The sequence below is a fragment of the Mauremys mutica genome, chromosome 5 (genome assembly GCF_020497125.1).
Source record: "Mauremys mutica isolate MM-2020 ecotype Southern chromosome 5, ASM2049712v1, whole genome shotgun sequence".
In the NCBI taxonomy this organism is placed as follows: Eukaryota; Metazoa; Chordata; order Testudines; family Geoemydidae; genus Mauremys; species Mauremys mutica.
This window is the reverse complement of record NC_059076.1, coordinates 122,582,990-122,837,122: the sequence shown is the minus strand read 5'-3', so window position 1 is coordinate 122,837,122 and position 254,133 is coordinate 122,582,990. Positions and strand designations below refer to the sequence as shown.

The 254,133-nt window shown below is 43.2% G+C and overlaps 3 protein-coding genes across 5 annotated transcripts; 2 read left to right on the top strand and 1 right to left on the bottom strand.

Moving 5' to 3' along the window:
• The first annotated feature begins 20,105 nt into the window (after positions 1-20,105).
• HGFAC (HGF activator) lies at positions 20,106-86,882 on the top strand. The gene is made up of 14 exons (XM_045019020.1): positions 20,106-20,271; positions 21,983-22,037; positions 24,619-24,715; positions 35,889-35,962; positions 42,769-42,891; positions 45,952-46,083; positions 47,808-47,918; positions 64,269-64,443; positions 67,502-67,587; positions 68,667-68,907; positions 81,913-82,052; positions 83,750-83,890; positions 84,903-85,051; positions 86,587-86,882. The coding sequence occupies exons 1-14, from the start codon at positions 20,173-20,175 to the stop codon at positions 86,752-86,754; spliced, it is 1,791 nt and encodes a 596-aa protein (XP_044874955.1). The 5' UTR covers positions 20,106-20,172; the 3' UTR covers positions 86,755-86,882.
• A 7,802-nt stretch (positions 86,883-94,684) lies between these two features.
• Positions 94,685-195,097, top strand: DOK7 (docking protein 7). 3 transcript variants are annotated; one of them, XM_045017358.1, is made up of 13 exons: positions 94,685-94,839; positions 94,997-95,042; positions 103,238-103,468; positions 107,770-107,970; positions 124,259-124,378; positions 135,261-135,368; positions 137,412-138,286; positions 169,528-169,570; positions 182,553-182,618; positions 183,710-183,781; positions 185,507-185,659; positions 191,697-191,870; positions 194,964-195,097. In XM_045017358.1, the coding sequence occupies exons 1-12, from the start codon at positions 94,786-94,788 to the stop codon at positions 191,831-191,833; spliced, it is 2,106 nt and encodes a 701-aa protein (XP_044873293.1). In that variant the 5' UTR covers positions 94,685-94,785; the 3' UTR covers positions 191,834-191,870; positions 194,964-195,097. The 3 variants fall into 3 exon arrangements, with proteins under 3 accessions (XP_044873293.1, XP_044873292.1, XP_044873294.1); XM_045017357.1 differs by lacking the exon at positions 194,964-195,097 and having other exon boundaries at positions 191,697-191,934; XM_045017359.1 differs by lacking the exons at positions 94,685-94,839; positions 94,997-95,042; positions 194,964-195,097 and adding an exon at positions 101,079-101,207 and having other exon boundaries at positions 191,697-191,934.
• A 20,762-nt stretch (positions 195,098-215,859) lies between these two features.
• Positions 215,860-238,809, bottom strand: LRPAP1 (LDL receptor related protein associated protein 1). Its single transcript, XM_045019332.1, has 8 exons — positions 238,477-238,809; positions 226,827-226,971; positions 224,555-224,679; positions 223,016-223,136; positions 221,827-221,985; positions 220,414-220,496; positions 217,427-217,603; positions 215,860-216,123 (listed from the first exon to the last, which is right to left on the bottom strand). The coding sequence occupies exons 1-8, from the start codon at positions 238,654-238,656 to the stop codon at positions 216,058-216,060; spliced, it is 1,056 nt and encodes a 351-aa protein (XP_044875267.1). The 5' UTR covers positions 238,657-238,809; the 3' UTR covers positions 215,860-216,057.
• Positions 238,810-254,133: the final 15,324 nt, after the last annotated feature.

The window sequence follows — 254,133 nt, the reverse complement described above, 5'->3', positions numbered from 1 at the left end:
TACATACAAACCTCCATAGTCTTTAAACTGGAAGACAAGGAAAGAAAGGTGTTTTAATTTTTTGCCCTGAGCTTGAATCTGTTGGACTGTGTAAAAATGTTGCCTTCTGGAATTTAACTTGTATTCTTGTTTTACTGGTGATTTTGGTTTTAAAAACCTATATTGTGACTTTGTAATTTGAAAACAGTTATTGGGTTAATTTCTCCATCCACACAAAATTGTTGTGAAATTTTATACAACACAAGAAATCACTGTTTATAGACACATAAATATGTCAACTTAATTTTAAATACTAATTGTGTAATAAGTAAATAATTTGTACTGTTGGAGCTGATATTTAATTTATGTTGGCAATTTGTGATTTAATTTAGTTTGACAAAGGGAAATAAGGAAAACCTGAAAATAATCATGTAATGTGCCTCTAACTACACATTTTTAAAAAAAAAATAAGTATGTTGGTTGTTTTTAACAAACTTGTGATAATCAGAAAGTGAAAAAAGACTGAAAGTTGTTCAAATATTATATTTCATAAAGATGTGTTCCTATACCTGACCTTTGCAAATAAAATCAACTGATATTTTAGCATTTGATAACATATATATATTCCTTTAAAAGGAAATTAAGTGTTTTTGATCAAAATTGGCATTCCTTGAAAATGGGCTTTGCCTTCTGGAATCCAACAATAGCAGGCCAGATACTTGTCCTTTAATGCATCCCCTTTGTACCATTCTGTCAGTGTAAACGGAACATAAAGCTACTTTAAGGCTGCAGAAGAACATTCTCCTTGTGCAGTGGAATTTTCATCTGGATCCTCTTGCATATATTTCAGGTGGGCTAGCGAACAAAATGGCTCCTTGGGAGTCAATTCCTGTCAAGACTGCTCCAACTTGTGCCATGGGTTTGTTCAGCCTTGTCAGATGCCAGGATCAGGGCAATGGAAAGGCGACAGAAAGCCACCTGTGTCCTCCACTAGTGCATCAAACACTGTTATGGCCTCCTAACACGTTCCCCCCTCGCATCCCTCCCCATTTAAAACATGGCATGTAACTGCTATCCTCATTTTGGGCTTGAACCTGCACCACATAGGTGTAAAGTGTAGCAAGGTTAAAAGTGATAAGCGGGAGTATTACCTGCCTTATAGCATGAATAGTGCTCTTCATTGCTTGCTGGGGTTCACACTTAGTCTCTCACATAACAGCATCTGTGAGTAATGCTTTCTACATTCTCTGGTTGGCTAGGAATTCCATCCCATTCTGACAAATAATGGCCTGGCCTCAGTTATTCACACCTTCATCATCTCTCTGCTGGACTTCAGCAATGCATTATACCGGGGCATGAAGCCTTCAGCATGTAGGAAACTCCAACTAGTATTAGAATAGAACACTGCAGCATATCTCCTCAGCAACACAGGCTACTGGGAACATATCAAACCTGTCCTGCACTCCCTACATTGTCTTCCCAAAGAATATTAAATCAAGGTCAAGGTCTTGGCACTTATCTTCAAGGCACTCAATAGCCTGGGCCCAGGGTATCTAAAAGATTGTCTGAAGATCCAGGAAGAAGATCAGGGTGGACAGCTCCACTCCTCTGGCACAATGCAGCTCTCTACAATAAGAATGAAGTTTCTCTGTTCAGGAGAGACAGGTTTCTTGGGGCGGTCTGCGACTGTAATGAACTCCCACAGGAACTGAGGACCATCACAAACCTCATCAACTTCCATTCCAAGTGCAACATGCATTTTTTTTTACCTACCTTCTCTAATATAAACATATAGCTCAGTGTGTGTGTACATGTAATATAAATTTAAAAAATTCTAAAACAAAATACTCCAGTGCATGCATTTCTCCCCTGGGAAGAGGATGAGAGACCAAACATGCAACTGATGTTACTTGCATTGCTTAATGCACTACTGGAAGGTGCTCAGATACTGTGGTTATAATAACTTATATATGCTAGAATCCTATGTTTCCCAGAGCATGACGTTGGTCCAATCACATCCCAACTCTTACTATCTTCTGCTTTTATGAGTAGGGAGACAGGTTCACAAGGGGTTTGAGATTTGCTACCACTCAGTGCAGAGAACCACACCTAACACTTAACCCTGCTTGTATTTATGCGAAGCTTCTGGTCATACTTGTGCTGGAATGCAATAACCTGGTGCTCCCCACTGTGCACTACAGTGGCTGGAAGGATTGAGGCCTATGTACGGAAAGGTGCTGCTCCTTATATATTCCGGAAAATATTACACAGAGTGGAAAGTTGTCCACAAGGAGGACTTACTCCTCCAAATAGGAAAATATTCTAAATATGGGCAGCCCAGTGTAGCCTAGATTCAGTGCAGGCCCTAGTATGAAAGATCCTTGACTATCTGCTGCAGTTTGAACACTCTTACCTGATGGTATCCAAATTCCTTAAGGGGCTTCTGCACTTAACCACCAGTTAGAAAACATACTCCAGTATGGGACTTCAACATCATCTTTTAAAACATATGGAGCCCGCCTGCAAGTCCCTCTCGGAGTGTTCTACCTACCATCTTACTCTCAAACGGTCTTTTTGGTGGCTATCATCTTGGCCAGATGAGTGAGTGAGATTTAGACTCTCAGGACAGAATTCCCATTCATTCATAAAGGCAAAGTTGTTCTGAGACCTCATGCAAAATTCATCCCATGGTGGCTCATGAGTTCCACTTAAACCAATCAACTTACTTGTATTCTTTCCAAAGCCATATTCCACACAAGCAGAGAAGAAACTCCACATCCTGGTTGTATCTAGAGCTCTTTGAAAGATTTGGTCCTACCAATGTAATATCAGACTATCCCCACGTCTATTTGTAGCTATAGCTGGCCTCTCCGTTTCATCACGAAGACTTTAAAAATGAACAACACATTGTATTTCACTGTGTAACCAGCTGGCTGATACATTTCTCCTACTGACTGTTAAAGCTCACTCCTCCAGAGCCCAAGTGGCATCCTTGGCATGTTTCCACAATGTACTGATATCTGAAATCTGCAAGGCTGTTGCATGGAGCAACCTGTTCACCTTTGCCAAGCATTATACGCTAGATTTAGATGTTAGATCAGATGCCAAATTTGGGAGAATGGCTCCAATCTGTATTCAACTGATGGAGTTGATACTCCTCAGCCCCACTCCTGAAGAGGATACTGCTTGCCAGTCACCTACAGTGGGGTCCACAGTGACAAATACTCTCAGAAGAATGATTACTTACCCTACAGTAACTGTGGTTCTTAGAGATGATATAGTCAGTGTGGATCCCACTGTAGATGACTTTATCCCTGTGGTCAGAGTCCTTCAGCTACCATGGGCTTTGAACTGTGAGGGAACTCAGGCATGTTAAGGCTGCTCCATCCTTCATGCCCTTGCAAGGGAACAAGAGGCGGCACAGAGTGCATGCAACAGCCCCAGCGGCCACTGTTCAATCAGTTTTGAGCTTGCGTGGGCGAGGGACATGTACACCTACACTGGGATCCACGCTGACTATGACATCTTGAAGAACCACTCTTACTGTATGGTAAGTAACCATTCTTTTTGCATTTGAAGTTGGGTTTCAGTCTCTTTGTCGCACATGGAAAATATAGTGTATCTGCTCCAAAGTTACTGTTACTCATTGAACACAGAATGATTTCCTGAGAATTTTACAAGTAAATCTGTTTAGGAATTAAAATTAACTAAAATAGGTCCTTTAAGAAATTTAGCATCCTGTGTCAGACATATTATGGCCCTCATAATCTCAGTAACAGTGTAACACAGACTCTTCAAACTTCCTATATAGTTAAAACTCATTGAAACCTTATGGATCAGTTCTACGTAGTCTTGGCCACAAACACTAAATTATCTTACTACATGTGTAAGGCTACGATTTAATCACAGGTGTTTTTAGTAAAAGTCATGGACAGGTCATGGGCAATAAACAAAAATTCACAGCCCATGACCTGTCCATGACTTATACTACAAATGCCCCTGACTAAATCTTGAGTGGGTGGGGCGTTGCTGCTGGGGGGGTGCCCCAGGGGCCGCTGTGAGGGGTGGGAGGGGCTGAGGCCAGTGGCACCAGCTGCCCAGGGCCGCTGGGCAGCAGCTGCCTTGGCTCCCTGGGACTGCTGCTGGGGGGTGGCTGTCCCGGCTGCCCCAGAACCACTGCCGGTGTAGCTGGCCCCGAGGCACTCCAGCAGCAGCTGGTGCGACTGGCTGTGGGGCACTCCAGCAACAGCCAACATGGCTGTCCCTGGAGCCACCTGAGCAGCTGGCCCCGGAGCCAGCTGCTTGGGTGGCCCTGGGGTCAGCCACACTGGCTGCTGCAGAAGTCACGGAAGTCACAGAATATCACAGAATCCATGACATTCTGCGACCTCCAAGACAGACATGAAGCCCTATTCATGTGTCTCTAGAGGGCAAGGTTAAGGTTCCTGCTGAAGAAGAAACTTAGTTATGGAGAATAATGGGAGAGGGCAATTATATTTATTTTTTAAAGGATCTACTTTAATTAATTTTCATTTCTAAACAGATTTACTGGTAAAATTCTCCTCCTGTTTCCATGCAAAGGTATGAAAGGTGCAGTTAAAAGATGCTGTGCACTAGCAGTATGATTATGATTAAGATATTTTTAGTATTTGTGAGCCAAGACTAGATTGAACTGATTTTTAAAGACCAAAAGTTCTTTTCATTGTGTCTCCTCCTCCCGCTTTTGTGTCACTACAGGGCAGTTTTAAAGATGTTTGGGTGACTAACTATGCATTTCCATACCTTAACATGTTTGGATGTCTTTTAAATGTAACCTTAACTGATTTTGCTAGGTTTATAATATTTGGTTTGAGGATAATTACAATATCTCTGTAATGAAATTTACCATGAATTACAGATATTTCCTCTCAACTCCATTTTAATGTAGATTTTTTTCTGGGTATCTGTCTATCTAATCTATGTATTTATAATCACCCAATCATGGTGTTGTTAACTCTTCCAATTTTATCATGAGTCTTGCCATATTTTTTCTTAAAGCCCCTACTGCTGGAATCAACTTTAACTTGAAAAGATTATCCGAGTGCATTGTAAAGACTCAGAAACCAGAAAGAAAATAAAGAGAATCCAACATATGTTATTTAAAAAAAAACACATAATTTTTAAAGCCAATAATCTGATTTTGGGAGGACCTGGCTCATGATATTAGAACAGTTGAGATTAGCAATGCTGCCATCACCTTTCCTATCTGTAATGAAACTGTTGGTTCCTTACTGAACACTGTGTTAACCCCCAATGCAATATGTGGCTGGTAGGGGGCTCCATAATCACTCCAGAACACAAAAGGGAAGCACTGCCAGGGGGAACCTGGCTTTGAAGGCATGTGAGCAGCAGCAGGCTGGAGGCTGCAGGCTGAGAGCTGGCTGTGGAAAGAAGGCTGGGCAGCTTGGGAGCTGGGGCTGAGGGACTGAGAGTCAGGCTGGGAAATAGCCTACTGGAAGGGGGCCAGTGCTAGCCCTGGTGGATAGTTAGGAGTGGCCTGCAAACAGAGGGACTGTGTGGAGGGTCTGAACGAGACTACACCTGCTGGGCAAAAGGACTGGACCAATGCATAATGCTTTAGGAAAAGGGGTGGCTTGAAGTGTGAATCCCTGGCTGTAGGCCTGAGAAGCCTCGCCTTCATACCCCGGGACGGGATGCCCTGAGGGGCTGAGTTAGGAGCTGATGGTTCACCTTTTGTTTGCATCTCCAAGCCCTTGTGCTCAGCCCTGGTGAAGCATCCCTTTGTTATTCATCAGACAGTGAGTGTTTATGGGAACCCACTGAGGGTTAGAGCCTACAGTGCCTGGAGCTTTGCCTCCGAGCATGTGGTACACCCTGTACCTACCAAAAATCCAAGGGATTGGTGCACCCCAGCAGCATAGCCACTCCCTGCAGTGGGGTCAGCTGCACTATGTATCTACACTGGAAGTGAAAATGTGATTGTAGCATGAGTTGGCATACCTGTGCTAGCTTTAATCTAGCTAGCATAGAACACAATAGTAGCATAGACATGGTAGCACGGGCTTCAGCACGCTACAGGCGAGAACCAGAGTACCTACCGTGGGTCCCAGGTGGCCATGTATGCTGGTTGCTAGCCTGTGCTGAAGCCTGTTCAGCCAAGTCTTCTCTACTGTCATTGCCTGCACTGCAAGTGAAGGTGAGATTGTAGCACTTCACTTGTAGTGTAGCCAGACCTCACCTCACTATCTATTGTGTTGTCAGCTTTAGCGAATTTATCCTCAGTAGTGTGATTTTGGCCTCTGCTAGAGCCAGTTCCCCTTTCCTTCTCCTCCTCCCCATCACCCTGCTTCTCCCCTTCATCCCCTCTTTCTGCTCACTCTCTTCCTCCTCCACCTTTGCCCTTCTCCGGCCTGTCTCTTTCTACACTTCTCACCCTTCTCCCTCCTCTCTGTGCCTCCTCATCCTTCCCTTTCACCCTTTCTCTTCCCCCTCTGCCCCTTGCTCCACCTCCCCTCCCCCATCTTCCCCTTATCCATTTCTGCCTTTCCTCCTTAACCCTTCCCCTTAACCTTTTCTCCCTTCTCCTCCTTCTCCTCTTCCTTGTCCTTCCCTCTCATCTCCCTTTCTTTCCCCTTCTCCTTCCTCAATCTCTCTCCTCTCACCCTTTCCCTGATCCCTTTCCCCCTTCTTCACTTCCCCTCTCTAGCCTCTCTCTCCTCCTCCCGTCCTCTTCCCACAGAGTCTCACACCTTCCCCAGCTCCTCCTTTTCCTTCCCCTGTTTCTCTCCCATCTCCTCCGCCTCTCCTCCCACCCCATCCTTGTTAACCCGTCACCTTACTTCACCCCCTCCGAGGTAGGGAGATAGGAGAGGGGAAAGGAATGGAGGGAGAGTTGAGTGTATGGAAAGAGGGAGGGGAGGGGAAAAGATGGGGAGAAGTGAGAGGGAAAGGAAAAAGGGGGAAGCTGTGGGAAGGAAGAAGACGGGGTGGAGGGGAAAGAGGAGAAAGGGAGATGGGGCCAAGCAGGGGAGAGTGGAAAGGGGGTCACAGCTGCCCCTTGCCCACCCAGCTCAGCCCCACCCTATCTCACCTCTGATTGGAGGGGATGTAAAGTGTGTGGTGGAAATGTGGCTCCAGGCATGTCTATGTTGTGGGCTGTGTCTCAGGGAGAAGAGCTGCAGGGAGCTTGGCTGGTTTGCAGGGAGGGCTGTGTGGGGAGAAAGGGGGCTCTGCCCTGGGCTGTCACAGACCCAGAGACAGGAAGGGAGATGGGAGAAAGGGGAGAGCAGGAAGTGGGGCGGAGGAGGAAAAGATAGGGAGAAATGGAAAGGGAAAGAAATGGGAGGAGGAGTGGTAGTGTGGGGGAAGTGAAAAGCGAGAGGGAAGAGATGGGAGGTGAAGATGGGAAGGAAAAGGAGGGAGAATGGGAAAGGATCAGAGAAGGAGAGGTAGAAGTTAGAGGGGATGGGGAAAGGAGAGAAGGGAAGTTTTATCTGTAAGCTCTGGCTGCTCTGTAGTGCTCCAGAGTGGGGTGAAGCAACCAGAGCGTATTGGTAAATCTGTTTGTAAGAGTTAAAGTATAAAAGTTAACTATTCCAAAAAATTATGTAAGTCATACTTCATCTCTTCAGATCATGAGAAATATCCCACAGGAACATTCTCTGCGGTTTTTGTATGAATTTTTTAAATTAAAAAACCCGTGGAAATTGCCAGATAAAAATTAGGTTAATCTGGGTTCAGGTTGCGAGTACATGTCAGTAATTGAAGGTAAGCTTCATTACAGTGATGATGTACTTGTTCTAAACCACGCATCCAAAACAGCCCTCTTGCACTGGGAGCTAGATTTTCAGTGATGCACACCCATCGAACACATGCCAGAAGAGCACGCTGAAAGTTGCTCAGAAACACACACTGTTTGTACACACATTTCTGCAGGAGGCACGTAATGGTGAGATTTTCCTATGGTGTGACTAAATCCAACAGCCACAGCAGGGGTGGGTCAGGGGGTGTATTCTGGCACTTACACGTGTCATACGTCCATTATCTGTAAACTGTGAGTAGGTGTTTAATGAGACACCTGGGGAAATTGGGAGGTTTCCATGCTGCATGTTATCAGGGTTGCAATTAGAATAATTCCTTTTAAGCTCTGAACTAACAACTAACAACCCGAGGTCAGCTGCGCTTATGGGGCTGAAAAGGGGAAAATGTTTTTCTTACAAAGAACATTTTCCAAAGTTGCAAGAGAAAGATTTAGCCTCCTTAAGGTTATAGAGGCAAAGCTACCTCCTTCACATACACACCTGATTTATAGACCATCTAAAAGCATGCAATGGGGGCGTCTAATATGCTAATGAAGGGAGTGGGTGGAACAGCAAGGATTTGAGCACATCTAAAAATGAAAATGCCTAACAGTTGCAAATTGGCTTGTGCTGAAGTCATCTAACTGGGTTGGCGGCAGTTATGGGTGGGGACATTTACCACTAGACATCTCTATGCATCTCTTTCAGCCAGTTTTCATTACACACGTGCCTCTTGTGCTAGAGTAAAAAGTCATACATCTCTGGCGGTGGCTAGAGTTTCAGGCCAGGGTTGTAGTTAGATGTGCATAACAGAGTCTCCGAAGATGAGACTTCCTAAATTTCCCTCTCTCTTTAAATAGCAGGAGAAAACATCCAGTTTCTGAGCTGTGAAACATGAAGGGTATGTCTACACTGCAATTAAACACCTGCGGATGGCTGGCATCCGCTGATTTGGGCTTACAGGGGTTAGGTTGTGGAGCTATAATATTGCAATATAGATGTTAGAATCATAGAATATTAGGGTTGGAAGAGACCTCAGGAGGTCATCTAGTCCAACCCCCTGCTCAAAGTAGGACCAACCCCAACTAAATCATCCCAGCCAGGGCTTTGTCAAGCTGGGCCTTAAAAACCTCTAAAGATGGAGATTCCACTTCTTCCCTAGGTAACCCACTCCAGTGCTTCACCACTCTCCTAGTGAAATAGTTTTTCCAAATATCCAACCTAAATTTCCCGCACTGCAACTTAAGACCATTGCTTCTTGTTCTGTCATCTGCCACCACTGAGAACAGCCGAGCTCCATTCTTATTGGAACCCCCCTTCAGGTAACTGAAGGCTGCTATCAAATTCCCCCTCACTCTTCTCTTCTGCAGACTAAATAACCCCAGTTCCTTCAGACTCTCCTCATAAGTCATGTGTCCCAGCCCCTTAATCATTTTTGTTGCCCTCTGCTGGACTGTCTCCAATTTGTCCACATCCCTTCTTTAGTAGGGGGAACCAAAACTGGAAGCAATACTCCAGGTGTGGCCTCACCAGTGCCAAACAGAGGGGAATAATCACTTTCCTAGATCTGCTGGCAATGCTCCTACTAATACAGCCCAATATGCCATTGGCCTTCTTGGCAACAAGGGCACACTGCTGACTCATATCCAGCTTCTTGTCCACTGTAATCCACAGGTCCTTTTCTGCAGAACTGCTGCTTAGCCAGTCAGTCCCCAGCCTGTAGCAGTACATGGGATTCTTCCTTCTTAAGTGCAAACCTCTGCACTTTTCCTTGTTGAACCTCATCAGATTTCTTCTGGCCCAATCCTCCAATTTGTCTAGGTCATTCTGGACCCTATCCCTACCCTCCATTGTATTTACCTCTCCCCACATCTTAGTGTCATCTGCAAACTTGCTGATGGTGCAATTAATCCCATCATCCAGATAATTAATAAAGATGTTGAACAAAACCGGCCCCAGGACCAATCCCTGGGGCACTCCGCTTGATACCAGCTGCCAAATAGACATCAAGTCATTGATCACTACCCATTGAACCCGACGATCTAGCCAGCTTTCTATCCTCCTTATAGTCCATTCATCCAATCCATATTTTTTTAACTTGCTGGCAAGAATACTGTGGGAGACCGTATCAAAAGCTTTGCTAAAGTCAAGATATATCACATCCACCGCTTTCCCCAGAGCCAGGCGCTGGCATCCTCCTCCCTCGTGGGGTCCCAGAGCTCAGGCTCCAGCCCGAGCCTGAATATCTACACTGCAGTTTTACAGCCCTATAGTCCAATCCCTGTGAGCTCGAGTCAGCTGACATGGGCCAGCTGCTGGTGTTTAATTGCATATTAGACATACCTGAAGAAGCACCTTTGCCCTTAGTTGGCTATGGCCATGTTATTTACACATTTCACTGTATCTCCATACATGCGGTACTTGGTGTTGCCACTATTGTGTTGATATGGGATGCAACGAAGATCCTGGATCTAAATATCTCTAAACTTCTGGTTTGTGCAGTGGCCCCTCTCTTTATAGAGGCTTAAAGAAAAACCCTGGATCAAGAACAGCCCTGAATGTTGCGTGTTTAAAATCCAGATCTGATTTTTTCAGCTTGAGCCTTATCTCTTTTATTGTCCTTTTTGCGTGTCTTGATAGTTCAGTCTTGAGCTAATGCTCTTTTGGTACATGAAACGATACTGAAAGTGGCTGTATGGCCATACATTTTCATGCAGTGCCTAGGGTGTAGGCAGGGCTCTTGTAATAAATTGAAGAGAGGTGCAGTGGTTAAGGACCCCGTGGCAATTAGGCATTGGAAAAACTGGTATGCATGAGTTAATCTGTAGAGGGGACAAATGAGACAGGGTGTGCTGAAAGGAGGAGAATTGCAGATAGAGGATAAAACCTTACACAATATCCTGCAACCCAAGAAGTAGTATATCCGAAAGGGGGGTGAGAGGGAAGGAATGCAATTAATGCTGTGACAGGTGGAGTTATATTGTGACTGGCATGTTATGCACCTCTTTGTGATACTATAGTGCATGAAAGACTGATACAGGAAGGGGATAGGCATGAGTTCTCAATCTCAGGTCTGCGGACCCCTAGGGAGTCATGAACAAATGTATGGTTGAGGATGACCAACCTCTCAATTTTTTTTATGGCTAGATAGGAGCGGTTTCTGGAAACTATGTGGGGGCGGAGGTGAATCCCAAAACTTGTTTTCTGTTGTAATATGCGGTCGGTGTTTGGAAAAGTTGTGAACCACTCAGGGGGTTAGGGAAAGAGATGTGAGGATTAAAACAAATAAAAATAATGTGAGCCGTACTGTATTGTGACAGAATTGTGGCTTCTGATATTTTTAAGCAGAAACTAGGAAGGGCAACAAGGGAACAGGAAGATGGTAGGACCAGGAGTCCCTGTTGGACAGCAAGGTGAGAAGTGGGTTATGAAGAGGGCTTTGACGGATGACAGTCAGAACATAGCATGCAAGAAGAGGGATATTGTCTGAGGTCTAGGGAGCAATGTATGAAAGGCAAAAAGACCAGTGTGAGAGGAGGAGGCCAAGGGAGCAATGAGGAGAAAAAGGGGGCAGAACCCAGAGATCAAGGTGGTGAGTGATGGTAGATGAATAGGCAGGGCAGAGATCTGCAGAGCAGGACAAATGGTTCTTTGTGGAAAGAGGGAGAATCAGTGGAAGGACTTGAGGAGGGAGAGAAAAGTCATTTTGTCTGCTGAATGCTAGAGAGAGAGAGAGAGAGAGAGCCCAGGAGACTAGTAAGCAGGTTACAAGCCACGTTACAAGAACCTTGGTGTTAGTGTTTACTGGGATTTCAGTAGTGGACTTGGTGAAGGAGGAGCAGATTTTAAGTGTTACAGAGGGGAGGGAGAAGTGGTGAGATTTGGAAAGAGCTTCAGTGTAAGGAGAGTAAAAAGGAGTCATAGATAACCCCAGATTTATGTGCTTGAGTGACAGGGAAGCTAGCAGAGTTGTCAGGAGTGCTGGAGAAATGTGGGTGGTGAGAGGATTGAGGAGGAGAAGTTAGCATTTAAGTGCATGCATGTATTTCAGTTCCAGGATTAGCTGCTGATATGCAACAGCTCTGAGTTTGTGCATGCTGAATCCCTGCTGTCCAGTTACAAATATCCTGCAGCTATTCCCATTTGCTGCAGTTGTGCACTGACCAACCATGCTGCCTATTGTTGGGATTTTTCAAAAGCACCCAAGTGACTTAGGCTCCTATGTCCCATTAATTTAGGGATTAATTGTGTACATCAAGAGCAGATATGTGGAATAAAAAGTAACTTTTCTCACAATAGCCACACTTTAAATTATTCCCCATTTAGAAAGCAGTACTAATCCCCAGACAGATTTTTGCCCCAAATCCCTAAATGGCCCCTTCAGGGATTGAACTCACCACTGTGGGGTTAGCAGGCCAATGCTTAAGCCACTGAGCTATCCCTCTCCTGATTATCATTGTTACTAGGTCATTGTTATTAGGACACTCAGCATTTCAACTTGAGCTTACACAGAACTCTTCCTCAGGTCAGGTCCAGACCTGAAGAAGCTTGAAAGCTTGTCTCTCTGACAAACAGAAGTTGGTCCAATAAAATATGTTATCTCACCCACCAGTGCACACCACACAGTCAGCACATTCACAGTTTATAGCACTTTGTTTTGTTGCCTTTTTCATTGACTCTTGATGATGTTGGCATAAAAGGAAGGTCACAGTTGAAAGTCACAGCTTATTTTTCTTTCACACAAAAGGAGTGTGGGCTGCAAAGAATGTAACGACCTCCATGTATCATTTTGCAAACTCGCGTTGGCTTCAGTAGGAGCAGAACCAGCCCCGAATATAGAATTGTAGGACTGGAAAGGACCTCAAAAGTCACCTAGTCTAGTCCCCTGCACTCATGGCAGGATTAAGTATTATCTAGACCATCTCAGACAGGTGATTGTCTAATGTGCTCTTAAAAATCTCCAATGATGAAGATTCCACAAGCTCCCTAGGCAATTTATTACAGTGCTTAACTACCCTGACAGTTAGGAAGTTTTTCCTAATGTCCAACCTAAACCTCATTGAGCCCATTGCTTCTTGTACGATCCTCAGAGTTTGAAGAGAACAATTTTTCTCCCTCCTCCTATACTTGAAAACTGTTATCTTGTTAAGTATCAGAGGGGTAGCCATGTTAGTCTGGATCTGTAAAAGCAGCAAAGAGTCCCGTGAGACCTTATAGACTAACAGAAGTTTTGCTCCAAAACGTCTGTTAGTCTATAAGGTGCCACAGGACTCTTTGCTGCTGTTATCTTGTTGCCCCTCAGTCTTCTCTTCTCAAGAGCAAACAAACCCAATTTTTTCAATCTTCCTTCATAGGTCATATTTTCTAGACCTTTAATCATTTTTATTGCTCTTCTCTGGAATTTCTCCAATTTGTCCACATCTTTCCTAAAATGTGGCATATGGAACTGGACACAATACTCCAGCTGAGCCCTAATCAGCACAGAGTAGAGCAGAAGAATTACATGTCATGTCTTGTTTACAATACTCCTGCTAATACATCTCAGAATGATGTTTGCTTTTTTTTGCAACGGTGTTACACTGTTGACTCATATTTAGCTTGGATTAAACTATTCAGGAAATGTTGACTATTGCCATATAGCAAAATTTAAAGGGGGAACCTAACTGCTATTAAAAGAGGAAATGGAGGTGTTTCTTCAAGACTGTACCAGATTCAGCTCTCAGTTGCTCTGGTGCCAAAATTGTAGTAGTCAGATATAGAAAAGAACTCTTAGGTCAGACAGTCTATCCCTTCAAAAGCCAGGATTTCCCCCTACAATATATTTTCCAGTGTTTTGTGGAGTCTGGTTTTAAATGCTCATTAATTTAGAACCTTATGGATAGTGCTTTAAAGTTTCTTGTGTAAGGATATTGAGCACTGAGAATTGGTGGTTTAATATAGTTTCCCGCTACAACAACTGGTTGAGTCCCCGTCAATACCTTTCATCTGTGCCATTTAGATCCTGAAGGAGGAAATTGCCATTGGAAGAAAGTGGTACCTGTCATCCGCAGCTCCATGTGTTGGTGATTCCTGAAAGCGGGTTTCTCATTTCTTGGTGGCAGCTACTTCCTCTAATGGCTCTCCTCTGCTTCTTCGAGTGATGCTCATGTGTATTCCACAATAGGTGTGTGTGCTAGGCACGTGCACCAGTGTCAGAAGTTTTTCCCCTAGCAGTACCTGAAGGGAGCGCCCCTAGTGACCCCTGGAGTGGCACCTCCATGGCGCGGTATAAAGGGCGCTGCGCGCTCCCCCCACCCTCAGTTTCTTCTTGCCGCCAGTGAAAGTGCTTCGGAACTGCTCTGCTCCAGCTTTGCTGTAGCTCGTCCCCAAAACTCTTGTTCGTTCAGTGTATGGTACCCGAGGTTAGTAGTTTGATTAGTTTTAGTTTAGTTTAGTTAGTGCACCCCGGCAGGGGCATACCCTGCGCCCCGGGTTTTAAATCGTGCGACACTTGCAGGCAACCGATGCCAGTTAGTGATCCGCATGCGGACTGTTTACCCTGTTTGGGTGAAACCCATCTCAGCGATCGCTGCAAGATTTGCAAGTTGTTAAGCCTCGGACCGAGAGAGAGAGAGAGGCATTAGGCTCCGGGCCATCCTGATGGAGTCGGCGTTGACCCCGACTACGGCACGCTGCTCCGAGTTGGCACCGGGCACTGCGGTGTCGGTGTGCGGCGACCCCCCAGCACCATCTACCAGTCGGCACCGCTCCCTGTCCATGGGGCACACCAAGAAGGCTAAGAAGAGGCCTTCTCCACCGCAGGAACGGAGCAAAACTGGGGGAGAGGCTAGACCCATGCTGGGCAGTCCTCGGTCCCCATCAGCCTCTAGGCCTCCAACTCAGGTCGAGCAGAGTAGCTTGGTCCATTTGGAGCCGGCTTCCCCGGATGTCTGGATGCCCTCTACGCCACAGGCCCTGAAAGTGGCCTGGGACATTATGTCCATGCCGGTAGCAGGAGCACCGCCAATGTTGGCCCCGCGGTCCAGAGACAAGCCGCCATTGGGATCTTCGCAGTTGCCCCCGGCTTGGTACCAGTCACAGTCGAGAGAATGTTCCTGATGCCGTTCGCTGCTCAGCGACTGTCCCATGCATAGTCCAAGTAGGTCGCCGTCGACCCCCACCAGGTTGTCTGGCTGGGTTCTGTCTGACAGAGACTCCAGGCACTGCTCCACCTCGAGGAGCGAACACTGACGGGATTGAGGCAGGTGACGCCAAAGGTCCTTGTCTCAGAGGGGCTATCATAGCCATTTGCGACATGAACGTTGACGCTGTTCTCATTCATTGTCTCGCTCCAGGACCCTGCCACGGCACTGCTCCCACAGCCCTGGGCATCGATCACCATTGTTTGGCCATCGTGGATCCACCCCCCAGAGCTGATCATGGAGCAGCTGCTACTGGCGGTACCATTCCTCCATGTCTGAGTCATGGTCTCATGGTCGGCACCGCTCCTGGCACCACCGCTTCTCCCAGTCCAGAGACAGCGGCAGGTTGTATGTCAGCCTGGCCTCCTTTCGCAGTCGTCCATCGATGGGTCAGGCGAGCCAGGCCGAACAGCCTGCTATGCTGGTGCCACAGCAGGTGCAGTGGCACTGGGCCCCGTGGCCGGCACAGTGGTACCAGTTGGTACCGTGGCCCCCAACGGAGTCGCCAGTGGGGGCTCACTCAGTGGCCAGAGCCTCGGAACAGCCATTGGCCTCCCTCTCCCAGCCTCCAAGGAAGGAGTTGGTGGGACGTGGATATTTGGCACTGTGCCCAGAGAGCAACCAGGTGGTGGATCCCCTAGTGCCGGTGGACATGCAAAGTACCGTGCCTGTGTCTTCGCCCTCCCCGGATGAGGCAATTATGGCCCCTCTTCCCGCCGTCCCACAGGAGGACTCTAAAATCCACTAGGAGCTATTGAAAAGGGTGGCATCAAACCTCAACCTTCAGGCAGAGGAGGTGAAGGAGCCCTCGGACTCCCTCTTCAATGTCCTGTCCGGCTCGGTACCGGACAGTGTGACCTTGCCACTCCATGAAGGGGTGGCAAAAATTTCAAATGCCCTGTCGCAAACCCCGGCCTCATTGGACCCCATCTCTGAGAGCGGAACACAAATATTTTGTGCCTGCCAAAGGACATGAATACCTATACACCCACCCTGCCACTACTCCCTGATGGTTGAGTCAGTCAACCAAAGGGAACGGCAGGGCCAACCAGCCCCTACCCCAAAAAATAAAGATTCAAGGAGGCTGGATTCATTTGGCAGAAAAATTTATTCATCCTTGAGCTTCCAGTTACAGGTGGCGAATCATTAGGTTCTCCTGGGTCAGTATGAGTTCAATCTGTGGGGCTCTCTCCCCAATTTCAAGGATTCCCTCCAGGAACGCGACAGGAAGGAGTTCAAAGGAGCTGGTGGAGGAGGGTACAGCAGCTGCCAGGGCAACCCTGCAGGCAGCGTCGGATGCGATGGACATGGCCGCGTGGTCCATGGCCTCTGCGGTGTCCATGAGAAGGGTGTTGTGGCTCCTGCTCTCTGGGTTGTCCAGTGAGGTGCAGACCTCCTTGCAGGACCTCCCGTTTGATGGCAAGGCTCTGTTTATGGAACAGACAGATATAAAACTGTATGGCCTGAAAGACTCCTGCACTATGCTTTAGACTCTTGGCCTCTATATTCTGGTTCCACCTAGACCTAAGTTTAAGCCACAGCAGGCTCCCACCCAGGCCACCCACTCTAAATACGAGCCCACTTATAAAGCGCTATCTCCAATGCCTTCCTCCTGTCCTGGTCAGTCCAGTTTCTCTATGCCTTCCCCCCATTCCCGCTGATAGGCAAGGTCCTGGAAAAGATAAAGACGGACAGGACCTGCGTCCTCCTGATTGCCCCGGCGTGGCCCAGGCAGCATTGGTACGGGACTCTCACAAGCCTGGCGGTCGCCCCGCCATGGCCGTTGATGTCCTGCCTGGACCTGCTCTCCCAGGACCAGGGCTGCCGTCTCCACCCCAACCTAGCAGCACTCCACCTCATGGCATGGCTGCTTAATGGTTAGGCTGGGAGGAAAGGACATGCTCGGAAGGGGTTCAGCATGTCCTCTTGGAAAGCAGGCTACCCTCCACGCACCACGCCTACTTGGCAAAGTGATCTTGGTTTTCCTGATGGGTGGATGACCAGGGTGTTTCCCCCGTGGCTGCCCCGATCCAGCTCATTTTGGACTACCTCCTTCACCTTAAAGCCCAGGGCCTGGTGTCCTTTTCCGTCAAGGTGCATTTGCCGGCCATATCGGCCTTCCACCAGCCAGTCCAGGAGCACACGGTGTTCTCCCATGCTATGAGTGGCCAATTCCTTAAGGGATTGGATCATCTCTTCCCATACGTTAGTCCCACAGTGGGACCTGACCTTGGTGCTGGCCCGGCTGACGGGCCCCCCGTTTGAGCCGCTAGCTACATGCTCCTGGTCGCACCTCTCATGGAAGGTGGCCTTCCTGGTGGTGATCACGTCGGCTAGGCGGGTCTCGGAACTCAGGGCCCTGACCTCCAAGCCCCCGTTCATGGTATTCCATAAGGATAGGGTCCAACTCTGCCCACATCCTTCATTCCTCCCGAAGGTGGTCTCCGCTTACCACATGGATCAGGACATTTTCCTGCCGTCCTCTGCCCCAAGCCCCATGTGTCCAGTGATGAGCGCCGCCTCCACACGCTGGATGTGAAACATGCTCTGGCCTTTTACCTGGAGCATACGAAGCTGGTCAGGAAGTCCTCACAGCTGTTCATCGCCTTGGCCAAACGCATGAGGGGTCGGCCAGTCTCCACTCAGCGGCTCTCCAACTGGATCACCTCATGCATCCGTACCTGTTATGACCTGGTGGGGATCGCCCCACCCTCAATTGTGAGGGCACACTCGACAAGGGCGCAGGCCTGGTCGGCCACCTTTTTAGCCCATGTCCCCATTCAGGACATTTGTAGGGTTGCCACATGGTCTTTGGTTCACATGTTCACCTCGCATTATGCGATCGTCTCCCAAACCAGGGAGGATGCCGGGTTTGTCAGGGCTGTTTTCTGTCCCGAGACTTTGTGAACTCCTACCCACCTCCATCAGGTATAGCTTGGAATCACCTGTTGTGGAATACACATGAGCAATCACTTGAAGAAGAAAAGACAGTTACCTTTTCCATAACTGGTGTTCTTCAAGATGTGTTGCTCATGTCTATTCCACATCTCACCCTCCTGCCCCTCTGTCGGAGTTGTCTGGCATGAAGGAACTGAGGGTGGGAGGAGCACGCAGCACCCCTTATACTGCACCAGGCAGGTGCCACTCCAGGGGTTGCGGGGGGCGCTCCCCCCCTACAGGTACTGCTAGGGGAAAAACTTCTGGCACCAGTGCACGTGGCGAGCACACACACCTATTATGAAATAGACATGAGCAACACATCTCGAAGAATGCCAGTTATGGAAAAGGTAACTGTCTTTTCTCTATGCTGTCAGCAGCTCTGGCTCCCAGATGTGACAATTCCCGGTGGTGACAGCAGTCGCGGCTTCTTCTTTTTCCTCGTATTATAAAGCATTGCGTTTCAGCAGAAAGTTTAAAGTTGCCACTCAACCAGCAGGAAACTTACAGTGTCCCTCTGCTTGTCAGTTCCCACTCTTAGGGAAAGGAGCCAGTAGCAGAGACTGGGTCAGAGAACACAGACAGACTAGATTATGGCATCATCATCAGTACTTTGCGTCATTTCCTGTTTTAGGTAAATAAATAAGTTATCCTAGATCCTGCCTCGGGCTTCACTGAAATACTGCATTCCTGGCCCTAATGGTGGCTGGTCCTGGGTCTGGCAAGGGGTGGAGGAGGCTGCTTTCTTTACTGAACGATGACCCCTAGTAGTGACTTCCCTCCCAGCTTTCAGGTATACTTGCTGGAACAGCAAAACAAGTGACTGAATTAGCAATATCAGTTAGCTGCCTGGCTCTTTCTTGACCATATGGAAAGGCCAATTGGGATCACTGGTAGTCCACAAACCATAGTATGGGACCTGCCATTCTGGAGCCCAGTTAACTAGAGAATGGATGGTGTTAGAGGTAAGGCATGAGACTGATAGCTGGGAGATGTGTGTTCTATCCCTGCTCTGCCACAGAATTCCTTTGTGACCTTGGTGAATCATTTAACTTCTCTGTATCTCATACTTCCCACCTGTAAAATGGGGGATAATTATACATACCTACATCCCACAGGTTCTGTGGGGATTAATTAATTTCAGATCCCCTTAGATAACAGATGCTATGTAAGTGCCAAGTATAATTATTATTTATTGCTGAATCTGGAGTGAATTCAAAATTCACCCAGCCTTTGTTGTTCACTTTTAAGGCATTGCCTACACTAGGAAGGTTTTGCCTGTATAATTATACCAGTATAACTATACTGGGAAAATCCACTAGTGTGGACACCGTTATAGCAGGATGAAAGGACTTTCACTGGTATAGTTTATGCCAAGTCCCCCACTTATAAGCATAGTTATACTGATATAAGTGTGTTCACACTAGGGCTCTGTCTACACTGACACTTTCATTGTTAGAACTTTTGTCACTCAGGAGTGTGAAAAAACAGCCTCCTGAATGACAAAAGTTTTAACGACGAAAAGCACGGGTGTGGACAGCGCTTCATTGGCGGGAGGTATGTTGGTAAAAATGAAACCCTTAACTGACTTAGCTATGCCGATAAAACTTTAAGTGTAGACCATACCTTCCTGTAGAATGGGTTTATTGTTTCTGTTTCATCAGAGTACTGTGCATTTTCTTTCTCTTTTATTTTTTCCTAGCTCACTGCTCCAGCATTCTTATAAGTAACTGCTGGCCAGGTAACCATCTGTTAATGAGTAATTCTTGTGTTTGTCTGATATTGGCATTGATCTGTTCCATGTTTTGCCACATAGCATCGTTTCCTGAGTGGCTTGTTTGGAGCTCTTCATAATTACTGTATCATGTTTATAATTACATATCAAAGGAAAAGAGAGAAGAAGTGCTCCTGTTGCAAATAGCTTTCTGAGTACAAGTAACATCAAGCTGGATCCTGTGGATGTGCTGAGTACATTTCATACCCGCTGAGTTCAGGGCAAGTGGAGGGCACTTATCTCCACACAGGGCCCTTTGAAAGCTATTCAGTCCCTGTGGTTTTAATAAAATAGCTCCAAAAACTGCATTCACATCAGCCCACAAAGAAGTTAATGATTAACACTGATAAGAGCTCTGATTACTTAACAAGTTAAAATACTCTAAAGTCAAGTGAACCACTGGGAGATTTTGGTATATCCAAATCTCTTGCGAAAGCCTGTAGCTGATTTATCCGCCAGCTTCAGACCCCTGAGCAGCAGAACTGCCCAGCCCTACGGCTGTATGCAGGGCTTTTTGGAAAGGAAAATGAAGATGAAAGCCTGCAGTCCTTTCATTGTTGTCATCCTGGCTTTGACTTTTAGCAGTGACTGTACAGGGACGGTAAGTGTGATTTTCTTGTGATTTGGAATGGCTGGTCAGTGCACCAAAAGCTGGACATGAAACGACAGGCGCCAGATACTTATACTTGGGTTGATTGGGTAGAGCTGGACGGCAGGCTGAATTACACAAAGCAAGTTAGCTGACAAAATCTTTCTTCGTGGATAATTTATCTGATAATTTTGTGGAAAATCAGGTATCATGTCATGCTAATAATACTACAATGGCTATGCATATAAGAGTCCTTTCACCTACCAGTAGGGTGGACAACAGCAACCCCAGCATGTAATACACTGCCCAATTATCAAGGGAGGAGCACACAAATGCCAGGGATCTGTAATGCTCTTGCTGAGCAGACAGGAGCACAAGTTATAAGGTTTCATCTATAAGACCCACCCCGTGCATCAAACTTCATGGATCTTTACCTCTAGATTGCCCTGTTGGGATCTGAACATGTGCATCTACTGGAATGTAGGTATTTCACACTTGGTGCTCAGGCTACTAAGCTTTCTCCTGGCGCAGGTCCTGATACAGCAAAGCACTTATGCATGTGCTGAACTTTCAGTGCTTCTATGCTTAAAATTAAGCAGCACATACATAAGTGCTCTGGATCCGGGCTCAAACCAGTAGTGGTTAGGGGTGGGGCCATTAGGGATTAATGATAATGCTAATATTTGTGTCTATATATTTTTAAAGAATTGGCTCAGCCATCTAACTGCACATAGCTAGCCTAGGTAACCACCTGTTCTCACCTCTGTTGCTGGTGTCCTCCCCCCACACCTTTCAACAGTGTATTACATGTTCTAGTTGCATCTTCTCTTGGACTGTAAGCATTCCAGGCCAGGGAATGTCTCTTTCTATGTGTTTCTACAGTGCCTAGCACAAAGGGCCTCAATCCTGATTGAGCCACTGGGTGTTGAATCAGGCCTTAGGTTGGGAGGTGATGGAGCTGTTGTAGGCTCCAGAGTGTGGAACTTGTTTCTTCCTTGCATCCATCTAAGCTTTTCCCTGTAGTAATAAACATCTCAAGCTGCTTTTTTAGAAGAATCGTGCTTGGTTCCTTCTTTATTAACTTCCTTCTATTTCTCCCCCTTCCTTATGTGCCAGTTCCCTTGACTGATATTGAATTTATATTATATGGATACTGTATTTTAATCACGGCTTTATTGTTGTTTGTTGTCCTGAGTGCCTTTGGTGGTGGTGGCACTTTATATGTCCTACTATAATTTCTTATTTCTTGTGGCTGATTAGAATTAACATATTTAGTTTTATCGGTGTTCATTTCCTGATCAGTGAGCCCAAATAGAGATTGCTTATAACTCAGCACATGCTAACACTGCTAAATGATGTGAAAGGTCAAAAGGTTGGGGCATTATTCATAGTTGTGAACTAGCTTTGAAAGACGTGCTCCCCACCAAAAGAAATAGGAACATATGTCCCTAGATAACAGAGAGATATAATGAAGCTTGTCTTCTGCATTCTTGTACCATGTTTGGCTTTTCCTGGATAAGCCACGACCTTCCATCAGCTAATGTTTATTTATTCTCTTTCACAAGACTGTGCCCTAGCCAGAACCACATACAAATCATAGGATTCTTGTAGCAGTGCTACATAACAAATGTTTTGGGACTCCTCTGAATGTATGTTTCATCCTCACAGAATGTTTCATGTAATGGATTTATGTATTTTCAATCTGCATTATTTTTATTTGTAGAACCGTGGGTCTACGCAAAGAAGAGGCCCAGTACATGAAATCTTTCACCACAGAGGTACCAAAGCAATTCTAATAGGCATCAGTAATAATAACAAACTGTCTACCTGTATCTATGCTATGCAACCCTATAAGAAGCCTCTTTTTTGTTTGAGCGTGAACTCTTAAAGACAGTGGCGGAGGAACAGAAAGATGAGCCCCAGTCCATATTTAATTATGTATACACAGTGGAGCAGCTCTAACAGGAAATATTGAGACACCTGCCTCAGAATATCCTATAGTGCAGTGGCTAGGGCACCCTCCTGGGTGGGGAAAAGCCAAGTTCAAATCCCTTCTTCACATCAGGCAGAGCAGAGAATTGACCTGGGTCTCCCACATCATGACTGAGTGCTCTAGCCACTGGCTAAAAGATATAAAGGTGCTGGGGAGACAGCGCTACCTCTTCCTCTGGGGTGTTATGTGCCAGACCCAATCTGGTAGGCAGCTTCTGAGAACACCTATCAGATCCGGCCCCACAGGTAAGATAGGCAGAACACCTGGTCCGAGGATCACGCTGGGGCTTACGTGTGAGCTACATGCAGGCATTTAGACTGAAGTGGCTGTGCACCTGCCCAGTGGCAGATTTGTAAGCGCCTAAGGGACTTTACCTGTGGAAATCCAGGTCCCTAGGACTTTAGGCACCTACAGTGTTAGGTGGCAATTGAGGGGGGAGGGTTTGCATATGTAAATTTTGAATTTTAGCACCTCAAGTGACAGCGAGGTGTCCAAATCCCTTTGTGGATCTTGCCCAGGAGTTGGTGGAAGCTCTCTGAACCATGGCCCCACCCTCACACCATCCCCTCCTCCAAGGCTTTGCCCCCATGCTGCCCCTTCTTCCTGAGCCCTCGCACCACCACTTCCCCTCAAGGCCCTGGCCCCGTGCCGCCTCTTTCCCCCAAGACCCCTCCCCCGCTCACTCCTCTCCACCCCTCTCCCCCATCACTTGCCCTTATGGCCGGTAAAAAGTAGGAGGGCCTTATCTAGCCTTACCTGCCTTATAGGGATCCCATGATCCTTCTTAGGCAACTGTACTACTGAGGCGGTGGGTGTAGACTCATTGCTTCTAGATATCTATCTCAGTCCATTTTTCTTCACTTGTCCCCATATTAAGTATCTTCTTCCACCCTTTACAACCCTCCTATCCCTTTGGCCATTTTTGTCTATTTGATTGTTTTACAGGCTGACACTTTACTTTAAATGGATGTTATTATGCGGTATAGAGGCCCAGTGAATACTACAGTAACTCCTTGCTTAATGTTGTAGTTATGTTGCTGAAAAATGCGACTTTAAGCAAAATGATGTTAAGCGAATCCAATTTCCCCATAAGAATTAATGTAAATGGGGGGGTTAGGTTCCAAGGAAATTTTTTTCACCAGACAAAAAACTATATATTATATAGATATACACACAGTATATGTTTTAAACGAACAATTTAATACTATTCACAGCTATGATGATTGTGACGCTTGGTTGAGGTGGTGAAGTTAGAGGGTGGAAGAGGGAGGGATATTTCCCAGGGAATGCCTTGCTGCTATGTGATGAACTAGCACTTGGCTGAGCCCTTAAGGGTTAACACGTTGTTAATGTAGCCTCTCACACAGGGCAGCACGAACATGAGGGAGGGGAGACAGCATAGCAGACAGAGACAAACACACAGCTTGTGTGTGGGAGAGAGAGAGAGAGAGATGCACACTGCCCCTTTAAGTAAGCTGACCCACTCTTAAGTGCATTGTCTTTTTAAGTGGATCAGGAAGTTGAGACAGCAGCTGCTGCCCCAAGCTCTCTATGTCTCTCTCCGTCCGTGTCCCCTCCCTGCTCTATATGGAGAAGGGGTAAGCGGGGTGCAGTAGCAGGGGGGAGGGGGACACCCTGACATTAGCTCCCCCTTTCCCCCCCTGCACAGCAAGCAGGAATCTCTGGGAGCAGCTCCAAGGCAGGGGCAGCACATGGCAGTGGGGGGAAGGGACAGCTGAACTGCCTGGCAATTGATAGCCTGCTGGGCGGCTGCAGCACAGGGAACTTAGGGGAGTGGGGAGCTGATAGGGAGGCCGCCGGTCCACCCTGGTTACAGCCCCCACCAGCTAGCTGCACCGGGCTGCTCTTCCTGCAAGCAGTGGACAAAGCAGGCAGAGCTGCCAAATGACGTTAGAAGGGAGCATTGCACAACTTTAAATGAGCATGTTCCCTAATTGATCAGCAACGTAACAACAAGACAGTGTTAACCAGGACGACTTTGAGTGAGGAGTTACTGTATTTCAGATATCACATTAATAATATGAATGTATTATTATTAATAATTATTATTATGCCTGGCTGTACCGGAAATTGCCATATATTCATGAGCTGAAATTATCTGAAATTGTTATTCTACCACTGACTACTTAAATAATGTTGCTTTAGTTGTTGTGCCTGCAGATCCAGTGTACTCTAAGTAAGATTTCCTTTTCCTCTTACTATACTAGAGTTCACAAGAAACAGGATGCACCATCCTATTAAGATACCTGAAGATTCCTTTCCTTTAAATTAGCATTACTTTTGTGTAAGGAACGAGCTGCATGTCAGTGTGTGACTGCATGGAACATTTTACTCTTGTATTTCAGTGTTTACAGAGGATGAACAGCTATGTACATTTCCCTTTCGATATGGTGGAAGGATGTACCACACATGTATATCAAATCTATTTTCTCAAAAGAAATGGTAAGTCAGCTTTGCAAAGAAATATTCAATGCTTTATTTTAAATTAAAATGAGTAGGGTATCTGATCATTAGTCTTGTTTTTACCATAAATCTTTATGGGCCCAATCCAACACCCATTGAAGTCAAAAGAAAGACTCCCACAGATGTCAGTGAGCATTGGCTCAGGCCCTGTATACAGAAAGAGATGGGGCAATGCCAGTGTCTTAAGGCACAAAGAATGCACAAAAGTAGTGCAGAAGAATTATGCGTCATCACACAAAAAGAATGCAGAAGAATTATTCACCATGGGTCATACATACTCTTTCCTTGATTCATATATGGGAATTCCAGTTCAGATCATTGGCAATTCCTTGTGCGGTATAAGTGGAGAATATGACCTGTAGACGAACGGACTCATCCCTGCAGCGCCTCCTGCTGGTGACTTCCGGGAATTAGCTCATTCCAGCTCAGGAATGTCCTCTGCAGCCTCTTGGTGATCCGCCTGCACTCTGGCCCCGTGTCCCTCCCAGGACTCCAGTGACCTGTTAGCTGGGGCGCTGCCCCCAAGCAGTAACCCCTTTCTCTCAGGGTCTTCCCTCCCGGGGAAACCCCCACTCACTAGTCCCACTTCACCTCAGTATAAGGCTACTGCCAGTCATCATCTAGCCCCACACCCTGGGGCAGACTGCAGTATCAGCCTACTCATCACTGGCAAGGTTGGGTTTGGACCTGCTGCCTTGGCCTACCCCCGGGCTGCCCTCTGCAACCCCCAGTACCCGTTGACCTTATGCTAGGCCGCAGCCTGGGGCTTTCCAGGCTGGAGCTCCCCAGCTCCTCTGCCTTTCCCCAGCCCTGTTCCATTCAGGTACCCTGTCTCTAGCTCCCTGCATCCAGCCCTTCTGCCTCTACAGGCAGAGGGAAACTGTTTGGGCTCCTGGCTCACAGCCTTTTTATACAGGCCAGCTGTGGCCTGATTGGGGTGTGGCCCAACTGCGGCTGCTTCCCCAATCAGCCCAGCTTTTAGAGCTGCAGTCCTCTTCTTTAGAGCTGCTTTAAACCCCTCAGGCCAGGAGCGCCCCACAAAGTCACGGGACCTCCTGGTCAACCTCCTCCTCACCCTGGCTAAAATGGCCATCTATGTGACCAGGGAGAGGCGGTTGGCCAATGGAGACTCCTGTGACTGTGGGGCTTGTTTCCGGTCCTTAGTCCGTTCACGTATCCGGGCGGAGTTCCTCTGGGTGGCATCCACTGGCTCCCTTGACGCCTTCGAGGAGCAGTGGGCGCTGTCTGGGGTTCTCTGCTCGGTGTCCCCATCAGGCTCCCTTCTTATGACCCTTTGACCGCACTCCTGTCCCTGTTCTTTTATTAGTTGTCCCCTGAAATTAGTGGGTTTCTGAGGTCCTGTAGATCCTCCCTTTAGGCTGGGGGCGGGGATCCTTTAGCATTGGGCGGGCTTCCGCCTGCCCAGTTTCCCAGAAACCCAATAGATACAGACCCCTCTACTATTAACTCTCTGGACTGAATAAAAGATGGAATATAAACATATATAATCAATGCACTAGGACTGACCTCCCTGCTGAAGAAGCAATCAAGTTTTTTGTGGGTAACAACTCAAAAGTTTACTACAGGAAAACCAATCAAGTTTTTAGATGAAATCCCTTTTCCTGTCTGTACTTAAACTCTAGTGAGACTGGTACCAAGCTCATTATGGACGGTGCAGTTGTAGGCAGACTACAGCTATCCTTCAGAATATTTATTTTTATTATTATTTCAGATTCACTTATTTTTTTAAAAACTCAAAAACTTTTTCAAAGAGTCATGGTCAAATTCTATCCTTCCCTGAATGTGGGAATTGTTATAAATATTCACTATTATTTGTGTTACAGTAGTGTTTGGAGGGCCCCAGTCAGAGAGGGACCCCATTGTGTTAGGCACAGAGAAGCAGACAACCTCAGGCTTTGTCTACACTAGCACTTTTGTCAGCAACAGACAAAAGTTTCACCGGCAAAAGCACTGGTATGGACAGCGCTATGTTGGTGGGAAAGTGCCTCTGGGTGTCATAGCTACCGCCACTCGTTGGGGGTGGGTTAATTATGCCAGCAGGAGAGCTCTCCCCTGATGGTGTAGAGCGGCTACACTGGAGAACTTGCAGTTGCACAGCTGTGCTGTTGTAAGGGCTGTAGTGTAGACATGGCCTTAGTTTATTACCAGACACAAGAAGTGGGTATAAGAAGACAAAATAGGGAGTGGACTAGGAAGTACAGGGGTATGACCATCTTTTTGCCTATAGATGATTCGTAAGTGGCAGTTTTAAGGGTGTAGGTAAATGTGATAATGTTACAGAATGTGTTTGTGAATAGATACACAGTAGAAGGCAGGTTCTAGCCCTTAGATTTTATTTTGGACAAGTGCCTTTTTTCATGATTGACATAAGTGTTTCTTTGACTGCATATCTATTGTGGGTGTAAAGTGCTAGTGTAGTGTAGGCACCATAGGACAGTCTCATGTGGACTCATTTAAACTAGTGTTGTTGTAACTGTGTCGGTCCCAGGATATTAGACAAAGTGGGTGGGTAATATATTTAATTGGACTAACTTCTGTTGGTGAGAGAGACAAGCTATCCATTGTTGAAGCTGATTGTGATGTTCAGGAAGTTGAGGCTAGTGTGGGAGTGTTCCAGAGAGAAATGCACCATGAAACCAATGATATACCTGAGATACATTGATGATATTTTCAGCCTCTGGACAGACAACTTAAACTCCCTCACAGATTTCCACCACAATTTTAACACCCACTCCCTGTCCATTAAACTCTCTCTGGAATGTTCCTGCACCAGCATCAACTTCTTGGATACCACAATCAGCTTAAATAATGGAACCTTACTAATGACTGTACAAGAAACCCATGAATCACCACACCTACCTTCATAGATCCAGTAACCATCCCAAAGATACCAATAAATCTGTTATCTACAGGCAGGGGCTCTGATACCACATAATAAGCTCCCAAGATAAAGTTTGGGATATACACCTTAACACACTTAAAACCACCTTCACCAAACAAGAACACTCCACCAGAAAAGTAGATTGCATCATGGAATGGGCCACCAAAATACCTTGAGAGAACTTGCTTCAATACATAAATAAAACTCCCTCTGGCCGCACACCCCTTGTTGTCGTCTACCACCTCACTCTGGAACCCATACTGGGAATCATCACACAACTACAACCCATATTTGATGGGGACCCCATCTTGCAAGAAATCATTCCTGAAACAACCCCCCGCCCAACCTTTCTAAACTCATCATCGAAGCAAGCTCCCCACAGACCAGGACACACCAATTCAAAGCGGCACCAGATCCTGTCAGAACCACAGATGCAAAACCTGCCGAAATACCTCCTCTGCGCCAATGATCAACACCTGCCACAACACACCTTTCAAGATCCATGGGTGTTACAAATGCTTATCACAACATGTGGTGTACCTCACTCAGTGACTAAATGTCCCAATAACAACTATGTGGGTGAAACCAGACAATCACTACGCTCTCGAATGAACTTACACAGGAAAATGATAAAAGATAAGAACACCCTATCACCTGTGATCACTCTATATCTGACCTATCCGTCCTCATCCTCAAAGGAAACCTGCATAACACTTTCAAAAGATGACCCTGGGAGCTTAAATTCATAACTCTTAAGACCATGATTTTTAGTGTCTAGCAAAAAGACACTGGATTTATGGCTTATTACAACAGTTTGTAACCCACTAGCCCCCCTTTTTGTCATATAACTGCAGAGATGTTAATGGGCCACTTCAACTTGAATTGTCCCTTAGAATATGTGCTAGCTCCTTGTACCACACTATCTGTTCGGTCTTATATCTAGCTGTGACGCTCTGATTACTTTTTCCAGACCTGAGGAAGAGCTCTGTGTAGCTCAAAAAAGCTTGTCTCTCTCATCAACAAAAGTTGGTCCAATAAAAGATATTACCTCTCCCATCTTGTCTCTCATTTAAACTAGGTAATTCAAGCTAGGAGGTCACTTCTGATTATCCACAGGTAAATAGCTGATGAGAAAGGCACCAGTGAAACAATATTTCAAGAGTATCTTAATTCAATATAATGTGAGCAATTTTCTTTCTTGAAACCTGCAATCTAAATGAGCCAACACACTACAGATTGATCTTTAGGCCCATTTCAGTTTATTTCATGTTGAGGAGGATTCTTAACTATCCCTGAAATCCTCCATATATATCTTTAACTAACTATGCCGTAGAAATTGAAAAAGAGCCAGTGTGTGGGATCCAGGGTTGGAGCACACTTGAGAGCTGACCTTGGGTGGCTTTCATTTGTGCTTCCTGTTTTCAAATACAGTTTACAAGTTGGCAGATAAGAGAGGAGGTAGTTGTAGCTGCCTGATTTTGACAAGTCATATCTGTTTCATCTTTATCTCTGACCTTTCTAGCGAACATATGCTCTTCGCTCATAAGCTAAAAGCAACCTGACATGTCTTCAGAGATCTTGATGCCAGAAAACTAGCACTGCATAACAAAGAGAGAGCTGCCTTGTGCATTGTTTTTGTTAGCTTATGTGCGTATGGGTCTGTGCTGCACAGGAGTCATCTATGATAATGGACTTAAGATGATTCTGCTGACTGGTGAGCAGATAAGACTTCACTTTCTGCCTGCTCTTTTTGAGGTGGCTTATACTGGAAGGGACATTATCAGGGACTGTCATTATGGCTGGCCCCTGCTCAGCAGTTTGGCACAACCTGGCCTTTTATATAGCACTTGACAGACTAAAACAGGTTGGATAGCAGCACATTGTTCTGCTGATTTAAAGCTTTCTAGATACATTGCTTAACCTGAGGGCTTTCCTATTTAATACCTCTTTGAAGTGTTGTTGTGGCCGTTTTGGTCCCAGGACATTGCTAGACACTAAAAATCATTAACTCAGTAAAGACACTGAATTTACAGTCTGTAGCTCACTATCCCTCCGTTGTCCTGTGACTGTAGAGGTGTTAATGTCCACTTCACCTTGAATGGTCTCTTGTAACATGTGTTAACTTATTGGTTTAACAATCTGTTCCACCTTGTGACTCTCTGGGATGTCTACACTGCAATGTAAGCCCAGGGTCAGTTGAACTCGAGTTAGCAGACCCTGGGTTTGTTTACCTAGTGCTTGAGAGTTTACACTCATTTGTAATCCCAGGTTAGGAATTGTTGGACCATGGGTCCCAGCCTGGGGCACCAGCATCTATACTGCATTATGAGGGCATAAGTCAAACCACCCATATCCCAGACTTCCTAGCACACTCACAAAACGTGGCTGCTCTAGCCCTTTTGTTCCTGGAGCAATGTGGGAAAACTTGACTGTCCACCAAACACGACTGTCTAGATGACAAAGAAAGTCAGCTGGTGGGGTTGTGGAATACTTTTGGCAGACTCCCATAGCATGAATCCAATGGGGCTGTAACTACACTGCAAAGCAATAAGGCTTTAACCTTGGGTCCTGGCTTGACTCACACTCGGATCCTCCACCCCTATGGTCTCCTAGAACACTGGGTCTGAGTCCTAGGTTAGCGTGATTTGTGTGTAGACAGAAGGGGGATTATGTTTGAGCCTGAGTTCGAACCCAGGGTTTTACATTGCAGTGTAGAAATATCCTCTGAATACCTTTCCCAGATCTGAAGAAGAGCTCTGAGTAGCTTGAAAGCTTGTTTCTTTCACCAACAGAAGTTGGTCCAATAAAAGATATTGTCAGGGAGCAGACCAAGCCCCCACTGTAGTTCACTAGTTGCTCAACATGCACCACACCTGCAGCTATGCTTGCCCTTGTTCCAGCCCTGCTCCTGCTTGCTCCAGCCCTTGTTCTAGCCCTGCTCCAGACTGCTTCCAGCCCTTCTGCTCTGCTCCAGCTCCTGTTTCCCTCTACCTCAGACTTCTGGTTTTGACCCACCCTGTGGCTTATGACTCCAGTTGACCCTCCAGTTCTGGATTCAGCTTCTATGTCTCCAGCATTGATCTCTGGCTTACAACTCTGGTTTCCCCTCCCCCCACTCTGACATTTGGCTTTCTGCCCCTCTGGTACTGATCCTTGACTCATTTCCTGGACTCCATCCACACTTGACCCAGCTCTAACCTGTAGGTTGAACTCTTCTCTTCACCATTAGGCATGACCACCTATGACTTGGTTGGCAATAAATATTACCTCACCCACCTTATCTCGCTATTTAAAAGCTGATATATTAGTGCCTGATCCAAAACCCATTCAAGTCGGTAGAGGAGTCTGTGACGGGTTCCATTACAGAGACCTCCTTGGGACTGTCAACTGATGTGCTGGAATTACCTCTGAGCCCATTTTCCACTGCCAGCTTGGGACTCCAGAACCCTGTCTTGTTGAGCCAGACACGCTAGCCTACTGCAACACAGACCCAGGTCTGGTTCATGCCCCCAAAGCTGCAGGCTTTAACCAAAAACTGTTCAGCAAGTCACCTATCTCCAGCATCCAAACACCCAGTTCCCAATGGGATCCAAACCCCAAATAAATTTGCTTTACCCTGTATGTAAACTCATAAAATGTCCCCCCTCTATAACAATGATAGAGAGATATGCACAGCTGTTTGCTCCCCCAGGTATTAGTCACTTACTCTGGGTTTAAACAAAAGTGATTTTATTAAGTATAAAAAGTAGGATTTAAGTGATTTCAAGTAATAACAGACAGAACAAAGTAAGTTACCAAGAAAACTAAAGCAAAACATGCTAGTCTAAGCCTAATACCGTAAGAAACTGAATGCAGGTAAACCTCATCCTCAGAAGCAGCAAAGAATCCTGTGGCACCTTATAGACTAACAGACGTTTTGCAGCATGAGCTTTCGTGGGTGAATACCCACTTCTTCAGATGCAAGTGGTGGAAATTTCCTGGGGCAGGTATATATAAGCAAGCAAGAAGCAAGCTAAAGATAACGAGGTTAGATCAATCAGGGTGGATGAGGCCCTGTTCTAGCAATTGAGGTGTGAAAACCAAGGGAGGAGAAACTGGTTCTGTAATTGGCAAGCCATTCACAGTCTTTGTTTAGTCATGATGACAACAGGCATTGGGTGGCAGACCAGTTCTCGCCCACAGACAACCTGCCAACCTGAAGCATATTCTCACCAGCAACTGCACACCGCACCATAGTAACTCTAGCTCAGGAACCAATCCATGCAACAAACCTCGATGCCAACTCTGCCCACATATCTACACCAGCAACACCATCACAGGATCAAACCAGATCAGCCACAACATCACCGGTTCATTCACCTGCACTTCCACCAATGTAATATATGCCATCATATGCCAGCAATGCCCCTCTGCTATGTACATCGGCCAAACTGGACAGTCTCTAAGGAAAAGGATAAATGGACACAAATCAGACATTAGGAATGGCAATATACAAAAACCTGTAGGAGAACACTTCAACCTCCCTGGCCACAAAATAGCAGATCTTAAGGTGGCCATCCTACAGCAAAAAAACTTTAGGACCAGACTTCAAAGAGAAACTGCTGAGCTCCAGTTCATCTGCAAATTTGACACCATCAGCTCAGGACTAAACAAAGACTGTGAATGGCTTGCCAATTACAGAACCAGTTTCTCCTCCCTTGGTTTTCACACCTCAATTGCTAGAACAGGGCCTCATCCACCCTGATTGATCTAACCTCGTTATCTTTAGCTTGCTTCTTGCTTGCTTATATATACCTGCCCCAGGAAATTTCCACCACTTGCATCTGAAGAAGTGGGTATTCACCCACGAAAGCTCATGCTGCAAAACGTCTGTTAGTCTATAAGGTGCCACAGGATTCTTTGCTGCTTCTACAGAACCAGACTAACACGGCTACCCCTCTGATACTCATCCTCAGAGATGTTCCAAAAAGCTTCTTTCACAGACTACACTCCTTCCTAGTCTGGGCCCAATCTAGAAACCATGACCTATGAGTGAAGATTGGAAAAAATTGGGTTTGTTTAGTCTGGAAAAGAGAAGACTGAGAGGGGACACAATAACTGTTTTCAAGTACATAAAAGGTTTTTGCAAGGAGGAGGGAAAAGAATTGTTCTTCTTAACCTGAGAGGATAGGACAAGAAGCAATGGTCTTAAATTGCAGCAAGGGAGGTTTAGGTTGGACATTAGGAAAAACTTCCTAACTGTCACAATAGTTAAGCACTGGAATAAATTGCCTAGGAAGGTTGTGGAATCTCCATAATTGGAGCTATTTAAGATCAGGTTAGTCAAATACCTGCCAGGAATGGTCTAGATAAGCGGTTCTCAAACTTTAGCAAACCGAGGACCCCCATTTTAATTTTAAAATTTTGGGGGACCCCAAACCACCACCCCCACTCAGCCCTTGCTCTGCCCACTTCCTCGAGGCCACACGACGGCTCACTCCATCCCCCCTCCCTCTGTCACTCACTTTCTCCCACCCTCACTCACTTTGACCAGGCTGGTGCAGGGGGTTGGGGTGCAGGAGCAGGTGTGGGCTCTGGGAGGGAGTTTGGGTGCTGGAGGGGATGCAGGGTGTGGGCTCTGGGCTGGGAGTTTGGGTGCAGGAGAGAGTGGGGTGTGGGCTCGGGGCTGGGAGTTTGGGTGCGGGATGGAATGGGAGGAGTTTGGGTTCTGAAGCAGGCTTAGGGCTGGGGCAGGAGTGAGGGGTGTGGAGGGGATGACAGAGGGAGTTTGGGTGCGGGAAGGGGTGTGGGATCTGGGAGGGAGCTTGGGTGCAGGCTCTGGGCTGGGGCAGGAGGTTGTGGTGTGGGAAGGGGTAAGGGGGGTGACACTTACCTCAGGCAGCTCCCAAAAGTGACTGGCACATCCCTCTGGCAGCGGTTCCTAGGCATGAGGCCAGGGGGTCTCTGCATGCTGCCCCTGCCCGCAGATGCTGCTCCCTCAGCTCCCATTGGCCATATCTCCAGCCAATGGGAGCTGCAGACTCGGCGCTTGGGCTGGGGGCAGCGCACGGAGACTCCCTGCCCCCCCCCCAGGCCGCAGGGACGTGCTGGCCACTTCCAGAAGCAGTGCGGACCCAGGGTCCCCACTCCTCGCCCTCTCTCCCAGCGCCTGCTTCAGTTGTTCCCCGGCGTGAAGTAGGCGCTGGGAGGGAGGACAAGATGTTGAGGGAGGGAAAGGGTGGGGAGGAGTTGATCAGCAGGGCCCACAGACCCTCTGAAGTACCTCGGGACCCTCAGGGGTTTGCGGACTCCAGTTTGAGAAATGCTGGTCTAGATAACACTTAGTCCTGCCATGAGTGCAGGGCATTGAACTAGATGACCTCTTGAGGTCCTTTCCAGTCCTTTGATTGTATGAAAAGCACCTTTCTTTATAACACTCCACTGTCATGCTGTTATTCTGTAGTGATACTCCCTCTACAGATAATATTTATTATGATACATCAGAATAGGGTAGAAAGGATGGCCAAGGGCACAAGGGCCAGTGCTTTGTCTGGTTTGGGCTGTGGATGACCTGAGTTCAGTTCTCAGCTCAGCTGCAAACTTCCTGTGTGACCTTGGATAAATGACTTAATCTATGCTGTGCCTTCATGCCCTGCCTGTAAAATATGGATAATACTTCCCTGCCTCACAGAGGCTGAAATCCATTAGAAAGTGAAAAGCACTCAAGTAAAGGAGGCAGCATTTGACTCTTTCTGTTGCAAAGAGTTGAGATTCTGTTGGTGAATCTGGAAATCACCCTTAGTTCCTCATTTGTAATTATTCCTGTCTGGGTGGCTAAAAAGTGGAAATACTTTAAGGAACAGAAAATAAAGCACATTTGCCATAGAAAGCAGAGAAAAGTCCCTTTGTGGACAACTTCAAAAAGGTTACTTTCAAGATGCAAAAGTGAGTTAGGCCCTATTTTAATTATGATGAATAAAGCCAGCCTTAATGTGTTTTTTTAGATATTTATTTTTGTCTTTTTTTTAAACCTTAGTAATATCAGGAATGCCAAGTCAGGATTTCCCTGGTTTTGCTGGAGGACTTGTTGGGGAGGTCTCAGCTCTCAGTTCCACATCTGTTCATATCCTATCTTTAAGTGAAGGGAGGTGAGGGGATGGTATCTGTCACAAAGATATTTTTTATCCCCAGTGTTTTTTCCCCAGGAGCTTGAATTAAATTGATGCTAATTAATTTTTAAAAGGATAATCTCACAAGGTAGAGTAGGATGATAAATGTGTAATGGGAATTTATAGAGCAACAACAAGAAGGAAGTTAATATAGGTGCCTTTGGGTATGATAAAGTAAATTAACTATGGTAGCCTGCAGTGGCCCTAAGTCTGTACTGTGCTCATGAGCAGCTTCGTCAGCGAATTCATTCTTCAGACCTATGATGGGGTTTACAAACCCCTCACTAGAGGCAAGGCTGAAGCAGTACTGGGCTAGGAAAGCTCTGTCCCTCGGGCTCGGCTGAGCAATGCTCCTGGGGAAAGGAACATAGCCCAACAATGGGAAGCTACCAAAAAGAAGGCTGACCCTGCTGAACCTTGTTTAGGGGGTCTCTGACACATTGGACTGAAAAGAGACTATGGCAGCAGACCCTAGCCACTAGGCCTGCTGACCAGACAGAGCACCCTTCTATGAGACCCTATTAAAAAAAACTTGTCATTCATCATTTTCTGTGGGGTCAGATCCTGCCCTTTCTTTGAGCCATGCATAGAGGGTCTTTGTGAGGATCACCACTTCCATGTGATAGATGGGAGGTAAGTGGTTTTTGTGGCACGGTCCCACCCCCGAACATGGCAGGCCAGGCAGAAGAGATGCTAATTGTCCCCACTCTGGCATCATGTAACCTTCAACTAAGGTGAGAGAGGTCAGAATGCTCAACTTGAAGACCCTCAGTGATTCCTCCAGCAAAACCAGGGCTGACAAGACTTGGCATTCTCAATGTTTCCACAGTAAAAAGCAAGCAGAAAATAAAACAACTTTAAGGGGGGAAAAATTAAAACACCCACAACAATTTTTTTCAGGTCTTCTTTATTAATCACATCTGTTTAATTGCCTTTTGCAGATCACCCCTAAGTATTACTGTCCTTACTACTGCTGTAATTAACATAAATAAAATATCAGCTCTTAATAGTTTATACTAAGTGGTTTTGAAGGATGTTCTTGTCTCGGATGGTGCAGGGTTGTTTACAAAGCTGCATTAAACTACACTATTAATTCTTTCAGGTGTTCAACCACACATAACTATGATCGCGACAGGAAGTGGGGTTATTGTGCTTCTGCGTCCAAAGACCATGTAGGTAAGGCAAGTAATTAATGACACCAGCAACAAGCATCTGAAAAGCACAATTGCCCTGCAATATCCAGTATTTTGTTGTTATTATTATTAGATGGTGATTTATTATCTATCCATCCAGTGTGCATGATGCTTTATAGACAAGTAAAAGGTAAATCCCCTGTTCTGGGGATCTCACAATCAAAGTTGGACAGGGAAGTGGAAGTAGGGGAAGGATGAGATTTCCACAGAATAAGGAACTTATTAAGTTATTTCTTGTGCAGTGTGCACACTAGAGGCCAGATCTTCAGCTGGTGTAGCTACACTGATGTCTGTATAGCTACACTGATTTACAGCAACTGAGGATCTGGGTCTTTCTCTATTTTAAAAATACTAAAATATGAACTATTCATAGAATAGTGTTGGATTTAAACTTTTTTTCTGGAGTCTGGATCAGTGCTGGAAAGTGAAACCTGTTATTTGTCCATCACCCTAGCGCACTCTGTTCCCATGTATGTTTTCAGTACCCCATGCCGTGAAATTAAAGCCTGAGCCCCATTCTTTGGTTAAATGTCAGTGCTATTCCTGTGCATAGGGAAAATCCTACTCACTATAGGTGAGGCCCAACTTCATCTCATATTGCCAGGCATGCAAAACAGTATCTTTCTGGGGAAGGGATATGGCTGAATCCTGGACTCACTCCCATATAACATATTCTGCATCAGTCACCAGCTCTAGGTCTGGAGGGAGCAGCAGCATGTTTAGGAATATCCAGGTATGGAAGTGATGTAACTGCTAGACTGCCAAAAGGCTGTATAGCAGAATACAGCGTATTTCCCTTTGGGCTTTCACATGCTCCATGCTCAACATTTCCCCTGCCTCCCTTTCTTAGCTACCCAAGATTTAGCAGATAGGAGGAAAGCAAGTCCTGCATGCGGTATTTGGGCATACAAAGAAGGCACATGAGTAGTCCTGGCAAATTAAGGCCCTAAGTGTAGTCGTGCTATGGGAGCACTGAATTTGTGAGGTTGTTAGCACTGCACACTGAGCTTATGTAATGGAACTGTTTCATTTGGTGAGTTATGGAATTAAAACAATCTTTCTAATAATAGCAGTGGCCAAAGTAAACTGCATCAAGCAACCTTTTCATTGTAATCTATCTGTGTTATTCCATTGGCATCTGGCACAGTAGGAGCCATTTCTGAAGGAAGGAATAGTGCCTTGTGCTCTGTTTTTACAGGAATCTCCTTATTTTAATTTATGTGCCCAGGACTAGCCTTCTGTACAAACAAGTGACCATTTGGGAGGTATCTTTTTATTTATGGTATTTGTATGGCCCCTGTTATAGTAGTATCACATCCTTAGTGTATTTATGGGGAACCGAGGTTCAGTGACTTATACAAGGTCTCAGAGGAGTTTGTGGTGGAGCAGAGACTGGAAGTCACGTCTCCCTTGCCCTAGTGCTATAGCCACTAGACCATCCTTCCTCCTCGTTGAGTTGCACTTGTAGGTTGTTCCTGTTTCCCTACACCACATCTCTCAGATGATAAAACAGTTCTGGCTGTGTCTCTATTTTTTGTTTTGTTTGTAATTTCTTTTAAACAATTGCATTTTTTTAACAAATAAGGAAATATTTTCTTCCTCATGCTAAACACACAGATACTCTATCAGCTACTCCTTCCTCAATAATGTACAGAAAGAGAACAGAGCTTCAAAAATAGATTGTCTTATGAAGAATTCATTTGAAAAAAACAAGATGTTACTTTAGTGACTGCTTCAAAGCGGACGAGTAAATAGCAGCATTCATTGCAGAAGTAGCTTAAGAACAATGAAGAGGGTAGTCAGCTCAACATGGGCAGGATTTTCCCACTGATTTCATATAGCAAAGAGCAATAGTACTGCATGCACATAATTTTGATTGTCGGCATAAAATAGGAAGTAAAGGTCTGTGGTAAACTCTTTTAGGTGTAAGTTATTTTGGGCCCAGTTGGTTGCTTACTAATGTGGGGCTAGATCTTGTGAAACTCTCTGCACCATTAATTCCTGGTGACTTAAAGACTGAGTTCTGGTCCAACTGAAATTCCAACCATTATATAAACTAGAAAAACAGTAAAAAAAATTGTTTTGCAAAAACACTTGATTTCATTGGAATTAGGTACCTAGGTACTTTTGAGAATCCTATTAGCAGGGGTGGATCCAGGCCCCAGCATGCCAAGCGCGTGCTTGGGGCGGCAAGCTGCGGGAGGCGCTCTGCTGGCGCCACGGGGGCGGCAGGCAGGCTGCCTCTGGCGGTTTGCCTGTGGAGGGTCTGCTGGTCCCGCAGCTTCGGCGGACCTCCCGCAGGCAAGCCTGCGGCAGGTCCGCCAAAGCCGCGGGACCAGAGGACCCTTCACAGGCAAACCGCCAGAGGCAGCCTGCCTGCAGTGCTTGGGGCGGCAAAATCCCTAGAGCCGCCCCTGCCTATTAGACACAAGTTTGCATCTTCAGGCACCTCAACACCTTTACAAATGTGGCCCTAAGTAAATTGCTGAGTGGTGGCTCTAGTATTGTGCTGGAAAGGGGCCAGTGTGCCGAGGGTGACCAGATAGCAAGTGTGAAAAATTGGGACACATTTGGAGGGTAATAGATGCCTATATAAGAAAAAGACCCAAATAGCGGGACTGCTCCTATAAAATCGGGACATCTGGTCACCCTAAGTGTGCCCTGTACCTTGTAGGGTTAAACCCAAAGGCAATACTGGATTTACAATGGCGCCGGGCCCACGGTCGAAAGGGGCCCCAGCCCGCTCTTCTCCATCCCCCGCTCTCTCCTGTGGGGTTAGAGAAGCTTGATGCTGCCGGCTGCTGCGGCTCCGTGGCAGTATCTGCCGGCAGCAACCTGGCTCCTCCCCGACCTTTTTCCCCCAGCGTGCTACGTTCCCTCCTCCCCTCCTTCCTGCCACCGATCAGCTGGATCCGCTGCTTGCTGGCAGGAGGAGGAGGGAGCCTCAGCATGCTCGCAGCTCAGGGGAGGAGAAGAGGTGGGGGTGAGGCCTTGGGGAAGGGGCTGGAATTGGGGCATACCCCCTCCAGCTCCCTGCGTAAGCACCCCCATGACCCTAGCCCACACCCCCAGCCCCCTGCCCACCCTGACCGCTGCATCCCCTTACACACACCCAGCCTCCTGCACCCCCCTCACATACCCCAAGCCCCCTGCCCTGACTCCTGCACCCCCCCAAACCCAGCCCCCTGCACCCACTCACACACATCCAGCCCCCTGTCCTGACCCCTGCACTCCCCTCACACTTCCCCAGCCCCGACCCCTGCACCCCCCACACCTCCCCAACCCTAACTCCTGCATCCCCCCTCATGCCCCCCCAGCCCCTGCCCTGAATCCTGCACCCCCTTCACACACACACTGGGTCCCGGCTGGCAGCTGAGTGAACGGAACCCCAGGCTGGCAGCAGGCTCAGCGGTGGCTGGGATCCACAGCCTGCCATTAAAAAAAAAAAAATCAGCTCGCATGCCACCTTTGGCACGCGTGTCATAGGTTGAGGACCTCTGTTCTAGTGTATACAGTGTAGTTTATTATAATTTTCACTATACGCGATTTTCCTCTTACACGCTGACCTTAGACCCTGACCCCCGTGTAAGATGTGACTCCACTGTATTCATTTTTGAAAATGTATAATAAGCGATCCTCCGGGGGGTGGGGCACAAGGTGGAAGTTTTGCCTAGGGTGCAAAATATCCTTGCACCGGCCCTGGATACTGTGTCAGCTGATCCCCACAGTCTCCAACCTACCTGGGCAGTACAGCAGACATGGCCCTGCCCACTAGCTCCTCTCCACTCCCTAGCCCACCCATCACTTCCCCCTGCCCTTAAGGCTTAGCCCTCTTACTTTTAAAAATGATTGCTTGCCCCTCTCCCCTCCTCAGGCTTTTCTGGCAGCCCTGTTGCCAGGTATCCAGTTTTAGCCTGGAAACTCCAGTAGAAAATGGGACCTGAGTGTCCGGTTAGCAGTGCTGACTGAAAACTAAATGCCCGGTTATAGGAGTAACCACATTAGCCTCCGTTCCTCCCACTCCCAACACCCACTCCAGAGGGCTGGAAGAGAACCTGTCCTGCTGCTGTGGGAGGAGGGGCAGCTCAGTGCAGAGAGAGACAAAGAGAATGGGCTAGAACCAGGTAGGTACCTGCTTTATGTGGGCAGGGGCAGGGGGAGATCCTGTTTACCCCCTCCCCAGCCCTGCTGCGCTTGCAGTTTACCCCTGTCCCCTCCCTTGCTCCAGAGACCAACCCTAGCTCCTGCCCCACTGTGCTTTTACCCTGGCCCCTTTTACAATCATTCCCCAGGGGGCCCACAAATATGTTTGGTACCGGGCCCACAAAAAGTTAATCCGGCCCTGCCCAAAGGTCTAACCCAAAGCTCACCAAAGTCAATGGAGTTTTATCATTGATTTCAATAGATCTTGGATCAAGTTTCAAGAAAGGAGAGTACTAGATACCAACTTTGTTCAGGGGCACATAAAAACAGAACGATATGGAAAGATGTACCAAGATCTTGTAAGTTGACTATAAAGAGAGGGGAGTTCTCAGATCAGAAACATGTACTAGCTAGTTAAATTCCTGGAGAAGAGCCATCTCAGTATGGTGAAAAGTGTCCAAACCAAATTGAAAGTAGTCCAGGAAGTTGGGTGATGTGGTCAGACAGCTGAGAGCAGGTGACTCACTACTTCAGCAGGGCTCTGGAGAAGTTGAACTCAAGATGGTTGTTAGCAATTGTGAAAGGATTCAAGTGAGGGTTTTCTCACAAAGGAGGGATGATATCCTGGGATGGCTTTAGGCACAGATTGGATGGGCAGCTGCTTCGGGCACCATGTTTACCCATAACTCTGGGAAGAGTTCCAGGCAGGAAGAAACAATCTGGCCAGAATACTCCTGTGCTGTAGGAGCACATCCCTGATGTGGAAGTTGCAGGAGGACCTGGGCTGGCCAAAAGATAAATAGTGAAGCAGAGGGGAGAAGAGATGAGGATGCCGAGGGAAGACAGATGGGAAGTGACCCAGGGATGGTGGAAGGGAATATGATGAGGGGTTCCAATGAAAGAAAGAAGGACAGAGCTAGGGTTTCTGCTTTGCTGACTTAGGGATGGTACCAAAAATGATTTGCCATGTGCTCCACTATACTGAGGGATGGCCCAGGGAGAGAGAAGAAGTTTGAAAATTACAGGAATATGTAGTGATGAAACACTATATAATATAGATATTTCATAACTATAAAATGGAAGAAGCAGCAGCATAGTCATTATGTTTACATGCTTTCTTTTGATGTTCTCCTTGGGTGTGACTACCAGTATATGTACACAGGCCTAGATACTGATCTTAGTTACACCATTGTAAATCTGGAGCAAATGCCTTGACTTCAGTGGAATTACTCCAGATTTACACCAATACAGTGAATTTTAGAATCTGGCCTCAAGTGCTTTGTTTCAGACTCTTTATGTGTGGGTATATTTTTACATGTTGGATTGTCTACTTGGCAGAATCAGCATGTTGGCAGCCCAGCACCCTGCTCAAAAAACAGTTCAATGGTGTAATTCTGCATTGTCATCATGGCAGAATTTGGCTAGGAAGCATTAGATAGAAAATTCAAATGTAGGCAAAATATTGGGCCAGCCTCTCAGCTGGATCAATTGGCCTCAGTGGAGAGATGCTGGTTTATACCAATTGATGAGTTAACTCAATGTTTTTTGTTAACTAGTGTAATCCCATTAAACAGTATAACTTTATATGGTGCTTTGTCATGTAAAAGGCAGCCTCCATCAATCGACTTCATGGGGACTGAGAGCAGTGGTGCCAGTTCAAATATTTCAGGGGCGAAGGGAATTCCAGTTCCTCTCCCAGGTCTCCTTTAGCTGGGGAGTCTGCCCTCCCTCTTACCACCATAGTTCATGAGCGGGTGCCCCCAGGAGTTGAGTTCTCAGCCTGACTCCCCTGCCTGGCACTGTGGAGGGACAGACTCTCCATGCGCTGTGTCACAACACCATTTGAGTTGGTGGTGTTACCTTGTGCGCCAGATTGCAACGCCACTTGCTGAAATCTGGCTTGGCTGCCCCTCCCACTTGACAACACCCCTCCCACTTGACACCACTGACTGGGAGGTAGTGCTGACAGGATTTTTTCATGTTTTTTAAAAATACTTTCAGAGAATAGGAAACTTGATAGTTGACTAGTTTGATGCAGTTTGTTCTGACTTAATTTGATCTGCTCCTTCTTTTCCTGTTAGGAAATTCTGCATCATCCCATTTATCTTAGTCTTAGAATGCACCAGAGTCTACTATCAGGAATGTATAATTTATATAATCTAAAGTAGAGACATAATCCCACTTCGTTATGTTGCTACGTAAAATACACAGGGCATTAATTTGGGCAAATGAGAGCGTCAGACTTTTTTTTTTTTTATCACTAGTGTAAAGGAATAGCTCCATCTTGTGGACATTTGTCCCATATCCTCACATGATACCTGCTGGCTTGACTTGACTTTTCAATATTGTGAATAATGATCATGTGTCAAATTTTGCTTCATTTATATCATTATAAACCCATTTATTTCAGTGGAGGAGAAGAATTCAGCTCACTGAGTTGTATAGTTTTATAGATCAAGATAACTCTAGTTATTGTGCAATTAAAAAAGGAGCAGTTGAGTAAACATTGTTTTAGTGAGATCAAATGGTGATATTAAAGCCACAAGGCATCTGAATGCAAAGTGTTACTATACTGCATAACTGGTCAATGTCTGACAAAACAAAGATTGAGCTGTCTGGCAGTTATTAACAATAACTTATTAATAGATTTCTCAGATTATTGTGCAAAGCACCCATGCAAAAATGGAGGGACCTGTTCCGTTGCCTATGATCATAGCTCTTATCACTGCGCATGTCCTGAGGCATTCACAGGAAAAGACTGCAAAATTGGTAAGTGCCTTATTTAATGAGCAATGGATATTAGAGGTAGAGGACTTGTCCAGCTTTGTTAGTGAAAAGGTAATGTTGTTGTGATGTCAGAGAACACTAAGACGTGAATGTTTGTGTAGGCTGGTTTCCAAGTGATTATGATAGACAATCTGGTACTGACAGGACAGCTGAAAATAGCTTAATTATATGGTTATAAATTCAAACCTGATCTGAACCACCATTAAAGTATTAGGCTAAGAGACATACAATAAGACTCTTCCCCCCGACCCCCGCACTCAGATTTTGAGATTAGCATACATGCCTAGAAAAGAATAATTATATTATATAGCACTTAGGGTAGAGAGATATGACAAGCAAAAGAATTTTAGGTAAGGCACTATATCCCAGTGTATGTGCACATGTGCCCATTAGGGATCTTACCATGCTCTCAGTGATTTTACACCAGTGTAATTCCATTGACTTCCCTTGAGTTACTCCAGGTTTACACCAGGGTAAGTGGGAGTTATCAGACGATAAGGCTCTTGTCATACTATTGCACCAGTTTTACAACAGCATACAGTGCTGGTGCAGACTAAGCAATTGCTTAGGGCCCCAAGAGACTCAAGGGGCCTGGCCCTGTATTCACTTTTTTAGTATGTGTTGTGGAGGTGGGGCAAAAATATTCGTGCTTAGGGCCCAAATGGGCTAGCGCTGCCTTTGGCACAATAACTCCACTGAGGTCAATGGTGTTGCTCCTGATTCTCGCAGGATAAGAACAGAATAAGGTTCCATAAAAGCTCTTGTTTCTCTTTGCTGTTCAATGAAATTCCTTTCCTGCTGCTCTGGAGCCACCTAATGGGATGTGTACAATGTGTACGGTACCGGCTGGGGCACCAGAGTAGCTGCCTCCATTACAGCCTTCATCTGTAAGAACCATTCTGCTAAACTAACAGCTATGAACAATACATTAAAGTGGGATCAATGTCGTATTTTACTCTGGTTTTTCTTCCTTACTTTTTGTGAATTAACCATTGGGGGCTTGCAGAATGGTGCCACTGTCTTGTTCACAGGAGCATATGACATTTTAAAAGCAGGAGAAGCCATCCGACCTCTTTATTTATTTCTAATTTATTCTACTATTAGTCATAGCACCTATCACCATGGTGGCTAGATGCTTCCATTACAAAGGTTAAAGCGCAAATTGTTTGATTAGCACATAAGCCTGGTTCCACAAAGGGACTTGGGCATTGCAGCACTGAGTGTTGGGATGTGTAACTTTTAGACATCTAGAAAATCACTGGAACAACAATGCGATTCACAAAGCCTGAGTAAGGTGCCTAGGCTCCTTATACAATGAATGGGGAGAGATGGGTGCCTAAGTATGAGATCCACAAAAGCAAGTATTTTAGCCAAGGACCTGCCAGAGCTAGCCAATGGGAGTTGCCAGCAAGAAGGGTGTGTCCTAAGTCTCACCCCTCACAGAATTAGACACCTAACTGCAAGCTGCAGGGAGCAGGGCTGGCTCCAGACCCCAGCGCGCAAAGCGCGTGCTTGGGGCGGCGTGCCGCAGGAGGGCGGCAGGCGGCTCCGGTGGACCTCCCGCAGACATGCCTGCGGACGGTCCGCTGGTCCCGCGGCTCCGGTGGAGCATCCGCAGGCGTGCCTGCGGGAGGTCCACCGGAGCTGCGGGACCGGCGACCGCCAGAGCGCCCCCCCGTGGCGTGCCGCCCTGGTTGGGGCGACACAATTCCTAGAGCCGCCCCTGGCAGGGAGGTGCATGTCTCTGTTGCAATCCACACCTGGGACCCCCTCTCTTGGAGTCAGGCAGATAAAATGCTAATCTGCTGCTTGCAAGCAGAGGCCATGCGTGATGGGGCCATGTGTCACATCCCCCCCCCCCCCTCCACCCGGTGAGTTGTTGCTTGGCTTGTACTGAGCATGCTCACATGGACAGCGCATGCTCAGTAATATTTGCTGAAGCTGCTGCCCTCACTCTGCCCCCTCCGGCCCCCCCCCCACTATCAGCAGGCATGGGTCATTTCTGCTTGCAAGGATGCATTAGGTGCCTGCCTCACTGTGCACAAAATAACTGGAGGAGGAGGGTAGAGCACTCACTTAGGATGTGTGAGACTCAGGTTCAATTCTGATGAGCAGAGTGGATTTGAACCTCTCCAGAGTGTACCCTGTCCGCTGAACTATGGGATATTCTGATATGGGGCTCCCTCAATTTTCCCTGTTGAAGTTGTTCCACTGTGGGTAACTAACTGAAGAGTCATTGGGCCAAAGAGAGCATGTGAGAATGTCTCCATAGCCTGGTGGTTGGGGCACCCATCTGGGAAATGGGAGATCCAGCCTCCCTGGTCCAATCACTCTTTAATTATTTCTCCAAAATGAAACAGCTACAACAGAAGAGATTGAGGGAGACCCCTATTAGAATGCCCATAGCTCAGTGGTTAGCGCACTCTCCTGGAAAGCGTGGAAGACCCCTGTTCAAATCCTCTCTCCTCATCAGGCAGAGGCGGGGATTGAATGGAGGGTCTCCCACATCCCAGGTGAGTGGCCTAACCACTGGGCTAAAAGCTAAATGGTGGGCACCGATGTGGGTCCTCCTCTCACTAGATTTTGCATGGGCCCCAGTCTGGTAGGTGTGATCAGAGCATGCCTACTGGGTCGGACTCCACAGGCAAGAGAGGCAAGCAAACACCTGTCTTCTTCTCATTTGTGGATCACATTCGAGGACAAGGTGGGAGATAGGTGTCCAGGCACTTAGAATGAGGCAGCAGTGTGCATGAACTGAGGCAGAAACTTAGTTGTCCAGAGGACTTTTAAAGCAAAAATGTAGGTGGGTGAGTGAGTGAGTGAGTGAGTGTACGTGCCTATAGGGTTAGCTGGCAGCCAAGCAGGGGTTCTGTGGATCGCAGTGGTACCTAAAACTGGAATTTAAATTTCTTTGTGGATCTAGGCCATACTTTTAAATAACATGTGGCTAGTTAACAAGAAAAGGGATCATTAGGGCATAACAAATCATTTAGTATCATTCTTTGTAACAAACCTTAGAAATCTTTTTTTATTTTATTTTAGGGAAGTGTTTTGATGAAAGTCGCTATGAGTTCTTTGACACTGGCGAAAGTTGGGCAAGAATCCACAAAGGAGTAGTGGAAGAATGCACGTGTGTTAACAGCCGAATTGAATGCCAAAACACACGATACACAAGTATTACTCTGTGCTGTCCATAGCATAAATATTATTTTGTTCTAAGTGTGTATATCTGCATGTAGTGGGCTAAATAAAAATAGTGATGCTGAAACCTGTGCTACAGTATTCTACATAGTGACCTGGCTCTTTCAACACACACACCCAGAAAGAAAAAAATATTTTTCCTTCTACTTATGGATAATGACCTGATTCAGCCTGTGAGCATGTGCTTAAGTGCTTTATTGAATAAGGATGGACTTAAGCATGTGTTTTATTTTAAGCACATACTTAAGTGCTTTCAGGAACAGGGATGTGATCCTGAACTGGGGCCCATAAGAATAAACAATAGATTAAAGAATAATAATAACAAAATTACACTTCTATCCCAGAATCTCAAAGCAATTTACAAATATTAATTAAGCTTCACAGCATCCGGCGAATTAGTTAAATATTGTCAGCCCCATTTTACAGGTGTGGAAACTGAGACACAGAAGTTAAGTGACTTTCCAAGCTCACATAGTAAATCCAGGTAGAGCTGTGAATGTGCCCAGGAGCCAAAATCACCACTGGCATAACTTTGACCATAGGAATCCTGATTGCCAGTCACATGCTCTAACTACTTCACTAAGCTCCCTCCCTGTTGGTTTATTATAAAATATTACACAGCTCTCTTAAAAACTTTTGCAATAGTGGGGAGCATATTACGAGCAGTAGTAATAATAATTACTGTTATTTGTTAAGCAATGATATTTGCAACAGAGGGGAAACTCTATTGATATTGACAGTAAAAGTAAACAGTGACCCAGATCTTCAGCTGATGTAAATCAGTATAGCTCTGTTGTCTATAATAGAACTATCTCTATTTCTACCAGCTGAAGGTCTGGACCAGTGTGGAAATAGTGAAAAAAGGGAAAACCAATTCCAAAAGTATATATGGCAGAGAAGATGCCTTAAGATGTTGTCACCATGATAAATATGATCTCTACATTCTTCTTGTTAAAGCAGCAAAGAATCCTGTGGCACCTTATAGACTAACAGACGTTTTGCAGCATGAGCTTTCGTGGGTGAATACCCACTTCTTCGGATGCAAGCAGTTCTACAGAACCAGACTAACATGGCTACCCCTCTGATACATTCTTCTTGTTTTCATTCTCCCATGATGATTCCAAGATATGATGTGAAATTTGTTTAAGTGGGTTGCATTTTCTTGTACTGCATGTAGCATTCAGAGATTCCAAGGCCAGAAGGGTCATTGCGATTAACTGACCTCTTGTATAACACTGGCAATAATACCTCCCTGAAAAAAAATCTTAGAGGATATCTTTTAGAAAATCTTGATTTTAAAAATTGCTAGTGATGGAGAATCCACGACCCTTGGTAAATTATTCCAATGGTTAATTGTCCTCACTGTTAAAAATATATGCCTTATTTCCAGTCTCAGTTGTCGAGCTTCAACTTCCAGCCATTGGATTGTGTTGTACCTTTCTCTGCTTGACTGAAGAGCCCATTATCAAATATTAGTTCTCTATGTAGATACTTACAGACTGTAATCAAGTCACCCCTTAAACTTCTCTTTGTTAAGCTAAATAGATTGAGCTCTTTGAGTCTATCACTATACGGCATGTTTCCAATCCTTTAATCATTCTTGTGACCTTTTTCTGGACCGCCTTCAATTTATCAACAATTTATCCATCTTGCATTATGGACACTAATTGGGTTTGATCTTCTATTTATGTTTGTAGGTTGCACCAGTAATCCATGTCTCCATGACAGTGCCTGTAGAATGATTGTCTTCACTGGGAAAACTATATGTGGTTGCAAAGAAAACTTTGTAGGAAAATATTGCAATATTGGTAAGTATAACAATGTGCCAGGGAGACCAAATGTTACTGATTGATCATCTGACTGATAATAGGTGTTTGTTACTTGCATATTCTACTCAAAATTTAGCACAGTCTTCTCTCTGGCTAAGGCATTTACCATATTCCTACAGTATAAAACCTATTGCATTATTCCTCACCAAGGCCCCAATCCGGTAAACACACATCCTTAACTTTATGCACATGAATAGTCTAATTAAATTATTTATGCACATAAAGTTAAGCATATATTTGCAAGCATATTTGGGATCCAGTGCATGTACTGTAGCATAAATTCTTCCACACAAAAGCATGCATCTTATTTGTTCCCACATGAAGTAAAGAAATGTCTGTTTTAGCAAGATCGCTGATAGCTTCCCGTATTTGTCAGTCATATATAGTTAATAGGAATAGACTCCAATAAAAATGTATGCGTTTCCTTTTAGTCACTGGGGCCTGATTCTTTTCTCACTTACACCAGTTCTACACACGTATAACTCTACTGGTACTCCTGATTTACAGTAATAAAACTGAGAGGAGAATCTGGCTCTTGGCATCTAGACACACAATTGCTTTGTCGCTTCTTGTTTGAGCTTCAGAGGTGCATAGTTTTTGATGCAGCTTTCTTACGAAGTTTTGAAGTTTGTCGCTGCATGGATTATATATATTTTTAAACTTTATCAGTGCACTAAATCTTCTCTTCAAGTAAACTCAATGACTATCTTTCAAATACAGCAATTTTTGCATGCAAATTACAGTAGGTCATCAGCCATATCACACTAATCTTGTCATCTCATTGGCTAAGAGGGCTTGTATGCTGATCCAAGGTCCATTGTAATCAATGGCAAGAGTCTGTAAGAGGGTAGCAGCCTCTGAGCACGCCCCCTTGCTGTGTGGCATGCCATTGCAGTCCTCAGCCTCAGTTTCTCTCTGTTTTGGGAATAATTTATCCACTCCTAGAGTCTTTAAAAAAGCATTTCCTCTCTCCTGGGTCTAATTTATTAAACATTGTCTGGTTCTCAAAAAGATCCTGCCTATGGCCCTGCCTTAGGTTTGGGGCTCCAAGCTTCTCTATTTCAGGAATGTGGGGTTCCAATTATGGCTATAAATGCTCCCCTTCAATTCAGAGTTTTCACAGCCCTCCTCCTTCAGCTGTGTAGATCGAGTCCTGGCCTCCATGGCCTGCAAACTCTGTTCTTAAGTTCAGGGTTTTCGCAGCCCTGCTTCTGGGGACTGTGGCCTTACTGAGTTCTTTCTCTCAGCAAGCTCTAGGGTGACCAGACGTCCCGATAAAATCGGGACCGTCCTGATGTTTAGGTGTTTGTCCCGCGTCCCAACCGATCTTTGGTCGGGACACAATTTGTCCCGATATTTCGTTCCACTGGCCTTATTTATTTATTTGCTCCGCTGGCAGCACTCGGCTTTTTTTTTTTTCTCTCTCGCTGCTCTGCCGGTGGATCCACCCCCCCGCCATGTGTCCCAATATTTTCTCCCTCTCATCTGGTCACCCTAGCAAGCTCTCCTTCACTGGACTTGGAGCCTCCTTTTTGCTTCACCCAATTAATCATCTGATCAGTCCTTTGACCCTTCCCAGGTGGAACTAATAACCCCAAACACCTGACCTCTGAACAATGCTCCTGGCCCCAGGCCTTTAAAGGAACAATAGCCTGGATTTTCCTACTCTTTCTCTCTCCCAGGGACTACTCCTTGGGACCATCTTCCTCTCAGCCAATGTCTTTTTTTGATTATTCCTTCACCTTTCATTTTTCTTACCCCTTTCCAGGTCAGAAAGGGGAACTGGCCTCTCAGACTGTCTGCTCCAGACTTAAAGGGCCAGTACCCTGTAACAGACTCCATTGATTGTGATGGGCACTGGATCAGACCTAGCTGAGTGCTAGGATGGGAAACCTCTAAGGAATACTTACCGTATATACTCGATCATAAGCCAGTTCATTTATAAGCCGACCCTCCTCCCCCAGATGGATAAGTAAAAATGGAAATTTTTTATAACCCGTTCATAAGCCGACCCTATAATTCAGGGGTCAGCAAACTTTGGCTCCTGGGCCATCAGGATAAGCCTCTGGTGGGCCGAGATGGTTTGTTTACCTCAAGCGTCTGCAGGCACGGAGGTAAACCTAAGTAAACAAAGTGTCCTGGCACACCAGTGGCTTATCCTGATGGGCCAGGACAGCAACTGGTGGGGAAATTTTGGCGGGGGGAGAAGCTGCGAGTCAGGGGAGTAACCCCTGTGACCACCCCCCACATGACCCCACCCCTAGCCCGGGACTCCCACACTCTCCCCATCCCATCCCTTCCCACCTTATCTGGGGAGGGCCAGGGGAGGATGTCTCTGACCTGGCTGGAGCTGCTCCAGCAGGCTGGGCAGCGCGGCCACAGCCTGCTCCGGTGGGCCAGACTGGGTGGCACGGCCACAGCATGTTGGGCGGCACGGCTGCAGCGAGCTCCGGCGGACTGGGTGGTGTGGCCACAGCCTGCTCTGCGGGGTGGGGCTGAACAGCACGGCTCAGCCTACCATCCCCAGAGCTGCAGCTGCTTTGGAGGCTGGGGGGAGAGCAGTGTGGCCAGAAGCGGAGACACTCTGGCCCCGCCTCTTCCCTTCTATCTCTGCTGGCTGTGCTGCCTCTCCTTGCTCCCTCTGTTGGGGGGCGGGGCTGTGTCCCACCTTTCCCTCTCTATACCTGTTCATAAGCCGACCCCCTTCTCTGGTGCTTCCCTTTTTTACTAAAAACATTCAGCTTATTAATGAGTATATACGGTATTTGTTTTTTGTTGTTCACTATTCTTTTTTGTTCTCCTAAGTTGTGTGCGGTTTTTTTTTTAAACAAAAACAATTTAGTAATCCAACCTGGGAGCAGACCCAAATCCGTGTGATTTAGGTGACCAATCACACACCATGAATAACAAACTGCAAATAGTGAAATTGCAGTTTTGTGACCAGCCCAAAAATCGGAAAGACATTCATCCAGACTACCTGGCGAATAGAGACGAATGACAATTCTCTGAAATAAAGATCTGCTGGTGGACAATTTGAAGTAGGACAATTTGACGTCCAATCTGCTGGTGAACAAATAGGAAAAAAAGGCTTAGTCTACAACCGATATTATTTACAATAACCAGTTCATGAGAATCATCCCGTCCTTGTTTACAAAAACATTATTATTATTCGAGTGCTTTCTCATGTCAATTCCAGTTAGGTGTGTGTGTGACGTATGCACAGTTGTCTGAAAGTTTTTCCCATAGCAACTCCTGTTGAGTCAGCTGTGGAGCTCCCTGGAGTGGCGCCTCCATGGTGGAGAATATATGACCCTGCCGACCTGGCGCCTCCTCAGTTCCTTCTTACCGCCAGTGACAGTCATTGAAACTGCGGTGGCTTGCTCTTGCAAGTGTTCCCCTAGTTCTCCTAGTAGCTTTGTGTATATAGTTTAATAGTTTAACAGTTGTATAGTTTTAATAGTTAGTTGGTGGATAGTCCTGGGGGAATTCTGCATTACTGTGCATGTGCACAATTTATGTCCCCTACAGATTTCTTTGCTTCCCTGCAGAAAAAATGACTTTCTGATGGGGAAGCAAAGGGACGCCACAAGACTGGTTGAGACCCCCCCCCCCCAACAGCAGAGAGGTAAATCACTGTGGGGCAGGGGGCGGGACTGGGGAAGACTCAGCTGGTGGCTCTTACCCTGTACTGGGCTCAGCTGCTAGTCCTGGCTGGGTTGGGGAGGACGGGACTTCCTCATCCCTGCATCCAGATCCATGTCAGACCCACCCCCAGATTTCTCCCATGGCTGTAGGAAGCTCTGCAAATTCTCTACCTCCTCTCGCCCCCTCTCCGCAGCACACTTCCTGCCCCCATCACTCCTCTGCAGGGGGAAAGATCATTGTGCAGGGAGAAGTGTGTAGTGCTTGTAGGAATGGCCTTGGTAGGCTGTCTCACTTAGAAGGAAGATGAAGAACTCAGGAGTGAGAGATGGGTGGAAGTTCAACTAGGGAAGATAGGAGGCAAGTGCCTGAGTACTGTGATTGGTAACCAGCTCTCTATCTGACCCTCCAATATTAACTTTGCTGGAGGGGAAGGCTTATCAAGGGTTATGTAGTATCGGTGGCTAGTCCTGTTAAACTATATGACTGTGAGCAATTTGCATTATCAAGGAATGCAATAAAAAGGTTTAGAAAAACATACAAAAACTTGCAAAAGGGGAAAGTCCTCCAGGGTTCTTAACTGACCTTATAGGTCTACCCCAAAGGGTCATCTCCCAGCCCTTCCTCCACTCAGCTCAGTTGGCGGTGGCTGGCCAAGGAAATGGGAACATGTAACATGGTTCTGACTAGGGCAGTATGCTCCACTTGCATTTATTGGTGTCCTGGGAGTGACTATACAATCCCTCACAGAGTTCCTCCAGAGGCAGTGTGACTCCATAACTCTCTGATTGCAAACTGGAGTCCTAACAGGAACAGTCCTAAGGTTCCTTTTTAGTTGTCAGCTTCCAACACTCAAAGCTGAAATGTGACTTCATAAATGTGCATGCAGTATGGCCTTTATTATAAATCCCAAGATTGCTGTAGTATAGCTGTACTATTGGTGTGTGGTCTGACTTGTTTAGAGCAAGAAATAAGCAGGTGTTGATTGCTTACTTGAAAATAATAAAACAAACACTTGGCCTGCTAAACAAATGACTTTAGCTGTCTATGAGCCATCTGCATGTGGATGCATAAAACCCACACACAAAATATGAAAGGAGAGATCCAGCTTATCTGTCAGGGCTGTGAAAATATGTTTAAAAATGAAAAGCTCTTTGCCAGGATTTATACAGACTAAACTAATGCTAATGAACCTACCAGCTCTACAGGAATATACCATACAATAACAACACAATCATGATTAAGGCGTTTTGGTGTTTTGTAATCCCAGATGACATGGAATTCAGTTTTTTTAAGAGTTTAGATATTTTTTCTCTCTTTTTCCCATTCACTTGTCATGTACCACTATAGGGCACAGTTCGAGGTTGTTTGAATGCCCAGAGCAGTTCAAATCAGCCAGTGTCAAGTCCAGGTTCCCTTGACCTTCTCTCCTCCAAATTCCCTGAACCTGGTGCTCCTTACTACACCTCTCTGCCCCCGCCCCAATTTCCCATCTCTGCTGTACTTCACGTTCCCCTGCATATACCTGCCAGTTTCTCCCTCTCTTTGCTCTCCCTGACTACACACATACATACTGTAGTTTTCCCCCCTGCCTTTTGCATCCCATGTTTCCCTACAAACACCCTTTTCTGTTGAGTAGATCTGGTGCAACATCTAGCCTTTGAAAATAAATATTTAAGATTCATGATAATTTTTGCCATTAATCTTCCTAACTGAAAGTTTGTCTGTCAGTAGAAGCTTGTGGATAAAAATCTTCAGAGAAACTCCTGAAAAATTACCAGTTTTCAAAATGGCTTCCATTTCCCATTGTTTTCAGTAGACTTGAGGCCATAGCTGCCCTTGGGTAAGGCGTCCTCTTTCAAATGGCCACTGCCTCCAACTGTTTTCAGTGAGAGTGAACCCAACAGCCACCTTTGTTAAGAACAGACCTACTGAGAACTGTTGGCGATAGGTTGCTATTTTGAGAAGGGCTTCTAACTGCTGGCAAGTTACAACCTTAGTCCCACTGAGATAAATGAGAGATGGTAGCCACTTTGAAAGAGAGCAGTTCTATGTGGAATTCTTTACTGTAGAACATAATTTGGCAGCCCTTGCTGAAGCAGACACTTTCAGTTATGAGGAATTAAGAAAAAATGTCCATCATAAAAAAACAAAAACCCTTCATATGTAGCATAAGATTTCTGTGAGTTTAACTATAAAAGAAATCTGTGCTGATCCATTATTAAGATAATTCAAGAAAAAGAAATAGTATGAGACTGGGCGCTGAAATTCTTAAAGGACCCTTTTGAAATTAATTTTAACTAATAAAATAATTACCCAATTTACTTGTAAATTCTCAGAAAAATCATTCTTATTCAAAGAGTGAGTCCTGTAATTTTGAAGAGGATACACTGTTTTCTTCATACATGACAAACCTGTGAATCCCTGCTTTTGGTGCAAAACTCATCCTTAGCTATGGAATCAGGGAATCACGAGCAGGGATTCCTCATATAATTTGTATTAGAGATGTGCAGAAAGGGCCCAGACTTAGCTACTATGTCTTTCAGCTCCTCTGACCCCCTCCCCTCCATTTTCATCTGTTCCTCCTTTACATTATAAGCTCTTTGAGGCAGGGACTGTGCCTTCCCGTATGTCTGTATATCAACTAGCATGTTATGGGTGATACTGTTATATAGATAACAAATTATGATGATGATAAGCAGCAAGAAAACCATCCCTGCTGTGTCTGGATATTGTAGTTCAGTAGGTATTTAAACAAAAAGCAAAAAAAGCTGTTCTGTATTCTCTGAACACAACTGACCTGGCTGAAAACTGCAGCTTCTCATAAACCCAAACCTCTCTGGATTTCATATGGCTGGATGTGCCCTTCCAAGCAAGACACAATCTAAGTTCTTACAGAATGTATGGCTGTACGTGGCAGCTCCTAGGCTGGTCACATGCTGAACCAAGTTAAGAAGCTGAACTTTACTTTAAAAAAATATTCGTATACTTTTATGGTTGTGAAGAAAATCGTCTAAACATGAGCTGAGTGCAAACCAATAGGGGAACTGATTGGGCAGAGGAGTGCTGAGCTAATACCTGTGAGTGAATTGAGTGAGCAGGCTAGGAGGAGTTATTTAATATACAGGAAGGTGTGTGTGTGAATTGATTTAATGTAGAGGAGGATGCAGATGAACTGATTTAGTAGGCGGTGTGAATAGACTGACTAGGTGGGAGGAGAAAAGTCAATAGATTTAGTATGTGGGTGTGTGTGAACTGATTTAATAGGCAAGAGAAGGTGCAAATTGATTTAGAGCCAGATTTTTAAAAGTATTTAGGTGCTGAAAGATGCAGATAGGCACTTAGTGGGATTTTCAAAAGTGCCTAAGAGTAGCTTTTCAAATCCCACTAGATGCCTAACTGCTTCTTTAGGCACCTCAACATGACTGAAAATGTCTTTAGGCCCTTAGTGAGAGGCTATTGATGAATTGACTGGGTAAGCTGGATCCTAGAATTTGCAAATGTTGTCCTTGCATAGGCATCCTTTTGTTAACAAAACATAGCACTAGCCTGTTCATTCCTGCCCAAAACTTTTGTATCTCTTTATCCTTTCTAATAACAAACAATTTGTTCAGGATGTTGTTATGAAATCTAACTCCATGTAGGTATTTATATCAGACATGGCCATCAGTGTGAATTATTATTGCTGTGCTGAAATTGTAGTCTAAAATGTCACTAGAAAAATCAAATGAAAGGTAAACTAGTCCCTGCTGTTAACTATGGAATGTATTCAGTTTATTTTATCAGGCCAAAATGAACTCCTGGTGGAATTTATAGAACTCTAAATTTAAACTTGTATAAAAGGATTCTATTTACACAATAGGTGGATTTATACATTTTTTTTTTAGTAAACACTAATCTGAATTCTAGCTCAGTTGAGCTTTTAAATATTTGCAAGTCAAAAGTGATAAGGTATTTTTTATTACAGTAGAAACATATTAAACAGTAAATCTACTTTCAGTGACTGCAGCATGCATTCTTTAAGCAAATGTTCAACAAAGAGTTCCTTTGTGTTATAAATTACTTTATTTCATAATCAGATCCATTCCTGTTTTACATGTCAACCTTCTATTAGATTTAATTCATTTCAAGGGGCTGCCAATTTTGTGCATAGCTTTTGGCGCACAACAAATTTTTTGTGTTTTTCATAATCAGACTATGCTTTCAATGGGAATTTGTTTCAGTGATAAGCTCAGTCAGACTGTTGTGCTGTTGGAAGTCGTATTGCCATTTACCAATGGAAAGCAGCACATTATATGAACCATTTTTTCTTCATAAACGGGCTATTCCAATTGTTTCTGTTTGTATAGAATCTTGTGGCCAAGCAGAGAGATAGATGGTAAATTACAGAAATTAGAAAAGTTATAGAAAATAATTCTTTCCACTTCTATAGTGGCTTTCATGCAAAAATTTAAAAGCATTTTACAAACATTGATTTGTGAACCACCACAATTCCCCAGTGTTATCCATCCCTATTTTACAGAGGGGGAAATGAACACACAGAAATGTTAAGTAACTTGCCCAAGGTCAGATAGGAAACCAGTAGCAGCACCAGGAACAGAGTTTAGTACTTCTGACTCCCAGTCCTGTGCTGTACCACTAGACCACACTTCCTCCTCTTTAAAGAGTGAAAAGACCCACTATTAGTAGGTCCTCACAAGGGTTCAGACACACACACACACAAGTGGGGGGGAAAGGAAATCCATCCATGATGGGGAAGGCAGACATGCAGGCAAGGTGCAAGAATTCCAGTTGGGTAAGGCAATGCCTATAGGAGAAGACATTATTGAAACAAAGAAAGCTGGTAAATCCTACATCTCACAGCCTTTCAGGACTGCAATGCACTGGAAGAAAAACTTTAAGAGGAAAAATACACCCTTTACCAGCAGAATTATGCATAATATGCACATTTGAAACAAGCAGAAAGCACAGAAAGTTATGAGACTGGAGGACACTACTACAAAGTACAATAAAGACACATAAGCTGCTGCAGATTCCAAATAAAGTGTCTGAAAAAGATTCAAGAAGGCACAAGAACAAGTTGATGGATTTCCAAAACTGAGGTTTAAAAATCTGTTTAAACATTCAGCTCCTGAGAGTGCTAGTGAAGATGTGGTGGAAATAGAGATACAAAATGAAACTGTTTGAGGGACCCCAATGTTCATTGACATTAGAATAGAGAAGAGACAGAACCTTCCATTCCCGGTTCTTCAGAAACTCAACAGAGAAAAATAAAAAGTACTTTAAGGAGGAAAAGTTGCACAAAACCACAAAGAATCTGGGAAAAACAACTCCAAATTGGAGCAATCCTTTAGGAACTGTGGAAAAGCAGACTGCCTTAGCACCATTAAAGTGGGGACAAAGGAACCTTTTCAACCTGACCATAGTTAGGAGGGTGGTGAAGCACTGGAATCAGGGGTGGCTCTAGGCATTTTGCCACCCCAAGCACGGCAGGCAGGCTGCCTTCAGCGTGCCTGCGGGAGGTCCGCCGAAGCTGCGGGACCAGCGGACCCTCCGCAGGCAAGCCGCCGAAGGCAGCCTGCCTGCCGCCCTCGCAGCGCCGGCAGAGCGCCCCCTGCGGCTTGCCACCCCAAGCACGCGTTTGGCGTGCTGGGGCCTGGAGCCGCCCCTGACTGGAATGGGTTGCCTAGGGAGGTCGTAGAATCTCCATTCTTAGAGGTTTTTAAGGCCTGGCTTGACAAAGCACTGGCTTGGATGATTTAGTTGTTGGTCCTGCTTTGAGCAGGGGATTGGACTAGATGACCTCCTGAGGTCTCTTCCAACCCTAATATTCTATGATTCTATCACAACCAGTGAAGAAGACCTGCAAGCAAGAGAACTGTAAGCTCAGAATTGAAGGAGCTAATGTTTGTTAGGCCTTGGTGTGTTTTTAAAACATTGGGGAGGAATGTAATGATGTGTCTTTTTAAGGGTTTCCGTATTGTGATCTGCAAACCACAGCACTGCTTGTCTAGTGAGTGAGTTGTTGGAGTGTGGAGCAGATGTTGGATGTCTGATAATAAAATAGCTTAACTGTATTTGTGTGGATTTACCTCCATAGGACATTACAGACTAAATTACCTAGGCCTCTTTCCACAATAAGCATTTCAAAAAATACTCTGAGATATTGCTATTCAGCTTGCCCAATGAGTTTTGATGGTGCCAAAGACCTTGTATGGAGATTGGATTGTGGACAAAAGGAGTCCACACTAGGTAGACTGATGGATAGAGATGACTGAATATGGTGCGTTCTTGTATTTTTAAGAGTAGAACACAAGCCAAAATTTAGAAAACTATTTAAACAGCCAAAGACATCCAGTTGTATTTTTTCCGCAGCTGTAGCATTGAGTTGCAGATATGCAGCAATGTATGTACATTAGGTTTCAATCCTGTGAGGTGCTGAAAACCTCCTGTAAATGACTTGAGTGAGAATTGAGGGCCCTCGGTGTTTAGAACCTTGCAGAATCTGGCCCTGATACTGTGTTAATAGATGGGCCGCTCTCCTCTTTCATTCTTAAAAAGGTTCACATCTCTAAATCATTTCTGAATGTAATAAATACAGTACCAATAAAACTTGCACCTGGCACTTCCCTGGCCAAATGTAACAGGAGATTAACATAAAGCACAGTGGGGTTTTTTTCATGAACCTGACTGTTTCAGTCAAACAAAGATGATATTTCATTATCCTGTAGTGTTGATCAGCAAATTACCTTAAAAAGAGCATACACTTCTTATTGTTATTATTTAAAACATAGATAATTTGTTTCAAATAAATTTTATTAACAATTATTGGGATGAGAAAAATTTGAGTAGAAATGGGCCTGATCCAAAAGGCCATATCAGAACATTGCAGAGGTGTTTGGAATCCAAATGCAGCTACAGATCCAATTTTGCAAATGGCCCAGCAGGTTTTGAACCCAGGCCTGCCAGACAGTAGACAGTTCCATGCTGCCTCCAGCAGCAGCTATAATGAGTTTGTGCTCCATTATTCACAACCCACTGTAGACATAGACTATGGGAAGTCCTGCCTCAAGGGGTCTGACAGGCAGCAGACTCCTGGCTCCTGATTGGCTCCCTGACCTATATAAATCCAAGCGGCATTCCAGAAAATATCAAGGCAATGGTGCAGATCTCCTGTAGCTGTCATGATCATTCTTGCTCCCTGTTCTTGAACTTCTGGCTTTGACTTTGCCTTCATTTGGACATTGCCTCCTGACACGGACCCTAAAACCTGACTTGGACTCTGATCTTTGGTATTGACTCTGACCTGGAATTTGACTATGAACGCCTCTGATACTCTCAGCCTCAGGTTTAATCCTGCGCTGGCCCTTGGTCCTGACTGCCCTTGTCAGGATCTGACAGTTTTTTCTGGATCACCCTAGCCTGTATTGATGACCTATCATGGAGGCAGCAGCCCACTCCTTGCCTGGCATGTCCCAGAGACTATGGGAGATGTCTGAATGGGTTGACCGCTCCCAGGAGGAGATCCCCACACTTCAAACCCAAGTATCGCAGCTCACAACAGAGAACCAAGCTTTGCACAGGCAATCCACCCAGCTCCATAATGACAATGTGGCACTGCAGGCCCAGCTGGCACAGCATGCCTCAGATAACTATCTGCTACAAAAGCAGGCAGCCCCGCTGCAGGACAAGAATGCTGCACTACGGGCACATGCTGTGGCTGCGTACCCAGACCAACTCTCCCTCCCAGAACATTTTATTGGGGACCACCAAAAATTTAAGGAGATTATTAACCAAAGCTGCCTGCTGTTTCTGCTCCACCCTCAATCCTGCCCCACCGACCAAGCAAAAGCAGGACTCATTATTAAGGTTAAGAGTCTGTCACAGGTATTTTTAGTAAAAGTCACGGACAGGTCGCGGGCAATAAACAACAATTCTTGGAAGACTGCAACCTGTCCCTGACTTTACTAAAAATACTCTGGAGGTGGGGGGGACTAACAGTTGGAGCGCTGCGGGGGGCTGAGCTCTGGCCACTGCTCCAGCCCTGCCGCTGCTCCAGCCCCATAGGGCTGACCCAACCTCAGCCACTGGGCTGGCTGCTGGCCAGCTGCTTTGGTGGTCTGGGGTCCACTTCTCTGGCAGTCCTAGGGCTGACTGCCAGCTGCTGCTCTGGTGGTCCATGGACCACTGCTCCGGTGGCCCCAGGGTTGACAACTGCTCCAGCCTGGCCACTGCAGAAGAAGTCACAGAGGTCCTGGAAAGTCATGGAATCCATGATCTCCGTGACAGAATTGTAGCCTTCCTCATTATTAGCTTCCTGACTGGGGCTTGTCCCTGCTCAAATGAGCAGGCCCAACACTATCTGACTGGGATGCCTTTCTCCAGGCATTCTTTTGCTATATTTAGCTATTCCTACCATGCCTGCTTGATGGATGTGACCCTATGCAAACTCCAGCTGGGGCAGGGACCGGCCTTCTCCTACACCGCCCGCTTTTGGCAACTAATCTCCAACCTTTAGTGGAATGAAGCGGCACATCTCTACTAGTTCTGGTGGGAACTATGTGAGAAGATTATGGATGAGCTAGCTTGCTCGGAGGCCCCAACAAATCTAGATGTCTTTGTTGATGTATATGATGAGGTCAATGATCGGCTCCACAAGCGGCGTGAGGAAAGGAAGGGATCTGGGTCACCACCCAACCAATGGCCCCTGGTATCCATCTCCAACCTGAACCTATGTAGCTAGATACCACCAGCCATCATGTGACCCCCTCAAGAAAAAGAGCTCTGTTGCTATTGAGGCTGTGTTTCTACTATGGAGGATCTGGTCATGCTCTTGCCAATTGCCCATCCTGAACTCTTGCATGACCCAGTTTGGGAAATGACTCATGCCTAGACCCAGGGGATGGGTTGGGTGAGCTCTGAGGGAATGAACAGAACAGGTAATCATCAACTGATACAATCCCTGTCTCCCATTCCCTGCTTCTGGCAAACAGAGGTTAGGGACACTATCCCTGCCCATCCTGGCTAATAGCCATAGATGGATCTATCCTCCATGAATTTATCTAGTTCTTTTTTTAACCCTGTTATAGTCTTGGCCTTCACAACATCCTCTGGCAAAGAGTTCCACAAGTTGACTGTGCATTGTGTGAAGAAATGCTTCCTTTTGTATGTTTTAAACCTGCTGCCTATTAATTTCATTTGGTGACCCCTAGTTCTTGTGTTATGAGAAGGAGTAAATAAAATTTTCTTATTTACTTTCTCCACACCAGTCATGATTTTATAGACCTCTATCTTCCGCCCTTAATCATCTCTTTTCCAAGCTGAAAAGTCCCAGTCTCTCCTCATATGGCAGCCATTCTATATCCCTAATCATTTTTGTTGCCCTTTTCTGAACCTTTTCCAATTCCAGTATATCTTTTTTGAGATGGGGCAACCACATCTGCACGCAGTATTCAAGATGTGGGTGTACCGTGGTGTGAAGGAGCGGAGAGACTGCAGCTGGGCACAGCAGGGGTTAAAGAACACCGGTGGGGTCAGCTAACCCCACCTTGTTATTCCTGCAGCCAATGCCAGGCCTGGAGGGAAGAGAAAAGAAGGGAGCCTGGCTCAGTCAGGGGCTGACTGTCAAGAGGCAGGAGCTCTCTGTATTCCTGCCTGAAGGCACAGACCAGCAACCCACCTGCCAATGCAGCCACTGGAGGCAAGTAAAGTCTTCCCCAGCCAAGGGGAACCTACAGACAAGCCCCAACTGTGGGGCAACTGCAGGGGCCATGCCCTAAACTAAAAAGACTTGCATAGGGAGCAGGCCAGGAAAACACGCCCTGAACAGCCCCTCACGGCTGGGAGAAAGATCCATCTCCCCTGTTTAGAGGTTGAGCACACAGGACCCTGGGCCCAGACCTGAGGGAGAAGGAGGGGTCAGGACCCCTTACAGCCCCCCCCAGCCAACGATCTAGCCACTAGGCTGCCTGGCCACTGAAGGCCCTATCACAAATGGTGGAGAACACGGGTATCACCCTAGTCCCTGCTGAAGGGAATTAAAAATTAAAAAAAAAAAAAAACACACTAAGGAGAGAGAGGGAGAGAAAGCCCTGAGGACAAAATCCTTGAATGTAGATGGAACAGCTGCTGAAATGGATGGCAGAGCAAAACATCCACCATGAACAGCAACAACAACTCCTGCAGCAGATGGCCACACAGCAGCAGCAGCTAATTCACGAACTGGCAGCCCAATAGCAGCAGCAGCAGCTGGTCCAACAGGTGGCATCCATTTTGTGACCCACAGCTCCAGCAGAGCTGCCTAACCCCGCCCCATCCGACCTGCCAAAATGGGGCCTGAAAATGATCCTGAGGCTTCTTAGAGACCTTCGAGCGGGTGGCCATAGTAGCCCGGTGGCCCCGAGACCAGTGGTGGCACCGTGCTTAACTGGGGTAGCACAGATCACATACTGTGCTTTACACCCCACTGCCACCCAGGACTATGCCCAAATTAAGGCAGCAATCCTCGACACCGTAAATATCTCGGAGGAAACATTCCGGCAATGCTTCCACAAGGAGTGGTACCCACCGGGAGCCTGACCCCACCTGGTCACCCAGAAGCTGCGTGACTCGTGCTAGAGATGGCTCAGAAGCAAAGACGGAGGGGCACAGGTCACTGAGCAGGTCCTGCTAGAACAGTTTGTCCAGATCCTGCTCCCTGGGGGAAGAGAGTGGGTGTTGTGACATCACCCTAACACCATGACGGATGCCATCCAACTCATGGAGAACTACCTAGCTGGTAAGTCCCCCATGAGGAGGCCCCCTTTGGGGTCAGCTGGAACCAAGATCCCCATGCCCCTAAAGAAGGGAACCACACACGGACCCCAGGATCATGAGGAACATTGTCCTTCTCCCTCCCTATCAGAGCTTCAGATGGCTCGAGGATCCAGGAGTGCCAGGGCTCCCCAACCCAGAGGTCCAGAGCCATTTACCTGCACTCCAGCTTGGGAGACCACAGGTCCATCAGAGGCCCAGCCCACGCGCCACCCAAGATCAGGACCAGTGTTTCACATGTGGCCATTCTGGACACTGGTCCAGAGACTGTCCATACATGGAACGTAGCTTTGGGAAGATCTGGACTCCACGAGCACAAGAACGCCCTGGGGACCCAGCAAAACTGACCATCCTGCGGCTGGTAAATGGGAGAGAAGTGATGGGACTAGTTGATTCAGGGTGTGCCCAGACCCTGGTACAAAGGACAGTTGTGCCTAATCCTGTCCCAACCCAGGGCACCATCATGTTACAGTGCATGCATGGGGACGTGAGGGCCTACCCCTGCATGGAAGTGACTTTAACAGTGGGGAGATGCAAGGGGTCCCTGATGGTCAGTCTGGCCCTGACCCTGGCCTACCCAGTTATTTTAGGCAGAGACTAGAACTATTTGGGGGAATTGTTAGCAGAACTGGTGGAACACCCATCTGGTGGCCACAGGCCCCTACCTCCGGCCCCCGGCTGGCCTGAAGATGCGACCCTTACACGGGTATCCACAAAAACAATGTGGAGTCCAGTGGCACCTTAAAGACTAACAGATTTATTTGGGCATAAGCTTTCGTGGGTAAAACTCCCACTTCTTCAGATGCATGGAGTGAAAATTACAGACACAGGCATAAATATACTGACACTTCATAGAATCATAGAATTCAAGATCAGAAGGGACCATTATGATCATCTAGTCTGACCTCCTGCAAGAGCACTAATATTTGGATGTGCATTGACGGATTCTAACAGCTGCGCACACAGGTGGTCGAAGATACATGTGCCAAGCCCATCTAGATAAATGACCAGTGTGAAGGTGATAGAAAATGAGGTTTTGTATGTGTAAATTTGAGCAACTGTTAGTGCTTGGAAAGCATATGTATATTTGGGTGTGCTGAGCTGCCCATGTACTGACTGGAAGCCAGGTTTTCAATCAGGTGCTTGAAATGTTTGATAATGCATTCTTTGCTGCACCTTGCTGATTAAATGCTTTCATTTATGGTGACCACATTAGGCCTGATTCTCCACTGCTTTGCACCTTGTGTATCACAGGCGCCAACTTTTCAAAGTGCTGGGGGGTGCTCGACCCCTGGCTGCACCCCAGGCCCCGCCCCCACTCTATCCCTTTCCTCAAGGCCCCACCCATGCCCTGCCTCTTCCTGCCGCTGCTCCACCCCTGCCCTACCTCCTCCCCCGAGCGCACTGCATCCTTGCTCCTCTCCCCTCCCCCCTAGCCTCCTACACACCATGAAACAGCTGTTCACGGTGGGCAGGAGGCACTGGGAAGGAGGGGGAGGCACTGATCCATGAGGCCTGCCAGAGGGCTGGAGGCACTGGGGTGTGTGGGGGGAGCTGGTAGGAGGGCTGCTCAGCCCCCACCATTTTCCCCCTGTGGGTGCTCCAGCCCCAGAGTACCCGCAGAGTCAGCACCTATGTTGTGTATTCATTTACACATGTATAAAATTAATGCCACCTGCTGTTAATTTGATTTGGTGGTTTTGTACACCCTCCTTGCACAGCAAAAGTAAATACACAAGGTGCAAGGCGCTGGAGAATCAGGCCCACTGACTTTTAATTCACAGAGATAGCACTTAGGATACTGGTGATGAAATAAGCATTTCTTTAGCACTGAATTTGCCCTTGTTTCTGATGAGCATATTGTGTTTTGTCCAGTCCCTAGCCAACAATGTTATCGTGGCAATGGTACAGAGTACAGAGGGGTTGTGAAGATGACTGTTTCTGGACACAGTTGCGTGCCCTGGAATTCAGATTTGCTCTACCAAGAACTTCATGTTGACAGTGTTGAAAAAGCTGTGCAGCTGGGCTTGGGACCCTACTCTTACTGCAGGTGAGAACTTCTTGCACACCCAGTGTTTGTAAATCAAAGTATACATTGAACATAACAGTGGTTTTGGAAGAGTGGATTACCGGTGTTATCCGTTCAGCTGTTATCTTTTGTTGGAGTAACACTGGTTAGCTTCAGAGAGTCTATTCAGAACATGAAATTCATAGACTCACTTTAAACAGCCTAGGAGAATTAGGTCCTCAAGAGGGATCTACATTTGGAAAGTGTAGGATCTTGCAGCTGAAATAAATAGCTAGCTAGGGCTGCCAAAAGAATGTCTAGACTTGAGGGAATGTTAGAAGTTTCTGGGCCTTTTAGCTTCCTCATCTCTGGGACTTTTTCCACATGAGTCCCAAAAGACAAAACAATACCTCATAGAGTCACCCCAGGGGCCTGTAGTTAACTTCATCCTCTCCTCCAGAGAGCGACTGTGATGCTGAATGTTCTGGCAGTTCTTCTCCTCTCCATGCTGGTGTTGCACCCTGCCTCTATCTGTAGTGGAGTATCATCAGCACTCTCAGCAGTTACTGCAGCTATGGAGACGAGAGGGTCCATCCAGGAATAGGGTATATGTAAAAATGAAAATCAGAGCTGTATGGAGAATGGAAGTTCTGTTTCTCAAAGGATTTAAAAATTTTGAAATTTGGTTTCATTCTGAATTGTAAAGAAAACAGAAAATTGTGAGATTCTTCATGAAGGAAAATTCCGGGGGAGACAAACTGTTTCAGGTCAAAAAGATTTTGTTTTGACAAAATCAAAACATTTCAGTTGACTTTTTAGAATGTTTGTACTATAATACAAAACAACAACATGGAAATTGTTATTTCAAAACAAAAAAACCTGATGTTTCATTCTAAAAAATTCAAAATAGGATATTTTGATACTGTCCATACTTTTCCCGTTTTCTTCTGAAATGAAATTCCAATTAAATCAATACAGTTTGATGAAGTGTATCGATTTCAATGGAACTGCATATTCTGGAGGAATATGGTTCCATACTTTTCTCTGACCAGCTCTAGTCAGAACATCTCTTGCGACTGGGCCTTAGGAGTTATCCCTTCCTGTGCCCTCTCTCAGCAGCTGGCCTTTCTCCATGCCTCGGATAAACAGATGAGAGACAAACAATTTATGTCCATTTTATGGCAAACAGTGGGGATGGGCAAATATCAGACATTTTAGAGATTGGTTCAGATGCTTATCCTGCTGTTACCTGATTTTTTTGTTTTGTTTTTGTTTGGAAATCAGGATACTAATCTGCAGAGATCGGAATTTCTCATGAAATTTCCTATAGACCCTGGTTTATTTGGGAATATTATGATAACATCATTTCTCACAGTAGCTCTTCTTTTGCAGGAAGCCAGTAAGTGCAGAGACCCATAAATAAATTAACAAATAAAATCTGCTTTTTCTGAATCTCCAAAAAGTGTTTCTTGTTTTATCCAGATTGGTTTGATCTCCACAGCTGAGTCCAGATTCAACAAAGCACTTAAGCACCTACTTGAAAACTTCCCTGTTCAGTACATGTCTAACTGCTTTGCTGAATTGGAGCCAGCTCAGGAGATAAAACCAATTTGACTTCAAAAGGATTTAAACGTGCTGAACTTTAAGCATGTGCTAGGTACTCTGCTGAATCTAGGCCTTGTCAGTTTGGTCCCTTTGAGCACAACATTCGCGTAAAGATTTAAAACACAAGAAAAAAAATCATATACCTGTGCAGGAGCTTGTGTGATCATGTCCTGTACAATGCAGAGAAGAAACAGTAAAGCGCCCTTTTCCACTTTTTTTGCTAGCAGATTTTAATTTTTTGGTGGATATCTCCAATTCACTGTGTAGTCCCACAGATATCTTCTTGTTCAGATATTCTAATTTAGAAACATAGTTGGTGGTAGATGACTCAACCCATACTGCTGCTTCTGTTCTGAGAATTTAAAGTGTTTTAGTCTTTGAAGAGTAGCAGGCAGATTCAGAAAGCTACTGAAGAATCTTAAAAAGAATGTGTGTGGTTTAGGATAAGTCATATTCAAATTAGGTTCCCTGTTTACCTGAAGCCCTGTATTATCTTGTCATTGTAACTAGTTATAGGGAAGATATTTTTGAGGCTTTGAAAGCTACCATTATATTATGGAATGAGTAAATCAGACATATTTCTGGTTACTTCTGCAGCACTGACAAAGATAATTCTGTTCTCAGAGAAGCATATTGGAACCAATCAATTGCAGTCAGTTCCTTTAAGAAAACAACATTCATTATTCTCTAGTGAAATCTTTGAATATTTCTTTTAATCTACTTTTTAAGAGTTTTTGGTTTGCCTTCAAAGACATTTGCAGAGTTTTTCTTATGTTTGCATTTACTCACACAGAGAGAGACAGCTGAAGGACCAAATTCTGCTTTCATTTACACTGCTGTAAATCTAGAGTAACTCCAATGTGTCCAAATAGCTACTCCAAATTAATGCTGATTAAACTTGGAACTGAGTTCATCCTGATAATCCCATCTTTTTCTTGCTTTAAAGAATGTAATCTTAACCTATCCTCACACTATCTCAATATATTGGCAGAGTTGTCTAATGGGCTGAAAACAGGCTAGGTGTTTTAGATTCTTAAATGCTAGCTATTTTTGCTACTGACTTGCTATATGTCCTTAAGCAAGTCACTTAACCCATCTATGTCTTTTATAAAATGGGGCTAAATAATGCATACATCACATGGGGACTGGATCCTGTAAAGAGCTGAGGACTCAGGACCCAGTGCAGCAAAGCACTTAAAATCAATGAGAGTTAGGAGCCTAGGAGCTTTTGAAAATTACACTAGGCAACTATCTGCATCTTTAAAATCTTCAAGCAATGAGTAGCCCTATTGAAGTGAATGCGACAAATCACAAGCTTTAAAGTTAAGTAGATGCTTAAATGCTTTGCTAGATCAAGTCTAGACTGCTCAGCACATTGCAGGATTGATCCTATGGATGGTGCAAGAGTAAGTATGTAAATGTTTGTTTGTAAAGTGCTACTGCTAACTATTGTTATTGACACTGCTTTTAATTTACTCTCCTCAAACTTTATTAGAAATCCAGATAATGATGAGAAGCCCTGGTGTTACATCATGAAGGACAATGCTTTGTCTTGGGAATATTGTAACATTACATCTTGTGGTAGGTAAATATTAGGTCATGTGAACTGATAATAGATTTCATTTTTCATTTCAGTGTGATCCAGTGAAAACTTTTTCTAGTATCAATGAACTTTTTCATTTGTTAACCCAAATTTTAGGTTTCATTTGCATTTCTTAAGTCCTGGTGGTCTCGAATGAGTAAGTTTATTCCCTCTGCTAATGTAACACCAATATGTTTTCTTGGAAGAAAAAATAGTTTTTGTGTACAGTATTATACAGTTATGTATCCTTAGTTTATTGCACAGTGATCACAATGTTACAGCTGTCCTTGCCAGGACATCATCTGGGTAAGTCTTCAGAAATTAATGGAGCCATTGGTGCACCATCCTTCAGCACTTATCCTTTCTCATGCAAGCAGCGCCATATAGATGAATGTGGCTGTTTGAGTAAAGATTGCTTGAGTCAGTAAAGGTAGCAGAATCAGGCTCTCAATCAGCAAATCTCTGTCCTCATTGATACTTGTTTCAGCAGTTTAAATTACAAATGTATGGCAAATACTAAATGGATTTTAAAAAACTAAGAAGTCTATTCTTCCTCTAAATTCATATTTAATTGCCATTAGTGTTAATAGGAGTTATTAAAATGGAGTTGCAGGATGGTAGCTGTGTTAGTCTGTATCAGCAAAAACAAGGAGGAGTCCTTGTGGCATCTTTAGAAATTAACAAATTTAAATTTGTTAGTCTCTAAGGTGCCACAAGGACTCCTCGTTTTTGCTAAAATGCAGTTGGAATCTGAACCTATAAAGTGACCATTTATTATCCATCAGTGATTTAAATATATTCTACTCATGATACCATTTTTTTTCTAACACTCTGAATTACAAAGCTAAAGGTGGTGTCCGGAAAATTAAGGTGGATTGTTTCTGCTTCATGCATCACCAGCAATCTCCCCAGTAATAATGAGCCTAGAATCAGAGTGTATGCCCCAATTCTGCTATTTAACTGGGTGACATTCAATGAGATTTGGACACCGAACTTTCTTAGGCTCCTATGAAAATCCAAGTTTTGGAAATTGTAAGTATATGTAGTCTGATACTCACCACAACAGTTTCTGTCTCAGACTCCAGGAAAAGGACACCAGTAGTTCCAGATATTGTGGATACCTTTGCAGTTGTCAAAAGAGCATGTGGAAGAAGACACAAAAAACGAAGTTTCATCAGACCTAGGATTATTGGCGGCTCTTCGTCTTTACCAGGCTCTCACCCCTGGCTAGCAGCCATATATATTGGAAATAGCTTCTGTGGTGGCAGCCTTGTTCACCCTTGTTGGGTAGTGTCAGCAGCCCACTGCTTTGCTAACAGGTAAACTCAATGCTTTAACAATATCTTTCAGTTAGAGAGCCCCTTATATCTCAGTTATCCCAAATGTTTGTGAAATATAGAAGACTTACATATTATAAAAAAGAAAGAACTTTATACAGCATTGGAATGCTCCCACTTCAGAGGTGGTATGCAGGAGCTCTTTAAGTGTACACAGCAACAGTACACAGGAAATGAAAAGGAAGTTGAATCTAATAAAGATGGAGGTGATGATAGTGGATAGAAGAGATAATCTTGAAAGTATGGTCATGTACACCTTGTACATGGTAGGTTGCAGGTCAGGCTCTGTACCAAATATGAACTGGGTCCAGAGCTTCCTTTTCAGATCCATACATAAGATCCTTTGGTGTACTCTCAGGTAGAGCTGTCAAATGCTAAGATAAGGTATATTACACACAGCACCACCTTGTGGCTGAACAGTATAATACAGTTTAGCATTCCATTACATCTCCTCCTTTAATTCCTACCATTTACAAAATTGTACAAAATGTACACTATCATGCTATCTTTAAAGTTAAGCATGCATAAGCCTGTTAAATGACTTTGAATAATGCAAGTTTTCTAATTACACAACCCAAATGCATGACATTTTGGTCATCTGGCTGTCCATTAGTTGCAATAACTGTCACAGCTCAATTTCAAATCTTCTTGTTTTGCATCCGCCAGCTGTAGAGTTTTCTCTGTTGATTGTTCTTTCTGAGGAACAAACTGTACATGTTGACTTTCTGTTGAACTTTTCTCTGTTCGTTTTGATCACCTATGATCTGGGTGATTAATTATTTTTCTTTATGCCAGCTGGAGTTGTCCATCCTTTTTCTCCATCCAGTTTGACATGAGTATAGTCTTTTGTCAAAGTGTTCATAAGCTTTCTTTCCCTTTTTTATCTGATTTGGTTGCTCTCTTCATATCTAGCCACTCTGGAGATGTATTCTTTTCCAAAGTTGAAACAGTACTTCTGAGTTGTCTTTCCATCAGGAACTGTGCTGGACTATATCCAGTAGCTTCTTCTGGTGTTGATCTTAGTTCAGGAGAGCAAGAAATGGATCCTCCCACTGTAGGATTTTTTTGGATGTCTGTACAGCTCCCTCAGCCTCTCCATTTGCTTGTAGGTAATGTGGGCTGCTAGTAATATGATCAAAATAATATTTTGTTCAGAATTACTTAAATACTGCTGTAATGAATTATGGTCTGTTGTCCATCACTAGTTGTTCTGGAATACTGAAATGAGCAAAAGTGCACTAAAGTTTCTCAATAGCACTGCAACATATGATGTCTTTTTCAATTACATAATTATAACAGTCCACTATGATCAAATAATTATGTCATCTGAAGTTGCATAAATCTGCAGCTAATGTCTTCCGAGCTCTTTCTGGTAGAGGGTGTTATTCTGTATGGTTAAACATTATACTGTAAGGTTATTTGTGCTAGATCTCTCTTCAACAGTCCAATATTATCAAATCCCGCATTGAATTTCTCCACCTTTTTCTCTATGCCCATCATGGCTGCCATGCTGCTGGTCTTTGATCACATGCACTCTGAATACAAAGCTTTTATCTTTGTAAATTGTTTCTGTGGTGAATTGGCCCATGCAAAATACCTCCAGGGCTAGTCAGAGCTGTGTCAGGTGACTTCAGCTCTGGGAGAGATTGAAGTTGATTGTAAGTTCCTTTTGGGATGACTGTGATGTCTGCTCCTGAGTCAATTTTAAAGTCAACAGTTTTTCCATGAATACTGAGTTTCAGTCTCCAGGCCAGCTCTGGTCATCACATGTGATAGATAATAGAAACAATGGCTCTTGACTGTCTGTAATGTTAGACAACTCCTTGATTGTGTCTTATTATGGCAAACAACTGCAAAATGTCCACACTTTGTACATTTGTTACATCTTGCACTTTTGGCTGGACATGCATCATCTCTTGGGCTATGAATTTCTTCATATCTTGTGCATTTAGGCTTTGGTGTTTTCCTGGAATTGGTCCGTCTTAGCCACAGTGGTCTTAGGATAATGACTTTTAGCAGTCATGCTGAGTCTTTTTACTGCTTCTGAGCTAGTTTCAGGTTTTTCAAGTTTTTCTTTCCAAATGACTGAAGGATAACTAACGTGATGCCAATTTTTAAAAAGGGCTCCAGAGATGACCCTGGCAATTACAGGCCGGTAAGCCTGACTTCAGTACCGGGCAAACTGGTTGAAACTATAATAAAGAACAAAATTGTCAGACACATAGATGAACATAATTTGTTGGGGAATAGTCAACATGGTTTTTGTAAAGACAAATCATGCCTCACCAATCTGCTAGAATTCTTTGAGGGGTCAACAAGCATGTGTACAAAGGGGATCCAGTGGATATAATGTATTTAGATTTTCAGAAAGCCTTTGACAAGGTCCCTCACTAAAGGCTCTTAAGCAAAAGAAGCAGTCCTGGGATAAGAGGGAAGGTTCTCTCATGGATTGGTAACTGGTTAAAAGATAGGAAACAAAGGGTAGGAATAAATGGTCAGTTTTCAGAATGGAGAGAGGTAAATAGTGGTGTCCCCTAGGGGTCTGTACTGGGCCCAGTCATATTCAACATATTCCTAAATGATCTGGAAAAAGGGGTAAACAGTGAGGTGGCAAAATTTGCAGATGATACAAAACTACTCAAGATAGTTAAGTCCTAGGCAGACTGCGAAGAGCTACAAAAGATCTCTCAGAACTGGGTGACTGGGCAACAAAATGGCTGATGAAATTCAATGTTCATAAATGCAAAGTAATGCACATTGGAAAAAAATCCCAACTATACATATAAAATGATGGGTCTAAATTAGCTGTTACCACTCAAGAAAGAGATCTTCGAGCCATGGTGGATAGTTCTCTGAACACATCCACTCAATGTGCAGCGGCAGTCGAAAAAGCAAACAGAATGTTGGGAATCATTAAGAAAGAGATAGATAATAAAACAGAAAATATCATATTGTCTCTATATAAATCCATGGTATGCCCACATCTTGAATACTGCATGCAGATATAATCTCTCCATCTCAAAAAAGATATATTGGACTTGGAAAAGGTTCAGAAAAGGGCAACAAAAATGGTTCGGGGATGGAACGGCTGCTGTATGAGGAGAGATTAATAAAACTGGGACTTTTCAGCTTGGAAAAGAGATGGCTAAGGGGGAATATGCTAGAGGTCTATAAAATCATGACTGGTGTGGAGAAAGTAAATAAGGAAGTGTTATTTATTCCTTCTCATAACACAAGACCTAGGGGTCACCAAATGAAATTAATAGGCAGCAGGTTTAAAACATACAAAAGGAAGTATTTTTTTCACACAATGCCCAGTCAACCTGTGGAACTCCTTGCCAGAGGATGTTGTGAAGGTGAACACTATAACAGGGTTCCAAAAATAACTAGATAAATTCATGGAGGATAGGTCTATCCGTGACTATTAGCCAGGATGGGCAGGGGTGGTGTCCCTAGCCTCCATTTGCCAGAAGCTGGGAATGGGTGACAGGGGATGGAACACTTGATGATTACCTGTTCTGTTCATTCTCTCTGGGGCACCTGGCATTGAGCACTGTCAGAAGACAGGATACTGGGCTAGATGGACCTTTGGTCTGACCCAGAATGGAAGTTATGATGTTTGTTCTGCTGTTTTACTAGTTCTGTCTTTTTTGCTATCTGGTCAGCCATACTTAGGGTCATGTCTGTATTTAATTGTAGCTGCTCTGAAAGATTTTTATCTGCTAACCCAATAACTAGCCTGACTCTGATATTTTCATGTTTTGCAATCCCAAAATCACAGTTTTCAGCCAATGCAGAGAACTGTTATAAAACATTCAACATTTTCCCTGGTCTTTGAATGCTCTGGTGAAAACATGCTGTTTCATAAATCACATTTCTCTGAGGTATATTGTATACATCAAACGTACCAAAAACTCTTTCATAGTCATATCTGTGACTGTCTTCAGTAAAGTCAAAGGATTTAAAGATATGCTCTGCCTGCTTCCTTGTATCATAAATTAAAGATTATACCTGAATGTCTCCAGTTTCCTCGTGGAGTTGGCTGCAATGCAAAATCCTGATTTCAGTCTGTCCATTCTGAACATTTGTCAAAATTGAAATTCTCTGGGACATTGAAGAGAGTCATGTGGAGGAGATCCTACAACCTTTGTTTCTTCTGTTTGCAACCTTTGTTGTTGTTTCCTTCTGCTTTTGTTTTCCACTGACACTAGTTTACTTCTGACACCATGTCATGTACACATTGTACACAGTAGGTTGCAGGTCAGACTATGAATCAGATATGGACTGGCTACAGAGACTTGTTGTCAGAAAGATACACCACAGATGTATTCACTATAAGAGCCTTTAATATACTCCCAGGCTTATCTGTTCTATGCTCAGGTAAGATATGTTACACATGGTACCACCTTTTGCCTGAACAATATAATACAATTTAGTATTTCATTACAGTTATAGCAAGGATGATTATTATTTAACATTTATATTATGGTCATGCCTAGAGATTAGCCAGGTTCGGCACCATTTGTGCTACCTTTTGTACAATAAAAGACAATCCCTGAACCACAGAGGGAGTATATCCACCATTTGTTCAAGAGGCTAAAAAAAGGGGAGGTGTTTTTAGATCTTTATCTGATAGCAGAATTTTAAATTTTATAGGATGGAGATGGCAAAGTTCTATGATATTCTATGATTCTAAGTTACTATCAAGCCATTCTATAGGTAAAAGGTGTAGGGCCTGTTTTTTGTTCTGACACTGCTATGTAACTATGTTCAGGCAGGCACATGATTATTTTCTGACATCAGTAAGATGATGATGATGATGATGAAATAAACCAGATAGAAGGAAAAACAGAAGAACAAAGCAGAAAGTAAACTGGGGGGGAAATTATATAAAGGAACAATTTCTTTGACTAAATCTCCAGCTAAAATTGCACTTGATTGGAATTTTAGAATTCCAATATATAATTGAACAATATATAATAACTGGATGTCCACAATAACAGTTTAGGATATTCAGAATGTATTGTTAGGAGCTGCTGTAGGGAGGCAGCATTGGTCTAGTGGATAAAGCACAACACTGGGAGTCAGAAGGCCTGAGCTGTATTCCTAGCTCAGTTAGATACTACCTTTATGACCATTGTTTAGTCATTCATTTTCTCTGTACCTTACTCCTCCTGTCCATAAAAAAGAGATGATAATATGCCCTAACATTTGTAAGATGATCTGAGATAACATACTATATAAATACAGAAGGATATTATTTATTTATTTATATAGTATTCCTGAAGGACAGAAAAGGCTACATTTTCAGGAGTAGATTCTTGCAATGCATGCGCATGAGCTAAAAAATAATTTGTGTCCCTATTCTTCCACTCTTACCCCTTACTTACTTACTTAAATAGCCTTACTGAAATTAGTGGGTCCACTTGAAGTGTAAGAATATGCAAAACGAGCACTTGCATTCATGAGTATTTACTTGGACAAATAACTAGTTTTGCATGGGCACATCATTCCCCGCCCCCATTCAGTGATTTGGCTGGATGTTAATACACACTTTGTAGATGAAATCAGGTGCCTATTGTAGTGTTTAATGTTTAGTTCAAAATGCTCAAAACATCTGAGTAATGATTTATTATATACAATAAATTAAATTTCAATGCCAATAAATGGAATGGAGAGGAGTCTGGAAAAGAGCCTAAGGCCTTGTCTACACTACAAGACTATTTCGAATCAACTTAGTTCGAATTTGTGGATTCGACCTTATGAAGTCGAATTTGTGTATCCATACTAGATACACTAATTCGAATTTCTCAGTCCACATTCACGGGGCCAGCGTCGACTTTGGAAGCGGTGCACTGTGGGAAGCTATCCCACAGTTCCCGCACTCCCCGCTGCCCATTGGAATGCTGGGTAGAGCCCCCAATGCCTGCTGGGGGGAGAAATGTGTCGAGGGTGGTTTTGGGTAAGTGTCGTCATTGAACCGTCAATCACAACCTCCCTCCCTCCCTCCTTGAAAGCGCCTGCGGGCAATCTGTTCGTGCACTTTTCTGGTCAGTGACAGCGCGGACGCCACAGCACTGCAAGCACGGAGCCCGCTGCGATCATCGCCATTTTCTCCTCCTCGCACTTTATCGTCCACCTCTTCCACAGTCAGCTGCTGAGAAATTGGGCTACTTTTCAATGGTGCTGCAAGCACTGGGGGACCATAGGGGACGTTTTACAAACATCAACGTCGGGTGGCCGGGCAAGGTTCATGATGCGTGTGTTTTCAGGAACTGTGGGCTGCTCAGACACCTGCAGGAAGGTAGTTTCTTCCCGGACCACGAAATAACTGTTGTGGATGTGCAGATGCCTATAGTCATCCTCGGGGACCCAGCCTGCCCGCTAATGCACTTGCTCATGAAGCCCTATACAGGCGCCTGGGACAGCGACAAGGAACTCTTCAAATACCAGCGAGCAGCGTGACCTGTGACTGTTCAGTTTCTTTACAGAGAAGCTGAACCTGCCCCTGTTTCTTTACCCGCTGACTGTTGACTCTCCTCTTCGGTTACATACCCTGTTCACCCCGTTACCCCCACTTCCAGCACACGTGTAAAAATAAAATACATGTCCCATTATTACTTAACAAAGGTTTCTTTATTCATGACTTTTCGTGAAAGGGTTGAAACTGGGACGCAGGCTGTGCTGGGTAGGGTGTGCGGTGATGTAAAGACCGCCTCTAAACTCAAGGAATGACAGGCTCCTGCTCCTAGAGTGGTCCGCAGTGCCGGAAGGCTTCTTTCAACGGAGCCTGCCATCCCTCTTTATGGAATTCTGTGTGCGGGCGGATATGTGACCTTGTGGTGGAGGAGGACGGATACAGATTCCTCAGCTGCGTGACTCAGCGGTCCAGGACAAGGACCGCTGTATAAGATCTGTAACCGCCCTCCCCCGCTGCAAAGTCACATCTCCCCCGCCCACACAGATCCTGGAAACCACCTCCAAAAACCGACCAGGGTGCCTACTGACTGCACCGTGTGTGTGACCCGCTGCTGATCCTGCCCCCGTGTCTGTACCCTGGGAAAGGTGACTGTCCTATGCAATTAACCACCCCCTTCCCCACGCCCCCCATTCAAACACAGTCTTCTTTGAAAAAACATAACGGAAACAGTAATTAACAGCAAAGCATGTTTATTAATTAAGTAGACAGTTAGGGGATGGGACTGGGATTGGGACTACTGTGAGTCTGGAAGTGAAGGACTTCGGCAAATGTAGGTTATGAGAGCTTTTGGGTACTTGAGCACTGTGCTGTGGTGCAGTGACAGTATTCACGTCCCCGGCCGCCCCTCCTCCTGATTATTTTCGGTGAGGGGGGTATGGGACTTTGTGGCGGGGGAGTGCGGTTGCAGATACACTGCAGGGTGTCTCTGTCCTCCTGCGGTCCTGCAGAACATCCACAAGGCGCCTGAGCGTGTCCGTTTGCTCCCTCACTAGTCCAAGCATTGTTTCAGTCGCCTGCTTGTCTTCCTCACGCCACCTCTCCTCCCGTTCGCTGTGTGAGCGCTGGCACAGAGAGACGGTCTCCCTCCACTGGCTCTGCTGGTCCGCCTCTGCTAGGTAGCAGCCCATACGTTCCTCGAACATCTTGTCCCTTGTCTTTTTCTTTCGCCGCCTAATCTTTGCCAGCCTCTGCGAGGGGGATGCTGTGGCAGGTCTGGAGACAGTGGAAGCTGTGAGATGGGAAACAGGGAGTGAATTCCTTGCAAAGATACATTTTTGCGAACAATTAACTGAGTCTAGGCTGTCTCTGTGAAATCTGGGTTGAGACCCCTGTGCCTGCTGGGGCAGAAATCATGTTCGCGGTGGATTCTGGGTAAATGTCGCCAGTCATTCCTTCCTCCGGGAAAGCAACGGCAGACAATCATTTCAAGCCCGTTTTCCCAGAATTGCCCTGGCATACGTCATAGCATGGCAACCATGGACACTGTTTTGCCTTTTGTGTATGTCACCGTATGTGTACTAGATGCCGCTGACAGAGGCGGGCCAGCAGCGCTACACAGCAGCATGCTTTTGCTTTTGCATGACAGCAGAGATGGTTACCAGCCATATTGTACCATCTACCATACCATAAATTGGTAATAAGATGGTAATAAGATGGGCATGGTTACCTGTCCTTTTGCACTGCCCCATTTGGGGCTGTCATAAGTGCCCCTGGCCGAGCAGCCAGGGGCGCAAAAGCCAAAATTGGGAATGACTCCCTGAGTCAATCCCTCCTTTTTGGTATCTAAAAATAGAATCAGTCCTGCCTAGATTATGGGCAAGTGTACTAGAGAACCACTGTCTCATAGAACCAGAGAGCACAGCTGCTCTGTGTCTGATCCTGCATAAATTATGAGCTGTATGCTATTCACAGGGGATGCTCCTGCAACAACACCACCTGTTCGTTCCATTCTTACCCCAGCCTTCCTGGGCTACCATACCATTGTCCCCCCACTTGTGTGATGAAGTAATAAAGAATGCAGGAATAAGACACAGTGACTTGTTTGTGAGAAATGAGTGGAAGGAAGCCTCCAGCTGCAATGATAGTCCAGGCAGGACATTAAGGAGTGTGGATGAAGGAGCCCATCATCCCTCTGCTAGTCCAGGGGCAATTGAATCTTTTATTTACAATGAAGGGTGGGGGCTGATGGAGCTCAGCCCCCTGTTGCAATGATGAGGACGGTTACCAGCCATATTGTACCATCAGCCATCAAAAATTAGGGACAGGCACCCTTGATTGACCTTACTGATACTAGTCGGCATGGTTACCAGCCCTTTTGCACTGCCCCATGTGCCAATAGGCTGATGATGAGGATGGATTTCCATCTTATTGTACCATCAGCCATCCATAGCGTGGGGGGAGCAAGGATGTTGGTGTTGAGTGCTGCACCATCGCGTCTATCTGCAGCATTCAGTAAAGATAGGGTGACATGTAAAAGAGTCAACAGAGGATTGTTTTCACTTCTGGTGGTGGGTGGGGTGTGTGCGCAAATTGCCGAACTATGCCCTGACCCACCGCAGACACTGTGTTTGGCCCTAGAAGCATTTGGAGCTCATCCAAGAATGCAAATACTTTTCGGAGACAGCAGGAACTGTGGGATACCTTGCGTCCTCATTCTCCCCTCCCTCCATGAGCGTCCATTATATTCTTTGGCTTTCCGTTACGCTCGTCACGCAGCTGCGTGCTGAGTCTGTGCTATGCCGTCTGTCCGTAGATTTCTTAAAAATACTTTGGACCAGGCGTAAAATTACAGTAATTAACCTAATTAGATGCAGGATTCTCCGAGCGAAATCACCCTGAGGAGGGTCACTGAAGGAGATAGAGAGCGCATGCTGCGTGAAAGCTAGCACGAACCAGGGCCCGATGCAGCCGTGCTCGGGGAGGCAGTGCTCCCTGAGTACCTCATGAAAGCCTCGCGCGGAAAAATGTGCTACCACGGAGCACCCAATAAGGCAGCTCTCCTCAGGAACCTCCTGCTGCTGCTTTTCGATTAACGCAAGGAGAGCTTCGTGGAGATCTCCAAGGATGATTTCTGTTCTATCCCCATATATAGAGAGTCCTCCTTTTCACACAGTTAACTTTTATTCTTAATATAACAGGAATCTTAACATGGTTAAAGCACTTACCGACTGCTCCTTCCCCTGATTCAGGGTCCGGGTTAATGGCCGGGGAGGGTTGTTGGGGGATCTCCGTGACGGTGATGAATAGATCCTGGCTGTCGGGGAAACCAGCGTTGTAAGCGCTCTTGCCTGCCTCGTCCTCCACAAACCCTTCCTCATCTTCCCCGTCCGCGAACATCACCGAGGAACTGGCCGTCGACACTGTCCCATCGTCAGAGTCCACGGTCACTGGTGGGGCAGTGGTGGCAGGCTCCGTAGCGTCCGTTTGCCGCTTTGATTTTTTGGTAGCCTTGTCTGGGGTCCTTGGTTTTCACGCGGCGATGCGTTGCATGACGGCTGTATCCTCTGTCTGAATCATGGCTTTGGAGACCTTCTCATAGGTCTTTGCATTCCGTTTGTTGGAGCGCAGCTCCGAAAGCACAGACTCCTCGCCCCACACACCGATCAGATCCAAGACTTCCCGGTCAGTCTATGCCGGGTCCCTCTTTCTATTCAGAGATTACATGAACTCCTCTGCTGGAGAGCTCTGCATTGCTGCTGGTGCTGCTGAGCTCGCCCCGATGTCCAACCACAAAATGAGATTCTAACTGTCCAGACAGGAAAAGGAATTCAAATTTTCCCGGGTCGTTTCCTGTGTGGCTGCTCAGAGCATCGAAGCTCGGACTGCTGTCCAGAGCGTCAACAGAGTGGTGCACTGTGGGATAGCTCCCGGAGCTACTAAGTTCGATTTGCATCCACACCTAGCCTAATTCGAGCTAGCCATGTCGAATTTAGCATTACTCCACCTGTCGGGGTGGAGTACCAAATTCGAACTAAAGAGCCCTCTAGTTCGAATTAAATGGCTTCCTAGTGTAGACGGTTGAGCGGTTAGTTCGAATTAACGCTGCTAAATTCGAATTAAAGTCCTAGTGTAGACCAGGCCTAAGGGAATTAAATGGCCAACTGCTATTGAATTTTACTGGGACTTGGGCAGCTAATTTCCTTAGTCTTTTTTTGAAATTTCTAGATGTAATAGGTAAGGAAAACGTTAAATATCAGATGCACCTATTTCATTCTGAATAATCCATTTGCCATACAAGCAGGATACTCTTTGTTTTCAGAGGTGAAACTGATCACATCAGTTGAGAAAAGTGTTACATCATTTCGTACCCGTTGTTCCTTTGCTTAGTGAGGAAGCCAAGAGTAACAGAAATAAATATGCAGATAGCCTCTAGAGCTAATAATATCATCCTGAATGTTGTGGTGAAGCATGTGGATCTTCAGCCACAATGCATTTGTTTTCCAAATGTTGTGAAATAGCTACTAATTTTGGCAGCTATTCAAGACATTTCCGCCCACTTCCAGCTGGTGGCTTGGTACATGCAGATTTTCAATAGTTTTGCTCCATCATATTCTGCACCCTTATGTATGGTTAGCACATATGAGATTGCTGATCAGCTGGTTCAGCTCAGCTGTTCGCCGCTAGGTGACAAGAGATACCTGTACCACTCACTTTTTGTATGACAACCCTCTTTTTTGTTTCGTCTGACCTTGGATGTATAAAATAGCAGGATATGTATAAGCCATAGCATGTCAGTTTAGCATCAATAAGATATATTTTAGATATTTGCCCTAGAAGTGGTGAGCCTCCAATTTGCTTTGAGGGCCACGACATCTTTTCCAGTGGGGCATATTGACAAGGTTGCTGTTTGGAAAGAATCACAAGAAAATCATGTTCCCTGCCTTTCCTGTTCTTTGGAATATCTTCTGTTACTTTGTTGTCTCTTTCTTACTTTTTAAAAAAGAGCTTCCTGCTCTTCCTTCTTATACCACACATACAGTAATTGTTAAGCTAAAGCTGTTTTCAATGTATACTAGAGTTCACCAATCACACCCTGGCCCCTCTCCCAGTTAAGTATTCAGTACTGGAGAAGGCATCATGCATCTATTTCTGGGAGGAAATGGCTACAAACATGAGGATAAGGGAAATTTGGTACTACTGGCTAACTACTTGTGCACATTGCATGACAGCAGGCATATTGTATGCTTGGGTTATATAATGAAGTGGTTTTGAGGAACACAGATTCTCTGATGTTGAAAACAGTAATGGCTGAATTTACTGCTGACTTTTGCATAGAATCATAGAAGATTAGAGTTGGAAGAAACCTCAGGAGGTCATCTAGTCCAATCCCCTGCTCAAAGCAGGACCAATCCCCAACTAAATCATCCCAGCCAGGGCTTTGTCAAGCCGGGCCTTAAAACCCTCTAAGGATGGATGCATGTGCAACTCCAACTGAGTTTACAGCAATAGTGAATTTTAATCTCATTGCTTTCAACATCAGAGTATTTAGTATGCTTCCAAACACTTCCTGATAACTAGGGCCCCTATCAAATTCACAGCCGTGAAATATGCGTCACGGACCATGAAATCTGATCTCCCCCATGATATCTAGTTATTGTATGGGAGGGGCAAAGCTGGGGGCAACCTAGTCGGAGTGCCGACTGTGCACCAGGGTCCAACTGCTAGTCCCAGGCTGGGAGAGATTGGACTTCCTTTTCCCTGCAGGGGCCACTGCCAGAGCTGGGTCAGATCCACCTTCAGGAACCTCCCCCGAGCTGCAGGAAGCTTCACGGCTGCAGGCTGGGAGCCCAGCTCTGAAGACAGTGCAGAAGTGAGGGTGGCTGTCAGCACCTGACCCAGGCAGGAGGCTGTGGCCTCGGCTGTCAGCTCCCAATCCGGGCAGGAGGCTGCTGGGAAACCTGGACATATGGTAACCCACGACCCTCACTTCTGTGCTGCTGCTGGCAGTGGCACTGGCTTTAGAGCTGAGCACTCAGCCAGCAGCTGCTGCTCTCCAGCTGCCCAGCTGTGAAGGCAGTGCCCCTGCCAGCAGCAGTGCCCCTGCCAGCAGTAGAAGTAAGGCTGGCAATCCCACCCCCCCACACACACTAGCCTTGCAACACCACCCCCTCCACCCACAACTCCCTTTTGGGCTAAGACCCCCACGGTTACAACTCTGTGAAATTTCAGATGTAAACATCTGCAACCATGAAACTGACTTTTTTAATCCTATGACTGTGAAATTGGCCAGAATGGATGGTGAATTTAGTATGGCCCTACTGATCACTCTTGAATGGCTGTCCCATGCTCTTGATTGTTTGTATGTAGAATAAGAGCCTCATCCAACTCCTATTGGAGTTTTTCCATTGGCTTTAGTGAGGGCTGGAGTGGTCCCTTAAATCCAAGGCTCTTGTGTTACTGTTTTTTGCATTTACTGTGCAGTGCAGAAGCACACTTTAAGCATGTCCTTTTTTTTTCTTCAAAAGGACAGCGTCTGGCCCTGACTAATTGTGTTTTCTTTTATTTAGTCCACTGAAGTCCAGTATTAGAATTGTTCTGGGTCAGCATTTCTTTAATAAAACAACAGATGTAACGCAAACATTTGAAATAGAGAAATACATTTTGCACCCAGATTACTCAGTATTCAACCCAACTGAACATGATATCGGTGAGTATTTTATTTTTTTACCATTTTATTTCATGCAGTTAGAGTTCAGTCAGTTTGGCAAAAATATATTGCATCACAATGCCTAACAGTGAGAAAATTAAGAAGTTCAGTTTATCTAAGAGAAGGTCAAGATGTGACTTGATTGTGGTCTGTAAGTACCTGCCTTGGGAGAAGATTTCTGATAGTTAGAAGGCTCTTAATTCCAGCAGAGAAAAGCATAACAAGATCCAGTGGCTGGAAGCTGAAGTTGGAGAATTTCAGGCTAGAAATAAGGTGCACATTTTTAACTGGGAGGGTAGTTAACCAGGGCCACCCAAAGGATTCAGGGAGCCTGCGGGGGAGCTGCGGCACTTGTACTCACCCGGCAGTGGTCCGGGTTTCCGGCAGCACTGAAGGGCCCCCCGCCGCCGAAATGCTGCCGAAGACCTGGACCGCCGCTGGGCCAGGGATTGTGGGGCCCCTGCGGGGCCCAGGGCCTGGGGTAAATTGCCCCACTTGCCCCCCCCACCCCGGCAGCCCTGTAGTTAACCACTGGAACAATTAACCTAGGTGAGTGGTAGATTCTGTGTCACTTGAACTCTTTAAATCAAGATTCAACATCTTTCTAAAACATATGCTGTACTCCACCAGCAGTTATGGGCTTGAGGCATACATTAGTTGGTGCACTTCTCTGGCCTGTGTTATTCAGGAGGTCAGACTAGAGATTATAATGGTCTCTTAAAATCTATGAATCTGTGCATCTTTTTTACACTAAAGAGATAATTGCATAATAGATTATTTCCAAGCCTATCAATTCAGTTAAAAGTTAAACTGCAGGTCATTCAAATGTGTGTTTAAGTCAGATTGACAATAGAACAGGCATGTCCTATTTTCATATTTAGGATGATGGAACCTGGAAGTTCTTCATTAACAATCCAAACATGAGAGCCCTTTGTCTTTGAGGCTATTTAATAGGCTGGCACACAGGAAACATTAGCACAAGAGTGGAATAGGTTCTTCTCGCAGCTGATGAACGTTTTGTAGTAGATATAGTATTAACAGCAGGTGCTCAAGTACCATGTTGACTGATGTGGTATAGGAATCTGGAGAGAGTAATCTGGATCTGAGGTCTCATTCTGCTCACCCTGGTGTAAATCAGAAGTGACATCAGTGTAGGCAAGATTGGAAGTAGGCTCATGTCCTGATTTCAGAAGTGCTGAGTATCTCCCATTGACTTCAGCTGAAGTTGTGGGCATCTCAGCACCTCTGGAAACCTGACCCTTGCTTTGTAAAAAGAAATGGTGCATACTTTATCTTTCATAACCCTGCTTCCCCCCATTGGTGCTGAAATTAGAGGCGCTGGGGATGTCGTCAGACCCCCTGGCTTGAAGTAGTACAAATACATGGTTTCCATCATCAGCACCCCGCACTATAAAAATTGTTCCCACACCTTTCTGTCTCCCCCGTCCCCCATAAGGAGGTGCAGGAAAATCTACTCTGTAACATAAAAGTAAACTCTCTGGAATAAGAATAGTCGAATGTGTGTCAGCCTTCAATTGGTCGTGAAATCAGCAGCTGTTGGAATAAGTCTGTCTTTGAAATATCTTAATTAAGAGAGGCTAGGGATTAATTAGAATTGTACCTGAGATCTACTGCTACCAATCCAATTAAGAAGAAACAAATCTAATTTTACTACTGCTGTATTTTCTTTCCTGCAGTTTTAATTAAGCTCAAAAAGAATAACCAGCGTTGTGCTGTCAAGACCCAGTTTGTTCAGCCAGTCTGCTTGCCAGAAAGTGGCATGTCCTTCCCTGATCAACACAAATGTCAGATTGCTGGATGGGGACACAGGCATGAGAGTGAGTTGAATGACAAATTTGATGTGAGGAAAAGAAATTGAGCATAACTCAAGCCTGACATTTCAGTGGTTCTCAAACGCTGACTTATGGATGATGGGGGGTGTGCTGAGCTTAAGTAACTGGTTACTGGAGGTGATTGTGAAACATGTCCGTCTTCAAGCTTGTAATGTTTCTTGCTAGTACAATCCTTAGTTTTCCCAAAGTATTTTTGATTAATTAAGCTGAAAACCCCTCCAAGCCCATCTCTGCACTCTGTGCAGCAGCTTCATGGCTTTCTTTGATGGATATTTTGTGGTGAAAACTCAGCTATGTTCGTATTTGTGGAGGACACGAAATGTGAAGGGTTAGCAAATACACAGGAGAAGTTTCTCAAATCTTTTGATACCAGGGACTGTCTTGCTGCCTTCCTAAACTGTGTCAGGGAGATCTCAGGGACCGGCACCAGTCCACGGACCGGTTGTTGGGTAACACTGTACAGGAGGATAGAACTAAACTGTAAATGGACCAGGAGTGATTGGGGACTGCAGGAGATGATGGGAGAGTTGTTGCTAATAAATGTAAAGTCAGGTACATCCAATGTTGGGTAGTACATCAACACAGATACAAAATTTGAGAGACCATAACTATGCAGCTACAGCCATTGTACCAAAATGATTGAGTGTATTTCTCTAAAACTGTCTTAGTTTTTTCAAAAGACACCTTGTTTCTCAAGCTGTGTACCTAAAAATGGAGGCACCCAAAACCAAAGGCTGCTTTTGAAAAATGTAGCTATTACTTTGTAACATAGCTAAGTACTCTGATTGCTAAAGGGAAGATATGGAATGCTGTTTGAGAGGTTACACCATAGTAATCACTGTCTTCAGAAAAGGTTCACAATATAAACAAGTGTGAGAACCATTGAGTGTTTGGTCAAAACACTCAATAGCTCTTAAACTTGTATGGTGCAGCATGCTTCCCTGATAAGCTACTCCACAGCTAAAAGGAATTAATTTTTTGACTTTTTTTTTTAAAGATGCATCCAACTATTCTAACGTTTTGCAAGAAGTATTGGTTCCCATTGTTCCTGACCACAAGTGCAGAAGCCCTGAAGTTTATGGAGATGAAGTTAGTGAATACATGTTCTGTGCTGGTTACTTTGATAGCAAATCAGATGCCTGCCAGGTAATGCTATGGAATTGATTGGGGATGAGAGTGTGTGTGTGAGAGAGATATTACAGTATTAAAAAAGCTTTAAACCATCATATTTATGATTTTTTCTTCTATTTTGTTTCTTATTTTTGGTTTTCTCACATTTTGGCTCTGGGTGAGGGCACAGATTTGTTATTGCAACAGATTAACATGTTTTTAAAATTAAAGGGATTATTTCTACACAGACCATCAGATTTTGTTTTAATTGGTTCATTTTGATGGAGCAGGTTGTCAGTGCTTTGGGACACTATTTTGGAGAACAGTTGGCAACTTGCTTACCAGAGGCTGGGAACATTTAGAGCTAAAGATTGAATGACATTTATTATTTGTAAAAAGTAATGAACAAAGTGCTGAGAAGTAAATTAATCTTTGGAGAGCTCAAACTTCATTTGATGACATTGCTGTTCACAGAAACATTTTGATGTAAATTCATCAAAACTTTTTCTTTCTCCTTTGATCTCAGAGAAATTTTTTGATGGAAAAAATATATTCTCAATTTTTTACATTAGGTTTCAGGTACTTAAGAAATAGTGGTTCCTTTCACCTGTGCTGATAACAAGATTTTATTTTCAGCCTTAAAAATATAAATGTGTGTAGTTTTCTTTTCCTTAAAAAAAAAAAAAAAAGAATGCCCTTGCTAGATGATTGCAAAGCTTGCATACCTCATGATATACCAAATTCACACTGGTGTAGTGTCAAAGCAGGCATGAATTTGGCCTTGTGTATTTGACAGGTTGAATGTTTTTAGGTCCAAAGATACTTGTGGTTACAATTGTAATGAAAATGTTGATATTCAGGGCCAAATTTTTAAATAGATGCAATTATAGTGCATGCAAAATTTCCAGGCATTGCCATGTAGAATTTCAGAATCACACATCTGGGTGTGCTAATTGCATACACGCCTAACTACATGATTTGCATGACGAGCACCTCAGTTGTGTCCATGAATGTGGTTGTAATGGAGGCCATATGAAAAATGTTAACCTGAGCCTGCTCTTATTGAAACTCATGGCATAACTTCCATTGTCTTCAATGGGAAGAGCATCAGTCACTTGAACTTTAATGGTGTGATTTCAAAAGCATTCATTGCTGTGTATTTGGCCCTACTCTTCCAGTCATTACGGGAAAAGATCCATATCACAATTCACAATTTTTACAACTAGGGTTTATATTTTAATGGTGTCTTAATCTGTCTTTCATAAAAGCAGATATTTACTAAATCTGTATTATACAGTTTCTTATTACTTTTTTAAATCAACATTTATTTAGCACTCACTGCCATACCATCTGAGTGCTCAATGCACAGTTTAGTAAGATGAAAACATTTTCCTTGTAAAAATATTGTCTTATTGTATAGGGTAAGAGAAACCTAATCTTTCATTCTCTCAAATGAGTCACTTTTTAAATTAAAAGGTTAAATTAAACTGATTAAATTAACTGGTTAAATTAAAGATTGTTTTGTAACAAGATTAGCAAATTAAGATTATCTTTCCTTAATTTTAACACAGGGTGATTCTGGTGGATCTCTGGCCTGTGAAAAAAATCAAATATCTTACCTCTATGGGATTATCAGCTGGGGAGATGGATGCGGCAGGGTCAACAAACCTGGAGTTTATACCCGAGTGACCAAATATGTGGACTGGATAAATAAGCTAATCTCCCCCAAAAACAAATAGCAGAACTTCCATATGTTACTGTTGCCACACATGTTGTCTGAACATTATATCCTAGAGTAACATATGTATGGCCAATAATTCTTAGCAATTCTAAGATGTACCATTAAAATTGATCTGATGTCAGTAAACTGTATTTTTTTATTTTGAATTTGAGGGCACTGAATGGCTCCAATAATGAGATGCAGAGCCTTCCACGTTTACATCATTAGTTCGAATATATATCCCAAGCTGGTATGTACCAAAACTCATGGCTATCTGGTGCCTGCTTCATGATCTGTGTGAAATGCATAGGTGCTGACTCCATGGGCGCTCTGGGGCTGGAGAACCCACGGGGAAAAAAATAGTGAGTGCTCAGCACCCACTGGCAGTCCCACTGATCAGTTCCTCTCCCTCCATTCTAGTGCCTCCTGCCTGCTGTGATCAGCTGTTCTGCAGCAAGCAGGAGGCACTGGGGTGGGGGGAGGAGGAGGATTGAGTGTGGGGCGCGCTCCGGGGAGGGGTGGAGTGGTAGTGGGAAGAGGTGGGGTGGAGGTTTGGGGAAGGGGACGGAGTGGGAGCAGGGCCTAGATTGGAGCAGTAGTCCTGCACCCTCGAGGAAATCCCAAAGTCGGAGCCCCTGGTGAAATGAGTTAGTTGGTGGTCTCCAGCCAGTCCCTGGTGGAGGGATGGCCACATCACAAAACTCACCCTCAAAACTGGCATCCTTTTTGCTAATCCCAGCACAGAGCTCAAGAAGTGAATGAGCATGGAGACTGAAATACTCTCATGCCCTTACAGGTGTTCCCTGCAGGTCAATATTGAGACACAATGGCAGAGCATTTCAGGAAAATGTGCACCGCAGCTGCCTGTGCCAAACCAGTTCTATGGAAAAATAGAGGACTTGGGTCATGAATCAGCAAAGTACTTAAAGTTAAGTACATTCTTTGCTGAATAGGGGTGGATTTAAGGATGTGCCTAAAATTAAGAACGTACATACTTCAGTGCTTTGCTGAATCAGGACCTTAATTTTCCAGTGTGCTCAGTCCAACATTTCCCAAAGCTGCTACATTTACTATTTAAAAAAACATTTCAGAATGATTGACTCGGACCTTTCTGAGACCACATCAGTTGCTGCTCATGCTGAGAGTTGTAGTGTAAACACATCACTTCAACAACCATTGAAGAGTGATTAACAGCCTTCTGGCTTTTTCTTGTTTTAATGATGTCTCACATTGTTGTACTAATAAATATTGTAATTGTTTTGGAACTTAAAAAGTATGGGTCCCATATATTATAAAAAAGAACAGATAGGTAGTAGTGAGTCACAAATAATTTTTCTTGGAGATTTAGTGATACATGTCATGTTATATAGATTACTGTCCAATGGAACCAATGATAACACAGATGGTGGCAATGATTGCATACTCTGTCATCATAACTGTCATAAGTAGTTAGTTAAGGGTTAAGTTCTACCTGAAAAGGGTTAACACAGACCTGGTGAAACACCTGACCAAAGGACCAATCAGGGAAGAGAATTTGAAAATCCCAGAGAGCAGGAACTTGGGTCTCTGTGTTCTGTGTTCTTAGCCGTCTGGAACTACACCAGCCCAGACGCTTAATCAAGTCTGCTCATCTTTCTGAACTAATTTCTTCTATTCAAGCTAGTGAGTATTAGAAGTACTGGGTAATTTCATATAAGAATCCTGTGTCTGCAATTCTGTGTGTTTGTATTGATTATTCGTAATTTTGCCTGTATTGTTTGTACTGAGGAAAAGGGAGAAATTTCTCCAGGGATTAATAAGACTAGACCCTATGAATGTCTATCTTGGATTCATAGAGATTGTGTATTTTTTTTTCTTTTTTTATTCTTTTAATAAACTCTTTTAGGTTCAGGACTTGGTTAAGTTCCTTACCTGTGGATTCAGGGGAAGGAAGCTAGGCGCCACTCTGTGGAGACAAGGGTTGTCTCCAAGCAGAGAAAGCAGGGAAGGGAGAGGGAAGTGAAAGGAATCTTTCTCCCTCTGTGATTTGATCTGTGCTTCCCCAGGAAAGTCTCTGGAAGGAGGAGGGGGGAAACAGAGGGGTGTCTCGATTCACCGAATTAATCGAGTGGTGGCAGCGAGAAGGAAACCTACCCTAAGGGTTAGGGTGGGGGGAGAATACCTGCGGGTCCCCATCTTTGAACTCACAAGCTCAAAGTGGGGGTGAGACCCTAGGACAATAACAAAAAGTCAAACTGCATCGATTTGACATCAGAAAGCCATAATCCTCTGACTTGTCATCAGAATGGTAGATTATGGCTTTTTAAAAATAGAGCTTCTAGACATGTCAGTTACATGAAGCCCTGGAATTTTAGTTCAGATGACCTTATTCAAATAATGAATTGAAGAGTTTTTAAGAGGCTTGTATCTATACTATTAAATATTTTCAAAAATTGTTTAAAAATATCTGAAACTTTAAAATGCTGATTGGATACATGTATATTTTATACCATTAAACTAATTGATTCCATTTGATGGTTCTGGCAGTATCATAAACCACAGGGATTTTTTAGATGCAGCAAATGATTTTTAAAATTACAAAGATAGAAACTTACTTCTTTTTTTATACAATCTAAAAGTATAAAGAAAATGCACATGTTAATAAACAAGATAAGTGATGTGAATTATTGAATAAAAATATAACAACATTAAAAGTCTGTTTTTGTTGGTACTCTATTATTTTAAACATATAAATTAAAATCAAGGGGAGCTTGATGGTTCAGGGGACTGGTAAAAGATACAGGATGAAATCATCCCTGTGCAGAAAGCTAGTACAAACCCCATGCTTAAGTTTCAGCAATGCATAATGGTGTGCTTGACTTCTGCACAAGGGTGAATTTCACTCAATGGCTTTTTTACTTGTATATACATTTTTCAAATCCGCACAAGTTTCTAGAAATCAAAATGTTTTACTTCAGATGAGTCCAAGCCACCAAATTTAGATGTGAGTCTCAATTCTGATCTCTGCAAAGTCATGCATGTTCAGATCCAAGTTTGGCCTGCCTGACTCGCTAATGGGGTTTGAAAATTCAGATCTTGATATGGATTTGGATTCCAAACCTGCCTGAAGTAGAGAATTGTTTGGGGGTCTGATCAGTTCCAGTATGATGATGGCTTGGTAGCCTGTGTGAAAAGAATGTGTCCATGTAATGATACCCACTATTACCATGTGGTGGACCACAAGGACTGAATTAGCATGAAGGCAAACTATACTACTCATCTCCAGAGATAGTGCCTCTGGAATAGGGTTTGTTGAAGTCCATTAGTGGGACACAGTGCTGGAGATTTTAACACTCCCTGAACTGTACTGCATCTGTTCTATGGACTTAAGTTCACTTTAAAATTAATATCCATCTAAGCTGTACATACTTTTATTTGGATGTCTGGTGACATGTACGCAGCCATTCAATCTTCACTCAGTTTTGGGGAGGGTGAAGGAACAGCTGGCTGTGGGTTTTGGAGTTTGGTGCTGATGACAGCTTTTTTTTTTTTAGTTACTGATCTTATAATTTCCTTTTAAAAATGCTCACTGAGGCATCTGGACCTATTTATATCAGTGTATGATAACAGTAACAGCATGACAAAAAGTCAATTCTAAAGGAAATGAAACTTAATCCACTCAACCTACCTCTTTCAAACAAAGGCTTGAGGAGCAGCTCCTCTCAGCTGGTGAAAATTGCCATAGTGCCATTCACTTTACTGGAACTCTGACAATTTAATCAAGCTGTGGATCTGCCCCCAAGGTGAATAGATAATCCCTGCACTGTGACCTGAAGGTCAACAAACTAGAATGTTGTAATATTAGCAGGAGAAGCAAAATCCAGAGACAAAAGACTCCACTGAGAATGGTCTGCCTCCAGACTCTTTCTGATGAGAATGTTGTTCACAGTCCATCCCAAAGATACCGATAGTACCTTGTAGATTTTTGTTGGGTTTATACCCTTGATCAAAGAATTAGGTACCAACATACCTTTTCTAAGCCTAACTTAGAAATTTGTTTAGATGGACATTTTAATTATACCTCATAGTTATTTCACCATTCCCATATATTTACAGATGAGGGATTATCTGACCAGAGAGAGAAATCTCATCCTATATTTATGCTCAAATTATAGATGATTTTAGCTAGAAATTGAGGTAAAGGCAAAAGCCCGTTGATAGAAACAAGTCCCTAATAAAATATAAAGCACACTTGATGCACAATTTAATAAAATCTCCTTTATTATGTATCAGGAGACATCTCATCCAAAGTGACTAATTCAAAGGAAATAAATAGATTTAAGCATCTAATGATACCAGCTAAAACCAGAATATTCTATTATGCCATTGTAAGAAAAGTCTACTGTGATGTGGCTACAGAAGCTCAAAGAAATTCAAAAGATGGAATTAGTTACCATCAAATTAAAACTCTGGTAGGAAATATTTTTAGAATGATAGACTCTACTTTGTTCATTGTTTAATTATGTAAATATAAGGCAGTCAAATACATAACCAATTTTATTTATTCTATCAGCTAGAGGTTAAAATTAAGTGAGGTTTCATTATCTTGTGGTGGTCCCTTTTGAAAAGAAAAAAAGGAATATTTATTGATCTCAAGTAATCAGCATCTTGTTTTATATCATCTCTAAGGCGGTCTTGAGTGGAGTTTCCAGAAAGTATTTTGTGACAGAGCCTTTACATTATGTTAAATACATTTTTAAAAAGAGAAATTTTGCATTATCTTATGGAGGGATGTTTATTGTTGCAGTTTTCCACTAAGCTGGTGGCAGCTAATTCCTCTTGTAAGGAGTCAAACTATAGCACACTGGGCTATATATTCCTCCAAGGGAGAGGAGAACTTCTGTTTGTTTGGTATAATTTACCTATTCTGAATTTACCTTTTGTTCATATAGCCCTCGATCCTGCAATGGGATCTGTATGAGCTGTGGATCCTTGCACCTGTGCAGTGCCCCATTGATTATAATGGATCTGTGCACTGGATTGCAAGAGAGAGACTTGGCATTGTAAACTCTTCCAGGCGCAGACCTGTCTTAGTCGTTGAATGTAAAGCACCTAGCACACTTTTGGGCACTGTGAGGGAGTGCAGAGACACAAAAGACAATTAACTGCTTAACTCCCCTTCATTTTAAATGAGAGCTGGTGCCTAGCCCAACTGCCCTTTGTGCCTTGGGAAATCTCCTCTAGTATAAATAATGAACATGTACAGCAATAGTGTACTGCCATGTACCTCGATGGCACTGCGTACATGGTTTGCTCAGACTTTTGGGGAAAATTCATCTCTGGGTTGAGATGAAGCACAAAACATTTCGGTTTCTAATGGAACGAATGTGCCCAAGTTCCAATCTAAGAGGATGGGGCTAGAGTGGCAGTAGGGACCGTCGCTCACGCTTGGTAGGATAACAAAATAAGTATTTATGTCTTAATCCCGACTCTTGTCTGTTAGGCTGATCTTCCTGCCTAAGAAAAGTAGAGATGAGAGAGTGGGGGAGGCTGGAGTAGAGTGGCCAGGCCCAGGAAGCGGGATGGCGACGGCGATGGGGCTTTGGTTCCTGTCTCTCCCTTGATGGGATCTCTGCGCCCCCTGCCTGAGCTTGCTGCCCGCCCGACATGGCTATTGGGGAGGGCTCCCTGGCCGACTACAGAAGGACCTGCTGGAGGTCCCCTTGCCCCCCTGGCAGGAATGCCCCAGTGAGCCCCTGCAGGCCAAGAGGGGGGAGGGATAGCTCAGTGGTTAAATAAATAAATAAAAATTAATTGGAGATATACCAATCTCCTAGAACTGGAAGGGACCTTGAAAAGTCATCGAGTCCAGCCCCCTGCCTTCACTAGCAGGACCAATTTTTGCCCCAGATCCCTAAATGGCCCCCTCAAGGAAGGAACTCACAACTCTGGGTTTAGCAGGCCAATGCTCAAACCACTGAGCTATCCCTCCCCCCAGTTTGAGTATTGGTCTGCTAAACCTAGGGTTTGTGAGCTCAATCCTTGAGGGGGCCACTTAGGGATCTGGGGCAAAAATCAGTACTTGGTCCTGCTAGTGAAGGCAGGGGGCTGGACTTGATGACCTTTCAAGGTCCCTTCCAGTTCTAGGAGATTGGTATATCTCCAATTAAAGTAAATGTTAAAGTAAAGAGAGCCCGGCTCCTGTACGAGAGCAGGAAGCGAGGCATGCTGGAGAACTGCCTGCTGCTCAGCGTCTTTGCAAAGGAGAATCTGAACAGCATGACCGAGCGGCAGCTGAACCTCTCTAACTGTCTGATCAATGAGCCCAGCGAATACTGAGCAAGAAAAGCAAAGCCCACCCCGGAGGTGTTCGAGAATGATGTCATGGTGATGATGAGAGAGTTCACCAAGGAGCAGAGGCTGCGGCAGCCGTACCTGGAGTACCTCTTCGAGCCCTCATGATGAGGCACCCTGTCTGCTCCAGGATCCTCTTCTCATCCCTAGCAGCAGAGGCTGAGGTGCCTAGACCTATTTGTCAGCCTGCAGTGCTGTGGTCCTGGCTCCTGGAATCCTCCACCTGGTGATTGCTTCTACCCAGGTTTCCAGACCCCACCGAATAAGGTTTCAAGCACTATCCCTGACCATGGGAGTTTCTACGGGGATTTGTCCCACTGTTGTATAGGTGCAACAGTTCACCTTAGAAGTGGCTACAGTTCAGTGGCACTGTATGTATATAGCTTATAGAGCATCTTGGTGCGAGAGAAATAGAAGGTGATAGCATTAGAAAAAAAAAAGAGTAGAGAAATGGCAGAGTTCAGCACCATGGTTTTGGCCCAGCACATTACGCACGTGCCCAATTCTGAACACACGAATCCTCTCGCTGGCCTTTCACAGGAATATGCGAGTGTTTGAAGTGATGCCAGGAGAACATAAGAACATAACATAAGAAAGGCTGTACCGGGTCAGACCAAAGGTCCATCTAGCCCAGTATCTGTCTACCGACAGTGGCCAATGCCAGGTGCCCCAGAGGGAGTGAACCTAACAGGCAATGATCAAGTGATCTCTCTCCTGCCATCCATCTCCATCCTCTGACGAACAGAGGCTAGGGACACCATTCTTACCCATCATGGCTAATAGCCATTTATGGACTTAGCCACCATGAATTTATCCAGTCCCCTTTTAAACATTGTTATAGTCCTAGCCTTCACAACCTCCTCAGGTAAGGAGTTCCACAAGTTGACTGTGCGCTGTGTGAAGAGCTCAGCCCTTGGTTAGATCGGGGTCCAAACCCAGTTCCTGGGGTTCCTCCGGGGTGTTGGGACCGGGGTGCTGCTTCATCCCATGGATCAGCAGCAAAATTGCCTTAAGGTGGGTGGGGATCCAGCGTTTCACCATGGCCTAGGGTGACTAGACGTCCCGATAACACTTTGTTTGGGACACAATTAGTCCTGATATTTCTCGGTACTCCTTTATTTTTTTGCTCCACCAGCAGCACTTGGCTTTTTTTTTTTTTGCCCCACAGGCAGACCCCCCCCCCCCATGTGTCCTGAGATTTTCTTCCTCTCAGCTGGTCACCCTACCCTGGCCCGTTATATTAGGGGGACCGGATGTCCCATTTTTATAGCGGCAGTCCTGTGTTTTGGGGCTTTTTCTTATATAGGTGCCTATTACCCCCCCCCCCCCTCCCGTTTTTTCACAGTTGCTGTCTGGTCCCCCTGCATTGTACAGCCAAAGCTCAGGGCCCTGGCGAGCGGAGTATTTGCCGCCCGCTCACACGCGCGAGGGGAAAGGGGGAATCTTTCAACCCACCCGTGTCTCACCACTTGTCCCAGCCCGGCCGCAGCGCAGCGCCCGCGCTCGGTATGGGGGGGGGGGGTCGGTGCATTGGCTCGGCCGTGCCGCCGCAGGGAGCGCGTGGCTCCGCCTGGCGCGGCCCCCCCCCTCCCCGGGCTGTCCGCGTGCAGCGGCGAGCTAATAAAGCTATTTTGAAAGTGACCCCGCGGCCCCGGCCCCGGGAGCGAGCGAGCGCCGCGCCGCGAGCAGCTGTCTGGCTCCGGAATCATGACTGAAGATGACGGATTCCGTGGTGGTGGAGGGTCATGTCAAATTGAGAGATGGAAAAAAGGTCGCCGCTTTGCCCCTTCCCGCGGCTTTGGGCTTGCAGGGGAGGGGGACCCCCCCCGGGGACTGCCCCCTCTCTCCCCACCCCCGGAGGGCGCTTAGCCCCGGGGAGGGGAGAGCCGGCCCCGGGCTAACGCTGCTGTCTGCTTGTTTCTCTGCAGTGGAAGAATAGGTGGCTGGTGCTGCGCAAACCCTCCCCGGTAGCAGGTAAGTGCAGCCGCGGGCTGTGCGCGCCGCACGGGCGGGGGAGTGGGCAGCTCCTCCGGGGAGACAACCCCCCCTCCCCTGGCTCCTGGCAGAGGAGACCGACCTGGGAGCTCGTCCCCCTGGGCCGCGGGCGTGGGGTGGGGGTGGAGAGTAAACTCTCCCCGCACCCGCGCTCAGCACCACCTCCCCAGGCAGGGGGCAGCTGGGCTGGTTTCTCTTTCTTCCTTCCCTTTCTATCAGCTCGTCTCTTGGCAGCGGGCTAAGCAGCCAGAAATAGCAAGAGGCTGTGGAGGGGAGGGCGCCCCAAAGTGTAACTGAAAGAGAGACTGGGAAAGGCACCGGGCTAGCGCGGAGACCTGGAGCGCTCCGTGATTCCTCCCTCGAGGTCTGGCTGGCTCGCTTCACCCTCGTGCGGGTCACTGCTGGGTCCAAGCTGGTGCAGCAGCGCAGGGCTCGATTTCTTTTCTCGTTCACACATCTCCTCGGTTCGGGGCTGCTTGCTACCCCTTTCCTCAAACCCTGGTGGAGTCTTGCTGTTCCCTGGTCGACAGATGCTGGGTTGTTTGCTCCAGCTAGTCTGGGCCTCCTCTCTTGTAATATCTGACCACTTCGGAGGTGGCCTTTTTCGCTGGTGGAAGGGGTGGTTCCTGAATTGTTAGTAAACTTATTAGGAGAGTTTGAAAATCATGTAGGTGAAAGGCTAGGTCAGTACTGTGCTGTTATATCTTCAAACCTGGAAATATTTTTCAGTGTCACATGGAATGCACATATGTACATATGTATGTGAGCCTGCATCACCTGAAAGCTGATTTTGGAATCACCATGAACTATTTGTTGGTTTTGGACTTAAGTTTATACTTTATCTTCTTAAAGGTCCATTTTTCACATATACGTGCCTAAAGTTAGGTACCTGTATCATTGTTTTAGTCATCTAAATTCTTGTTTTTATTAATATTTACATGCTGATTAAATCGCCTACATCTCTATTTAGCATCCAAAGTCTGTTGTTCATAAAGCTAATGTTCAGACTTCCAAATATGAACTTAGGTTCCTGACTTTAGGTACTCAAAGTAGGAAACTAGATTCTTCAGAAAGTGGCAGAACAACAAAACATGAATGCTTATTCTACACTTTAAAATGTATTATTTTTATTATTTAAAATAGACCGTGATTGTTGAGTGTCCATAAACCAGGGTCCTCTTTCTTTGATGTGTTTTTAGTTTTCATTTCTTTAGACAGTTATACGGTAAAGCTCTTAAATTTTGCATTTGCAGCTGTTTCTGCTAACAGGTGCAAGAATGCAATCCAAAATGTCTGTGAGGCTTTCTGTTAGTTAATGTACAATGCAGTTTTTTCAGCTGTTTTTCACCTCTTTGGAGGGATGCCCATTCTTTGCCCAACTGAGCCCTCTAATGGCAAGTTGCCAGGCGTCAGAGTGCCACACCTAACATTCATAAAAAACGAGCACATGCAGCTCCTGTTGGTTCGCTTAGAAGTGAGTGTGAGCTATGGAAGTTAAATCTAAAGATCCCTGCTTGAGATTATCCATTTATTTCACTTAAGAGACAGCACAGCATGCTGGGAAGGGAATCTGCACCCTGTGGGTGGGGCTGGGTGCATTTCTGTATCAAGGACAAAGGAGGTGGTAAGCTGCACTAATCTTCCTTGTGGATCCCAATATGTTTCTGAAATGCACTCCTCCAGTGAGACCTTGAGATTGTGATGTTTCATTTTGTTGTATAGATGTTGTCTATTAAAACATCTTTAGGAAGAGGTTAAAACAAAAGGTGACAAAACCAAATATTGAAAACCAAAGGTGCAACACAGAATGATTATGCAACAGTAACTACTGTGAAGCATTCAGCTAGGAAACCTGATCTGAGATGAACAATTTGGCAGTGTAGACCACATTATTTTGTATTTGACTGAGCTGTCAACTACTGTAAGAATTTCATTTATGGTTTGATCTGTTCTAATGAGCATAAGAACAGCCATATGAGTTCAGACCAATGTAAATCTAGTCCTGTATCCTGTCTTCCGACAGTGACCAGTGCCAGTTTTTTGAACCCAGTTACACTTTTGGCCTTCACAACATCCGCTGGCAATGAGTTCCACAGGTTGACTGTGCATTGTGTGAAGAAGTACTTCCTTATGTTTATTTTAAACCTCCTGCCTACTAATTTAATTGCGGACCCCGGTTTGTGTGTTATGTGAAGGGGTAAATAGCACTTCCTTATTCACTTTCTCCACACCATTCATGATTTTATAGACCTCTATCATACCTCCCCTCAGTTGTCCCTTTTCCAAGCTGAACGGGTCCAGTCTTTTTAATCTCTGCTCATATAGAAGCTGTTCCATACCCCATATCATTTTTGTTGCCTTCTCTATACTACTTCCAATTCTAATATCTTTTTTGAGATGGAATGATCAGACCTGCACATGGTATTCCAGGTGTGGGTTTACAGTGGATTTATATGGTGGCACTATGATATTTTCTGTCTTATTATCAATCCCTTTCCAAATGGTACCTAACATTCTGTTAGCTTTTTTTGATTGCCAGTGCACACTGAGCAGATGAGCAGACTATCTGTGATGACTCCAAGATCCCTTAATGGTAACAGCTAATTTAGACCCTGTCATTTTATATGTATAATTGGCATTATATTTTCCAGTGTGCATTACTTTGCACTTTTCAATATTAAATTTCACTTGCCATTTTGTTGCCCACTCGCCCAGTTTTGTGAGATCCCTTTGTAGCTCTTCACAGTCTGCTTTGACGTTAACTATCTTGGGTAACTTAGTATTGTCTGCAAACCTTGCCACCTCACTGTTTATCCTTTTTTCCAGATCATTTATGACTATGTTGAACAGCACAGGTCCCAGTACAGATCCTTGGGTGACCCCCGCTATTCACCTCTCTCCACTGTGAAAACTGATCCTTTATTCCTATCCAATTTCTGATCTTTTAATCAGTTACGGATCCATGAAAGAACCTTCCTTCCTTGTCCCATGATTGCTTACTTTTAAGAGCTTTGGTGAGGAATCTTGCCAAAGGCTTTCTGAAAGTTCAAGTACACTCCATCAAACAGATCACCCTTGTCCACATACTTATGACCTCCCTCAAAGAATTCTAGTAGATTGGTGAGGAATGATTTCCTTTGCTAGAGCAGTGTTGACTCTTCCCCAACATACTGTGTTCATCTATGTCTCTGATCATGCTGTTCTTTACTATCGTTTCAACTAATTTGCCTGGTATTGAAGTTCACGCTTACTGGTCTGTAATTGCCAGTATAGCCTCTGGAGGCTTTTTTAAAAATCAGCATTACATTAGCTATCCTCTAGTCATCTGGTACAGAGGCTGATTTAGGTGATAGGTTACGTATCATAGTTAGTGGTTCTGAAGGAATTCAAATATGAAACTGCAGAACTCTTGGGTGAATACCATCTGGGTCCTGGTCTTTTATTGCTGTTCACTTTATCAGTTTGTTCCCAAATGTCCTTTATAGATACCTCAACCTGGGACAGGTCCTCAATTTGTCACCTAAAAAGAATGGCTGAGGGAGGTGTGGGAATAGCTTCTTTGCAACAACCTTGTCTTCCTTGAGTGCTGCTTTAGCACCTCGGTCGTTTAGTAGTCCCACTAATTGCTTGGCAGACGTCCTGCTTCTCATGTACTTAGCATTTTTTTGGTGTTAGATTTTGACTCTTTTGCTAATTGTTCTTCAAATTTGGGCTGCTTAATTATACTTCTACGTTTGACTTGCCAGAATTTATGCTCCTTTCTGTTTTCTCCAGTAGCATTGAACTTCCAATTTGAAAAGATGTCTTTTTGTCTCTCACTGTCTCTTTTACTCTGTTTAGTCTTGATGGCATTTTCAGCTCAGGCTCTGGAGGCCCTGACCAGCTTCAGAGTCTGAGCTCCTGTCCAGGCTGCAACATCTGCAACAAATAATGAAAGTTGACAACATGGCAACTATAATATTTCTTAATAACAGTGGCCCCCATCTTGCAGTCTGATAGCGCAGACAAACCCCGGACACTTTTAACCCTGGAACTAATGTCACGTGGGGTCAACAGGACTGCATGCAGGCTCAGGAGTCTGTCCATGAGAATCAGGTTGTAGGATTGGGGCATTTCTACACCAGACACTATTGGGACAAACTGTTGCCAATTTTACATTTTGTAAACCTAAAGAATTTACAAAATTTAAAACCAAAACAAATGTTTCTATGATTTTAAAGAAGATCCACTAGATTTTTTTTTTAAACAAAGAAATAGCCCCCTGAAGTGTCTATAATTCAAACATTGCAGTGTTCTGCTAGAACTCAAAAAAAGTGACGCTGATCATGAACATGCAATAAATCAGTATCAATAGGGATATCAAACAAGAGGTTTGGGCTACCGCTGCCCTGCTGGCTCATCTGTTTTCACTGTCCAAGCTGAAAGAAATGCAAATAATAAATGAATAATATGGTCCTAACTTTGCAGCCCTCACTCAGGCAACATTTCTAATGAAGTCAATGGAAATTTAGTCTGAGAAACCGGGGAGTGGCAATTTGAATCTCATAAGTAGTGAAAAGTAAAACATTTTAAAAAAAAAGAATCCTTTTCATTTTAATAAACTATGGTGTTACAGTCTTGCTCACTTTTTGGTTTTTATTGTGAGATTTATCATATTGGGTATTTTTCTTGAACCCTTAGCTCCTGGAATCATATGTTTACAGCTCACTCTTTCTTTTTTCTTAATCATTTTCTTTTTCTTTTTTAAAGTATATTTCACGGTTGTGGAGAAAAAGCTTGGAAGTGTTACTCAAGTATAGCCTAAAATTTCAGAAACCAGAAAGCAAACAAAAAGAACCCAGATCTATTATATTTAAAATCTCATGATTTGGGGCCTAATTCATGAATTTTGACTGCATGGAGTTGGCAATAATGGTGTTATTTGTAACATAGATAAGGATTGTTGTAGGGGTTTTTTACACTATCAAGTTAAAAACATGTTTTTCATTAAATGTAGAGCGTCACAAAGATGTACTACTTTTACTACTGATGTCAACACTAGCTCTTTTAATATTTAATACCTTAATTTTAGGAAATTAAGGAAATTGCTGGTTATGACATGAAGCACATGGAAAACCGTATGCATGTCTATAAAGCATACAAAATGTGTACATTAATGTGTGTTAATCCTAGGGTCATGAATTTCAGTTGACTTTGGCCCTAGACCTGCGCTTTGCAATGCATAGATGGGCTGATGTGCCTACAAAAAGCCCCCTTGATGTCCGTGGGGCTGCAAGCAGGTGTAACTGCCCACTTGCACATTGTAAATTACAGCATTGATTTGAAGAGGTTAGCCCTACAAGGTGTTGATGCCTTTATGTGATGAGTCATCTGTGAGCCTGAGTCTGATGAGTCATCTGAGTAATTACCTGGGAGTCCTATGGGTGCAGCAAATCCACAAGCAGGGGTCTAACCAGGTGACCCCAAGCTAGGTAGATAGGCTCCTAATGAACGCAGCCGCTCAATGTCATAGAATATCAGGGTTGGAAGGGACCTCAGGAGGTCATCTAGTCCAACCCCCTGCTCAAAGCAGGATCAATCCCCAGACAGATTTTTGCCCCAGATCCCTAAATGGCCCCCTCAAGGATTGAACTCACAACCCTGGGTTTAGCAGGCCAGTGCTCAAACCACTGAGCTATTCCTCCCTCACTAAGGCCTGCTCTATACTGTGGGAGAGATAGCGATCTAAGATACGCAACTTCAGCTAGGAGAATAGCGTAGCTGAAGTCGACGTATCTTAGATTGACTTAGATTGACTTACTTCGTGTCCTCGCGGTGTGGAATCGACGGTTGCTGCTCCCCCGTCGACTCCACTTCCACCTCTCGCCTGGTGGAGTTCCGGAGTCGACGGGGAGAGCGTTTGGGGATCGATGTATCGCATCTAGATGAGACGCGTTACATTGATCCCCGATAGATCGATCACTACCCGCCGATCCAACGGGTAGTGTAGACATACCCTAAGTTGTCAGGGATACTCCCTGCTGCCTGGTAGCGCTGATGTAGTGCTCCTGACCATGCTTGTGCCTGTTCCAGCTCCAATCACAGCTGGCCATCCCACTGTCCTGACACTATGCCATTGCCATACCCAGGTTACAATCTAAACTGGTGAGTAGCTGTGTCACCCATGCTCTCTAAACTGTGGTGTCTTTTACACTGCTTTCTGTTGTTGCCTCCACTCCTGGACTGCTCAAAAATAGCTGGGAGTAGTGTGACAAGATGTCCCGATTTTAGGGTCTTTTTCTTATATAGGCTCCTATTACCCCCCACTCCCTGTCCCGATTTTTCACACTTGCTGTCTGGTTGCCCTAGCTGGGAGTGACTTACATGCTAGAGGCTATGTGCACTTGAGGCCTGCCAGACGCACCCTGGCTTTTACCAGCCTGAACTATACTGCAGCACACTCCCAGTCCCAGATATTTCCCCAGAAATGTATGTCTTGCATTGCCAGCCCTCTCCTGGACAGTACAAGCTCATATAAAGACTTTAATTTTATTAATACAAATGATATGCACAAATCCTGTTATCCCAAGTGGAGTTTCCAAAACTTTTCAATTCAAACACTGTGGTTTAGATAAAATTCAGCTCTTTGTTGTTTTAAGTGACTACAATTAATGAGGCATACAAATCAGAAATGGTTACAAGAAAAATAAAGATAAAACATAACTAATGCCTAACTTAACAAACAATGTTAAATTCAAAGTAAACGTTTTTCCCACCACATGCTCTCAACAGTCTTAGGCCAGGACCCCTTCTTCTGTTTAACAGCTGCTTCCTTTGGTCCTTCTGGTGCAGTGACTCAATGGACAAAGGGAGGGGTGCTCTTTGGATGTCTCCCCTTTTTTTTTATAGTCCTCTTCCTCCTTTGAGAAGCACCTCCAGCTGAGATTCAGGAGACAAAAAGTTTGTGTGGATGGGAATACTATGCTGTTTCTTTGCTAAAATGTAGATTTTTCGCCCAGGTCCCCTTTCCTGCCAAAGAATGGCCATTTAGTAAGTAATGGCCCATTGATCTTGTTTACACCTGGCCTGAGGCATCAGCTCACCTTTTGTCTCTGAAGAACTGGTCTGACCACTCCCCAGATTTGGAATATGTTTTAGTGACACCATACAGTGGAATTTTGTAACTTTACATACAGTGTTGCTAGACATATTTTACCAGGACCGTAATGACCAGCCAATTAAGTTTTCAAATGATACCTCACAAGGCATACTTTATACAAAGATTATTACAGTAGTGCGCAAGGGGTGAATACAGGGATGTACAGTTTGTCGCACCGCTGCATAGCCTGAGATGAGGAAGACCGTCATAATGATGGAATTTACAGTGAGACTAGATTTTAAAACATAAGGTAAAAAAGTGTAAAAATTACTGTTATCAAAAGAGCACCAACAGTATAACAGCATCAAAAATAAAAACACAAACGTCAAATCTTAAGCAAATAATACAAGTTCTGGACACATCCTACAGGGGATCGCACAGACACCAGGAATAAAAAGAAATTGAACATAAACCATCAAATGTTGATTTATACAATTTAAGCCCAAACTCTGCAATTTCTTGTGCAAGAGGGGACTGATGTGCCTACATGGTGCCCCCTGAAGTCAGTGGGGCTCTGCCCAGTTTCAGCAGTTCATTCGCACATGGGGAATTGCAGGATTTGGGCCCTACATCAAGTACTACACTTTAGAACGTAGGGAATTCTAAGCAAGGAAATATGAGTGTGAATGCTGGCTAAAAATGAGAGGGCATAGATTGAAGTGATTCTCTACCTGATCCATTATTGGCATTATCCAGAGAGATCCTTAACCTTGCTCTTGTTCATCGTTATAAAAATAAGATTATAACTTTAAAAATCATGATTTAAGCATCGTTTTGACAGGAAATAAAGCTGAAAGGCAGAATTTCAGAGAGACACATTCATCTGTAAAAAGTATTCTTCCCTGTCTATCTTAAGTCACCTTCAAAACAGCCCGGAAAATATTCACTTCTTACCAGTTTTTTCAGTAGTCTCCACAGAGTGAAAACTGAATTGAGCCAGCCTATGGCACAGTTGCCAAAAGTGTTTTCTCAAGTTGAGTACTGAGAATTGTGTTCCATTATGCGTCAGGTTCTCTGACAGCTCTGCTTCTTTCAGATTGTTTAGTCATGTTGGTGTACAAGGATAAATCTGAGCGAGCCAAAGGACATAAGGAGAGGAGCAGCGTGACCTTAGAAGACATCTGTGGCCTGGATCCTGGGCTCTCCTATGAGGGCTTAAATCACACACTTGCTATCATCTGTCTATCTCAGGTCGTGATGCTGGGATTTGACAACAAGGAAACTATGTATGCGTGGGATGTACGGATTCGCTACAGTTTGGGGGAAGGTAACCTTTGTCTTGTCACATTCTTCTCTTTTGGAAAGAACGCAAACAAAACCTTAGTTGAAAGGGCCCAGATTGTCGCTGGCCTTGGAGCAAAGAGCCTTCATTCCTTGTGAGCTCCAGATCAGCTGTCACGTGCAGTGTGTAACGTGTGTGTACTGCCCACTAAACGTGTGCCACAGAGAGAGTAAGGTAATAACTGTCAACGTGTTTCTGCTATCTTCTTTGGCTCAGGTATTAAAGGCTTGTGTTTTTTGGAGCTGAGAGGCCAGGGCCGTAATCTTAGCTCTCCAGGTCAGGGGTTTGTCAGTTTTAGCTTTTAATTGTGTCTATAGCACATGGATTCACGACAAATTCTTGTGCTCAGGGAGGACAAACACTATGAGTGGCAGAGCCATGATTAGAACCCAGGAATGGCCGACTCCCACTCCCCAGTTATGTCCAATAAACTAGATAATGTGCAGTGCTGCTGAACACCCCCTCTCAAATACATGTAATGGGAGAATCTCACAGTAAAGATGCCATTCTCACCTGTATGTTTAACTTTATTCTAGTATGTCCTTCATTTTCAGTTCTGTAGCTCTGAAATGCATTGTAGTGGCTGAGAATTTATTATATGGGGATAATCCAGGGTAACTGGCTTTTAGTGTTTGGTAAAGCATGAGGACATACATTTATTATTACTGACGATCATTATTATTTATGTATAGTTTATCACCTGTTAAGTGTTGGCAATGAGCTTGTCACTATACAAAGACAACCCTTGCCTGAGAAGCTTATGGTCTAAAAGACAAATACAGATAAGAATAGATGCACTGAGAAAGGTGGAGGAGGGTGCACGCTTGGCAGGGTTTGTTTGATTCTCCTGATCTCACTTAATGCAGTGTTGGGGTGGGGAAAACATGTAATACAAGTTTGTGTGCCTGGGGTGTGTGTGTGTGGTATAATTGAGCCTTTAAGAAGGATTTGAATGAGGTGTAAGGGGTACCTGCTATATCAGGATAGAGAAGTTGTTTCAGGCATAGGGGGAAGTGTGGAAGGCATGGAGATGGGAGTGGGGGAAAGAACTGGAGAGCCGTGAAGGTTGGCACAGTTGGCAGAGTGAAGGACAGGGCTTATTGAAAAGACAGAATGAAGTATGTAAAATTTGATCAGGAAAAGCTCTTTGGAGACCTTGGGGAGAACAGTTTCAATGGAGCACAGAATGCAGAAACAAGACAGGAGGCAATTCAGGAGGGATTTAGAGGAGAGGGAGTTAAGGCAGTGGATGTACACCATCCATTCAGTTTAGATGTGAAGGAAAGCAGGGAAATGAGACAGTAGTTGTTTGGGGTTTGGTTATTTGAGGATGGGGATAATAAAATGTGCTTGTATGCCATGGGGCAAAACTGGGAGAGGGGTGGGGGAGTTGAAAACGGACAGTGAGCAAGAGACCTTAGAGTCTGACTGAGGTAAAGGAGAAAAGGATATTAGGAGGGGATGGAGGAACCTCACATGAGAACCTGACAATTTTCTCCTTGAAGTCAACAAGCTCCTGGGCTGAGGGGGAGGTAATATGGCCTGTGTTATGCAGGAGGTCAGACTACATGATCAGCGGGGTTCCTTCTGGCCTTTGAATCTGTGAATTTAAGGATGATAGTTAAGGACTTGAGGGGTCAGTAAAAGGTGGCAAATGAGCATTGGGAGTTATAGGTATGGAATGCCATTAGGGAAGAGAAGTGGAGCTATTTTTCAAGGAAGATGGCAGAACAGAAGGAGGAGTGGGTGAACTTGGAGTGGGTGAACTTGGAGTGGCTCATTTGCCACTTTTATAACCATTTGCCTTCCTCCAGAAGTGTTCTGCAGAGGGAATAAATACAGAGGGGGTTAGTGAGATGGATGGTGGGGGAGAGAGACAAGAAAGTCAGGGTTAGAGGATCCAGTGGAATTAAGGGAGCCAACTATAAAACTGAGGGAAATGAGGGAGTAAGCCTACAGGTGCAGAGATGTCAGGGATGTTGATGGACGGGAGGTCACAGAAGGACTGGGGGCAGGGGAAAGGATAATCATGTTAAAGGAAATAAGAAATGCAGACACATCTCAACAGAGGAGCCTAAGTATAACTGAGCAGGTTCTGTATTCCTGTGCAGAGTGGGAGTGGAGATTTGGGGACTACACTGAAAAGTTTACATTTCAGGTAGGAAAAACTGCTGCTTTCTACAGCTACATCAGAGTTGGGCTTATACCACAAAATTTCTATCCAGATCTAAACTTTCCTCAAATTTGGGGGTGTTTAAATCTCGGTGTTGACTTGGCACATTTTAGGAGTGATTCTGGAACTCTAGCTGCAGATCTTTGATTTATGCAACCATTGGAGTTTGCAACCATTTGTTACCCTGTTCATCATTTAGATGCGGTGGAACAGAACCAATAAGATCACAGTCTGGTAGCCTCTAACCTAGGGTTACTTACAAAGCTCCATCTTGTACAAACAGAAGTAACCTCCGAGGGATGTCTAAGTTGATGTAAGACTGAACAAGGAATATTCTATAATCAGTGATGATTTGGTTTCACTTTGATAGCATATTGGATTTTTCTAAATAAGTGGTGTTACAGAATCACACAGTAGACAATCAATGTCACCTAAACATAGATTTATTCCCCAGCAGTGTTTTGGGGCAAGACCGTAGGTAGAGGTATGGTGAGTTCTCTCTCTGGCTTTCTTTTACATTTCTCTTGAATTACTTTGTGGCTAATTCTGTTAGGACCTTAGGGAAGTTATCAAATGCAGGTCACAGATGAGGAGTTGACTCACAGTTAGATGGTAATTTATTGAGGAATACAGCAAAATACTTATATGAGAAGCAATGATAAGATGCCGTTACATCTCCTGACATTTTAAAGGTGAGAAAATCTAGTCAAGGGGAGGGAAGAATAGTTCTAAGAATTGGTTCTTTAGTGCTTTCCCTGTGGATTTTAGTGATGAGTAGGCAGCTTTTGGCTTTAGTGAGCACCTCTGGTGCAGAGGAATTAAATATACATTTAAAATATGTAGTAATATTTTAGATCAAGGTAATCCTTAGGAAATTGGTCAGTTTCCAGGTGTCTGTCACCTGAGAATCAGCTAATGTCCTGGGATACAGCAATAACAACAGTAATCATCACCTTTCATCCATAGATCCTGAAGTGCTTCACAAAAATGGGTAAGTGTCATTATCCCCATTTTACAGGTAGGGAAACCAAGGCACTGAGATTGGGGATGACTTGTCAAAAGTGGCAGAGTGAGTCAGTGGCATAGCTGGGAATAGAACCTAGCCTGCTGCCCTGTTTACTGAACCACATGGATAGTACATGTGGTGCGGAGTGTCTGTGACTGTTGTGAGAATAGGGTGGGTAGGAGCCCCTGCATAAAGTGAATGCCATATCTAGTTCTTGGGGTATCCTCCTATTCAGTCAGCTCCTAGTCCCACCTTCAGCCTAGGAAACATCAGAGCAACTCAGAACAGCCAGAGAGGGGTCAATGCTCAGTGGCTCCTTTCTAAAGAGCAGGCTGGAGGGTGAGAGCAGGAAGTGTCAAAGTGGGACCCTCCATTCACACCTTCTGATTTCAGCAGCCTATGGAGGCCTGACATGGTGGAGGAGGAGGGTTCATTTTGAAGATGGAGGGTAAAGGAGATGGGAGGATGTGCAGCAAAGAGTTGAGCAATCAATGGAGTTGAGGTGGTATGTGGCCAAGATGTCTGGATGATTCTACTCCCTATTGGCGTTCAGTTATCTGGGGATGAATATATTTGTTCTCGGGTCCTGATGGTTAAACATGAGGCGAATCATTCGGGGAAGGCAATAGGGGTAGGAAACAAAACCATTGAGGAACGCATCACCCTTTAAGGATGTTTGGGAAAAGCTGTCTCTAATCAGTCATGTTGCTGAACTATGGCTCACAGCCTGAATGCATTACTCCAAAAGCTAAATTGGCCTAATATCTGTGCAACTGATCGGTTGCCAGTTTTGGTTGGACTTATTCCTGGAGATTTAATCACATGACATAATCTTTAATTAATCTTGAATTCCTGGAGACTCCAGGCCAATCCTGGAGGGCTGGCTACCCTACTGCTGTTGTCAAGCTACCCAGAACTATTAGAGGGGGGGAAAATGCTCTGAGTTTCTTATCTGATATGGTAGATCCAAATGGCACAGTAGGTAGGACTCAGTGTACACAGTACTATTAAATTAACTGGTTTCTGTTACAAACATGCTTGCCTTTTTTCTGTTTGCTACCATAATTAATTGGTTTATTTGTATTTTTTTTTTTTGCCCCCTAATAGTTCATAGGTTTCATGTTGCTGTAGCACCTGGCACTAAGCTGGAGAGTGGACCGGCTACTCTTCACTTCTGCAATGACATTCTAGTCCTTGTAAAAGACCTTCCACCCACCGTCATGGGGCAATGGAAGCTCTCAGATTTGCGCAGATATGGAGCGGTCCCTAATGGATTCATCTTTGAAGGGGGCACCAGGTGTGGCTTCTGTAAGTATGAATGGAAATTGTCTTCACTTAAAAACTAGAACTTTTAAAAATATATTTGCAGATAAATAAATACCAGTCTGGCTAATGTACAATTTAGGGACCTAATCCTGAAGCTCTTCTTGTATGAGTAGTCACATTGACTTCAGTGGGACTATTCATGTGTGCAAGAAGCTGCAGGACTGAGCACTGTTATGTAGACAAAAATAGTATTGGTGTGATGGATGCTGCGTGAATATTGCTGGATGCCTTTCTGGAGGGTGTATGTCAATCAAAGACAACTTTTTGCTCTCAGTACAAGAATAACTGAATGAAATTGTATGGCCTGTGCTATGGGTCAGACTAGATGGTTCCTTCTGGTCTTGAATCTATTAAACTAAGATTATATTATCATTTGTATTGTAGTAGAGGATAATTGTTTGCTCTAAGCCTCAATACAATCAGAATCAAGGTTCCGTTTTTGCAGACAATAAGTAGGAGACAGTCCTTGCCTTGAAGAGTTTTATAGTCTAATTTGAGATGAGGAAAAAAACAAAGGCATTTAAGAAACAAAAGAAGGAAATGGGGAGGGAGGACAAGGATAATGAAAATAAAATCCTGTGGTTATATAGGTTAGTTATTACACAATTTAGTGATTCTGGGTATTTCAGAGAAATTTCTTCGGAACCAAGCAAAGGCAGATTAAGATTTATTGGGGTCCTGGGCACAAAGAACGTTGGGGCCCCCAACACCCTGAGGGCCTAGGGGCACCAGAACCGGGGGGGGGGAGTGAGGGGAGCCATGCCCACCCACTTTTTAACATGGGTGAGGGGGGTCATGCCCACCCACTTTTTAACATGGGTGTAGTAGCCTTGGGCAAGCATGGAGCAGCGGTGGCAGGGGCTGTGCTTCATGGTGGGGGGAGATAAGGTGATCAGCTCCCCCACTGTGAAGTGCACCCCTACTAGCAGCGCCACCACTTCCCAGTGAGGGGCCTGAGGTGGCCCTTAGGCCCCCCTCACCATGGGGCCCTGCCCCTGCTCCTCCTCCCTGAGGCCCTGCCCCCTGTCCAGGGTGGAGACCGGCAGACTTGGGCTGTGGTAAGAGCCACCCAGGAAGCCTGAGCCACTGTGGGGAGCCCTGGATCCTCCAGCTGCCTGGGTGGTGGAGACATGGGCCAGCCCGTGCTCTCTGGGTGGTTCTTACCATGGCCCGGCTCTGGCCTCTGGCCTGGACAGGGGGCAGGGCCTCAAGGGGAAGAGGAGGAGCAGGGAGCAGGGCCACAGTTCCATTGCTGGTGGGCCCCCCCCCTTCTACCCAGATTCCGGTGCTCCTGCTGGAGGCCCCAGTTTTGCTGGGGCGCTGTGACATGGGCCTGTGCATTAATCCACCACTGGAACCAAGTCTCATTTATTTTACTAAACTAAACTGTCATACCATTCTATCCATTCAAATCTAGCAGTTGATCAAAATTACATCAATCACTCTAATATAATTTTTCAGGATGCCAAATCTAAGTAGTCCTTTAGCATCACATTTTCAAAAGCAAACTTTGGAACTGTGCTTGTCAGTTATGTGCATATCCGTTTTCACTTTCAGATCATGAAGTCAGAGGTGCAGCTACTTGATTTGCATGTGAAAAAAACTGTTCATATGCAACTGACGGTTGTGTGTTGATGTGTATGCTGCACTGCAGGAGTAATTTCAGAGCCCCCGTTAGAAAATGTGGCTCTTAGTTACTAGCTGAAAATGCTAAATGTATTTAGGTTTTGAATGGAGCAGTTTACTGTGTAGGGTTTCTGCACAAGCATCTAAAACTGAGTGAAAAGTCCTTTAGAAGCTGTTGCGGATTCCTGACAATTTGTACAGAGTACCAAGTTTTGAACTGATGAAATCTGAAACAGCTGCAATATTTAGCTCCTCATTCCCACATTGTAGGGAATTATCATGGAAATGCCAAGCAACCTTTAAATAAATTTAGTAACAGACTGGCAGATTAAATCAGGTATTAATCTTTATTAACATAAGCACCTCAAAGGAGAGAGTATATCATTTCACTGTTTAACTAAGTACTGTATTAACTTAGAACTGAGGCTGTCTTGGAGATAAGAAGTGCTGTGATTTGTACTAGATAAATGGTACAAAAGTGTTGTGATGCTTCGGCTTCAATTTTTCCCTGACTCTTCAAACAGATGCCTCAGGAGAAGACATTCTCCTTCCTTCTCTGAGCAATGGGGGCTTTAAATGTTGTCTTGATGAGCAGTTCTGTGGTTTGTGGGATGTTGCAATTGGAACATGTTGGCTTCAGAGTGTTTTGTTTTTTGCAAATTTCACTGGAAAAAAACTAATGTTTTCCTGAAATTTCTCAGACATGAAAATGGCAGTTTTTGTACCTTACTGGCAAATAGAAAACTAATATGAAGTCCAGGCCTCGCGTGCCCATAACAAACAAAACCTCAGCACTTCTCTCTGGTGCCTTCCCCTCCCTTTCCAAGGGAGAGTTTCAGTAACCACTGAAAATGTATCTGAAATCTGCATTGTTTAAAAGGTCCATTTGTTTGGTGCTTTGCTTAGCTAAGAAGAGGAGAATGTTGTTATCACAGGTGTAAAGCAGAGAGATTTACTGCTACTTAGTGTACATGAGAAGAGAATGACTAGATGCAATTCCATTTTTAATTTTCTTTCTGAACAGTAGAAATTTCTGGGGTAATTGAAGACCAAAATGAAACATGCTGACTTAGCTGCCATTCTGCTCTGGAAGAATGTTTCTTCATTGGCTTCCCTGACTGAGCCAAGACATTTGGGAAATGCATGGTTCATTGCAGGAGCTGGGTACTTTGAGGAAGGCAGTTGTGCTGGTTGTCTCACAGCTGGCCAGTAAATTTATGCCATGGTGCTGTGTATTACTGCAGTCAAACCACCTCATTGTAACATGGCTACAAGAGGAAATACAAGGACATGAAGTGTTCCCAGAATGCAACTCTGTAAGGAATAGTGAATGTCCCTTCAGGTAGGGCAAGGGTTCTGAATCTTTTTCTTCCTGAGGCCTCCCCAACATATTGTAAAAACTCCATGGCCCAGCAGTGCCACAACAACTTTTTTTTCTGCATATAAAAGCCAGGACCAGTGTTAGGAGGTAGCAAGCAGGATAACTGCCTACGGCCCCATACCACAGGGGGCCCCATGAAGCTGAGTTGCTCAGGCTTCAGTTTCAGCCCCTGGTGGCAGGGCATAGGGTTCCAGGCTTCACCCTCATGTATTGGGGCTTCAGCTTTCTGCTCTGGGCCACAGCAAGTTTAATGCCAGCCCTGCTTGGTGGACCCCCTGAAACCTGCTTGTGGCCCTCCAGGGGGCCCTGGACCCCTGGTTGAAAACCACTAAGTTAGGAGACAATCTGGTCATAGATGTTCTGCATGAGGAGTTGACTGATCACTGATGAGCTCCCCAGGGAGAGTGGGGAGAAATTTACTCCCAAAGGCCATAGAGTGGCAGCACTGATATGCTATAGAGGCGTTTCCACCCGGATAACACTCTTAGGCCCTGCGGCCCCATCGTGGGGTGAAAGGAAAGGACTGTAAGGTAGCTATAGATCTTCTGGCTCAGTCCCATGCTTGGCTCAACTGTGTCTGTCTCTGAATGCTCCCTGCACACTTCTTCACAAAGAGGCCCCATGGAGCTAAGATCTATGCCATGTAGAGGGTTTGCACCTCTTGTGTGGCTTCCCCAGATTTTCACCCTCCCACCTCTGGCAGTGGAACTGCTTGGGTTCTGCTGTCTGGGGAATCTTGGCATCTAGACACCTTAGGGTGGGATTTGGCCCATACACATGCTCTCATAAAGTGAACTGAAACTGACTATTCACAAACTGTTATAAAAGAGTAAAGGGTGAAAATGTGTTTTAGCAGAGTCCAGCTACACCGCCCTTGCTACCCCTAAATTACACTTTCTTCACAAAAATTATATACCTGTAAGAAATACTCACCTAAATATTAGAAAGACTAGAAATGAATAGATAATTGAACTAGCCAGTTCCCAATTCCATATAATCCACTCCAATACCTGATCTGTAATATCCAGCCAGCCTTAACCTTCCCCCTTGTTACGTTCTGTAATGGAAATGGATATGTACTGTTTATTATCTATAGTGTATTAATAATCTGTAGTTACAGTTTGGAAAGGAATAGAGTTCCAGGGTACATTACTTCAGAGTTCTAAGCATTTTCCTAGTGTGATGTGCTGATAGAAAAGGATAGAGTTAGAGTGATTGATCTGTGTGATGTTATTTAATATGCTGATGTTGAAACATGGCTGTGTAAGTGTATGTAGACCTTACAAGTTTTGTATTTTTCAGTTTATTAAATATATTGTGTAGGAACTAGCAAATATAGTGGTTTTTCTTGTAGTGAATAATGAAGTGTATATTAATGTCATTGTATATTACTAAATATATATATATATATAGGAGGTGCTCAGACATTTCTTTTTAATGAGATATTATTAATCAAGAACCTTGCTATATATATTTCATGCACTGTTGCTTTTTTCAATAAAATTAATGAATGGTGAAAATTAGTGAACAAAATAAAAAAAATGATAAAACTCAAGGATATAAAGCATCTCAAAATGTAATATGTTCTATTTTGTCAATTGAAGTTTAGTTTTATGTGTATACTTCATACAGTACAAGTAAACGTGCTGTAGTTTAATTTTGCAAGAATGACATTTTAGCAATATAGAATTTGCTACATCATCTCTTCAGTCTTTCAAAAGAAAGGGATAGGGATAGACCACCAATTTTTTGCATAGTTAGCAAAGTGCTGATTACTGAGGGTCTATCGCATAGTAAATAAACTTTTAGTTTAATGATTGGTGTTTATACATTTAGCCACTTAAGTATCCTAGGATACACAAAGGGCTTGATATTCCTCTCACTTACACAGGTAAATCGGGAGTATTGCTGCTGAAGTTAGCGTAAAAGTGTTACCAGTGAGAAAAGAAATAGGCCTGCTGTCTTTTATTGCAAGGGGCATTTTCACAGACCCAGGAAGACATGCTGTATGTCTTGATATGATGTTGATTAAAATGGTCTTTAAACACATGGTTAAGTCTGTGCAGGTGAAGTTTCTGACTTCTGGATGATCGTCAACTATTTATCAATGTTGGTGTTGCTATGGCTCTGCAATCCATGTTAAAAAAAACCACAAAGTATATATTAGCCATAATATAGTATGAGTTTTATAAGTGTAACTGAATGTGCAGTATGTCATCTGATGCAGAGAGTGCTATGAGCAGTATCCATGTTTACTGAGTATGTTGGAAAATAATCAGTGGGAATACTCTGAGACCAGGCTAAGAAGAACCCTGTTGACTTTTTTTTGTTTTTATTTTTAAAAGCAACATTTGCATATATTTCTATTTTGGTGTTTTTGCTGCTGGAGGTGTTGGGGGGGGGCACTGATGTATGATCAAGAGTCAAGTATCAGAGGGGTAGCCGTGTTAGTCTGGATCTGTAAAAGCAGCAAAGAGTCCTGTGGCACCTTATAGGCTAACAGACGTATTGGAGCATGAGCTTTCGTGGCTGAATACCCACTTCGTCGGATGCATCATGGGTATTCACCCACGAAAGCTCATGCTTCAATACATCTTTTAGTCTGTAAGGTGCCACAGGACTCTTTGCTGCTTTTACATGATCAAGAGTGTGCAGCTGATATATTCAGGTCCCGAATGCCCACAATTCCCATTGAAAGATGTGCCATGGTCTGCAAGTCGTACATGTGCTACAAAAAAGCAAGAACGTGTGCATTTATTTGTTATAAGTTGCATCAAAAAATCTGCCTTTGTAAAATATTTCATATTTCTATAATCCGCAATTAGCAACATTCAAAACATTATCAACGGTATGTCTATACTGCAATTAAAAGCTCAGGCTTGTGAGGCTTGGACTAAGGGGCTGTTTAATTGCAATGTAGACATTTGGGCTTGGGCTAGAGCCCACGCTCTGGGACTCTGTGAGGGTGGAGGGTCCCAGAGCTCAGGCTGCAGCCTGAATCCAAACGTTTATGCTGCAATTAAACAGTCCTTAACCTGAGCCCTGTGAGCCAAGTCAGCTAGCACTGGCCATCCATGGGTGTTGAATTGCAGAGTGAGACCCTGGTTAAGGACAGCACTTAAGTACATCCCTATTCACAACAGCATTTAAGCATATACTTAATTTTAAGTCTGAGTTAAGAATTTGCTTAAGTGCTGTCCCAAGCAGGGATGCTTTTCTGAATCAGTACCTAAGTAGAATGTTACTCTAATCGATTGTTGTAGAAAAAATTGTGGCACAGAAGAGCGCATCCTCATGCATATATTTAACTCTCCCATCTCCTCATCCCTTATTCTTCTTTACTGTCCTGTCTTTACTGTACTATCAAAACTGGGCTAGTTAATGAAGACAACTAGTTAAAGGGACGTATTAATTTTATAGAACAAGAAATCTGATTACAAAAAGAGCTTAAAGCATGTTGTGACAAAGTTCCTTGGTGGGTCCTGTGCTTATTGGCAGATTTTCTCACCTCAGTGATCTTCCTCACAGTCTGGATCAACTCCTCTTGTGTCTGATCAGGAGTTGGGAGGTTTGGGGGGAACCCGGGCCCGCCCTCTACTCCAGGTTCCAGCCCAGGGCCCTGTGGATTGGAGCTGTCTATAGTGTCTCTTGTAACAGCTGCATGACAGCTACAACTCCCTGGGCTACTTCCCCATGGCCGCCTCCGAACACCTTCTTTGTCCTTACCACTGGACCTTCCTGCTGGTGTCTGATAACGCTTGTACTCCTTAGCACACCCTCTCACTCTCAGCTCTTTGTGCCTCTTGCTCCCAGCTCCTCACATGCACTTCCTCTCCTCTGGCTCCTCCTCGCCTGACTGGAGTGAGCTCCTTTTTAAACCCAGGTGCCCTGATTAGCCTGCCTTGATTGGCTGCAGGTGTTCTAATCAGCTTGTCTGCCTGAATTGGGTCTAGCAGGTTCCTGATTACTCTAGTGCAGCCCCTGCTCTGGTCACTCAGGGAACAGAAAACTACTCAGCCAGTGACCAGTATATTTGCTCTCTACCAGACTCCTGTACCCCACTGGCCTGGGTCTGTCACAGTATATTTACACAAGTTGGCTGCCTAGGTTCTCCAAAACCTCCATAAACTCCAAAACCTTATGTAGAGTATTGGGAAGTGTGCTTTTGTTTGAGTTACTGGGATAAGTCCTACATTCTAATGCTAGTTGTTAGGTCATCATAACAATGGTGCTCTGTGTTATGTAGAGTCTTCTAATGTAGTCTTGCTTTATATTAATCCATCATTGTTCCCTGAGACTATCATTCTGACTGGGGAGTAAGAGTGAGTTTAAGGTTTTATTAATAGATTCCACAATAACATATTAATTATTAGGAGGAGGAGATGGTCTTGTGGTTAAAGCACTGAACTGGTTTTCAGGAGAACAGAGTTCATTTCTGGATGTTACCATGAGACCTGAGACACAAAAGGTCCGACTATTACTGCAGACTCTGTGTGCCTCGCTTCCTCCTAATACTTTCCCCTTGTGAAGATAAATTGATCAATATAGGTAAGGCACTAATAATCTGTGCTGGCAGGTGCTACAGAAGAACCTAAAACAAATGTACTTGGATGATAATTATTGATTCAGGTAGGAGTTTGAACACAGCCCACTTTAGCACAACTAAATTGCCAGCATGAAGAAGATTTAAAAGCCCAGTTCAGATAGTTGGGACAATATTCAAGAATATACTGCCAATATATTTTAAATCAAACAGCATTTCCATGGGAGTAACTGATTATTCAGTTGCAAACAAAACATCCACCCAATCCCACTTTTCCTTAATTTCTGATTCTTTTACCCTTAACAGAACTATTTTTGTACTACAATTCCAGAGATTGGAAAGTACTTTCTTGTTCTGTTTCCAGTAGCTGCAAACAAGTGTGCATTCAAGCCAGGGGTATTGTATGCACAATATCCATCCATAGCTGAAGCTCAAACGCACAACATTTTTTTGTAATGTGTTTTGGTTAAAAAGAAATTGAAAGAATTATCTAGGGAAGGAATTGCTCACATGATTGGTAATGACTAGTTCAAATATAGTGTAGATTTGTAGTGATCACAAATTGTTACCCCTTATTTAGACATTTTTTGATTTAGAGGTGCTGTGAAAAATTCATGTAGGATGCTCAAAAAGCCACTAAGATTCAGCATGGGTTCGGGTTCTATTACATTTGTGTACTTCAACCCAAGACTGAGAAAATGTTCGTTCCTAAGCCTGGTCTGAAGCTGCCCCATCTTCCCCATAAGTGCATCTCCTAGGAGGGGAACCCTTAAGAGGATGCCAGCTACTGTGCTAGGGTGTACGCAGCTGGCTGGCAATGGGAGCAGGAGTGTTTTCCATGATCTCACTGACATTTTAGGGACAGGGAAGTGGGTGCTTCCTATCTTCTCCACTACAGTGGGTGCCCCTTGAAAAGTCTGCTGGCACCCCCATGAAGCCCAAGGGAGGGCAGAAGGGGCCATTTAATCAGAGGAGCCCCAAATGGAGAGATCACTGGGCCTTTTCTTGAAGACAAATGATAAGGAGGGGATCATTGAGGCATAGATTGTGTGTAAAGGCTGAAGACTTTTCTGGGCAGTTCTGGTTTGTGTAAAGTCTACATGCCAACTTGCAGGCATTTTACCAAGGCTAGCCCTTTGCAAACTGGGCCCTGGAGTTTTCACGCAAGTCTAGGATATGTAATCTGACTGAGCTGTCTCATCTCTTCAGGGGGTCCTTCAAGGTCAGGATTAAGGCACATTGATGGGAAAGTGTAAAGAAACTTGCATTGCTGCTGTGTGGTACTTTTTCTGTGGACTTCGGTCTCCAGGATTGGCTACATGGCACCTTTCATGTGTAGTAAATTTACTGAAAACTTGTAAACTTTCCTCCTACACAGACAGACACACAGAGTCTTACGTGTTCTGGGGTTCCATGTAAATAGTTTGCCGGTGCATACCATTCCACAGTATGATTACAGAACAACTTCTGTGGGGTTTTATATGTAGAATTAAAAAAACACTAAGCAAAGTTCAGCAAGATATTATTTAGTTTCACCAATGGTTTCCCTATCGTAATTTCTCTTCAACGTTTGGGGACTGATTGTACAGTATCATACTGCCAACTGTCACTAACGAATGGCTTAGTGTTTCAGTCTTGCATGATTGGTTGCAGGCTGCTTTCCACTAAGTCCCTTACCCACGAAGAGAGAGCTCTTCAATCTAGTAAACAGCTGCACGGTATTACAGTGATGCATACCACATATTCTTGAGCTTCCAAATGCTTGTGCAGTGAACTCTGTTCCAACGCACGACTGAGCTGTATAATTTCTAGTAGCAGAGAACTTCTCAATTAGAAATTTAACACACCAGAAATAAATAAGTAGTAGTCACTTGCATATACATATTTAACATTTAGAAACACACCGGAAGTCCATCCGTCCACCATGTAGCATCTTACCAGGACTCATAAACTATTATTTTCCCTATTGTCAATCTAGCTTTAATTGGTAAAGCAAGAGACAGAGATCACTGTTATCACTTCTTTTTAAGGGTGTGGATCAAACAGTATTGTGAAAAGGCACATAAGAGAACCTAGATAGATCAATATTTATTTTGCTGCAGAAGCCAACATGATTGTCTTTCTGTTTTTCTCTCACTGGGTCTGTGAATTCATTGCTTTCACTGCCAGTAATGTCATAAGGCTGTTTAGTAGCTGTTGTAGCGGCGCTCTTAGGAGTGCAGGTAGGAATTGATCTATTTTTAAATTAAGTTTTAGGTTGCTGAGTCCAATTTTATGCAATTTGGTGGAAGTTCTCCCCCTTTCAGAAGGCCCTCCATGTCATGGTAGCCCTGTTGTACTCCTGCATGGCAGTGGAAGGAGTGTTTGGTGGGTAGACAGAAGGAATCTACACCACAGCTTCTGATAATTGTGGAGGGGAGGGCATGGGAAGAAGGCGAGCGTTGTGTGCACACTTACAAGGATCCATGCATAGAAGCCTGTCCGGGTGAGTGTGGAGTGACAGTGGACACTGTTCCACCCCATTAACTCAAATTGTGTCTTCAGATTGTGGGATTAGTTTAGTCTCTAACCTCTAGTACATTCCCCACCTGTAGCCTTTTTACTGGGGTTTTGTAAGCAGAGTGGTGAATTTCACCCTCTGTAGTTCTTGTTGTTGTTTGCTCCTTTGACCAAGTGGAAAGCCAATATTCTGGACTGTTGTGGGTGATGGCATTAGGATGCGAAACCAGTGGCTGAGTTAGGGTAATCCGTGGTCTCTTCTGTTTAGTTACAGAAATATACATGTTAGAGATCTGTTTCCCTGAACTGCGGTAGGAACTTACATCACCTGGGCTTCTGTAGAAATCTCAAGACACTCCAGCCCTGGGCCCAAGAAATCATAAAATCATAGAAGTGTAGAACTGGAAGGGACTTCATGTTCCCTGCATGGCTGTCCCTCCAGCTGTGCTTTATTTTAGGGTCGTACTGATTCTGCTCACTCTCACAGCTTGGAACCAACACCTAGCCCCTGCTTTTGGAATCTAATTAGTGCCCCTATTAGCACCACTCTCTCCCTCAGGCAAGCTTGTTCTCTGGCTTCATAAGAACATAAGAACATAAGAAAGGCCGTACCGGGTCAGACCAAAGGTCCATCTAGCCCAGTATCTGTCTACCGACTGTGGCCAATGCCAGGTGCCCCTGAGGGAGTGAACCTAACAGGCAGTGATCCAGTGATCTCTCTTCTGCCATCCATCTCCATCCTCTGACGAACAGAGGCTAGGGACACCATTCTTACCCATCCTGGCTAATAGCCATTTATGGACTTAGCCACCATGAATTTATCCAGTCCCCTTTTAAACATTGTTATAATCCTAGCCTTCACAACCTCCTCAGATAAGGAGTTCCACAAGTTGACTGTGCGCTGCGTGAAGAAGAACTTCCTTTTATTTGTTTTAAACCTGCTGCCTATTAATTTCATTTGGTGACCCCTAGTTCTTGTATTATGGGAATAAGTAAATAACTTTTCCTTATCCACTTTCTCAACATCACTCATGATTTTATATACCTCTATCATGTCCCCCCTTAGTCTTCTCTTTTCCAAACTGAAGAGTCCTTTTTTGACCACCTCTGCACACTGCGTGGACATCTTCAGAGAACTATCCACGATGATGCCAGGTTTTGGAATTAATTGATAAACTCAACATTAACAAGTCACCGGGACCAGATGGCATTCACCCAAGAGTTCTGAAAGAACTCAAATGTGAAGTTGCGGAACTATTAACTAAGGTTTGTAACCTGTCCTTTAAATCGGCTTCGGTACCCAATGACTGGAAGTTAGCTAATGTAACGCCAATATTTAAAAAGGGCTCTAGGGGTGATCCTGGCAATTACAGACCGGTAAGTCTAACGTCGGTACCGGGCAAATTAGTTGAAACAATAGTAAAGAATAAAATTGTCAGACACATAGAAAAACATAAACTCTTGAGCAATAGTCAACATGGTTTCTGTAAAGGGAAATCGTGTCTTACTAATCTATTAGAGTTCTTTGAAGGGGTCAACAAACATGTGGACAAAGGGGATCCGGTGGACATAGTGTACTTAGATTTCCAGAAAGCCTTTGACAAGGTCCCTCACCAAAGGCTCTTACGTAAATTAAGCTGTCATGGGATAAAAGGAAAGGTCCTTTCATGGATTGAGAACTGGTTAAAGGACAGGGAACAAAGGGTAGGAATTAATGGTAAATTCTCAGAATGGAGAGGGGTAACTAGTGGTGTTCCCCAAGGGTCAGTCCTAGGACCAATCCTATTCAATTTATTCATAAATGATCTGGAGAAAGGGGTAAACAGTGAGATGGCAAAGTTTGCAGATGATACTAAACTACTCAAGATAGTTAAGACCAAAGCAGATTGTGAAGAACTTCAAAAAGATCTCAGAAAACTAAGTGATTGGGCAACAAAATGGCAAATGAAATTTAATGTGGATAAATGTAAAGTAATGCACATTGGAAAAAATAACCCCAACTATACATACAATATGATGGGGGCTAATTTAGCTACAACGAGTCAGGAAAAAGATCTTGGAGTCATCGTAGATAGTTCTCTGAAGATGTCCACACAGTGTGCAGAGGCAGTCAAAAAAGCAAACAGGATGTTAGGAATCATTAAAAAGGGGATAGATAATAAGTCTGAGAATATATTATTGCCCTTATATAAATCCATGGTACGCCCACATCTTGAATACTGCGTACAGATGTGGTCTCCTCACCTCAAAAAAGATATTCTAGCACTAGAAAAGGTTCAGAAAAGGGCAGCTAAAACGATTAGGGGTTTGGTCTCATGTGAGGAAAGATTAAAAAGGCTAGGACTCTTCAGCTTGGAAAGAGGAGACTAAGGGGGGATATGATAGAAGTATATAAAATCATTAGTGATGTTGAGAAAGTGGATAAGGAAAAGTTATTTACTTATTCCCATAATACAAGAACTAGGGGTCACCAAATGAAATTAATAGGCAACAGGTTTAAAACAAATAAAAGGAAGTTCTTCTTCACGCAGCGCACAGTCAACTTGTGGAACTCCTTACCTGAGGAGGTTGTGAAGGCTAGGACTATAACAGTGTTTAAAAGAGAACTGGATAAATTCATGGTGGTGAAGTCCATAAATGGCTATTAGCCAGGATGGGTAAAGAACGGTGTCCCTAGCCTCTGTTTGTCAGAGGATGGAGATGGATGGCAGGAGAGAGATCACTTGATCATTGCCTGTTAGATTCACTCCCTCTGGGGCATCTGGCATTGGCCACTGTCGGTAGACAGATACTGGTCTAGATGGACCTTTGGTCTGACCCGGTACGGCCGTTCTTATGTTCTTATGACTTATTCTCATCTGCACCTTTTGCTCAGAAATTGATTAGACTGGACTGTATGGAGATGCTAATTTAAGGTTAGACATGTGCTCGGCCCTTATATGGGTTCAGGATGTGTGTGTGGGCGGGGAGGGGAAGCAAGGAGTATTCTCACCTGAATCCCACCCAAAGCTTTCACAGAGCAGGACTGTCATGCAGGGGGGAGAATGCAACCCTGAAGGTGAGCTTCCCCTGCTCCCTGAAGGACAACACTTCCTAGCCTTCTGCCTGGTATGGTTCTGCACAACCCCCATAGAGGCCAGTGCCTTAAAGACACAATGAAATCTTTATTTAAGATCTTTATGTTATGAATAAAATAACAGATAGTTTTGAATGTGTAATTAGTGGAGGTGAAAAGTGCTGGATCAACAGCCCTGTAAATGAAATTATTGTTGTTTGTAGTACAATCGTGCTAAGTGGCCATAATCTAAGATTGGGCCCCCATTTTGCTGGTTGTTGTACAAACAAGTCCCCACCCCAGAGAGTTCACAACATAGGATTATGACAAGTAATCCACTGACCAGCTGGGTGAAACAGACACGAGTGAAGTGGAGGGATAGGAGGATGAAAACAGTAAAACACGTACGTTGCACAAAAGTTGGAAGACTCATCTTGCCAGCTGCCCAAATGTGGTCAGGCAGCAATGACTTGTAGGCATCATGGCAAAGGGACTTGAAGGAGGACAAGGTAACAACTTGACAGATCTGGACAGAAATTGTTTCCCATATGTAAGGCACAGCATGGGTGAAAACACAAAAGTGCTTAAGCAAGATGTGCACTGACAGCTAATAAAGGCTGCTGTTGAACAAAGATGGAGGATGATGTTGCTATAGCATATGGGGGGAGGGATAGCTCCGTGGTTTGGGCATTGGCCTGCTAAACCCAGGGTTATGAGTTCAACCCTTGAGGGGGCTACTTAGGGATCTGGGACAAAATTCAGTACTTGGTCCTGTTAGTGAAGGCAGGGTGCTGGACCTGATGACCTTTCAAGGTCCCATCCAGTTCTAGGAGATTGGTATATCTCCAGTTATTAATACTAGCTCTCATAGGCAATTTGGCACTATAAGGTGAAGGGCCTTGAAGATGAATACTGAGGTGTTTTGTTTATTGTGATGGGGAAGTGGGAGACCATGGAGGGGCACTAACAGGGATGGCATCCTGGAGCAATAAGTCAGGAAGATGATTCTAGCAGCAGTGTTTTGAACAGACTCGGGTGGGGGCAAGGAAGGAGGAGGTATGGCCAGAAAGAAGGAAATGACAGTAGCTGTGGTATGAGATGATGAGGGCTTGGACAAGAGCATGTTCTGTGGCAAGAGGTGACAGGATTTACATACAGGCTGGAAGGGTCTAAAGAGGGCCGAGTCAAAGATTATGGGCCTGTGTCACAGGGAGGATAATGGCTGAAATCTTCTGTTTATCCACACTGCAGGGCACAAGCTTCTACACGTTGCCCTTCTAGTGTGTCTCAAATCCAACTTGCAGGAACACTTTATGGTGGTGCATATGATAGTTCAGTCTTGGTGCCTGTTCAGTCATTGTTGTCTCTGTTGAGGCTGTCAGTCATGGCAAAGCCCTTTCTGATGTGGACACTTGTCCACTGGGAACTGGACTGAGAGGAGTAAAAAACCAGCAACAGAAGATAATTTTTTGGTCATGTCTGACCTGAGTTGGATTTATACTGGCAACCTAGAAGTAAAGGATTCTGTATGGCACCAGCAATCCCTGAGCTATCCAGCCTGCCACACAAGACACAGCTCAAAGCTTGCTTATTTATTTACTTATTTATGATTCTTATTCTAAGTTTGCTGAGTGCTATTCTTAATGAATGGAAAGCAAAGTACTAGAACAGAATGAAGGGTAAAGATCTGATGACAACTCATGGGATCACCTTACATTCTGTTAATAATAGGCACACAGAACTGATACAAGTTGTTTGGGTACGCAGGAAAATGGGTAAAATATTTCTTAGCTTATAATACTCTGCAGAAAAATAACTCTTTGAGGACCAAGTCCTGACCTGTTTGAAAATAATAGGTCAGGTTCTGCTCTTAGTTATGCTGGGCTGAATGTGGAGGGTCTTAGTTAATTTCAGTGGAGTTACTTTGGCTATACAGGGGGGTCACTGAAAACAGAATTTGGTCCAATGGGAGTTTGTCATTGACTTCACTGATGGGCAGGATTCAGCCATAATTGATAAAGAAATGTCCTGTACCTTTTTAATGTTTTCCAAACTTTTTAAAATAAAAACATTGTTTCATTAAAGCCACAAGTCTTCTGTGTATTTATAGATCTCAGACAGTGGAATTCTAAACAGCAGCAAGTGCAGAGGCAGGCTGCAGCTCAAACATTTGAGCAGACCACACTGCAGCCTGCTCCTTCGTGATTGACTCAACACATACTGAGTCTCTTCCAATTTCTGCTCTTGAACCACCAGCAGCTACAGGCATTTTAGTTGCACTTTGATTGTGGACAGATCTGTTTGTCTATCAGTATTCATAGCTCACCAATCATCACAATATCTAGGTGTTGTGTATAGTAACTTCAAAAGAACCCCATAAACTATTGGAAAATTCATATCTGAGCTTCAAGAATCAGGCCTGTCTCAGTTCAAGGCCTTAATCAAACTCTAATGCTTGCAAAAATTTAAAAAGGAGATTTAACCTCGATGCTTCAGTACTTAAACCATCTCTAACTATTGGAGGTCAGGTTGAGACCTAATATGGGGGAGCAGATTATCCCACATTTGCCTACTGTGGGGTCCTTTCACTTTCCTCTGAAGTATCTGGTACTGGTCACTATCAGAGATATGATACTGGACTAGATGGATCTTGGTTCTGATCCAGCATGGCAATTTCTGTGTTCCAAATCTGAACACTCCTAAACTTGGGAGAAGTTCAGGTCTGAAATTCACTGCTCAGCCCCATCTCTAACTACGACTTAGATTTCTACAGTAAATATTTGACATGTAAACAAATCTCCTAAATTCTAAAGCAGAAGATTGACACAGCTCTGACCTGAGAAAGTTGATGTATAAATATGAATATGAGAAACGGGCAGCTGTGGTTTCCCATTTTGACTTGGCTTAATTTGTTTTTGGTTGCATGACTCTCAGAAAGCTAACTGAGAAAGTATAAATGATTGTCTTCTGCTTACAGTTTCTCAGATCAAAATGTGTTGCCATTACATTTATTCCTTTTATTTTTTTTTCTCAGAATATATCTCACTGATTTCTTTCATGACCAGCACACAACATTCTATTGATCACCATGTATAAATGTTTAATCTTTATGTTTCTGTTATGCGTGCAGATGAAAAGTCTGTATTAATGTTGTGCTTCCTTTCAGGGGCTGGTGTTTTTTTCCTTTCTTGTGCCGAAGGAGAGCAGATCAGCTTTCTGTTCGACTGTATCGTTCGTGGTATCTCCCCGACGAAAGGCCCTTTTGGGTTGCGTCCAGTCCTACCAGGTTAATATAGGAAGTATAGAGTAACCGTGCAAAGTAGGAACTTGCCCTGTCTAGCACTTATTGCTCAGATTGGAATTACAGTTTGCAGACACTTGCTGGGCATGGAAAGTGCAAAGTGATTTTCATTCTGAAATGTCACAGTACAGATTTATCAGTTGAATGTCCCAGTTTCCCTTGCTGCTCTAGCTCATTCATATTTCTGCTGCTGCTGGCCTTTGCCTGGTCTTATTTAACTGTACCAAAATATAATATTCTGAATAGAGACGGGCCCAAAGCAAATCTGGGGTTTGAATAGTTCCAGTTTGAACCTAGATCCATATCTGAATCTGGCTGCTGGTTGTAATATTGAAAATTTGCTGAGCCAAACTCGTAGAATACTAATTTTGGGGCTAGATGACATCTCAAGCCCATTCCAAAGCCCCCTGAAATCATTGGAAAAACTCCCAACGAACGTCTAGTGCTTTAGACCAGGCCCCTACATCCTGATCTCAATCTTGCAGTTCAGGCTCTTCTCTGGTGAGTAAGGATTAAATTCCTTTTTCTGTTTTGTGGTACATGCTGCAGGCACTGTAGTGTTCAGAGAAGAAATTAGATGTGATCTTGCGGGAGTTCTATGGCCTTTTGGTTTTAGTAGGTGAGGAAATGTAATACGCAGTGAGAAGGAGTATGTCAATCAGGGCAGGAAGGCGGAAGATGAGCTTGTAGAACAATAGCTGTGAAGTTTCTCTGGTGAAGGAGGAAGGTTTTAAAATGGTGGAGGAAGGGGGATTTCACATTTGTAGCATATGTTTGAACTTCCATAGTTAGGGGTATTTAATGGCTTTCATGATAAGAATAGTTTTACAGGATTTTTATCATTGCTGTAAACATGCAAGCAAACCAGTCTCTTGTGTTGAAATGTGATATAAAAGATTTATAGTAGAACCTCAGAGTTGCAAACATGAGTTACCACACACCTCATTTGCAACCAGAAGTACGCAATCAGGCAGCAACAGAGAGAGAGAGACACACACACAGCATTTTTCTTTCGCATAGTAACGTTTCAAAGCTGTATTAAGTCAATATTGTAAATTTTTGAAAGAACAGTCATAATGTTTTGTTCAGGGTTACAAACATTTCAGAGTTACAAACAAACTCCATTCCTAAGGTGTTTGTAACTCTGAGGTTCTCCTGTAGTTTGGATGTGAAATTTGTGGAAAGATAGAAAAAACCGCTCAGTCCTGCCATTTTAAAATTAGATGCATATTGTATACAGCACTTGATTCATCATTCACTTCCTTGAAATCAATGCTTTTATACCACTGTAAATAAAACTGGTGAGAGAAAGGGGGAGGGATAGCTCAGTGGTTTGAGCATTGGCCTGCTAAACCCAGGGTTGTGAGTTCAATCCTTGAGGGGGCCACTTAGGGATCTGGGGCAAAATCAGTACTTGGTCCTGCTAGTAAAGGCAGGGGGCTGGACTTGATGACCTTGCAGTTCCGTGAGATAGGTGTATCTCCATATATATATTTTTAAAGGCAAGTCAGGCCCATAACAGCTCACTAATTTTATATGCTGTTTTTTGCATTTGTAATGTGAACATTAATTAATTAATTTAAAAATTGCCAAACAATTAATTCATAATAAAGTCTTTTTGACATGTACAAAAGTGGTTGGGATGTTCAGATTTATAATTTTGTCAATTAGGGTATACTCAGAAAATTGTAATTTACATAAAGACTTCTATTATGGACAGGCAAAAACAAATTATTTAATTACATACAAACTTATGTGATCTCCAAAAGAGGTTCAGTTCAGGTAAAGAATTATGACAATGTGCTACTAAAGAAGGCAACCTTAATTCTAACTTTTGAGTGCTTGACTTTTGCAAATTTAATATTCTTTTAACATATATTTTTATATAATTTCCTATTTTTTTTTAAATTAAAAGTTAAAAACAAAAATTCCATCATGTAGAACTGCACTGACCCCCACAGAGCCAGAGCACAATCCTCTATCGCTTGAGTAAGTAGGTAACTGTTTGCAGTAGAAGCCAGTTATCTTCTATGTGGGCCTGCCGAAAGAGTAGGATGAGACCTGCTTTGCCAGTGGGTTTCAGAGCTATTTACTAGACAGGAATAATAGGTTCAATTCCAGGTTCTAGAGGAGAGTGTTTTCTAGTGATTACAGACCATTCTGACCCTATTCCCCCACAGCTTCTCCCTCTCCTCATCTCCATCCTTGTCCCTCACCCTGCCCCACCTTTCCCTTCCTCCTGGCCCTATCCCCTCCCTCTGCTGCTCCAGTCTCAGTCCCTGCTGAGTTCCCCCTGCCTGTTCCTATTTTCCCCACCTGTCCCATTCTCAGCCTTTGCTTCTCCCCTCCACCCTGCTCATATTCTTCCCAGTTCCTTCCCCTTCCTCCCTATTTTCCGGCTGCCTCTCCTGGTTCCAGTTCCTAACCCTTGAGCTCCAGCCCGTGTTCCCTAACCCAGCACCTCTTCCTATGCCCCATGTTGCTTCTCATACCCCTCTGTATTCCAGTCAGGCTGTTTCCTCCTTCTCCACCATGTTGCCTTGGTGAGCACTGAGAGTACAAGAAAGATGATTTCCCTGTTCTCAGGTCCTGTGCTTGGTGTCAGAGCAGTCCCCGGGTGCCTGGAACAGCAACTGCAGGAAGGCCCAGGTCAACTATGCTCAGTGCAGATGGAGTCTTCAGAGAATTCAGCTGTCAAACTCTAACAAGTCTCTACTGAGCACGTGTGAACTGCAATATTTTCAGAGGCTGATAACTGATAAGACAGCTATAGCTTCTCAACAAAGTGGTTGTAAGAATTTTTTTTAACATGGGTGAAGCAACCTATTTCCCCTTAATCTCATTCTTGGAAACAGATGAACCATTTTATCTGAAACTTTAAAAATAATGCAAACAAATTATTGATAATAAATAAATTCCAAATTGAGGCAAACATCTTGGATAGAAAGTTCCAACCTGAATTGTTTAAGTTTGGCAGTTATCAGCAACTGAAAACTGGTTCTTATAATGGAAAGTGTCACCTACCTGTGCCACCTATAATAAATTTTGAGACAAATTATTCCCTCTGTTAGTCCTGATTAATCATAACCTACTCCACTGGAGTTACACTAACTTCAGTGGAGTTATTTAGATTTATATTAGTGTAACAGGGAGCAGAATTTGGCCCTATGTTGTCTTCATACAGTATATTAAGATTTTACATTGCTAGTAGCCAATTCTGCATTAGTTGCATGTCGAAATTTAATGGGAGTTTTAGGTGTGCAAGGGATACATATGAGACCCATATTGGAACAGATTTGAAAGAGCTAATCCAATAGGTTGAGTAAATAATAGTTTCCCCTACCCGTTTTTTATTTCTAGAAAATCCAGAACAGCAGCTACAGTTGTCTGTTACCTAAAATATAATTCATAATCTCCCTTGAGAGAATAAAATGTGCAGCTACAAGATATGAACTAGAAGCAAAACGAGAAATCAGGAATAATCAGGCTCTCTAATGACAGACAATAGCTTATGAGAACCGGGAGAAGTATTTTACCCAAGTCATAGCATTGCAGAATTAATTTGGGTGCATTTATAGTTTATTTGGTTGTTTTGTCTTCCACTAAAGCATTAAAATTGGCTACTCCTTATGCAGGCAGCCACAACTGAGGATTGCAAAGCATATGTATCTGAATGATGGGATACTATTTTCATTAAGCTAATACAAATCAAAGAATTGTAATATAAAAACCACCAGTGAAAGGATCAAAACTGATAAGAGATGTGTGATGTGTTGTCTGTTGTTCTTGCTGTTAAACTCCCCCCTCTCCCGCTGCACTAAGGAATGTGTGTTGGCTCCTCCTGCAAGCTCTGCAGCAGTGGTTCACTAATAAACATTATTCTTAGAGCTGGTCACATGCCTGCTGATAAAGATGTTGGGCAGACAGAGGGAAACAAAAGTACACAAATCTCTTGAGGTGCTTGAAACGTGTCAGAACGGAGGGGTGGGGCAGAAATGCTCTCAATTTTTTCTTTCGTTTCTTTTTTTTTTTTATTACAAAGAAGATTGAATGTGATTATAGAAAATTGTCACTTTGTTGACTAATCGATTCAGATACTGTCACTGCAGCTCATCCTGCTGCCAAACTCCCCCTTTAATTAAAAGGGCCAGACCCTCACATGGTGTAAATAGCATAGAATCATAGAATATCAGGGTTGGAAGGGACCTCAGGAGGTCATCTAGTCCAACCCCCTGCTCAAAGCAGGACCAATCCCCAACTAAAGCATCCCAGCCAGGGCTTTGTCAAGCCTGACCTAAAAAACCTCTAAGGAAGAAAATTCCACCACCTCCCTAGGTAACCCATTCCAGTGCTTCACCACCCTCCTAGTGAAAACGTTTTTCCTAATATCCAACCTAAATCTCCCCCACTGCAACTTGAGACCGTTACTCCTTGTTCTGTCATCTGGTACCACTGAGAACAGTCTAGATCCATCCTCTTTGGAACCCCCCCCTTCAGGTAGTTGAAAGCAGCTATCAAATCCCCCCTTATTCTTCTCTTCTGCAGACTAAACAATCCCAGTTCCCTCAGCCTCTCCTCATAAGTCATGTGCTCCAGCCCCCTAACCATTTAGTCCCATTGAAGTCAATAGAGCTACACTGGATTGCGCTAGTTAGGGATCCATAAAGGGGATCAACTTTTTTCAGCATGGCACTGTTTTGATATTTTTAGTGGCCTGTTACCTTCCAAAACTTGGGTGTAATTGTACTTTGGTATAAAAAAACCCTCTGTGGATATAGATACGTATGTGTACTTCCCTCTGTTCTCTAACTATCGGTTGTATCAGGATTCATACTGTATCAATCACCCTGGATGCCTAAGCATCTGTAGGCCATTTTTCCTGTCTTTTTCATTGCTTTCCACTGTCGTTATTCCTGTACAGAAATCAAATTGTGATCTACCATTCTTATATCTTCACCTCCCACATCAACACTTCAGCTAATATATCCATCTAATGTTCCAAGAAATCCATTTATAGATTTTTTTCTAAGGCCTCATCTTCAGCTACAGTCAATATATGGTTTTAAAGTTTATTTTCCCACCTAAGAATTTTGAATGCTTCACAGATACATGTAATATTGTCATAGTTGATTGGAAAATTTACATGGCTGTAATCAGTAGTGAATGGCAGAACAATATACAGAAGACTGTATGTGGACATATGGAAAGCAAATTAAAAAAAGGTGACCTGCCTAGCTTGTATTACTATAAGAGGCGTATCTTTGCATGCAACTGCATTTCAGACTTGTGTTTATCAGGTGTCATTCAGAAGTTTAAGACATGTATGGTAAAATGACACAACCTATCCTAACTTGTGTATAGTGCTGGAGATTCCTGTGCAGACTAGTTTTCCTTATCAAGTATTCTGTTACACAGAATGTACTGTATTACTTGAAAAGGTCAGGTTGCCAGCAGCTGCATACTGTATCTGGCAAGTATGTTGAAAGGAATATGTTAAATAGATAAATCATCCCTGCACTTTAGCTAACTAGATCTAAACTTCCTTGTAGTGGGTTATACTATTCAGGTTATAAATCTTCAAGTTATTACTATTATTTACATTTACATTAATTAATGCAAAGTCATGTTGGATATTAATACATTCTTCCTAGGGGCTTTATTTATGAAATCTTCTGAATTACATAATTTGGGTGGTCTAGAAGTTTAAGTATGAACCAGATTTCTCACCACAATTTACTGATGGATTTTGGATTTTTGCCCTTGACCACCCCTCTGCTTGGAACTTAGAGACATGCCTCATTGACAGCTTAAGAAGGAAAAGGGTCTGTTAACGTTTGCTTAATGGAACAAAAGGCGTTTTTGCGAAAAGAGAGAGAATTTAGTGCAGTGAAAAGAGTCAGAGATTGAATTTTTCACTATTCAAAGAATAGGTATAGAATGGGGAAGCAACAAGTCAGCTTCCCCAAGCTTCCTTCCAGTATGACTGTGGATAGACATGGTGATGTCCACCTATGGTAGCCTTTTATGAGCAGAAAGTTCACAGAGCATGTTTGCTAAATGGTGCTGTCATTATTAAATATTAACCTGAAAAAACTGTAGGGGCACAGGGGAAAATACTAACTGGAAAACTAGCATATTATCTTTTTTTCACAGTAGTAATAATTTGTCTAATTTAAAAAAATCCAATTTCCAAAGGTGGTGGCATTAATTGCATACATAACTGGACAAATAGTTACGCAAACATGGCCATTATATGTTTTGGTGCATCCTTGTTTGCTCAAATGCAGGATTTGCATGTGCAGTTTAGGTGTTCAGTTTTGAAAAGTATAGTTCAGTTGTGTAGAAAACTTAATGAACTTTTGATACAAAAGTATTTTCCTGATCCATACTTTCTTTTTTGGTATATATGAAACTTGTTCTACATTTGAATAACCACTGCAATGCTTTGGAATGGATCATCCAAACAAACATAAATATATCTATAATAATTAACCCATTATCCATAAATCCAAAATAAAGTTTAGAAGGAGAAGATGTATAGTTCACATTTATTATTAATTATTATTACATACCGTATTTGTTGATGGGGCAACATGCACGCTTTAAAGACACAACCCCAGCTATGAAGATGTTACAGTCAAAGAGCCTGATTCTGCAGCATTTTAAATTGCAGCAGCATCCCCAGGCTGCCCTATAACTGGAATGTCTGCAGTGTTACGGCCCCATTTCAGCATGCCCTTGGTACACTTACTGTGTCAGGGTTCATGAGTGATGATGTTAGCTTTATGACTATCTTCCACAGTGCCTGTGCTGAGGGAATCCTCCTTCAATCAGACATGGAGCTTTTTAGGGTCCATTTACACTGCTCTCTCCCTTTTTACATGGTGTAAAGGGGCTGGAGCAGGTGTAAGGATCACCCTGGACTTGTAACAGCAAGGATCTGACTTACACATGCAAAGGAAGGAAGTGCAGAGATTAAGGCTGCTGCTCCATCCTTGACTGATTTTTGTAAAACAATGTAACATAACACAGTAATACATTTTTATGGCACCTGTAATGCAAGGGCATCTCAAAAAGTTACCGATTCACGTTTTATGGATCAAAATAAATGACTAATTTTAAAATAACTGATTTTTCTAAGGCTTTTGACACAGTGCCTCATGACAGTCTCCTAAGCAAACTAGGGAAATGTGGTCTAAATAAAATTACTATAAAGTGGGTGCACATCTGTTTGAAAGGCCATACTCAAAGAGTAGTTATCAATGGTTCTCATATCTGGTGGCGTCCAGCAGGAGTCAGTCCTGGGTCCAGTACTCCTCAATATTTTCATTAACAACTTGGATAATGGAGTGGAGAGTATGGGAGTTTGTGAAATCCCCATCATTGGAGGTTTTTAAGACCAGGTTGGACAAACACCTCTCAAGGATGGTCTAGGTTTATTTGGTCCCGCCTCAGTGCAGGGAGCTGGATTAGATGACCTCTCGAGGTCCCTGGCAATCCTACATTTCTATGATTCTACATAGTGCTCATCCCATGCTCTTGGGAATAAAATGTCACAGTATGAAAGTATTCAAAATATCCCACAGTGGACTGCTCAGCTGGTTCTAATGAATACCCACCAACGCTCATGGTAAAAATAAAATCCCTCCATCATAGGTATCTCGGTCAATTCAACCTTCACATAACCCCCTGCTAATTGACCAGGAAAGTAGGGCCAGGGAAAGATTTCAGCAGCTGATGCGTGGCTTTCTTCACACAAGGGGATCCATTTCTGTTTGGAAATGATGAAGTCTATTTTTTAATTTGAAGGTTTGCATGAATCTAAGTGCTTTGATACTGTGGACTCAGGTGTATGAAAAACCTGGGGGTGGGTGGGGGGAGAGCAAGGGAGAGCGCTAGTGTTCATGAAATAATTCTTGGGCTAGAGCTCTGGCTGGAACATCTAATAAGATGTTGTGTGGGAAGATGTTGTTGTAAAAACTTCCTCAGACAGCTATGTCCATACCGGTCATGCTATCGCTGTCCTGGGATTCTCTGGAGCAGAGACTGCCCGTCATGGCAAGTTATTACACATTGTTTAGTGGTTTTGTATTGTGCACAAATGGGATGTAGGATGACACCACCAACCCGTTTTTACTTGTGACCTAAACCCGTATTTTAAAAAGAAAAACAATTCTCCGGAGATCAGAAGCTAATACACTTTAACCCACGTTTCCTCCTAGCCTATCTTAATCACCTCTTTCATATAGATTCAGTCTGGTTTTGTTCACTCACTCACTATACCAGCCTTGCACTTGAAGTGCTTTGTAAAACTTATCTCTGCTGAACTAGATCCCCTTTTGGATGTGAGAGCACTTGAATAGAGACTGCAGAAGAAACTACAGCCAAAATGGAGGGGCGTTACAGCTAACAGCTCTGCACCCTCAGGTCATGGACAGATACAAGCAGCAATTTGCAACCTGGTATACAAGGCGCCAACTCCTTGTTTAGGTGTGTCTGAGTTGCGCCATGAGGACTAATGGCAAAATCTTGCAATTTACACTGGAAAGATTCCCACTGTACACAACTGGAGTTTTGCTTAAGTAAGGATTTTCAGGATTTGGTCCTAATCAATGCTTAAAATGGGTTGGGTTGCAGGGGTATGAGGGTGGGGTCACAGACCCAGCCTCCAAAAAAAAAAAGTCTTTGGAGATACATCTGAGACATGTTACTAGCAAAGAGGATTATAAAGTCAATGTGCCTCAGGATGGCCTGGGGTTGTGAAGTGGGAGTGACACTGACTTTGTTCCAGTCATGGTCATTGACAGACCCAACATTTCTTTGAGAACACTTTAAGCCCTGCCCCTTGCAGAACAGCTTTAATGTTCACTATAAGTATCTATATTTAATACACAGTATACCTGATTCATTCTGTCAGTGGAAACCAGGCTACAGATCTGCAGCAATGAAAAGCCCACCTAGATGGGGAGGAAAGCTAAAGAGTGCACCATGCCTGTAACCTCATCTCCACTAAAGGGCTTAGAGCCAGCTGATGCAGCCCAGAAAGTCAGTGGTGAGGGTCAGGGCAAGGGATCTGTGAGATATTTTGATTGAGCTCATTCAAGTACATAAAAGGTGGTTACAAGGAGCGGGGATAAAAATTGTTCTTCTTAACCTCTGAGGATAGGCCAAGAAGCAATGGACTTAAATTGCAACAAGGGTGGTTTAGGTTAGACATTAGGAAAAAATTCCTGTCATGGTGGTTAAGCACTGGAATAAATTTTCCAGGGATGTTGTGGTATCTCCATCACTGGAGATTTTTAAGAACAGGTTAAACAAACACCTGTCAGGGATGGTCTAGAAGATAATACTTGATCCTGCCATGAATGCAGGGGACTGGCCTAGACGATCTCTCGAGATCCCTTCCAGTCCTCTGACTCTATGATCTCCTGGATGTCCTTGGCTGGGTGGGTCCTATACAACCTTGGCTGAATCGCTAAGCCTACTGTCTCCGAGGGTGGCCAGCAATAGCTGGCCCGTGGTGGTGAATGTCTCCATTGATGCATCTGCACCGTAGGAGTGAACCAAGCCCAAGTCTCTGAGAATGGAGAAACACAATGTAAGAACATGGAAATCTTGGTTTCCACAGTTAGAAGTTCTTCTTCATCTCAACCAGCCCATCAACAGCAATTTATTTCTCTCTTTATCTTTCCTCTCTTGTTAAATGATTCCATATATGTTTGTTACAGATGCTGTGACTATCAGTGTGAGCAGGAATGTGGTAACTGCAGCTGTGCCAAAACTAATCTCTATAGTATCTCACATTTGCTTCCTTTCCTCTGTAATTATGAGGCCAACTGAAACTTCAATGAGAATGAGTTAGCAGACCATATACACTGCAGCTGTTAAACATGCCATACATTTTTAAGATGTTTACAGTAATCTTGTCAAATTAGTCTCAAGAATATAATAATGATTGCTGCCAACATCTGCGTGGCTGGAAAATGAAGCGATACAGAGAAGAATGGCATGTTTTCTGAGGAAGTGTACGCTCAAGTTTGTGAAGTGTTCGATGCCTTCTCCCCCCTGGAGATAGTGGGATCCTCTTTCATTGTGATTTTTCATTGAGCTAGACTGGCTAAACCAGTAGAAAATGTCCTATAAGCAATAGTCCTGTACAGGTAAGGTCTAATTGACCTTTTCTATGTCTAATTTTTACAAGGTTTTTAAAAAAAAACAACAACCCACGTACGCTGGGTATCCTTTTAAATAGCTGGCCGGGATGACCTCTTGAAGTCCCTTCCAGCCTCTTATTTCTATGATTCTAACTTGTATGGTAGCAAAAATATTACCATCTTTGAATTAGTTTATAAATCCACACCAGAAACTCTCAGAGTGAAAACCCAGCCCCCACTGAAGTTAATGGCAAAACTCCCATTGACTTCAGTGAGGCCAGGATTTCACCCTTAATTTTAAAGGTCACATACTCTTGTCTTAATCCCCCAGATCTAGGGTCTCATCTGGACACTCAGCTGCCCTTGATTCCAGTGCAGTACCTTTCAGGATCAGTCCCATAGTTACTACTTTAGCTGACTTTAGGTTTGATCCTGAAAGGTGCTGGGCACACAGAACGCCCGCTGATTGCTCAGCACCTCTCCAGGTCAGGCCTATTGGTCGCTTGTCCCCTATCCTATCACCTTTTGGAGAGGGGAAATAACAAGATAAAAAGTTTGCCAATGAGATGTTACTTAGGAAGGCAGACTATGCAAACACATGACAAGGCTTGCTAAAGCCCTACAGTAGAAGATGCAGTATAACATTTGTTGTTTTTCTCTCAGTACTTTCACTGCCTTTTTCAGAAACTTACCCATTTGTTCCTTTCTTAAAGACCCAAGTGCAAACCCAGCCTACATGGAGGAGAGAGTGGCCCATGAAGCTTTGCAGTTAGAAAAGCGCCTGAGCCTACTATCCCATTCAAGTCGCCAGGGCAGTGGAGGTAAGAAATGCCTATGATCAAGCTATGATACAAGTCTGGATTTTATTTCAGGGGTCTTTTTCTTGAGGCTTCCGAAATAAGAAAACCTCAGCATTTTAAAATATTGAGCCTTCCAAATGTATTGGACAAAGTCACTCTCTTAGGTCCCACTGCTGTAAGGGCATGATCCAAAGCCCACTGAAGTCAGTGGGACTATTCTGTTGTCTTCAGTGGGTTTTGGATCAGGCTCCAGAGCCCCAGGTACTTAAGCATGTGCATAGCTTTAAGCATGTGAGTAGTCCCATTGAAGTGAGCAGTCCCATTGAAGTCCCATACGTGATTAAATACCTTGCTGAATTAAGGCCTGTGGCATGAAGTGACTTGCATAAGTCACACAGCAAGTCTGTGGCAAGGTGAGGAACAGAACCCTTTGACATTAAACCCTTCCTTTCTCTGTCTTTGGCAGCGTGTATGCATGTCGATCTAAAAGACATTTTCCACGTGGAAGCATAATTTGGTGCTTAGTGCATAATTTGGTGCTTCTAAATATACATTTACTTTCAAATATTTTTAAAAGCCAATAACCATTATAACTTTATTTATGCTCAGTAAAAATCTCCTTTGTAAATAGATTCACTCATTCCGGGTGTATTTCTTGTACGATACTCTGGATTTATTGTTCTGATTTTTACTTATTATATATCTTCTGATAATAAAGCTAGATCTTCCCATCTGGAGCCAAGGCACATGAAAAACAACTGTCAAGAGTGAATGAACGTAGCGGGGGGAAAAAGGTTAGATTTAGGGGGCTATCTTTTGATTTCCTTTGCATCCGTGCAAATCCAGAGTGACACCACAGAGTCCAATGAAGTTACCATTGTAACTGAGAATAGAATTTGACTCATGCCCAGATCATTGAGTGATGCAAATACACACAGCACCATTGACTTCAGCAGAGGTATACCTATTTACACCAGCCGAAAATGTGTTCCACTAAGTCTAAAATTAATACTAACAAAATGATGCATTGTCTACCCATTAAGTTCCATTCTTACGTAAGAAGGCACAGAATCACTTTCTATACCAATACCTTTAATTGGGATGAAAATGCCTGTCTGTCCTTACCATGACAATTCATAGCCCTTTCTTAGTTTTCCACTTCTAGTGAGTGCTTCAGGTATATATGACCCTCTGTGCAAATACTCTTGCTACAGCTACTAGTGGGGAAAAATCATTTTTCAATCCATGCATAAATGTACCATGGGATATGTGTATATATAATGGATACAAAACTATCATCATTGCCATATCAGTTACATTTTCATCCGCTCATGTGATGTACAGTTAAGTTTGTCTTTGGAACGTTGTAGAATTTAGTTTCGGGTCTAACAGCTAAAAGATAATCTTGAGCTGAACAATTGTTTTTTATGTCTGATGCCTTTTTAAAAGTTGACTTTGCAATTGTTCAATTAAAATTCATTGGTAAGAGATTAAAAAGCATCAAGCCAGCCTTTTCAGGGATTTCTATGAAACAGAAACTCATTCAACAGCTTCAAATCAAATACAAATGTTGAAATCTAATATACAGCTTGTGGCAATTTAGAATTAAAAGTTTATATTTTGGAACATCCTCAGATATTTTGAGGTAATTTGGCCTGCTTCTCCTCTCTGGTGTAGATTAGGAATAGCTGAACAGAAGCCAATGAAATAACACTGGAGTAGAATATATGCTGACATATATTTTACCCCAGTGTTATGTCATTGGCTTCAGTTCAGCTATTCCTGATCTACAGCAGAGAGGAGATTCAGGCACATAATCTTCAATTTTAGCATAGAATGTGATATATTTTCAGAGATACAGTAAATTTACACTAAGGGTACCAAGTTGTTTTTTAATATTTTTTCCAGGGGTACAGATTGTAATGTGCATTCTGTTAATATAGCAGAAACAGCCCTCCCCTAAGACAAATATAATTCCACGGTCCTTTCTGCTTATTTATCCTTTCTTTGCTTTTAGTTTAATTATATTTTGAACATAGGTTGATCTAGTTTCTTTTATTCCAGGAGATGATAGAAGCCTGTCAAGTTCATCTTCAGATACCAGCCATTCGGACGCTAGTGTTGGGAGTAGGTTAACAATTTGGCCTGAACAGTCTTCAGCCAGCACTTCTCAAGAGAGTCATGGACTGGCAGCTGCAAAGGGCATTCATTTTGGGGAAGAAAAAGCACTTGCAGAAGGGGCACATGGCACCACCAAACCACCTCCTAAGCCTCTTCGGTCTAGACAGCTACAGGAAATAGGTCGTCAGAGTTCTTCTGACAGTGGGATAGCTACTGGTAGTCACTCTTCTTACTCTGGAAGTTTCTCTTCCTATGCTGGGAGTCTGGATATTTGCCACGGTGATGAGTTTGGGTCATTGCTTAGCCTGCCATTGAACCTTCCTTCAGATCAGAATTTATGTACTTGCCTGCATAGTGAACCGCAGAGGAGCTTGGGGTCAGAATATCAGGTTCCTAGTCCTGTCAGACATATTTATGACACACCCAGGAGTTTATTACAGGCAGCTGCTATAGATGTACAACACAAGAGTGCGGATTCCACCCAACCAAAGGACCAGGACCCAGCACCTCAAGGCTTTAGTGACCCTAAGGTGCTGGTACCACACTCGGAAACACGGATGGCACCTGAGCAGAGCCAAGACAGGGGGAGGCATGCATCCTTACTCCCAGAAGGCACCAAAGACTCAAGTGATGAGACATATGTGGATTTTGTTTCAAGGTGGTCAGATGTAAAACCACAAGGACAGGTGTTAGACTCCAAAAGTAGTGAGTTGGCACCACCTAGTGGAGTCCCAGCTGACCCCTGTGAAATATATAGCCCCCACCCTGGGATGACAAGAGCTCTCTTTTCAGCTTGTCCAATCTGTGGTGGACTAAAGGTAAATACCTAATACTGAGCAGATGCTAACAAAGACTTAAGTACCTTATTTAACACCATTAATTTAAATGACTTAAGGATGTAAGAATAATTGTGAATTGCTGCCTATTTCTTTTTAGGATAATGAAATTTGTGCTGTTTTGTGGGTATGTTGAAAAGTTTAATAGATGGCAACCTCTCCCCTCCTTAAAAACCATGTCTGGAACAGGAAAACATTGAAACATGTAGCCTATCAAGCATTATCTTTCAATGGACCAGACTCGCATTGACTTCAGTAGAAACGTCACAGGCACATCGGAGGGTTGAATTTGTCCTGTGATAATTAATTTAGTACAAATGAGGATGTCTTGCTGTTGGTATTTCTTGAGTAGAGTGAAGGGAGGCTGAAAAGGTTGGATGATACTCTAGGATAGCCATTTTTTAAAGATGCATATTTATTTTGACAGATAGATAGTTAGATAGATAGTTTGACTGTAGTATGTGAGCACCTCATGTGCATGGGGAAGCCAGAATGGTGGAGCTTCTGACTGAACTTCAGAAAATGGTGAAGCTTCTGGTGAAGGAGAACATAAGAGCTACTATACTGGAACAGACTAGTGGTCCATCGAGTCCTGTATCATGTCACTGAGAGTGGCCAGTGTCAGATGCTTCAGAGAAGGTGCAAGAAATCCTGCAGTAGCTGGTTATGGGAGAGCCAACCCTCAGGGAAAGTTCTTCCTAGCCATCAGGAGTTAGAGGCTGACTTAAGAACTGAAGCATGAGGGTTTGCATACTTTCCTACACTTTTGTTTATTTTAAAATATTTACTATTATGATTCTGGATATTCTTGTTATCCATATAAATGTTTAATCCCTTTTTGAATCCTATTAAATTCTTGGCCTCAATAATATCTTGTGGCAATGAGTTCCACACACTATTAATGCATTTGTGAAGAAAATATTTCTTTTTACTGGATTTTGAGAAGACTTTTTGTGGTGTTTTTATTGCGGTTGCTAAACTGGAACAAGATAAAGCTGTGTTCGTGTTGGTGAGGCATAGAAAACCTGGGAAAGAGAGAGAGGGAATGTAAAAAATTAGGAAATGATGTATAAACTGGGAATTCAGGCAAAATTATCTCACTTAGAGAAACAGTTGTTAAATAAGGTAATTTAAGTGTATAATTTTAAATGAGTATGTGGGAGTTACATAACTCACTGGAGAGAATAGGTTTTCAAATTCAGAAGACATTAATGAGCTTGTTGGGCTATTGGCCTTTTCTTGTCCTGCAGCGCTTCATGTGCTTGTAGTGCAGTCGGTTTTTAAGTCTCTGGGTACTAGAGGATGGTATTGGCACTGTATATCTTCAAAACTGTAAAGGACTGAAGTCACTCCTTCCCCCTTTTCCAGTCCGCTCCCTGATTGGACTATTGATTTTAAATGCATTAGACCAGACACCATATAGGAGGAAAACTGTGGTGCCACTGTACTTTCAGCCATTATAACTGTAGGGAAATGTTGAAAAAGGTCTTATGCAGAATGGACAGTAATCTAGAAAATAAACAGTGACCTGAGAGAGGCTGCTCCCGCTTGAACTCATTTTAGTGCAGGATAAATACTTTTGCTTGTCTTCCCTGCCCATTTTAAAGAACTCTGAAAATATGCCTTATTGAATTATACAAATAACAATTGTGTTTTTGTTAAAAGTAATCAAACCATTATAGCAAGATCAATTATTTTAGAAATGACTAATGGTCCCTGTCCGTGTCTTCTTTACACGTAATATGATGAAGGCACCAATCCCTATTCTGTAATAAAATAATTCCTATTCTACATGCTGTGAATAGGATACATTTGGGATACCACTAGGAGCAAGCTGAATTGAATCATGGATTACTTGACATCAGTTATCCACATCTATTTGAAGATGTTCAGAAAATCTTTATTGGGCCAATGTTTTGCGTGCTTTTGCAATTTCAGATAAACTGTTAATTAAATTATGTTGATGTTTTTAAATTCCTGATATGTAGTCTAAGTAAATGAGATGGAGAGAACAGTACAGTCCATAACAATATTGAAGTACAGCAGCAGTTTTTCATGTTCATCCTTGTTAGTGAACTTTGCAAATCTTATAGTCCTTACTCAGGCAAAAGTTTATTTCAGTGGTAATTTCACCAAGAAAGAAGGGAGTAAAAATGTCAAGACTGAAGCAAGTACAGGTGTGCAATGTCCTCTGGCAACAGAACCACTGAGGGAGGCAGGATTTGGGGTTGTGGTGCAGAGGTGTAGACACCTGTGGAGGAGAGGTGTGTATCAAGGGACTGAAATGGGTCTGGGGTAGAGGATGGAGAATGCTGGATGTGGAAGGTAATATTTGCCTTTTCTGTTCAAGAGTGACTCCAGTAGCTAGTTAAGGAGCAGCATTGAAAAAGGTCATCCACTCCACTAGTGATCGGAAGGATGATGACCAGAATGCAGGACATCAAGATTTGGCGTGTAAACTGGGGATCTTCCAGACTCAGACAGAAAATATGGCAGTAACGCTTTCCTGTTTCACTCAAGGTGAAGAATATAACCACTGAGAAAATCTATTGTACATAAAGGAACTAGAAATATATTAGCAGCTGAGGTTTAAGATTGGGAAGTAAATGTGCTTTTGTATTCTGTGGTACGTTGGCCCAGTATGCACAAGATTCCCTTCGTTATAAACTGAATTGAGTGTGCCTTTACCATTGTATTTTCATATAGGTATTTTCAGTTATGCAGATAAATATTTTAGCTGAGATCCTTGTATAGTATATACATAGGGCATATTTATGCTCAGAATCTTGGATTGTTTTTATTAAGGTTTGTAGATTTATTTCTGGACCGTGTTCATTCCATTTCCGACTATCTAGTCACTATTAGAATGGGGAATAGCACTTCACTGTACATATTTTTTTTTCTGTAACTTCATTTGATGCCATAGTTTAGGAGATAATATCAAGATTTTTATAGGGTGGTGGTGTTGGTTTTTTAAACTCCTCCATTGTTTGTAAAATTTCATAGAAGCCTGGAAATAAACTGTCTTTTCCAACTGATTTTGTCCTTTTCCATCTGGCAGATACTGTTTTCCCTGCCCCAACTGTCATCCTCTTGCATTTTGAATGGATATGAAATGCATATGGCTGTTTTTATTGACTTCCTTGTGGTGTACCAACATCAGTGAGGGTAGCAAGAAATGTGTCTACCTGTGGAAATGCTGGCCCTGATCCTATATTCCTGGCTTACCCCAAACTCTCATTGATTTCAATGGGAGTTTTTTTTGCATGTAAAGAGTATAGGATTAGACTAAGGTTTTGCTAGTTAACTTGGTGTGACGCAGTCAGCATAAAAATAATTGTTTTTCTGTGGGTCTGTTATGAAACACCAGCATATATTCAGCCAGTTTGATTGCTTGATCATCTGGAAATATCACTACCTCTGTGGAGATGAGGGCCCCAATTCACTTACAATGGTACAAATCAGGAATGACTCTGCTGAATTCATCCATCTAAGGTACTTGTATAGCTACCATTACCATAGTATCTGAATGCCTCACAACCTTCTCCACAACACCCCTGTGAGGCGGGGAAATCAGTGTTATCCTGTTTTACAGGTGGGAAGCTGGGGCACAAAGGGCTAGATTCACAAATGGCACGTCGATGTTGCAATACCCAAGTCCCAGGCTTTGGGGTATTCTGGGGTGGGGCACTCTGAATCTTTCCTGTTCGAACTTTGTAAATAGTTAAATATTCATTGGGCCAGAGTGCAAAAGGGAGAGTCTGACTTTCTAGCCTGGTGGTTGGGGTACTCACCTGGGATATAGGAGACCCAGTTTTAAGTCACTGGTTCAAATCAGGCAGAGCAGGAATTTGAAAGCACATCTTCTACCTCCAGGTGCGTGCCCCTATCTGGTGGGCTATTGGTTATAACAGTGGGTGGGTATCTCTGATTTTTTGTGAGAAAGAACTGGCCTGACTTAGACCCTTAACTCCAGGGGTGGGTTCACAGGCTGTGACTGAGCAGAGTGAGACACCTCCTTCAGGCCTGGACTTAAGTGCCTACCCACTCCTCTCCTTGGCATTTCCTACTGGCTAGCTTAGGTTGCTACCTTGCTCAGCTTGCTGGCTGTTGTGAATCTCATTCTGAGGAATCTGACTCTGTCCGTGGACTGTAAAGGGAACCTGAGTGCCTAGCTGAGGATTTCACTGAGCATCAGGCACCTAAACGTTTGATATTGCAATGCCCAAGTCCCTTGGTGGATCTAGCCCTAAATAACTTGCCCAGTGTCACACAGGAAGCTTGTGATAGAGGAGAGGCTTGAACCTAGGCCTCCTGAATACTATGTCATTGGGGATAAACTCATATAAAATGGGTCTGAAAGAAGAACATCTGTAGGATGTAACCTTGTGCAATGGGATGGCCACAGACAATTTCATTGTCACGTCTGTAAAGGGAAGTTTTTCAGTTTTTTTGTTTTAACACTGAAGTTTTCATTAATAATAATAATAAAAAAGATGCTAAAGAAATCATAGAGGTGCGTTATAATTGGGCTGGCAAAACTAGATTTTTTAAAAATAATTTAGATTTTAAAATAATATTGAATATTTTAAAGCATTTTTATTTTCATAGTTGTGTAAAATTTTAAGCGTTTTTTCAATATTTATGTAAATTTTCAGAGTTGTGGGAAATAATGGGGGGATCAGATAATTATTTAATGACCAGTAGACTGAGAAAGTTAAACCTTTATAACCTTCAAAACACAAATTGTCAACATCACATGTCAAAATATATACAGTAAATATCCTTAAATCAAACTCGAATAAGTTCTCAAGCAACATTTTTCTTACTTTGCCTATCTGTAAATTTTGATTATTATCAATGGAAATATTTTTAATCATTTTGTGTGTTTACGGTGAAATCGGTGTTTGCTGATCAATATAATCCTTCCAAGCCTGTTTATAATGTACAGTATCAGTATACACATCCATTTGTGTATTAGTGTCATCACACTCCCATCTCACATAAGACAAAACTACTCATTTTTGCCTTATAATGTCTCTGCTCATTTCTGATTTCCAGATATAAAGGACAACATAGGATGACATATCATTGGCAAAGACACTTATCAATATTTAAATCCTGTTGGTTCAGAGGTTTGTGTAACTCAGCTCACATAACAAATATGATACTTTTAAGTCTTATCAGCACATATACATATTTTCTTCTAAATGACAATATGTAAATTTTGTTCTAAAAAGATTGTTTTGCTTTTCAATCAGCCTCTACTAGAAAATCTCTATTAAAAAAAAGTCTTGCTGTCCCTTGCATGTAAGTTAGCGTGTTCTGAGGCTTAAAAATTCTGAGAGTTATTTCTATATGATAATCACCTGCTATGGATGTTTTGCATTTCTATACTTTTTTTTTCATTTGACGATTTTAAGTGCTTTAGAAAATTAATTAACCCATTTTAAAGATACTGAAACAGACACAGAGAGGACATGACTAGATCAGATCAGCGAGACAGCAGCAAAGCTGCTCTGTCTCCCAGTTCCCGGGTCTAACCGTTAGACAACACTTTTTATAATCCTTTTTTCCATCTTTGAACATATCCATTGAACCTCAACAAAAATATTATACTTTTTTTACCTTTAAAACTCCAGGGCAGTTCTAAATTGCCAGGAAAGGCTGTTCAATTTTTAAAGCTCTGCACCTTCCTCTTCTCACTAACAGTTCTTCTTCCTTGATCCGAGCTGTAGGCAGTTCCTGAGTATTCTCACTTATCTGCGCTCATTTTTCATTGATAAATAGGTGCTGATGCTGCACCACTGAAATCAATGACAGATTTGTCATTGACTTCAATGGGAGCGAACAAGGCCCATAATAAACTGGGTTTTGTCTTATGTAGTTTCTTTTTCTATTAGGAACACTTTAATGCATTGGCCAAACTTGACTAGATATCATTTCTTTCACAGAGGTGCAGTGAAGAAGCCTTCAAGCCCAAATGCTTTAAAATACCTGATAATACAGACAAATCCAAAAGTTCTAAATAAAAAAATCAACCCGCTGATTATTGTCCAACATGTTGTAACACTGTTATAAAAGGAGACACTGTCACAGTCAGATACAAATAAATAACAGCCTAACAATAAATAATATTTAATTGCGCAAAGAAGAGGTATGTCTGGGGATCCATTACATTTGACTGACTCTCACTATGAGAATGGTCTTTGATGCCATTGGCATTTGGCGTAAATCAGAACAGTTTTCAGGCTTTCTATTTCTATCAATTTCTATTAATAGTATTCTCTTCAATTACATCTCATTTGGTTCTCTTAGTTAGGGCCAGACTGTGATACCTTTACTTACACTGAGTAGTACTTTGCATCCCATTGCCTTAAATGTGGCTACTCATGGTGGAAGTTGAGCAAGGGTATCACAACATGGCATTTCACCTGCATCAGTTTATTTTTATGGCTACATGACAGAGCTTGCAGCTGCACCACTGTAGTGCTCCTAGTGCAGATGCTCTAAGCTGATGGGAGAGAGCTCTTCTGTCAATTTACCTATTCCAGGCCCTGCAAGCAACGGTAGCTATGTCAGCAGGAGAAGCTCTCCCACCGACATAACGCAGTCCACACTGGCACTTAGGTCGATGTAACTTACATTGCTCAGGGGTGTAGCTGATTCAGATCCCTGAGCGACATAACTTGTACTGACATAAGTGGTAGTGTGTTCGTAGCCTTAGGCGACAAAGCTTCTACAGAGACAGTGACAATAGCAATTATCCTTTGCATGAACTCAAGGCACCTTAAATAATTACCTCATGACAGCCCCCTGAAACAGAGGATCTGAGGATCACTTCACTCACCGCTCAAATACAGCCACTTCTGAAGCAGTTTACATCAACTGAAAACAGCACACAACACCTGTCTAAGCCAGGAAGGGAAGAATACTTTCCCAAATGAAGCTGTTAGGGAGATGTTCTATAAAATAGGTGGGCAGAATGCAATAATCAGAGCTGGAATTTGGCCCCGACCCCAGGGTTCACATCCTTTCTCTTATAAAAAGTGCCACAGGATACTTACTAGCAAATGATGATGACCTTTTTATATCTCATCCCACAGACAGTACCTCCAGGGATACAGGGTTCCCTAGCTCTATTGGTTTATTTCTGACTCAAAGAGAAAGAGAGCCTTCTACTTGTATCATTAGCATAATTTCCTACAGCACCTTATTATTGCTGCTTGGAGGTCTTCCCAGCGAATACTATAATGCGTAACTCCCAATTCCCCAACAAGCAAGATGAGGCCCAGCTTCCACATGAGTTGCTAGTTGTTTTGGTGAGGTTCCCTGTAGTCTTTGAGAGATGTGGAGCACCTGCAGTTTTAATGGTTCACCAAAGGTTTCTCTAGAAAAGCACAGGGAGACTGAGACACTGGTTTGGAGCCCTACTAAAAGGGTCCCAGCTCGGATGGGAGACATTCAAAGAACGCACAGATGCTGTAGGAAATTATGTTGGTGATATAAATGGATGGCACTTCCCTGAGTCAGTACTACAACCATGCTACTGGAGGTGCTATTTTAACCCACATTGTGTGTGGGGGGGGGAAGGGGGTAGGATTTTTGTTTCACTCCAATGGCTGGTGTATATAAGATTTTTTTTTTGTGTCTGCTGCTTCTTTCAGCTAGTGGGCTTACTTCTTCAATTTGAGAGTAGAGGCTCATGCATTAAGTGCTGAAGGTTCCAGATTTGATCACCACCAGTGGCACAACTAGAGCCTGTTTATTGTACCTTTCAGATGAGATGTAAATTAGATAAATTGACCATCTGTCATGAAAGACCCCATCCCACTTTTCATCAGAGTAGGGATCTTAATCCAAACTGGTTATTATAAATAAGAACTATAGGTACTTTGCACCTCGTAGGATCAGGCCCTAAAAAAAATAGAGTGCTGTGTGGGCAGCTCAGCATTATTTATCTCCATGGCCTAAGCAGACACTTTTGACAAATCGTTTGTCTGTCGGTGAGCTGATCAAGATACTGATAGTTTGGATCCAGTATACCCAGTCAGAATGAGTAAATGAGAAAAACTACTTGTACTCACGAAAGAAAAAGAAGCTGAACAATATACGATATATAAGAGCAAAAATTACAAGAGCTGACTACTCTCCTCTTTCTCATCTGGGAGTAAGAGCTTCTCTGGAGAGAGAAAATTAGCTGTTTTTGAGGAGACAGAGGAGGAATCTGACAATGAGAATCAGGAAAAATGGTTGTCTTCTGAATTGATGGTAAAGAATGCAATCAGAATACTGGGAATATGGCTAAGACAGGAAGAAGGAAAATAAAGCATTTTTCTTCTGAATCAAACACATTCCTCACTAGAAGAATTATCAGTTGGAACACTACAAAGTAGTGATGGAATCTGCCAAAAAGAACAGCATCCTATACATTCCTTCTTTTAAGATGCAGAAAGAAGTTCACCACTCCAGCACCACATGGCAGAAGAAAGTATTCCTTTTACCCGTTCAATCAAAGAAAAGATAATAGAAGAGACTTCTCTTATGAGAAGGATATACTGTGGAATATGGGCTGTTCTGGGGATGACAAATTCTGGCAGAACCCAGGGGCATGCATTGTGTCCTAGTTATTAAAGCAGAGGGCTGGGATTAGGATTCCTTAGTTCCTTATCCAGATGTACCTTTGACTTGCTCTGTGGCCATAAACAAGTAATTTAAAAACCTCTCTTTTCCTTGGTTTGCCCATCTGCAAAATGGGTATAATGTTCATCTACCTCACAAGGCTCTTGTGAAGCTCATTTAAGCCATATTTGCAAAGTGTTTTAAGATCTTGTGATTAAAAGAAGACATGTAAGAATTACTATTTATTAGCCAAAATTGCCAAAGTAACTGCATGAGTCAGAAAAGGACTCTGTAAATGACAACACGATAGGATACGCATGAAATGTGTGGAGGCTTGGCAATAATCCACTATGGATAGATGGGCCTTGGAGATGATAGAAAACGAATACTGAATGGAGCTAGAGTCTTTTACCGAAAACCTTTTCCATATAATCAATTGCAGTTGACAATATGGACAAGTTTGCAATGATGACTTCAACTATGCTGATCTAGGAAGTCTAATAACCCAGGAGCACACCTATACCCTTTCATGGACTATATGCTTTTCAGAGCTAGCTCTCAAGAAATTGACAGACATAGCTACAGAGTGGGCAGTAGATGCATTATAGAAGTGCGGTTTTTGTCATCAACTTTACAAAGAGCAAGTTGATATCAACTCAGAAAATACATCTAGAAGTTATATGTTCAGAATAGGACGAGGGCAGGTTCAGAAAACCATCAGTAAGTCATTCTAGTGTGGATGGAAATTCAATAGGCATCTTCCATGCAGGCTCTAAAATTGACATGATTAAAGTTTTTTTTCTGCAAATAATGGTTCTTGGACCATTCTATACATTGCTACAAATGTTCCCATTGGAATACTGGAACTGTATGGAAGGCATCTTGGGAAAAGCTTCAAGTGATTCTTCAGACTCTACACAGCAGAGCGAGTAAGGACTCAATCCACTGCTACTTCTACCTTCTCCCATCAAGAGTAATAGCAACAAATTTCAACATCTTGGCCGTTCGCTCCTTGCAGAGGTCAGTGCAGAGCATAGTGTGATTAGGAGAGATACATGGACATGAACTTTCTTCAATACAATGCCATAAAACTAGCCATCCTCACTTTTCAGGCACATCTTGCGCAGCAAATTATGATGGTAAACTTGGACAACATGGAGGCTGTTCCCTCCGTATTCTAGAAAGAAAACACAGAAAGTGTGAGAGAGAAATGACCTAGTGGTTTGAGGATGGGACTAGACTTAGGAAATCCTGAGTTCTAAGCCTGGCTCTACCACGCTCTTCTTCTGTGGCCTTAGGGAAGTCAACAATGCCTCAGTTTGCCCATCTGGTAATACAGGCATGATAATATTTACCTCCTTCCTGGAACTACTGGCAGGATTAAATAGATGATGTTTGTATAGCACGTTGACTGTGTAAAGTACTATACAAATGCTAGCCCTTCACTCATTCCTCTCTCAGGCAAACTCTCTCTGAAGACAACAGCAGTTTTGCCAGAGAAAGAGCTGAGTCAAGATTCCAGGGTTTGGCCCATGGTGAGATTCTTAAGAGCAGTTAAACTTGTGGAGCTTCTATAGCTATTCAAAAATCTGCTGGGGAGCCTTAGCAGGGTATTTCCACTGGTTAGCCAGTCCCCTTACAAACCAATAATCTATTCATTGCTGGATTTTCTTTATTGTGAGATAATTTGCATATGAGCTATTTCAAAGGCCAGGAGCTAGGCCTTCTGGGTCCGGCCCATGGCAGCACAAAAGTACCTGAAAGCTGCTTTAAATGAGGAGTTGAGGATTCCCCTATCCTGAGGGAATTCTTTCCTGTTGTAAAGTCAGCATAGCTGATTTCTGTTCCAGTCCCACCTGCCGCACCCCACTCCCTCATGGTATGCGAGCATGTTGTAGATAGAAAGGGATATGACAGGAACTCACTGTGCTCTGGCCAGTCTCATGGCTCATTGGTCACCATCATAAGCTGGTGCAAGTTGAAGGAGTTTTTCAGCTGCTCTAACTCACTCTGGGGATCAATTTGGCCTCCAACTAGGCCTGGTATTGTGGTGAATTCAACTATACGCGTGCAATGAGTGTATGCCCCGGAGTGAGCGTGAGATGGGAGATGTGAATCTGCTGTTCCCTCAGTTGGTCTCAGTTCCTGTGTGCCTCTCATAGTGTGAGCATCTCGCCGTGCTGAGTGTGATTCTAGTGTTTTAAAGATACGTATTTTTTGTACAACATGGCTCCTAAATGCAAGCCAACTACTTCATCTGGTGCTCAACCGAAGAAACAGCGATTTGTTCCAACGCTGGAGGAAAAACTGGCTATGTTGGACTTATTGAGAGACGGTATGTCCGTCTCCAATGTGGCGCGTAAATATGGCCGCAACAAATCTAGCATCTGTGCTATCAAGATTCGAGAGAGAGAAATTCATCAAGTCGTGGCATAAAGTGCTCAATAACTGCTAAGATGAGGAGCCAGGTGCATGATAAGACTTTAGTGAAGACTGAAAAGCATTAAACTTATGGTTAGAAGACATGAACTGTAAACGTGTGCCTATCGATGGCAACACATTGCGAGAAAAGGCTCTTAGCCTCTACGCGCTGTTCAAACCTCCCGCCAAAGAGGGACAGCCTTCTGATGAGAAGGAATTCAAAGCCAGCCATGGTTGGCTTAACAGTTTTAGGAACCGCTTCAACCTCAAAAACGTGCAGACTACTGGTGAAGATGCATCTGCCGATGAAGAGGCAGCAAAAGCCTACCCCGAACAATTAAAGATAATCATAGAAGAAAAGGGCTATCTTCTGTAACAAGTTTTTAATGCTGACGAGACTGGGCTCTTCTGGAAAAAAATGCCCAACCTCACTTACATTTCAAAATCAGAAAGACAAGCCCCGGGCTTCAAAGCAGCTAAAGACAGTGTGACTGTGTTGTTTTGTGGCAATGCGGCTGGGCATTTAATAAAGCTGGGCTTGCTCTACAGGGCTGCAAATCCCGGTGCCCTAAAAGGCAGGAACAAAAATCTCCTGCCTGTGTTCTGGCAATCAAATAAAAAGGGTTGGGTGACGATAGTATTATTTCTGGATTGGTTCCACAAGTGTTTCATTCTGGAGGTCAAGCGGTACCTCAAAGAGAAAGGACTTGACTTTAAAGTGTTGCTGATCATAGACAATGCTCCTGGCCACCCTGAGGCACTCCAGTTTGTGCATAACGACATTGAAGTCGTCTTTCTCCCCCCAAATACCACCTCCATCCTCCAACCTCTCGACCAAGGTGTGATTCGCTGTTTCAAGCCACATACATGAGGCTTACATTCTCACGGATATGTAGCGCTATAGATGCTGATCCCAGTCTTAATGTGATGGAGTGTTGGAAGTCCTTCAATATTGCCGATTGCATCACTTATATTAAACAGGCAATGGATGCAATCAAGCCTGAAACAGTCAATGCATGTTGGCGAAACTTATGGAAAGAATGTGTGAATGATTTAAAGAGTTTCCCGACCATTGACAATGAAGTGAAACGCATTGTTCAGGTGGCCAGGCAAGTGGGTGGTGATGGCTTTGTCGACATCCTTGAGGAAGAAATTGAAGAACTAATTGAGAGCCTTAGAGAAACATTGACTAATGAAGAGTTAGAGGAACTGATAAAATTGTCTACAGAAGACAAAGATGATGATGACAAACAGGAAGAGCTAGCAAGTTGGAATCTTCATAAATTTGCTGAAGTGTTCCAAGAAGTGAAACACTTGAATGATTTAATTTCTGAATATGATCCCTCTATTGAATGAAGTCTCAAAATCGCATGTAGTATTATGGACGATTTGAGACCATATTAAGAAATGTTTGAGCAGCTCAAGAGACAACAGCGACAGTTGCCGATCACTATGTTTTTCAAGAAAAAACAACCAGCAGCAGATGAGCCTGGCCCATCATCTCCTGGATCGACATCAAGCCTTGATGACCCCCCAATAATGTCATCGTTGTCGTAGACTAGCAAGAATATCCAGGATGAATGGTGAGTGGTTAGGTTTACTGTTTTCCTTTTTTATTCTTTCATTCTTCCATCTGTCTTTCTCTCTTTTATGTAATTAAAAATACAGTACTGTAAAATTATATTTTGCATATGTACTCTTTATTATATACTGTACATTACTGTATACATTATACATTTATACATATAGTATTACTGTACAGGGTTGTATACTGTACACAAAACCATGTATACTGTACTTTATGGGCGATTTAAGGGATTTAAGGGTAATTTTGACTATATGTGATTTTCGCCTTACGCGCTGACTTTAGAACCTAACCCCTGCGTAAGATGCGACTCCACTGTATATGTTGTAGGTGCCACTTTAATCCAAATAATAGTAATAATTCCACCCAATTGAACTGTTGTTTAGGACAGGATGTTTTCTGAGCTTACAAATGCATATGGTGCAGGAAATAGTCTCTTCTTTGGCTCCAGATCGGAAACGTTCAAAGGAGAAGCAGTAGCACAAACTAGGGGCAGGAAGAGCACTGAAAAAGGAGGCGTCAATTCTCTGGTATGGTTGAAGTGTGCACACACAAGTCCAGAGAGCAGATAGAAAAGCGGCTTTAGAGCCTTTTTATACTCCCTTGATCCTGGGGCATTTGGGTCCTGGTCCTTAATGTAAATTAGAGGAGCCAGCTGCCAGTGAATTCAAGGTACTGTTCCAGCAGCATGGAATCAGCTGGGCATAAAAGAGTCCTGCCAGGTTCTCTCTTTCCCAGTTATCCCCTCTGCACTGGATACTCTAGCAGCTCTGTGCCACCCCAAAATTCCCCTACATGAGGGGAATCCTCCACTGTCAGGACACACACAGACTTAAGCAGCCCCAAGGTACTAGAGAACTGAGGCCAGAAAATGTTAAGCAAACAGGAATATAGTCAATTTTGGACTGTTCATTACATTCCATCTGACACACCAGGGCAGAAAAGCATCCTCACCAGATGGCTTAGCAACAGCATATCTGAATTTTGTGCAGCACTTTGCAAAATTCCTCCAGTTGAAGTGAGAGTAAGGGTTGTAGCAGAGTGTGTGGGTATTCGGGTGATGATTGCTATAGAAAACCTGATAATAATAGTAATTAATAATTTGCAACACTACTCTTCATCAGCAGAAAAAACATGCAAGGCAGACCCTGTATCCAGGTAAGTATCAAAGTACTGCAAAGTGCTCCAGGTTTTGTGATTGTTTTATTGCTGGTGCCAAATTCTAACTTTAGTGATGGGCTGCGAATGAGCAGAAAATAATTTTTGTCTTCACTATATTAATTTTGCTGTTCATGTCTTCTCCCCCATTCTTTCTTACTTCTGGCCATTTCCCGTTCGTGATGGATCTGTGAATGAGAAATGGACAGAAGTAAAAGTAAGAATGAGAGAAAAGTCACGAACAGCAAAATTAATATAGTGAAGACAAACATTATTTTAGTTAATTATTTTAACATATTCAGTGATGACAGGAGGAAAATTCCTTACCTGTTGTTTTTTTCTGGGAGAAGTTGACTAACCTCAACAAGGGGCAACATCCAGCAGTTAGAAAGGAGAGAAAATGGATACAAAGGTGTTTTTCATGAAAGGCTTCCATTTTTATTCTGATTTGGCTTGCTCATGTGTTTTGTTATGGCCCATTGTGTTCCTCTGTTTGTGTGGTGAAAGATACTCAGGTTATAACAAGATTTTTACTTTCTCTCCTTACGTGAAATGGGCTTGAAGGAAGGAGTCAGATCCTCATCTGATATGAATTGGCACAGCTCCATTGTCTGAGGACCTGGCCCAAGTATATTTTTAGTGCTGGTTCATGAAAGCAGAAGTTTATCTGTCACTTTGTAAGAACAGTGTAAATGGGAAAAGAACAAGGAGCAGATCCTCACTAATATAGTCCTTAGCTGCAAATTTCAAAGTTGTAATCACAGCATATTGTAAACCCCAGAAACCATTGTTAGTTTTCCTGCTGTGTTCACGCTCCAGACACAGAGGTTCTTTTAATTATAGCATGATGCCAGACCTGTGTCCCTACCAGCTTTTGTAGCAATTCCACATTTGATCCCCTCTGGCTTTACTGTGTATGTTTGTTATTGTAGAAGTGCCCAGTAGCAGTGCTGCTATAATTAAACGGCTGTGTTTGTTATCTTCAGGGGTTTCCCAGCTTTGCAGGGTCCTATCACTCATCAGTAAAGTTTTATTGGAGGCAATAACTTAGCATGCAGTGGAAAATAGGTTGTTTTAGTTTTTTTATAATTGCTTGAATTGCTTTTTAGGTTACTGATGTTTTAGAACAAGTAGAAATAATTGTGATAAGTTATAGCTACGCATGCACAAAAACTATTTTATGATGAAATTCCCTCAGAATTTCTACTATAACCATTAGCTGAAATTCATTCTTTTTCACTGGGAAAGGACAAATGCCCACTGAAGCCCTAGGTGAAGGATTTAAGTGAGTCACTGGTCCTTGTGCATGATGTCTAACCTGCTGTGAATTTTACTCAATCACTGTGCTCACATAAAAGCCTTGTTAAAAATCTATTGGGTCAAAAAATCAGTTTGTTTTTGTTTTTAAATGTCATTCCTGTTCATTACAGTCCAAGAGTATAATGAATAATTCCAGGGATAATTACTGAATTTTCAAAGTTACTGATCGCCAACTTTTTATAACTATAGCACTATATTTATGTTGGCTTTCTTTAAGCCTTGAAACTATGTCATGGTTTTCTACATAGAAAATGATTTGTTATTTAAATTGAGGTTTAGTTACTCCACCATTACACACATTGAATAGTACCTCACTCTGCACAGTCTGATTGCTTCACTGGCTACTTGAATACTAAGGTCCTACTCACCGCGAATCTAGGTGGCACCATTAGGCACATGCTTATGAATCTGAACAAACAACGGAGTTGATCTGACATGCTAAATGATGCCTATGAAGTACTGTGGAACCTCAGCTCCCATTGAATTCAAAATAATGAAGGGCAGGTTCAGCCCCCCAGTTTGTTAGATGCACACAGTATGATGAAAATCATCCCTGTTCAGAGGGTTTGCATAAGGTCCCATTTCAGCCCTATTTTGAGGATGAGCTAGTCTTGAATGGCACAGAGGCCTTCTATGAGCTCTTTGCATGAGGTGAGCTTCACCCAGTACAGAAAGAGTGTGAATTAGCAGCTTTAATGCAATAGGAAAGTCTGATCCTATAAATATGGGACTATTGAGTGGCTTTTTGTTTTTTGTTTTTAAATCATCTATCATTCCTGCAGTAGTGTGATGTTAACTCCTGCTGGAAATGACAGTGTATGGCTATTTGCCTTTCTATTCAAGGGTTTTCATTGGCTCTGATGAGACCTATATATTCAAATGGCTGCCATGTTCTGTTAAGAATTTAGTATCATTACTAATCACAATTTATTTGGACGAATGTAAAAGAACTTGCTATGTTGCCCAGTCATCATAACTGGATTTATTTTGAAACTTTCTATTTTCATGTGTGTGAAGGGCTACAAGTGTTGTCTTATGTATTGATTCTTCAACTGCCCCATCTTTCTGAATTTTGTACCAAGACATATGGGCTACAAATTTGTATTCTGGACAATTTACATTGATTTTACTATTCATGTATCTCTAGTCAAAAGGGCTTGATCACTTCTAAACAAGAAATGATTTGTAGCAAATCTTGCCTCTTTGCGTGGCTAAGGAGATGATAGACAGCCTGGGTTATTCTTTTCCTTTAATTATTTTATGAAGTAATAAGAGGAAATGGGAATACATGGTCTATTAATTATTTAAACAACAAGCAAACCTCTTTTCATGAATCCTTATTACCCAAGAAAGTGGCAATAATTAATGCAATGCTAAGGTGGTACTACTGTGCACTCATAAATCAGGGTGAATGCATACTAGTAACTTCCCCCTTTACAGTGCAATCTTTTAATATCACATAAAATTTCTTTGATGCACGGTCGCATAGATGACATTTAGAAGGTCACACACTATTTCTCAAATGAGACAATCTAAAAGTATTACTTTTTTTCTTACACCCTGCAGTGAGCTTTGTGCATCTATCTGGGATATGTTTAGACAGTTTTAAAATATATTATTGGAAGTGTTATTTGCATCTCTCCATTTCTAATGTCAGATGCCTAATTACCAGGATTCAGATGCGAGAAAAATTGAAAGTAATATTTTAAAACATCTCCAGAATAGCCATTCTATGTATAAAAATGCTTTACCATCTGATATTGGAGCATCTTTCAGGGCTAGAAAAAATGCTGTATGTTCTATTTTAGTAAGCAGAAGAATTGTCTCTTTCCATTGGTTTAAAACTTCTGTCCAGATCCTCTGGTGGAGTAAATCAGCATAGCTCAACTGAAATAAATGCAGCTACATCAATTTACTCCAATTGAGGATTTGATCCTCTTTGTCTAGTTTCGGGGAATCATGATATATTAAACCTTAAATTTGTCATTGAGATGGGACTGATTATTTCCTGTTGTAGAATCTTTAGTGAGTAATTCTGGAGTGGAAGCCCACATTTGGAAGAAAGAAGGACACATTTCTGTGTAGTTTTTGTTTTAATTGCGATTGAAGGCACCCTGATGTTTGGAATGTAAGGAACAAAATGGCCCCTTGCTAACTCCTGTCTGCTTGCAAACCTATCAGGCTGTGGCTACAATCTGCAGACTTTGACAAACCTCATATGTGGGCTGGAAACCCAGAAGATGGAGCCAGAGAGCAACATTCAAGAGTAGGGAGCAGAGAGAGCTCGCCAGTGCCACAGTCAGGTGTAACTATTGTGACAGGGTCAGGCCACATGGATACAGGAGAGTGTTAGAAGGCAGATATATTAGTCCCAGATTAAGTAGATCTCTTTTCCCTGGGAAAGGTAACACGGGCAGTTCCAGAACAAGCAGGAACTGCTAGAATCAATTAGGACAGGCTGGCTAATCAGGGCACCTGAGTTTAAAAAGGACCTCACTTCAGTTTGTAGCATGCCTCCAAGGAGCTGGGAGCAAGAGGCACTAAGAGCTGAGAGTGGGAAGGTGTATTGCTGGAGGATTGAAGAGTACAAGCATTATCAGGCACCAGGAGAAAGGTCCTGTGGTGAAGATAAAGAAGGTGTTGGGAGGAGGCCATGGGGAAGTAGCCCAGGGAGTTGTAGCTGTCGCACAGCTGTTCCAGGAGGCACTATAGACAGCTGCAATCCACAGGGCCTTGGACTGGAACCTGGAGTAGAGGGCGGGCCCAGGTTTCCCCCAAACCTCCCAATTCCTGATCAGACACAGGAGGAATTGACCTGGACTGTGGCTTCTACCAGAAGGGAAGGTCTCTGGGCTGTTCCCTGACCCACATGGTGAATCTCTGAGGTGAACAAATCCACCAATAAGCGCAGCACCCACCAAGGTAGAGGAGGATCTTTGTCATGCTATCAATGGGAAGACAGGACAGTGCTTTGGCTGGTAACTCAGCAGAAGGCAGTTTAAAAAAATAGGTCAAGGCAGTTTAGGTTGGACATTAGGAAAAACTTCCTAACTGAGGGTGGTTAAGCACTGGAATAAATTGCCTAGGGAGGTTGTGGAATCTCCATCACTGGAGATTTTTAAGAGCAGGTTAGACAAACACCTGTGAGAGATGGTCTAGATAATACTTGTCCTGCCATGAGTGCAGGGGACTGGACTAGGTGACCTCTCGAGGTCCCTTCCAGTCCTATGATTCCATGAAAATATTCCCAGGTGAGGTGGACTGGTGGGCAGAATGAAGCTGAGGCAGTTAACAGTGCATGATAAATGCAGTTTGCCTTGTGACTATTATCACTACGGAGGTACATGCCCGTTTAAATCTGTAGGTCCAGAAATATGGGGCCTTTAGGCAAATAACAAAATGTCCCAGTTTTCATTTACTATGAATATCCATGAGCTCATTTGCATATTTTAAAATATTCATCAAAGTTTTTTTTTTATTTTCTACTCTTGTCCCCTCACTACAGTATCAGTTACAGGGCATGCTATAAAAGTCAGTGGAAAATAAGTAATTTTATGGGACATTTGGAGCTAGATCCACAAAAAATTTAGGCACCTAAATGCACAATTTAGATTCTCAAACCCCTCGCTCAGCTCCCACATAACTCTAGGTAACTGAATTCCCTAGATGCCTAAAATTCCACTGGTAAAGACCCCTAGACACCTAAATTTCTGCTACTGGGTATATGCATAAGGTGCTTAAGTCCTGATGTTTGGGGCACCTAGCTCATGCCTGAACCCCAGTGGAATCTTCAAACTAGGCATTCTCCCAAATATCTTGCCCCGGGGCCCAATTCAATAAGTGAATTGGGTCTCACACACAATACTGCTGCTGTGATCCTCTTATACCCTCTCACGAGATATGAGAGACACACGTTCCAATTCTCCCTCTGGCTAATGTGGAGCGGGGATTTGAACCGAGCTATCCCCCTCTTGGGTGAGTGCCCTAACCACTGGGCTAGGGGGTATTCTAGAATGGGTCTCTCTCAATCTTTCCTATTGAAGCTGGTCCACTTAGTATAAAAAAGTACGGTCATTAGAACAGGGAACAGGGAACACAGGTCTTCCACATTCTGGTTGAGTGCTCTAACCATTAGCCTATTGGGTAAAAGGGGAAACCGCCCCAGGTCCACCTCCTCATTTTCTTGCAAGGAGGGCTAAGGTACTTAAGTCTCTGAGTGGGTTCATGGCTGTGAATCCTGAGCAGAAGGAGAGACCCCCTTTATCTCAGAGTTAGGCACCAAACTCCCTTTGAGGATTGGGGCTTAGGCCATACCTGTCTCCTTGGCATTTCCTATTGGCTAGTTTTGGTGGCTTCCTGCTCAGTGCACTGGCTTTTGTGTACCCATTTGTCATCTCCTAGCTTACTCTCTGCATTGTGTAGGGAGTGTGGGTGCCTAACACAGATTCCGTCAGCTGGCAAGGTGCTTGAACAATTTTTTTTAGCTGTTATTGGTGGTATAACGGAAACTTTATGATCGACTGGGGCTGGAAGCATTCAGATTTATTGATTGTGTGAGGCCAGCCTGATAGGTCAGAGCCAAGTGCAGGTGCACCTGTCTGGTTGTCTAAGAATGGATGCATGTGAGCCTGATTACTTGGCTGGGGACAGGTGTATGCAAACCTGACCGACTGACTGAGTTTTTACGCCAGGTGTATTGTGGCCTAAAGAGTCACTATAGATAAGACTGCACAGCGGTTTCCATTGTTAGCACATCTGTATATGTTATGTATAATTACATAAAAGTCAGTGTTAAAAAACTGTTATTTAGGTTGCTACATCAAGCACTTGAAGGTTAGGAAATTCCAGATTTATGGTTGCTCAGGCAATTGTGGTGGGAGGGCTCAGCCCCCCTCCCCTTTGTTCCTGTAACAGGCCTCTCCAGTGGCACAAACCAGCTGTGAAGCTGGCAGATCTGGCCCTTTAAGAGGGAATCCACAGGTGACATGCTGTAGTGAATCCAGCAGAAAGGGGGAATGACTAGAGTGTCCCTGTGCTCTGTGATCCCCTGCTGCTGGATGAGGCTATGGAAAGATGGACATAAGCTAGAGCAGCCTATAGGCTGCTCCAATTTATGTCTGAGACTGTTTCAACCCCTGCCAGCCCTAGCACTGCAGGAATGCGAAGGAGGTTAAAGGTTACCATTACACCCCACCTCCCCTAGTCTTGCAGTGAGCACAGTTCAGACAGGATGAGGGATATGGTCCACTATCCGTACAAACAAATATTGTACTGTCAGTGCCAAATATAAGTGGCATTTAATTTTAATCCATCCTGTTGATGTAACCAATAGAGAAAGAGGGACTGAGTGTTGATGATACCATACATACTGTAAATAGAAGAGCTGCATGTTAACACAGAAACCATGACACAGCATGCCTTCACCTCCACCTGAAAATTGCTTGCTTGTAAAGTGCCATAACAATATAAAATTGGGGCCAAGTGTCCATAAAAAGACACAGGTTATCCTATCCTTCTCCTCAGGAATACAATGCTCATAATCATCATGGCTGAAAGAGAGCACCATGTGTACTGTTGCTGCGGTGATTTGCTAGGCGTCAAATCCTACCTACTGCCGGTGTGTGGGGCCCTCCATGCCTGCAATGGAACTGCTATCTTGTGTCACTAGAGCAACCTATTATATGTAATGTAACAGATTGGGTGGGGGAGAGAAGGGAGACATGATTTCAGGTGTGTCAATTCTCCAGCACCAGTGTGACTCCCTGGATAGTTGCACACTGAGGCCAGTGGATCTGCTGCCATACAGATGCACTAGCTACTCATTGAATAGACAAATCGGGGCCAGGGAGGGTAGTAGCCTCCCCAGAAATTTAGAGATTGCATAAATAAATAAAGGAAATACTGAGTTTGGAACAGAAGCTTGTTTATCTCACTTTATTAAAAGTGGACAAATTTAGTCATGGTACAAAAGTACTCATTTTTTTGAACATGAATAAAAATAATGATTTATATATTCAAAAAAATGTTCCAAATGATCTTTACCCTGGGTTTCCTGAAATGAATTCCTCTGCAACATTTGCAAGCTGTAGCTTTTTTTTCCCTTGCCTACATATAAAATTTTATCTGTGCGTATATGTAAAATCATATAGCATTGGAGGTGTGATTGTCCAATTGTGGATCAAAGCCATGTTTTAGCATAGCAGAGAGCACTGAAACTACACTCACTTACAGTGTTGGTTGCTGGTATCACCAAAATCATTTTCATCCACATCATCACTTCAGAAAACAGCTGACATTTGGTTTGGCTGAGTGAACTGAGATATTTATGAACTGACTTCAGTGATCTTTCTGTAAGCTGACAGTTGGCTTGCAACAGATGAAGCTGAGTAATCAGAAAATCATAGATGAAATTGGAGCCATTCACCTGAAGCAGGCCTTGAAATTGCATTTGTTATGTTTGGAGTTATGAGAGTTTCAAGATTTTGAATATCTTGGTAGCCTTTCTGTTCAAATATTGATTGACTAATGGACATTGTAAAATCAATTACTTTGAAGTAGATATACATACAACATTCCTTTGCTGCACTGGGTTCACCTGTGCCTGTTAGCAGTTTCTTGGGAACTTTTATCTTCTATGCTGACCCTCTCCAACTTGAAACTTTTCTGGGGGATTTGCTCCCAAAATAAGTTCTAGCTTTCATCTGATTGGATGGACTAAGGTAAATTAAGTGTCATTTTCATAAAACATTGGCCTTCTGTTGCTGAAATGTCTGACACTTGCAGAGTTTTGGACATACCATCTAGCACATTTAGAACTTTTCAAGCTAGTTCAATGCCAAAAAGGAAGTTCAGCTTTCCATTTGAGTTGTTACACCATCAGTTTGAATGCTCGTTTCAGGATCTTTTGTTGCATCCTTTGCAACCTTCGGAGATGCTCAAAGTGCAAGGTAGTTCTCAGAAATTGAAGCCAGTTCTTCTTCAGAGAGAGTCCATTTTTTTGGACAGAGGATATTGACGCTTGGCAATAAAGAGTCCTGTGGCACCTTATAGACTAACAGATGTATTGGAGCATGAGCTTTCGTGGGTGAATACCCACTTCGTCAGATGCATGAGACACACCACTCTCATAATGTCCATGATAGTTGCTGAGCCTCTGATTTAGACACAATAGTATATCTTTAATTACTGACACATATACCTCTGCAGATGTACAGGTTATATTCTACAATCCAGTGAACTCTTCTTCAGCGTTCATGTCATCATCCACATATCATATCCATAAAATCACTTGCTCTTTGATGGAGAATTCCGTTGTTTCAATTACCATAATTGTAGACCACTTTCCAATAAATTTCTCAGAAATCTCCCTCCTGGATTTAAGACTCATGGTTTCCACTATCTCATTTTGAATAACTGCATTTGTGAATTTATCTTGTCTCTTTTTTCAACCATGTTGAAATATCAGGATTATATTCTGCCTGCAGACAAAACAGTTGAACGTAGTTGCAGTCAAGCTGTCCATGGAAGGGTGTATTTTCAGCTTGTTCAGTATAATGGCCCTGAAGTGCAAGTCCAAGATAATGTATGCTACTTAGTATTTTTATTAGGGTTGTCTAGTTTCTTTTGAGAGTTCTGAAAACTTAGCATATCACCAACATCCTTTGTGATATTTTGAAGACTATCAACTGCTTGGTGGTGACTCGAAAAAGCTTGGTGCCTCAGAAATTTGTCTCAAGCCTTGTTCCAGTTAGGGAATCCAGACTGTGGGAAAGCTTCATCTGTCGTCTTAGTCAAAAGTAGTTTATACCTAAAAGCTGTACAACAGTAGAAACAAAGTACACTGTCACTAGTCTCAGAAAAACAGAGCCATTGAAAATCATCAAACCAGGATGGACAGAAAGAATGGCTTGCTTATCCAAAGTTGTGCACAGGTAATTACTTATGTCATGATGGCTGAGGTGTCTCAGAAATGCTAGAAGTATCAGGGAGCTGACATTTGGTTCCTATGCAGGTGATGTTGGAGACATTTTAGTAGCAGAAGCTGATTCACTTGTTGGAAGGATAGTTTTCCCATTTTTAATTAGCCATGATTTTATTTTAGCATCTTGACAATATACTTTTGGTTTTTGTACTCCATTTAATGACTACCATTTTTTTGAGGGGCTAGGGTTAAAAAAATATGTTGTCTGTTCTCCTGCAGGCCTGATATTGGACCATACAACAGTTCTATTGCCAATTTGTGGCTAAGTAAGGCATAACCTGGTGGCTGTGCAGCAGCACTAATTAATGGTGGATTGGGTACCATTGCACTCATCAGTACTTTTAACCTTCTACTTGTGTGTGAAATTCTTTGCACCAAGCAGAATTAATCTCTGACTAGAGCTGGTTGGGAATTTACCACCAGGATGTGGGAGAGCCAGGTTCCAGTCTCTGATCTGCCTGATGCAGAGAAGGGACTTGATCGAGGATCTCTCACATTGTGAGTGTCCTAACCATCCAGCTACAGAGCCAGTCTCTGGCTGTCTCAATCTCTCCTGGTGGAGCTGTTCTACTGTGTATAACTAATTAAATATTCACTGGGCCAACGTTCAAGTCCCTGGTCTCAGTCAGGCAGAGGAAGGACTTGGGAATATGGTTCTCGCATCCCAGATGAGTGCCCTAACCACTGGGCTATTGGATATATTGAGGTTGGCTCTTCCTGTTTTTTGTTGTTTTTTTTTTTTAATATACAAGGGTTTCAACTTTGTCCCAATATGGAACCTAATGCCTCAAAAATTTTCACAAAATTGAATTCTTGTTTTCCAGCCAGCCCTAGCTCTGACTGGGTGCCATCCTACTGAGCAATCACAATGTCTAGCTGGCAGCTTTCAAGATCAGTTTTTCATGTCAGTTGCTACAAATTTCTTCATTTTGCACCTGATATGAGAGCCTATCTGGAATATAAATCCTCATGCATCAAGGCTTATGCCAACCTAGAGCTAGTGTGGGGGAGGGGCTATAAAGAAACTTTTCCTTGTACGCAGGTTATTCTTGCATCTTCATTGAAGCACGTGGGGCTAGCCACTATCAGAGTTAGGATACCACATATATGAACATTAGTGTGACCCAGTGTGTCAGTTCCGTGTTCCTGTGCATATGGCCCTGAATTAGGAACTTTGGTTAAAATTCATTCAGCCATAGCTTGGACATGTAGTGGAGTGTGGTGGCTGCAAAGAGATTGTTGTGGATCCCTTATCCCTGGCTGCTTGGCCCAGGTGGAAGTTAAAGCAACAGGGAATCTATTCTAACTTTTACCACCGGGGATCATGTGTAGTGGAACCTGGCTTCACCACATTCCTGGCACACCCACCGCCCACCCAGCCCCAAACAGGTTCCCTTCTCCCCTTATTATACTGAGGAGGTGGGGGACAGCTGGCCTAGGAAGTGGCTGTGCCACCTACATCAGTCTAAACCTGTCAGAAATTTCCCTATGCAGGGAAATTCATTCTTCAGTACAAATATCGAGTTGGCACACAGCAAGCTTAAACCATGTTATATGGTGGAGTAGAGAACCTGGGCTGTTGAGCCTTATCCTGCATCTACTGAAGTGAAAGACAAAGCTCCCATTAACTTTAGCAGTGCAGGATCGGGGCTGTATGAAGTGATGCATATGATGAGATCAATTGTTGTATATTAATATTTCAATAGTTTGTAAATGAGATTGTAGGCCTGTTAAGAAAGGAAAAGCTGCTCAGTCTACATGTGACGGTATTTCTGACTGGCTTATAGTATAAAATGAAATCTGGTCAAGTAAATCAGCAGTTTAATAGGATTTAAAATGGACAAATGCCATCTTAATATAAACGGGATGAACACATTGCTATGGAATAGGTACATTTCAAAACATACTTTTTTGACCATAAAAACTCATGTGCCATGGTCCCTATTTGCAAACATGGAAATGCATGCCAAAGTTAGGTTATGTGTAGTTAGTCAGAGTAACAGAGCTAATCTGTGAATAACGATCCAGTATATCAACCTATCAGTAGGTCCATCTGACATCTATCATTGAACCCTACCCAAGATATTTGAAAGTAGAACATCAAAAATGAATGTCATCTGACAGCAACCAGATCCCTACCAGAGTTAAAATAGCCTTGGACATGGAGTTCATGATGTGCAATACGCAAACGGTACATATCCGTTTACTGTGGGTGTTATAATGGTGAGGTTGTTTGAACTAAGTCCATGCATTACATTATTTCAATACCCAGCTCCTGGGTCATAGATAAAAAAGCCTACATTAGAAAGCTACTTCACCTAAATTATTTCATGAGTCATAGCAGAATGGTTGGATTTATGCATAAACTTTGATACTCCATTGTCCAAGCTTCATACTATACATAACAAAGATACACATAATTTAAATTAGATAAATTATCTTCTTGCTGCTTTGACCCAACTATAGTTTACAGATCTATACTATGCACCTCTTTATATTTTTCATTTTATATTTGAGAATGTTGTGTTACATTTGTAAATTTATGCAATAATGGGGAAATGGTGCAGACAGTCAAGAACACTTTTTTTTTGTTTCACTTGAACACCCCAACCCCAACTTTTGTATACTGCTTAAGGGTCTGACAATGCTGTCATTACTGTGGCAAAAGTCATAGGGATTGAGTGGAATTTTTCCCTAAATAAGGATTGTAGGATATGGCCAAAAGGTGTAGAAACAGCAACATATGGCGTATTGCATAAAAGGATGGACAATGCAATTCTATTTGAGTATGGCAATTTTCTGCAAAGTTACTCAGTAAAAATGTCATTATGGGGTTCAATGTTTGTTGTTTTTCAGTGACTATCTATCTAGTTATTCATTCTACCAATTTTATCATTTTTTGGTCTATCTAGTTGTATCTAATCATATCTTATTTTACCTAGTATCTAATCTTATTTATCTTAATCTGGTCCAGATATTCAAATCTAGCTAATCCAATTGAACTATGTATCTAAAATCTAATTTTACCTAATCTTTTCTAATTAACCATGTCTATCTTTATATCTACCTATTGTAATCTAACTAGTCTACTTTAATTATGTATCTAAAAATCATATTTATTTGACGTTTCTCTGTATATTTTTTCCTGTCTATCATGTCTATCTGCCCATTTGCAGCACACTCCTCACGGTAGCCGAGTGTTCTCATTATTATTATTATTATTTTATTATTTTATTTTATTTAGTATTTGTATTGTAATAGCACCTAGCAGACCCATTGTGCTAGGCGCTGTACAAAAAGGTAAAAAAGGATAATCTCTGAGGCTTTTAATTATTTCCATATCAAATTAGCTCAGTTTACAAGTAAAAAGGTAGATTTCCGAACTGCTAGTAATGCAAGCTCATCCTGACATCTGAAAGTCCAGCTGAATTCTTTCTAGCTCTCATATCAGCAACCCTAACAATTCTGCAAATGAAATTTAATTAACAATTCTGTGGATGGTACATGAGCCAACAAAGAATCCTACTCATGCTCCTGTAGGTGTTAAGCTTCTGCAGTGCTGACAGGACTAAAAAGGAGCAAAATCTTATTTTTGTCAGTGATGTGACAGTTATGACTTTAAATACATACAGGGAGCAGAGCTGTTGAGTTAGAAGGTACCAAAGCCACTTTTCAGGTGATAATTTCAAGTGAAAAATCTAATCTATTAATAGTACATTATTCAGAATATTAGAATACTTTCAGTTTACTACCACCATACCTGCTTCCTACCTCTCACTTTCTCAGGACTTGTAATATCTTGCTGTGTATTTATATGACTGTTCTTTGACAAAAAAGTTAAAAGAATGCTCTACAGGTTGCTATTTAATTCTGGCCCTTTACACATCCATCCTGTATGCTGAATGAGGAAGGGGCTATCTCATTTTAAAGCAGGGCAGGAAGGATCCTTGACTTAACCTGTTCTTAGATACCTCCAGGGATGTTGGATTCCACAGTCTTCCTTGGAAGCCTATTCCAGCCCTAACTATCCTTAGAGTTAGAAAGTTTTTTCTAATATCTAACCTAAATCTCCCTTGCTGCAGATAAGCTGATTACATTTTATCCTACCTTCAGTGGACATGGTGAACAATTGATCACCATCCTCTTTAAAATATCTCTTAACATATTTTAAGACTGTTACTAGGTGGTCCCCCCCCCCCCCCGTCTTCTTTTCTCAAGGCTAAACATGCCCAGTTTTTTTAACCTTTCCTCAGATGTCAGTTTTTTCTAAAACTTTTCTCATTTTTGTTGCTTTACTCTGGCTTCTCTCCAATTTGTCTACATCTTTCTTGGGTGTGGCACCCAAAACTGGACACAGTGCTCCAGCTGAGGCCTCATCAATGCTGAGTAGAGTGGGACAGTTACCTCCCATATCTTATAAATGATACTTCTGTTACTACATCCGAGAATATTCGCCTCAACACTGCATCACATTGTTGACTCACATTCAATTTGTGATCCACTAAGAACCCCAGATCCTTTTCAGAGCACTACTGCCTCGCCAGTTATTCTCCATCTTGTATTTGTAAATTTTATTTTTCTGTCCTAAATGTAGTACTTTACACTTGTCTTTATTGAAATTCATCTTGTTGATTTCAGACCAATTCTCCAATTTGTCCTGGTTGTTTTGACTTCTAATCCTGTCCTCCAAAGTCCTTGCAACCACCCCCATTTTGGCATTATCCACAAATTTTATAAGCATAATCGCTTGCTAATAAAAATATTGAATACTACTGGGCCCAGGACATAGTCTTGCAGGACCCCACTTGATACACCGTCCCAGAGAACCATTGATAACTACTCTTTGAGTACAGTCTTTCAATCAGTTATGAATCCACCTTATAGTAATTTATCCTAGACCATATTTCCGCAGTTTGCTTATGGGAATGTTGTAGGACTGTGACACAAGCCTCATTAAAATCAAGACATATAATGTCTTCAGCTTTCACCTTATCCACTAGGCCAGTATCCCTGTCAAAGAAGGAAATCAGGTTGGTTTGGCATGATTTAGTTCTTGACAAATCCATGCTGGCTATTACATATTACCCCATTATCCTCTAGGTGCTTACCAATTAATTGTTTAATAATTTGCTCCAGTATCTTTCCAGGTATTTAAGTTAGGTTGACTGGTCTATAATTCCCTAGGTCCTCTTTGTTCCCCTTTTTAAAGATACATGCTATGTTTGCCCTTCTCCAGTCCTTTGGGACCTCCCCCATCCTCCGTGAGTTATCAAACATAATCACTAATAGTTTGGAGATTGCTTCAGCTAGTTCCTTAAATACCCTAGGGTGAATTTCATCAGGCCCTGCCAACCTGAATACATCTAAGCTATCTAAATAGTCTTTATCTTGTTCTTTCCCTTTTCTGGCTTGTGTTCCATTCTCCTTATTGTTAATATTAACTGTGTTAAGTAGCTGATCATTATTAAACTTTTTAGTGAAGGCTGAAGAGAAATAGGCATTAAAAACCTCAGACTTTTTGATATCATAATTCATATGCACAATGGGGGAAAATTAAAGTTGCTCTGGCAACCTGAAATCTAGCTTTTTCTCACTGGTGAGTGCTTGACTTCGCAAGCTAAATAAAATGTTCTTTGAACACAGGTTTTGTGTATGTAATTATGTAATTTGTTTTTTTTTAAAGGAAAAAGGTAAAAACAACCCCTCATCATTAGCAGGGTGTGAACCCTAAATCTACAGCACTGTAATCTATCACTTGAGGTACTGGATTAACTAAATTAACTGGCAGCTGCTGTTTTTGTGGGCCTGGCTTTAGAATATTCATGTCCGGTCTTCCAAAATTTTTCTGAGGAACACAAGTGAGAACTGTGGTGATTGTGAACATATTATAACCTAGCAAACCTGAGTTGTCATGGGACAAAAAAAAAAAAGCACTTCTCTAGCCTCAGGGAGTAGGGTGACCAGACAGCGAGTGTGAAAAATCGGGACAGGGTGTGTGGGGGTAATAGGAGCCTGTATAAGAAAAAGACCCAAACATCAGATGTCCCTGTAAAATTGGGACATCTGGTCACCCTATAAGGAAGTCACCCTTGCAGAATAAAAATGGAGATATTATAGCTTCTCAAAAATGGTTGCAAGAATCTATTATAATGAAAAAGTTAAGCAACTGAAATATATCCACTCCCCTTATAATAGCAACCACAGATTGAATCTATTTCCCCATGTTAAGTATCCTCACACCTCTTGTCAACTGTCTGGAATGGGCCATCTTGATGATCACTACAAAAGTTTTTTTTTCTCCTGCTGATAATAGTTCATCTTAATTAATTAGCCTACTTCCACCTTTTCATGTTCTGTATGTATATATATCTCCTAACTATATGTTCCATTCTGTGCATCTGAAGAAGTGGGCTGTAGCCCACGAAAGCTTATGCCCAAATAAATTTGTTAGTCTCTAAGGTGCCACAAGTACTCCTGTTCTTTTTATTCTCAAAGGAACTCAAAACACTTTTCAGACTTTACATATATAAAAAAAACATTTTACTCACCACTGAAATGCATCCACTTGTAGATTGGCATTCAGTAACTATAGAAATGAACAGCAACACTTGAGTTTAATTTGAGCAAATGCTCTTTTCTTTTTCTGAAATGCTGCTGGATTTATCTTTCAGAAATGAAATCTTGACTCTGCTTCTTTTTATAGAGTGTTTTCTTTCCTTCCAGTGTAAACGATTGCTCATAATCAATCTCCCAAATGTTAAAAAATATAGCAAGCATGATTACACAAGTAAATATTGAAGCTTTAGATTTCATGACTGTAGTGGAGTCAGTTAAGGCTTGAAACTGCCTCCTGTGGGCTCTTCCCACAGTTAGAGATGGTTTTGCATTGCAAATCTAAATACTTTTCTCTTGTTGTTTAACATTGAGCAGAGTTCTTTCTAATGAATAGTTCTTCTTGGAGAGTGGCCTTGTGGGTGCTCCACTATAGCTGTCTTGATGCCCTAAAGTGGAGCACCCACAGGGACAACCATCTCAAAGAACCTCAGTTACCACACAAGGTAATTAACCTTCTCTTCATTACTGAACCAATATTTTTTCTTCTTATCTTTAGGGCCCAATCCAACTCCCATCCAAGTAAATGGGAGTCTTTCCGTTTACTTTAATGGGAGTTGGATCAGGCCCCTAATGCTGTATTTATTTATTTTGTACTGAATTTATGTATATAACTTCTGAACAGAGGTAGGCACCTGAGAATAAGAACTTGAAGGAAGTAAATAAACTGAAAGATTTTTATTGCATGAGTTTTTCCCTGAATTAATGTGTTATCAACCAAAAAAACATAAGCAAAGTCTGACATTATATAGGCATTGGAAAAGATATAGGGATGCTCAAATAAAAATTATAACAGCCTTTTGAAGATTACCTAACAGATTAATTACTAGTAAAAACTTGAGCTGTACATCTGCCACAGTGCTTAGATTTTTCTCACAAATAATGAATCATCCCACAGTTTCCCTCAGTCGTCAGTGTTTGGTGCCACGCTACACTGTCACCCAGTGGCATATCGCATCATGTTTTTTAGATTTTAAAATAACATGTTTTCTTTGTGCATGTTTCCTGCAGGAATTCCATGTGACTTGAATTTTAATGTAGCTAATAATTAATGTGGACAGTTTTATTTTGTTTTCTACTGATTGAGAAAAATAATTTCAGATTTTTTGGGAAGTCTAAAGCTGTGTGTGGTGAGGTGAATGTGATCTATTATATTGCATATGGAGAGACTCAAGCACACATACATTAAACCTGTTGTTCTAATTTTGATTTTATCTAATCTTGAATTACAGAGTTAAGATGCTTTTTTCCACTTAATTCATAATCAGTGCTGAGTGTCAGAATAGCTGTTTATGTATGTTTCATGGCAGTCAAAGTAATGTTAGTGACCCTTAAAAGTATATTGTAGACATTTCATATAGGTATTTTTTATACATTTTTCCAGGGTACCTTTGTTGCTGTTCCTGATTTTAAAAAGGCTTTTTGCATAACTAAAGATTTCTTCACAATGTTGATTGTACTTTTGTGTAACCTTTTTTTACATGTAAAGAGAAATTTCATGCTAACCCTTTCTGTTTTGTTTAGGGAACAGCAGTTTTACAGTCTGGAGTCTTACCAGCTCTCCCAGGTAGGAGCCCATTTAGTTGATTGGTTTGCTAAATACTATTTGCAATCCCAATTTGCCAAAAAGGTGGTGGTGGGGGAGGAGAGAGGCAAATTGAAGGCCAAATCCTGCAGTCTGTAGGATTGTGGACCATGTAAAGACTACATTCGGGACTGAGTTTCTTTGCGGGAAAGGATTCCCCCTGCAGTTGGTTATTCTAGTGCAGTCTGTATGATTTACATTTTTGTAAAATGTATTAAAAACCTGTAGTGTCTTTAACTGCTGTTCAACACAAGGCATAGGTTCACAAACTTGAAAAAAATATTTAATTTAGAGGTAAGGTTGCTCAAGTACTTTTCCTACCAATAAAATCAATAAGATCTTGGTTAAGGCTCCAGTAGCATCCAGAGTAAACTCAATTCACATGCCTTCCACCAAAACTCATTCATATCCCCAGGCACCCGAAGACTCTTCACCTCCATAACGAGCTTTCTTTCGCTGCGCACATAGAACCGTTCATAATGTACACATCTAAGTCCTCTAAATAACATTCAAATGCATAGGGCCAGATCCTCAACTAGTGTAAATCAGTACAGCTCCATTGTGGAACTACACTGATTCACAGAAGCTGGAAAAGAAGCTACAAATCTGGCTCACAAGATTAACTATGACCTCAGGTTATTTAGGTAATGACAACGTGTTATGTACTTTTGCATGGAAACTATGTCTGTCAGTAAAATATCTTACCCTCCCTAAGGTATCTGTCTAATTTACCATATTGTTCCAGCACCTTCTCTTTCAGAGAAAGGTATAACACGATCTAATGGCTGGAAGATGAAGCTATACAAATTCAGACTGGAAATAAGGCGTAAATTTTTAAAGGTGAGATAATTAACCATTGGAACAACTTACCAAGGGTGGTGGTGGATTCTCCATCACTAAGTATTTTCAAATCAAGATTGGATGTTTTTCTAAAATATATGTTTTAGGGATTATTTTTGGGGACATTCTATGGCTTGTGTTATACAGGAGGTCAGAGCAGATGATCATAATATTCCCTTTTGGGCTTGGAATCTATGAATCATCTCGATCTCTGATAAGATTTCATCTTTATTATCTGAAAAGAGTACAGTCAGTCTGGGGTATATAGCACCTCCATGTTGTCTTCGGTGAAGACAGTTGCAAAGAAGTTGTTTAGCAACTCTGCAACATCCTTATCTTCCTTAACTGCTCCCTTTACTTCCTGGTAGTCCAATGGACCCACTGATTTTGTCCCAGGTTTCCTGCTTCTGATATACATAAAAAAACAAAACAAACAAAAAATTGTGTTTACATATTTGTTTCTCATTTTACACCATCTATCCTTCTTCTAAAGCTTTAGCAGCTGGATTTTATGATATCATGAGTAGATTGATTCCAGAATGAACGACTCAAACAGTTTTCTTAGCACCAGAAAGTCTTTCTAATGAAGATCACTTGTTAGTGGAACGATTTGCATTATGTAAGATGTAGGAAATCCATTTAGACCCATATGGCAAGTCTTGTCCTCTGTTACTGCAGTAAAGTCAGTGGAGTTACTCCAGGTTTATACAGGTGTAACAGAAAACAGAATTTGGATTACTGCTTCTAATTTTGTCCTCTTTCCTTCTACTACCCAGTCTTCTAATATTTAGTAATGTTACTCTAAACAAATTAGAGGTCTGCTTTATGATGGAAATGTTTATAAAATAGAAAAAATGAAATTTAAACTAATTAAGGACTAAAATTTAGCAAGGCCTCTCATTTGTAGTTGCAATTTTTAGCTGCAATATTTGGGTTGCCATTATTTCAACCTGCAAATGAACTATAGGTTCAAATAATAGCACAAAGACTACTTACTCCCTGATTTTGTGTGCAGAGGAAGTAGTTGTCCAAGTACCAGTATTTGTACCTTCAGTATTTTGCAGAAGCACAAGATATAGGTGTAAATTGCATCTTCAAAAAGGATCACTTGATTGTGGGAACTTGCACTTTTTATCTGTGGTATATTTTCATCTGGCGAGTATTTGTATCTCTAATTGCCTGATTTGTGCCTGCTGTCAAGTAGGTAGAGGTATGCACACACACAGATTCGTGCTTACAATTAATGTGCAGATTTCCTCGGGGCATGCTGGGCCAGCAAAAGGGAGACCACCCTTCTTGAAAAAATACATCATACTTTTTGACTTTTTTATATAGTAAGCACTAGAACATTTTATTTAAGCAAACAGGCATTTTCTTACATTGACGATACTCAGAAGTTATGGAATAATTCCAGTGCATGGCAGGAGGATATAATACCAAGGGCTGGATTGTTACTCTTGTTAGTAGTACCTTACTCCTTGAGTAGTCACATTGAAATGAATGGGGATACTAAGGGCAGGTCTACACTATGGGGCTAAGTCAACCTAAGTTATGCAACTCCAGCTATGTGAATAATGTAGCTGGAGTCAACGTACCTTAGGTCAACTTATTGTGGTGTCTACATCGTGCTAGGTTGACGGAAAACTAACCCATCGACTTACCTTACACTTCTCGTTCCATTGGAGTACCGGAGTTGATGGGAGAGCGATAAGCAGTCGATTTAGCGGGTCTTCACTAGACCCGCTAAATCGGCTCCCGGTGGATTGATCGCCGTGCGTCGATCCCCTGGTAAGTGGAGACAAGCCCTAAGAGTACTACTTAATGTGAATAATGGTGTAACAATCTAGTCCCAAGTAATTTAAAAGTCAAATGACAACTTCAACAGAACAAAAACAATAGTGGAATTATTAATGGGACCATAATATAAATGCATGTAATGAAGCTGGCAAAAGGAAGAGTATGCTGTGGTTTTGCCTCTGAGTATATTTCAACATGTTATCTTTTAGCAAAGAAAATGTAATCATAATGAGAGTATAATGGCTGTATCTACAGGAAATGTTTGTTCATCTAAGCAAAGCAAATCTAATAGTACATTACATAAACCCACTGATGTAGTTCAGAAGTTCAAGATGTTCATGAGATGAAGAATTCTGCCATAATTTTAAAAAAGTATACATAAAGAAAAACCTTGTTGGAATTATAATAATTTTTGCAGCAGAGAAAGAGTGTCACCCAACATTATTATAAATGTGCCTCTAAGAGAAATTTCTTTGAAAATTTACAATTTTCTCCCTGTTATCCATCTGAACACAAGGAAAATGGGAAACAGATGCAAAGCTCTCTCGAAATTTACAATTAAATATTCACCTAGTGAGAAAATAGATCTTTCCTTTAAAGGGTGAGAAGATTTGAAAGTCATTGACACAAGCAAAGATGCATGGCAAGAATATTAATTGAAAATGGATCACTATAATTCATCATCTGACAGAAAGAAGGAGAAATCAGCAAGATAAAGAAAAGTGGTGATTTGAATGTAATTAGTGGGCAAGATAAATAAAGGTCCGAAAATGAAAGAATGGCAAAGGAAGGGAAGGACAGTTTTATAGAAGTCCAAACAATCTTTTTTTTTTTTAAATTATTCCTTCATCTACCTTTTATTTTCTTAGCCTCCTTTGTGATATCTTCATCTCTACTTTTTTATAACTGCAGCTTTGGAATTTCTTCTTAAATTCTGTATAAGAAACCCACACAATTTCTTTCATCTTTATTAATCTCAGATGTTTCCTTTTAAAGTATTGTCTTTGTATTTGCAGACTCATCAAATGTAACTGAACCTGATGTGTTGCAATGCTTTGGAAAGTAATACTATCCGGATATCTTGCTTCCTTCATCTTTAATCCAGGTCACGTGCTGAAGGTCCCTTGTTATCCAACCGTATTTCAAAGAATTGTACCAGGCTTAGGGAGCCTCATTAGCGCTTCCCCACATTTCTTTATTACATATATTTTTCATCTCCGTTTTCATCCCCTGCCTTTCTTTTGCTGGTGCCAAACTAATAACCGTCTCTGACCAGGAGGTTTGAGAAAATCACTTAATTTGAGGTAACTGATCTAATGAATTGGCCAAATAGGCCATGCACACAAAAAGCCATGGTGCAAGATGTACACATTCATGTGTATAATTTGTGTATGTAACTGCATGCACAATTCTGTTACCTGAACATGCAGCAAACCAATTAGTCACATGCCTGTTTCTTTGTGCATCTTAATCCTCAATTTACATAAACAATTGCACTAACTATGCACATAAATACCTTGCACAAATGCAAAGACATCTTTGCAGTGCTATGAAGTTCTCTGTGCTCTATAAAACATTTCTTTTGCTAACCACTTCAGTTTTGAATAAACAACTGGAGTTACATGTTCAGCTACCAGTGGCGCGAACACAATAGGTTAAACATTTCTCAGTTAATTGCTAGTGGTTACATGTGGTGAACAGTAAATCCATTAGCTTAAAAGAAATGTATTTAATTCTAATAGCAACTTAAACATGCTGTGGAAGAAGTGTTCACAAATATGTCAATGAATAACACTTTTGTTCAAACGTCTTTCAAGAACTGCTACTAAGTGCAAAATAACCTGGTGAGATGAATAATTTAATTCTGTTTTAAAATCATGTGTTCTATCTGTTGTAAAAACTTCAGCAAGGCTGAGCAGAATGAGGTGGAAGTAGACTCCCTGGAAAACTTAGTTCTGCTGGATTTGCAGGACTAAGATATCCTGAACTCCCTTATGGCATTGTGATAGTATCCATGGGAGGGGGCAGAATGGAGCTGTTCCCTGTAGGTACATGTGTGCTCAAGTAAGCAAGATGCCTCCAGGAGCCAGTAGTGCGGCCATAGAACCAACTTGGAAGAAGGAGCAGCATAAAGTCCCTTCTGATTAGGGCAAGCTCTGCTGGCAAGTGCTGAAAAGGACAGGCCAATATTCCCTCCACCTCCCCATCTTTTGCAACAACTAGCACAAGCGGTGACTCTAGCCTTGCATAGGATCTATGTATTGGGACAAAGTTGTGGTGGCCTCACAAGTGCTGCCACCACTTTTTACACTCATAGGAGTTGGACAGAATTTTGCCTTCAAATCAGGAACTTAATTAGAACTGTAGCAGATAATCCCCCCTAAAGCAGTGAATCTGAATATAATTAGGCTTCATCATCATTAAAACTTTTCCATTTCTTCTGTGTGCAGTTCCCTTTTTTCATCTTTCCAATGATCAGTGTAATCTGCATCACTACAGAGCTTTCTCCACATGACAACTCCTTTGCTTGTTATATAAAAGCTGCATAAAGCTTAACTTGGAAATGTTCTGGAGGATGAATAAGGGAATAAAGGCAAAACAGTGCCATGGAATGGAATGCACTGAAATGTCAGGATGCTAATTATGAACATGGTATCTTGGTTAAATTGCTCTTATGTAGATAAAGAATGGAAGAGAAACCCAAGACAGCTTAAAATGATGTATATAACAGAGAGGGAATGAGTGCTGAAATTAAACCAAACTAGCTGGTAATTTAGCTCTTATGAAGAAGAAGAAGAAGAAGAAAGAAGAGGCTTTTTAGGAGCACATCTCTTTTACTGCAGCACTGTTCAGCCTCGTTCCCCTCTCTTGAAGCTAGTTACTGGTGTCCCTTCATTGATTTCAGAGGGGTTTTTCCTGACTTAGATCACTGCAAGAGAAGAATCTGCCCCATGGTGACTTGGTGGCCACTGACAAAGCTGAAGGTAATTTATAATTCACAAAAGCATGGCAGGAAATTTATCCCCCATCCTACAGTAGATACAGTAGATTGTAATATTTTATTGGACCATGTAGCGGGGTAGTCACCCGCTCCTGCCCTGAAGGGCTTGAAAGCAGCCCTGGAGAGGGCTGCAGCTCTGAAACCTGGGCTGAGTGGGGAAGTAGCCACAGCTGGGCCACGCCCCAATCAGGCCACAGCTGGCCCTTATAAGAAGGCAGTGGACCAGGAGCACAGACTCCTCTTTCTGCATTCAGAGAGAGAAGGGCCTGGCTGCTGGAAAGCTCAGGGTACCTAGAGTAAGGCAGGACTGGGGAAAGGCCAGAGGGGCTGGGGAGCTCCAGGGTGCAGGGCCTTGTCCAAGGCCCCACAGAGGTACTGGGTTGCAGAGAAAGGCAGCAGGTCCAAACCTCCCCTTGCCAGTGATGAGTGGCATACACTGCAATCTGCCCCAGGGAACGGGGGCTAGTTGGTGACTGGCAGTAGCCTACAACTGAGGGAAGGTGGGAATAGGGGGTTGGGGTTCCCCCGGGGTGGGGAGACCCTGAGATTGAGGGGTTACTGCCAGAGGGGCAGCATCTCAGATAAAGGGACACGGGAGCTACCAGAAAGGCGGATCACCGGCCTGTAGAGGGCGCTCCGGAAGCAGGACGAGCTAATTCCTGACAGAGACCACCAGGAGATGCCACAGGGGTGAGTCCACACGCTTACAGACCAAAAAAGGATTATATTTTGAACATTGTCCACAGTTAATATGTCATCCTTGGCAGTGATAAAGATTTTAATATAGCAGAGTTTTTTGATGAGAAATTGATTAATAATAAATAATCTTCTGTCATATGACTTTCTCTTGCTTGACTGTACCGAATCTTATGCGAACACAATTAAAATTCCTTTAGAAAAAAGAAATGAGCTCAGAAAAAGTGTAGATAAACTGATACAGAATTTTAATCAGTTTATATATTTTATTTAAGGGCTAAATCTTGGCCTGAGTGCACATCTGAATAACGGGATCTGTGTTGGGGCGAGAAGGGAAGGAGTCCTTCCTCTAACACCATGGACACTTGTTGAATCACTCAGTGGCTGCTATTTCATCTTCAGAGTGGAAGTAGAGCCCATAGTTCCTAATCCCTGCTCCATGGGAGTCAAAGGGTGATGGAGCTGTGACTACACACATAAGCTGCTCTAGTAGTCTCCTACCTCTATTCCCCACCTGCCTCAGCTCCCCTAGTGCTGAGATGCAGGGAGCCTGCAGATCTCAACTCTGTGGTGCAGACTCTTGTGTGCCAGCATGGTGTGGGCACCAGGGTTTTTCCTTTAATGAAATCCATTCTCATGACCTACATCCTCAGCCTACACAGATCCTGGACTTGGGGTGCATCAACATTTGGTAAACAAACTGGCCTAGCCTGTCAGGGGCTTTCCCTGAACAAGCGGCGGCCCTAGTTTGAGAACCACTCGTTTAGACAATATCATGACTATGGGGTGCCCTTAAAAATGTGTACGGTTTTGAAAGATTCTATCCTATCCGGAGAAATTCCCCTTTATAAAGATGGGGAATATTTCAGAGTATGGCAAGATCACTTTAGAAACAGTATAAATGTTTGCAGATCTCCGCAGATTTGTGTGCCATAGATACACACCCAAAGTTTCCCCCTAGCCTCAAACAGTCACAATGGCACAGGTTGCAGGGATTTCGCTTTAGTCACTGAAGTTAAAAGGTACAGTGACTAAAGTGAAATCCCTGCAAGCTGCATGGATGCTTTTTAAAGACACCATAATAGAGGCCCAACTTCAATGTATACCCCAAATTAAGAAACACAGTAAAAGAACTAAAAAAGAGCCACCGTGGCTTAACAACCATGTAAAAGAAGCAGTGAGAGATAAAAAGACTTCCTTTAAAAAGTGGAAGTCAAATCCTAGTGAGGCAAATAGAAAGGAGCATAAACACTGCCAAATTAAGTGCAAGAGTGTAATAAGAAAAGCCAAAGAGGATTTTGAAGAACGGCTAGTCAAAAACTCCAAAGGTAATAACAAAATGTTTTTTAAGTACATTAGAAGCAGGAAGCCTGCTAAACAACCAGTGAGGCCCCTTGACGATTGAGATACAAAAGGAGCGCTTAAAGAAGATAAAGTCATTGCGGAGAAACTAAATGGATTCTTTGCTTCAGTCTTCACGGCTGAGGATGTTAGGGAGATTCCCAAACCTGAGCTGGCTTTTGTAGGTGACAAATCTGAGGAACACTTCACAGATTGAAGTGTCACTAGAGGAGGTTTTGGAATTAATTGATAAACTCAACATTAACAAGTCACCGGGACCAGATGGCATTCGCCCAAGAGTTCTGAAAGAACTCAAAGGTGAAGTTGCGGAACTATTAACTAAGATTTGTAACCTGTCCTTTAAATAGGCTTCGGTACCCAATGACTGGAAGTTAGCTAATGTAACGCCAATATTTAAAAAGGGCTCTAGAGGTGAACCCGGCAATTACAGACTGGTAAGTCTAACGTCAGTACCGGGCAAATTAGTCGAAGCAATAGTTAAGAATAAAATTGTCAGACACATAGAAAAACATAAAGTGTTGAGCAATAGTCAACATGGTTTCTGTAAAGGGAAATCTTGCCTTACTAATCTATTAGAGTTCTTTGAAGGGGTCAACAAACATGTGGACAAGGGGGATCCAGTGGACATAGTATACTTAGATTTCCAGAAAGCCTTTGACAAGGTCCCTCACCAAAGGCTGTTACGTAAATTAAGCTGTCATGGGATAAAAGGGAAGGTCCTTTCATGGACTGAGAACTGGTTAAAGGACAGGGAACAAAGGGTAGGAATAAATGGTAAATTCTCAGAATGGAGAGGGGTAACTAGTGGTGTTCCCCAAGGGTCAGTCCTAGGACCAATCCAGGGCCAGCTCTAGACCCCAGTGCGCCAAGCGCGCGCTTGGGGCGGTATGCCACCGGCGGGGCGGCAAGCGGCTCCGGTGGACCTGCTGCAGGCATGCCTGCGGAGGGTCCGCTGGTCCCGCGGCTCGAGTGGACCTCCCGCAGGCATGCCTGCGGATGCTCCACCGGAGCCGCGGGACCAGTGGACCCTCCGCAGGCACATCTGCAGGAGGTTCCCCGGAGCCGCGGGACTGGCGACCGCCAGAGCGCCCCCCGTGGCGTGCCGCCCTGCTTGGGGCGGCGCAATTGCTAGAGCCGCCCCTGGACCAATCCTATTCAATTTATTCATAAATGATCCGGAGAAAGGGGTAAACAGTGAGGTGGCCAAGTTTGCAGATGATACCAAACTGCTCAAGATAGTTAAGACCAAAGCAGACTGTAAAGAACTTCAAAAAGATCTGAGAAAACTAAGTGATTGGGCAACAAACTGGCAAATGAAATTTAATGTGGATAAATGTAAAGTAATGCACATTGGAAAAAATAACCCCAACTATACATACAATATGATGGGGGCTAATTTAGCTACAACAAGTCAGGAAAAAGATCTTAGAGTCATCGTGGACAGTTCTCTGAAGATGTCCATGCAGTGTGCAGAGGCAGTCAAAAAAGCAAACAGGATGTTAGGAATCATTAAAAAGGGGATAGAGAATAAGACTGAGTATATTATTGCCCTTATATAAATCCGTGGTACGCCCACATCTCGAATACTGTGTACAGATGTGGTCTCCTCACCTCAAAAAAGATATACTGGCACTAGAAAAGGTTCAGAAAAGGGCAACTAAAATGATTAGGGGTTTGGAGAGGGTCCCATCTGAGAGGAAAGGTTAAAGAGGCTAGGACTCTTCAGCTTAGAAAAGAGGAGACTAAGGGGGGATATGATAGAGGTATATAAAATCATGAGTGATGTTGAGAAAGTGGATAAGGAAAAGTTATTTACTTATTCCCATAATACAAGAACTAGGGGTCACCAAATGAAATTAATAGGCAGCAGGTTTAAAACAAATAAAAGGAAGTTCTTCTTCATGCAGCGCACAGTCAACTTGTGGAACTCCTTATCTGAGGAGGTTGTGAAGGCTAGGACTAGAACAGCGTTTAAAAGAGAACTGGATAAATTCATGGTGATTAAGTCCATAAATGGCTATTAGCCAGGATGGGTAAGGAATGGTGTCCCTAGCCTTTGTTTGTCAGAGGATGGAGATGGATGGCAGGAGAGAGATCACTTGATCATTGCCTGTTAAGTTCACTCCCTCTGGGGCACCTGGCATTGGCCACTGTTGGTAGACAGATACTGGGCTAAATGGAACTTTGGTCTGACCCAGTACGGCCGTTCTTATGTTCTTATGTTCTTTGGATGCTCTATTATGTAAGGTAACATATCTCTTCAAAGAAAGAGATGAAAGAGTTTCATCTAATTCAGTGATGTGCTGAGCAGATTTAGGTGCCTCATCTAGTTTTAATGCAGCAAGAAGCACAACTTTATCTTGGAATTTAAACTATTTTCCTTTTCTGTAGGTTATGACTTTTCCAGATAATCAGGCAGTCTAGACATTCAGACCTTGTTGCCTATACTGTGAATGCAAACAAGGAACTTGTGCACATGCTTGTTTAGCATATACACATTCCTATTCAGTGGCCATCACATAGGTGGCAAAGTTTGAAAATTTAACTTGTAAGGCTCAGTTTATAATATTTGTATTTAAACCTTCATAATCTCTCATTTGTTTTTATGAGATTTTTATGCATTATCTACTTAAGTGCATACACAGCAAAACGTTCTGCCTATTAAAGAGTCGGCATAAAGGACTGACTACTGACATGAAGCTACAAAGCATGCCAGCCAGCCATTTCAAATGTTGATTCTTTTTGTCATAGCTGCAGGAGCTATATGAGTGCAATTCTATGGATAGAATGTATGTGGACTTGATTTTCACAAGAAAAATGCCTTGGAAGGGTACCAATTCTTTGTTCCATATTGAACATTTTTTTCCCTCTTAGCATGAAAAGTAAAATATAAACAGTTTTCTAAATGAGCTAATACATTTGAACACAAGGCATGGCAGAGTTAGCCACACTGAAAATGGACGTCACCAAGTACTGTAAAATACAAAACTAAACAAAAAAACCCACCTCATATGAAGTCGCTTGACAGAAGAGATTGGTGGTGGAAAGGGAATGCCTTTCATGGAGATGGCTGCTCCAAATTCTTGAAAATGTATCTTGTCAATCAACTCCTCTGATTTGCTGCATTATGTATCCTTGTGTCCATAACCAAGAACAGGACATACCATATGTGCGGTTCTAAAGAAGCAGGAAGACATCACATCCTGTCTCAATAGACAATGTATTTATTTTAATGTTCTCCATTAGCACAAGTAGATGTAAATATGGAGTTCAAAGCCTCATGAAAAGAGTCTATATGAAATTCCACAACATACGTACACCAGTCACCAGATTAAACCCAGTGGGTAACATCAGCCTGACCATAAATGGATTCAAATATTTCATTTTAATTGTTTATTTTCTCTTTTTGGTTCTTTTGTACAAATGTCAGGACAAAGTTTCTTCTTCCACAACTCACAGAATGTTGCTTAAAAGTCCACCTGCTCTGCTGGATGATTCCTGATTAAACTCACTCAGCTCAGTTTTGTGATGAAGAGGAAAATGAAACTAATTACACTGCAGTTAAGAAACATCTGTGTCTGTCTCTCCTAAAAAGTTGAAACCGTTATTTGCATAAAGTTTATTACAATATCTTAAAAGATGCACAGCGAATCACATTATAGCCTCTGGGAAGCTAGGGGAGGAAAAAGAAAACCAATCGCCATGAAAACATAGCTGGTCATTCCCAGGAGGCCAGATTGTGAAACCCTTTTTCACTCTAAGGAATATTTAGTCATGTGAGTATTTCCATTGAAACCAATGTGACTGAGTGAATAAGTGCTCAACAGGGTGTATAAGAGCTCTATAATCTGGCCCCATGTGAGGTGTTTTTTGTTTTTTTTTAAATCCAGTTCCTCAGTATTAGATACTTTTTAAAATGTGTGTTGTGTCCTCTGGTTATAGAGTACATACATTTTGTGTGCACAGGTACCCAGCTCAACAAAAATCTCAGCATTACAGTACTTGTAAAGTATTTGTTTACTACCCTTTGATCTGTATTCATATTTGACTTGCATCATCTTTGTGTTGCTTCGATTTAGCATGATTCCGTGGTTATTCAGCTTTGTTTGACAGTTGAATATTGAGAACCTTGTTTATTTTATATAATTTCTTCACGGTGAGGGTAAGATACGTTTGGCTATTTTTAAACTGTGTCTCAGAAACTCAGTGGCTCACCTCTTCAAGGAATCTTCATAATTTTAGAAGGTGATGATAATTCTACACCAGGTACCAAATGCAGTCTCCTTCTGCCAAACTGCACACAGTGCAGCTGTTCTGTCACCAGTAATGTGGTATTAAAAAAATATAATAAAGGGCATAGTCCTCCGCCCTTACTTAAACTGAGCAGCGCTTACACATACAACTAGCCCCACTGGGATTATTTGTGTCAGTGCAACTCATCATGAGTAATGGTGTCCACAATGAAAACTGTAAAGAAAACAGGCTCTGTTCCAAATTGCCTAAATAGATGTCATAATAACAGTCTTAACAGGTTATATAACTTGGAAAGTGGTATAACTCTGATGTATATTTGTACATCAGCACCATACTTAGCAATTCTGGATTGATGGAGAGATGGTCTGGATAATCTACTTTTCTTGTTATCTCAGACTTCTGTGATTAAATAAGACAGTAAAACTCTGAACAATATTTCATCGGAGCAAGCGAGGGCTGGATCCAAACCCACAGAAGTCAAAACCTGTCCCTTCCCTCCTCTATTTGTTGCTTATTCATCGCATCATGCCTACAATTGGATTGTTTTGGATCAGGTCTGATGAGTCATTAATTACAGCACCAAGTTTTGTGGCTAAACTATTCCAAAGACACCGTTAGGGTTGCAGCAGCAGCAATTCACAACTTTGGGTGTGATTCTGTCCCTCTGACCCACTCTGAGTAGTACCTTACTCTATGAGTAGGCCCATTGATTGCATGAGTAAGGATGGCAGATTCTGGCCCATGGAAACTTTTTGGAGGGGTTCTTTGTTCCAAAGAAACGACAGAAGAATTAATTTATATAACAATTACAGGATGAGGATTTCAATGAACTGAAAAAGGAAGCTATTAGAACAAAGACCTCCCATGACAAAAGCAATCTTGTGTTTCTTACCAATGATTTTTTTTTCCAGAGTAATTTATTTGGAAACATTGACTGTGAATGCGTGGGCACAGCAGACAGCTAATACTAACGAAGATATTTAGCATTAATGTTCAGATTTCTCTTAAAAACAGGTGCTTCTTCTGTCATGGCAGCTTCTGGATCTCTGAAAGTACATAAAGGGCACACTCTGCAAGCTGGTAAGTATAATGAGTTAAGTTCTGTGTGTGTGTGTGTGTGTGTGTGTGTGTGTGTGTACATAAAAGTGTGTAACTTTTCCCTTAAAACAAAAGATTTTTAAAAGTGATATTTAACAGTGATATTTTCTGATATGATCCGTATTATGGCTTATTTTTCCATTCAATTTGCAGATGAATTAATATTTTGTTAGAAACAGCATTGACAGGTGGGATAAGTTTAGAAAAGGCAGTGACAGGTGGGATGTGTGCCAAAGCGCAGGCACTAATCCTATTCATGTCAGTGAAATGCTGCCAATATTTTAACAAGGGGCTCCCACAAACATTTTCCACCTTAGCCTGTGATAAATCCTATATACTGGCGGTGAGGGCCATTTAAAATATACGCCACTGTAAAAATGAAGGCGGGAGGAGACAAAACAAGGGCAAACAAGCACATTAAGCTGGAATATTTGTAGATGAAAACCTAATGCAAGTATATTGATAGTATAGTATAGCCTTCCTATTGCATAGTTTTGATTGGGAGAGTGTGTGAAGATTCTGTAGAGGGAGCTGGGGGTATTCTCCCTGGGGTATGTTTTGAAAACACTTGTGATGTGGTGCAACGTGATCCATTCCAAAGATGACAAATTTCCTGTTCGCAAGCAGAATCATCGCTGGGTGGGATGGCTTAAGCAATTTCCAGGGAAGAGGTGAACTCCATCCCAGGGAGGGAAATCATCCTGCCATTCTGGTGGTGGAACTTTAATGAGGGCCTTCCAGGAGCTCCCAAGATCAACCTCCCACCCCTCACTGAATCATACACTCAAGGCTCGATATTGCTCCTACTGCAGTTTATGGCAAAACTCACATTTACGTCAACAGCTGTCACTTGAGAACTTTTTAAACTGTTAATGCTTATTTCCTTGCGGTTGTTGTCATTAGAAAATATGAATGTCTTCTAGTTGGCCTGTATTTAGCTCTTCAGTTGTTTTTTAGCATCGTTATTTAGATTGTGCCTAGAAACTGAAAGAAAGCAATTGTGTACTTTTATCACCATCCAATTTACTAGCTACAATGGGACCAAATATGTTAGAAATTTTTCAATGTTCTAGGTCCTACAGGTGGTTTTGGGTTCATGGCACCACCTGCAGAACTTGGAACTTCTACTGGCCCTGAAGAACCCGGTGAGTAAACAGAACTTCAACCAATTACATCAAAAGGTAGTAAATTCACTTAAATATAGCTACACTTTAAAGAAGAATTCTTCTGTCTACCTAGCTATCACTTTTGAGGAGGGTGGTTTTACTACAGTGACAGAAAAACCCTTTCCATCACTTTAGTAAGTGTCTACACTAGAGCAGCATAGCTGTGGCTCATCCACTGTAACGTTTGTAGTATAGACACACACTGAGGGTGGTGTCTGTTATATTTCATGGCATACAAACAGAAGTTAGATAAAAACATAAAATACTCTTGCTGGAATGTTGGAACATATACTTTCTTATAATTCAGAATGATAACATACAAGAACCCCAAAACACAGAGCAACAAAGCAGACTGCTCCCTAAAACAGAGAAGTACAGTTCATCCTTCCTTACTGTAGGCCAGGGATCGGCAACCTTTGGCATGCGGCCTGCCAGAGTAATTGATAGATCACAATTTTCATTACACCACAGTGTCTGTAAAGGGATCAGAAACATGCTAACAGCAAGAGAAAAGTTTATGCCAAAATACTGCCCAGAAGTCTCAGTAAAGCATATCATTCCCACCCATGCCCCAAAAACCATCCCATCTTCCTCCTTTCCATGTGATTGTTGACTACACCATCCTTCCTGTCCCCATAGCTTGCAATCTCAGTTGCAGAATCTCTTTCTCCTTCTCTCACATCAAGGCAATTGCCAAATCTTGCCAATTTTTCTCCCACAATATCTCCAGAATTCAAATGTTCCTTATGGTCTGTTCATGTCCAACATATAGCTCCCACCTTGACTACTTGAAACTCCTATTCCTTAGCCCCCTCAGCTTCTACCTCCAGTTAATCCAGAAAGCTGCTACCAAAATAATCTTCCTTTCATGTTGTCTGACCATCCACCCCACTTTCTAGAATCTCTCTGCTGTTTTCTTCTCTTCATATATATTATCACTTTTTGACCCAAGTGTTTAACCAATTTTCAAGATCAGGTTTGGTTTTGTTAGGAGGAGAAAATGGTGATGAAAGCAGGTATTTCTTTGATGCAATCCTGTTTATTTACGAATAATGTACTAAGTCAAGTTTACTGAACACAGTAGAAATCCAATAACAGGAGACAGTTTCTTTGCTCACAGTTATAAGCCTCTTTCAGCCAGTCATTTACCCTCAAGCTCTCCCTTTAGCATTTTTCTCAGGGTTACAATACCAGTGTTTCTCTGGCTGTGTCTGGGGCTTCAATCTGTGCTTTTCTGCTGCTTCTCGTGCACACAGCTCCACCAATTAATGTCCCAGACCTTGCACTGGTGGTATCACTTTCTGTAGAACCCCTTGGGCCACCTAGTTCAGCTTTTACTCCAGGTGGGTCATGTACCTGTGCTTTGGATGTGGCTTCTACTGTTTCAGCTATTTGGTTCCATGAAGGAGCTTGATTGTTACATTTATTCTAAATGAAGTGCAGTGGTTAGTTACACCAACCAGCTTCAATGAGGTTTTCTCCAACCTTCCAACATAACATATATATGAACAGTTCAAGATTCTCCTCAGCCCCAACCTGATCAGGTCCACAGTTACATACATTAATTCTTTAGGGTGAAGACCTGTTGTGTCTTTTTTCTGCTGAGCATTTCTGTATAGAACATTTGAAGGAAATGTTTGCTCTTATTAAATGGATTATTAGTAGTTATGAACTTCAGTCATAATTGTATGTTAATTTTTCTAGGAGGGGCAGTAGGTTATTCAACAGATCTACCTGTATCTGATCGACCCCACAGTGAGACAACAACTTATGTTAATATTCCTGTCAGTCCTACATCGAAGAAACAGCTCCACTACATGGAACTGGAGCTTCAAGAACCTAGCACAGGCATAAGAGGTAAGGGGCTTTAAGTGGGACATTACTACTACTAAAAGCTAACAAATGTAAACTGTGTGTGCATCCAGAGGGAGGTCCTGTACTCATGGCCACCAGCTGCTGGTGCTGGAGTCTGCCTGCAGTTATCAACATTTAGAAACATTTTATTAAGGACACCTGTCCTGCTAAGCTGGGACTCTGGAGGCTGCTATGTCTCCAGCCCTTGAAGGGTTGTGCTTGCCTTTTATTTAATTTTTAGGTTTTATATAGCACACAATTGTCAAAAGCCCTCTGGGGGTTAGGTCAGTGGTGTGCTCTCCATTATACAGATGTGGAAAGTGAGTCACATAGGCCCAGATCCACGAAGGTATTAACCACCATTGATTTAAATGGAAATTAGTAGCTAAATACTTTTGTGGATCAGGGCCAGAGAGCCTAAGCCACATTTTTCAAATGTAGGTGTATAAAGTTAACCAACTAAGACCATATTTAGGCACCTACATAAAAGTAACCTTATTTTCAGATGCACTGAGAACCTACAGCTCCCTAGGGCTACAGGGGCTCATCACCCCTGGATTTAGATGTCTCTGGCAGGCAAAAAAGCCACACCCATAACATTCATAAAACAGAAAAAAGCTAACCCTATCAGGAATACCTCCTCAATGCGCCAAACCAGGCCGCACAGAGCCTCCACAGTCCTTTGTCTAGAAACTGGGTGTTGATGCTTCTCAGAGATGCAAGCCCCCAAAAGGCCCTACTAAGCTTTTGTGCCTACTTGATTCTAGGCTGCTCTGGTATCTAGCACTGTCCTGGCCTAATTTAGGTAGCTCAGGGTCCACTGCACTCCTCTCCTGCCACACACAGATTCCTCTGCTGCAGTGATGTTGGTAGGGCCTCCCAGAATAGTGGGTATTGGCATTAGGGTGCCATTAAGATGAATGGGACTTCAGCCCTTTCAGAGCAAATGTTTCAGGCTGTCTGCAGACTCAGGCAGATATCATTTCATTGCTTGTACTTGATTCATAGTTTCAAGGTTTTCTTCACATCTGAGGTTTAGAGACTTATAACAAAAGCTAAGAACCTGATGTAATTTCATGACTCCAGGAACTGGGGCCCTAGGCATGGACCTATAGGACTTGGTTCTGCAAGATTCTGAATACTCTGGTATGATCCATAAGAATACCCATACTAGGTCAGACAAATGGTCCATCTAGCCCAATATCCTGTCTTCTGACAGTGACCTGTGCCAGATGTTTCAGAGGGAATGAACAGAACAGGGCAATTTATTGAGTGATCCATCCCCTGTCACCCCGTCCCAGCTTCTGGCAATCAGATGTTTAGGGACACCCAGAGCATGGGGCTGCATCCCTGACCATCTTGGCTAATAGCTGTTGACGGACCTATCCTCCATGAATTTACCTCATTATTTTTTGAACCCAGTTATACTTTTTGCCTTCATAGCATCCCCTGACAATGAGTTCCACAGGTTGATAGTGCGTTGTGTGAAGAAGTACTTCCTTATGTTTTAAACCTGCTGCCTATTTATTTCATTATGTGATCCCTGGTTATTGTATTAGGTGAAAGGGTAAATAACACTTCTCTATTTATTTTCTCCACACCATTCATGATTTTATAACCTCAGTTGTCTCTTTTCTAAGCTAAACAGACCCAGTCATTTTAATCGCTTCTCATGTGGAAGTTCTTCCGTACCCCTAATCATTTTTGTTGCCTTTCTCTGTACTTTTACCAATTCTAATCTCCAGCAAAGCACTTGAGTATGTGCTTAATTTTAAATTCATGTCTAGTCCCATTGACCAGTGGGATTACTCACATGCTTAAAAGTAAGCACGTGCTTAAATGCTTTGCTAGATCAGAGGACCATATACCTTAATCTGGCTCTGGCTACTCAGACCCTTGCAGGATTAACCCTTTGGCACCTGAGAATAAATCACAAACACCATACATGGAGATTTGGAAGAGTAATTCCCCATTCAGATAAATTCCAGTGAGAATTTTGCATGTAATTCCTTGTACTCAGGACTGACAGTTTTCCCTATAAGATCTTCAAGTATTGAATTTTTAAGCAATTTTGGGTATGCGTGTTTTAAATCTAGTTTTGATTAAACAAGTTTATAACTTTTAAGTGTTACCACTGTTTCTCTATGCCTATCTAAGGTACTAATCTGGCCCCTATCACTGTGTAGTATCTGAGCACCTCACAATCATGAATGAAGTCGTCTTCACAACTCCACTGTGAGGTGCTATTACTGCCATTTGGGGATGGGGAAATGAGGCCCAGAGGTCTAGATCTACAAAAGGACTTAGGCCCAAATCCTCAAAGGTATTTAACTCCCATTGAAATCAGGATCTGGCTTTCCATCCTTTAGCTACCCTGCCACACAGTGGATAACTCAGCCCTGAGTGATGTGCCCAGGCTCAATTTACAATGAATGGGGAGAGTTCAGTGCCTAAGAATGGGATTCACAGAAGCCAGCACTCTGAGTGGGGAGCTGCCTAAAGTAGCCAGTAAGAAATGCTGAGGAGAGGGGCATTGCCTAAAGCTCCACCCCAAAAAGCTAGTTAAAAACCTAACTCTGGGAGGTGTCTGTCTCCACTTGGGACTCTCAGCTATGAGCGCTTTCCTGAAGTTAGGTGCCTAAAGTCAGATCAACCCTTTCTTGGAAATAAACAAAGGGGAGGTGACTCTCACTTGTGCCCAATGCTAGAGCACTCACCTGGGATGTGGGAGACCCAGATCCAAATCCCCACCCTGTCTGATTTAGAGCAGTGGCTTAAAGATGGGTCTCCTACCTCCCATGTAAGTTCCCTAACCACCAGGCTGTTGGGTATTCAGAAGTGGCTCATTCTCAATCTCTCCTGTTGATGCTGTTCAGCTTTGTATAAATAAAATATTAATTGAAGCAGGGACTGGAACCTGGGGTCATTCCTCCCAGATGAGTGCCCTAACCACCAGACTATAGAGCTGTTCTTGCTCTCTGCTTACTTAGCCATCTAAGCCCCTGTGAGTCAGGGAGCTGCTCCATGCCAGCTGGCGGAGGACACACCATTCCATAACAACAGGCCTGACACACTCATTGCTCCAACAATGTTGTCATAATCTGTATCTAAAAGGTGTCAGGTAAGGTATCGTATGCAAACCGGTAACACTCTGGTCATTAAGATTATTGTGTGATGTATGTATGGGTGGTGCATAAACAATTAAAAGATGTGGTTTGCCTGGTTTGTTTATGCAACAAACTCTCCCTTCCATATGATTGAGAATCCACTCTTCATTAATATGGTTCAGTCATTAAGTCCAGGATACAGGCCACCCAACAGAGCAGGTGTCTTAGGCAAATTGCTAGATAAAGTATATGAAAGAGAAATTGAGCAGTGTGCAAAAGGTCTACTGGGTGAAAGTGTTAACCTGAGTCTTGATGGGTGGAGCAATGTCAACAATGATCCTGTTGTATGTGCTTGTATGACAACAGAAGAAGGAAATGTCTTATAGAAACAATTGATACATCAGGAAATGCACACACAGCAGAATACTTACAAGAAGTAGCAGTGAAAGCTATAATAAACTGTGGGGAAAACATTCAAATGTCTAGTATGCAGCTTGGTCACAGACAATGCTGCAAATATATCCAAGATGAGAAGAAATTATTTAGAAGAGAATGAAGAGAGTCCCAAGCTAACAACATACGGTTGCAGTGTTCATTTGATGCACCTCCTAGCCAAAGACTTCAGTGTTCCAGAAATAAAGGTTAATGTTGTTGAAATTGCAAAATACTTCTGTAACAGCCACTTTGCAGCAGCTGCTTTGAAAAAAGTGGGAGGAACCAAGCTAACTCTCCCACAAGACGTGTGATGGAACTCAGTAGTGGACTGTTTTGAGCACTATATCAAGAACTGGCCTAATCTGATGACAGTTTGTGAACAAAATTGTGAAAAAATAGATGGCACCGTCACAGCCAAAGTGCTCAACATTGGGCTTAAGAGAAATGTCGAACTCATGCTGAGTACCCTGAAGCTTATTTCTGTTGCCTTGAACAAAGTGCAGGGAAATAGCTGTTGTATTGCTGATGCTGTTGAAATGTAGAAGGAACTGAGTGAGATCTTAAAAAGAGAAATATGCAATGACAGAGTTAAATTACAAACATTTAAAAAGCAAATGGGACAAGCACTATCTCCAGCTCATTTTCTTGCAAATATTTTCAATACTCGGTACCAGGGTCAAACCTTAACAACTGAAGAAGAGGAGTTGACTATGACATGGACATCCAGCAATCATCCCTCCATAATAAACTTCAGATCTAAGGGTGAACCATTCAAGAAATATGTTTGTTGATCATTTAAAGAAAGTCACACCAGTGAACAGGTGGAAGTCACTTAAGCTTGGAAGTCACTTGGAAGTTCAGAGACTGTTGAAGTGGTGATCTCACTTTTAACAGCAGTAGCTTCTTCTGCTGGTGTAGAAAGAATATTTTCTTCCTTTGGACTAATTAATTCCAAATTGAGAAATTGTTTAGGAAAAAGCAGGAAAGCTTGTTTTTCTTTTCCAGATTATGAACAAATAGGAAAATGAAGGTGAAGTCGATGGAGTTAGCTGCAGAAGCCAATATTTAAAGTTTCTCATGTTGACCTGGCTGACATAGTCGATTTAATTTGTTTTTGTTTTAAAAAATATTTCATTTAACTATTTTAGTTAAAAACAGTTTTAACCAAAACGAACCTGATTTTATATTTAATGTTTAACTAAATTCAAAAATTCATATGCTTGTTTTGTTAAAATATTATGTTTGCTGTTGAAGAAAAAAATCCAGAATACATAACATTGTTTTTAGTTAAATAAAACAATTTAAATGTCTGTCTGGTGATATTCGCCTCTTAATACAGCATAGCAAGAAAATCCTCCAAATATTAATGATTAACCTGTTGAACTGGAGATAGTTCACCTCCCAATGACTTCATAAATCTCTGCTTCATTTACCTTTGGTAAATGAAATAACCAAACAATCATTCATTTTCTGATATAGCTGTAAAACTAATCTGAAAAGTTTGCAAAATAAATCACTTTAAAAATGTATAGTGTGTACCTTCTAAAAATGAAACCTACATCTATCTCTGAGTTGTGAAGAATGCACTTTTATGTAGAAATCCATGGTTAAATCTAGTCTTCCTGACTAGTGATTTTAAATCATTTATTTAAATAAATTTGATTTAAATCAACTCCACCGTGGTTGAAATTAAGTTTTAGCCACCAGAAAGCACGTTTTGTTTTATTTATAACCATGTTTGTCTTTGATTCTTACATATTATCACTCACATATCTGTTAGTTTATAATAAAACCAGAATAAGTTTATTATTACACCATCTCAGTGCTGTGTGTTAAACTGAAGTGTGAAGTCCTCAGCTAATCTAACAGGCTGGTGTGGGCTCTGTCTCTTTGGAGGCAGTAAACCTAATAACTTCTGTGAGTATCCAGTCAGAGGGTTTGGATTCCTGGGGGGAGACGGTTTTGGGGAGATGTGGGACTGGAAGGGCTGCTGGTGTCAGGGAACTGAGCCAAAACTGCACAGCACATGGTTACAGGGCAGGCAGTGATACAACCCCTTACTGGTCTGGGTGAAGTCCCAAAGCGCCCCAGCCCCTCTCCTCTCCCTGCCATTTCACTTTTGGCTAGCTGAGGCAGCTCCCCACTCAGCTTGTTGGCTCTGAAATATCCCTTTCTTAGAGGCTTAGCTGTCTCCATGCACAGGGGACAGCTACAGGGAGCTTAGATTACGTGGAGTCACCCAACTCAGGATTGAAAATTCCACGCGGTGGCCGGCTGTCTGTGGTGAGGCATTGCTCCCCTCAGTCAAGTGACATCTAAATCCTTTAGAAAAATCTGTTTCTAAGTGACTTCCCAACATCACAGAGGAAGTCTGTGGTGGACAGGAATTGAACCCAGACCTTCCACAGTGGTGCATTAACCTCTGGACCAGCCTTTCCCAGGAATACATGATATTATAGTCAACAGTACAGTTGTATGTTTTGTTTTGTTTTTTTCAGGGGGTGGATCAACCAAATATGCACAGATTGACATTGCAGCCACGGAGACAGCCCACAAAGTGGGAACTCAGCATGCTCAATGCCGTGAGGAACGCCTGCAGGAACTTGAACACAAGAAGAAAGGGTCCCAGGAGTGATCTGTTTGGGAAAGAACATTTTGCTCACTGTAACTTGGTACTAATTTAAATTTCAGATGATTCACATATTTATTATTTAAAATATACTCTTATAAAAGCTGCCCTTGTTTATCATATTTATACCAGACTCATTCCAATATTCTAATTCCTAATTGGAAAACTGGTAGCATGGTGTGTGTGTTAAGCTTTGGGTGTAATGTCCAGAACTTCTCTTCTTTTTCCATATACAGTATATGTAAGTTACTGTTTTCTTTTTCTATAACTCAATAATCCTGGAAGAACGTGGTGCCATATCTCAATGATTACTGATCTGAGGCATGTATTTAAAGAATTTGAATGTGTAAATAAGGATGTATGTTTGTGGGTAGGTGTGTTTGCATACAGTATTGATCTGTGCAAATAGACATATATGTATACATACATGTGAGTATATAAAAAACATATTCAGATATTAAGTATCTTTCTTAAATACCAAAGAGAAAATTCAGAGTTTCAAACCTGTTTCTACTGGCATATTTTTGTCCAAATACAGGCTCACTTATGCACATGCTTAACTTTACACAGGTGCGTAGTCCTATTGAAGTCAATGGGTCTACTCCTGTGCATCAAGTTATACATATGTGTAAGTGTTTGCAGTGTCAGGCCATATTTATGACTGTTTAGTTGTACCTGCAAATCAGAGATTTGAGGCCAACATTTCCAAAATCCACTTTTTTTAGGTGCTTTGGTTTTTGGGTGCCCAACTTAAGTAAGAAGCCTTGAGCTTTATTTTCAGAGGCGTTGAGTACCTGGACCTCCCACTGACTTTGACTAGAGGTGTGGGTGGTCAATACCTTGAAAATCAGGCTCCTGGTTTCTCAAGTTGAGCTGTCCAAAATCAAGGTACCCCAAATTAATAGTCACATTTGAAAATCTGGGCCTGCATTTGTAGCTCCAAAACCGTGCCTCAAAAATGGAAGCCAGGATCAAAATCAGTCCATCAGAGTTAAAACTAAAACTGCCATTTATTCATTCCATGCTATGCCTAAATATTGCAGAACCAATGCTATGTAAGATCACCCTGTCTTTTGAGACCCTACAATGCATAGGCACAATGGGATGTAATATAGAAATATAGCTTTAGCTATAATTCTGAGATGTCTTGCTTTAGCATAGTTAGTGACATTGTATGCTTCAAAAACTTGACCTATTCTTTCTTGCATCAATTTGTAAGTCTGCATAATATTTTGTGGTTTGTGTTTTTGTCCTGAGACAAAATGCTATTTATATTTTTTAGTCTATGCCAGAGAACCTACAGTAACAAACCAGAGTGTTTGTACTCTGGAGAAAACAAAATGTTGGCAATGAGTAACATACCAGTTTTCAGCTTTCAAGGATTATCAGAAGCAAGTTAATTAAACAAATACTCTAAGTACTGAAAAATACTTTGACAATATCATTTTAAGTCAGAATCTTAGGAACCAATTCTGCTTGTAGATCCATGCAGTAACTAACATCAATGAGTGAAATTTTTGGACTGAAATGAATTTTGCTCACTGACTTCAATCCTTTGTGTCTATTTGAAGGCAAAATTTCTTTTCTTTTTTTTTTAACATTTAACAATTAGCATTAAAAATGCCCAAACCTCTTAAGCAAATAAATAAGCATATGAGAGCTGACAATAGCTACTGTCATCTTTCATATAGAATTCTAGAATCGTAGGACTGGAAGTATAAGTATATACTAATGTGCTATCTCTTTAGGGATAATCATGGTCTATCTTATAAATATGTGTTCACCCAAATTTAAAAAATGTTGGTTTGTTTTTTTTGCTGAATGGACAGTTATAATTTATTTTGTTAATTTGTATTGAAAAGAACTATGATATCCTGGACTCTTACTGCTTCTTGGGACCTGTTTCAGTTAGCGCCAATCCTATAAGCCTCCCCCTCCTCCCCTTGCATGGGACTGCCAGTGGAGCTGATCGGAGATTTCCTTAGGGAGGGCTTGCAGGATCAAGCCCTTAGTTATGTAAATATTTGTATTTAATATTTAAAATGCATATTATTTACCGAAAAGTTTTCTTATGTTTTACTGCATCACTCTGTGGTTAGTCACTGTTTTTGGAAAAGGTGGCTTTTTGACACAGGGCTGGTGTTAAAATACTTGCAATAAATACTAGTGACACGGAAGGCCAATGTTTGGACTTAAGCTCCGCCTTGGCAGGACTGCTGCTATATACATGACAGGGAAGATCAGGTTGCTCATGTCATGATATGATAAGCTGGTTTTTATACATTGCAACATTACCTTAAGTGGCAATACTGTGTCACAACAGCACAGGGCAGAGCTATCATATTCTGATTCAAAGTCATACCCCTCCAAGGCCCTGATTCTGTACTGGGATCTGCTAGTGTAGATCTCTGCACCCACATAGACTTTGCATTAGTGAATCCTGATGCAGGATTGGGATTGTAATCATTGCAACATCATGACACAGCATGAGGCTACCCACAGCAGACGATTTGAAGGGAAGGGTGGTGGTATTTCCCTGTTTTGGATAGAGTTCATCACTCTCATTTTGGCTACACTGACCTGGCCAGGGATAAATGACTCTTATCATTCTGATATTTCTGATGAGGCAATACATGTGTGGTCTTTCAAATGTACCACAGGCCATCATGGTGAATATATTGTGAATACACCTTACCAGGGAAAGATACAGCCTTATAAAGGCCGCATTTCCCTACATGCCCCTGCTCCCCGCAAATTACTGTCTTTGAACACTGGCCATTGCAACATGGTTATTTGGGGGCAGAGGGGACACAACCTTGGAGCCCACAAATTCTTCATCTGGTGCTGCTTTTAAACGATGAGTTACAATGTTAGAGACACAGTCAGGTTAAAATGTATGTCTCGCTCTGTGTTTGTTTATATATATATAAACAAACACAGAGAGAGACATATATATATATATATATATATATAAAATGTAACAACACATTACTAAAGAAAGTCATCCATCCAGAGAGAGATGCCTCCTTACTGAGTATTCTAATAACACCCTATAAAGCTGCATGAAAAATTAAATTTTTAAACCTCTTATTTACTTTTCAATATTCATGCTCTTTGTTTCCTTTTTGCCTTTCAGATAGCTTGGACAATGAAAAGCAGACTATCATTTTTCACTTTTGTATGCGATCAGTCTGTTTTTATATCTGATTTCAGTGTCAGGATCTTATGCAGAAGTGTGATAGGGGTACAATTTGGAATGCAGATGGAACATGGCAGTGTAAACTTACTGAAAAGAGAAATTTGTTTCAATTGGAAATACATATAAATCACAAACATTTCCATTGCCCTTTCAGTTGATAAAAGCTTGTTTTTAACAAAACATGTGTTCTGGGCTGAATTTGACCTGGCTGGTATCCCTTTTAATATGTTTATATGGACTTTCCGATATTGAGAAATTTTGTATGGGGGTGAGCAGTAGCTGTTCAAATCTCAATATCTTGGCTGTGTTAAAGAAATGGGTTGTTGTTAGTTTTGTTTTTAAACTATCACACAGGCCTCATTTATGTTCTGGACCTACACAAGGTTACTTTAAGAAGGTTTCCTGAGCTACAGCAGAGGAGCACACAAAAATGGGAAGTGTCTATCTTTTAGACTTCCGTGAAGGCCAAACAGCTCTTTCCCTCAACAGGTTGCATTACCAACAAAAAAAAAAGTTAGTTTCCAGACTAATACCTTGGTCCCAGGGCCAGACCAAGACAAATGTTAAAGGCCAAGCTATAAATCCATGAACAGACCTTTGTTAAATATAGCAGTGCTTCTATCACACACATTTATAGGGGTACACTCACACATACCCTTAACAGAAAGGGGTGGGGGAAGAAGAGAGAGATCTAGACTGCAGTTTACCATTCAATTCAGAGCTGTGGCCAAAATACCAAAAACCAATACATCCCTTTTTCAGATAAATCTGGCATTCTGATTTGTCCTGGGAGAAGTGAAAAGTTTTGGCCTTGATCCTACATTCTTCACGCACCTACTGACTTCTGTAGGGCTTGCGGGATCTCATCATGCAGGTGACCTACTCTCCAAAGAGCAACACAGCACCGTGTCTGCTGATCCCTGAAAGATGATGTTACTCTTGGAAGTGCCATCACCACAGTAACAACACATGCCAAAAGTGGTCATTTATGGAGCAGTGCTTCTAGGGATGAAGTCAGAGAAAACTGGCTTTAGCTACTTGTCATCAGGTGAAGTATTGTGGGCATAATGGTAGTCAGGCAGATCAGGTAGTCTAGCCAATATTTGGTCCATCTCTAGTATAGGTATGTTTCGCACACATTTATGTGTACTCTGTGTAATACCTCTTTGATTTTGCTAGTCTTACACAGGTAGGATACTTTCAAACATATCTACTTCAGTGGATTTTATGGCATTTTTTTTAAAGCAAAGATATGGCATTCATTGTCCTGTGTGACCCTTCAGGGGAGAGAAGGTATTTCTCTAAACTAAATTGTAGTGCTGTGGCACTGGAGCTAAGATTTGTAAGAGTATTTAGCTGCCTAAAAATGCAAATAGACATCTAATGGGCTTTTATAAAGCATGTAGGCACCTAACTTGCTTAGGTGGGTTTGAAATCCCCACTAGTGTCTATCTGCATCTTTAGGCACCTAAATACCTTTGACACTCTGACCCTAGGAATCCTCCTCAGCAAATAGCTTGGGCAAATGCTTATGCTTTTCTCTGTAAGACTTAATAATAGTACAGCCCATCAAACTATATTGACTTATCCTTGATTTACATTGTTTTGTCAGGTCATGAAATGCACGAAGTACAGTTAAATAAGCAGTTCGTTGGTCCATGGAAGCCCTCTTTGCCCTTTGCTGAAATGGCCATAGCAGAAAGTGAATTGCCAGATAATACCATAGTCTTGCGTTTATACAGCATCTTTCATCCAGAAGGATCACTAGTTGCTACACAACCTGTTCCATAAACAGGTCATTTCACACACAACTGAAATGTAGTCAGAGTGGATTGCAACACAGCATCACTTTAACCTTACCCAGCAATACTATGCAACAGATTAGGGCAGTGGTTCTCAAACTATTGTACTAGTGACCCCTTTCACAGAGCAAGCCTCTGAGTACAACACCCTTTATATATTTAACACCATTGTAAATGCTGGAGGCAAAGTGGGGTTTGGGGTAGAGGCTGACAGCTCGCAACCCCCCATATAATAACCTCATGACCCCCTGAGGGGTCCCGACCCCCAGTTTGAGAACCCCTGGATTAGGGGAAGGAACAAGGAAGAAATATGTACTGAGCTGAAGTTGTAGTTAAGTAGGCAGAATATGACATCCTGGCCAAATGTCAGCTCAAGTAGCTGGGGTTAACAAAAAGTGCCATGCAATCTTTAATGATCATATGTGTTGATGACCTCACTAATGCATTTCTTCTGAAAGATGGAGCTTTGGCAGCACTATGTTGTTTTAAGTTTTGGGTTGTTGATGGTCAGTATTTCATAGATAACTAAAACATCCTTATCTGGACTGTCTTTGAATGGATAGAACAGGGAAACATAACTAATGGACATTGTGAATTGTAGTACAATACATTTTTTATTAAAGCTATGTGAAATCTTAGACGAGCCTAACTGCTAAGCAAGCTTACATTTTAATAAAAGTTTAAGGGAGATCTAATTAGTTTCTTACTGTAACTTCAAAAAATACTTGTTTCTACTCTGGTGCTGCATAAAGAGAGTCCAGGAAGAATTTTAGTCTGTTGTTATACTGCACATGTGTATGTATTCAATATAAGCATTTTATTAAAATAGTAAATGACAAATTCTTTGAGGGATAAGCAACAGGGAAGGGGAGATCAGAAGGCAGATTTAGTAAGTGTGTGAGTAATTTCTTTCTTGGTCCGTACCATATTATATTGTGAAAGCCTCAGAAAAGACCAGCATCTGTTATTGTATCCATTCAGCTTTACCCATCTGTGAGCTTTATTGGTAATCTGCAGGGAGCGCAAATTGTACAAAACGTAGTAGATTGCGGTTGTTCTCATCTTTAGTAGGGAGTTTGCAATGAACCATGTAGTACACAGGCCCGTGTTTCCCTGTTACAGGAGACAGTAGAATCCTGTGGGCTGCATTTGGCTTTCATGTCACACATTTACTATGAAGAGGCTGGATCTAAAAGCTGTAGGCACAAATTAGAAATACATTAAGAGTTAGTACTGGGAGTCCTACAAGCAGGCAGGTGGACTGGTAGTGAGGGTCTGAAAAGCCCTATTGTTCAAGAGCAGCACTTAATCTTGTCAAGAAGGAGACCAGGAATAAGAGCAGTGCAGTAGAAATCAGGTACCTCTTAAAAAACCAATACTATAGTATTGTTGTAGAGGAATTTCCAGAGCCACCCAAGCATGCCCATGACATGTAGTGTTTGGGGCCATTACGGAATAATACCATATTTCTTTGTAGACAAAGCCAGGCGGCAGTGACCTGAGGTGACTGCACCTTCTGCCCTCCTAGTCAAATGGAAAGTGTACTAGAATGTTGATAGAGAGCAGGGGACAGAGGCACTGGGAATGAAGCGGAATCTCTAGAACAGGATAGACAATTCCCATGCCAGTTCTTGGGTGCCTTAAGAACCCCATATTAGTCAAAAAGGTATAAAAATATAAATGAAGCTCAGGCTAACTGCAGCAGCTACAACCCCCGTGGGTGCGGTGGTTAGCAGTCCATTCCACAAGTCATAGCCCAGGCCAGGTCTTATAAAGAGCCTGGACCTGATTCTCATATCATTTACACCAGTGCAGATCGGGGGGATCTTCCTGGAAATCACCAGCTTTATTGCAGTGTCGTGGAAGAATCTGCTTCCTGTTCGATGACACTAGTCAGCACTGGACATGTTACTAATTCTGGGAGTTGGCGAGAACCAATTTATTCTCACTGTGTCCAGCTGGCTAACTAAAGCTATCTCTGGATTTGTTAGTGTCTCCTCCTGAGTCTTCTCTACCCTGCAGTATACAAGGCTACAGTACTCTGCATCTTGGTGAAAAGTTAGCAAGTTGCTCAGCCTCTAGATGTTTGATACTCTCATGCAGCTGTAAGTTTTTAACCCATTCACATATACTTGAGCATCCTTGGTGCAGATCATATTCTTTACCCTTAAAGTATTGTCCGTTATAAAGACACGAATATCCTTGTAAATCACTCTGGTTTGCACTGAAATTCAATGGGATTTGGCCACCTGACTCCCTTGTGTTCTTTCCCAAATCTCTGACTTCAGCTCTAAATGTCAGGCAGTTAAGAAAAGGAGGAAAAGTAGCTATAAGAATGCCTCTTGTGAGACAGAAAAAAAAAATCACTACCCGTCCCGAATTGTACGGTGATCACTTGGGAGAACTATCTTTTGCAGCCATACAAACTGCATTTCTTTGTAGGGGAAAAATACTGTAGGTATTTTTGTTATGCGTATTGCGAGCTGGTGGCCAATGTGAGAATAGCTATTTACTGTTAGAATCTCTAAGGCTGTACTGAGCATACTCCAGAGGGTTGTGGAGGTGAGTAAGTTTTTCAAAGATGAATGCTGCTTTGCTGTCTATGTGAACCTGTACCAGAATAAAAGACCTCTTTTTTCAGTTCTAATTGGCTTTGGGGCTCCAAACACTGTTGGCAATGAGGATAAATTGAAAACAACAACCAGCAAGTTCTACACGCTATGTGAATAAGTGAAAACCTTGTTTTTAATTGCAAAGAAAAATGACTGCATATGGAAAAATGAAGGAGTATGAAGAAGATCAGGAGGAATGGATTCACTACCAGAAAAGCCCAGTGAGCTTGTTAAAGTTGTCATGCACCATCGTAACTCCATGCCATCACAGATTTTGCAGCATTTTATATTTAACAGTTTCTCCCAACAACCTGGAATGTCGTTGGCAGTTTTGGTAGCAGAACTGCATCATTTATCAGAGCACTGTGATTTTGGAGCTATATTAAATGCCATGCTGCAGGATAGACCTATGTGTGGTACCAATGATGAAAGAATTCAGAGACATTTGTTGGCTGAGTGCACCTTAGATTTGAAAAACACCTCTGGAAATAGCACAAGGCATGGAAGTAGATGCGCAGCAGGCTTTGGATTTACAGGGAAGCACTAACCAGCACGTAGATAGCCTAAGAGTCATTTGCACCCATGCACAGATTGCCCAGCATTCTACACCAAGCAAATGAATCTTTACGCACACAGAGGTATCTCCTTAAGAACACACACTATTGCTTTAGATGTGGGGAGAAACAGAATGCCAGGTTTGCCGGAAACAGGTCATCTTGCAAAAGTGTGCTGTAAAAAATGGACAAGTGGAAGGGAAAATGTAGGTCACAAGAAAGAGCCAGAAGCTGAGGACTTAATATATTCCATGTTTAATGTTACCAGCAAAACCTAAAGGGAAAAGCCACCGCGAATGGATGTTACAATTAATGGACAAAGACCAACCATGGAGATGGATACAGGAGCTTCTCTCTCTGTAATCAATGAGGATTCTTATCACTAGTTGTGGCCAAGGGACAATACTCAACTGTTGGGACTGGCAAAGGGGTAAAACTTAACTGGGCAGACATCAACCATGTTCACACATTAAGCATACAAGCACTTCTTGAAACACACTCAGAGCTGTTCAGTGAGGGTCTTGGTACTCGGAAAGGAGTTACTGGTAGAATTTACATGGGTCCAGATGCTAAACCATGTTTCTTTAAGCCAAGGCCAGTTTCCTATGCCATGTGCCCTAAGGTAGACCAAGAAGTGGATTGATTACAAGCAGCTGGGGGTATTGAGCCTGTCCAATTCTCAGACTGGGCTGCTCCTTTTGTTCCAGGAGCGAAATCAGATACTGGAATGAAGTCTACAAGGTCAACTGTGTGGCCAAGTTAGCTACGTATCTGCTCCCCAGGATAGAAGACATGTATGCCACCTTATCTGGGGGGGAAAACTTTCACAAAAATCGATTTAAGTAATGTGTACCTCCGGGTCCCTCTGGACAACAGATCTAAACCCTGTGTAATGATCAAGCTGGCCAGGCTTCTGTTCGAGTATCACGTGACACCACGAGCCACAACAGGAAAATCACCTGCAGAACTCTTAATGGGAAAGAAACTAAGAACTCATCTGGACTCTCTACACCTTGATGAAGCTGTTACAGTGAAGGAAAGGCAGGCAGCACAGAAATTATCTTGGTCGTCTTGGTAGTCCATCGATCCGATGATGACAAATCTGTGCAGATCATCTATTGTTGGTCTCATGGTGTGCCCTCTGATGACTGTACAAGCCAATTCTAGAGGTGCACATTTTGCTGCAGATGGTGCATGGGAAGTTCGCGGTCAGTGGATTGTGCGCTGCTGATGCTCTGTGATGTCGTTCGCGTGCCTCTTGTAGACGCCGACAGCGGTCTTCCTCAAAGGCGATGCAGGTATTTCTAACTGTTGCATGCCACTGTGTTCTGTCGCTGGCGGCATCCTCAAGGTCCCTAGGTTTGATACTGCTGTACTGCAGATTGGCTTTGATGGTGTCCTTGTAACGTTTCCGTGGACGACCTATATGCCGGATGCCCTGAGAGAGCTCACCATACAGAAGCTGGCGGGGGATTCTGTTGGCATCCATGTGGCTGACATGACCGGTCCAACGTAGCTGTGACTTCATGATCATCATTTCGATGCTTGTCATCTGGGCTCTCTTGAGGACCTCGAGATTGGGCACTTTGTCTTGCCAGCGGATCTTCATGATGTTGCGGAGGCAGTGCATGTGGAATGCTTCAAGCTGCTTGATGTGACACCTATATAGTGTCCATGTTTCGCACCCGTACAAAAGAGATGAGAGAACAGCAGCTCTGTACACAAGCAGTTTTGTTGACATCCGGATGTTGTGGTTGTTTAAAACTTTGACACGCAGACAGCCAAGTGCCTGGCTTGCTTTGGATATTCGTGCGTTGATCTCATTATCCAGTGATCCATCACTACCCAGGTATTTAAAGTTCTCCACTACTTTAAGCTGAGTGCCGTCAATGGAGATACTCGAGACAGAAGCATTTGATCCAGGTGCAGGTTGATGAAGAACTTCTGTCTTTCCGAGGCTGATAGTCCGAAGAGTTGCGAGGCCTCAGCAAACTTGTTGACAATGTGCTGAAGATCATTTTCAGTGTGAGCCATGAGGGCACAGTCGTCGTCAAAGAGTGCCTCAAGGAGTTTCTGCACTGTCTTAGTCTTTGCATTCGGGCATGCTTTTTTTTTTTACATGATAATATAGCTTCTGATGATAATACAGAAGTTATATTATCATGTAAAAGCATCACCAAGAACATGCGGTGTAGGTAGTGAACCTAATGCTCTTAATTTTTGCAATGGCCCTTGCTGGTTAGCAGATTGCATCATAGCACATATGGGAACACTTTCTTGTTGGGTGACTCAGTTACCAAATGTGAGGCATATTCATAGATATCACAAACAGATTCATCTGCAGTACCATGAGGAGTTACCTATAGAGGCTTCTTATTCAGATCTTGAGGTACCAGGTATTATGGAGTCATTAAACTATCCAACTGCTACATCCAGAAATAGTGAGATTGGTGAGGACCCCATGCCAATGACTACAGCAGACTTGGAAGTTAAGCCTGCAGAGATGATTGTATTATCAGAAAACCTTTCTGCACCTGCTATGGATCAAGGACCATGGGTCTTTCCATGGCACCATTCCAGAAGATCTCCCAAACCTAGAGACAGACTGGACTGGTAATAGTAAGACAATTCTACTACAGGGCAGAATAATCCCTTGTCATTGCTTGAGGATTAGGCTAGTCTACCTCAGCCTCTTACTTGGGATGTTTTGTTTTGTTTTGTTGTAAATTTATTACTAATAATTTAAAGGGGAAGGAGTGTAATGTTGTAGGTATTTTTCTTATGCTTATTGCCACCTGGTGCCCAGTGTGAGAATAGCTATTAACTGTTAGAAGCGCTAATGCTGTACTGAGCATGCTCCATTGGGGTGGGGGGATGTGTGAGGAAAAGTGTCAAGTTGGGGGCTACTTAGTTGTCTATGTGAACCTGTACCAGAATAAAAGATGTCTTTTTAGGTCTAACCTGTTTTGGGTCTCCACACACTCCACACATGGAAAATGGTCAATCTCTGGCAAGATCTGAAATAATTAACCAGGATTAAGGTTGTCAGAATAGCACCAAACTGAGACTAAGATAGGCATCAGCTATGACACATGCTTTTTGTATAGATTATAGATTTTACTTGTTTGGCTTAGAGCAGGGTAACTTGAGTGTTTCAGTGCATATTTAGTTGAGCTGAAGTTATTCGAACTGCTGGAATATGGCTTTCAGTCAGACTGGATTTGAGTTTGGTACACAGATTGATCTTGAAAATGGCCATCTCCTTCATAGTCATGCCAGGTTAAGTAGGCCATGGATGCTGGCTCAGAAGCTATTCAGTGGTGGTTGTCAGTCTGGAGAAATGAAGGGCAGGACCGATTTCACCTGTTTTCCTCCCTGTCAATGATCTGCTGCTGGATTGGGAGGATCTCCACCTTTAATTTTTAGACTCTTGCTATGAAAGTGGCCTCTTGTAACAAATAGTGGTCCCCTTTCCTGCTCTCTCTGTCCAGCCTTTGAAATGGAGCAAATGTGAGTTCAAGAAGCAATTTCATGGGCCAACATCTGCGAAGGCTATTTTCATCTTGATTGGGTCTGAAGCATTTTAGATCCTGCATGGCTTAAAAGCTAGAGATGGGCCTGACCTATAGAATTTGGTTAAGGGTTTGGATTAGAAGATGCACTCCACTCACATTTGGAGGTGTTTGGATTTGGTGTTCTGGTTCAATAACATTACAGGGTTGAGGTCCAAGATGTGAAATTTGGATCTGGATCTGTTCGAGTGCTGACCCATCTCTGTTTAAAATCAATCATTTAAATGTCCCCTTTAAACTTGATTAGCACGGAAACATAACGCAGAACATTACTTGGTACATATTTTTTTTAATTCAAAGATTTATTTCAAAGTGAGTGCTTGTAGTTCTCTGCGGGGAGTCAGCAGATTTAGAGTCATTTTAGGCCACCCCTGATCATCCCTTTGAGTTTAGACTGTTAGACTTGTATTTAAACTAACCTCTGCAGGTTTCTGGTAAGCAAACTGATGAAGGAACAATGTGTCTATGTTCTACTTTAATATATCTGTCATACAATTATATGTTTAAATGTTAAGCATTAGTCTGTGGTAATTTTTTCCTATTGGGATAGGTGGTTGTGCATTTGTGATGGGTCAGAATGCCCTGTAAATAATAATGTATACACAGATTTGCATATATGAGACTGATCTATTATAGATATGGATATTAATGGGGGCGTGCATTTGGTTTACAAGAGCTACTGTACTGAATATGGCTCACACTTGAAATATTTACTAGGAATAGCACATTTTGATGCGGCTATTTATAGGTATGTTCTTGTGCGACAAGGACAGATTTTAATGAATGTTTTATTTCCTACCTATTGGTATTAAGCAAATAAACAAATATACATATTTTTCTACAGATAAATAAGCTATTCCCCAATGATCGCTGCATGAGTGTCTTGAAATAGATGTTAACTATATAATTTATAATGGGGAATGTTGATTCTGAGTCTTGATGTTGTTTGTTACAATGAGGTACTGTATACTATAAAATGCAGTCTACGTCTCTTGTAGCTAAACTGCAACTTTCCTGTTTTCTAATGTACAAATTATTCTATTTGTATTCAGAAGTGAGGTATAACATATTGAGTTTTATTTTATGCCCTTTTTATTTATTTCTTCTATCTTAAGTAAACAGCATGGGGGACATTTATATTTTTAAAACAGCTTTAGAACTGACACTGTAATACTTGTAGATATTTTCATGTAAAGTAGCTCAATTGTTTTAAGGCTTAGTTATGCTGGGGTGGACCATACCAGAGAATGAGCGATTTTCTTTTTTTTAATTTGAAGAGAAACCCCACAATGGTAGCTTTGTGCCTTTCGGGAGGCATCATGTGTGATGACATTGTCCAGCGTACCGAGGCCTTAGTCCGGCAAAGCATTAAGCGTGTGCTTAAATGCAAGCATGCAAGCAGGCCCATTGACTTACCTGGTTTATTTTAAGTATCCTGATTTATTTTGGGTTTTTTTCTGGTATTTAAAGGATTGTGTGCTATTTCCTCCCCTCTCCCCCAACATGTGCCCAATAAATAAAATCTGCCCTATGTGAAACCAGTGACAAATTTATTTCATGTAAGTGTCCCAACTTTGATCAGACTATGCAGAAAGCTGAAGAGGATTCAGATCACTTTCTTATACCAAACACAACACACTCTACTCTTTCCAGTGGCATTTTAAGTTGTTTCCCTCCAATGAAACAAGGACAAGTGCAGAGTCCTGCACTTAGGACGGAAGAATCCCATGCACTGCTACAGACTAGGGACCGAATGGCTAGGTAGCAGTTCTGCAGAAAAGGACTTAGGGGTTACAGTGGACGAGAAGCTGGATATGAGTCAACAGTGTGCCCTTGTTGCCAAGAAAGCTAACGGCATTTTGGGCTGTATAAGTAGGGGCATTGCCAGCAGATCGAGAGATGTGATCATTCCCCTCTATTCGGCATTGGTGAGGCCTCATCTGGAGTACTGTGTCCAGTTTTGGGCTCCACTACAAGAAGGATGTGGAAAAATTGGAAAGAGTCCAGCGGAGGGCAACAAAAATGGTTAGGGGGCTGGAGCACATGACTTATGAGGAGAGGCTGAGGGAACTGGGATTGTTTAGTCTGCAGAAGAGAAGAATGAGGGGGGATTTGATAGCTGCTTTCAACTACCTGAAAGGGGGTTCCAAAGAGGATGGATCTAGGTTGTTCTCAGTGGTACCTGATGACAGAACAAGGAGTAATGGTCTCAAGTTGCAGTGCGGGAGGTTTAGGTTGGATATTAGGAAAAACTTTTTCACTCAGAGAGTGGTGAAGCACTGGAATGGGTTACCTAGGGAGGTGGAGGAATCGCCTTCCTTAGAGGTTTTTAAGGTCAGGCTTGACAAAGCCCTGGCTGGGACGATTTAGTTGGGAATTGGTCCTGCTTTGAGCAGGGGATTGGACTAGATGACCTCCTGAAGTCCCTTCCAACCCGGATATTCTATGATTCTATGAATGCACTGCAACTGGCACTCCTAGGGGAATTCTGCACCAAAAACCTAAAAATTCTATGCACAGTATTTTAAAATTATGCATATTTTATTTGTCAAAATAACACAATATAATCATACCAGTTTTAATTATTTTGGTATCTCAAAATACCCTTTCAACAAGTCTATCTGTAACAATACAGACAGCAAAAAAGACTCAGGAAATATTTTTTGACAAATATATTCCTTACTAGGCATATTAATACAGAACTTTGAGTAGTAATTCATTTAAACTACAGCACAGAAACATATTTCCCACACCCCTCAGAAGCAGTGCAAAGGCTTCAAGGGAGTAAGGGGTAATGGAGGAGCTGAGGGACAGGGAAATAATTGCTGGGAAGGACCCTGGGAGTGAACCTGGAGGGTTGTTGGGTATGGGTGGGAGAAGTATGGAACAGGTTTGGTTTTTCTGGTGGGGGGGGGAAGAATTCTTAGGGAGTTGGGGAACCTCCCACATGCAGCTCGCAGGTGACCCTAGCCTCTCCCAACCAGTCAGGCATATCTGCCCTGTCCCCATATGTCCCTGCACCCCCACTCAGCCACCCCTCCTCCCCCCATCCCCATGTGTCCCTGAACCCCTTCCCCCTGCACTTCCTGCCCCCATGCAGCCCATGCACCCCTTCCCCTCTGTCCTCATGTGTCCCTGCACCCCTACATAGCCACCCCAGCCCTGTCCCCATGTGGCCCTTTTACCCCTCCCCCAGTGTTCCTGCACCTCCACTCCCATTCAGAACTTGCCCCTGTATTTCCCTGCCAGTGGCCCTTCTGAACCCGAGTCTGTGACCTCCCCCACATATCCTGTGTGTCTGCACCCGCCCTCATATCTCATGCCTCCTCGCCTGGCCCCCAGAGGCAGGATGCTGTGAGGCACATAGCCTCTCCTCCCTATCGGCTGCTACAGTGGAACTGGCTGCCCTCTTTTCTGGTGCCACAGCAGCTCCTGGTGGGCAAAAGGTGTAACTGCAGTGCTGTTCTAGCAGAATGTATTTTCTGCAGAGAAAAAAAATCTGCAGGGGACATGAATTCTGTGCCTGAGCAGTGACACAGAATTCCCTCAGGAGTAAACTCTCGACAATCTGAATAATGACACAAAAATCAGATAAGTGTATGGATTAACAAAGGACAAGAGAGGGTGAAAAATAACAACTTTGTCACCCAGGGGCTCCTATTCAAACATACTTTTTCATATGAATTCTCCTTTGAGCTTCAATTATGCACCAGTCACTAGTCCAGTGTTTCCCAAATTGTCTTGGTGCAGTGACCACCTGCTTAGAAAAAATGCAGATTGAAGTATCACATGCAAATTTTCTGTACATTTATTATAGGCCTTAGTCAATATACTTATTTCCAGATTGTAGTAAAACAACTGCCTAAAATGTTCAATTAGGCCAGTCTTTGTAGGGAATCTCAGTAAATCACTGGAGATACACAGTGAAGCAGCCATTATTAGAATCATAGAATATCAGGGTTGGATGGATCCTAAGGAGGTCATCTAGTCCAACCCCCTGCTCAAAGCCTTTTGTGTTACTCAAACTACATGAAACAAATATGTCATAAGTGACTTTGTGATATAGTGTGTAACTGAACTATGTTCATGGGCTTGCCTTTTTAACTTGCCTAATTAGCTTGAAGTATCTGCTAATTCGACTCTGGGTTATGATTGAACAAAACTCATTCTGCTTTCCTTTGACAAAATTTAAATTGAGAAAAAGACAGAATATTGTGAGCAGCTCTTGGAGAAAACAAGCCAATCTTCCCACCCCAGTGCATTAATGAGAATGGTAGACGAGTGCAGTATGTTGGGAATAATTAGGAAAGGGCTAGATAATAAGACAGAAAATATAATGTCACGCTCACTATATAAATCCAGGGTACACCCACATCTTGACTACTGTGTGCAGATCTGCTAGCCCCATCTAAAAAAAGAGCTATTGAAATTGGAAAAGTTACAGAAAAGGGCAACAAAACAGCTTCCATATAAGGAGTGATTAATAAGACTGGGATATTTCAGATTGGAAAAGAGACTAAGGGGGGATATGATTGAGGGCTATAAAATCATGACTAGTGTGGAGAAAGTAAATAAGGACGTGTTATTTACCTTTTCACATAACACAAGTCCTCAGGGTCACCAAATGAAATTAATAGGCAGCAGGTTTAAAACAAACAAAAAAGTATTTCTTCACACAATGCACAGTCAGCCTGTGGAATGCTTTCCCAGAGGATGTTGTGAAGGCCAAGACTATAAAAGAACTAGATAAGTTCATGGCGGATAGGTCCATTAATGGCTATTAGCCAGGATGGGCAGAGATGGAGTCTCTAGCCTTTGTTTGCTAGATGCTGGGAATGGATCACTTGAGGATTATTTGTTCATTCCCTCTGAAGCACCTGGCATTGGTCACTGGCAGAAAACAGGATACTGGGCTAGCTGGACCACTGGCATAGGCACCAACATCTCCTGGCACCGGCGGGTGCTTGCCCCCCGGCCCTGCCTCACTCCACCTCTGCCCCACCCCCTCCCACCCATGCCCCACTCCCATTCCAACCTCTTCCCCAAAGTCCCCACCCCAGCTCCGCCCCCCCCACCCCTATTGGACTCCTTACCCAAATCCCCACTTCAGCCCCGCCTCCTCCCCCTAGCAAGCCGTGTTCCCACTCCTCCCCGAGCTTGTTATGCCATGAAACACTGGTCTTGGATTGCCAGGCCTCTGGTATTTGATGGGAATGGGCCATTAAATGTCTGGTCAGCAGCGCAGCGGGGCTAAGGCAGGCTCCCTGCCTGCCTTGGCTCCATGCAGTACCTAGAAGTGGCTGGCTTTTCCCTCTGTCTCCTAGGCAGAGGCACGGCCATTGGGGCTCCGTGCACTGGCCCTGTCCCGCGCACCGGCTCCGCAGCTCTCATTGGCTGGGAATTACGGCCAATGAGAGCTACAGGGGTGGCACCTGCAGATGGGGGCAGCACACAGAGACGCCTGGTTGTGCCTCCACTTAGGAGATGGCGCGAAATGCCAGCTACTTCCAGGAGCCCCCTGAGATAAGCACCACCTGGATCCCACGCCCCAAACTCCCTCCTGCACCCCCATCCCTGGTCCCAGCCCTGAGTGCCCTCCCGCACTCAAACTCCCTCCCAGAGTCCACACCACTCCTGCATCCCCAACCCCCATCCAAGGCCTGAGCCTCCTCTCACACCCAAACTCCCTCGCAGAGCCCATACCCCCCTCCTGCACTTCGAACCCCACACCCATAGCCAAAGCCCTCACCCGCCCACCCCAACCCCCTGCCCCAGCCTGGAGCCTCCCCATACCCAGAACCACTCATTTCTGGTCCCACCCCCGGAGCCCTCACTCCTTCCTGTACTCCAACCCCCTGCCCAACCTGGTGACAATCAGGAAGGGTGGGGGAGTGTGAGTGATGGAGGGAGGGGGAATGGAGTGAGTGGAGCCTCAGAGAAGGAGTGGGGCATGGGCGGGGAAGGAAGCGGGGTTTAGTTTTCTGCAATTGGAAAGTTGGCACCCCTACACTGGTCTGACTTAATATTGCCATTCTTATGTTCTTAGACATGTGCAAAAGGGGCGGGGGGGGGTCTGGTAGATGTGTGTAACGGCAGGACAGGACGTAGGGGTGGGCCATCCTTGCAACCACATGGGGTGTCATAGTCTGGGGAGATGGTGCCATGTGGCAGCGCAGACATGCACGCTGCCGGTGTAGTCACCTCGCATTGGCTACTGTTGGAAGACAGGATACTGGGCTAGATGGACCTTTGGTCTGACCCAGGGGTTCTCAAACTTCATTGCACTGTGGCCCTCTTCTGACAAAAAACATTACTATATGACCCCAAAGTCTGTGCTGGCCTGAGACCCTCCCCCTCCCCCGGCCCTGGGGTGGGGTGGGGGAGGGGCAAAGGTAAAGCCTGAGCCCCACTGCCCGGGATGTGTGTGTGGGGCAAAGATGAAGCCCAAGGGCTTCAGCCCCAGGTGTATTGCGGGGGGGGGCTGTAACCTGTGCCCTGCCACCCAGGGATGAAGCCCTTGGGCTTTGGGCCCAGGCAGTGGGGCTTGGGCTTCAGCCTCAGGCATCAGCAAGTCTGCCAGCCCTGAAGCCCCCATATCTCATTTTGAGGTCTCGTGCCACAGTTTGCGAACCAAAATGGCCGTCCTTATGTATAGACAGCGACTGCTTGGTGCTGGCAGGGGCGTGTCACCTGTGAAGGGGGTGTGTGCCCAGACTTCTCTGAGCTTCCTCCTGGTGGAAATGGGGTGAGTGGTGATGCACAGCTATTGCGTGCCCTCCTCAACATTCTTCTGTGCCCCCAGGGACAGGGCCATCCTTAAGCCTATGCGGCTGCACCTGAAAATTTGTGGCACCCCTGGATCTTAGTGTCCAGCCTTCTGCCCCTTCCTACACCTGGTCTAATCTGACCCTTCCTGCAAGCGCCCACCACAACTAGTTGCTGCAACCTGGTGAGTCTTCCTCTGGAGGGGATCTAGTACTTAAAAGTAAAAAAGACCTATTAGCACAACACTGAACCATTAAAGAGCCACGCAAGTGGTAATGAAGCCATTTGCCCACCCCCAGGTATCTACTGTCAGTGTCTGAATTTACTGATCATAACAGTTGTGCATTACTGTAATATTTACTCAGACCATGTTAGGCTACAGGACCTTACAGACGCCCCCTGACTTATGCAATTGTTCCATTCCGGAAAGCCATGTGTAACTCAAATTTTGCGAAAGTCGGAAACACACACAAAAATTTCCGCAACTCAAAAATCCTATTTCTGGCTTATGGAACTTTTTCAATGTGTGACTTTGCATAAATCCGGTTGTGCATAATCCGGGGAGCATCTGTAGTTTAAAATTTGCTTTAAAAATAGTTCATTAGTGTGTTGCTGAAGATTATAAAAAAATCCTCTCTCTAAAAAAAAAATCCTTGCATCGCTTTTTAGATGCACAATCTGACTAGTAATCTTTTGTCTTAAATGCTTGGATCTTCAGACATATAGTTTTTTAAATTAATCCTTCAAAAGCCCACCCTTTTCTAAAATAGACATGCGAGCCCGGGCTGCTGTTGGTCATGGGGCACCAGTTCAGTACTACTGCATAGGGCCCCATAAATCCTATGGACGGCCCTGCCCAGGGAGCTGGGGGGAGCGAGGAGCCGCACCCAGTGCTCTGGGCACCCAGGTCACGTTCCCCACCTGGGCTGTGCTGTGAGGAGAGCATTAGGAGTTGCTGCTCGCCCCTTATGCAGCCCAGGTGGGGAACGTGACCTGGGTGCAGGCAGCCCTGACAGGGCTCCTCATCCCCCACCCCACAGCCCTGCAGGAGGAGCAGCTTTTGGGGGAGGTGGGAGCAATGCCAGCTGCTCTGTGCATCTAGGTTATTCTCCCCACATGGGTGCAGGAGGGGAGGGGAGAGGTTAGGGGCAAGGATTCGGGGTAGGAGGGGAGTGCAGGGGTTGAGGCACAGGAGAGGGCAGGGATTAGGGCAAAAGGGAGTTGGGAGTGCAGGATTGGGGCAAAGGGGGCACAGTGCAGTGGTGTGTGTGGAGGGGTGAAGGACCAGATCCTGGCAAGCCCACAGTGGCCTGGGGCAATTGGGAGGCACCCATGGGGGCCAGGAGCAGTAGGGGCCGAGGCTGAGCCCAGGCGGGGCTGGGTACCAAAATCCAAGTTTTCCCTAAGGCTAGCCCTGTGTAAAGGCAGAGGGCTGAGCAGGGTGAGTTGGAGGTGAGACCTTTAGCTGGGTGGCTGGTAGCTTCAGCGCCAAAAGTCATCTTGTCCCTCAGCAGCTCCACCCCTCTTCCAGGCAGGGCCCACAGTCACTCACAACACTGGATAAACTGCACAAGGTCACCCTTTGCTGGGGAGCGACTCAAATTGCAGCCAGCTGCTGCTCAAAAGCCAGGTGGCCGGCTCTCCTGCAGCCAGACTTTTAGCCACTGACCTCTAGTGCCAGACCTTTCAACTTAGCTAGGCACCTGCTGCTCCTGGCAGCAACTTCTGAAGGACAGGAAGTACATAGGGAAAGCCTGGGCTGCAGCAGGTGTGGAGGTTGTTGTTTGGTCCCTCGGTTCCTTGTGACTGGAGGCTTTGCAACAGCTCAGAACTGGCCATTGTATGCATGGGCTAAGCTTCCCCAGTCAGCTGGGCATGGCCCCACCCCATGCTCCTTTCCACTCCTGCTCTTCCCACATGACCCCCAGGCTAGGCTGCTCCTCTTCCCTGGGGTTAAGGCGGGCTGGCCAGTGACCTGGGCCAGCCGGGGTTTGGGGTGGGCTGGTTAGGGCGGGGGCTCCTCCGGCTGCGGTGGGGAGCTCAGCGCTCTGGCAGGGAAGGAGGGTGGAGTGGGGGGACCGCAGACAGAAGGGGCGGGGCTGGGGGGGGCTAGCCTTCCCCAACAGGTGGTTCATGCCCCATCCATGGCCTTATGCATGTGTCTTTTTTTTGGGTGAGAGTTGCTCCTCTGGCATGATCTGGAACTTCACCTCAGTAGTTTGAACAGTACAAGCTAATGGCTAGAAGAGAGCCAGGCACCTGTGTGCCACCGCTGAGAGTACAGCAACCATCTGCATAGCCAGAGCCCAAGCTATATACTACTACCACCATGCTGACGTGGTTGGTGTGTGTTATTTATCATAAGGGCTCAAAGCAGCCAGGACAGGAAGCATTTTGGTTCCTGGCTTGCTGAAGAGCATGTGACAACTGTTTGCTAGAAACTGACACCCTCCCCGCCCCCGAGAGATTTTTTGACATGCCGCTTCCAGCCAGTTGTACCACAGCATGGGAACCCCATCACTACATGCAGTATTGCTGTCAGTTTGGGCAGGTACATAAATGAACATTCAATTTCAGGAACATGCCAGGGAATTATGTTCTAATTATTGTCAGCATGCACATGTTGCAGCCTCTACACTGAGCTACCATTATTTCTGCCTTTTTGTGCGATGAGATACCACCTCTCTCCCTGGAAAAGCTTTTAATCACTAGGACCTGCTACTGCCCATTCTCACCAAAATACTACAAATTGGCTAAAGTAGACATCAACGTAGTCATCCCATTCTGTGTTATCCAACTGAGGCTTGATAATCTGATTCAGAGAAAACCAGCTCTTGGCTCTAAACACTGGGATTTCCTAAATCTTTTGGTGCATATTTTTTATTCCACACCTTTGCTGCTTTTTGTTCTGCACGTTGGATGAAATTCTTTTCTCAGTGGACAATAAAGTGGGCTATGCAGAATGCAAGCTATAAAACAAGTCTGCAAGTGTAACCCACACACCTTCTGGGTGTGATGTTCTGTCCCATCTAATGGCCCCGAGACCACTTAGTGAGAGAGAGAAAATATGTCTGCTTCACAGCCTGAGCTAAGAGCCCATTGGCTTTTAGTTCTTGCAGTAGAGGCTCATGGAGCTTATCCAGCAGTCCCCGGTTTGATCCCACCCACCGACAACCAGGGGTCTGTTGGTGTTACAATGCCAAATGGGTGCATGGTACAAAAGTTTACCACTTACTCCACCAACAGAGGAGCAAAGGCCACAGGAGATAGCATATAGTGTTTCAGTTGTATATTGTAATGACTTGTATTTCTACATCCTCACTGCACAATCACATACACTATTATGGTAATGCAGTCACCTCTGGGATGGAGAATAGTGATGAGCCATTAACAGCATTCTGGAAAACAGTGTAGCTAGCAACCACAGAAATCAGGACAAACTGATTCTCTTTCCAAGAAGTGCTATTTAGCAGAGCTGACTAAACTTCATTTTTAAGTTATCATCTGAAAGAGCCATAGATAGTGAACTGCATGGTGCTCAGTTCATGTCTCAGCAGATGAAAGCACTTAGCTGACTTGGTTGGAAATCAAAATATAGGTTCAGAACTGAGCTGTAGCACATATAAAACAAATGGACCAGCCATCTCTTCAATAAAAATATATCTATTTTAATATTCCTGGACAATGGAGCACCAGACGGGCCAAGGTCTACACTGCAAGGTTGATTCTGATCTCACCTTCCCTGCCGTTACTGCACTGATTTACACCCATGTGAGAGGTGAATCAGGCCCCGCATGATGGAAGTAGACTGCTATGTGAAGTGTGTGTGTGTGTGTGTGTGTGTGTGTAGACTACAGGCCATTCTGCCACAAATGCTAACCCAATCTGGCTCTATGCCACCAATGAAAGTCCTTAAGGAGCCTGATGAGTCCACAGTCCACTGGAAAACAATGTGATCTATCAAGTGGACAATTTATTGCCATTTCCAAGATCATTGCCCTTTTTGACCAAAAGAGCTTGATCATCTGTGTTAGCTCTGGCTGACCTGATTTCTTCTCCCCTGCCCACCCTTCCCCCGCAACTGGATGCTACAGAGGGAATGTTTTTTTAAAAAGATGACTCTTAAAGATCATCATTTCCCCTCTTTGTCCGTTGATTTTTCAGGATAGGGTGAAAGACCTCTCTCTTTTCTCAGGCTTCTCCCTGTAGTAGCTTATGCTGGGTATTTGATGGGAGAGTCTGTGTTTATAGTGGTCAATTGTATTTCTTTAGAATATTTTTTTTAGTTTCACTTCCACTATGTTAAAAGAACATTAAGGTTGCAAAGTCAAACACGCAAAATGCTAAAATGGAGGATGCCCAGGCACTTTAATTCAGCCCCCTTGTGTGTATGCATCATCATACGCTGTTCTTTCCATTGGACTCATTCCATGCACAGGGATAGATGGTGCTCACTGAATGGGTACCTAGCGAATAATTTCTGTTTGTCCTTATCATTCAACGCGTATCCCTATTCTTTACTTTCGGCACATCATTCAAACAAAATTATTTATTTCCTCACAAGTAAAATCCCCGATCTGAAGCATGTAAGTGCTAGAGCTTCTCAGCAAAATGGCTGTATGACCTTATTAGCATCCATATTTTCCTTTGCCCTTGTTCTTAGAACAGTTTTAGCTGAAACTTAAAAAAATTTTCAAGCAGAGGCAGACACCCAACATGACAATTTAAACCCCAATGGTTGAAGTTTGGTTAAGTTATAAAAATGGAAAACAGGGTCTTATATTGGAACGTTAGGATAACCTTAACTATGGGCATCACTTATAATATCTAGTCAGTGACTTTGATATAGAGCACCTTCCAAACATTCAAAATACAAAACAAACACATTCTTCTGCTGCAAAAAATACCCACTGCCACAAGGATTATGATGTGCATGCTCAAAATAGCATCTAGCAAAAGTGTTGGAATTATCTTTAACCAAAGGAGAGAGGAAAAGACAATTCACTGATGTCTCATTTTGTTTTTTTAATGATTTAAATGTCACAAAAAAACTCTGAACAAATGTGAAAAACAGTTATACAAATCCAGGAGCTTCTGAAATATTCATTAATCTATGACTATCTGGGAAGAATTGGCCCCAACTCTTCTTCCCTCCTTACTCATCCACTATAAGATTATCTGCAGTGAAGATCTGATCCAATGTCTACTGAATTCAGTGAGTCTTTCAGTTTACTTCAGTAGGCATTAGATTAGGCTGTATATTTAGATTATTCTAACTTTCTATTGAGCCTTTGCAGCATCGGTGCCTTAAACACATAGTTTGGGTTAGACCGGTCAGCAGTCCCATTGACTTCAATTTTGGTTTCATGGATCAGGATGGATTTATTGATAACAAAATGTAGTTTCCCCAATAGTAAAAACAGCGGAGCTCTCACATATAGTACCTACTGTTTTTTTGGAATGGATTATTTGAAAGGCTGATGTGATGCAGATGCAAAGTTTAAATGATAAAAGATGTGCAAATTAAATATTTATAACATTCATTTAATTTGACTATCACAGTATCAGTTCAGTGACTAAAATGTAAAAGGACTGAAAACATATTCCTTACAAAGGACAATCTTGTTGGGTGCTTAATATTTAATTATCTGCTTCTCTAGGTATTTGATAAGTCCCAGGAAAAGTGATCTATTGGGTATATTGATCTCACAACATGAAAAATATGTTCAGAGTTCGTTGTGTTGAAGACCTCTTGAGAGTCTACTGGATAAGTCTTGTAGGTGCTTCTTTACCTAAAAGGGCAAAAACAGTCACTAAGTGATCAGGAAATGCTGTTACATATTGACATTGTACCATTGGTGTATACGGCACTTGACAGACCTGTAGACGGACAAGGTCATTCCGCGATGACTGAGAATTTTAAGGCCCAATTGAAAGAGACTATTCCCGAAAGCCAAACCTATTACCCAGTCATAGCAATTGTGAACTTCTTTGATATTTGAAATCAGGATTTCCTGATATGACAAGAAGGATGGTGTTGTGGTTAAGGCATTGGACTGGGACTCAGGCTTCCATGCCCAGCTCTCTTACAGGTTTCTTGTGTGTAACCCTGGACAAAGATGCCTCAGTTAAAATGGGAACAATACCAATTCCCTCTTATCACCTTTTGTTTTGTCTATTCAGATTGTAAATTCTGCAGGACAGAGACTGTCCCTTACTATGTGTTTGAACAGTGCCCAGCACAATGGTACCCCAATATCAAAGGGGATCTGTCACAGGATGTACCTGCCCTATAGCACCCCCTTTTGGCCAAGTGTGGCACTATAAATGCCATCTGCCTGGATTTCCCCTAATATCATCAGTAAGTTCACTAACACTACATAAGGAACAATGCCCATTCTGAGGGGTCTTGTTTATTAACCAAAGACCCAATGAAAATACAGGCAAGTCTTCACCCCAGCATCTTAGCTGAGAGACAGAGTCAGTCTTAGTTTATCCATTCCCACTCAGCTCCAGCAGGGTTCTCTTGGCTTGCATCCCCCTACGCTGGAGTCATGCCTATTACCATTAGCTGGGAAGAATTCTTCTCTGGAGCCAGAGGCCTGTAGAGATCGGTCAGCTGCAGCTCCTCTGGGGCAGCATATAGTTCCTGACAGACCAGGCAGGATTCCTGCCACAGTTTGAGAGTTCCCTGTAACAGGAGCACACCTTCCAGGCCTCTTGCTCCAAGCCTCTCCTGCTAGCTCCTCTTCCCAAGAGCTTCCTGTTCTGAGAACCACTCCAGGTGAGCTCTGGTAATCCATTATCAGGCTCATTAGCTAATTAGCTGCCAACCAGCCACCATGGGATTTAATTACTTCCACCTGGGCCTGAGTTGGCTCCTTCTCAAGAACCTGTCTCAGGTGGGCTGGTCCCCTTAAAGGGCCAGCTCCCATGACAGGGCCTCAAATCACTATTGTAATACAAATTATGACTAATAATGAATAAGTCAATAGCATGGATAATAAGCACAGGAAAATCCAAATTCCCTCTATCAGAGTTAAACCTACACTGGAGGCATATAGACACTTCACAACACATCGTATTTGTACAGACCTTGTATCCCAATTCTTTAGTCTTTTCTTCTAGCATGACGTATTTCTCTTTGTTTCTGCTCAGATGATCTTTATCTCCCGTTCCCTCCACATGCTTCAGTTTCTGATGGGAAATCTCTAACTGTTTCTGGTAATGATGATGTTTTTCAATTTTTGCTTCAAAGTGTTTCAGCTCCTCCTAGAACAATGAATACACATTTCAGGGCTAAATGTGGTCTTCTTTCCAAGGTTTCCTCCCTCTCTTTCCCTGCAGCTCACTCCTAATGCTATTTTAATGAGTGTCACACACTGAAAACCCTTCCAGCTCTCTGGGGTAATGGAGCATCATAACCATCCAGAAATTCAGATTTGGAGGAAAGCGTCCAAACATCAATCTACTGCACAAGCTTCATAGAGGCCATTAATGTCTGAGAGGCGCAATGACACTATGGTGACAAGCACCATGGAAAAGCCTGTAAGTTTTTACAATGCTTTTTTGCGGACACAATTCTTACAGAGGTCACTTTTCAATATCAGGCCCTTAATGCTCAGAATTAGCTCTTTTCTGATTGGCAGCCCAGCCATCCCCTGATTTGCTGTATTGTTTTACCGCAAGCTGTGACGTGCCTGGAATAGAACAAAGTGACAACCTCTTTGACTAGTGCTGAAAGGGGCCGGGTTGACATCAGTGACATCTCGGATTTATCACACAGAATATCTCCTGTATACTGCGGCAGAGGCAGCAAAAATGCAGACTTCCCTAAACACCCAGTTAGGCTCTTGTTGGACCACTGTTCGAGAGTAACTTTAGTCTCCATGTACTTTCGGGGCTGGCCCTCGCTACCAGCAATACCAACTGTTGTGCCAATTATGGTGATGGTTCCCTCTGCGATGTAACACCTGCGCACGAAGAACCGGACTGAAATCCACCTCACTTATTTCACGTAGGGTATGTCTACACTGCAGCTAGGAGTGAGCCTGCCAGTCTGGCTAGACAGACCTGTGCTAGCACGCTAAAAATAACTGTGTGGATGTTGCGGCATCGCCGGAAGCCCAGGCTAGCCACTCAAGCTGGGACCAACTTAACCCCCAAGTGCAGGTGGCAAGCCCAAGCCTCGGCTGCTGCTGCAGCGTCCACGCTGCTATTTTTAGCATGCTGGTATGAGCCCTGCTAACACAAGTTTGTCTACCAGGGCTGTGACGCTTGCTCCCAGCTGTACTGTAGACAAACCCTTAAACAACGTTTGGCACTAGTTTGACTCGGGTCTAGCGTGGCAGAGTTTTCACTCTGAGCTGGTGGGAAAAAAAACAAAACAAAACTTTGCCATTCTAATGGGTTTCCCTCCAGCTTTAGAAGCAAAGGTCTCGCTTTCCTCTTAACAGTTTGACTGCAGAGGGGAATGATTAGCCTGTTATAACATTCTATTCTGTTTTACACACTACGTGCCACTATATTTTAGCACTGGGTTTGCCTGCAGTTTCTAATCTGTTCAAGCTATTTTCCTTGGATGATGTGCCAACGCAGCACCTTTCCTTATAAAACCTTGTGCGGTTTGCTTTAAAGGAGATCAACCAAAATAACAAACATGAAGGCCTGACCTTAGCATTAGCTCTTGAGTACTCAAACAAGAATTTCAACAAATTTCTACCTTTAACTCTCTTCTTCCCACATTATAAGTCAGTGAAGTACACCCTGTAATCCTTACCTTCCTCTTTCTAGGACGATACCCCAGCATGTGCTGTGCTGCTGACAGCAGCAGATCTCAGCACTGGTGCATGGCATTTCCCTAAAGGAAGATTTCTGCCCAAACATTCAATCTGTTTCTAAACTGTTTCATATTCTTATTTTAGATCCTACTAGTGGAAAAGGAAGTTTTCCTTATTCCAAGGACAGATGCAATGGGCCTGATCTACCTCTCCCACTGTTGTGTTTGCCTGATCCACAGCTCACGGAGGTCAATATAATTAAAACAAGTTTAACTGAGTGTGGAAATCAGACTTCATGTTTTTAAGAAAGAATGGTCTTGTGGGCTGGACGGCAACTCTGGAGATCTAGGTTCAGTTACAGGCTCTGCCAGATTTTGCACATGACTTTAGGCAGGTAGTTTAATCTCTCTGTGCCTCACTTACTCATCTGGAAAGTGGGCACAGTAATACTTCCTGGGAGAGTAATGATGGGGACCTTATAAATACACAGATAAAAATTCAAAAGCAGACTTGAGGGCACAGCTCCCCCAGCCACGAATGGAAGATATTGCTATCCCCAAGCAGTCAGGGAAACAGGACAAGCAGGCATGGTATAAACTAAATAGAGATATTTTTAATTTCATCATTAAAAAAGCCAAAAAAAAAAAAATGCAAGCATGAAACCACAGTAATTCATTTCTCAAAAAAGGCATTCTCACTAAACAGGATCGCTGTGCCTCTCTGGGTTAGCTGTGCACTGCTCCTTCCCATGAAATGACCAACAAGTAACCCTCCCACAAGGGGCAAAATAACACCTAGCTGGTGTTTCTTGGTTTTAGTTTCTATCCTTTCCATTATTTCCCAAAGCATTAATTACAATTGGGGATTAGAAGGTGATGAGTGGAGAGGTGATCTGTTTGCACAAAATAAGGGCCCACTCTTACCAACAATTAGGTGCATGCGTAACTTTACTCCTATGAGGTTCCACGACAGACCATGGAGCTACTCACATTAGTAAAGTTACGCATATGCTTCAGTGTTTGCAAGATTGGGTCCCAAGTTTGTCTCTTGATCATGGTGAGTGAAGAACAACAGAAGGGGAAAGGGTGCATTACCACATCCTGAACGTAGTGTACATATATCAGAGGGGTAGCCGTGTTAGTCTAGATCTGTAAAAAGCGACAGAGTCCTGTGGCACCTTATAGACTAACAGACGTATTGGAGCAAAAGCTTTCGTGGGTGAATACCCATGAGTCTGATGAAGTAGCATACATAGCATTTGTTAATGTTGAAGAGAAAACCCTTATCTAAATTCTATCTTACCCGAAATGATTCGAGTTCTTTCTCAGTAAAGTTGGCTGATTTGGCCATGTCCCATAAGTCAATCACTCTGGGTTCTTCAAATTCTAAACCAACAGACACAAAACATAATTATTTTAAAGTTTAAGTTGTTAATATTTGATGCAATGTTAACAAGACTAATTAACAGCAACACTCACATAGCTTTACATGAGAAACGTGCACACACCAGCACTGCATTACTGAGCAGGTCTACCTAGATGGAGGACAAATCCTAATATTTTACTTAGATGTTTAGTATGGTAGATATGGGACCTTTAAAAAACAAAACCAAAGGGACACACACACCTTGTGTATGGTCTCCATTACCCTCTCTGCCTTCATGGTAAAGGAAATAAAATCCCAGCTGATTTCTGTTGGATGGGCTTGGAACACAGGAGTGTCCCCTCTATAAAAGTATTCATCCTATTCCCTGCATTTAACCCTCCTCGGGTATCCAGAAATGGTGATGGTTTCCCCTAATGTAATAACGCCTAGAGGGTTCAATCAGAATCAGTGCTCCATTGTGAAAAAAACATCCATCCCCACAAGGGGACGTTCCAGCGGCAGCAGCCACTGGGGCAACTCTGGCAACATAGCATCTACAGGAGCCATGCTGCAGAAAGGTTCTGAGTAGCCAAAGGGAATGAGTACCCACAGGGTCTCCGCAGAGTTGGCCTGAGCCTCCATAGATCTCTGAGAAACACGCAGATTTGGAGAGAATCAGAGGCAAACCTCCTGGTCATTTTCAGGGACAATGGTTTTTTCCGCTTTCCCACTCAACCAAAAGGCACAAGGAATGGAAGCACCATGAGAACCTGTTTCCTGTCCTATATGAAGGGCCTCTGTAGACCAGGTGTTCTCAACCTTTTTCTTTCTGAGCCCCCTCCAACATGCTATAAAAACTCCACGGCCCACCTGTGCCACAACAACTGGTTTTCTGCATATAAAAGCCAGGGCGGCATTAGGGGGTAGCAAGCAGGGAAATTGCCTGGGGCCCCATGCCAGAGAAGCTAAGTTGCTCATGCTTGGCTTCAGCCCCGGGTGGCAGGGCTCAGAGCCCCAGGCTTCAGCCCCATACAGAGGGGCTTTGGCTTTCTGCCATGGGCCCCAGTGAGTCTAACACTGGCCATGCTTGGTGGACCCCCTGGAACCTGCTTGTGAGCCCCCGCAGGGGGCCCTGGACCCCTGGTTGAGAACCACTGCTGTAGATGACAAACAGGGTACTTGGACTGTAAAATCAGCACTTAAACAGAGTAGGCTAATGCGTCCCTTTAAATGCCCCATGTCTGTTTGTCAGCACTTTGTACAAGGCTCCTTTGGATTATAACTGGTTATTTGCCTACTGACTTCTCATAAAACTGATTATAAATGGATGTGGAACAGAGTGAATCATACCACTGGCTGTGTCATAGCCCTGGTGGCTGATTTTACGTAAACGATCAAACCCTTGATTGATGCTTCGCATTTTGTCTTTCAGTTCTGTGTGTTTGCCATGCAAGATTTCCTCTTTGAACTGGTCCTCTTCAGATGGGTTGATCATATTTTTGTGGATTTCTGTTATCAAAATACAAACATTAATTCATAATAGGCCAAATTCCAAGAGGACAGAAGTACCTGCAAATTCCACCAAGTTGGATGGGAGCAGTTGATGCTCAGATCTTATCAGCACTTGACCCACTAGTAAATTAGCATAAATAGTGCACTTTAATAACACTGATTTTTAAGAGTGTTTGCTTCTCAATATACATGCTTTGGACAGGAGTGGTGCAGACATATTTTATCATACATAAATCAGGTCAACAATGTCAATAAGAAGATCCAGAATTCTATTGCCCTATTTCCTGAAAAATCCCTACAGCAGTACGACAGCATTGCCCTAGGGAACAGGAATAGGGATGGAACACTTCTGTGTCCTTGCTAAAAAGGCTGCTGGAATGCCCCAGATGGGCTGTTAGCAGCCAGGCATAAGTCAGAGCAGCCTCAGGTGGTGTCCTAACCTGTGCCAGGTGTGGCGTGCCAGGCAGCAAACTGACCTCTGGTAGTCTTAGCTGGAGGTAGCACAAGGTGGCATAAAGCCCCCTTTGCTCCCGTCCTCTTGGGTCCAGCATAGACCTTAGCTGCAAAGAATCTGGCTTCTCACTGCTCTAGCCATAACTCCATCCTTCCTCTTCAGTTAAAACCCAGATCTGATCCCTGCCCCCTGCCTGCACATTGGGTGCCTCCACGGACCTATTTTCCACTGGATCAGGGCCCAACTGCTAGAACAGGGGCTCAGCACTTGCTGATGTTTTCCCAAAAGCCACAATGAATTTATTTTGCTAAGCTGTTTTATAACAGGTTTTATGAAACACATGCAGGTGTTATAAAACAAAGAACAGCAACGGTTCCATTAGCTATAGAGATTCTTGGCAGAGGATACAGACTTGTGCCCTGCAAGCATCTGTCAATGCCAGCATCTGCAAAGCAATCCTAATATAAATCTAACAATTCGTCTTTAGGATTTTAAAGATACTTTAAAACAACTGAGCAATCGGCAGAGAGAGGGCTGCACTGCAGTGGAAACATCAGACAAACATTCAGACACCTTCTGTTCTGCTCACAGTCTCTAGCAGGATATTATATTCATGAATCTTTTCCTTGTGATGCTTAAATTCCCGCCACAGCTTATCCAGCTCCTGATCGGAAAACTTCCCAGAGGTCTTTGCCTGAAAGAAATATGAATGAGACAGAAGCTATAATCCTTTTTCATTTCCCAGGCCGAGTGATGCTACATACACTCACTTGCCAAATAAAATTCCCTTCACATTTAAAAAAAGGATTAGGTCAAGCTTCCCTTCAAAATCTCTTCGTTTTATGTCTCATTGTCTCTCAATATTAGGGCAGAATGTAGACAGGGGCTCAAATCTTGGCCTCACTGAATTCAACGGGAGCTTTACCGTTAACTGTAATGGGGCCAGGATCTCACCTACCAAATATCCAGAGACATGATGAAAATTGTTATTTATTATTATTTGTATTATTGTAGAGCCTAATATCCCTGTCACACACATTCCTTAGGAAGCAATCAGTCGGTTACTGATGCAAGAGACATGAACTGCACACCTGAATGTATAGGGTTTGTTTCCACTAGGGATTTAGACCGACACATACGGAGAACATCTATTCAAGAGCTCTCATTCTATTGGCAAGTAAATATCGTACTGTGTCGTGTCCCTGCTCTGCACCAAGCCGTTTCCCATTGTACTAGCTATTCACAGTTAGAGAGGCACTCCATGTGCTTCCCCGGTAGAGGGACGGATGTTGCTCTGTTTTTCTTCCCACAGGTTAAAAGTGAAATCTTTTGATATTTGTACAGAGCCAGAGGCTCAAATTTTGTTTGGGGAATACTTCCAAGTGATTTTGTTGTTGTTGCCATTTCTCAAAGAAGGGCACTGTCAGGTTCAATTTTTTTTTTTTTTTAATAAAATCAAACAAACCAAAAAAACCCCTTCCTTTGCTCTTTACTTATACCACCGTAGATTGATAAAGTGAAGAATTTAAAAAACAAATCTACTTTTTACTAATTATTTCCCTTTTGCAGGTTCTTCTAATCTGTTGTTACTGCCCAAACTGGAACAGTTCTTGTTTTCAGGCACTAGCGCGAACTCCGGAAGGTTTCACTCACAAACACTACAGGGTGGGATTTTCAAGTTAAAAAAAAAATCCCTTAAAATCTTTTTTTTTTTAAATAATTCTATGAAATATTTCTAATTAAGTTTAGCCATTTAAACCAAACCAAACCCAAGATACACGGCTGCATCCCTGAATGTTCATACAGAGTGAAATCCTGGTCCCTGTAAAGTCTTTAGCAAAACTCCCATTGACTTCACTGTAATCAAGATTTCACCCACATATAGTGGGTGTAACAGGTACAATGGACCAGATCCTCTGAGAAGAGAAGTACCCTCAACACCCAATGATTTTGGTGGAAGGTGAGGGCACTCAACATGTCATAGCACCTGGTCCAGTGTTTGGAAACAGTTCTAAAGCTTCTCAGTCCAAGCCAGGGGTTTCTAGAAAACTTAAACACACATTTGAATGAACATTTACTTCTTACACTGAAATATCCAGAAATTAAACACACCTTGCTCCATAATTTCTCCAGTCTTGGATCATCTAGCACATCACTTTCTGTGCCATCTTTGATGTAATTGGTATCTACTAGTTGGGCATCTTTCTTTCCATTCATTCCATATTTAGTCATAATTACTGTCAGTGAAAAACAAGAAACATTAGAACCAATAGTAGATGGTTCCCCTTACCCCCCCGGAACCGCTTTCCTGAGAATCTGTGGAATCCTTGCCCACTCGGTGAGGTGTTCGATCTTCCTCTATTGGTAGCAGGGCCACATATAGACGTGGATGAGCCAGCTATAGCTTTGGCTAACAGAGCTGGGTCTTTTAGGTCAGGCTGCAGAGGCTCATGCTTTAAGATCCAGAGGTCCCAGGTTTGATCTCCTTGCTGATGACCCACCCAAGAGTTACATCTTTGCCCTTTCCTTTGAGTCTCTCCTTAAGACTCGCATCTACCATGAGGCCCATCCACCCTGGATCCTCCCTGAAGAAAGCTAACAAAAATAAAATACCATACAAACCAGATCAAAGAAAAAGCATGGAACAAGATACTTGCTAAACAGCTCCACTTTCACCTTTTATTTTCCATGAGTCTATACATTAAAAAAAAAAAAAAGCACTATCTTCAAGGCAAGGTGTTTGTCGTCTGAATTATCTGCAAAGCACCTACCCCATTTTGTCCACAGAAATGTCAGTTTCACACAGTGCTTTGAAGTTGCAAAGTCACTTTCATTCAGCACATACTGAAATGGGATACAGAAATTCACTCCCCCGTGTGTCCCAGTTAAAAAGACGACAAAGCACTTACAGTAGTTACTACCAAAAGGGCAGCATCTGCCACAGATCTCCCATAGCAATCGTTAGAACAGGAAATAGCTATTAACCATATAGCAGCTAGTGGCAAGTATTGACTTTAACAGCAACCACTGTAAGACATTATTAATATTTTTCCTTCATTATAAATGAATGTCTGTAGGTTTGTTCAGCATGCAACTGATGACCAACTAAGCCATATGATTTCAAAGAGAGCTAAGGAAAACATAACATTCTTATAAACATCCTGCTCAATGTCCTTCTTTCCCGATCAGTTTGTCAGGAATTTGCAGTGGCACTGAACTATTGAAATGGTGACAAAGGGACACCGCTAACGCATTCAGATTTCTAAGGTTAAAGATTGTTCAGGCTATTAAGGGGCAGACTCCTTTGCTCTGAAGAGCTCATTCCAACTATCCTTAACCGCGATAGCAATTATACTGTGTGTGTCCAGACAGAATAGCTAAAATAGTTCATTTGACCTCAAAGCACACTGACTACAAATCTTAAAATTACTGTAAAATAAAAGCTTCATGGAATGGAGGATGATTTTGGGGTAGGACGTAACACGTGAATACCACCAATACCATCAGCACTTCTATGCCATCTACAGAGACCCTCCAAGAGTTCTGCAACATTAATCAATGCTCAACACACTGTTCATTAGGAATAATTGTGGCACAACTCCCTGTTTACAAAACAGGGATAGAGTCCGTCCTCGCACAGCTAGTCAGTTGCAAGGTCAGGCCTCCCGAGTCCTGGCCCTGTGTCTTCACATGATGCACACTGTACTCCTCCGCAAATTCAAATTCTCCGAGTCACCATTACAACCCCTTTAGGAGAAGGGCACTGAGCAGCACCCTCTCTGGAAGCCATCACTGTCCCCAGAACAGCCTGAGGGATAGCTCCAGAGTGAGCATATTGGGGAGGAAGGATGGCCTCGCGGTTTAGTGACAGAACTGGGAATTAGGAGACTTTGGGTCTAACGAAGGCGCTGCAACTGACTCTCCAAGTGACCTCAGGCAAGTCACAGTGCCATATTTTCAGACGCTGGCCTCAATTTCTGCAGGTACAAAATCGAGATGAAGATTTTATACACAATATAATAGCTCAATTTCAGAAGTCAAGAGAACTTCTATTTTTAAAAAGTGTCTAAAAATAAATGGAACAAATACAATCATCACCAGGATGAAAAGCAAGTTATCAATGAAGGTGCAATGCTGTTTGATTTTGTTCCGTGCTTTCTCTGAGACAAAGTTTTCAAACCCTAGGTGCCTAAAGCTAGAAATCTCATTCCACTGTAGGAACTGTGCCCAGCCCTAGCAGCTCCCACTGTCTTCAATATGAATTTTGTGTGTTTATTGCCTCTGAAAGTCAGGCCATTTATTTAATGACCTAAAAATAAATGTTGACACCTAACATTAGGTACTGAGTGACAATTCTGGCCTCTTCAGCAAAGTTATTCCTTACCATGTAAATTGCGTCTAAGTTTGGCTTCTTTTTCTCCATCTTCATCAAGCCCTTCAGCCTTCAGCTTTTTCCAGCTCAGCTCATCCTTTTCTTGTATTTTGAGGTCACTATGTAGCTCTGCCAGTTTTACAGCCGATAGATGAAGCTAATGAGAATGGAGAAATGCTTTGGTTAGTTGCCTTGTAATAACATGCATGCGCATACACAGCTGCAAACTTACCTCTGAAGCTAGACTGGCATAGAAAACAATATTTCATATTCCACTGAAATGGGACAGTGGAAGTCAGAGCACAGGGACCTCAGCGTGCAAGACACTGTACAAATAAACTCCTTGTATGATGCTCCGATTGGTCCTTAACATTCATATGCTAAAGCTGCCTCTGTTCCTCAGGCCCCTAATAATTTCTGTAACAGTCATGCCTGGGTAAAAAAAAGTATCTCCTGCTGGCATTAAGCTTTAAATAAGCTGGAATGAGAAATTAACTCTTCAGCTTTGGTTGGGGAGGGAAGGAAAGCAGGTGAACTTTTAATGGGACAGCATAATATTTAAAAAAAATATTTATCTGTTACTGATACTGCAGATTATTAAAACAAAGATTTTGAAATAGCTAATTTCATTTATTGTTCCTTTAATCTGACCCCATTTCTTCATCTTGGAAAATTAGTCAATTTCATTTTCTGGTTTTAATGCACTAAGAGATTTCTACAGTTACTGAGTTGCAAAATGCTCCAGGGAAATGTTTCTATCTCAACAAAATATGCTTAATATTCAATATAATAATTACGAGCAGCTATGGAAGTTCTCCAGGTACTGCATTAATAGAACATATAGATTTTTAAATCAGTAGGTCCAGATAAAACACATCCAAGAGTTTTAAAAGAGCTGGATAAGGAGCTTGCTGGACCATTCATGTTGATTTTCAGTAAGTCTTGGAGACCCAGAGAAGTTCCAGAAGGCTGGAAGAAAGCGGATGTTGTGTCAATATTTAAAAGGGTAAACAAGACGAGCCAAGTAATTACAGGCCTGTAATTGATACTGGGCAAGATAATGCAGTGGCTGATATGGGACTCGATTAATAAAGAATTAAAGGATGGTAACGTAATTAATGTAAATCAACATGGGTTTGTGGAAAATAGATCCTGTCAAACTAACCTGATATCGTCACTATGCTATTGAGCATTTTTATCGGTGACCTGGAAGAAAACATAATCACTGATAAAGTTTTCAGATGACAAACATTGGGGAGTGATAAATAAATGAGGAGACTAGATCACTGATTCCAAGTGATCTGGATTGCTTGGAACACTGGGCACAAGCAAACAGTATGTGTTTTATTATGGCTAAATGTATACCTCTAGGAACAAAGAATGTAGGCCATACTTTACAGGATAGGGGATTCTATCCTGGAAAGCAGTGACTGAAAAAGATTTGGGGATCATGGTGGATAATCATGAGTTCCCCGTGTGACTCTGTGGCCAAAGAGCTAATGCAATCCTGGGATGTATAAACAGGGGAATCCTGAGTAGGCGGAGACAGGTTATTTTACCTTTTTATTTGGGACTGGTGCGAGCGCTACTGGACTACTGTGGCCCACAATTCATGAAGGATGTTGCCCACAATTCAAGAAGGATGTTGGAGGGGGTTCAGAGAAGAGCCACCAGAATGATTAAAGGATTAGAAAACCTCCCTTATAGTGACAGACTCAGAGAGCTCAATCTGCTTAGCGGAACAAAGAGAAGGGGGAAGGGGTGACTTGATTACAGTTTATAAGTATTTAGATGAGAAACAAATATTTAATCATAGGCTCTTCAACCTAGTCGAGAACACTGTAACATGATCCAGTGACTGGACGTTAGAGCTAGACAAATTCAGTCTGGAAACAAATCATACATTTTTGAATGGTGAGAGAAATTAACCATTGGAACAATTTACCAAGAATTGTGGTGGATTCTCCATCAATGACCATTTAAAAATCAATATTGTATGTTTTTATAGAAGATACACTCTAGATGTTTGATTAACTTGAAAATGTTGTTGTATATATTTAACAAAAAAAACAAAAAACAACCCCACACCCAGGAATAGGAATAATTACTGATGTACTTTGTCACTGAATCCAGGTTGCTATAATAGGAGTCACAGCTTTTGAAATTCCTGATTTCTGTCACTTTAAATTGGAGTAATAAAATAATACACTAGCATTAATTTTTGCATTTATTTAATAGTCCTGGGGGAGAGGGGCATTGTGCAAGAAGGAGATGTGGAAGACAATGGGGATGTGAAGTCAGAAAAAAACACTTTAGCAGCCTGGCTTTAGCAAGGTCCCATCTGAGTTTTCTACATCATTTTACCTCTGCTAATCTAGCACCCCATATTTTGGAAAGTTTGGATCCACTTCTGAACTTGGAAGCTTGGACCCATCTATTATAAAATAACGTAGTGAGTGAAAGTTATTTGCTAACACAATCAGACAAATGACTATACAATGATAAATGAAGAAGAGATGCACCAAATCTACACTCAGAAACTGGTTTGTTCCACAGACAGAGAAACTATTTCAGAATAGTTATTCTCAAGATATCAGTGTGTTTCAGAAATATTCTCTGACTTCTCATTAATTAAATGAAACATATGTTTTTAAAAACAAACAAGCAAATGGTACTGATAAGACACAGAAATTCACTTTGGAGTATACAGGTTAGCCAAGGGTAACTTCAAAGAGGCAGCTCACATCGTTTAGGACTGTTCTGAATTGTCTATTTTAATATACCATTAAGTTAGATTCCAACACAGCAAAGTACATTTTTCAATTTAAGCATAAATTGCCCTTTTGAATTCAATGGCACAGAAGGACTACTAACTTGCGTAAGAGCTTTGCTGAAATCAGGACCTTAAGCCTGGTCTACACTAGGCGTTTAAATCGATTTTAGGAGCGTAAAATCGATTTAACGCCACAACCGTCCACACTAGGAGGCACCTTATATCGATTTTAATGGCTCTTTAAATCGGTTTCTGTACTCCTCCCCGACGAGAGGAGTAGCGCTAATATCGGGATTAACATATCGGAATAGGGTTAGTGTGGCCGCAAATCGACGGTATTGGCCTCCGGGAGCTATCCCACAGTGCACCACTGACCGCTCTGGACAGCATTCTGAACTCGGATGCACTGGCCAGGTAGACAGGAAAAGCCCCGCGAACTTTTGAAATTCATTTCCTGCTTCCCCAGCGTGGAGAGCTCATCATCACAGGTGACCACGCACAGCTCATCAGCACAGTTAACAATGCAGTCTCCTGAGAATCGTAAAAGAGCCCCAGCATGGACTGCACGGGAGGTACTGGATCTGATCGCTATATGGGGAGAGGATTCAGTGCTAACAGAACTGCGTTCCAAAAGACGAAATGAAAAAGTATTTGAAAGAATTTCTAAGGCTATGACGGATAAAGGCCACAGCAGGGACTCAGTGCAGTGCAGAGTGAAAGTTAAGGAGCTCAGACAAGCCTACCAGAAAACCAAAGAAGCAAACGGAAGGTCCGGGGCAGGTCGAAAAACATGCCGCTTCTATGCTGAGCTGCATGCAATTTTAGGGGGCTGCGCCACAAGTACCCCACCCCTGACCGTGGATTCCGAGGTGGGGGTTGTAATCTCTGCCATGGCTGAGGATTATGCAGACGGGGAAGATGAAGATGAAGAAGAGGAGGACGACCTAGCAGAGAGCACACAGCACTCCGTGAGCCCCAACAGCCAGGAGCTTTTTATCACCCTGACGGAATCACCCTCCTCCCAGCCCTCACAAGCAACTATCCCAGACAATGACGCCATGGAAGGGAGCTCTGGTGAGTGTACCTTTGCAAATAGCAAACATTGGTTTTTAAGCAAGCGTTTTTTAATGATTGATTTGCCCTGAGGACTTGGGATGCATTCGCAGACAGTATAGTTACTTAGAAAAGTTTGTTAACATGTCCTGGGATTGAGAGGAAATCCTCCAGGGACATCTCGATGAAGCGCTCCTGTAGGTACTCCAGAAGCCTTTGCAGAAGGTTTCTGGGCAAGGCAGCCTTGTTCCGCCCACCATGGTAGGACACTTTACCACGCCATGCATGTAGCAAGTAATCAGGTATCATTGAGTGGCAAAGCATAGCAGCGTATGGTCCCGGTGACTGCTGGCATTCAAGAAGCATCCGTTCTTTATCTTGTTGTGTTATCCTCAGCAAAGTGATATCGTTCAGGATAACCTGGTTAAAAATCAGGAATTTAAGTAAGGGGGGTGGCCATTTTTCTAATGGGTTCGTGGACTGCAGCAGCTTAAAAAAAAACCTTTCCTGCACGTAGCGAAGCGGGGGGAGGGGAGGAGTGAAATGCCGAGGATCTTTTTTGTGTTTGGTCACCGGCGATCTTCCCCAAGCTACCAGCCACGCAGTGGGTGGGGGGGTGGGAAGGTTGTTGATTAGCAGGGAGCTAGCGTGGTATTAGCCATGCGTTGGGGGGGAGGGGTAAATCACTACAGAAGCCGAAAGACAGTGGCTTACCATGGCCGCATGCAAGCTGAATTCTGATGCCTGGACCTGTGTCTGTGAGATCTTTAACTCCAGAGCTGCAAGCACTCACTATTAAGATGAAAAATGTGACCTTGTAGGGAAATCACATGTGCTAGGTGAATAGTGCTGTTCACTGTGAGAGAGTATAACCATTGTTCTGTAAAATGTATCTTTCTAAATATTTATCTTCCTCATGCAGCTGCAAATTTTTCAACCATCCCTCCTCCATCCCAAAGGCTAGCACAGATAAGGCGGAGGAAAAAGAAGACGCGAGATGAGATGTTCTCGGATATTATGGAAGTTACACGCAATGAAAGAGCTCATCTGAATGAGTGGAAGGACGTGGCATCAAATTACAGGAAAGAGGCCAGTGAACGTGAGGACAGGAGGGATGAACGTGAGGACAGGAGGGATGAACGAGATGAGAAGTGGCGGCAGGAAGATCAGCGGTGGCGGGATGCAACTCTGGGGCTGCTGCGTGATCAAACTGACGTGCTCCGGCGTCTGGTGGAGCTTCAGGAACGGCAGCAGGATCACAGAGTGCCGCTGCAGCCCCTGTGTAACCACCCTCAACCCTCACCATGTTCCATATCCTCCTCACCCAGACGTGTAAGAACGCGTGGGGGGAGGCTCCGTACACCCGCCCACTCCACCCCCGTGGACAGCCCAACAAGAAGGCTGTCGTTAATGTGAAATTTTTTTAATGGCCTTCTCCATCCTTCCTATCCTCCTCCCAAACCACACCCTTACTTCTCTCCCTCTTTTTATAATGAATTAATAAAGAATTCATGATTTTTAAACAAGAGTGACTTTATTTTAATAAGTAAGCTGTACTCGAAGGGGGAGGGTGAGTTGCTTACAGGGAATGAGTCAATCAAGGGGGTTGGGTGTTCATCAACAAACACAGCAGTCACACTGTACCCTGGCCATTGATGAAGCTCCTTTTCAAAGCTTCTCTGATGAGCACCGCTTCCTGGTGTGCTCTTCTAATCTCCCTGGTGTCTGGCTGCGCGTAATCAGCGGCCAGGTGATTTGCCTCAGCCTCCCACCCCGCCATAAAGGTCTCCCCCTTACTCTCACAGAGATTGTGGAGAATACAGCAAGCAGCAATAACATAGGGGACATTGGTTTGGCTGAGGTCTGAGGTCTGAGCGAGTCAGTAATGTGCGCCAGCGCGCCTTTAAACGGCCAAATGCACATTCCACCACCATTCTGCACTTGCTCAGCCTGTAATTGAACAGATCCTGACCACTGTCCAGGCTGCCTGTGTATGGCTTCATGAGCCATGGCATCAAGGGGTAGGCTGGGTCCCCCAGGATAACGACAGGCATTTCAACATCCCCAACTGTTATTTTCTGGTCTGGGAAGTAATTCCCTTGCTGCAGCCGTTTAAACAGAGTAGTGCTTCTGAATACGCGAGCGTCATGAACCCTCCCTGGCCATCCCACGTGGATGTTTGTGAAACGTCCCTTGTGATCCACCAGTGCTTGCAGCACCATTGAAAAGTACCCCTTCCGGTTTACGTACTGGGTGCCCTGGTGCTGCGGTGCCAAGATAGGGATATGGGTTCCATCTATCGCCCCCCCACAGTTAGGGAATCCCAGTGCAGCAAAGCCATCCACTATGGCCTGCACGTTTCCCAGAGTCACAACCTTTCGTAGCAGCAGCTTTGTGATTGCTTTGGCTACTTGCATCACAGCAGCCCCCACAGTAGATTTTCCAACTCCAAATTGATTCCCGACTGACCGGTAGCTGTCTGGCGTTGCAAGCTTCCACAGGGCTATCGCCACTCGCTTCTCTACTGTGAGGGCTGCTCTCATCTTGGTATTATGGCGTTTCAGGGCAGGGGCAAGCAAGTCACAAAGTTCCATGAAAGTGCCCTTATGCATGCGAAAGTTTCGCAGCCACTGGGAATCGTCCCACACCTGCAACACAATGCGGTCCCACCAGTCAGTGCTTGTTTCCCGGGCCCAAAATCTGCGTTCAATGGATAGAATCTGCCCCATTACCATCAGGATCTCCAAAGCGCCGGGGCCCGCGGTTTGAGAGAATTCTGTGTCTACGTCCTCATCACTGTCATCGCCGCGCTGCCGTATCCGCCTCCTCCTCGACTCGGTTCGAAGGTCCTGGTTCACCATATACTGCACGAGAGTGTGCGAGGCGTTTAAAACATCCATGATTGCGGTATTGAGCTGAGCAGGGTCCATGCTTGCTGTGCTATGGCGTCTGCACAGTTCACCAAGCAAAAAAGGCGCGAAACGCTTGTCTGCTGCTTTCAGGGAGGGAGGGGTAAGGCTGTGCCCAGAACCACCCGCGACAATGATTTTTGCCCCATCAGGCACTGGGATCTAAACCCGGAAATGCCAAGGGGCGGGGGAAGCTGCGGGAACTATGGGATAGCTACGGGATAGCTACCCACAGTGCAACGCTCCAGAAATCGACGCTAGCCTCGGACCGCGGACGCACACCACCGAATTAATGTGCTTAGTGTGGCCGCGCGCACTCGATTTTATAAAATCTGTTTTACAAAACCGGTTTATGCAAATTCGGAATAGTCCCGTAGTGTAGACGTACCCTTAGTTTACTCTAAAACCTAGAGTAGTTAGAAAAACAGCTAAGCCTTAGGTCTTGATCCTGCAAGATACTGAGCTCTCTGGCCCCTATCCCAGAGTTAAGAACATTGACTTCTATTCCATTCACTTCAGTGGGATTATTCACCGGCTTAAATTCAGCAGAGTTCTTAAGCGTGTGACCTGTCTCTGTTCAGCAAAGCATGTCAGCACATGCAGTCAGTGAGACTTTAGCACGTGCTTATACACTTTTTTGAAGAGGGAGGCACGTCATAGCCTAGGTGCTCTGATGGTTTGGGGCCACATTGCTTAGCAGCTCGCTCAACTAGAACTGGACCTTGACAGCTCAGTCATTACTTCAGTCTCATCCACAGGCTTCTCCACAGCTTCTATACAATTGGCTGTAAAGGTAAAGTGGGTGACTGAGTCCCGCACACTCCACTAATATTTAACCTTACACTGGGATCAGTTAAGCTTTCTTTCATGCAGAACTAACAGAACACAGAAATACACTAGAAATAATTCACACAGCAAACTGATTTAATTCTCAAGGATTCTCAGAATTGTTGCAATAAAACCTTTAAACATCTACCTTGTCGTTAGGCACACATTTTCCAGTTAATAAAGGATCAACTGCATTGTCCACAGTTAAATGCCTGATTTATCGCCACTACCTATGGCACATGTCTGGTAAACATGTTACAAACTTTAAACTTAAGGAGAGAGAAAAGTGGAATTTTCAAATGAAGACGTTTCACAGAAATCAGATATTATTTCAAACACTGAATTTTTCCTGCAAACTTTTTTTTTTTTTTTTAAAAAGACTTCCTTTTTAAGGTGTTTTTTTTTTTTAATGGAAACTTTACATACAATATTTAAACCTGTTTTTTCCTGCAAACAAACAAACAAGTTTGTGGTGTCCATTTTTCATGTCTTGTATTGGTGCTGAGTAACTTTTGATTATCATCAAACCCAACAACAGTGGGTTTTTTCCAAAATTGTAATGTTTTGTTTCTGAAATATTCCCATTTCAGAACAGAAATCCAATTTAGAACATAATTCAATGGGAAATTCAGAAAAGGATACCTGGAACATTACAAAACATAAGAGGAGGGTAAAGCCTTTCAAATTTGCCAAAACTTCTGTAGAATTCTTTTGCCTCGTCTGTTCTAATATCAGTGTTGGATACTGAAAAGAGAGCAGATAAAACTAGTACTCAAAGCACTGCTCCTATTTGAAGTTCATCTCACACAGGCCTCAGGGGGATATCACCTAAAACATTGTAAGGGGTAAGGTGCACGTACGTGGAACCTTACTGACTGTAACACTGGCAAACGGTACCAAGAGTTGTGTGTAGCTAGCAATGAAAGTTGATCAGAAGAGGTTTATAATTAAGCTGTCAAGTGCCAAATTATTTGCTCCTTGCCTAACGTTTAATATTGTTAATTGACCACATTGGGAACTATCACCAGAGACTCTGTGAAACATTACAATGTCATAGCAAAGATTGCTAGGCTCAGTTGTAATCATTACCCACAGCAGCAAAAGCAGGGCGGTTCTGATTAAAGAATGGAACTCAATGGACTTCACAACACAATATCGTGCTAGACTTTGGAACCTATTGTTTCTTAGGATTTAAAGCTCATGATGGGATCGTCCAGTAGCATATAATATTAGACCTATTTGAGCTGCAAAAACAAAAGCACAAAGGGTTCTTTAAAAATTAATTACAGTCAATGGAAAATTTGTCATTAACTTCAGTTGGTATAGAATAGGGACGGGCAATAATTTTCGGGGGGGGGGGGACACTTCACAAATGTTGTTAAGTTGTCACAGGCTGCACATTTCTACTATATTAATGGAGGGGGTGCGAGGTCTGGGAGGGAGTTTGCGTGCAGGAGGGGGCTCCAGGCTGGTGCAGGGGATTGGGGTGCAGGAGGTGGTGCAGGGTCTGGGAGGGAGTTTGTGTGCAGGAGGGGGCTTCGGGCTGGGGCAGGGGATTAGGGTGCCGGAGGGCATGTGAGGTGCAGGCTCTGGCTGGGAGGTGCTTACCACAGGTGACTCCCGGCCGGCGGGGCAGCAGGGCTCAGGCAGGCTGCCTGCCGTGGCCCCATGCCGCTCCCGGAAGTGGGTGCGGCCAGCAGCTGCTGGCACGTCTCTGCGCACCCCTTGAGGGGAGGGGAGCAGCGGGTCTCAGTGCGCTGCTCACCCCCACAAGCACTACCCCCTGTGCGCCCCAGGCGGGTTTCCTGCCTGGGGCGCACAGAGACGTACCAGCAGCAGCCGGCTGCTTTTGGGAGCAGCGTGGGGCCACAGCAGGCAGGCAGCCTGCCTGAGCCATGCTGCACTGCGGGACTTTTAGCAGCTCGGACTCAGAGATCGTGAGGGGGCAGAGGAGGCCGGACACAAATGTTAATCATGGTGGGCAGGACAGAATTGTTAGATGGGCCGGATGCAGCCCACAGGCCGTATTTTGCCCACCCTGGGGTAGAATGAGGCCTTTGATAAAGGGAGCCCTTACACTGAGATCTCTCTGATAGGTATTACAGGTCAAGTATATCAGTTCTAGGGAGAACTGGAGTTAGTCATGGACAGAGAGAGAGATCAACCTTATTTCTGGGAAACTGGGTTACCACTGAAATAAGTGGACATTTTTGGTTAATTTGAACCTGAAAGTAAAATTCAGGAAGTGAGAACCGCTGCTTATTAAAGGCATATTTAGTCTAAACAATGTATTGCCTGTCTAAAGAGGACACCCTCTAGCATGTACTATAGATCAATTCTTTACCTCAGCTCACATTTCAGTGTAATATCTGTATAATAATGTGCTACCGAGTTCCTCTAATCAGAAATTCACAAGATATTCCAGTTTTGCAAAATTGATTTTAAGTGACAATCTCAGCGTTGTCATGAGTACTTTCACATCTATATTCTGGCATTCTGTTTTCCCCCCACCTGTTGGCTTTTCCTAGCATGGCACTTCCTCCCCACATGTACAGGTGAGGGGAGAGAGATTTAAGACACCCGCTCTCGCTGTGTGTGCAGAATTTTGGAGGTGAGGCAATTTTATTTGCCACGCAGGGAGGGCAGAACACTTGGAGTTACGGGGAAGGTAGCAGACTCCTGTGGGCATGAGAAGAGGGCACAGTATCTGAGCCCAGAGCCTGAGGAAGTTCTCTGCCAGAACATAGAAGATCCCATAGCCCCAGGTACATAATGAGGGTACAATATTGGAATTGAGAGCGAGTGTGTAGGTGTTTACTGAAACATGGAAGTTACAGCACTAGGCTAGGACTTAGGAGACCTGAGTTCAGGTCTCTGCCACACCAGAGACTGCCTGTCTGACTTTGAGAACCAAGGTTAAAAGTGACTTGTCTAATCTGTTTAAAAAAAAAAGGGGGGGGTTGGGAGGGGATAATAGCACTTCCCTACCCCATAGGGGTGTTATGAGGGCAAAAACATTTAAACAGTGTGAGGAGCTCAGATATTATAGTACTGGGGGCCATATAAGTGCCTAAGATAGAGATAATCTAACATCAAGGCCAAGGGATAGGGATCACCACAGACACACAGGAGTGAGAAGAATGGCATAGCTCATGGGGGAGGGAATCACGGTATGTGCCTAAGGGAAGGCCCAACCTGGGAGCTGGAAGGGCAGTGACTGGGACTGCAATAGGCACATAAGGGCACCTGAAGCTTCAGTCAAGATCCACCACACACATCTGCTAGTCACCTTTTGCGCTGAACTGAGGAAGGGGTCGGGCCAGCGCAGGAAGGGGTCACAGACCCAGCAATCAGTCAATCAAACTTGGGCTGGGTTGCTGGGGTGCATTGTCAGTACTGTTGCACCAAAGCTCCTGCTCCCAGATCATAAAACACCTCCACTTTTTTTCAGATGATGTTACACACTGGATGCGGTTGCTTGTTAGTAGAAGCACATGTGGGCATTGCCAGATCTCTCCTAGAAACTCACTTACAGAATCGCCTGCAGAGGCTAGTGTGTCCCAGATGAAAATTGTACACAGCTCTCACATAATAAATGAAAGTTCCCGAGGGAAGGGGGGATGCACAGGGGAGACACCTTGGGCCTTTATCTAGTACCTAATATCCCACATCACATATTAAGTCAACATCAGGTGCAGTTTGCTCCACATTTCAGCAGAGAAAGACTCAGAGGCAGTGGTACATGTTCATACCACCACCAAATATACTGGGGGCCACCATACCTTACCATTAAGCTTCTTCTTGCATTTGGGCCAATATTTTTAAAGCTGGGTGCCTAAAGGTAGGCCCCACAATCCATATTTAGGCATCTAAACCTCCCGATTGGCAGAAGCGCACCCGCAAATCCCACTCAATGGGAGCTACCGGGATTCAGCCCCTCTGAAGATCAGGCCACTTGTGTTCAGCTTCCTGAAGTCGGGGGCAGGGGCCCAGCTCCAGCCAGGGAGGTTTGAAAATGCTGCGCTCTGCAGCCAGGCACGGGCACCCTGACCCCGGCTCGCAGGGGATGCAGTTGCGAGGAAGCGAATGAGCGACTCACCCGCTGCGCTTTCTCCCAGATCTGGTTCAGCTTCACAACCCTGAACTCGCCGGCCTCCTGGCGCTGCGGGCTGCCGGCTGCAGCAGCCTCGTTCGCCTCCTTGGAGTATTTACCCCCCTGCGCCAAGACAACCAGCAGCAGAGAGGAGCTCAGAGCCAGCAGCTCCCAAGCGGCAGACATCGTCCCCCCGTCTCCTCTTGCTGCGGCAGCCGCTGCGGAGTCACCCAAGCAAGCAGCTGGCCTGGAGAAGAAGAAAACTACAACCCCCACGCTGCCGTGCTCCAGAATGCACCGTGGTCGTTGTAGTTCGCCGTGAAGACAAATGATCCAGCCCGGTGGAATCCTTACAAACCCCTACTACAAGACCCAGACTGCATTGCACACTGGAAAACCAAGGGGGCTGATGGGAGGCTTAAAGGAACCTAGGAAGGGCCTAATTATTCCACCAGCGCTCTTGTGAGTGAGCTGACAATGCAGCTGTCTGCAGGCACAGCATTCATTGTGCAATGGTGTTTGCTATTTCAGTATCAGGCAGCTGCTTAAATATAGAACATACAAGCCAAAAAATAAAAATTTTTGCTTTTCACTTTTGAGCAAATTTTGTAGGGGTAGCCCGAATTATAGCAGGAAAATGCAGGCTGCAGTTCTCCTACTGAGAGCACCTTTTTAGGTATCTTAAGTAATCAGCTTGGAGTTGTTGATTGGAGGGTATGAATAGGGTCCAGAGTGACCTAGACAAATTCTTGCATCTGAAGAAGTGGGTTTTCACCCACGAAAGCTCATGCTGCAAAACGTCTGTTAGTCTATAAGGTCCCACTAGACAAATTAGAGGATTGGGCCAAAAGAAATCTGATGACGTTGAACAAGGACAAGAGCAGAGTCCTGCACTTAGGAAGGAAGAATCCCATGCCCTGCTACAGGCTGGGGACCGACTGACTAAGCAGCAGTTCTGCAGAAAAGGACCTGGGGATTACAGTGGACAAGAAGCTGGTTATGAGTCAGCAGTGTGCCCTCTTTGCCAAGAAGTCCAATGGCATATTGGGCTGTATTAGTAGGAGCATTGCCAGCAGATCTAGGGAAGTGATTATTCCCCTCTATTCAGCATTGGTGAGACCACATCTGGAGTATTGCATCCAGTTTTGGTCCCCTCCACTACAGAAGGGATGTGGACAAATTAGAGAGAGTCCAGCGGAGGGCAATGGAAATTATTAAGGGGCTGGGGCACAGGACTTATGAGGAGAGGCTGAGGGAACTGGGGTTATTTAGTCTGCAGAAGAGAAGAGTGAGGAGGGATTTGATAGCAACTTTCAACTACCTGGGGGGGTGGGGGTGCGGGGTTCCAAAGAGGATGGAACTAGGCTGTTCTCAGTGGTGGCAGATGACAGAATAAGGAGCAATGGTCTCAAGTTGCAGTGGGGGAGGTCTAGGTTGGATATTAGGAAACACTATTTCACTAAGAGAGTGGTGAAGCACTGGAATGGGTTACCTAGGGAGGTGGTGGAATCTCCATTCTCAGAGGTTTTTAAGGCCCGGCTGGACAAAGCCCTGGCTGGGATGATTTAGTTGGGGTTGGTCCTGCTTTGAGCAGGGGATTGGACTAGCTGACCTCCTGAGGTCTCTTCCAACCCTAATATTATATGATTCTAAAAGCATCATACACAAAGTGTAAGGCAAGATACAATTCTTGACCGGGGGTTTGGGTTGAGCAATATCCACCTCCTGATCTGTGTGTCAGCATTTAGATTTGGGTTTTTAAACATGTGGTCAAAACTTTCATGTAGAACCTGGGTTATTATATCAATAAATGAAATCAAAATACATATTACGTATTGTACAACTTAATGGGAAAGGTGCTCTAGCCTGTTACACAGGTCAGACTAGGTGATCAAAATGGTCCAATCTGCCCTTAAAATCCATAAATAATGACTCTCTAGCCTGTGCTGCCTTCTCTTGATTCCAGCACCCCAACAGAAATGGCAGAAATCTGGTGGAAATATCTGTTCATATGGCAGTACTGTTATTGCTGCTTCAGTTCTGCACCCTCCAATACTCTTTGGGTACAGTAAGCTCCCTCCTTCCCAAAGCCCCCACTTACCATTTGCTACCTCACGGGAGGGGAGTCTAAGGGCCTTCAAACCCTCCTTGACTATTCAGAGAGGCATTAGCCGTATCATTCCCTATGCAGGGAAGGAGGGGAGATATCAGATCTAACTACTGCCCCTTCTTATCCAACAAGGTTTTCTGGGTTCCTTAGCCACCCTGACAGCCACACATGGGTAAATGGGGATCTCAGGGTGGGTACAAAGTGAGGCGACAAAGGGCTTGGGGAAAGCAGCTAGAAAGGGTGGGGAAGAGAGGTTGGAGGCCTTCCATCCTAACCCTGAAAATTCCAGAGGTGGGGCAGCAGGGTTGCTATCGCCTCCTGAAAATACCAGTGGGGGCTAGGGCCTTCACCCAGACACCCTATATAAGGAGTCTGGGTTGGCTGCAGGGGTTGGCACCACCATGTTGCATGATGGACACTTGACAAAATTACTGTACTTAGTGATGGACATTTGGGGGGGGAGGGGAGGTGAGGGGAGGATGTCATTCATTCATTCATTTTTTTTGCAAAATTACCAGACCTCAAATTTTTTACCACAGACACTTGTGTCCATGTACAGACATGTTGATGACCTCTGGTTGGCTGGGAGAAGGATGACTACGAGTAACGTAGGAATATGCTGCTATAAGGGGCAAAACTACATGACAGCAAGAATGGGTTGAAAACTGCATCAGTTTGCAGGCCTTGACAACTGATTATTGAAATAGTTAGCATGTACAGCTCATCAGGATGCACTTAAAATCACAGGTGCCTGAGAGTTAAGCAGGCCTTAAACCCCCAATGTATCCCTTGTATTTGTGTTTAAAAATGTTGGCAACTATGTCTCATCTGCAAAGTGGAGGTTGATAAGGCCTATCAGCCTTCTGTAGATCCCACTGGACTCTCCAGTTAAAATGAGAACAGGACAATGTTAGGGTTAGCAGAAGGTGTCGTTCTGTGCCTTTAAATGCATAGGCAACTCTCTGGCTGCTGTTGGGGCAGTTATCTTTTGTTTCAGTTTACACACAGAAAGTTACATATCAGATAAATCTGTAAGGAAAATAGGATTGCAAAACAGCAAAGAGGTCAGAGAAAGTGAATACATTTCCTGGTTAAAAGAAAGGAAGAAGAAAGTCTACCAGTAATTAAGATCAATGGAAGGGTTCCAGTTTAATGAAAAAGAGGAAGACTTTGAAGCTTATGTACAGAGACTTGAATAATATTTTCAAGCAGATCTTTTTCAGGACAGTGTCAATGGAGCTTTTCTTTTAGCAATAATAACAGTATTCATTTTAGGTTCAGTACAAGGGATGGATGGGTACGGACTGGTTTCTATTTTACCAAGTCTGGTTCACCCTTGAATCTGCCTCCTCTTCAAGTAGTCCTTGCATGTCTCAAATTTTTCACAGGAGCTAATAAATTGTCCTTCATTCCAACTTTTCTTTTGTAAAGCCCTGCAAAAGAGCTCGTGGCATTTTCAGCACCCATACTTTGCAGTTACAATATAGTCTGCAAGACCTGTGTTGATTTTTAAAGTCACTAGCCAGTCTATAACTAGTAAATATTTATACACAGAATTTCCATCAGTTCCTTAATAGATCTGGCAAAACATTATTAAATGCTCTAGCTGTTTTTCTGAACAGACAGTGAAATTAAAAATGTGAAACTCACAGTACAAAACTGCTTAGAAAGACTGCAGCACATGCCCACACCTGATCCTCTTCACACACATCACACACACATCAATGGCATTTACACACCCAAGAGAAATGTGCCATTTGTGAACATGTCAAAAGAGCAGCAAAGCCAAATGTTGTCAAATACCTTAGGAGAATTTCTTCAGCATATGTCATGTGTATGGGTGAGGCTGGAGACACAAAGGTAATATGATCACTGTTTATTAGCAGCGTATCTATCATCTGTCTAGATGGATTATAGAGATAGCGATATACATGATATAGCTACTGTCTACTTTCTCTTGGGCTATTGTACTGGCACGTCTCTGTATAGTGTCTGAACACTTTGCAGGTTAATAAAGGTCCCTAGTGAACTTCATGGGATCTTTAGCTCTTTTCTCCCTTTTCTAATTACAGAAATCTTAATTTGGGGTAGGGTTTTTTTTTGTTGGTTTGTTTTTGTGTGGGCAGCGGGTGTTGGGGAGCAGCAGGGATGTGTTGCTTGTTGAAAACATCCATCTGGTTCTGATGGAAAACCTGTATCAAAAAGGAAGCTGTTTCAGTGTGACCGATAGATAACCAGAATCTGGATTAGTCTAATCTCCTCTGGAAAGTTCATTTCCATAGCCTGTTACTTTTGGCCAAGAATCTTTTATCTCTGACTCTCTTGCACTTTGTCCTGTGTGTATTGATCTTCATTAGAACAGAAGACAGCTATTGTCTTGGCAGTTTATAGATGATGAAGTCTTTATTGTAGCTGATATCTGGCCTGTTAATGGCTTTGAAATTAGGACTAAGGCCTTAAACACCGCAGATGCCTATCTTTACACTGTGCTCATCACTGTGGCATCTGAGATCCTTTTTGCATTCAGCAGTGTGGGCGATATTGCATGTATGCTCTGTGTGATATTTGATGAGTTTCAGTATGTGGTGTCCACATATCAAGGTTCAGAATATTTGGGCTGGGGAGAATCTCTCTTGTCTTCATGGTGCTTATATTTAAACATATACAGTTAAGTGTTTTGACTTTTAATTTTGTTTCCTTTCCATAGTTTCAGATGCATCCATAGAAGATTTAAAAAAAACCTGTTTCTAATGCTTGAAATTACTGTGGCTTTTTGTTTACGCCAGAGATCCATCAGCAGTTCTATAGATTCCCAGGGGATGATTCCTGTCACCTACACATTAGCTTTACACTTATCAACTTCAGAAGAGCTACTTTTGATTTTCACAGGTAAAAGTTACAGAAAAAAAAACCTTGAGTGCAACAAAATCTCTTCTCAGTCAGTTATGGACTGATCCTGCAAGTTACTGAGCACTTCTTGAAATAGAATGCCCTCAGCTCCCATTGACACGAGTGAGGGTTGAGAGTGCTTAGAAACTCTGCACCAGTGCTCAGGAACTCACTGGGGCCCAGATCCTGATCTCATTTACAAATTGGTGCAAACTGGGAATAAAGCCATTGATGTTGAAACCTTTTCTAGATCATTTCTCTTGAATGGTTCCTGTGTTCTAGATTGTATGAATTTTGTTGCCATGGGATTTTGAAGTTGTTGTAGCAACAGGAATTAGAGAGAGAGGTTCACAAGGAAGAAAACAAGAAGATCCTATATTTATTCTCCTTCCTCTCAACCCCCCCACTGACAGCAGCAGCCATCCATAATCACTTTGCATTTGTTCTCTGTTGCTTTCTCTGTTTAACAGCTCACTTCATGATACCATTAGAACAAAGCCAAGTTTTCCTTAATTGTTCAGTTGAGAGTGAGGAGAAGTTAAGAGGGTAGATGTAAAGGCGGACTATAGCCTATGGAGAAACAGGATAAAAAAGGAGGAAGCAGCAGTTTCTCTAAGGTTGTGGAAGGACAGGAAGATGTAAGAGGAAAGGAAGAGATTGAGGACGACTTTAGTGCCTTATACCCTCATTCACTTGAAGGGAAGAGATGGAGCAGCAAGCCTCAGCAGCTGACCAAAAAGGTATGCAGGACAGGCTGGAGCTTGACTAACCCCTCACTCAGTGAAAAATGTGCCTCCTACACATTACAAGTGCCTTCGCATTTCAGCAGTATAAACTACAGTGATATCTGTCTCCTTCTGATCCCACAAAGTCTCATCTTGACAAGCAAAAAGGGTGTATTTCTCAATCATATTAGCTCAGTTGAGCTTGCTTAACATGATTGGAAAGTCCTGCCAAGGTGCTGGCCAACACGTTTGAAGCCATTAGCCAGGTGTGTTTAAGGGGCTGTGTTTCAGGCAATGTTGCCCCTAAGCCGAAACATGGCCAGCTAACATGGGTTCAGACTGATCAACCTACGTCTTGACAAGGCTTTTCATTTGTGTTAGGCAAACTCGACTTAGATGACACTAAAATGTTTCACCCTGTCAGACAGGGTCAGGGTGTCCAAACTGCGATAGCAGTAATAAAATAATACTTTATACATTGCTATAGCACCATTGCTCCAATGTGCTTTACAAACCTTAGTGGAAATACGAAGAATGACAAACTTTGTGAATTCCAACGCTCTTTACAAACACTAGAGAATTGGTTCCTGGCCAATGTGAGTTGCGGAGCCGCTGCTCGGGGCAGGCGCAGTGCATGGAACTACGGTTGCCAGGTGTCTGGCGGCTCCAGTCAGCACTGCTGACTGGGCCGTTAAAAGTCCAGCTGGTGGCACAGCTTGAGGTAAGCTCTGCCTGGAGCCTGCATCCCTGCCCCTCTCCCACACCCCAACCCTCTGCCCCAGCCCTGATCCCCCTCCCGCCCTCCAAATCCCTTTGTCTCAGCCCAGAGCCCCCTCCTGCACCCTGAACCCCTCATTTCTGGCCCCACCTGGAACCCTCACCCCCAGCTGGAGCCCTCACCCCTTCCCGCACCCCAATTCTCTGAGCCAGCCCAGTGAAAATGAGTGAGTGAGGGTGGGGAGAGCAAGTGATGGGGGGGGGATAGGGTGAGTGGGGAGGGGGGCTCGGAGAAGGAGCGGGGCAAGGATGTTCGGTTTTCTGCGAGTGGAAAGTTGGCAATCCTACATGGAGCTCCGGTGGCTGCCTGTGCGCCTAGGAGTCAGACATGCCAATCGCTTCTGGGAGCCGCATGGAGCCAGGGCAGGCAGGGAGCCTGCCTTAGCCCTGCTGCGCTGCCAACTGGACTTTTAGTGGCCTGTCAGCAGTGCTGACCAGAGCCACCAGGCTCCCTTTTCAACCAGGTGTATGGCAACCCTACCAAACACTGCTGTGAAAGGTAGTTACACATCCTTGCATTAAAACCTGGAATCCATAGCACAGACATCCTCTAAGCCCATGATGGCTTTCAGTCCTACTTGGTTGTAATTGTTCAGCCAGGTGACACAAAGCTTTTTAAGCTTTTCCTTTGTGATGATGGCTGTATTGGTAAGCTTTGTAAACATGAAAGAATGCATAAATCTCTTTTTTTAATGGAAGAAAAATCATCATATTGGGCCTTATCTTCTTAAAAGAGATTTACAATTCTTTAGATTCTTATGTAACCCAAATTAATTACCAGTTCTTCAGGTTTCATTCAGACTTTCCAGAGCATAGCATTAAGGATAACAAAGTACTTGGCTAGGCTCTGGAGGCAGACTACTGAAGCAGCAAGGCAAAGTAGCCAACTTCAATTTTAGTTTAAAAAAATGCATCCTCATAGTGGGGAGTGTGGGAGAAGATCTTCTGATGATCTATGTATTTTTTTCCTTAGTGAAAGAAAAATCAAATATTAGGGCAATACTCTTGCAAAGCCTGTCATCACTCCCTCCAATACATACAGAGGATAACAGACTTGTATTACTATTAGCTTACTGGAATTATTCCTTTAGTTCCAGGGCTAGAGGTCTGTGCTTAAGTGCTGAAGGTCCTAGGTTTAAAACCCTCTTATAAGTGGTGTGGGCCCTTACATAAAGGTGATCAAAATGGCTGATGTAATTAAACCGGGCCTTGTTTTATATATAAAAAAGGCATAAATTAAAAAAACCAAAAACACTCTACCTAGTTATTTGCTGTGTTTTGCTGCCAGCAGTTCCAGATCTAGCTGCTGCATCCCTTAGTGCATCCAACACCCATTTCTATGTAATCCTCCCCCTCATCCCCATTTGGCAAGTGTTTTATAAGGTCTCTTTCTCGCTTCATAATTGCAGATGGGATGATAAAGATTCCTGGGGTGAAATACTGGGCTTATTGAAATCAATGGGAGTTTAGCCATTGATGTCAATGGGGCCAAGATTTCACCTCAGTCATTTAAGTGAGAGCAGAGGTATGCAAGTGATAATCCTCCTGAAGGTAGAACAGTCTTACATTTATATAGTGCTTAGGTCCTGGCCTGCAAACACTTGTGGATGTGAGGAAAGGTTAAAAAAACTGGGCATGTTTACTCTTGAGTAAAGAAGACATTGTAGGGTAGGCAGATCTGATAATAGTCTTCACATATTTTAAGGGCTCTTATAAAGTTGGCAGTGACAACTGATTTTCATGTGCACTGAAGGTAGGACAAAAAGTAATGGGCTTAATCTGCAGAAGGGAGATTATACATAACGTTATATATTAGGAAAATCTTTCTAACTAGATGTACAATTAACTACTGGAATAGCTTTTAAGGAGGTTGTGGAATCCCCATCACTGAAAGTTTTTAAGAACAGGTGAAACCAACATCTGTCAGGGATGATCCTGCCTCAGCATAGGAGGCTGGACTAGATGACCTCTCATGATCCCTTCCAGCCCTACATTTCTATGATTCTATGGGCTAAATGTGAAGCATGAGTAGTCTTATTGGTTTCAAGATGTACAGAACATCATTGGGAATACTCATGTTTAACATTAAGTATGCTGATATGGATTTTCAGGATTGTGGCCTTGAACTGATATACAAACTGCACACAGGTGTCTTATCTATCACTGAAATGCCACCAGATCTGGGATTGGACATGACAATGGTTAAAAGTGCACAGTAACACTAAGTAACAATTTAAGACAAGAAGTCCTAATTAAAAATGCAGTGTCAATTTAGGTAAGTAGTATGTAATTACCCACGTTGGAATTTGGCCATGATACCAAGATTAATAAAGTAACAAGAGAAGAGGTTCTGAAAACTGACAAGTGACACACACATGTACCTCAGCTGGTAGGACTCTGTCTGATAAGCTGCATTTTCTCTCATACAGCTGTTAAAGATCACTGCTTGAAACCGTTCATCCTGAAACTCCTTGGGGGTGGAACCTCAGCCATAAAATGGAGAAGCCAGTTTGACAGACTTGTTCCATTCTTGGTTTCCTGGGCATCACATCTCAGAATAATTGTGCTCTATTTTGTCAGGATTTTAGTTGAAGACTCCTTAAATGTGTTGCTTTAATTGGAGCTCTTGCTCATACAAAACATGTGGTAACACCCTAGTGATTTCTGGACTGAAGGTTCTCGCTATTAGACATGACAATAAGAATCTTCAAGGATTTTACAACTGTGGTTATATGTACAAGTTTAGCTATGCTGCCTCCTTGCATCACATCTCTCTCTTGTCTACAAAATATGCTCTTGACCACATCACCCTCTCTTTGAGTCCTTTCACTGGTTTCCCTTACCGTTCACATCAACTTCAAGTTCTCATCCACAACACATGCCTATCTCTTTATTTTCCCCCGTTCCCCCATTCTGCCTATGCTCCTTTCGAACCCCCCTCCTGAATATCCCATCTGTAACCTTCAGCACCTTCTTCCATGCCTCTGCTTGCACGGAGAACTCTTTCTCTTACTCTAATTGAGACTTAACACTCACTTCTTTTGTGAGGCAAATAAACATTAACTCAGTGGGATTAGCCATGATGGTACGAGTTACATATTTAGCTCCCTGTTGGAAAGTCCTTTGAACATGGACAACATCTTCCTCTATCTCTGTACAATTGACGGTGCTGAATGTACATTGAAATCCGTTTTATTTGCTGAAGTAGTTGTAATCAGAATCTCACAACAGAGGAACAAGAATATTTTACAAGTTACTAGTGTATGGGGAATGGTTCAAAATGGTTTAAGAGATGGCCTCTCTAAATGTAGGGTTCTACAAACTGCAGGTTGAACACTCTGGAGTGAAAAGAAGACTGGTTTATTTCTAAATGACTGTATCTAAAGCTGAGGGGGTTGGATACAATGGCATGGAGAGCTATAGAAAACCCAAGGCTGATAAACAAGTGGGATCGTCAATCCTAACTGAACTAATTGCCTTTCCTGTGGAAGAGTCAGACCTAGATTTATCCATCTTGGGAGTCCTTTGTTACCATCTGGGTTGTCATTTCTGACAGACTTGCACTGAAAAATTCAGAACAAGGGAAAGGCCTCATTCTACTAGTTTATGTTGTATTCTCCTCTCTGCAGCGATACAACATGTATTTTGTTATTAATATCCGTTATAGGAAAGGGGAGATTCAGGTGAAGAAGATTTAAGCTGGGCATGTTCTCAAAACCATTGATTGCAAAGTACAACTATGGTTAGTTTTATAATTTTACAGCAATCAGTGTACCACGTGCTGCACAGTAAAAATAAGAAGACATGGTCCCTGCCGTGAACAACTTGCAGCCTGATTACAGACATGATGTGAAGGGGTGCAGATGGGGTAATGGAACAGTAGAAAGGAGTTGAGAAGAAGTACTGGAATTACAGAGACGGGGAAGTGTTAGTACCCTTATACAAGACACTGGTGAGACTTCATCTGGAATTCTGTGTGCAGTTCTGGTCTCCCGTGTTTAAGAAAGATTAATTCAAACTGGAATAGGTACAGAGAAAGGCTACGAGGATGATCCAAGGAATGGAAAGTCTACCTTAGAAGACAAGACTCAAAGAGCTTGGCTTGTTTAGCCTAACCAAAAGAAGGCTGAGGGGAGATATGATTGCTCTCTATAAACATATCAGAGGGATAAATACCAGGGAGGGAGAGGAGTTACTTAAGTTAAGTGCCGACGCGAACACAAGAACAAATGGCTATAAACTGGCCATCAGCAAATTTAGGCTCGAAATTAGGCAATGGTTTCTAACCATCAGAGGAGTGAAGTTCTGGAACAGCCTTCCAAGGGGAGCAATGGGGCAAAAAACCTAACTGGCTTCAAGCCTGAGCTTGATAAGTTTATGGAGAGGATGGTATGATGGGACTGCCTACAATAGCATGTGGCCCACTGGTGACTGCCAGTAGCAAAAATCCCCAACAGCCAGAGACAGGACACTAGATGGGGAGGGCTCTGAGTTACTACAGAGAATGTTTTCCTGGGTCTTGCCTACATGCTCAGGGTCGAATTGATCACCATTTTTGGGGTGGGGAAGGAATTTTTCCCCAGGTCAGATTGGTCGAGACCCTGGGTTTTTTCCCACTTTCCTTGGCAGTGTGGGGCACAGGTCACTTGCTGGTTTAAAATAGTGTAAATGGTGGATTTCCTGTAACTTGATGTTGTCAAACCATGATTTGAGGACTTCAATAACTCAGATAACCAGAGGTTAGGGGTGTATTTCAGGAGTGGGTGAGGTTCTGTGGCCTGCAATGTGCAGGTGGTCTGACAAGATGATCATGCTGGTCCTTTCTAACCTTAAAGTCTATGAAGATAACAAGCTAGTGACCAAGTCTTGCTCTGTTTCTTCTCTCCAATGTAGTTGGTGGAGGGAGGAGGCCCCTGGAGCCACATACCTGTGGAGAAGCATGTCTCAGGAGCAGTGGGGCTCAGTCAGGGCCGGCTCCAGGGTTTTTGCCACCCCAAGCAGCAAAAAAATAAAATAAAATAAAATAAAATAAAAAAATAAAAAAGCCACGATCGCGATCTGCAGCTCCACCGATGCCTCTTCAGTCTTTGGTGGCAATTTGCCGGCAGGTCCTTCGCTCCAAGAGGGAGTGAGGGACCTGCTGCCAAATTGCCGCGGAAGAGCCGGACATGCCGCCCCTCTCCATTGGCCGTGCCAAGCACCTGCTTTCTAGCCTGCTGCCAGCCCTGATCTCAGTGCTATAATCTGGGTCTCGCTAGGGATAGGAGACTCTTCCGGATCTCTCCCTTTACCACTACCATTCCAGGTTGTTGCTAGGAACGTCCCTGTTGCTGCTTGAGGTTGGCTACCAGTAAACAAGAAAGCAGCATGAGTTTCAAGTTGTTTACTGGGGGAAAGAACAGGGTTGGAATGCAAAGAATAATTCTGTGTAGTATTAAATGTGGTATAATTAATATTCAACAATGTAAATGACAAACTGACTAGCAAAAAAAAAATGGAAAGTTAAAATGCACACTCCTTATTCATGTCCTTATGTGTGTCTTTCCTAGGCAATATCCAGAAAGAAAACAAACCAGAAAAGGAAGAGAAGTAAAGTAGATAATCCAAAGAATACACTGCAGGGGAACAAACAGCAAGATGCAAACATAGCTGTTCATTGCCACAGGGATGGGAGGAAGATACTCAAAAGCAAATGGACAGTTTCTGCAAGGTTCCAAAAATGGGGTCCAAATGCCTGTGTGTTTTTACCTGTGCCAGAGGACATGTTTCTAGAGGACATGATGGCTGAAAATCCTTGCTATAAAAGCAATTCCCAGCAGAAACCTGAGCAGTACTGGAAAAATGCTGCTGCTTTAATACCTCCATGCATAGAATACTAGTGACCTGCCAAACTAAGCCAGATATTAACTATCCTGAGCTTTCTAGTTTCATCTTAGGTGACCTACAGCTATAAATGTTTACTAAACTGAATTAATAAATGGCTAGTGAAATATTTGTGTTGTGTCCATCAAGTGTTTGCCATGATTACTGACCCATTGTCTTCGTGTATATGGGTGTTCAACAGTAGCAACTGTAATAGTTAAGGAGAGAAGCTTTTTCCACTCTAACCCTCCTTATAACTTTCCTAAATCATCACCATCATGGCTGCAGTTCTGTATGCTTGGTCTCTGCCTGCAGATGAACTTTTTTGAGGGGCAGGAGGAAAGGAAACTATGAGGAAAATCCTTTAAGCCATTTATGAGATGAAGGATATTTTTCCCCACTGTAAAACAAAAAAATGTTCTCTCTGTTTCAGGGAGACTTCACTCAAACATTAAATGTAATGGTTTATCTATATTTAGTCTAATGCTTTAGGAAGTATGCAAAACCATGCAGGGTGTTGAAGACAAACATTGTACACAATCAAATACTTCCCACTGCAGATGGAGTGAGAAGTTGTGTTAACCTTTAAGGGGTAACCTTAAAGATGGATGACCATGTGCATTTGTGTACATCTGCTTTACCTCATAATAGAAATTCTCAGTCAACTGAGCTGAATGAACCAAAAAGGTGGGGCAGGGAGGAGAGAAAGGATCCATATTGGAATTGTGGAGGGCATGTTGTGTGGACAAAGGCTTCAATACCTCAAAGCTCATAAGCTGGTACTAAATGTTAAGCTGTGACTCGTTACTCTGAAGTCATTTGTACTATTCATGTGCTTTAAAAGCACTTAACTACTCTGTTGGTTGGGGCCTATGAATGCTAACTAGGCACTGGATCTGTAACAACTCAGTTGTACCAAGTTTGAAACATATCAGTCCTAGTAAATATCAGACTTATGTTGGTACTGTCCTCATACTTGTGGTGTATGAAAAACTGTTAAAATGACAAGCTATTGCTTTAAATTGGTAAGGGGTTTCCTAGTCCTGCTTGCAGAGTAGGGTGCTGTGTAGGGAAGCATGCAATCAGAGTCAGTCTGCAAAGAGCCAGCCTAGAGCAAGGTGGATTGAATTGTGCCTCTCTGCTTTAGGGAGTCACCTGCTGTGTCTGTTTTGAGGTTCTTGTGTCTTAAGGTTCTGAATTTTAAGAAATAAAGTATTATGTTGTAGCCTTCCAGACAGAATACTTCATGTTTTCCATTTCACCTGCATGTGTAGGCATTGTTATGTTCACAGCAGTGTCACACATTTTGACCCCTAGCCCTCTTCAGGGCCTGCAAAGTGACACTGGCCCGTCCCTCATATACACTGCCCCATCTCACTTTCTCTCTCTCTCTCTCTCTGAGTGGGCTGTCTCCAGGGTGACAGCCATAGGTGGAGGATCATTATTCCTTCTATAAAAGGAGAGAGTTAGTAAGCTTGCTTGACAAGCTGAGGACACTGATCCAGATGAAGCCCCCTGTGCCAGGTCTAGCCTCAAGCCAGACAAAGCCAGCTGACTCCTATTTAGCTGCTGAGAGGAGGCAGTTGCAGGTAGGGAGAAGGGGCCAGGAAGACTGTGAAACAGTTGGAAAAGAGGAGGTCTCTGAAGGCCACTTGGAGCCAGTGGAGGCATAGGCACTCAGATCCCACAGTACTATATGGTGGCCCTATAAGTATGTAGGCAAAGAAAGGAATAGTCTGCCTCTCAGGCCATTCCTGTCTCAGAATGGGGAACAATCGCTCTGGCTATATAGCCTAGGAGGGCCAGTGAGCTTTCTTCAGCCATGGAGCCTCCCTGTCCAGCAGAAAGCAGCATTACTTAATCATTCTGTTTGACTTCAGAATTTATGTGTCCAATGTAGTAAGAATAGCAATCAGACATACAGCCCTCTCTCTACTATCAGGCTCTGCCAATTAACATTAGGCAGATAATGCTCACCTCAAGAGAACCATTAAGATTTAATGATCTGAAATAAATATTGAGCAGCAGGGCAAAGTTTCACTTCATACATTTTATCTTCATTAGAACAAATTTACAACATGCAGTAAGCACTGTATGTACATTCCAGTGTATACATCAATTACAACAAAAGTCATAGCAAATATTTCCTGTAGCAAATCTCTTCCTCATTGGTTTGTAAATGGTCTACAAACAACTTACAATTTACTTTAATTTATTCACATTTATTCATTAACTAATTTCTACAAATAATTCTGGTTTTAGAGATTATCTGTGAGTGGGTTTTCAAATTTGCACTGGGTGGCTTTTAATTGAACGGCTAGGTACTTTGGGGCCTTAGTATATACATAACTTTAAACCTGTGAGATGTGATTAAAGCCACACATGTAATTATGGGAGTGATGCTGCACCACTGAAGTCAGTGGGAGCTTTAATCCTTGATCAAACAATAAGGGTGAAATCCTAGCTCCTTTGATGTCAAGGGGACAGGATTTCACCCTAAATGGTTTGCTAGAGTGAGGACATAGATCACATGGCCCCAAGGGTACTCAGTCAAGTACAAATACTCATTTTTGTAATTTCAAAATTCACTTTCCACAAATATTTTGAATATTCACTTAAAATTTGCTACTTCTGTGAATATTTCCTGTCAGTATGAGACCGTCCCTTAGGTCTAGAAAAAGACCATCTGTGACCAGTAAAAGACAACACCCCACTATGTCTGTGCATTTAACCCCTTTGCAGGAAAGGACTTCTCATTGCAAGGTTAGGGATGTTTGTTCAGCTGTTGACACTGGAAAGCAAACAAAATTGAGTCACATCAACTGAATGTCAACAATCAAAACTGATCAGGTTTAGAAACTTGCACGCAGACTGTTCAATGTAATCAACATGCACAGAAGCTATGATTTTATTTTCAACTGCAGTTATGTCTTTGGAAATGTTGACTATGACTGTAAAGAACTGAGACCACTTTAACCTTATGTAATACTGCCATTTATATACAAACATGGTTATTGCATCAATTCCCCCTTCAATGTGAATCATTGTGATATGCTGATCCAATATGTATGGCCAATTTTGAACAGTTCAATACTTCTCTCCCAGTACATTATATCCTTGTTCTTTACTTTGTGAAATGCTAGTATGGTGATGAGGTTGGGGAGTGCACTGCAATGCTTGTTATCCCCATGTTTCAGTGGTCGTAACTTCAGTGGACCTGTGCGTGATCACTTCTGGGTTGCATGTGGTTGTAAGTCACTAAGGGCTAGCTTCACCAAGGTAGTTAGGTGCTGTAATGCT

What these genes read in the sequence shown, in the direction of transcription:
- HGFAC (XM_045019020.1), top strand. Translation starts at nt 20,173, where the DNA reads ATGCAGGGCTTTTTGGAAAGGAAAATGAAGATGAAAGCCTGCAGTCCT. An exon ending in GCAGTGACTGTACAGGGACG is followed by an intron (nt 20,272 to 21,982) that starts GTAAGTGTGATT and finishes TTTTATTTGTAG; the next exon opens with AACCGTGGGTCTACGCAAAG. An exon ending in GGACCCTACTCTTACTGCAG is followed by an intron (nt 64,444 to 67,501) that starts GTGAGAACTTCT and finishes AAACTTTATTAG; the next exon opens with AAATCCAGATAATGATGAGA.
- DOK7 (XM_045017358.1), top strand. Translation starts at nt 94,786, where the DNA reads ATGACGGATTCCGTGGTGGTGGAGGGTCATGTCAAATTGAGAGATGGA. An exon ending in AGTCTTACCAGCTCTCCCAG is followed by an intron (nt 169,571 to 182,552) that starts GTAGGAGCCCAT and finishes TCTTAAAAACAG; the next exon opens with GTGCTTCTTCTGTCATGGCA. An exon ending in ACCTAGCACAGGCATAAGAG is followed by an intron (nt 185,660 to 191,696) that starts GTAAGGGGCTTT and finishes TGTTTTTTTCAG; the next exon opens with GGGGTGGATCAACCAAATAT.
- LRPAP1 (XM_045019332.1), bottom strand. Translation starts at nt 238,656, where the DNA reads ATGTCTGCCGCTTGGGAGCTGCTGGCTCTGAGCTCCTCTCTGCTGCTG. An exon ending in TCTGGGAGAAAGCGCAGCGG is followed by an intron (nt 226,972 to 238,476) that starts GTGAGTCGCTCA and finishes CATTCTCATTAG; the next exon opens with CTTCATCTATCGGCTGTAAA. An exon ending in GACTGTGAGCAGAACAGAAG is followed by an intron (nt 221,986 to 223,015) that starts GTGTCTGAATGT and finishes TTTTGATAACAG; the next exon opens with AAATCCACAAAAATATGATC.